Source organism: Struthio camelus, chromosome 1, assembly GCF_040807025.1.
Source record: "Struthio camelus isolate bStrCam1 chromosome 1, bStrCam1.hap1, whole genome shotgun sequence".
Lineage (NCBI taxonomy): Eukaryota > Metazoa > Chordata > Aves > Struthioniformes > Struthionidae > Struthio > Struthio camelus.
This window is the reverse complement of record NC_090942.1, coordinates 221686551-221921321: the sequence shown is the minus strand read 5'-3', so window position 1 is coordinate 221921321 and position 234771 is coordinate 221686551. Positions and strand designations below refer to the sequence as shown.

General features: G+C 43.8%; 3 protein-coding genes across 4 annotated transcripts; all 3 read left to right on the top strand.

Annotated features, from left to right (window-relative positions):
- Positions 1-8978: 8978 nt before the first annotated feature.
- Positions 8979-33802, top strand: MOGAT2 (monoacylglycerol O-acyltransferase 2). 2 transcript variants are annotated; one of them, XM_068930741.1, is made up of 7 exons: positions 8979-9308; positions 9526-9657; positions 18112-18290; positions 29538-29742; positions 31244-31418; positions 31511-31710; positions 33032-33802. In XM_068930741.1, exons 2-7 carry the CDS (start codon positions 9564-9566, stop codon positions 33184-33186), a joined length of 1008 nt encoding a protein of 335 aa, XP_068786842.1. In that variant the 5' UTR covers positions 8979-9308; positions 9526-9563; the 3' UTR covers positions 33187-33802. The 2 variants fall into 2 exon arrangements, with proteins under 2 accessions (XP_068786842.1, XP_068786841.1); XM_068930740.1 differs by lacking the exon at positions 8979-9308 and having other exon boundaries at positions 9406-9657.
- Positions 33803-52065: 18263 nt separating this feature from the next.
- Positions 52066-74356, top strand: DGAT2 (diacylglycerol O-acyltransferase 2). Its single transcript, XM_068930739.1, has 8 exons — positions 52066-52213; positions 60173-60292; positions 61326-61433; positions 62045-62115; positions 67962-68166; positions 71456-71630; positions 72228-72430; positions 72912-74356. The coding sequence occupies exons 1-8, from the start codon at positions 52174-52176 to the stop codon at positions 73064-73066; spliced, it is 1077 nt and encodes a 358-aa protein (XP_068786840.1). The 5' UTR covers positions 52066-52173; the 3' UTR covers positions 73067-74356.
- An 11562-nt stretch (positions 74357-85918) lies between these two features.
- UVRAG (UV radiation resistance associated) lies at positions 85919-183797 on the top strand. Its single transcript, XM_068930738.1, has 15 exons — positions 85919-86159; positions 104896-105013; positions 106418-106452; positions 108821-108982; positions 110256-110330; positions 115252-115337; positions 128533-128638; positions 130963-131089; positions 132081-132165; positions 132648-132735; positions 133329-133389; positions 135039-135204; positions 153300-153378; positions 170100-170191; positions 181608-183797. The coding sequence occupies exons 1-15, from the start codon at positions 86079-86081 to the stop codon at positions 182308-182310; spliced, it is 2064 nt and encodes a 687-aa protein (XP_068786839.1). The 5' UTR covers positions 85919-86078; the 3' UTR covers positions 182311-183797.
- The last annotated feature ends 50974 nt before the right edge of the window (positions 183798-234771 follow it).

Below are 234771 nucleotides of genomic sequence, written 5' to 3'. Positions count from 1 at the left end.
TCACTCATGCACACAAACATGCACACAAATGTAAACATAAATGCAGACACCTATGCAGAAATATGCATATGTGCACGTGAAAACATGTGTGCACACACATGCATTCACATTCACACACACATGCACACTCACATGCATACAGATGTGCACACATGTTCACATGCATGCACACACATTCAGCCACACCCATGCACACACCCATGCACTCATACACACACAGACATACATGTGTACATTCCTGCACAAACGTGCGCACACACATATACACACGTGCACTCACATGCACACACATGCAGACACTTGTACACATGCATACACAAATGTACACACACACACACATTTGTGCACACATGCATATTCACAAGCACGCACAGATGAGCACACAAGCACACGCTTGCGCACTCGAATGCACATGTGCACACAAATGCACACACAGATGGATTCTCGCATGCAAATGCACAGTGCCAGACATGCATACACACATATCTGTGCACACATACACACCCATGTACACACATATGTGTGCACAAGCATGCGATTATATATACTCACATAGGTATGTGCGTACATGCACACACTTGCACATATGCACACACGCACCTGCGCACATGGATGCACCCACAAACACAGGTGCACACACAAATGTACACAGATCTCTACACACAGGCACACAAATGCACATATTTGCAGGCACATACATGCACGCAGGCATCCTAGATGCAAGCACACATGCATATATACTTCCACATGCATTCACAGAAATACATGCACATGTATGCTGGCACACACACACACATGCACAAACATCTATACACCTCTGCACAGACACTCGCACACACTTGCATGCATATTTATGCACACAGGCGCTCTCACATGCATAAACACACCTGCACACACATTCATTCACACAGGCACACATATGGGCACCCACATGCACACACAATTGCCTGCACTATATGCGCACACACATTGGCACACACACATAAATATATGCACACACACTTTCACGTCCGTACATGCACACATGCACACAAATGGACACATGTGCACATGCATGTATACACACACGCATGCCCATGTGTGCACCCCTACACTTTCACACACGTGCACACATGTATGTGCACAACTACACACATGCACATACACGCTTGCATGCATATATACGCACACATACATGCATGAATGTACACACATTGGCACACATGCACAAATGTGGGTACGGGCATGCATGCACCTATGTGCAGAATCTCAGATACACACCCACACCCCCAATGCACACATTTTATTTATTTTTTTATTTTTATTATTTTATTTATTTTGGTTTTATTTTGGCAGATTGGGAGGTTTTTTTTCGTGTTTTGTTGCAGGAGTCTCAACTCCCCACCCCCCCAAACAAAACCCGCCAAAACCATGTTTGCAGCAAGGCTGGCTGACTCCTAGCTCTTATCCTGGAAGTGGGTTCACAAAATCTTAACAAAATCTTCTCTCCGGATGCTGGCTTTGTACTGCTGAACTCAATAATGTTCGTTTTCAGCCTCATTGCATCCACGTTCTGCTCTAAGCACAGTAATAACCCCACAAACATTTAAGTGAGCAAGACTGTAATAGCAGCCCTGTACTGCAAGCGTTTCCACTGGGAAAATAACCCCCATAAAAACACGGTGAAGCAGGTTGACTGGGTATTCTTGCCATCAAATAGCGACTTATGACGAGAAAAAAAGATTTGCTGCCAGAAAGTCAGGGACTGAGATTGCTGTGGGTGCGGAGAAAAGCGGGATTACTTGTGATGGGGCTGTTGCATCCTCCTCCGGGGACCCTGCACCTTCTTGCAACCTGCTTGGGGACAGGAGAGGTTGGCAACAGCGCTTGCAAGAAGATTCAAGCTGCAGATTTCAAACCTCTCTTTCCACTGCCCTCGGCCGTGCATGCGGCTGGCGCAGGTCCCCCGTGCTGAGCCTGGGCTCTTCTCGCTCGGAGCGCTAAAGTGCTCCGTCATACACCACCCAGCTTTCTTTTACAAGATGACACATGGGCAAAACTGCGAAACTGCACTGTGAGTTTTTGCAGCATCGGGAGAGCGTCCGTTCGCTGCTCTGCAGGTGCCAGGCAGCCCTGGATGAAGTTCTAAGCTGCATGATGGAAAAATTGCTTAATGTCTCCTGCAGTGAAATATATATATATATATATATGTATATTTCTCTTGGAACATGGCTGCCCATTCACTTTCAGGAATCAACTATGGAAATAATTTCATTGCTTATGTCAAGCAAAGTCCATTAGCCCCAATCAGCTGAATTGATTTGCTGGCTGCAAGCCTCTCTCAGAGAGGACAGGAGCTTAAATAAATAAAAATGCCTCAATGTTTAAATTATAGCCGCCGTGGCAGAAAGCAGGAATAGCTTTCCGCTCCTCCAGCCTGTTATGGGAAAAGGCCGTCGCAGAGCGCGGTGCCGCATGGGACAGAAGGTGAAACGGTGACCTTGGGGACATCCGAGGGCTCAGGGTTTCACTCTGCATTTAACCAGGTTTTGGGCCAGCTTGGGGCTCAAAGTTCGTCATGATGCTGGGAGTACCGCAGGGGGATGCAAAACAAAGAGACCAATATTTTGGGAAAAAGGTGAAGTTGGACCCACCTCTCCAGTGATTTAGATCGATTTAATTAAGGAGAACCAGGAGTTAATCATGGAGTTCAGCCAAAGCGGCTGCATTTTTTTCAAGCCTGACAGAATATTGGGTGGGGAAGAGGAAAGCCGAAAGCGATGGAGATGGGTCGAGAGCTGGAGGAGACACCTCCCACTGAGGGACCTGAAGAGCTCAGTCTGTGCAACTTAATCAAAAAGAAGATCAGGAGATTATTTAATTATGGTACATAAATCCCTTCACAGGAAGAAAATGACAGCTACTGGAGGGCTCCTAAATCTGGAAGAAGAAAGGATAACAACAACCAGTAGCTTAAAAGTTCAGCTGTGTGAGTTCAAATGAGAAGAAAAGGACACACGTCCTTTCCCTCCCTCCCTTTTTTTTTAATTTGGTTGACAATGATGGTAACGGGTATTTTTTGGCTGATTACTAGCGGAACCAGTAAATGTTCCTGCCGGCGTCAAAGAAGAAGTCAGCATGGTCAGCACTTCACAGGCAAGTGCAGGGTCCTGCACCCATGAATGAATAACCTCATGCACCAGTGCAGGCTGGGGGTTGACATGCTGGAAAGTAGCTCTGCAGAGGACCTAGAAGACCTGGTGGACAACAAGTTGAGCATGAGGCAGCAATGTGCCCTTGGGGCCAAGAAGGCCAATGGGATCCTGGGGTGCATTAGGCAGAGTGTTGGCAGCAGGTTGAGGGAGGTGATCCTGCCCCTCTCCTCAGCCCTGGGGAGGCCTCACCTGGAGTACTGTGTCCAATTCTGGGCTCCCCACTACAAGAGAGACATGGAGCTCCTGGAGAGAGTCCAGTGGAGGGCTACACAGATGGTGAGGGCACTGGAGCACCTCTCCTATGAGGAAAGGCTGAGGGAGCTGGGCCTGTTTAGCCTGGAGAAGAGAAGACTGAAAGGCGATCTCATCAATGTGTGCAAGTATCTGAAGTGGAGGGTGTCAAGAGGATGGGGCCAGACTCTTCTCCGTGGTGCCCAGCGACACAGGACAAGAGGCAATGGGTACAAACTGAAACTCAGGTAGGTCCCTCTGAATATGAGGAGAAACTTTCCTGTGAGGGTGACAGAGCACTGGCACAGGTTGCCCAGAGAGGTAGTGGAGTCTCCTTCCCTGGAGATATTCAAAACCCGCCTGGACACGATCCTGGACAATGTGCTCTAGAGGTCCCTGCTGGAGCAGGGAGGTTGGACTAGATGATCTCCAGAGGTCCCTTCCAACCTTGACCATTCTATGATTCTGTGATTCTGTGATGGTGACTTCAAGGCCCTTTCCTGCTTTAAAATCTAGGAATATAACCTTAAAACCATCAGCAGCTTTGCCACTGCCCTCATGTCAGAGAATGCTTCCCCTTAGGGAGCGCAAAATCATTATTGCCATAAATATCCCAAGCTCCTGGAAGCCCACAATTATACTATATCAAGTTTTTGGGGTGCTGATTTTAAGATGTATCCTTCTACATGAGACCGAGCCAGGAAATATAGGGTAGGGCAGATATATTCTGAGTCCTTGGATGGTTTTACACCAATTGTCAGATAGATCCTGTTGTAAATCCCATTGCTGGAAGGTTCTGCAACTGTTGTGCTTACTCCAGCAAAGCTTCTGTTGAATCAAGAGCTGCTACCCCAGCAGAAGGCTGTGGCCAAAGCAGAACAGCTAGCCCTTGTTCTGGGTACCCCTGCATGCTCCCGCATTGCCCCTTGCACACATCCCTTCAAGCCCTCAGCATTGGGCTTTCTCAGCTGTGACGCTGGAGTGTAACCAGGTCTCCATGCACAACCTGCTCAGGTCTGAGTGTGAGGTCTCCTGGGAAGGCTTGGCGGCACTGGCAAAGCCCACAGCTCGGTGACTCAGTGCTTTATGGATTCCTCCTCATATTCAGAGATGAACATTGATCAACTGGGTCGCAAGGGCTGCTGATAAAAGGATTAGAGAGGACGACCTATTGAGGGATTAAAGGAACCTAATGTTTCCAGACTAAAAACAAGCCATTGGAGATTGGATAAATGACTATAAATACCTGAGAAGGCCAAGGAGAAATAAGTGGAGGCAAATCAAGGAGCACATGTGTGTGAGTGCCTGAGTATGTTAGGAAACAGGGAAAAATAGTAAGAAACTTACCAAAATGGAGAAAACTGAGGTTAAATGCTGTGGTGGTGAGAATTAAGACAATAAGGATAAACTAAACCGCACCAGAATTTCCCAAGAGGCGCTACTCTGGGGTTTGTAGGGCTTATGAGTGAAGAGTTCTGGGTGATCCCAGAGGTCCGTGCCAAGGTTGCAATTGTAATTCAGTGCTGATCTTCCTCTGATGCTCCCCAAAAGAGCTCTCATCCCAGCCTTCCAGCAGCCAAAACCCAAGTCAGCAAAGAGACCGAGAGGAAAAGGAAGATGTAAAAGGAACCAGAGCAACGTGTGGCAGCAGGATTGTACCTATTGATAAAGCACACTCCTTTTTAGGAGAAGGGCACTGCAAAGCGTGATGGTCCCCCACAACCCCAGTAGAATGAGCCTTCACTTCTCCGTTCCAGCCCAGACCTGGGCGAAGTCACTTTAAAGCAAAAGGCTTGCTTACTATTTTGACCTGGTGGGTTTTATATCAGCCCAGCTCCACTACAAGATTGGTTTTGGGTTATATTTTTTAATTTCTTTCCAGTCCATCGAAGGTAACGTCATGGTTATTAGGAACTGCGACAGGTGCTCCAACGGTAGCAAAAACACCCTTTAGTGAGGATGGAGATGGCTAACCTGGGACCTATCCGCCAAGCAGTGCCAGAGATGAAGGAAAGGTTCTGTTTGGCTGGGGTCACGAGAGATAAACGCTGATTTTGCTGCTGACATTTTTCTTCCAAATATTTTCAGCTCCTCATACAGAGCAAGGTCCCAGAGCTCAAGCCTGCCCCTGGAGAGCACATCCATAATTCATGACTTCCGAGGCGTTGATGTCAGTATTTATTCCTTGCTTAATAACCTGAGCTCACCCTGAGGCACAGCAAGGACTCAAGGCACCATGCGCGTTACAGCCCTAGGTAAGATGCCTGGGCCATGCCATGATAGTGCAGACATTGACAGCCTCAGCAGATTCTCTATCAAGCTCACCAACCGCCAAATTACTGTTTCTCAGTACCACCGCGCTCCAGGAGCATCCTGCAGGCGTTGAGTGCAGCAGGTTATACGATGCCTTGGGATGTGCTTCAGCATGGCAGAGGCTTTTTGGGAGGCTGGCAGAGGGGTCTGGCTGCTCTGCGGCCTTTGTCACAAGCCTGATGGGTCCTCGCAGCCAGTGAGATCGTCCTTTTCTAGGGTCTTGGGTCTTGCAGATGACTAGACACAGTCCCATTGCAATATTTATCGCCTTTCTGCTCACCGTGCAAATCATTTTGTCTTCTAGGTTTTATGCTGGACAACCCCAGAGAATGTGGCTTAGCGTTAGCTCTGATGCTGGGGTGTGGGAATGGAGCTGGTTGTTTTCTTACTCGTTTCCGAGGTATCAGAGGAGGCAGATAGGAATAGGGGTCCCCGAATGCTTCCCAGGTCTGGAGGAAGTAGGGGGTGGCTGGAAGGGGCCTGTGGAGTCTGAACGGCTTCAGGAGGTCTGCCAGCACTCAGTGTTACTTCTTGCTTTTCCACCATGCCTTGGTAACCAGGACCTGTTATGTGCCTAAGGCTGGCCAGGGTCTCAGGACACGGGTTGTGGAGACCAGGCTTCAGTGCCTGGGCAAGTCATTTACTGCTCCGGATGGTGCAGCCCATAGAAAAGGCGTTTGCCCTGGGGTGCTCCCCAAAAGTAAACAGATCCTGGGTGCACCATGGCTGGCACCATCACACTGTGGGGCTGCTGTAGCCCGGGGGGGCGCACCCTGTAACGACCCCATGATTGACAAGTCCAAACAAAGGAGAAGTGACACCACAGACCCACACCATAAACATCTCCCTGCTGTGGAGCCATTCCCTGCAGAATGACCTGTTAATGGGCATATTGTTACCAACCCAGCAGGGTGGCGGGCTGAGCGCTGGGTCATCTGTAGATATGCACACTGCCCTTGCCTAGGACCATACCGCTTTTGTATAACTGTGCTCTGGCATTGTTTATCTGGGTATAAAAGCCATATATGTTTGTTGTGGGCTTGGACCCACCACCCAGCGTCAGCTGGCCTGCAGACCCGAGGATCCACCCATCAGTGGGGATAACCCCTGATCGTGAGGAGAATCTGGGGAAAACTGTACCTGAGGGATGGCCCATAAAGGGCGAGAGCAGTGGTTGTACCGTGCATCCATGGTGTAACTGTAGAGCTCTGACATGTACGTATATATTTTCAGTTCTATTACTGTACTTTTAGCTTTGTTATAATCTCTTATCTCTAATAAATTCTCATACTTGACAAATGACGATCTCTCAAGTCCAGTGCAACTAATACCAAAATCAGAAAGCATCCTGTATGACCCTTTGTTGGCATGTCACAAACACGGATTTTTCTTTTTATCCAGCAACGTTGGGAGCTGGACTAGACCATCTTCTGAAAGCCTCTTGCAAAAGCATCACTCTGCTTCTCTCCTCTTCCCTCACAAAAACTAACAAAATTACTGCTTGTTCAAACATTTGATTTTATTTTCTATTCAAACCTTAAATGGGCCTTATTGTTTTTCTCACAGTTCAGAGGTACCACCTGTACCCTCTCTTCATTAGTCCAGAGGAGTTCAAAGCCCTTCATAATCAGGTACTTTTCTCTCCTGATTTAAGGAAATAGAGACACAAAAAGCAAATGGCATATCCAGAGGAGGACATCAATACCTATTACTTGGCGCTCAGCCGTAGCTGAACCTTGGTTCTCTCTTTGGTCAGCTCTTCCAAAGAGCCACCTCATACCTCAATACCTCCACAGCATAGGTCATTCCTTTCCACAAAGAGAGCCACAAGCGAAGAGCTGCTCAAAGAGCCAGCAACACGGCTCAGTGTGAAACGACTGCTGCAGGGTTTAGCCTGAAATTTATGGGAGTGGGACACTTCTCCTGTGTGCTGGAGTTTCCCCAAGGCTCAGGTGTGACACTGGCACAAAGCTGACAGAGCTCTCCAGCATGGCCAGGTGAGGACTATCCTCCAGTGAGGACACATCTGCACAATGGAGCCACCTCCTCCAACCACCATTTCTGAATCAGAGACGCCCCTGCAAGGTTTTCCCTCTCCTCGGTCCCACCGTGTGCCTCCCTGGCCGTGCCAGGGCTTGCACAGCCCAGGAAGACCCAGGAGCCCAGGAGCTGCAATCTGTGCACTGCATTTCGGGAATCGCTAGCGGCTCGTCACCAGGAAACCGGACGAACGACGTGTCTCCAGGCAACAGAGCTGAAACAGTTAAGAGCTTTCTTTGCTTGCAGGGAGCTCAACATTTGAGGCAAAACACAAAGGGTGGCGATGGGGAGAGATGTAGCGAGGATCTAAGCCAGTTTTAGTCCAATTAAAGCAACTTCAGGAAACAAACCTTTGGGGTTTCACCGCAGCTGGCTTGTTTTTGGTAACTTGGGAGAAGGGAGTATAACCAGTGTAAATTAATATAGTCTGGTGTGTTCCTAGAGCCTTACAAAGAGGAGGGATTATTTTTTGACTGGCGCCTCCGATCTGTTTTTGCCAAGGATTGTCTTCAGTGTTGTTCTGCGATTCTTGGCCAGGGTGAGCCGGGGGATTTGAAATGCCCCTCAGAGAAGCAAGCAATGCCTTTGTATGCATGCTGGCGCTTTCGTACCAGATCCACTTATTGTTTAATTCAGCTTGTCGTGCTATTATTCTGTAGCCTGGTTACAAGCAGACACTTGCTTTCCTTAGGCTTCTCACGAGACAATTTCTTTGTTCACCTGAGTGCCTTGCCATTTCCCTGAGGATTTTTTCCCCAAATTCCTGACTTTTTTCCAACCAGCAAACTGCAGCCTCTTGAATGTGCCTGGGCAGAGCTGCAGCCATGCATCTGCTTGGAGGTGAGGTCCAAATGAAAAAAGGAGGTGGTACTTTCTGATGCACCCCGAGCTACACTGATAAGCGTGTGCAAGGATGCACGTATGTCGTCTGTCCCCTCCATCCATCCCCGGCCGAGGTGTGAGGTGCTTTATGCACCCCTGGCTTCAGCCCTGCAACACCCCTGTGTTGTTCAGGCAGCTCCTCAGCTCAGGCTGAACTCCTGTGGTAGCTTTGCAAACGCAGCAGGCCCAACCTTGAGCCTTATCTACACACTGCACATTTTGAATAACAAAGCCGCTCTCAGCAAAGCCTTTTTCTTCCCTCCCCTGCGGGCATTGTTCCCAAAAACTCCTTCCTTGCCTTGCTGCACTGCTCTCTCCCCGTGGTTGCTTTAACACAAGGGTCTGTTGGGTTTTCCTCTTCCTAAGCTGCAACGCTGGAGGAGACTTTCACGGGGACTTTTAGCTCTATATGGTCTTCATATACAAGTGACCTGCTCGTGCTTGTCCTTTTTCTGCTGAGCAGAGAGGGGTTTTTCAGGGAGGAGGAAATATAAATCACCTGTGGTCATGCCTGGCTCACACGTAGGAATGCCAAAGAGCCCCCATCCTCTCTAGGAGGGTCCAAGTGCTGAAAAATTTGAAGAGAGAAACGCCAATGGTAAAGGCAAATTGGGGTCCTAAAAGGAGCTTTCTTTCGAGATACGGGAGGTAAATGCATGAAACCCTCACCATCAAACCACGCTGTGAGAGTCACATTTGCATAAAATCACCGACACTTCTTCCTAGCAGTGTCTCTTTCCTCCCCAGGCGGGAAGTTCGCTGCGTGCAGTCACCACTGCCACTGTATGTTGCACAACCCCCTGTACTGTAACACTGGGTAAATATTGACGGATGACTTTGTACTTTGTATTTGCCACTTGTGCAGCTACCTTCTCCTTGCAAGACGTGCACGCCGAGCCCAAGATGAAGATCGAGTTCGCTCCGCTTTCTCTGCCACTGCAAAGGAGACTTCAGACCGCATCAGTGGTTCAGTGGGTCTTCAGCTTCCTAGGTCTAGGTGAGAGACTTCTTCATTTGCCTTTTTTTTTTTTTTTTTACTATTTATAGAAATATTTTCCCCCTTGAAGGCAAGGTACCACATATTAGTGTCACAAAAGCCAAAAGAGCTTGGACTGAGGAGGGAAACTGAGTCTCGGGGCGAGCAGTCCCTGATACCCTGGAGAAGGTTAGTGCAATGCAAGGCTGGGATCAGCACCAGCCCAGAGCGTTGCTGGAGGCCCCGGGGAGAAATCAGAGCAGCTTTTCCCCTCCAACCTCCTCTTCCCCAACCCTAAGCCAGGACTGAAGGAAAATGGCATTAAAAGCATCGTCTGGGATGCTGCAGTGAATCCCAGGCCACTTTAGGACAAGCAATTAGCATCAGCCATGCAGATCAGAGTTGTACTCACGTGTCTCTGCTCATCTCACTGTACGATAGTGCCTTTTTTAGGAAGAGCAGTGTGGGTGGCTCTGTCTCACTAAAGCAGCTCCTTCTGGTGCGGTGGGAAGACCATGGGAGACTCCGTTCTGCACAACTGGGAGCAGACACCCCTCCCTTTACACAGATCCCTGCGCCCCACCCGAAAAGGGTAGTTTTCTAGGAAAACCCAAGCAGGTCATGAAAGGAACACGTTAGCAAACTGGGACCCTCATAAACTTGCTCCTGCGTGGAGGGCATTGGGTGCCGGTGGAAGTGAGAGACAAGCAGTTTTGGATAGGAGGCACTAGGCAATTAGAAGATGGGAAACCTGGGGACAGGTTATCAGAGGGTGCAAATTGTCCTGGGTGATTTACAGCCAAGCTGGAAGGTGACGTCCTCAATGTTTCCGTTGTCCCTCCAGTTATGCCAGTTGGCTTCTTAATACGAGAGCACTTGATCTTTGGCGTCCATGGAAAGTTCTCATCTTACTGTGGTGGGACAGTTGTTAACTAGTGCTGGACACATCGAGGCAGCAGTTCTTTGGGCATGTTCAAATCCTAGCATACAAGCATCCCCAAAACAAAGTCTGCAGAAAAGCATAGGCTGTGCTTTCGAAGCCTCATTAAGTCTCTGAGAAGGCTCTTTGTGAACCCTGCTGCAGATCCAGGGCCAAATGGCTCCCTCTGCACTGGTGTCTGGTGGGCTGGAGTGCTGGGCCATACTGGTCCAGATGGTGTGGCTGTTTGCATGCTTCCTGGCACAGGTTTGGCTCATGCTGAGTAACCCTCTGCCAAAATGTTCCTGGGCACAGGCCAGGGACCATTGCTAATAGTGAGGATGGGTGAAGCTGCTCTTTACTGGCAGAGAAGAGAATTAGCAAAATGGACATGAGCTGAGCAATGTCATTAGCCCGCAGGGTCAGCACATGGGTTGTGCCCGGATGCTTTGGAGACATATAACCAGTGTGGCCCCTTTCGGTTGCTCTAGGACCACCTGGAAGTCTTTCCTCTGCCGGTGGAGGGGGATATCTCAGTGTGACAGTGGCAGCATGGCTGGTTGAGCTGGCACAAAGCATGATCAAGGCATAGCAGAGTGGGGGCACCTGGTGGACTAACGTTGACCTGGACACAACCTGGACTCATGTTGTCAGCCCTGAGGCTCTTCTAACTCAGAAGAGATCCAAGCTGTGATGGATTAAGTACCCCCACGCACAGAGACTGCCTTGCAAGAGGAGCCATGGGTGTTGTTAGCAGCAGGGGGGAGGGGAGCTCTGGAAGAAGCCATGCAGCCTTGGATCCAGCCGTGCAGCCCTGGATCCAACCTGCCAGACCAGGGACACTCTGGGTGCCCTGTGGCTCTCTCCCAGCCCTGACGCCTGGGCTTCCCTCAGGAGTGCCTGGGAGCGATGAGGTATAGTTGAGATGTGGTCATGATGTCAACCAGGCCATCAGCAGCATGTTCCCAGTGTGGACGCAGCCTGGATTTAAGGAGTTTTAATGGCATTTTTCAGCAAAACAACTTCCGCTTGAGGTAGCAACCTCCATTTGAGGCAGGCACAGGTTCGTCCTTTCTTGGTGCCGGGTCAAGTTGGTGCTTGACTTTTCAGTGACCAAAATGAGGAGCAACTGTTGGAGTTGGCTGAAAGGTAGAAAATGAGCAGGAGAGAGGAATCGTCCAGAGTTACTTCGCGGTCACACTGTAATGTGGAGGTGCTCGAAACTTGGGTTCTGCCTCCTGCCCAGAGCTCTCATAGGGAAATGCAGCTTGCTCCAAGCAAGGATGAACCCCCAAGCTGAGCCTCCCTGGGCAACTGGGCTCACAGAGGTTGCTGTCTTCCTCTGGGACATTTTTACTTTGATTTTGGCTTCTGTAACACATTTTGAAAGCAAAAGCAGTTAAAAAAATACCATAGGAAAGGCACGAGCAAGGCCATAACTAAATGTTGTGGAATCTTTTTATAAAGATTCTTTAAGCCTGGAGCTTTCCACCAGAAAGCTCTCAGTCTTAACAACTAAAAAAGCTCAGTGCTAAGGGATGCCCTCAATTTTATCCTATGAGCTGCTGGGGAGCTACCCTGTGCTGCAGCTGGTTATAACCCTCAGTCTCAAAAATCAGACCCTCCGTGAACGGAGTTTGCTCACTGGCTGCTCGTCTCTTTCTGAGAAAGACTCATATTTCTGCTGCCAGATAAGGGCTCCCGAAAACACACAGTCAATCAGCGCCAGACATTTGCAGGGCCCTTTGGCTGAAGAGCCCAACGGCAGCCGTTCGGCACTGCTGTTTCAGGCAGCTGTTGCTATGGTTGTGCAAATGCATCCCCGCAAGAGGAGAAAGGGGCAGCTGGGGCGCGCAGAGCGAGAGGCTCATTCATTCTCCGCGGGGCGCTGGATGAATGTGGCAGCTCGACCTTGCCTGTCTCTCTCAACGAACAGACGTTATCCATGCTGCCGGTTTTCTCGGGAATGCCCCTGGCAAAGGCACTGGTGAAAAGGGCTGAAACAAAAGGTGTTATTTGCTTCAGATGCTGACAACGAGCCCACAGCGCAAGGATGAGCATGCAGGCAGTGGGACAGCAAACCTATCACCTTCCCCACCTGCTGTGGGATCCCAGTAGGGACCAGTGCCCCCTCCTAATGCAATGGGGCTGGGCTGCTGCAGGCAGCAAAATCAGCCTGCTGGTGACTGTGCTTGGTCCACCAGTTCCCCAACCTCTCTCACCCCCTGGCTCCATGGGCTGGGGCACAGGGATGGATCTGGATGCATCAGGGCAGAGCCCATGCTAACAAGCCCATAGGAGGAGCAGGAGACACGCATGCTGTCTTTGAAGACCCAGCTTATCCAGTGCATGAAATACCCACCCTTTGAACCCTTCCGATCGACAGGGCTGGCTCAAAGGGCACGTGTGCCAACATGAATCAGCCCCACCTTGGCAGTGGACCGTAGTCCACAGCCTGTAGCAGCCTGGCCTTGCTGCTGGACTTGGCTATGCTGAATTGTACAGGACCTGTGATGGCTCTCACTGTCCCCAGACTATAGGCTGGCATGGGCAACCTCAGCAATGTGCATCTTGCAAACCCTCCTGACAACTGCAACGTGAGTCCACTTTACTCTGGGGCTGCTGCAAAGGTAAAAACCTCTTTTCAAAGGTTATTTTCCCTTCTTCAGGTTGAATGAGCAAATTAACAGCAATGTTGGAGCCCAGCACCTCTTTGATGGGACATGTTCCCTGTTTTGGCTTGGCAGGAGGACTCTTCCATGTGCTTGCAGCTCACGGATCTCTTGGGGTTCGTGGCACAAGTAGTATATGAAATACCAGTGGTATTGGTGCAGCAGGCTTAACCTTTCTGCAAAAAAAGGCACCAGTGGTTGCCCAGATGAGGGGTCTCCTCCATCTGTGCAGTTCTTCCTCTGCCTGGTTCATGCATCCCAAAGCTGCTGTGCCTATCCACTAGACATCCTGCAGAGCATCCACCATGGCGTGGATTGTTTTCATTCAGGGAGGAAAATGCAGCCTGCAGAGAAACTACTCAGTGGAGGAACCTCCCATAAGAAGCTTCACCTTTTGCTCCCAGCTTCTTTGAGGGAGCCCAGCCCAGGAAATCACCTGGCCTGTGAGGGAATCCGAGAAAGCCATTGCATCCACATAGATGTGTCTTCTCTTTGCTGATTCCCATACAGCCATTGAGATGCGAGATGCCAGGTCCTGAAGACCAATGAGATGCTTCAGGACCACCCCTGGCTGATAGGCTGATTGGTCTCATAGACAACACTTGGATGTGGACCTCAGTGGCCCCCACAATCCAGGAACATCCTACATCTGCTTCATCCACAGTCACATTAGTCCTTACCTCAGAGAAAGCTCTGGGCATCTGGCCTGAATGGAAGGTGTAAGATTCAGGGTCTGTATAGAGCTTTCCTTCTTGTTAAGAGCCATTTCGTCTTACTTTTGATAGGGTCTCTTTCCACTTCGCACAGCAGTGTGGGTATTGCACCAGATAATCCCAGCCCAACCTAGGACTATCTGGCCATTTTCAGCTAACTGAACTGATGTGATTGCAAAGGCATGCCTGATGCCCTCTGACTCTCCCTTATGGCCCATAGCAATGCCCTCTGCCTTGAAAGGGCTCAGTGTAAGGCTTAAGCTTCTTCCATACCCAGTCAGTTCTGGGCTTCCCTGGGACATGGACAGAGATGATGTCCTGACACTAAATCATCTGGCTGAGCACTGGGTAATATTTGCATAGACTACTGATTTTAAGACAATTCAGCATGCATGGCTGGGCTCCCCCACAGGAGTCTGGACCTCCTCGGGGAGAACACGAGGATTGCATCTGTTTGCTCCAGCTGCACTGCCTGCCCCTGCACCCACAACGTTGTCCCTCCCTAGTATGCAACTTTGCTCTGCAAGATTTCAGCCTGGAACTGGAAACAAGGGGTTATAGGGACATAAAGGTGGAAGGCAGATGAGGTAGTGATGCTACCCCTGAATACTGAAGAACTTCTCCCCATCGGATCCCTTAAAGAGCAATGGAAAGGCAGCAAGACAAAGTCGTATTCTAACCACACTTCACTGCCATTTGTGCATCTGATGTGCAGTCCCCATCTATGCCATAGAACCTGTCAGGTCATAATTCAGCTGTTCTCACATTTCCTGGCACTGCAGAAACCCGGCAGCTGATTGGGTTCAAAGACCGATTTCTAATGAACCATGGACTTGGCAAATTTCTCCCTTTCATGGCTCAGACTGTCCTCTATTTCAGCAGCATTTGCAAGACCCGATAACCCTTCGTGAATTGCTCTACGGGCACAGTGGCTGTACATAGCCTGCAGTTTGTCTCCAGAAGGGAGAGGTCTGCTGAGCTTCCCCAGCCAGGGGCCTAATGCCATGTTCGTTGTGTCCTTTAAAGTGCTTGCTTAGCAGGCAGCCCAGAAAATGACAGTTGTTTGTAGGAAAGAAGATGCTGAGGGAAATGTAGCTCTCCTCTGTGCAGCTCTGAAGTGCTCCCTATTCCAAAGAGGGGCAGAAAAGAAACTCTCATCTTTCCTCATTGAGCTTACCCCACTGCCAAGCATGGGGCTAGATTCTGGTACCACCATGCTGCTGTATCACCACTAGCTTTGCGAGCAGCTTGCCTTGATTTCAGCAGATGCCTTGGCAGAAGGTGACATGCTCTAGCCTCTAGGAGAAGGCTGCTTCATCCAAAGCAGTCCCGTCTTCCTGTTTGCTCTTCACCCTTTCTCCTCTGCAGCTTACAGGAGGAAGAGCCCAAACCACCTTCATCTTGGTCACTACTTCCATACTTCCTAGTCCTCTCTGAGTCTTCATGACACCTAGACGTGGCAGTTTCTTCTACTGACACTCCAGAAGCACCCTTCCAAGCATGCCTACACTTTTGCTCTTTGAGGTCCCATCATTCTCCCACTTCAGACTCTAGGACTTAAGAAGTCATCTGTGCAGCCTAAAAGAGGCCAAGGTGGCACCGGTGAAGGGAATCCTTCAGTTAGCAGGAGGAAGTTTCAGGTAGCAGGACGGATGCTGGAGCTCAGCATGAGGACCTGACTTAGCTCCTTGGAAGCAGCAATATAGCCCTGTGACAAACGTGCTCGGTGGTCTGGAAAGTCTCAGTATCTAATCTGTGGTATCACGCTGCCTTTGTTATGCTTTCATCTAAGAGCTTGAGGACAAGACTCATAGAGTTCTGCAGGGAATCTGGCACTGGGACTGGCTTGAATGCAGATAGTAGGATTTAATTGTATGTTTTCTGAAACTCTCCCGTCTATTTGATCCAATCCACAGTGCCTTTCAGACTTAGGATCTGTCCTGTGACAGGAAAGGACTCCTGTCCCACAGCAGCCAGGGCACCATATGATTTTGAAAGCACAATGTTAAGATTGAGTTAAGGTCATCATGTGAAAGTTCTGCCCCGCATAAAGCTGAATTACAAATCAGTCGAAAGAAAAAATTAATAATTATATAATTGCAAGATAAAGCCTCACTTGGAGGATGAGTGCATGGATTTGGATCAGAACAACTCCTTCTTGCAGAGTGTACTTTGGGCTTTGCATGGTGTGATAAAAAAAGTACTAGATATTGCACAGTTTTGCAGCAGACTTGATGACCTGGCTCACAGGTGCAGTAAAAGTCCAACCTCCTTAGAGCTCCTGAAGCAGCATTTATTTGTTGTCTGGCCCCTGGAGGCTTTTTTAACACTGGATGCTATTTTCCTCGAGAGTTGCAAAGACTGTGTCTGTGGCACATCAGCGGGGCGGGGCCAGGTTGGACACAGTGGTTCGTTCTGACCTGGAGGCTTGCAGAGGACAGTGTTGGCAGGTTGGACCTGTTGCTATGCAGGGAGCTGCAGTGATTTTCGATGTGCTGTATCAGTGCTGCCTTGCCTTTCTGTTCAAATACTGCTTGCCCTAGCATATTTATCTGCACGAGGACATGAGATCCTATTTCAGCTTTAAGGAGGCTTAAGATCCTGCTAGATTATTGCTTTTTCCGTAGGAGTTCCTAGTGCCATCATACCAATGTTTTAAAAAGGGAGAAGGGATTTGTTTTCGTACAGAAAGCTCTGGGGTCACGGTGACCTAGCACAAACGGGCATGTCTAGCACACAGAAAAGACTCCGGACCATGCAATGCTTTCTTGTTAGATAAAAGCAAATAGGAGGTATAAGGAAGTCTCAGATGAGAGTACTATGTGCCTCTTCTCTAATGGGCCTTAGCTGAGATAAACGGGAGATGGCAGGTGCCAGGTGATGCTCACAAAGATGAAAAGCCAGGTCTCAGATAACAGTGTTGATGTGTCTATCTCACAACTGGAGCCGAGTCTGAACAAAAGCATCTCCACCCCCATGTCCCTGAGCCCTTGGTCCTGGATCTGTGATGAGGACCCTGAGAAGAGCAAAATACAGAGCCTGCCACACACGATATAACCACGAGCTGGGGAAGGCAAAGGGCGTGGATGAATATGTTTTTAGGTCAGTCTCACCTTTCCCGGACAACATCCTGATGACTAGAGTCAGCCATGGCTCCCAGAGGGACAGATGGATAGGGCACAGCTCTGACTGCTATTTCCAAGTTGTTTTTTAAGGGTCTGTTTTGCCATGTGCCAACTTGCTGGTCATCAGCGCTGCCCAGTTTCTGTGCAGACGGACGATGCTGGGCTTAGGTGGGATTCGATGTGCCAAATGGCCTGTGTTTTCATGCAGATTTTTCTTTTCTCCTCTTGTTCCTCCCGTCAAAGCACGGTGCATGAGGGAGAGGGGAGGGAGAGGACAAAGCTGAGCCTTGACTGGAAGCAACTCAGGAAAGTCTTTAACAACTTGGGAAAGTCCCAAGTCATTAATGACTTAGGGAATGAATAGAGCATGCTTATAAAATCTATGATGACACCAAGTTGAAAGATTGAAAATCCTCTAGAGGCCAGGACTACAGTTTAGAGTGAACCCAAGAAATGAAGGAAATGGTCCAAAATCGATAAGACAAAACTCAATAAAGAGTAAAAACTTATACATGGGAGGAGAAAAAATTAAAAATCAAAGGCACTAATTCAAAACCAGTGGTGGGCAGCTAGGGATAAAGTGATCAGGAGGCTCTGCAGATGGAGCACAGTTTACTGCTGCTGCAAAACGGCAGGTATCATTAAGGGGCATTAACAGGAGTATCGGGGTAAAACATGCACATAACCATTGCAGAGGTCAGAGCGACTCCAGAGAAAAACAAGACAAGAAAAGGCATGGACATCTGATCCATAAGGAATCTCCAGAGGCAGCAAGGTCCATTGGTCTTGAGGGAAGAGAGGGTTGCAGCAGGCTTGGGGAAAGTAGATGGTTGCTACAAGGAGGAAGGTGCTCAACTGCGCTCCAGGTTCCTGGGGCAGATAGGAAAGAAACCACCTCTTTGAAGCAAGGTGCCTTCACATTGGTCATACAATTAAGCAGTGAGCTCTGTGAAGGCTTGGGCTCCATCCAAGGGCAAAAAAGATCTTTCCTCTCCCAAAGCCTGTCTAATCCAGGCTGCCAACTGACTGACTCATTTTTCTCTCAGCACAGTGCTGCGTCGCTCTCTTCATCTGCCTCCTCTTCACGCGTTTTTGGCTGGTCAGTGCCCTCTACGCAGCATGGTGGCTGATAGACAGGGAAACACCCCACAAAGGTGGGAGGCGGAGTCACATCGTCCGGAACAGCGTCGTCTGGAGATACATGAGGGACTATTTCCCCATCACGGTAAGTGTCACCGATCCCTCTTGTGGGCCTCCAGGGACCCATTTTGCCCTTAGTGTTTTGGAAGCGGGTCTGGTACTATCATGGGGAGGAGGCCTGGACCTCTGAACAGAAAGCAGGAGGTAGGATTGTCCGCCCAGCTCTCTACATTACCGCACGACCCAGCAAAAACGTAGTTCGGCACTTTCACAACCACATCCTTTAATCGTCTGCCTTTTATGCCCTCATTTAACCTCATCACATTCCAGGAATTAGGGAAGTCTCCCCTTGCCCATTTCCCATGCATATGTTGCAACGTGCCTGTTCTTCACATTGCCTGGCGTTTACCCAGCAGATACAGGGCTGAGCTTTGACCAAAATCTAAGCGTTCCTGGCTCCCTGCAAGGTCAGCATCTTCTTCTGTTGGGGAAGAGGCTGGATGGGTAAAGTTGACGGTGCACTGGGCAGTCTCATAGAGATGCTTGTCCCCGGTAAGGGTCCTGTGACATCGCCTGGAGTACTTTAATGTATGTGGCTGGCCTTTGCCATTATTCTGTTGGCATGGCATTAGTGCATGGGCCGGTATGAATTTCTGCCTCAGAGGAGTCACAAGTCAATACAAATCTGAGCAATATAGCAAAACCTAATGTTTCAGGCAAAATGGGGACTTTTGCCTGAACCATGCCACAACCATGTTACACAGGCAGCATGCCCCAGCAGGTGTTACTCCTTTCCATCGGAGTGGGAATGTCACCTGTTACCATGGCAAACTGTGTCAGTCCAGAAGAGCAACACCATGGATGTATTTAAATCTGCATGGAAAGGCACCACCTCCAAGATCCCCCAAAAGCAGCTGTTGCTCCAAGACTATTAGAGCTTTCCATGGGGAGAACTGGTTTTCCCTCCCCTCGTTTTAATTTTCATCTTGTCCTGAAACTCCTCTCTGGCTTGGCTATGGACCAGCCCATCCAGGGCTTGTTTAGCAAGGTTAAAAATGGTCCCAAACCAGCTGCAGTGTGACCAGTGCAGAGACTGGGACACACACAGTACTGCAGAGCCCTGGATGAGGATGGCCGACCGTGTCCTGTTGGTGGCATTGTACAAACAGGAATTGACTCTCAGCAGACCTGGGTGCAACTGGTAGAGAAGATAGATGTGCTCTGCTGGATCAAATTAGACCATTGCCTTACCTTTCCACTGCTGGAGATGATTCAAGTAAATCTATTTAATTTTGTGCTGGCAAATGCTCTCACAGCTTCCCACGTCTCAGCTGGGTGAACAACATCTCCCTCAGCCTGTACAAGGTCATCTTCCGAGCAAGACTGCCTGTACCCTGTGTGCTCTACCGCCCAATTGTGTTTCTTTGGCAGTAGAGGCAGGCTGAGGTCCTGCAGTGAATTATTTCATGGCTTATCTCATAGCTGGAGCCCTAATTCAGAGTTTTCACAGTGATTTAAAGGGCTTCTGGCTGAGCTCCCAAAAAGTATATCATGGTCTTCTGGAGAGGAATGGGAATCCATCTCAGCAAAGTTAATGGTGAGTTTTACCATAAGGGACAGGTACAATTTTGTGAAGTTTAATAAGAAACACCAAGTGAGTTCCCAAGAAAATATTCTCCAGTCTCAAGGTTGCCATAGAAAAAGCTAGCCTTGCAATGAGCTGTTTATATGCTCTATCTGTTTATATCTACAAATTATCAGTGGCCGTAAGTCTCGGCTTGGGCAGTGTTGGACCAATCTCTTTGCTAAGACACAACTACCACCCAAGCCGAGTGACACCTCTTTGCCTATCCCATTATAGGACCATGACCCCTCTCCTTGCTCCTCCTAAATGCCACAGTGGTATCTGGACGAGGTTAGGAGCAGGTTTTGGCAGCCCTGGCCACACTGGTTTGTCCATCTGTCCTTCTCTTGCAGGGTGCCGCTGCTGGGTAGGGATGCAAGGGATCAGTAAGACCAGTAGAGGGAGCATTGCTACTGGTTTTGGCTGCAGCTCACCGGTACTGGGGGACAGGGAGGGTTTGGAGGAGCCTTTCTCACCGCTGGTCTGAGAGAAGTCAAATGGGACTCCACAAAAGGACTGTGGAGAGCAAAATAATAAAAAGGGTATAAGAAACATGTAGGATAAAAATTCTGAGCCAGAATGGGTGTCTTAGGATTTAACAGCCCATGACCAATGTATCTGCTACGCTTTATCATCACATGAGCCCAGGCAAAGTTTTAGCATCCACAGCCTCCTGCAGCAAGGAGTCCCTCAGATGAGTTACACCCTGCACGGAGAGCTCCCCTGCCTTGATTTAACCTACTACCTGCTAATTTAACTGAAACCTCCCTAGGCAGCCCAGCTAAATCCTGTCCCTCTTATCTGTGCCCTTCACAATTTGGTACCCTGCTATGTCCCCTATCAGTTATCTTTTTTTTTTTTCCCCCTCAAGTGGAAAATGCAGTTTTACTTGGTTCCTTGGGTGGAAGGCATTTCCTATTGTACTTTGGGGCACCAGCCGACTTGTTTCTAGCAGCTAGGAAGCTGAAATTTGTAAATGCTACTTTTGCCACGCTGTACGCTGCCCTCATCAGGAGCTGAGCTGGGTTTTTGTCTGACCACGTGGGGACTTGTCCAAAGCCCCAGCTAGAAAAGGGTTTTACTAAAAAAATAAATCTATTAGGAGGCATAAGTCTGGCAACGGAAGAAGCCAGTGGATGTTAACGGCAGTCCAGAAGCGTGGTAAGACCCAGCCAGGGCATCTCCCCGTTGTGCCGGGTGCTGTCCTGCTGCCCAGTGGAAGCAGCCTCTGCCCCAGGCGTTACCAAAAGGAGCTGGGACGAGCCTGCAGGGCTGGGACCGGGGGACGCAGGGGTGGGAAAACCGGCATGGCAGCTGCTGTGGGTACCCTCAGCTGCATTTGTACGCTCGTTAAGTTCATTTAGCCTGGGAGGATTAGTCATTCTGGGAAGATTAAATGTGGCTCCTAATCCTCCCGGATCTCTGCGGCAAACTTAGCGTGGTCAAACGCCAGTGCTTGGAGGTGAGGAGGCAGAAAGAGCTGCCTGCTCCACTCTGCACTCTGTTACTTTAGGAATTGGTTTTAAATGCTGCCTTTAAGGGCTCCCTGGACATGTTTGGTGCTGCGGAAGCAGCGAGAGGGTGGGATGAGCATCTGCTTTCCGGGGATCTGGGCAGGGTGAATTCACTGTGGGCCGTTTGCCGCAGCAAACGTCTGTCATGTGGGAGTGCACAGCCTCCGAGCATTGCCTTCACAGTGCGTGCAAGCAGCACCCTCTGCTGATACCACCCTTGCACAGTTACCATTTCATCACTTGGGTTTTTTTTTCCCCCCGCCTTGAACTTAAGCCTATTTTAATTAGGAATTCGGGTCAGATAGGTCCTGGGAATGTTGGGATGAGTCCAGGTGGCTTTAAAAGGGATAGAAGAAAGCAGAGAGAATTCAAGGGGATTCCATCAGGTTGCCCAGGAAAGATATTTTTTCTTCATAACGCTGTATTTTAATCTTACTCAAGTGTTATTTCTTTTGCACACCCTCCTGATAGGCCTGCAATATATGGGTGAGCTCAGCTAGGTATTAGAAGTGGGGAAAATATCCCAAAAGGTGCAGAATGAATTTGTTTGGGGCAGACCATTGCTGAACAGATATTCAGTGATGCCGGCTATGGGTGAATGGTGCCTCCAGAGAGATATTTGGATACTTTGGACTGCTCTCCTTATGCTGTGTTCGAAAAGCAGTTATCTGCCACTGCCAGGTCTCTGCTAAAACCCTTATCTTCATTCACACTGCTCCTTCCCCTCTGGAAGGAGTATCACTTATCATCATGGTATGTGAAACAATACACCCCACAACACTGTAAGAGACTTTTTCCAACTGTGAATTCATCCATGACATGGCCAAGCGGTTACACATCTTCACAGCTTCTTATCCCCCATCCCTATCTCCTCTTGTCAGCTTAAGGCTGCTGTCACCGACCTTTGTCATACAACCCAGGTGCTTTAGGGACCTCAGCTGAGAAGCACCATACAAATGCAGAAGGTGAGGCCTGAGGTGAAACGGGGAAGTTATGTATTTGACAAGAGCCATCTCTACTTTTGCCCCAAATAGAAGTTAATGTCTCTCTCACTGACTACCGAGGGAGGCTGGATGCTTGGTTTAGACTAGACATCTCACCTTCAGATCCCTCAGCCTCGGTTACATCTTAAATCCAGCAGTGGGAAGCTAAAATTGAGGTCCTCCCAGGAGAAATCTTGTCTTTAGGGGCTGTGATCATCCAGAATAACCTCCAAAAGCTACAGCAGGCACGGTCTTACCAGTTTCATTAATGGCAACCCGAAAAGTGCCTGCTGTGTTGAAAAGGTCCCTGTGGTCTTCACTGCACTGTTTTCCCCTTGTGAAGAGCCACAGAACATTTCTCACCTTTCTTGTGGTTATCTAGGTGCTAGCTGGACCTTATTATCTACAGCAACTTGCAGAGTCCCAGTCTCTGTCATTATGCTTAGGGACGTGCAGGATTTTTTTTTGTTAGCGTAAATAAAATGTGTCATTGGAGAATTAGTTGAACCCTAGAAGTTCTGGTTGCGGATGGCTCAATCCTATATCTCATTCATTCTCAAAATTGCATAAACTGTGACTGGGGTATCTGAGTGGGTTGCGGTTCTGGGATGTTGTACAGCTGGGATGATTCAAGTGCACGTGAAGCAAGTTCTGCCAGGAGTATTTTGTTCGTTTTCATATACAAGTTGTGTTATTTGTAAATGGGGACTTTGTGCCATGGCCCATGATGTTAAATATGATTTTTGATTTCCAATAGTCTTGTCTATTCACTCTGCTCTTTTATTGGCTGGAGGAGAGAAGAGGGATTGTTAGGGCAACAGCAGCACATAGCCAAATGGCGCAAAGCCACCTCTCTCCCCCTCTCCGAGGAGTTTCTCTGTCCCATGACCTTACTTCTCTGCCCTTGAGTAACTTTACCACCTGCTTTGAGTAACAGGTAGACCATAGCTGAGGGCAGATCCACCAGAGGTCTGAGGAGCTGTGTCCCACCATCAGGGCTGCCAAGCAGCAGGCTAAGCCCCTGAATGAGGGAGAGCCTTCCAGACCCCAAAAGCAGCATTACACGAGGACTGGGGAGGACTCGGGTGGTTTGGGGCTGCCATGCTTCCCCTGCTTGGGGAGTGAAGGGGATGAAGTGCCATCCTGTCCCAATTTAACCCCACCTGCCTGGTCAGGCTCCCCTATAACTGCTGCAAGTACAGCCCTAACCTAGCATTTTGGCACCTGGAGAAGTGCCCAGAGCTCTCTTTTTCTCTGATTGTCCTTCTCAGAGTCTCTCTGCTGTGGTGATCTGCAATCTATTTCCTTGGGCAGTTGCTGGCAGTGCTCAGATATTTGCCCTTCCTTTGGTGCCCTACCTAGTAGTCCCTTGGGTGGGTTGTCTGCTTTCCTTTTCCTTGGTACAGACCTATGCTCCAAGAGCCAATTTCTCCTTCCTTGAACCAGGCTCATCTGGTGAGCTCTCCCATGGAGAAACTGGCTAGGTGTTTCATCCTGCATGAGATGCTTTTTGGAGATGCCTATGTGAATGAAAAACGATCTGAGTGATTTGCTTAGGACACAAATGAAAGGAGATCGACCCTATCTTTGGCAAGCGGTGCAACCTGATGCTCAAGCCATCACTTAAGAATGGTTTAAGGAACATAACATCGTTGGAAAAGGAGATTGGGGCCAGAAGGGGGGAGAAATGCAATAACAATTCAGTTTGGGAAACTTTAAATGAAGAAGCCACAAGCCCACTGACCAGGTGTCCTGACCATATCTTCCTCTGCTTGGCAAATGACTGCTGGGGTAGCTCCATGCAACCCCTGTCTCCTATCACAATATGGTCTTTCATCCCACAGAAGCAATGCCATGGTACATCAATGTCCTTGCTGACTGTGGGTCACTCTGGTACTCCGGCACTGTGAGATGCTCCTATCATCTCAACCTGCTGCTCTAGTTCCTCGCTTAGCCACTTTTAAAACTCTCTAGCCCTACAGACACGACTACTTGGGGCTTGGCCATTGCTTTAACTCCTGGACATGCTAGTGTAGAGTGCCGAGCCCTCCAGCCCTGCAGACTCAGGGAGAATTTAACTTTTCTCAAGTGTTTGTGCACAAGCCTTGCATAGGGAATGACCCTTCCTCCTTTCCCCCATGCTTTGGGGCAGGATAGACCAGTGCACAGGGGCAATCAGGAAATCTCAACCATCTCAAGGGGTGAATTAAAGCAGCCTCGTTAAATCAGTGTTGAACTCCTGTGCCGATATATTCACCCAGAACTGACAAATCCCTAATTCCAATTAGCTTAATTCCACTCCAAAATGAATTAAAAAACAAAACAAATACCAAACACAGGCCAGTTTAATTCCAGCTAAGAGCATCTACTTGGGATGTTAATGCGGTTTAACTAATCCAGTTTAAAATGAATTTGGATTAATTTGCTTGAGAACCTCACCAGTACATGGGCTCTTATCACAGCTCCTGAAAGCAAGCATGTGCATTTCGCTAACACGGCTGATGAGCACATGGAGCAGGCCTCACCCACGTCTCTAAGAGAGGGAGCCAGGGAAAATGGGCAGAGTGTCACCATGTCTTGAACCTACACTTTGAGCAGACATAGCAAAAGCGGGTTTCAGCTACCAGGAAGTTACTGGGAGTGCTATACAACTGCAAATATGAAACCAACTCTCCATGAAGGACCAGCTTCCTATACCTACATTTGAACATCTAACAAAGGCACTCAAGGCTGGAGTGTGTCCCTTTTTCTGGCCTGTTTCTGCTGGTGTCCCAAGCAGTGGCTTCCTTCTTGTCCTCTTCAGAGTGCGTGTTGCTTTTTTTTGTATGCATCAGGGAAAAGGCTTTCATCCGGGTTTCCTCCACACCACAGCTGCACTTAGCCCTGAGAGTATCCCAGTCCCTCCCGACTTGCAGCAGTGGACAGCCCTTTGGTGTCCAGAGAGACCTTTATGCCACCTAGCCTTTACCTCTGCAGGGCAAACAGCAGCATTCAAGTTAGTCACCCTCTGCTCCCTCTGTCATCTGTGGAGACATATCAAGACCTTCAGGACAGGATTTCTCCGTCCTGTTACAGACGCCCTTCGTAAATCCTGAGTTATACTTTAAATTGTGCATTGAGGTCCAAGCAAAAAGTAGACTCTGTCCTTTAAAACACAAGGTTAAGTTTATTTGTTAGGAGGGCCAAGATCACCCATCTGGAAGGCTTTGCACCCTGCAGCCAGGCCTCACAACACCATTGATGAGGGGCTACTACTGCTGTCAGCAGGCATTTCATCCTCTCTCCATCTCTGAACTGAACTGCTCCCCACAAACAGAAAAGGGCACAGAAAGCAAAAGATCCCAGGATCTCCATGACTCACATCGTTCCCTCTGCCCTCCAGTGCCCTCCACTACTGCTCTTGATTCAATGTGAATTGAGAGCTGCCAGGTGCCTCCAGGACACAGACCAGCATCCAAGGGAAATCTCGGGGAAGCCAGTAAACCCATGGCTCAGCTTGGAAAGCACAGCTCTCCCCCAAGCAGACAAAAGCTCTTTGCCGTCAGGCCACAGGTCATTCATGTTAATTTGGCATCCCTCAGACCCTTCTGAGATGGGAGGCTGGTCTTACTTTACCAAGAAAACTTTAGGTCAATAACTTGTCCTGCTTAGATGTTTACACACAGATTTGCTTGGCTGGACCCCTAAGTCCTTTGGCAATTATTAAAAGTTCAACTCACCCAGAAAGAATAGAGAAACAACTGCCATCCCACGGATGAGGAAGTGACAACCTAGCCAACCCAGGAGGGAGGAGAGTCCCTCCCCACTGTACCTCAACCCCAGCCCTGCAGCCTTCGGAGCAGCCAAGTTACGTAGTTCAGGGCTGGATTGTATAAAACCTGGGCTATGCAGTGTCGGGTATTAACTTTCCTCATGGTTTGGGAACGCTGCACTCACAGCCCTTCATAGACTGGTTGACCTCTGACAAGAGGAGGGGAAAAGAATGAATAAACAGCGTGAACAATCTAGATCGGAGGATCAAGTTACTGTGTTAAATAGTTTCCAGAAGAAGGGTAGTTTAGTGACCAGGGGCCTGACCCAAAGTTTAAGGGATTTTGTTGAAGTCTGTTCTCTGCTACAGATTTCCCTCCTGGTTTTGTTCAAGTTCCTTGATTTCTCTGCGTGTTGGTCTCATGGCCTGCCACATGGGGATAACACCACTGCCTTATCTCCTTGGGTCATTGTGACAGCAAACCTGCGAAGGACTCTCAGCCTTTGATCCCATGATACTGGAGGCGTTTCAGAGAGATGAACGTGCAAGCCAAACAGGGAGCTCTGTGCATGCTGCAAGCTCTGCCCACAGCTGAAGCTAGCTGGAAAAATGTGCTGAGGTGGCTCCAACCTTAACTTCTCAGAAAAATCCTCACCCAGACCAAATCGTCCAAACATGAACACATACTATGGCAAAGATGTGGACCTTCCCTTCTCTCTTTTGCTTATGCCCTGGATTAGAGCAGGGAGATGGGTTCACAGATCGCCATTAAGCTCCAAAATGCATTTGCGAGTCTGATTCAAAAGATCCAACCCAGGACCAACTGAGGTTGGTAGGAATCTAGACTTTAGTGGCATATAGGCCACTAGAGATACAGGGGAACATTTATCAGAAAGAGATGTGCCATCTGGGGGCATCATAAAACACCCAGGGATGCATTTAGCTTTGTGGCCAGCATCAGCCTGGGAGAAAAAAATAAATACACACAAAAACAAGTCCAGCAAATAATATGGTAATGCAGTGCAAGATGAAAAATGCAGTAGCTGGAAAGAGGTGTGCACTGCAACAAACAAAATATATCACAGGGTTATCTCAATAGAAAGTATCAAGAGAAAATGATAAGCAACCAGAAATAGAGTTGGAAAGGAATTGCTTGGTTATATGTAGCCCAGGCAAGGGCTGCTCATTTCTCCTGTAAGTGCCTCAAGAAGCTCATTTGAAAAATGATTTAAAAAGCTGGTTTGTTGCTGCCAGCATAAATCAGAGCACGGCTACAAAGCAATCAGTTTGATAGCAGCATAAAGAAAGGAGTGCAAGAAGACAGGAACCCTTAACGTCAATTGATGGAGGAGATTTCTGGTCCATGGATGCCCAACCCTTTCTAAGGGAAAAAAAACCTCCGTCTCCTCTTCTCGCAGTTCTGCATTCTTTCCTCTCCTGTCCTCCCTCTCCTTTCACCGAGGTGAGCACCAAGCCAGCAACTCTCGTGGCTGTGATCTGCCAGAGGAAGGTGGGAATGGCCACATAAGGTTTTGTGTTATTTTTCACCCAGAATTGTGACCAATGGTAGAATTAACCAGCATAGAATGTTTTTTTCAGGACTTTCTCTCGCCATTCAGCTCAATCGTCATCCCCACAGCTTTTCCTAATATACGTCCCAGCCATGTTTTCCTTCCCCTTCCAATTTGCCTCGAGTCAGCACGCTCATAACGGTTAAAATGCAAATATAGAAACAGTATGATGTCCACGTTCACCCAGCATAACCCATGGCCCATTCTCAGTCCTGCACCGAGAGTCCACCTAAGCTCTGAGACTTAGTGACGTCCGACACCTCTGATCATCTCGCCTGCCTGGCTATAAATCACACAGAGATGAAAGGCTTCTTGGAAGCAGAAGATGAATGCACGAAACATTGATGCCAGCAGAGATTGTTGCAGAATGAGCAAATTGTGGCAGGGGCCCTGGATACTTCATAATTCAGCCATCTGCCCCTCTTTCTAGCCATGCACCTAGGCACCCCAGTCGGGCCTTTCTGTTTGTCTGTTCTCCTCATTAGGAGCAGGTGCTTGAATGGGCACATACGTAGAGTCAACAGTGCCTTAGGACAGATGGGAGATTAGTCCCGATGTTAGAAAGTAAAATACACCCTCGTGATTAACGTGCTGCGCCGGCAGCTTCTAGAAAAGTACACGCACCATTAGTCGCTCTCTGAATACGGCAGGGATCAGTGGAAGGGGAGACTCGTTAGGCTCAAGGCCTCACTTCGTCTCGTGCACAAGGTTGCCCAGAGAGGTTGTGGAGTCTCCATCCTTGGAGATACTCAAAAGACGTCTGGACAGGGTCCTTGAGCAGAGGGGTTGGACTAGATGACCTCTAGAGGTCTCCTCAAACCTCAACCGTTCTGTTATTCTCTGAAGTCCCCTTTGAGCTATTTGGCTCCATCACAGCTAGTCTTGGAGAAATCCCGACACCCCCCAGTGCTGTGAGTGCCTGCGACACCCCCAGGAGGTGTGTAAAGGCTTCTGCACAGGCTCAGGTTCAACTTTTGACTGCTTCTGCTAGGGTCACATGCTTGCTGGCCACTATTTGCATGCTGGGGTCTACTCTGCGGTGCAGGTCAAGGCTGGATTTGTCACACCAGCCGCTCTGAGGATTGTCAGACTGGCTCTGCGCTGTCTCTTCCAATAGATGATCTCAGGGGGATCACAGCATCTCTCATACAGGGGGCAGGTCTAAAAGGACTGGGGAGGCAACTTTTCATACAACAGGCAGCGATCTGTGGGACTCCCTGCCAAAGGATGCAGTTAAAAATTTACAGGGGGTCTGGAGGAGACTGGCTGAACGCTTGAATGATAGAGCTGCTCAGGGCTGTTAAACTGGCAGAAGCTACATCTGGCTCAGCAAATCTGCAGAGCTGGAAACACACGGAGCCTTGAGACAGTCATAGGAGAAATCTCATTTTTTAAAAAATTTTTGTATTGCTTTTCCCTGGGTCCATTCATGGCTACTAGGAGAGGCAGGTGCCGGGCTAGGTGTTCCCTTGGGCTGATTCAGCATTGTACAAATGCAAGCTTTTGGCAGAAGGGGTCACGTCCAAAGAGCGTCCCTCTTTCCCTTCCCTGTATCCTCCCCAAAAGCCATTCCTGCTGGTGGGAACTGAATGGCTGACAAGTGTGATTTTCTTACTAGAAAATGTACTGGATGAGGGTTTCTTAGGTTCCCAACAGCATCTAGGCCAGCTCAAAACAACATGAAGAACTGTGCCATTGGAAATGACATTTTGGGCCATCTTGGGGAAGGGGGGGAATGAGGAAAGAAATGTATTTCAGTAAAAAATGCTTGATTCGGTCCAGTCCTCCCTTTGAGGGAGCCGGGGCTCCCCTAGGGAAACCCTCCACAGCCAACACTCCGGTGCCGGCACTAACCTGCTGCATCCTCTCGGCCCCATCTGCATCGCCAGCTGGTGAAGACAGCGGAGCTGGACCCCCGGAAGAACTACCTGCTGGGCTTTCACCCCCACGGCGTCCTGGCGGTGGGAGCCTTCCTCAATTTCTGCACGGAGGCATCGGGGTTCTCCACGCTCTTCCCGGGAGTCACCCCCCACCTGATGATGCTCTGCCTGTGGTTTCGCTTCCCCTTCTTCAGGGATTACTTGATGAGCGGAGGTAAGCGGGGTGGCTGTGCGGGGGGACGTCTCCGGCGAGCCATGGGAAGGGCAGGCGAGCGGGATGCCTTTTGGGGTTTTCAGCCCCAGAGGGGGCTTGGTAAGAGGAGCTGAGGGTCCAGTCGCCTCCGTTTGCAGCTGATCCGATCCAGCGTATAGGTGGTAGCAGAGGCTGAACACACTCAGTTGTGTTAAAAACTGCCCTCCCAGCTTTTATCTCTGCCGTTTGACATATCAGACCCTGTGGAGCTGAGGGCAGCACTGCGCAAACACCATATAACGGCATCGCCTGTATAGCCTACCGTTACCCCCTCTATTTATTTCTTTTCCACCCAAATAACATTAGGGTTAGAGCGTGGTTTCATGCTTAAGGACAAAACTGCAGCTTTCCAAAGGAAATAGCAGAAAAAGAAGAAGAAATGCAAATGAGTAGGCAAAAATTAAGCAGAGAGAGAAGGGAAAGAGACGCCAGAGAGATCACAGGTGCCTTCCTCCCACCGTCGATCATGTCTCCTTTGGAAACGCTGCTCCTTTATTCATTCATGACCAGCAAGGGAAATCTGCAGACCTGGAGCAGCCAAGCCTGCACCTAACTCTACACTGTGGGGCTATTCATATGTTAAAGATAAACCCTGGTAAGCTCTGTGTTAGCTTAAAATGAACAGAGATCTTGTTACGTTGCATGGTAGAGACGGAGGCATGATTCAAGAGACTAAACATCGGCATCGAGCTCCATCGGATATACCCCTGGGTATTTGTCACACGGCTTTCCACCTAAACCCTGGCTCCTGCTACTGCAAAAATATTTACATGGATAGCGCAGAATCAAAACAGTGAGATATGAGACAGTTACTGCAGTTGCTACAGTTACTGACCCAGGTTTAATCCCTAACGCGAGAGCAGGGTGCAGAGCTCATTCGCAGGTCGACTGGATCCATTTGGCACAGAGGTGTTTGTTACTTATAAAATTATTTGAGCTCCTCTAAATAGGGATTTTTTTTTTTTTTTAATCCAAACCACTTTGCTTCGCCTTTTCTGAATTAAAGTTTTCAAATCTTTTTGAGTAAATAACATCAAGGGGCCAAATCTACATTAAGTTTCACTTTAAAATAGTAACATCCCCTGAAATACCTGTGTGTTTTGATCTAATGGAACGTTTCGCTCTGAACTGATTCAAGGTTGGACATGACTTCGTTTGACAACAAACAGAAACAAATTTCCCCCGGGGCTTGACTGCCGCTAGTTTTCAGTTTACTTCTTTTTCCTGTATTTTTCCCATTTCTTGCTTCTGGGCCGGACAGCTAAAGGGAAACGGGATATTCTGCGTGGTGAACGCAGAACCTCTCGGAAGAGCCGGGCTGAGATTCCCAGAGCATAGGAAAACCAGGAAAACGAGGCATCAAGCACCTCTGGAGCTGGAGAAACAGGGAAAAAGCTACTGAGTGGAACGCCGTCCTGCAGGTTTTACAGATCTTCATTTTTTCTTCCTCTCTGCCGCCCAGGCCTGGTGTCCTCTGACAAGGAGAGCGCGTCCCACGTGCTGCGGCGGCCCGAGGGGGGCAACGCGCTGGCCATCATCGTCGGCGGGGCGCAGGAGGCGCTGGACGCCCGGCCGGGATCCTGCACCTTGCTGCTGAGGAATAGGAAGGGCTTCGTCCGCCTGGCCATCGAGCACGGGTGACGCAGGGCAGGGCGCCCGGGGAGGGATGCTCCGGCGCGAGGCTGGCTCGGAGGGGTCACCGTGCTGATTTGGGCCCCTGTCCCCGCAGCACCCCGCTGGTCCCCATCTTCTCTTTCGGCGAGAACGAGCTCTTTGACCAGGTCAGCAATCCCAAGGGCTCCTGGCTGCGGTGGCTCCAGCACCGGCTCCAGCAGGTCATGGGCATCGCCCTTCCCCTCTTCCACGCGCGAGGCATCTTCCAGTACAGCTTCGGGCTCATCCCCTACCGCCGGCCCATCTACACCGTGGGTAAGTTCCTCCTCGGCCCGCCAGCACGATGCCACCCACCCCAACCCCTGAGGGGCTGCTTGAGCGGCCCAATGGAAAAGCAGAGCTTTTGCATGCTGGAGGGACGTGGTTTGGGTCGCTTTCCCTCCTGGCTAAATTGCTGCCGCAGCTACGGTCGTATCAGCTATTTAAAGAAATTGCTCTTGGGGGTCCGAGGGCAAGCGGCACAACATGGCTTGCATCCGTACTCTCCCTCCCTGCCAAACACCCGTGTCACTGCTGTGGCCCTTTTTTGCTCACCAGCCTGGACATAGCCTCTGTTTAAAGGCTCCCGGAGCAAGGTCTTGGCTTTTGTTAAGAAAGCAAAATTTTCTGGCAGCAGATGCAAATAAAAACTTCAAAATATGACTGGAAATGACTTCCTGAGTGCAGGCAGCTTGAAATCATAGCTGTCTGTGTGGTGATTACACAAGCTCGGCTTGAAATGGGACCTGGACATCAGCTGAATAGGAGCAGGTTTGAAGCAGAAGGGATAACACGGAGGGTGAAAAACGCGTGGGCCCCTGCATGCCCCAGGCTGTGACACCAGCTTGGTCTGTACGGCTCAGAAAGTCCAAGGTAGAGGCAGCTGCCCTGCCACCTCTGGGTATAAAACCCATCTCCCTACAGCAGAGCCGCAGCCTTATTTCTGTGCTCTTCCATGCCTGGGGGACACCAAATTTCATGAAACTCTGTGGTTTTGAGGAAGTTTCACTTGGCTTCAACACTGCTCGGCTCGGCCCACAGCATGGCCAAAGCTCGGAAGGAGGCTAACTAAAGAGGCCAGCTGGAAGGTCAACGCTCACCCCTGTTGATTAGGTTTGACAGCCAGCAATTGCTTCTAATTGTTTTACAACCTGTTTGTCTTGTCTCGATGGTTTTACAAGCCACATGGTGTCACAAGGGCTCTTCCTTAGTTTGACAAAGAGCAGACTTAGGCAGCGATGTCTCATCGCCGCTTGACAAACACGATTAAAGTGAGATCCAGAGCAAGAGAAGTAACTCAGGGCCCGGTGCCTCACATTCCCCCGTCTGCAATGAAGATTCCCAGGGCAATGTGGGAACGGCTTGGAAAACCAAGCCCAGATGTTAGGATGATGTTGAAAGGTCACCAACAGCAGAGCCAGGATCTGAGCCTCCACCTCCCTATCGGTTGCCTTACAACCTCCTAAACAGATATGACTGGTCATATGAATCCATTCATGGAAAGATGGGCCCAACCCTGTAGTAAGTTGTGCAAAGCACCCAGATGTGCCTAACGCTAAGGCTGTGGCTCCTCCTAACGTCTGTGCTTGTTTTCCAGTTGGGAAGCCGATTCCCGTGCAGAAGAAGCACAACCCCTCTGAGGAAGACGTTGATCAGGTGCACCAGAAATACTTAGGTGAATTGTCCAAGCTCTTCGAGGAGCATAAAGCAAAATACAACGTCCCTGAAGACAGACACCTCGAATTTATTTAGAGCTCCTCACGGGAGGTTAAGCCACGGGGTTCGAGTTTTCTCTCTATATATGGGACTAATTCACAACTTCGCCTTAGTGGCAGCCAACATATGGTGGATGAAGTGCAGTGCAGGGAGCAGGACTTGATTTTCCCAGCATTTGAATGGGTTTAGAGCCAGTTTTCATTTTCTCCCTGTAGGACCCACACACAAAAAAAGAAAAGAACAAGCAAAAAAATCCCATCTCACCAACCTAACACTATTAAAACTCCCCTATAGGAAACTCACAATTCCAGTCTGGCTTAAAGGCCAGGTTTTGAAGCTATTTCCAGAAAGAAATGAATTATGAAAACTTTCCTTTACATTTAATTTGAGCGTCATTTTCTCAGGCTAGCTAAGGAAACACTCACGCTGGGGAAAAGTCCTCAAAGATATCTGGCAGGATACAGGCCTTTACTACCCAGTCTGTTCTTTGACTTCAAAGAAAATTCACAGCTTTTTTTCCACATAATGGATGGGAATATCTGCCCAGCTCAGGCTAGTCGATGGAAATGGGATGATAAGCCATAATTCTGCTGAATGTTTATATATATTTTTAATGTCATTTGTCTAGATTAAATGTTCACTATTCTCTCTGCTTGCTGCTCTTCATATCTTTAATTGAATTGGGCTTTTTTCCCCCTACAAGCACACATTTTTTTAGAAAGCTCCTATTTCCCACACCCTCTGCAGCCAAATGAAGGGCTCTCAGCTGATGATGAACCCCACCAAAATTAAAAAGAAAAAAACCTTTATCATAGGCAAGGGCTATTGCAGAGAGTTCACTGAGCCGATGGAGGCAGTCCCTGTGTTAGCAGCACTCCCAGACTTGCACGTTACCCTCATTTCATCACATCATGTTACAGCTCTGACCAGACTCAAGCTTTACCAACCTTCATTTTTTCAGTCCTGGTGAAATACCGAGGATTACAGAAAGTACTGGGTCAACAGAGGCAATGAGGGCTTGATAGTTTAATATATGCGTGCACTAGGCACCCCTCAACATATTGACGCTTTTACCAAGAAATAAATAATTCCAAGCTTTGTGGCAAAGCATGGCTGGAACCCAGGAGTCCTAATTTTGTTAATTTGACCCCAGATAGTCTCCGTGGGAATGCCTTGGACCAGCTACTGCCACACTGTCACTGGTGCTTCATGAAAATATACTTTCCTAAAGAAAAAGGGAAGCCCACTTTCCCATGTAGCTCTAGAAGGAATCCTAGGAGACCACATTTGCACTTCTGCTTTCCCTCCCCACTGTCCTGCCCCAGTTTTGGCACAGCTGGGCTGGTGTAGCAGGCTGTAGAAGCTGCATCATTTTAAAAACTGGGCCATTTCTTAAGTAGATAACACGGCCAGAAGATGGTAGATGGAAGAAGTGATTTGGGACAGGAAATATGGCTCATAAAGCCCCATTTGGCAGGTGATCAAGGCTTTAAATAGCTGCTTCTTGATATCCAGAACTTTAATAAACTCTGCACTTAATGGGATTTAGCAGCGTGGAAGTTTTAGGTGGTTGGGAGCCATCTGCTCAGAATGGCTTTGCCTTGTCCCTATGGACTTCTCACACCATATCTCTTGCACCCAGGATTTTTATTACTGCAGTGAGGGAAAACATAGATTTGCTTCTAAACTGGCAGCCCCATTATTGGGCTTTATTTTCTTTTCCTTTTCCTCCCCGTTCAGCCCTGATCAAATTACTCCACAGGCTTTTTAATCTGGATGACCTGCTGCAAATCCCTCCCATTCCCAGACAGCAAGCAACAAGGGGGAAGAAATGGATGGAGCCCTTCTTGACATTTCTAAGCACCCCTCCTATAATCCCATGCTTAACCTAGCCCAATAACACAGGTCGCCTGCCATCTCTCCTTGCTTCCTCTCTATTAATAGATTTTTTTGCTTTGGCCTTAATTAAGGGCAGAGGTATCTAAGCGGGAGGGAGATTTATGGGTCAGAAAAACAGAAACAGTTCTCTCCCAGCCTCCCGCAGTAGGAAGAGTAGTGGGGTGCTACTGTTGGAGCAGGAATCAGCAGTGCAAGAGGGAGAAGATTTGAGGAGACAAGCCATCTGCTGCATGGTAGGGATGTAGGAAGGGGAAGGAGCAAGACTTAAGGTCCTCTCCAGGTCATGGACAAAGATCACAGGCCCTGGGACAGACAAGAGGAGTGTGATCAAATTTGTAGGAGGGACATGACCCGACCACAGCTTGGTGGAGTAGTCCCAGAAGAAGATGGGCTCCATAATTGTCCATGGAGGTCTTGGTCTTCCCCTTTGGGGACCTGAGTGGAGTTGTCTCAGGTGCTGGAGAAGGAGCTACGTGGGAGGTGGGATGGCATCTCCTGATGGGCGATTCCAGGCTGGGAGGGAGAGACAGCCAAAAGCAGGAGCCAGGAGGAGCGTGAGACCCCAAGGCAGAGGAAGACCCTGATGTTAGCACAGTCCCCAGCACTGACCTGGGCTTCCCAGACCAGGCCAGGCCCTGCTCGGAGGTGACCCTGCCTGCCAAGATTCATGCCACTGGGCACTTCCAGCTGCTGGAGCCTGAACTGAGCATGGGTGATTTTCCTGGCTTGGTGCAAATCTTCCCGTCCGCATTGCCCCATCGCAAAAGCCAGTGTGACCATCAAAGTCTACGATGCAAAAACCAAGAGCCGTGCAGACAGGCTTTGCCCCGTGCTCCTGAACACTGATGCCAGCCAATAAACCAGAAGCAGGTGCAGACCCCTCCAGGGCCCCAAAACCAAAGCAGAGCCACTTCCCCTTCGATAAAGCCCTTCTCCTGGGGAAAAGCCACCTCTCCATTGGGTAAACCCCATTTTGGTGTGAGAGCATTACATAGGCCTATTGCATTGCACTAGACAGAGTGAGCGCAGCTTGCAGCTGGAAGCAAGGGATCAGAGGACGCTGTTGGTTATCTATAATTAGCTTCACTAGAGGTTAGTTTTTATCTCAAAGACCAGAACGTGCCCTTGATTCCACAGGGACCTATAAAAGCTGGGAGAGATCAGCCCTTGGGCTTGTGTTAACTATGATATTAATAATAATAATTCGTAGGTGCCCTTGCAGCTGGGTGCTATCCGAGGGGCTCAGAGCAGTGCAAGGTCTCATCTCCTCGAGAGGCTGGGGCTGCCTCCAAATCAAACGCGATAGGAAGAGCAGCTTTTGTGCTATTTTGGCCTCATGTAGAGCTTTTTGGAGAGTTGAAACTCCTCTAATACAACACAAGAGAAAACAAACACTGAAAAAAAAACATGCGGAGGAAGGCTTGAATCAGGCAGTCCCCTCCCTAATTGCAGCTATGTTTGGATTTGAACTTGGCAGCTCAGGACTGGCTCGATTCAAAGCACAAATATTACAATTTGGGGGCACCACTTAACACTGGAATGACAGAGCATGTTTCTTCCAATGTTTCCACTTGCTATTTCAGCTGCTAGCTTTGATTTGAGAAACAGCCCTGATGAGAACAGATGGATTCGATGTCTCTCTTCCAGAACAGGGGAGATTGGATGAACTTATTTAAGCCTTTTTGATACTTCTGGAAATTCCAAACAGGAAAATACTTCAAGAAATATAAGTGGTATGCTTCAGCATTCACTATCTGCTTGTCTGCTCCTTCATCCACCTCCCTCATCATGTCTCCAGTAGTTCTGTTATGAGAGGCTCTAATCTGGATTTGCTGTACTTAGCGGGTTCGGATCATGAGGCTCAGAAGAAAACCTCTGACAACTGATGAATACAAAATACCGACTAATTCCCTGGGAGAAGGAAAGCTGAACAAAATGCTTTTTTTTTTGCCCTTCTGTAGTTCTCCTACGCAAGGACTGCAAAATGTTTTACTGCCTTGGGAACAGGGTTGAAAGGTGCTTGGCATTGCGGCAAACAACTAGAAAATTTGTGGTTTGGGGCTTACTGAAAGACTTAATTCAATATAGTACCAAAATGTGGTGCGTTAAACATCCCTTTGTCAGGCAACTGAGCTTCTGGAGGAACCATCTGATGCAGGATTTCAGCAGACCATGTTATAAAAAGCCACCAGCAGAGACGTAACCTGTGGTTACCAATACACAGCACGAGGCAGTGGGGTATATGTTGGGTTTAAAGAAATACTGGGTATGTCCAACTCACTTTTCACAACTGACATGTAGGGGTACGCTGCATTTTTACGTCTACCCATGTCCCGTCCCCAGACCATGGCCAGCTGGCACGGGATTGCTCGGTGGCAGCTAAGCCATTTAATTCTGCTAAACCACTGCACCTCCTTGGGTGCGAGGGCGTCTCCTGTGCTTCAGACAGCAGCCTCCTTATCTTTCAATAAGCACCTCGAGAGCAAGCCACACGCTGAGAATTACGCACAGAAAGCATTACAGAAATGATTTGAAGTCACTTACATGTGTGAGAAATGCTCGTGGAAGATGCACGCACAGAAAAAACATGCATGGACAGAAAAAAATGCACGCCTGGGTCGTGGGGAAGACTGGGGGTCGTGCGTTACTATCCTGTAAATTCACTTAAAATTCAAGGGATGCATATGCAAGCAAGTAGTGCTTTTATCTCCACCACCGTCAGGGAATCAGCAAGAGCAGAACTCAGTTGCTTCTTGCAAACAAATGAGTCACGGCCAAGGGTGCGTGTGCACCCTGGAGGCATTCAACTCCACATCACGGAGTACTTTGAACTCAAAGAACAACCCTGCTTTGCCAAGAGAAGATAAACAAAGCTATAGGGTTCTTCCACTGAGGAGATACCGTAAGGTCAGGATTTTGAAAACTGTTTACAAAGTGCTTAGCTTGTACCAGCTAAAAAGGGGATCCTTTAAGCCGCCTCGTGGCAGGATCTCTCAGTAAGATTAGATACCTCATTTTATCCATTAGTAACTCAAAATCCTGACTCTAGAGACTTGGTATCATCTTGTCATCACTCGCCAGGAGTCACTGTTTGTCCCCCAGATGGAGGAGTGAGTGGGGTTACAGTTTTTCCATGTTGCATTTTATATCAGGCCCGTGGCAATACCTACAAATCCCACGGTGCATCTTGCTTCCAAGAACTGCCAAGCACTTTACAAGTAAATACGATCCGTAATCCCTGGAGCCAGGGAGCAGGAGCTCCTTTAACGCCTCTGCTGACACTGGGCTGCTGTGAACCTGGGCCTGGCAGCATCTCAGGGCCAGAGAGCAAGAATAAGCATGACCCCGTGCCTACACCGCCTCGAATCTCATCCTCACTGATCTGCTCTGGGTTGCAGGAAGCCTGCAGCAAGGCTGAGAACTGAATCCTGCATCCTGTCTCCCCAAGTCTTAATGCCAGCACTGACCTCCCTCTTACAGCTAAGCCCCAAAGCTAAGGTTGGGGGCAGGAATCTGGCCCATTTCTGCTACCAAATACATCTCTTTAGATGTCCTCCACTCTGAGCTGCTCCAGCAGGAGACACCCCCGAGCCCCGAACATGATTTTATGGTCTCATCCTGACGGCGGCTGACCAGCCTAGCTCCGTCCACTGCCAAAGAGTGCACCGCAGTTCGCATGATTCAGGGTACCCAAATTGCAAAGATCTGGCAAAAAAATGAGATGGGTAGGATAAGCACTTTTCTGCGTCCTCTGTGGCTCGGGATCCTACCCCCTCACAGGATGGAGCCCTAAGAGGGAGACAGAGAAGTTTTCTTGGCGAGAAAGTGACTCCAAGGCAGCCAGGACAGAGGTTAATTTATGCTAATAAATTAGTTTATACAATTTCCTGTGTAATAAGGCTCTGCTACTTGTATTAGGCTGTCTCCTGAGAAGGAAAAGACACACAGCTGCAGCATGCTGTTCTTCAGCTATTCTTCACTTCTCTAGGCCAAGAGGAGAGCAAGGGAGAGTGGGATGGAAATTATAGCAACCCCAAGGCTGCTCTAAGTGAGGACAGGGACCGATTTGGCTCACAAACACATGCAAAGAAAGAAAGCAGAAAAATGCCCTGTGTGCCCTGCTCGATCCTTCCCTAGTCATTTTCTGAAACCGTTATCTGCATTTCAGCGATCCACCATACAGGAAATTTCTTGGTTACCAACGGACTAGTGTTTTTGGGATGCTCAAGAAGAGACCAATAGCTTAGGTATAAGCATAGATAAGTATAAATAGAAAGAGGTACACACTCCTCTCATGGGCCAATTTCCAACAGTTCTTCTTCATTGTAAGTACTTTCTGACTCAGGGCGGCCTTGATAACCCCATATTCCTCAACTCCAGAAGTTGAAATGATTATCAATATATGGATACATATATAGATATAAATATATATACATATACACACATGCACAGATATATATATATATATATATATATATATATGCACACACAAACACCTATGCTAGCACAGCTGATTGTGGAGGTTATGCTGGATCCATCTTAACCAATTGACATGGTATAGTCTACAAAAGTGTGGATGGAGAAGAGGCATGAAAATAGAAGACAGCTGCAGAGAAGGGAATGTCTGTGGTGGATGGGACAAAAAGTCATGGGCCTAATTATATCGAGGAAGATTTGGATTAGGAATATATTGGCTAGAAAGGTTGTGATATCTCCATCGCTGACGGTCTTTAAAAGTATATTAACATCGTGTCTGTCACCATGAAACCAGATGGACTTGATCCTCTTGAGATCTGTGATAAAGGGCATGGCCCAACTGACTTCTTAATATCCTTTTCCAGCTCTATTTTTCTATGACTGCAGTATTAGGAACAGTAACATCATTTGCATTCTCACCTCCATTGCCCTAAGAGGATTTCCCCCAGGATGTGCCTTAGCTAATATGCTTCAGTAGGTCTTTGGAGGCTGGATTTAGCCTGACCTGCTAGAGGTTCAATACCTCTTCCTTCCTACTGACACCAATGTCCAATGTTTTTACTTTGTAACTGGGTTTTGCATGCCTCTACTGCTCTGGGCTGGTGAATACGAAAGAAGGTGAGGTGGCAGAAAGCCTCCTCACCAAAATAAGGCTTTCAATGAAACTTAAGAGTTCACTCATAGTGTGAAGGCCAGAATCCAGGCATCCCCAGTGTGGGAGATGAAGGCAGCTGGCTTTGAGGACTTAGTGCTCCCTTCAGTTCTCTAGCTCTTGCCCTAAGATTTGGCTGATATATACTGTTTGAGGTCTTTCAAAGTTATGCCCCAGGTCCGAGCTCTCTGAAGACTAGATAGAAGGGGTCTGGAGTCCAGGTCTCTTTTCTCCTCCCACTGATGAGCTGTGAGTAGGCCACATTGACTCAAAAGCTGTTTTTCCAGCACATGCAGGGCATTTCGAACTTCAGCTCTCTCGTCCCAAATCCCCTCCCATCCATAGGTTAGGATCATAGTCCAGTTTTATTGGTTGAGAGCAGAAGTCCATCTACATCAGCATCTTTTCTCTGTTGATGACCAACAGTGTGTGTCTGGGAAGAACAGGACAGGCACAGCATAGTGCTCTTCCAGGACACTTTCCTAGCATTTTGCAGTCTGCATCTTCCTGACCAGGTGATATCTTTGTATGTAACAGTAAATCCCATGAATACTTTTCTCCAATTTTCTTGGAAAACATCTTTTACAAAATCTTTCACATTGACAGCTGGTATTATTTCCACAGTTAGAAACTTTCACACATCTAGACTTCAAATTTGTTACAAGATCTCTTTGGGAAAGAGATGTTGGGGTCCTTGTGGATCGTTCTCTGAGAATGTCAGCTCTCTGCCTAGCGCTGGTTAAAAAAGCAAATAGGATAATATGGATTATTAGGAATGGAATAAAGAATGAAAGAGAAAAAACATCTCTGTGCTCCTGAATAAACTCATGCTTGCTTGCTTGCAAGTCTGCTTGCTTACTTCTAATATTGAATGAAGTTCTGGTCTGAGGAAGACAACAAGGATAATCAGAGATATGAACGGCTGCCATACAAGGAAGGCAACTGTAGGACTTCTCACCTGGGAAAAGATGATGGAGGGGATGACAGCATCCAGGCTTTTCTTCTGTTTCTAAGTACTACTACTGACTATCAGTGGAGCTAGTACATGGGCTGATGCACCATCAGCCTGACCCAATGCATACACAAGCTCCCGTGCCCTCAGAAACACCCAAGCACACATACCAGCTCCTTCCTCAGATCCCATCCCCACTTGGCTGGTGGGGCTGTACAGGAATACGTTTGTGCTGTTACACAAGTGACATACAGGAGAATATCCTTGCTTATGTCGGCTTTATAAAATGTGGCTTAAAACCCTTCCCAAGAACAGTAAACTAAATCAACCAGAGATGATCTGTCATCAGAACAATCCTTTAGAATGGGGTACAGGATGTACAATTCCAGCACAACTGCATCAGTTTAAATTTGCAGTCTTCTATCCCGTCTCGCCAAGCAAGAGCAAATCACCTCGTGATATATACATGACCTCAGATGGTTAGCCTGAAATCCTACCCCGATATTGAGGTGTGGAAGAGGAGTAGCTTACTCAAATTTTAAATTACAGAGCAAAGGAGAAAGAAGATATCTGGGAAACAGCAGGAAATCCATAGGCTTTATGATATTTCATATCTCACAAGCCTTCACATTTCACTCAGTTGTTCCTGTATTTAAACCTATAACGTGTATTTGTCTCCCCAGACCTTCCTCAAAGGCTTGGGAAGCCCAAGACAGAGCCCAAGGGAGAGATCCTGTGCATACTGGTCCAAGTGGTTCACCCTACACCCCGGATACTGGTCTAGCAGTCTGCAGGGATCCCCTGCAGCAGTGGAAAGCCCTGGGTTGGCCTGGGGAAGGTGGCCTTATGGGGGCTACCACCAAGGAGAGCATTTTCTGAATTTGAGGGAAGAGACCAGAGTGGAGAGGGAAGGGTGCGATGGAGAGGAAGGAGCCATGTCTGGCAGAAGCGTCCTTTCTGCAGACCCCAGTGTGTCAGGGCTGGATGGCCAGCAGAGCCAAGCTGCGCGCACAGACCACCCTGAGGGCCTGACTCCTGCAGATCCTGCATTCACTTGCTAGTTATCTGGTCTCCATTACCTCTTCTCTTTACACCCCTTCCCACTGCCAGTTTCACATTGCAGGAGCTTCCAGCTTTCACCGCTCTGGGCAGGGCACGGTCAGAGGCCCACACGCAGGGTCCAGGCTGAGATATAGAGGTGGCCACACTCCTCCTTGTCTCAGTGCTGCTATGTCAGCCTTGCCCAGCCCTAAAGGGACAAAGGGACAAAGAGGAGCAAGTCCTGACACCACCCACTCAACAGGCCAGGGCAGCACTGACCTTTGCCTGCACAGATACTCTGAGCTAGATGTGGAATCCATCCCATCTCTGTCCTCAGCCGAAGGGCATGGACAGCCCTGACACAAGGGGCTCTGATACAACAGGATTGCGAGCGCCTCTGCAAGAAGAGCTGATGCCAACTAGACTGGCAGATTGAGAAGGAGGGGGAGGGGAAATAAAGGCTAAGAGAGACACCTATCCAAACAAGAGATGAGGCTGCAGAAGCTACTGAGCCATGAGGCTAACATGAAAAGCACTCTTCTTTCATCTGCGTTACTTGCACCTTTCAAGGAAAGGAGCAAGTTTTACACTAAATACCTGTCAAATCTGGTCATCACCCCTTTATTTCTCATTTTTAAATAAGAAGTCAGCAATTCTACTTGCTTTCAAAAAAATAGTCATTTCAACTTTTGTGGACTGTTTCTTTCTAGACTGATATTTCTCCTTCTCTCTCTCTCTGCATATATGTATCTATACCTAGATCTAAATCTACGTCTATATGGGTTGTTTTTTCTGTGGATACAACAGTGTCATAGGATGAGATGAAGAGCTATGTGGACGCTCCATAAAGAGAATCTAAGATGAGGGGTTAAGATTTAGTCCTCCAGCTTCTAGATCCCGATGTTGAGACTGGTGAGTACTCTTACACCCCATTTACTGGCCTGATGCTGCAACCACAGGGTGCAGAGAGAGCACTTGTAGGAACAGTCTTGCTGAAGTCAGCGGGACTGTGTGGTGAGGAAAGGGTTGCAGAACAGGGTCTGTCTGGTGCCTACTGGCCACATGCATCTGTGGAATGGCTCTTCTGGGACCCAAAGGAGTTATGAAATAAGGCGGGTACCTTTTCCCTGCAGACTTTGTTAATTCTGAGTTGTTTTATATTTGGCTGTGACACAACCCCCTAAACTTACTGCAATGGGGGACTGAGGCACCTCTGGTGAGACGTCAACACTCCAGGTCATTGATCTGTCACTTGGGAGCTCTACAGAAAGCCCAGAGCATACCTGGAACTGTAGGACTGCCAGGAGTGTTTTAGAAATTGTGTAGTGTTCATTAGCACATAAATTGCAAGCTACTATAATACCATGGAAAGGTTCAGGTTATTTTTCAGATTGGCTCTGCCAGGAGCAATCAAAAGATAGACTCCGGCATGATGTTCCCAAATCCCTTCTGCCCTGCATCTCACTGCAGAGATAGTTCATCCATGCAGTTCAACTGGCTTCCTGGGGGAAGGAGATGAATTTCTATTCCAAGATCTTCTTCCGTTCATCAGAGGGAGGCATTTTTACCTGGGCATTAATAGCAAAGGGATTCTGGAGATGTGCTTGGAAATTCAGCAGTGAATAGAAAGTACTCTTGCATGCATGGGAGTAAAAGTTCTAGAGAGAAATATGGTTTAGTGGCCTAGTGCTAAGCAGGGTCCTTTGCTGTCTTAGCTAACAAGTGCCTAAGGAGAAATCCAAGTAGTGTGAAGAGCAAGAGGGGAAATGTCAGGTAGCTCCTGGGTCTTTGCTCTAGTGGTTTCATCCTTTCTTTGCAGCTGCATTTCCAATTTTGTAATTGAGAACACGATTCTTTTCTTTGTGAAAGCAACCCTAATTTTACCCCATGCTTATTGTTCATTCATGTAAATTCAGCAGCTAGTGAGCACACGTGTTCTGAAATAGCAAACTGAAACATTGCAAGCAACCCCCAAAACATTGCAAACAATCCCTAAAACCTTCCTTGAGGTGTTTCAGTTGTGTAGAGAAGCAAAAATTTCAGCTTTGGACACACAGAGGCACTTAGAGCAAGAGCATTCATGCCTTCTGCTGCACTTCCAACATTTGATGCTCTCCCTGCATTTCACCAGGGAAAAACTCTGGCACAGGAGTGAAAGGAGTCAAAACTACACTCGCAAGATATTATTAGTGCACACAAGTCTGATTGCAGCTTTCCTCAAAGGTGAGTGCTCCTAAATGAGTCTTTGCAGCAGATATGGCCTCTTTTGGAAGTCCTGGTAAGTTTAACATCTGTCTTGTGCAAGATCATTTTTACTGATTTATGTGGCAGTAGCTACACACCAGTAGTTTTAGGACTACCGCAGTCAGTTGGGGATTTTTTGGGGAAAAAAATAGACTGATTCTGCCTTGAAGCCAATAAAAGAAGTTGCAGCCAGTTTTAGCCAAGTGGGAAAACTTCTAAAAATACTGAGAAAAGAATAGATCTCTGGTAGAAATGATGAAATTTGCTGTAGAAAAGGAGGCCAAAGCCCTTTGCTGAGTGTTTGGGAGACCTGCCAGCACTGAAGAGCAGGTTTAGCAGCCATGCAGGCTTCCTGCAAGGACTCACGTCAGCCACATGCACGCAGGGTCACCCGCTGCCCACCCTGTGCCGCAATGAACGGAGGTGCTGAGCTCTGAGGGTCTGCAAGATCTTCTTACTGATGTTTCCTCATGCAGGTGATGCTCCTGGTCTGAGCCCAAATCTCCAATATGTTTAGTGCTGTGAGCGTGGGATGTCCTTAGAAAGAAGATTCACCCGGTCTGACTTCCACGTGGTTGGCTCCCAGCCCCTTGTCAGCAGAAACCATTTGGTTCGGTCTCAGATGAGTTTGGGCAGACCAACATGGACCTCTGGGACAAGTCCAGGGTACAGGTAGGTGGACAGCAGAGCATCCCGAAGCCTGCGGGTTCAGCCATATAGTGGGGAAAATCATTCGGTGGATACCATGCAGTTCTCCTTGGTTGCTTTGCCCCCTTGCAAAGCAGCTCACACAAGCTCCCTCCTCTCTTCCCGCAGACTGAGGATGGGCTGAGCTGGCTTGCACCTTTCCCAGCCAGAGGAAATTCCAGCTGTGACATGTCTGGACTGGGATCCTTGAGCTCTCAAGAGCGCTGAGCATCCTCTTGCATTAAGCATCGAGCATCTTCTTTCTAACTCTAAAAAATGTCTGGGATGTTACAAAGATTAGAAGCAGCCTCCTAATTTCTAAGGAACATCAGCTCTTCTCCAGGCAGAAGGGAGGACCTGCAATAGATCACACGACCCGTCGGCTTGCAGGAGCCTATCTCGAAGGATAAAGCCTGAAACCTCTTCCCATAAAGTCGAGGTTGCCTGTGTGAAAGGGAGTAACTTAATTTCCCAGGTGCTGAGCTCCACCAGGGCAGCTGAATCTGGTCACTGCTTTCCTCTAGGCTCAGCCAAGTCCAGGAGACACGGCCAGGGTCCTCTTTGCCTTTTTAGCCTCACTTCTCTGTTTTCTGACACCACTAGAAAAATACAGCCTTAGTTACTGGGAAGGGCTAAAAAGGCTCCATTTTTTTTGGAGAAATGGAAAATGAGACTAATGAGATGCTGCCTGAAAGAATGTGCAGGTTTCCCACCTTTCAGCATGGTGAAATTTCATTTTTTCCCCTTTATACTTAACCATTTTCCCATGCCTCTTTTTCCCACACCCTGCTTAGAAAAGGAAGCAATCATAATTGAGAAAAACACTAAAATCATCTTTTCCTTTTTTTTTCACCAAGTTTTGCTCTGAAAAAATTAGATTAAAAATGGGGCTGGTTAAGTGTCTCTTACCAATTCTTCAGCCATTGCTCAGCACAGGGACCAAAGTTCGTTAGCTGCACAGTTAATTTTTAGGTGCTCTAATTTTAGACTGTAACTAGGCAGCTAGACCCAGACTAGCTGCCAACAGCCAAAATTTGGCTTTGCTCAGGGACTTGCATAAATCTTGCTATCTGTCTTGGTGGGGGGGGGAAGGGTGGGTGGGGTTTTTTTTTGATTTTTTTTAACACCCTCCAACAAAACGTTTACTGTAAAGCACCTGCTGCAGTTTTGGCCTGAACTTTGCTTCCACTTGTGAAAAAAGAGGTACAAGTGCAGTTCAAAAGGAGAAGAGGCTCCATCTCAAAACTGCTGTCAAGTTAAATAACTTGTAGCTCTGCGAACACAAAAAACCCCGTGCAATGAGAAGAGCTGATTCCTGCCTTGGGCTCAAGTTGTACCATTAACCAGCAAGTCGTGCAGGACACACTTTTTGCCGTAATAGTAGCAAAATAAGCGGCGGTGTCTATACTGAAAACGGGATGGGGGACCGCGGCGTTCATACAGCAGTCAGAAAGGACCAGGAAAAACCTGGGGGATGCCCATAGGGGAAAGGCAAAACCCTGGGAACGCGGCTCAGATTGAAACGTGGGGGTTTCCAGGTTTGTCCCAGGTGCATTGCCACGAGGGAGACCAGGCTGAATGAATGCTGTCTGTTTGTTGAATATGTGTTGTGTCTGGGCTTCTTTCTTGGGGGGCGGCTAAATAAAAAAGTCCCAGGGATGCAATGACATGCACCTGCGGTACCGACACCGTCTGCAGAAAAGGCTTTCCAAAACTCTGTCGTATCCAAGCAAACAACCCTTTTCTGAGTTAATTTTCTGAAGGAAAAACATAGTAGATACCTTGGGGCTTGGGAACATGTCTTTCGACATATACTCTCTGCAGTTGTAGCCTGTGCAACGAGTGATGATGGGCTGTGAAGTTTGCTGATAGGTTCAAAGATACCCTGGTCCTTGCTTATTCTGCATGTCTGAACCGTGGCCAGTTTCAGCCCATATGAAAAAGAGTCCTCTGAGGATGGCGCATTGGAAAGGACCGGACAAATCTCCTAAAATTAAAATGCCTAGCTCGAAAGCATGCACAGAACATCTAATCCAGGCACTAAACATTTCCTCATGTGCATTATAAACAGGATCTGTATGATCACACCAAAAGCCGCAGACACCAAGCAGGAGTGACCAAGGGGATCTTTGAAGATGATGAGCACAAGGGAAAATAGTGAAGGACGAGTGTGACGTTCCAGTATCCCCCTAAATTCAGTGCAATTTTTTTCCAAAGGAATAAGAAGGGGATGGCTGGGTGCCATAGCAAGCACCTGCCCTTGTGCCTCAGTTTCCCTCTCCATACCCAGGGCTTACGCAGCTCTCGGTTTGATTTGGAGCCCTGCAGAAAAGCAGGCGATAACGTGCAGGTGTGAAAATGCACCCTTTCTCCCCAATCCGGGTGATTTTTTTGGCTCAAAGTCCCGGTCGGTCAGTCGGGCAACGCATGAGCCAGTGACACTGCTTCCAGAGGCATTATGTGGACGGTGAACTTTCACCAACGAGCCAGGAAAAAGCACCAAAGTGAAGAAAGGGCTGAAAGGCAGATGAATCCTCTTGCACCTTTGCACCTTTCTGCTACCTCTGCCCAAAATGCTAAAAATACATTTGGGTCTGTGATGGGTAGACCTTCGTCAGGGAACGTGCAGAAGACCTATGAGAGGAACACGAGGGAAAACTTTTTTCCTGTGAGGGTGACTGAGCACGGGAACAGGTTGCCCAGAGAGGTTGTGGAGTCTCCTTCGCTGGAGATATTCAAAACCCGCCTGGACACGATCCTGGGCAATGTGCTTTAGATGACCCTGCTTGAGCAGGGGGGTTGGACTAGATGATCTCCAGAGGTCCCTTCCAACCCTGGCCATTCTGTGACGCTGAGAGAGCCTCGCCAGTGCCACGGCTTACGAGCCAGGATTGGAAAGTGCCTCCCAAGGGGCAGCTGGTGGCTCCTGTTACATCCATGCTCATGTGAGTGGCTCCTGCACTCTCAGGGCTAAATTTGGTTGTGAAGGGTGAGGACACAAGGCCCTAGAGAGGACAGAGAGCCCCGCTGTGGGCGCCATGGGCAGAGGGTGACACGTTGTGCAAAGCACAAGTCCCATGCACAGCACATAGAAAATCAGCGCTTCCCCCACCCCCCAGTTTGACTGAGTATTTTCCCTGTTTCATCTGCTTGGTGATTTGACAAAGCAAATCTTGCAGGCTGGTCGACTCAGGTCCAAACTCCTCATTAAATCCCCGCTCTTATCGTCTAGTTTGCCTCTTGCATCACTGGTGATAAGGCTTGTGGTATTCCAGGTATGGGGATGGTTACAGCTCAGTAAAAGATGCAGGGAGGAAAGCAGCAGTGATGTGGAGGTCCCTGTGGGCTGGTGGGAGCTCGTCGGTGATTTGGCAGCGTGAGCTTGGCCAAGGCCTCTTGCCGAGTCTTCCCGTTGGGTGTGAGGCTTTGCTTTTCCACCAGGATGCTCCTCACTCCCCTTGCATGCTCTTCTGCAATAGCACCAGGTGAAGCCTTTTATTTCCAACCTGAATTCACTGCACCGTAGGCATCAGAATAAAAACATGCTGAACTGGACCTGGATGTGGTGCCTGGCCAGCTCGAAGAGAGACAAACTAAGCTATGGTCTCATAGCCACCATAAAGGGGGTTCCAGCGTATTCTTGGTAGTGGAGCCAGAAGAAGGAATTGGGGGAAAAAGGCCCTTTTCAAGTACTGTGGTTGTAATCTGGGCAGAGTGAGATGGCCTGGATTAAGGTGAACAGCCCTGGCCGCCGTAAACCCTGTGTCTTTAAGGTTTGCGACTGTCCTGGAAACAATAATCTATTAAAAACAATACCATCTGGAAACAGAAAACTTAAAAATCCATAAACAGGAGGGTAACCACAGGCAGGGAAACAACTCTATATTTTAAAGCCGGAGAAGAATTATAAAAACAAATAGGCTCAACTTGAGCGCATGCGTCTCAATATATGAAATACTGGCAATTTCATATACATGTCCAGACACCTCGTCCCTGGGTGAAGGTGCTGAACGCTGACGCTTGCCAGGCTTTGCAAATACGGCATTTTCCGCTGCTGAATAACACAGTATGGAAACAAATAGCAAGAGCCGTACACTTTGCTGACTCAAAGCCCCGCATACCAGCCCCATGCCTTCCAAATACTTCTGAAGTCACTGAATGGAACCGGGACCAGGAGAAAAACCAGCGTCCTCCAAAGCTTTAGATGTTTAACGTTCACTAGGCATCGTCCCAAAAACTCGGCACGCGCACAAGAAATGTGGCGGCCTCGGAGGGCGTTGTTGCTTCCTGGGGCGGCGGCAGCGAAGTTAAGGAAAAAACAGAAACAAAGGAGCCCAAGCTATCGCGAATCGTTGTTGGGTGCATAGATCTGGACGGCTGCCGCCCGCCCGCGTTATTCTGTACACAACCCGTGTTTTCCAGGCTCAGGTGAAGTAACAGTAGGTTATTCGAAAGGATGTTATTGTTCAAGGATAGTCATGCCAGACCTGCGGGTTAATAATAGGTAGGGCCGTATTTCTCCCACGCCAAGGGAAGCGCGTAACCACCGAGCAAAACAAACCGCGGCAATTTGGAGAAAGGTTTATCGAAGCAGCACTGCGGCGAATGTCTCATTGGAGGGGAAAATATCCCGCGGGGGCGGGAGGGAGCAGAGCCACGTTATCTCCCGTCCATTGTCCACTTCTGCCTTCTGACTTTTGCTGAGCTGAAGGGGAGAGGACAAAGTTGCAGGACAAGTCCTGGTAAAGTGAGCGGGACAAGCTCAGGCTTGCAGCCAGCTCCCTGCCAGCGCTCAGGCTGCGCAAACGCAGACGCTGTCCCGGGGCTCGAGCACGGCTGGGGCTGGGTTTTTCCTTCCTCCCCAGGAACGCGGCATCACCGTTTGCCCCTGTAAATCACACATTCAAGCCACTGCCCAACCTGGGGCTACGGCGATAGTGTTTCTGGTTCCTACAAGTTGTGATCCTCCATTAAACGCCAAGGTTTTGACTACTATTCTTTTATTAATGCTTACCACGGCACTTGTAAGGCTTCTTCCCAGTTTGGGACCCTACCGTGGCAGGCATCGTATGCACGCAGAGCAAGAAGACTATCAGGATCCGAAAAAACTGCACCCAAAGTGTACGGCGAGGTGTAACAGATGGGAATAGCTCGGGAGAAGGACGACGGAGTTGCACCTGTAGGTGTAAATCGCTTGACTCCATCACAGCACCTCATTGTCCTTCCAGGACCACAGATCTCCTGTAAGCTCCCTCCACTAGCTCAACTCTCTAGTATTTACCTGTCTTTGGCTGTCACAAAGACCTGGCAATATAATTTTGCACGTTATTATTCCAGTGACTATAAGAAAAGCTGCCACAGTCCTTATTTCCTCCCAGGGTAACCCATTTTAAGCCAACAGGGGACACAGACGTTCAGGAGACCATTCCCTTTCACTCACTAGTATTTTAGTGGTGATTTATTTCCATCTCGAGCTCCCCTTTGGAGCGAATATCCAAGAGCTGTTGGGCAAGACACATTCTTCAGACAGACTCTTGCAATTTTCCATCTTTATACGTATTTCGACAGGCCACTACAACTGTTGGCAGTCAGCCCTTTGGCCAAAGGTGGAGTGAACAAGTCCTGATGCCAGCATGACTCCGAAAGACTGGTACAATAATGCCACAGGGAATTGAGGAAAAAAAAAAATCCCTACTCTCGTGTCTCTGGATCACCAATTTAAGCTCCGCACAGCTGATAGTAAGCTGAAAATAGGACCTTTTGCGAAACACGCTGTGGGCTGAGCCTGGTAGACATGTCTCTCGGGCCAAAAAACGGATGTTGCAGTGGCATCCCCAGGAGCAACAGGACAAAATGCTGCCTCAGCAAGGCCTGGACCCGCTCTCACCCAGAAAGGCACTGAAGCATTTTTGAGGGAGCTTAGGTGGTGATTGCTACCTGTCCCCCACACATGAGGAGTCCCCAAATGCTCATTGCTCTCAAAGGGCTTTTCCTTGCTGGATCTCAAAGTGTTCTTCAAAGGCACGTCCTTTGTATTTTTTCCAAATTACAGAAGATGAAATTGGGATTGGAAAGGTTTAAAGGCCTGACCCTTTGCCCAGCGGTGTGGCCAAATCTCCCCTCTAACCACAGGGCCGGGCAAACCCTGATGCAAAGAATCTGGTTTACTTTCATGGGAGCTCGGACAAACACATCTGGCTTATCTATAAAAAAAAAAAAAAAACAGAGAAATCTTTTGGTAAGTGTAGCTGCCTTAATGCCTTGATGCGTAAGCAGCAAACCTCATGACACCTGGTTTGTTATGGATTTCTCTCTCTTGAGCTTGACTGTCCAAGTCAGGAGAACGAAATTAAGCTTTGTTGGTGGTTTGGACATACCTGCTGGCTACCTGCTACCTAACGGCTCTATTAGGCTTTCTGATCACAAAGTCCCCTAGGATTTTCCCTTTTCTACGTTCTGTCTTAATTTTGTGATGCTTCCAGGAACGTGACCGCTTCAGGACCACTGTTTTGCTGTCAAGCTGGGATAAAGCGAGCCAGCAGGTTAAACGTTACTGGATGGGCAGGCTGACACAAGCACCGTGATTAACCGGAACTTGGCTGCTGCTTTTGTGTCGGAAGTGCAGCTAAAATTTGCTCGGGGAGCTTAGTTGGCCCCCAAAGTCCTTTCCAGGCTGTGGGATGCTGGAAGATCGCGTTGGGGGAAAGAACTAGATCTTAAACACAGCCTCAAATCCGCGCCGCATTAGCAGCGAGCGGTGAAGACCCCCTGAGCAAGAACAAGGGTGAAAACGTTTTCTGCCATGCCAAAAATACCCGGGGGGTCGGGGAGGGGGATTTTCGCTGCCAGCCGCATCCAAGGGGGCGGACCTGCCAAGGTCCGCCGAGGGAGGCAGGGCGGCGGGACCCAGGCGTCCTGCCCACCCTCCTCTTCCTCCTCCTCCCCCTCCTCCTCCCCCTCCTCCCGGCGTTATATAGGGCTGCGCGGCCGGTGCCTGCCCCAGTCGCCGGAGCGGGGCTGCGGAGCCGGCTCTGCCCCATGGCCCGGCCCGGGCGCTAGGTGCCCCACCGCGATGAAGACCATCATCGCTGCCTACTCGGGGGTCCTGCGAGGTACTTGGCGGGGGGGAGTAGGGATGCAAGGTGACAGCTTCAATATCCGCTTTGCAAGGTGGAGGAGGGTGGAAAGAGCTCCTCCCCCCCCCCCCTTAAAAAGCTCTGCTTGATTTATTGTTTTTATTATTTTTTATTTGCTTTCCCCACCCTTTGTGCACGGGCAGGATCGCGATGTGGCGGGCAGGTTTTGCTGTGCAGCCGGCTTCGGGCTGGTTTGCTGCAGCTGGGGCTGTTTGGGTGTAAGGGTGGGTGCACGCTGGTGTATGGTGTCCTTCGCGGTGGTGGGATGGAAAGGGTGAAGTTTTATCGGTGCTACGTGCCCCTTTTGCAGCGGGGAATTCAGCCCGCTGTTGCAATGCTGAATTCCCTTACGCTGACGTCCAAAGGGGCCAGGAAAAAACGAAAGAGTATTGCTCTTCCCTTTATAAGGGGAATTTGAAGGTGTTTTGTGCTGGGAAGCACAGCTGAGGCTCTGCTTTTTAGACCGTCTGCCCTGGTGGGGCACTTCCTTGGTGAGAGGAGCAGGTTGGTTTTTTAGCTGCTGACACCCTGTTATGGGCAGCGCTATTGCAGCTTATTGAGTACTTCCTCCTGCAGGCTGAAACGTGCAGGTTAGGGCTGCAGTCACTGGAGAGGTGGTATGGGAAATCCCGAGCTGCAACTGCCTTGCACGTTTGCAAAAGCAGCTCCGGAGATCTAGCAGAAATAAATGCAACAAGTGTAAATATTTGCTTGCTAGAGCCTTGCATCCCTCCTGCAAGGATGCTTGTCTAGAGAAGTGTCAGGAGGACTTGGCAAACAGCGGAGGCTTTGCATGAAAACGCACTTGGATAACAATTTACCCTGTGCCTCAAAGAGATCCTTGAGTGACTGCTATGCCTGTGCTGCCAGAGACTGTGCCCCAAAAGAGCAAACTGATAGTTCCTTGTCAGGTGACAAGGTGAAACGTGAAATGATTTGTTAATAAGCAAATCATTACCACATCTAAAAGGACCTGAACATGGTTAATGTATCCCCTGAACTTCTCCTTTTCCACTGTCCTACCCAGTCCTGCATGTAGAGCTGCTGGTGGGTATCTCTGTCGGAAAGAGGTGGCAATTGCCAGTACTAGAGACTTGTGCCAGCCAGCCTGATCGTAGGATCAGTCATGAACTGATTGGGAAAGGTCCACATGTTTCCTATACTGAGCTCCGGCCCTTAGAGCAATTTAGCTTGTTTATACAACTAGCAAAAGCCAGGAGCTTTCCAAGCAATGCCTTGAGATGAAAGTATTTGAATTAACAGTGTGCAAACTGCTCAATTGAGAGTGAACTACAATCCAAGTATGGAGAATAAATCATTCATGGGACCTATAAAATATGTAGGGCTGACCCGAGACCGCAGTGGCCACCCAGTCTGAGCTAGCATGTTAATGATGGATCTAGGACACGTGCATAATTCAAAATGGAGTGTGGTTTAGGGACAGTGATTGGCCTCATCTCTAGCTAATCCCGCTTAGCGATAGAAAGCTGTCTTAATTCTCTTCAGGTCAGTTTTCCTTTGAGGCACCTCGCAGGGGTCCGCCACTGATATTTGTTTCCTTACTCATTTCCGTGTGTGCTGTCTGCCTGGAGAGCCGTCCTGGAGAGATGGGAGGCATTGCCTTGGTAACTGCAGCACCTACCAACAGCACAGCTGAGCAGCGTGACCCCTCTCGAGACTGGCAAACTGCTCGCAGCTCTGCAACCTCTCGTAGGCAACAAAACGCAGGGCCACCTTCAAAGCCTGTCAAAAGTCAGGTGCCAGGCAGAGGAGCTTTGATTCGGCCTGGCCTTTGGGGATGGCTAAGTGGGACTTGCAGCTCAAAGGAAGACAGATGATATGGTGCAGTGGTTAGTGCATGGGACCTCAGGTTCTGCTTGGTTGCATCCCAGCTGGGTTGCTGGTCTGATGCAGCAGAGCCAAACAGCTCTTCCTCACCTCTGAGTCTCCTGTTCTGCTGCTGTAGCTTTTGAGGGTGTGATCGCCAGATTCCTGAAATGCCTTAAAGTACTGTGGTTGTAGTGAGAGGAACAGGACTACAAGGTGGACCTCTGTATAGATAACTTCCATCAGTATCCAGGGTTAGAATGAAGTCTAGTGTTTTTGTTCTGCCTTCATTACAGTCTCTTCCATGCATGTTGCCTATGCAAAGGCCTGCCCTTTGAGGGAGACTCTTAATAGTCCATACTGTCCTTCAGCCTCCAGTTTCCTTGCTTGCCTGCCATGTGGCTTTGTCCTGGTGTTTGTGCACAGGACAGTGTCTCCACCCTGTTGGATGTGGCAGAGTGCAAAAGTGAGATGATACTTCCAAAAAGCTGGGCTCTGGTGTCTGCTTCTCCACCCGTCCCTGTGCACATGCTGAGGAATTCTTTACCTCCTTGCTATGGCTAGACTATGTCTACAAGCTCTAGAGCAATACTGAATGCCAACAATATGGAACAAAACTGTAGAGTAGTTTAGGGTGAGGAAGGAAGTAGAGGAGCAAACTAGACAACTTCATTCAGCTTCACCTTGGAGTTGGTCTTACATGTTGCACCCGGGATTCAGCCTTCTGCCTTGGGAGGGGGGACCTGACATGTTGCTCTCTTGGGAGTATGGCATCACTGCTATCCATGGTGCAGGGTCCTCTCTTGACAAAATTGCCTAGGCTATAAGAGATGAGGACTTCCTAGTGACTGAGCCCTTCTGGAGCTCCTCCACTTCTTCCCCCAGGCATAAGTGTAGTAGGATGGTTCCCTTTCTACACTGGCACTCTGCACCACTACAAGACCTTCTTCCCATTGTGTTTAGGAACTCCAGAAGCAGCTGGAACTGGTCTCCAAGCTCAGACCTGGCTGAGGCACAGTGAAAATCATGAATCTGAAATGGCTGGCTGGGTGGGTGAGTTAAGGCTCAAGGGTTATCTAAGTACCCTGCAGGCAGCTGTGACTGTAAAGACTGAAAGCTGAGTTCAGTGCTGCTAGTAGATGCTGACCCACTGTGGGATAAACATCGTAGAACACTTGTTGTGCAAAATCCCACTTCTCCAGTGGAATTTTTTTTTCCCTGCTAACTATGCAGCTGACCTCCAGTCAGAAGCATTCTTTACTGCAGATAATACAGGATTTTTATTCTGCAGAATGCTATACTGCTGTATACAGGTTGGTGTAACTATACCCCCCATTGCTAATTTGCTCTTCTGTAGCTAATGATTCACTATCTAATACCCCAAACAAAGCTGGAAGTAGAGTGAGCTTGTGTACTGGAGTTGGGGCATCTTGGTAAGCCTGGACATGTCACATGTTTAATATAGTAGCTTGTTCTGCAGACACTTGCTCTTGAAGGGGAAGCTCAGTCTTCCCAAGTATCCTAGTATTGCTCTGTTTATTTAATATAGCTTTGCTGTCACGCCTCCAAAGTCAGCTTCACTTCCAAAGGCATGGCTTGGCACTTCCATTTGCACTTTGTACTCTGGAGGGGCTCAGCTGTATTAAAGAATTAGATTTGTTTTTCATCTAAATAAGCTTTGTGATGCAATATAACTCGTGGCCAAGAGTTAATGTGCTAATTGCCTTGGAAAGGTAGCAGATGAAATTTGGCTCTAACAAGCTTTTAGAGGTAATTAAAATACACTGGCACTTGCACTTCCTCACAGCAAACTTCTGGCTGCTGTGAACTGGGCCTTCTGTTGCCTAAGTCTGAAGTCCTGTTTATTTCTTCTCCTAGGACCTTTGGGTCTGCCTCCCTGCCTCGATAAGTCATGGTGTCTGATCACTTCATCTGAAATAAATTGTGCTGGAAGTGCCCCAAATGCTATCCCTACTTGAGTCTATATTGCATGCATGAGTTGGATAACTTGAACAAATCTTCCATCGATTTCCTTAGCTACCTAGGTAGCTTCCTGGCTACGTAGTTTTGTTTCCTGGACCTGAATCTCATGGGTGCTGGAGTTAAATGTCAAAAGTGTACTAAGCCCATCACCAGTTGGGAGATAGCTGGCTAACATCACTGAGCTGCCTCAGAAGGCTGAGTGGCTGCTATACCTGGGCAGCAGTGAGGTCTCCTCTGGTGAAGTTACTTTTTGGCCATCTTGCCAAGTAACATCATTGGAGCTGTACTGCAGGGAGCATCCTACCTGTTGTGTTTAGACTTGCAGCAGAGCCTGCTGTTTCATAGCTGGTCTGAAGAAGCCTTAGGCAGCATCTGGTCCTACAACTGCTATTTTTTTTTACCCTTGGCAATATCAGCAGCTCTGCTGGCTGCAGGTTAGATACTTTAGTTCAAGTTAAGGAGAAGGGAGTATTAGTGTGAAATTAGCCTCTCCACAGTGCATTTGAGTGAGTAAATAATTGTTCTCCCAGTCTGACCAGCTCTAAGTCCAGCACTCAAGGGCATAAGTGGTGATGTGAGTTGGGGGGTACAGTATCTCCTTTTAGGCTAGGAAAGCTGTTGCTAGGATCTCCACTGCATATATATGCTGCCAAGAATGTGACCGCAGATGGCTAGGTTGTCCCATTCTAGAATAGGTGACCATAACAGCAACTGCCAAACACTCGAGGGCTTGGGCAGCGTGGCCAAGACACAAGCAGCTGTCCTCATCAGTAGAAGATGGGTGACTGTGTTTTTCCAGGATTAAACATCAGCCCTTGGGAAGAGACTGAAAAATGGACACCAAAGGCCTGGGTAGTCAGTGTCCTTCTGCCTTGACACGTTAATCATGGGTATGTCTAACAAGACTTATTTAAACTTGGTTATTAGGCTAACGGCTTTTCCCCCAGAACTAGATATTGACTCTCCTACGCTTAACTCCCTGGGTTTTTAATATGTGAACAATGTTTGGTGTAGACCAAAAGCTGAACTCTGAAAAGGAAGGGGTTTCTTTAGTAACATGAACCCAAATGCTAGTGTTCGATCATTCTACTGTGGCTGAGAGGCCTAAAAACACACTCCTGCTAACCCTGAAGCTCTTCTGCTTCATGTCACCAGTAACAAGCCTGGCTCTCCACAGCATAGTGTCTTCTCAAAGACGCATCCTGGCTACCAGAGCTGAAGGACAAAGATGGCAAGGAGGGTTGAATACACAGAGTATTAATAGTCTGACATAGTGAAAAGCAAGCTCAGGACAGGCTGGGAGCCTCTTATGTCTTAACTAGGAGTTAAATGTTAATGTAACTCAGCCCATGGTACCTACCTACTGGCTTTTCTGGTATTGGCACTACTTTTCTAAGGCCAGATGCCCAGCAGCCTGTCCAAGTTGCCACTTCAAACTATGGATTAGAGCTGTAGATTTCAGTTTGCCAGTTAAGATTGATTGCTGTCATGAAATGTTAAATCCTTCACTAAAACCTGGGCTGTGTGGGGTAGTTTATGAACTCCTGCCTACCCAGCTCCTTGCTGGAAGTTTTCACTTTGCCATCTTGGAAACTGGCTGGCCAAACCTCATCAGACTTGTAGGCGTTCCTTTAAGCTATGAAACTACTTTAATGAGAAAAGTGTTGGTGGCAGTGTCTTATTTCCCACCCTCCCCACCCCACCTTGGGAGGAAAACAGCTTTATCACTCCCTGAGATGGGAATCTCTAACTCTGCAGAGAGGCAGCAGTGAAGCTTGCTGGATGCTGAGGTCAGTGGAAGCTTAAGTTAACATAGGCCAAGGACCTGAGCTGCGTGGGTTGGCTCTAAAATTGGGCTGAAGCTTGCTGTGTAGCTTGCTGTTGATTCCCTTCACTAGCAGAAGCGGTCAGGAAGGATGTACTTGCCAATCCTAGCTCGAAACCATGTAACTAGTAGTCCTCAAAAGGCACTGTACTTCCACCTGACTTTCCAGCTGTTACTTTAGCTGGCACTACTAGAGGAAATTCCTCATTTTGCTAGCGATCTGGACTAACTGAGGGATCTTTATGCACGGTGACAAAGAAGGGGCTGGCTAGGCTGTCAGCACTTCTCTGGCTGAACATCACCCAAGCAAGACAGAAAAGTCCTTCCAGGAGAAAGTTAGCAACTTCACAATTGAAGTGGCCATATTGGTTATGAGGCTTTCAGGGCTGCTTTCTTGCAGGCTTGATGCTCCAAAGTGCTTCATCAAGATGCATAAAGGAAGCCTTCAGAGTAGGAAGTGCAGCTTCAAGCCTATCAGTGACAGGGCTGCATGACTGGATCCAGAAAAAAATTGTCCTGTGCTAATGCAGTTGTCCTAATTGTACACATGATGCTTTGGGAGGAAGCAAGATGAATTTCTTGCCGTTTTGTTTCGAGCAGGGGTGTGCATTACTGCTGCAGGGACTGAGGATTAGCAGGAACTTTGACCTGGAGAGAGCAGGGTAGCTTTGTGGACCACCATGAAGTGGGACCTGGGCCTGGCCAGTGCAGCTCTGCTGCATGATCTTGGCTGGTGCTGCTGCCTGCACTGCCCTATTTAATCTAACCGTCCCCCTCAAAATCTACCTGGCAAAAATCAGCCCTGACCTCAACTCTGTTCCGTTTAACCTAAGGAGGTGCTGCAGCTCCCTAGTTCCTGGAGGGACTATTTGTAGGCTTAAATATACTGGATGGCATTTAGGAGGAAGCAGCAAAGAAGCTGCAAAACTGGTAAAGCAGTTCTGGAGGCTCTACCCTGCAGTGCAGCTACAGTGCGTGAATCCTATTGCCTTCCTCATCAGCAAGGGGAAGTTAGCAAAGACTGGCAAGATGTTTAATGCATCTAAAGGATGTATTAGTGAAACTATCTTTGTAGAAGCTACCGAAAGTCTAGTACTGGGCTATATTTGGAGATGGAAGGGGCTCTTCTGTCAGACTTCTGTAATGTTTCCCATCAATTTACTAAGTGTGAGCTAACCTGATCTGCATTTACTATGCACTTACTACTATTCACCATTAGTAATGGCATGTCTTGTTAGCACTAGCATGGACTAAACTCATTCATCAAAATAGCTCCATAGCAAGATCACATCCCTTCTAATGACAGGTTAACCCTTAAACAGAAAGGGAAATATGTAGGTATACCTCCTGACTTTTCATTGCAAATCAAGCTGCTGGCCTATTTAGCCAGAAATTATAGTACTCATGAAATAAAGTAATGAAGTGAAATAAAACCCACTTGCAAGTGCTTCTTCTGGTAGGTTGTCTAGCATATCAGCAAATGGTACAGTGGGTGGTTACTCATATAGAAATCTAGTCTTTCAGGTCAGTTTGTTACTCAGGGTTTTTCCCCACTTGAGTAGCTTTAGCTTCTAAAATAGTGACTTTCAGCTGCTTCCACCCTACGTACTGCTTTAGAAATACTGTGCTTTCCTTACCCTTTGAGCTGTGGATCCCAGGGGTCTTAGCGACATTACTCAATCCATCCTTGAGCAGTTCTGTGCAAGTCAGGAGTACAACACTTTCCTTGAACGCATATATAGGAGTTGTGCAACAGGCTTGGGGAAAGGCAGATGAGTAATAGTTTAGACCACAGCCTTGTGCATGCTTGCTAGTGGTTTGGGACAGTTGATGTTGTTTATTCATCGTGAACCCACGGGTTTCCCTCCTATCAAAGACTACTTCCAGGAAGTGGCAGTTTCAAACAGGGGCGTATGTTAGGACCTGCTCTACTGTGCAAGAGTCACTGGCTTGTACTGGAGCTACAGGATGTCCTCAGCACTGAATTAGAAGCCTTAGCTGTGACCTGAATGATGTTACCTGTACTTCTGTGGTCAAGTATGTAACAGGTGTGCTCAGGTGCTAACTAACATTACCCTTCCAGCACCCTTACAGAGTTGGATGTTTGCAGACTGGAGTGCTTCTGTTTCTGGGATACTTAAACTCCCTAGCTAGCTTTGGCTGACTCTTTCTCTAAGAGCAAGCTGCATGCACAGTGATTCAAAAATCCTGTTTGAAAGTCTATTATGTAAGCTTAACTGTCTTTTAAAGACAGCATCTGCGTTCAGCACACAAACGTAATTTGACTATTTTGTCCTTAGGTACGGGTTCGAGCATTCTTTCTGCTCTGCAGGATTTGTTCTGGTTATCAAAATCCAAAGTAGAGAAACAACTCCAGATCATCTCTGTGCTGCAATGGGTTCTCACTTTCCTCATCATGGGTAAGCAAAACCTTTTGGCTTGAAAAAAGCTTTCCTGGCTTAATTCTAGAATTTTAATGAAAAAGTTAACTCTGGAGAACAGCACCTAGGTAAGATTTAATTATTTTCTATGAACAGCAACAGGGCACCTCCTAAAAGTGCAGGTATTGTAGAGAACGCTTGCGTGGTTTGGCACCTCAGCAAGAAATTATTTTGTCTAGATCTAGACCATCATAGAAGTTATAGGGACAGCAGTAGGTCTCCCCATCACATCTGTGTTGTGTTCTACCACACTGTCAAGTTAGACTGAAGCAATGGAAAATCTCTAACCTGACTCATTCATATGAATGTCCACAGAGAAGAAATTTCTTGGAAGCAATAGTAACTGATGCAACTTACCTCATCAGTAGGGCCTTTCTCTTGGCTTAGTGTCCCCCCAAGAGGCACCGGAGATGGGCATGAAGTGTTTTGGTGTTAGCCTAGTAAAACAGCAAAGAACTTTAGTCTCTGGGCACTGCTTTCATATGAAGCTTCAGGCTGTTCTGCTCAGTGGTATGCTGAATCATAATTAAACAGGAGAAGCATGGTGACTGCTGTCAGTCAAGCAAGTCTCTTTCTTCCCAATTTAGTTTGTGCTAAGATAGATCCCACCCACAAGTAACATTTCTCTGGCAACATGGTAGGACTGCTGGCACAGAGCTGCTGTAATGTGAGATGCATGTTGTTGAGGAGGAAACCCCCATGGTGCTGGTCACAGCAAATCCTGGTGCTGGTGAAGTGTCACTTGCCTGGAGAGACAGCTCTCCTATCTGCAGAAAGCATAGAAAGGGGGTGCAGGTACTAGGAAGGAGGTAGCTTTGGAGGAAGCTGTCTCAGTCCTACATAAGGACTCTTAGCTAAATCCAATTTAATTGAGGATTAATGGCATCACACTGAGATGACTTAAGTATGGAAGGGTCAAAAGGCAAGGGGCTCTTAATGCCGGTGTAAATGTCCTCTGCAGACCAAAAATCTAATACTATTGTGTTTTCTTTTCTTCCTTGGACTTATCCAGGTGTTGCTTGCACTTTAATCCTCATGTACATACTGTGCACCGACTGCTGGGCAATTGCTGCTCTATATTTAGCCTGGCTGGTATTTGACTGGAACACACCAAAAAAAGGTAAATATTCCAGACCACATCACTGCTGTTTAAGCGTCCCTACGTTTGGATAAAGAGGCATATACTTGTAATGGGAAACTTCCTTTCTCAGTGGGACTTCTTGGCTGAATCAGAGACCATTATTCAGTGAATCATACAAATGTCAGCCCTAGGCACAAGGAGTACCTGCTGATTTTTATTAATACTGTGGGTAAGGCAAGATAACATTCATTAATATCTTGCTGTTGCTGGTTTGTAGCAATGGCTTTGTACAGCCTGAGGTCTTTCTGTAGGTCTTGGCCTTCCTTCCCCTAAGGACAAATGGAGTGGTAATGTTGAGCTGTTGCTAGCTTGACTTGTCCAGTGCCCTACCACAACAGGACACCAAGCCTGATCCCAGCCTGAACTTGTGTTCAACCCCTGTATATTTTGTCTAAGTACTTTGAAGTGCTGAGCACTGATAGTTTAACCTAATCTCAGCAAAAGATGTAGGTGCCCTGTTGCCTTGGAGTGAAACTGTTGATTTCTCTCTAGTAGTAAGATGGCAGCCTATCTGATCTGAAGTCCCCTAGGCTTCTTGGTGGGTACCCATATGGAAATAGCTTTTAAAATGTGATTTATTTTTTCCTCAGGGGGAAGAAGATCCCAATGGGTCAGAAACTGGGCTATATGGAGATACTTCAGAGACTATTTTCCAATACGGGTAAGTAACAGTTTATGCAATAGGATTTCCTGCTTTAGAAACTGATCTGTAATAACCCCTGTGGACATGATTCTGGACAGGCACTGTTCTGCCCACAGTACTGAACTGTAAGTAGGACATGGTTTACTTAGCACTGCCGTACCGCTGTTTGGAGTTGTTGTGGTTGTGAAATCTGAAATGCATCATTAGTGATGGTAGTATTGTGATTTTTCAGGAAACGCTGCTTTTGAGGGTTGTTGCCTCAGGAAGTCTGGTGAAATCTGCCCTGTAGCAGTAAGGCCCTTCTGTTGGCATCTCCAGCTAGAACATTCTGAAGCAGTCTTGCCCTGCCTCTCTTCCCCTCTTGTAAACGTAGCTCAGCTTTTGGTGTGTTTTCCAGTTATCCCCACAGGACAGTAAGGTAATGTGTAAAAGTAGCTGGGAACACAGTGCACTGAAAGCCCCACTTCCTAGGGAGTGGTGAAATTACTATGAAGCCTAGCTACTTGAGGGGCTTTCCAGTGCTGGCGATAGGACTGGTTTTAATTATTTAGCTTGTGCTGAATAAGCCTACGTGTACTTAACATTTTCCCCCATTAGTTCTAATGTGTTGAGGACAGGACTTGGGGCACGTGGCTACCAGGCTGCGCTGGGGAATGCAGAACTAGCTGAAGGACTTGGAAGGGAGCAGAGGGCAAATTCAGCTGGGAGGGAGCTCAGATCCTCTTTGGAAGGACACACAGGTGAAGGGACCGTTATATAAGACGAGGGCTGGTAGCAGTTCTTTTGCCTCAGCAAGGGGAGGGTGGGACCTTGGAATGGCTTTTAATAAACCAGCTTGCCCTAAGGTGGCCAAGCTTCAGCAGGAAGATGAGAATCCAATTTCAGCAGGAAGCCCATGTCCAGTGGATGGGAAGCCTCAGCACCAAAAGCTGAATTTGGAGGGGAGGCTTCTTGGTACATTCCTCAATGGCTGCAGATTTTAAGGTCAAGGCTTACGCACAGCAATCTGGTGAGCTCAGAACTTGGACACAGGCAGGGTCCAGTAAGACTGAAACATCACCAGCGTCTAATAAAGCTCTGTTAAGCCTTTTAGCTAGCATTGCTGCATCACCCTACAGCTGTACCTGCTGGCATCCAGCTTGCTTTGACAGTATTCTTAAATGAGAAGCAGGCCCTACTCTCTTTTCTGATTAGGCTTTGCTCCCACCTGAGGGAGCAGTCTCCCATCCTGATTCACCGGTAGAATGCATACCTGTAACTATCTGGAAATAGCCAGACCTGCATTAGGCAGGGAATCAGCCTGAATCTGTCTCAGTTTCCACTCAGAACAACAGTAGCCCATATTCATTGGAGCTTCATGCAAATGCTCTAGCAGTACTAAGCTCCATTAGGGTGTTAGAAGCTTAAGTTTGCCTGCTCCTTAGTGGCTGGCCTTGCAAATAGTGTTTTATAGCTAAGCAGTGCACAAAGGCACGGAGGAAGCTTTCAGTGAGCTGAATCCTAGTGCCTAACTGCCAGGTAAGATCTAACCTCTCACTGGTGTGAGCGCAATGCTGTGTATTGACTAGACTCAACCCCACTGCCATGGAGGCAGGCCAGGTCTCAGCCGGCTTCCTAGGCATAGCCTCCTAATCTGAGGATGTAACGTGGGAAGTGCCACGATCTAAAGGTCTTCAGGCAAACAAGCCAGCACTTGAGCACGTGAACGCTGCTTCTGCTTATCTCCAGCAGGCAACAGCAGTTTAGATGGCAATGACTACAGACCTTTGGCTAACTGGTGATGTAAAGCAGTGAGCACGTGTCAGACGTGTGCAGCGAGTTTTTGTCTCCTGTTGAGGATGAGTCTGCAGCCAGAATAGGGACTATTGCAAGACAGTGACCTTGTTGCAGTAATTCTCTTGTACTCTGGCTTGGCTGATTTCCTGGAAAAGCCTTTCTTTAAGCTATCATTAGCAATGACTTACAGAATAGAAACAAAGGCTTCTGCTTCCAATATGTAATATAGTGGACTGGTGATATAGAGAGCCTGAAGGAGTTCCCAGCAGGGCCTACCAGCACCTGGAAAGGTGAGAGTAGCTTTTTACGTAGTGCAGCTGGGTGTGATGCAGCTGGCAGTACTTGTTCAGTTGTTCTGCAAGCTTGTATGCAAGCTACTAGTGCTTCAATCCTGCATGCTTCTGCAGTCACTGGTTTGCTCAGCTCTTATGTAGGCTGAAAAGATGAACACCTACCTAGACCCCTTATCTTGACCCTATTCTTTGCTAGCTCCTGGTGCTGAGCATCAGTCTCTCTGCAGTCCCCTTTCTCCATGCTTGAATGTGCTGCTTACTCATTCAGTGGCTACAAATAAAGCTGGCAGTTGTGTTCCCTGGGCATACTTGGCACCCATATTAACTCTAGCTTTTTTTACAGTAATTGAACTGCTTTATTGCTTCTGTAGCCAGTTTGCATCTGTTTAAAGAAATGTGCCTGTTTTATAACATGGATGGACCTTTGCTCCCACTACTGAAATGAGGTCAGTTGCAGACAGGAGTTCATAGCAGCTGGGAAAATGTATGTCAGTGCAGTGGGGTCCAGCTTCAGTCTAAGCACTGTAATTATCTGGCTGGTGTGCAGCAAGGACTTGTTGCTGCTATAGCTCTTAATGGGAGCATCAAGGTTTCAGAGAACTGAGGCCTGCGTGGAACTGGAAAAACTTTGAAGGCAGAAGGAAAAACCTGTTGAAGGTTCAGAATAGTCGGTCATCAAATGATGGTTACAGCAACTCCTTAGGCCAACCCAATAAGGTAGCCTCTTCTGATCTTAGATGCAGCAGCTCAATATTTGTTTGCCAAGAGGCAACTTTTATCTACCTGAAAGAAAGGTGCAAGAAAACTGGTAATGGGTGATCGGCCTCCTTAGGAAAGCTTCAGTCTTGCTTGTGTGTTGGGCTTGAGCCTAGGAGTAGGTACTTAAAGCCCTTAATTCCTAGCTCCTCTAGAATAAACTTGAGGAACTGTTAAGGCAGTCTCTACCTGCAGTGGTGGCAGGTCGGACCCTGGCCTGAGTTCATACATTAGTGGACCTGGGCATCACTTGCAGGTACTGCACAGCAAGCTTATCTGGTGCCTGGCAGTCCTTGGTTGCCCTGGCTTGAGCTGGTTGGAGGAAGACTTGTTCTCCAGAACGTGGGTTGTCCATGGTACACCTTCTGAGAACCTATCACCTGTCATGGCATAATCTCCCCCCAGCAGTTTGTCCCATGACAATGCTCTCAGTAGAAGACACCTGTCTGAATGCTAAACTGACCCTCAGGCCTATGACTACCCCTTGTGAGCTATGGTGCTTGGGAAAGGCTTTCAAGGAGTCGCACTTTCTTGAAGCTGCTTTCCCCTCTCTGGGAGGGGTGGGGGAGAAACAGGCATGGCCTTGTTTGCGTTGGCTGAGCCTCACTGAGTATCTGGTGCTTGCTAATGCTGTTCTGACAGTCTCCTTCAGAGGTAGTCCTGTTTGTGATGTTCTGGGTGGGCTGTGTGGGTGCTGGCTCCCTGCACACCCCTTGCACTGATTGGGCAGCTGGGATGGCTATCAGCATGTAGGGGAAGTGTAACTCTACACCTCTGCTGTAAGAGGTCTTGGAAGGTGACTATGGAAAATAAGGCTGTAGCTTGGCCTGGGTTTGCAGAAGGTATGCAAGCAATGGATCCCACATGGGAAGTGGGTGACCTAGCACATGGTCAAGGGGCCAGAGCTGGGTGCTCTCCATGGCTGGCAGCAGGAGAACAGCATATCTTCTGTGCAACTGCCCTCAGAGCAGAGGTGCATGGCTTTGAGCTCAGCTCACAAGTATCTGGTGCTTCAGAGCAGCAAGGACAAATACCTTATCTCAGCCAGCTTCTTTTTAAAGCAACTGAGCTTGGCGTAGGTGAAGGATCAGGCTCAAAGTCTAAGCCTCCACCCTGCTTCAAGAACTGCTCTAAAAATCTCTGCCAGGTGCAACACTGATCTAACTGAGCCACATGGCTGTAGCCACTGGGGCTTGAGTTTCTCCTACCACTGAGCAAGAGCTGACAAACTGAGGGAACGATTGCCTATTGTAGCATTACTTTCTTTCCACTTGGTCTTTCCTGAAGAGTGGTTTCCTGACCTCATCTGGGAGCTCTGTTCATCCTAGCTGGTCAAAGCAGAGTCAGAGCCTTTCCACCTTGGGGTGGGAAGGGAAAGTCATCTGCTGTTTGGGCAAAAAAGAAAGGATGACTCAGTGCTGTGATACAGGCAGAGAATTGCTGCTGCAGCAGCTGCAATCACAAGCATCTTCACATACTTCCTGGAACCCCATGTGACTCCAAGGCTGGAGGAAAATACAGAGGAAGAGTAAGCTTGTTTAATGTGCTGCTGTGTCACGCCTGTACCGCAGCTGGTCTCTGAAATAAATACTACTGCTGCAGTCTGGCCTATGGGCAGTGGTAGGAGCACGGGGAGGGGAGGAGAGAAGCAAATTCCCAGGCACTCTGCTTCAGTGTGTTGCAACTGGTTTTGTTGAATCATTTTATGTGTAGCTGAAATCCAAATGGCTTGCTACTGCCACTGTCCTTGGCCAAGACAGCAGGGTATGTAATGCTGATGTGATGTCTTAGAAAGTTGCACTTTCCTACATGAGGTGACACAGATCATAACCTCTTCAATTTTGGGGGCTGGGGTACAGTTATTTTGCATCTAATGATGAAGGTGCAGCTGTTGATCTGATAGCTGCTGGGGTGTTGCATCTGTTGGCAAGAATTGGCATCAAGGCCACGTTGAAGAAAAATCAGATCTGATCCCTGCTCCTATACTGACTGAGGAAATGCTGCTGTGAGGCTAGTAGGTCGTTTGTGTCTCTGTTGGGCTTTAAAGTGCAGGATGATGCAGCAGTCCTGTTATATGCTTACTAGGAGACCCAACTTACCTGCTGCCTGGGAGAGATGCTGTAATGCATGGGATACTACTGTTACAGTGTTATTTAAAATAAAATAAAAAACATTGCCCTGGTGGAAGGAGGGCATGGGTTGTGCTGCGCATGGCTGAAAAAACTTCAGAGTGTCTGTGCTGTGGAAATAGATGAGCAAAAGGGCTAGGAGAATTGCACAACCTCCCATCAGTATGGTCACCGCTCCTGGAGCGTGCCCTATGGAAATCCAAGCACTGCTATGGATGGCTTGAGGCGTTTTGTTGGCCCATTGAGAGGGGCCAGGCAGAGCGAAATCTCTTGGAAGAAGGGCTAGTTTCCAGTGGTAAGAACTGTATCTGGCAGTTTTGTCACCAAGGCCACCCCCTCAACACACCTTCCCTGTTGGAAGGTGGCTAGCAGGTAGCCAATGAGCTATTGGGTCTGTCTTCAAGTACTAAGCAAACTTGATTCTGCTATGGGACACTGAATTCCTCTCCCACTAGAATATGAGCAACTAATGTACTGAGGCAGGGTCTGGAAGGAAGCATCACTGTGGTTATAGGACCATGAAGAACCTGGTGGTTTTTGGCACGAGGTTTGCAAGAATACCTTTGGGAGCAGAATGGGAAAACAAAGGACAGGCTGCTGAAACCCAAACCCTGTTCCTGTTTGGCTGTCAATCATCTTGACATCTAAGAGCAGTCTATATTTTGTTCCCTTCATTTTTAGGAGCTAAAATCTAAGTGGTAGCTCTTACCTCAGCTTCTGAAATCCAAGGTAGCCCATACCCTTAGCCCTCCTTTCTTTTTTTTAATTTTACTTTTTTCCCCCTGGTGAGAAGGGAGACAAAAGCAGTGGAGTTGTCTTGGGGACTTCAGAATTTGTTCTTTCTTCTGTTTCTAGTCATTACCTGAAAATGTCTGCCTGCATGTCAGCTCACTCCATCTTTTCTTCCTAGCTGGTTAAAACCCACAACCTGCTGACCACCAGGAACTATATTTTTGGGTACCATCCCCATGGAATCATGGGCTTGGGTGCCTTTTGCAACTTTAGCACAGAGGCCACAGGAGTCGGCCAGAAATTCCCTGGGATCCGACCATACCTTGCTACGCTGGCTGGGAACTTCAGGATGCCCATTCTGAGGGACTATTTAATGTCTGGCGGTGAGTGCAAAGGCTTCTCTTTGCTTCTCTTCTCCATACCCTTGCTTTTCAGCTGTCTCCCCTCTTTGAAGTCAAAAGCTGTAACGGAAGCCCTCAAAACCACTACTCCCTCATAGCATCCTGCAAATATCACTCTCTTCCAGTTGTCAGAGGAAGTGAATAAATGTTGACTGACTTGAGCTGCAGAAACTCCTGTTCCTCTGCGTTCATCTGCTACTCAAGGATGCTCTTGTCCAAAGAGATACTGAGGATATCTGGTATCTGTAGTAGTGGGTGGTAGAAGATGTAGATGCGAGTCCTAATTCACATCTGGAAGAGCTGGTAGGCAAAAGTCACTCTAGCTGAAAAAGGGTAAGGTGTTCTTTAGTCTCGGAAACTTTAATAGCATGGCCAGTTCTGCTCTTGGGTCTTGTTACTGTGTGAATTGCCATACAGTTAGGCTTTATCCTAGTGACAGGAGATAGCCTCTGCATGGGAGAGAAGGGACAGACTGACTGTCCTCCCTCATCTGACAACTGAGGAATTTTTCCTCTCTGGGATGATCTGGACAGCTGCAGCCTTGCAGCAATGATGTTGGCTTTGGTTTGGCTCCTGGCTGTGCCAGCGCATCTGCAGCCTCCCTGGCTGCAGTTAGCTGCCTGCCCTGAGAAAAGAGCAGGGAGTATTGCAGTGTTTCAGCTGTGACCATGAACTGAACAACCCAGTACTGCATTTGCTGCTTCCAGAGCAGGCTCACCACCAAATGACTTAAAGATAGGTATTTTAATACAGCCTTTTGCCCAAATATTTATTAATTCGTGTTTGGGGAAAGGATAGGAGTAGCTGTACTTGCCTCCGACTTATCTGGGAAACTGAAATCCAGACTACTGCTGAAATGTAAGAGAGAAGGAAGACTACCTAGGTTGATGCAGAAAAGGACTTTCCTGCCCAGGAACTCAGACACAAGCCCTGCTCTTGTGGAAGCCAGCTGATATGGTTATTTTCCTGCATCAGATAGAAATTGCTGTTTAAAGCCTTAAAGTGCTTTCCTGCTGTTTTGAGAATCCTGCAGGACAGCAGTGCACAAGAAGCTGGGGTCTGCTGTCCAGACTATTGTATCCTTGTCAACTTAGTTCGTGTGTTGCTGAAAGCACTGCACAGCATCAGCTTTTCTGTGTTTTATTTTAAAAGGGGTGGGGGAAGAACCGTGTTTAACCTGTACAAAACCACTGGTAGAAAAATCATGATGTCAGCTAGAACCAGTTCTCTCCTTTTTCCCTTTTGGAAGAAAGGTGGGAATAGACATTAGCAGCATCACTGACAGGCCAAGCTTGGTTATCCCAGATAAGTACAGTTAAATCAGTGGGAAATTCTGCTTCCTTTGTATTTGTAAGATACAAGCAAGATGGGGTGTGATCTCTTGGGCAAAGTTAACTTTATGAAAGGAGTATTCCTCTTCATTATACCTGAACCTGAAGGTGCCACTGCAATGGTTTTAACATTGCTTTGGAAGTGCTAATAGTTCCCTGAATCCTTGAGACATGTGGATGAACCAATTCAAGTGAAATACTGGTAAATACTACTACATCTGATACAGGTACTAAGTCTGTCTGTAAGATATGTGATAGACTTGTCTGTAACATCTTGCAGCCTACTAGAGATTTAAGCTACAGCCCAGATCCTCTGAAGCTCAGGGAGATGACCAGAAAATCCCATATACTGTGCAAATGTGCTCAAGAGCCCCAATAGCCACTTATCTGCTTGCCTTGTTGCATTTCCTGGAGGAAGGATTTTGATGCTCAGTACTGTGAGCAGCAGTAATCTCATCCAGCTAACAAGTGTGAAATGGCTGGGAACAAATCTGTGGGTCTATTTGCAAGGGCTGTATAGTCAGAATGAGCCTTGGTGGGGAGAACATGAGAGAAGCACTACTGAGCAGCAAGCTTAGCTTGTGAGCCTTTCAAAGGAAATGTGGTCAGGGAGAACTGTAGCTGTACTCAGAAATGTGCTTTTTAGATTTTCCCCCCCCCTCTTAAATCTATCTAGAATTAAAGTTGCTCCCTTGCAGCTTGGAGCTGGGACTAGGTGATACTTAAATGCCCAGTGTTTCAAGGTATGCATGAAGGGCTTGCAGACTCGTACCATGTAATTCCATGGTGCCCATTCATCATTCAGTTCTTGGTTCAAGTGATGACTACCTGCAGAATCAGCTTCTAAAATTAAATTGGCTAGTGTTGCCCCCCCTGGTGCTCTGGCCTCAAGTATCCAACACAGCTCAGACATGTCATGTGGATAGGAATGTAAATGGTGGCATTTTATCTTCTCCCTGGCTTATCCTGGCCAAAAATTGTGGACGTGCACAAGCTCTGACAATAACTGTAGGATAAAACAATGAGTTTCAGAAGTAGAGAATCACTTGTTTGTCTCTTTAGAGCAACAGAGCTGAAATTAAGGGGTCTCCTTCACCTGGCTTCATGCCCCTTCCCGGGGATCTCATTATGCTTCAGTTTTGCAAAGCACTGCCTGCCCTGACATGTTGTGACTGGTAGTACAGCTCCCTGCCAGTATGGGATAGATTGCAAGAGACCTTCCCAGGCACTCATCCCAGGGTAGAGACTTAGCAGGGCACCCTGTCCCACGCATCTCTCCTTTTCTTGAGAGCAAAGCAGATGGTCATGCTCTCAAGCTCTTGCATGGTAAGAAGTTATTGCAGAAGAATGAATTGTTTTTGAAGCTGACCATAATAGATCTATCAGGAGGGCTTGTCCGCTTATTCTTCTTGCATCACTACAGCGTTCTCCTGAGAAGAGAATACCTATTCCACCACATGGTTTTCCTGAGGAGCTGTTCAGTCTGGCTTTCATATCTGTCAAAATGTGTACTGTGCTTCCACCCTAAGGCTAAACTAGCACCTACTGCAAAGTTTATTTTGAGGGAGGATCTCTCTTAAACAATTGCCTTTGGCATTACTAGATGTGGAAAAAAATTTTGCTTGAAATCTAATTACTTTGTCAGTGCTAGGTTACCAGCTTGAGAAGGGAGAGTTCAATTCTCATGTATTAAGAAAATTGTTTAAGAGCTGGTGGAGTTCATGGCTCTCTAGTGCTGTCCGGCTGTAAGTGCCTACTTAGAAGAACAGATTACCTGACGATATTTTTCCCCCATCCTCCACAATCACAAGGTGTCTTGGCAGCTCTACTCAATCAAGGCACGAACTTCCTGCTCCAAGGGTGGCTGATGTCTTCAGGATTATGTGGGCCACTCTAAATCTTGTAGCTTGACCCTTCTATCTCTTTCCTAAAATACACAGGTATATGTCCTGTGAACCGCGACAGCATAGACTACATCTTGTCCAAGAACGGCAGTGGCAATGCCATCATCATTGTGGTGGGAGGGGCAGCGGAGTCCCTGAACTGCACCCCGGGGAAGAACTCTGTGACACTGAAAAACCGGAAAGGATTTGTGAAACTGGCTCTACAGCATGGGTAAGAGGCAATCTCTAAGCTAGAGCAGCACTTTTAGCGTATGAAAGGTGCTCTTGTTTCTGAAGCACCTAACTGCTTGGCTGGATTCTCCTCTCTGCACTCTTGCTGTACGTATGGGTTTGTGCCCAAAGCCCTGGGCACAGGAGCCTGTTTTTTCTCTTGCTCCTGGACAGTAGACAGTGTTAGGAAGCTGCCTAAGACAGCAGGAATCTTCTAGACCGAAGTGGAAGTCAGATGTGACTAATCACTTCAGGGATATCGCCTATGTAGCCTCTCTGACCCTGAAGAAATGCATGTGCTTGAAACTGGACCTCCTTCAAATGATCAGATGTGGAAATATATGGAAGGCATGTTCAGTTCCTAAATAGTTTCATGTGTTTACCGTCAGTGCAATTCTTGTGTATGTCTTAAAAGTGCATCTACTGTGTCATGCCAAGTCTGGTTGATTTGCTGTCAGTGCCTTGTGCCGCAAACAAAGCGCTAGATAATAAAGTCTGCAAATGTGCAACCTGAAAGAGTACACATCAGTGAGTTTGGCACTGCAGTATTGACTGCAGCCCAACAGCCTGGGGTCCTAATACCTTCCCATCTTTCTAGTGCGGATTTGGTTCCTGTCTACTCATTTGGGGAGAACGAAGTGTACAAGCAGGTGATCTTTGAGGAAGGCTCCTGGGGAAGATGGGTTCAGAAGAAGTTTCAGAAACACATTGGTTTTGCTCCATGCATCTTTCATGGCCGTGGCCTCTTCTCCTCCAACACCTGGGGATTGTTACCTTACTCCAAGCCCATCACCACTGTTGGTAAGTTATTGTAATAAGCATATGTACTTTGTGCTTCTCCAGGCTTTTCCAGCTAATAGCATACCTGAGTCTCGGCCATAACTACACTCTAGCTTGTCTTGGACTCTTGACTAGAACTTAGTTTTTTTCCCTTCTATATAAAACCTCCAAGCACAGCTGAGAGTAAGCTAGAATAGGCTGCAAGCCTCCAATCTTACTCCGCAGAATGCAGCAAGACACTCATATGAGCTCTTCTGGGACAAAATGCTGTGGCTGCTGCCTGGGAATCACTGTTGCTGGTGGGACAATTGTGGTTCAGGCCTGATCAGAGCCTAGCAAAACTGGGGGGGGGGGGTGGTTTATCAGACAAACCTCTGCTATAACTGCAAGCTATCCTGTGCTGGGGTAGATGTGCTAAACTAGCATAGCCATGGCTCTAGAGGACAGATCTCAAAGATCCACGTTAGGTTGATTGTTCCTGTGCATCTTTCCCTTTTATCAGTTGGAGAGCCCATCACCATCCCAAAGATTGATAATCCATCCCAGAGGGAAGTAGACTTCTATCACAGCATGTATGTGAACTCCTTGATCAAACTCTTTGACAAGTACAAGAGCAAGTTTGGCCTGCCAGAGACTGAGATCTTGGAAGTGAATTGAAGGGACTAGCTCAGCAGCATCTCCTTCTCAAAATCAACACCTCTTCTCCAGGAGTCTAAGCTGTCATCATATATTGGAAAGCGTGTGTGGGTGTATGCGTCTTTCAAAGGAAGTGTTTAAAGCATTGGTAGATCATTTGTAAAAATAAAAATGGCTTTGCTTTGGATAAATCCCATTACAAACTTCTTTCTATCCAAGAAAGTACAACTCTATTGCTGTGAGGATTTGGATGGGGGAAACGATTGCCTTTAATCTGCTATATAATGCTGTTGGATTGCCAGCAATGGATTAGAAGCATTCCTATGGTTACAATATCATACCCATTAGCCCAGGCTATTCTGGGAAAGTGGGGTTCATTTGTGTTTTAATCAAAAAACAGCTGGCTGATTTGACCAGAACAGCAGTATTACAGGCATGTTGCACAAGAGCCATGTTGATAAATGCTTAGACAGCATAAGGGCATTTCTGGTTTGGAAAAGCCCCTTCTGAAAGCACAAGCAATGCAAGCAGGTTGCCGAGCCCCCAGGTGTGGCACCGACTGTGGCCGGTGCAGAAAACCGAGGACATGTGAGTCCAATGGACCTTGCTCCATACAGTGTGTTGGATAACTTGGTGGCTGTAACTCCACTTTTGTTTTTAATGTTGTTTTATAAGCAGGTCTGTCCCTAGATGCTGCTTGCACAGGGACATGTAGCAGGAGGTATTGGACTTATTCATAGCCACAATACTCCAAAGATAAGCTCTAGGAGTACTGGGATGTGCGATCAGGTAGCCCCAGTGTTGCAGACCCTTAGGCTAGCCTGTAGGGGTAATGCAGTGGGACTGTTCATGTAAAAATTTGCTGGATCCCAAAAGCATTTGAGGAAAGCTGGGAGTGACTCCTGCCTGAAGATGGCTTTTAAATATTCCATCCAGTGAATGTAAAGGAGTAGCCTTTCTATGCATAGGCTCTAAAGTGAGTGACTCTTTAAAGTGTTTGTAAAACGTTTACGTGGCTGTGAACACTGCTCATAGTGAGATTTCTTCAGAGTACAATGTGTTTATGCATAAACCTGAAACATTGCACTACTTGCATGTCTGACCTGCCTTTTCAACAGTTCAGTTGAGTGTGTTTCAAGCTCTAAAATGTGCCTTTGTTCCATGCAAGAGGATGGTACTTCACATTCCTGGAATCCTGCCTCTAATGACAAATGTTCATCTGTCATATTTGATAGAATATTGTATTACAGATTACTGATTTTTTTTGTACAAATTTCTAGAAATAAACTTGAGCGAAAGTTAACGGGCTGCCTTGGTCTCTTCTGTGTCCTAGTGGTATGTAGCTGGGGTCATGTTATAGTTGTTTGTGTTATAGCAGCTGTGCCCTGGCTTTTAAGGGGAGGAAACTGCTCTGCAGTTCCCCTACGTGGGACAGCCAGCGTGGGTTAAGTAAATCTATGTGGTTTAAGGGGCTGCTTTGCCTGTGAGCTTGTGAGGAGCTAAGGAAGCCTAAGAAAGGGCCTCCTTTCTTGAGCCAATACCAAGAATTCATACCCTATTGCTCCTTTCAGAAGATAACTTTATTTTCCTCACTGCCTTGCAGATGAGGAGCTGGGATTGCATCCCTGGCTCCTCAGCTGAGGAAATAGTCTAGCTCCTGTGCGAGGCCCCCAGCCTCCTTCTTGCTGCAGGTGCAAAGCACTCCAGAAATAGCACATGCTGCCCTAAAGTTCACGCAGGCTCTTAGTAACAAGTGAGCATTTAACCTGTCATCCGCAGGGCTGGAGGCAGGGAGCCTATACGTTACATAAGCAATCCAGCGATGTTGGCTGACTTTCACGGGCTTAGACTTGCTAGGCTGACATGTCCATTTTTCAAGGTGAAAGGCAAACTTGCTCATAAGCCTTTTCAGCCTTGGCAAAGGGCGTTTAAGTACCTCCTGCTCTAACCTGATGTGTTGCTCTTCTCCCTTCCTTTCATCCCACAAAAGGGGAAAAAGGAAAATTTGATTTAGTCCTGTCTTCTGCTAGCAAATATCAAGTTTCTAGTGACTTGGCTGGAAGCACGCAGCAAGGAAAGCTGTGGCGCTGGGAGCGGAGCCCTCGAGTGCTCTGCTCTCAGCCCTCTGCACAAAGCTTCAGGAGGTCAGCCCCAGCAGAGCTTTCTCCAAGCGGCGTGTTCATTTATCAGACCAAATCTGCCTAAGAAGGAGGGGGGGGGATAGGGAGCTCCTCTAAATAAGGAGCCATTCCTCCAGAGGGCTGTGCTAAAGAAAGTCCTGTAATCGTCCCTGCTGTGAGATGGGGTCAGCTCTGCCCAAATCTCTCGGCTGTGCTGGAACGGGCGACCTCAGCCTCATCAGCTAAGGTCTAACATGAGGTTAGGACTGAACCTTTTTTCTCTCCTTCTGACTTACTGCCAGCTCACAAAGAGCTCTTTTTCTTTGATCTGATCTTGTGCCCAAGATACCAATCCAGGACATACTAGTTTCAAAAGCAAACATCCCTCTGAGCTGATCTCGTGAGATAAAGGGCTCCCTCCAAGCTGTTTTTCCAGCAATGACTTTCCCTTCTCTTGCCAGTCTCAGGAGCATAGGGATAACAGACTTATTTTAAATTATTTTTTGACTTGTGGTATGTTTCATTACATATTGAATCCATTATTGCTGCTCTTGTCACAAAGCCAGAAATACCTGTGCAGTAGACATGGTTCCTGCTATAAAGAAGTAAGTAGCCCCTAGGGCGGATACACAGAAACCAGCTTCTCCGCTCCACAGAGCCCCTGGACCTACGTTTCCTGCTCACCCTTCTGCCTGTGTAATATATAGACTTCTTGGGGAGGGGACTTCCGTGGATGTACCCAGCATCCAGGATAAAAGAAGGTGAGAGACATAAATAAGCTAAATGTTAACAGAAGTTAAAGTTGCTGCCTCTGACTCGGAAGGTGACTTAGCCACAGGTTGCTGGGGATATGGAGACTGTGTCGGGATGGCATCAACATGCTCTCGCCGCCTTCTTGTTGTCCAGGCATCTTCCTTGGCCCGTAACTAAAGGTGAGCTCCTAACCAGAGTAGACCAGCCCTCATAAAGCTGCTCTGACAGTCGTTTTATCAAGAAATGGGCACCTTTGCTTTCTCATGCACCTTTGGCTGAGCAACATTCTCTTCCTCTGCCTTTGGATCGAGGAGTAGCAAGTAATTTGATACTGAAGTGCCTTGGCACTTCTCCAGTTCTCTAAGACCTCCCCTGCCTCAGTGTCACCCCTTCTTCATCATACATATACACAGTTTCTGTCCTACTTTGTCCACTTTGCCTCAAATTAGAGCTCTTTCTCTCTGGTGAATAGAAATGGAGCAACAAATGATAGAGGGGAAGAAAGCATGGCAATAGGATGCAGGCCACCTGCATTGATTCGTGCCTGGACTGTGTCCTGAGGGTGTTACTTGGGCTTGCTGAGCCACAGTTTCCCTATCTCCAAAGCAAGGTGACAGTATTTTCTAGGGCACTAGTATGTCATGAGGCTAAACGCTGAGATGCCACCAGCTTCCTTTAAGACCCACATCAATTCAAACAGTAAAAGTGGAAGAGTGTTATCTGCAGTGCTTAGTAATTTGGGTTTAAATAGCCTTTTTGTTTCAGTCTGGAAGCAGAACAGTGTCTAATGAAATAGGTGAGGGAGAAAAAAAAAAAGAGAGGACATGCTGCCCTCAAGAGGTGTCTGTCTGTAACTCCATGATAAAAAAACATTTTGGGGAAATGCCAGGTAGCAATGCTGAGAAACCACCCAGCAAGCCTGGAATGCCCTTGCCCTAGGAGGGGACACAGAACAGAAATGGATGCATTACTCTCTGAATAAATATTTTGTCGATTTAGTACAAGGAGCAGTACCACATGGAATAACAAATGAATTTCTACAGTACAAAGCCTTCTAAGCTTCATGCTGTAAAATGATCCTCAGGAAAATCGTGCTGGTTGGGAACAGCTCAGCTAAATGAGGATTTTTTTCCCTCTGAGGGAAAATCCTGATCATCACAAGAATGGGCAATTTCCTGCCTACTTCTGCCAGGGGTTCTGATGCAGAGTTTGCGCTGCTCGCCTTCATGGTTATTTTTCCTTCTTCTGGGCTGGGGGATTTTGTGCTATAAAAGAAGTATGGCAGATATCTGCACTCCATCCATGGCCTGATCACTGACCGGTCCCCCATTTTCTCGCAGATCTGATCCACTCTTGCTAGCTGATCACATATAGGGAGTTTTTCCTGAAATAGTTCCTCGAGTTGCTCCCTGATTTCTGTTTTAGTTTGATCCAGTTTGCACAGTGCAGGATAGTCCTCACATCATCTTTGACCCAGCCAAATATTAGCCTCCTGTGCCGTAATCTCATTCCTGTTGTGTGGCATCCCCCCAAAACCACTCTAATTGGAGGTTCCTTAATACAAACACAGTTGTCTCATAAACTTCTCCAAGTCAGCCATCAGAAAGAACTACATTGACATCTATTTCTGTCCTCCCCTCCCAAGAGCATGAGTTTTTGGAAAACTAGCTCAGTTTTCCAAGACATTAAGTTCTCCGACCAGGTTTTGCCATACTCCCCAATAGGTGCCATCAGCTGTTGTCCATTTTCGCTATTACCTGATGAGCTCTTTCTGTTTCCGGCCCATAAAGCTGACAAAGCATGAAGAGCAATCAGCTTGCATCCTGACCACAGGTATATCCCTGATCTAGTACCCTCTCAAATCTTAAGTGACTGGGCTACTGAATGTATTGAGATAGGTCTTGTTCAATGCGCTAAATAGGAGGGATAAGGAAGTATGCATGGAAATGACTGGTGGGAAGTAGTGGTCAGCAGATATCTTATCCAAATTGGCTATGCAGAAGCAGCAACAACCCTACCCATCCATTCTCTAGCCTAGTTATGCAAGATGCACTGTGGATATGCCTTCTAGTTAATTATTCCTAAATGGATAAACAGCTTTGCTTTGGTGAAGTGCCAGTCAGGATGTTATGATCTAAGAACAATACCTAATAAATCAAAGATCAAGGAAGTCTTGTTGGTTTGGCATGGTTGGATGAAAGTGTCCTGGAGGATCTTACAGCTGATAGGAACGCAAGGTTTCGGTACCAAGGCTGATTTGTGGAGGTCTTCTCAGCCAGCGGGCTCCCAGGCAATGAGAATATTGATTTTTGTCTCCCTATGTTTGCTTAGCTTTCATACTCGTTTATTGATTATCCTGCAGGACCTTTCCACTTAAAGGGTCTCAAAGAGCTCTAGACATGTTCTACAGAAGGATTTGCTTTGCCCCTTGGTGAAATGCAACCACTTCTGGGGTGGCAAGCACCATTACACGATAGGTTAATTCAGGAGACCGAAATGATGATGCAAGATGAAAACGCAGGTGCAGCGAAGAGAAGGGGGCTTTAATTCGAGCAAAATTCGGAGAAAAATTTCCTTCATGGACTCTTGTGAATGCATCCGGGGCTGTTTAGTGACCATATTTAGGCAGAAGATTAGGTTTTTTTTACCTTTCACTTGGAGGACAGTCTTTACAGCAACTCAGAGAGCCAGTACACATTCAGGGGTAAAGCATTAGACTTCGTTCTGATATAAGGTCCACTGAAATCAACAGCAGGCAAAATATGGAAATAAGCTGTTTAAGTGTACGGACTTGCAGAGAAGGTGGCCCACTTTCATCAGCACAACACTAGGACAGTCCCCAGGAAGACCAACACTGTAGTATGTAAGGTAAAACCTGTAACACCTCTATCTGATATAACCCCAGCACACAGTTTAGTGAGTATTGACATAGCCTTCTCATATAACCCTCTTTAAAAAGCTGAAAAAAATATCTGGGAAAATACTTCTCCTTATCCCAGGCTGATTATTTCTCCTCCTTTTTTTTTTTTTTCTGGTCTACCTTTTCGTTCATAATTTGTCTGTTTTTCTGGTTAAATATATCTGCTTAGCTGTCTCTGTTTACTTAAGCGCATTCAATAATAATGCATATTGCACAATGTATAACGCAATATATATGATGTGAAAAAATAAACCTAAAATAATAAAATGGAATGATAAAATAAGTATAAAATAGAATGTAATAAGAATATAGAGTGTACTTAGCATCTTTCATTCCCTGGGTAAAGCACACTCAGGGGTCACAACCTTAGTCCCAAATGCCATTTCCAGCAGGTCTTTTGAAATAGCCTCATCGCAAAATGTCTTGGCCGGGTTCTGGCTCGCTTGTGAAACCTGGTAACATCACGGCGTGACTTCATGTGACAGCAATTCTTTTACCCCATGAAAATACATAACACATCGAGAAGTGGCTTTTGTTCTTTCCCAGCTGAGCGCATTTTGTGAGGTTCTTTCAACGTTTATTGAACTTGTTAAACTTTTCCTGGTTAAGTTCTTTCTTTTATGGCAGCAGCGAGGAGGTAGTATGTCCTTCGGAGGGCAGGTTTTATAACCCCCTGCCACTTGACCCCTCCAGCGCTTTTACACAATAAGCTTTTGTTTGGATTCTTCAACAAGCTAATTCAAACAAATTCGAAACTAACTGGCAACTCTCTCACAAGAATAAACATGATGAAATACCTTTTCCAGAGGGGAAAAAACCCTCAGGTTTACATGCTCAGATTACACTAACATGTGGGTGATTCCCTGAAGCAAACCTGAGTGCTATATCCCTAAGGTTTGCCAATCTGAGACCCACAGATCTGGGATTCTCTGAAAATCAGGTGAAAAGTAACAGATTTGAGGTGCAGCGCACACACACACACACAAAATCAGATTTGCTATTAAAGAAGAGCTTTCTAGCAGCGAGAATAGTTAAGAGCGTTGGTACAGATTATTGCAGGTTTGTAAGAAACGGCTGCTCACACTCATACCAGGAATCACTGTCATGTTTGGGCAAGGGGATGCGGCGACCCAGCTTTTTGGCATTTTGGTGTTCGTGGTGCAGAATATTCTGGCTGATGAACTGAATTGCACTGCACCCACGCTGCAGCAGCCTTTCGGTAAACCTCATCCCCAGCCTGCATGACTTGATGAGTTTTTTTTTTTTTTTTCCTGCAAACCCACCACTCAACATAATCTTGATCAAAAAACCATTGAAAATGCTCAAAGCTTTTCTGTTGACTTCAATAGATTTGGGATCAGCCCGTCTTCAGGAGATTATGAACATTTTTCTCAAGCTACCCAGAAAAACCAACAAAACAAACAACACCCTTTCCCCTAAGCCACAGTGTTTTAGTACGTTCCAGGCTTCAAAGACATAATACACATATGGTTTTACAGCAACATGGTTTAAAGCAATAAGTGTTTTCCCAGAAATGAGGTTTGTTTTACGGGCTGTTACTCCATATTTTGCAATTGTGCTGTGAAAACTCAGGCGGGAGGAGAGCCTAGGTGCCAAACACTGAAATGCACCTAATGAAAAGATACTCACTGCCTAAAGGAAATACAGAGAAATTCTTCTTGAACAACTCAGTATGGGAATAAGACCAGTTTGTAGAGGCTGATGCAGGATCATCTTTCTCTGAGATCGTGCTGCTGTTCTCGTTCATGCGCCCACTTCATTTAAAAACATACTTGCTCTGTGAGCCTGAGAGGGAAGTTTTTCCATGAAAATAATAGATGCTGTCCACTCTCAGGCACCAACAATCCTGTTTCACGTGCTCCATGGAAAGGGTCTGACAGTTGTGAGCTGATGAGACTTTTTTTTTACTGAAAGACGATGTGGTCTGGGCAAATAATGTGACCGGAATAGCTTGGCTACACATCAAAGATATAATGAAGTCTGACTAAATGACATGCGGTTTTCCTATATTGGGACACTCAGGAAAATTATCAGAAGTTAATGAAATCAATTAACAAAACCATTTCTGTAGCTGCCAGTGATTCGGAAGTGCAAAATGATGGCCAATTAATAAACTCGCAAATTAATAAACTCCCCTTGGAGTTGAATGTGGTTTAAGGTGGTTTATACACCTTCACACATTTCCATCATTTTTCTGAACATCTCCATGTAGACCTCTACTTTGCTAGTACTGTTTCTTTTCCTAATGGCTCTTCAGCCGATGTTCACGGACACACATTGTTGTTAACTCAAAAGTAAGGCTGTCAGAGCCAAACGACCTGGTCTTTCCTTTGTCTCTCACTGTGAGCACTTGTGATATGCATGGGGAAGATCAGGAGGTCTTAGGTAGCTGCAAGGGTCCTATAGCAGTTTAAAACAATCGCTGGAGAGCGTGCAAAAGTCTTTCCTTCCTTGAAATGAGAGGAGATGCTGGAAAGCAGCAGCTTGTCGCCTTCCAGGGGAGCAGAACGCCTGCTTGCAGGCTCATGGCTTTATACCATGCTCCTGTCATCTCGCCAGTAGATCTGGCTTCGGCTCCTCACACCACTGAGCTGTAGCAACGAGTCTAAGCACCAGCCTGATGTCTTGCTGGATGTTTCTGAAGCAGGTCACTGCTCCTGAAAAGTCAGAGAGAACAATTAGAAACTCTCCAGACACTCTCCCTCTGGCCTCCTCTTTGCATAACCATATATCCTCCTTCAGCTAGAAATACAAACTTTCATAAATACTTTGGCTGCAAGATGCGGCATGGCTGCAGCTCCCTTAAGACCCTGGTATATTCTCACTCTCTGCAGCATTCATCTTTTCTTCCTCCTGCAAATGCCCCTTGCCTCTTCCAAAGAGGGCCACACTTTAACTAACACGAGGTTACGTTTCTGTCAGTAATTATTTTTCCCTGACTGTTGCACTAGCGAGGCCAGGATCTGAACAGGAGAACATTGGCATTAGCAACAATCAGAGCTTGATAGAAATTGCAAATATATTGCCTTAGGCTCCTGCAAGTAACAGCTGTGAAAAGGAGCTGGTAAATATCTCAATACAAGTTCTGGGCATTACCATGCAGAACTTGTTTTTTTTTTTCACACTTACAACCAAATAGGGGCTGACAAGGCTGCACAGGATCAGATTTTCATGTATTTTCCACGGGCACACATTTATGTGTTTGTTTCCTTTGCTTAGGTGGACAAGCAGCTGCAGGAACAAAACAATTCTTTGAGAGAATATAACGTACAAAGGGCTAATGAAGTATTTAGCTTCGGCATATGGAAACATTTCATTCATCAGTGAAGCGTGTTTGCTCGATTGAGGGATGTTGCAATGATCTAATGACTCACACCGGTGGCAGAAGCATATCTGACACAGTCTATGGCAGAAGGAGGAATTACAGTTAGTCACAAGGTCATTCCCTCCTTTACTATTTCTCAAAACTTCCAGCATTCTAACACTTGCAAAAAGTCTATAAAAATCTTAATAATTCCCTGCTGTATCTCTCCTCCACAGTAAATTTGAAAAGACACTATTCCTTGTGTCTCACATTCAGTGCCACCAAGCAAAAAAGAGCTTTGATATACTAGTGCTTCACGAAATAACACATACTAAGTTCTAAACAGCATTTCTAACAATGTTCCTGGGTGGCGCTTCATCTAGATTTCTTCAGAAGTTTTTTGAGATGTGAAACATGCTTTGTTCTGCAAGATGATTCACCTCATTTTGTAAAAATTGCTTCTAAAAATTCTAAAAATTAATAATATTTTCTAAAAATTCTAAAAATTAATAATAATTTTAATTCTTTGCTGGCCTTGCTTTCCAAAAAATGGCAGGAAGAAATTGTTTCTGACTACCCATAAGATCAAAGTGAGTAGCTGATTGTGTGAGTTTGCCTCTTATGTGACCACAAAAACATGCATGCTCAGCAGGCATTTATTTACATTTCTTTCTCCAGAAATCAGATGACAGTTATGAAAAGTCTTTCTTTTCCTGGTAGCCTGCTGGATTCACTTGAGCAGAACTGAAGATGGGCAGGTAACGGACCTGGGAGTGCTGCATGTATCTGTGCACTTGCCGCAGATGCAGGAACTTCACCTTTTATGGTAGAAACGGACCGAGGAACAACTACCTGAATGTAATAAAGGTGATCCTGGGATCTTCAAAACTATGCAGATAGATAACACTGGCCTTTTCATTTGGTTGAAATTTCAAATGGCAACTGCCTAGAGCACCAGTGAAGTACGTAGGCTCTACTAATGCCAAGTATACAGCTGAGATTTACAGTACTGCGCCAGCATTACTACTCCTGAGTAACTGTTAATATGTGAAGCATAAAAGAAGCCACTGTACTCTCCAGGTGTCATTTACAAACACTCTGGTTAAAATAATCCACGAATCCTTATTAATTAACAAAGCAATAATTTTAAGCCCAAAAGGGAAGATAATTTTGTTTGAACTCACGCATATTATCGATTATTAAACTTCCTTGTATCTTTTTCATGTCGAACGGTCTCGTAAACTACTCAAGGGTCAGATTTGTCAAAACTGATGAAAATCAAATGTAAAACTGAAACCTTCTCCTTGATCTACTCTAGCGATGACTCAGTACTACCATGCACGGGGCATTACGTGAACAGAGCATTTTGCAACGCCCTTACGCCTTTCCCTTACAGGAAATTCCCTGCCACACTGAAAGACAAAGGAGAAAGTTAAGTGTGAAATTAGGAATACAAGGCCAAAACCTAGCCTAGCATGAGCTGGAAAACCGCATAGACTTCTTTGGAGTTATATCAGTTCCACTACTTTAAAACAATTAATAAATTAACATTAAATTAAGTTAATAAATTAACATGGGATTTGCTGATTTTGGGTCATATCTGAGTTTTCCTCTGGGGAAAATTTTTCTCTTTATTACCTGAATTACGGATTAGATGGTTATGTTAGGCAGCGAATCAACTTCGGTCTCTATATACAGCTCACGCTAGCTGCTACACTCAAACAACCTCATAATTCTACTTTTCAAAAAAACAGCAGTGCTTCAAGAAAGTTTTGAGTCATCTACCACTGTGTGACTGAAGAAAAATGGGAGAGCCCTGCTGTTGCTCCACAGCCCTACAGTCTTTCTAAAGTGCTTACTGCAGTATAGTATGAACTTTGAATTCACAAAATCGGCACAAGTTGGTCACGGAAGAGTCGCATATTCGTTTACAGAGTAGAGAAAGCACTTAAGTGACTACCGTCATAGCAAATGATTAATTTTCTTCGTGCAACGTTGATCCTGGTTTCACTGTCTGTGCAGTGTTTCCCCGTAACCCGTTACAGTGCCGTAGCGTCTATGCTGACACGGAGAGGCATTAACTTTCTGTTGTGAATGCAATTTTCCGTTCACTTCTGTATTAATCAAACCCCAACCGACAATGATATATGACAGTTCAGCCCAGGATGGATTTTTTTTTTTTTTTAAATTTTATTCTTCAAAGTTTTGGGCAACCAAGCAGTGTTATAGTCACACTGTTTCCCTAAATTGTTTTTAGTGATTTATCTCAGAAATAATTGCCCCCTTAGTACCGTAACGCTGCCAAAGGTTAAATATCATTTTAAGCTATAATTAGTATGGCTCACTGGAGGAAGCATATCTAAACGGCTTCAAAGCCATAAAGCTTTACCAAATCTCTTGATTTTACGACCATTTTGGGGATTCCAAGTGCATTTTTAACACTCCAAGTGCATTTTTAACACATCAATTTCTGGAATAAAGATTGGGCGAAGAATCCCAGATTTCCCTCTAGAAAGTAAGTTTCAAGCCTCCAGCATGAAGGTAGAAAGTTCAAAATACAGAAGCACGTGCGTTCGAACGAACCAGAAACCAGGAGGTGAATAAAACGGATACCACAGATGCAAAATAATTATTTTTAAGCCTCCTATTGTAGATAACATGGCTGAGGAGCGTGACTGCTTGGTAGCAGCGTGCCCTTTCCTATGGAAAATATTGATATAGCATGAATCATTTTTCTACGAAAGTAAAAAAATAAAGCTGCACCAGTTCCTAGGGGAAAAAAAAAAAAAAGGAGGGGCAAAAAAAGGCCACTAATTTGAAACTAATTGGAAATTTGAATTTCCAGTAACTTTATGTTCCCAGTTTGAGACAGGTCCCAATCATTGAATTGAGGCGGAGAATCACTCAGCTCCATGAAATAGGGATTTGCCACCCGTTAATCAAGGAAAAAAATGAGTTTGGCAGCTCTGTTTCTCACACCTAGAGAGCGCCTTGGGGAAGGGGAGGCGATGGCGAGCGCCTGCGAGAGGCAGGAGGAAGACGGCGGACGGAGGGGGGCGACTTTTGGAAGGGTGGCAGCCGAACTGCCGAAAAGCCGCCTTTTCACTCGAGTTTTTTCATCAGGCTTCTGCTTTTTCTCAGTTGTGTCCGCCACGGCAAGTCTGAGAGGCGGATAAAACCGAGGGCCTGGGTACGCGGCCACGCGTGAGCCCGCGTGGGGTGAACGGAGGGACCGTGCCCTGCCCGGGGGGACACCGCTGCCCGCCACCAAGGCGCTGCCGGACCCCCGAGAGGCCGGTTGCCGCCATAAGGCCGAGGTTTGCGGCCTGGCCCCATAGGCCGCGCCAGGCCGCTGCGCGGTTGCCATGGCGACAGCGCTACACTCTCCCCCCCCCGCACCCGCCCAGCAAAATATTTTCATCCCACCACGTGATAATAACAGCTTTTCCCCCCCCCCCACCTCCCAGCACGTGACGGGAGGATAAGCCGCGTCAATCACGGCCGCCGCCACCCAATCACCAGCCGCTCCTTCGGGCGCCGTCCCGCCTTCCGGAAGTCGGCGCACCAATCCGCGCCAGGCCCGGTGCCAACGGTTTGACAGAGGCGGCGGAGAGGAAAAACGATTGGCGTCTCTTCCTACCAATAGCGCCTCAGAGGCACCGCCCGCAGTCCCGCCTGGATGGAGAGCGGGCCAATGAGCGGGCGGGCAGCTCCTCCCCCCCCCCGCCCGTCCGCGCTCCCTCCCCCCCACCCCCGCCCCCCCAGCACTGCGGTAATATGGCTCCGTAGCGAGCGGCTCCGGGTCGGTGCTGCTGCCGCCATTAACCCCTGGGTGCCCGGCGGCGGCGGGTCGGGGGCAGGGGCGCTGATGCGCAGCGCCTGCAGCCGCTGCCCGGCCGGTGACCTGCCGTGAGGATGAGCTCGGCCGCCGGCCCCGCCGCCTTGCCTGCGGGCTCCGCCACCCGGGCCTTGCATGTGGAGCTGCCCTCGCAGCAGGTACGGCCGGGGCCGGGCGGCCCTGAGGCGGCAGCCGGCGGCTCCCTGGGCGGGGGGGAGTTGTCGGTGTGAGGGGCCGGGAGCGGGGCCTCGCTGAAGGGGGCGGAGGGGGCACGGCTGAGGTGAAGGAAGGGTCCTTGAGGCCATGCAGGGAAGGCTCCTGGTGGAGTGGGGGGTTGAGCACCTTTTTTTTTCGGGTGGTGGAGAAGAGGGGAGGGTGAGGCCCCCTTTGCCTGGGGGGCGGTGGGCTCTGTCCCCTTTCCCCGAGGGTGACTTTCCCTTTCCCAGAGCAGCTCTTGCCATACCCGTAGAGTTACTGTGTGTAAATGGAATTTGGGGAGTTGTGGCGTCTTTTCCTCCTGTGGATAAGCTGGCTTTAAGCTTGGGTAACTCTGAGGGGGCTGGAGCAGCTGAGGAGCCCACTCCTCCTCTTTTTGTCTGTTATTGGGGTTTGGGGATGAGCATGGATAAAACGTGCAGTGCTTTCTGAAAGGTGGAGAAACGTTCCCTCTCCATCACATCCTTCCTTTGGATAACTCTGTTTTTCCTGTTTGCTGATATTTGGCTTCTGATTTACTGGGCAGCTGTCCTGCTTACATGAGTGTTTTGATTTTTGGAGAGCGTTATGAACAAGGTTAAGTGAGGTAGTGTAGGCTCTGTGTGAAAAAGTTTAGCAATCTGTATCGAACTTAAGTCTATGCCCTTTCTCCTCTTGAATGCAGTGCCTTTTATTGTACAGTTCTAGTCGACTTAAAAAAGCAAACAGTGATGATGGGGAATAATTACTTAGGAAACGTATGCTTTTCTTCTGGTATACCGTAAGATATGAGTCTGCACTTGAAATTTGGGTTCAGTGCCTCGGTGCAATTGATGTTGTTATGAAGTAGACAAGTGTTTTGAGTTGCTTTGCTACTTGCTTCCAGGTTTGAAACTGAAGAGCTGTCACAGAAAATCAATGGATGTCCACTTGGAGTGAAGAGATAACTGGTCCTGGGATAAGCTAGTCTTACCAGCCTGTCACTTAGGGAAAAAGCGGGGAATGGAGATGGCCGCTGGCCTTGAACAGTGGAAGTATTGTCCCTAATTTCAGAGCAAGTGCTCGTTCTAAAACGTGAACCAGTTCTGTGTAAATGAATATAAACCTAAGTACCGCATCAGATGAACTTTATAAGGAGGTGTGGACTGTTCAGGAGTATGGCCTTCTCTGTGCTGAGCTTTTTCGTTTCAGTCTGTCCCAAGCTTGTGCAAGAACCAAGTAAATTCTGCAAATAAAAGTTTTTGTTATTAGTCATTGTATTTAATTTGTGAAAGGAAACCAGAACAGAACCTTTTTTTTTTTTTTTTTGCAGGAACAGAAACTTTTGTGGGAGTTTGTAGGAGCAGAAACTGAATCATCAGTTAACAGGATATTCTAGACAAGTAAATATTTAGGGTTATGTAGGACACTTGCATGGTTGCGGCAGAAATGTTAATTGTAGCAAGTGTAAGCTCGTAACAGTCTGGAGTATTGTTCTGCTGTGTGCTCCGCAAGTGTAAGGACCATGCGCTGAAGTGTCTGTATGCTATTGTCAGTGTCTGCAGTTAAATCAAGAAGCTCTGAAACTACAGTCTGATGTGTTAATAACAAATCATCGTATTTTGCTGTATTACCCAAGCTTCAAGTCTTTAAGAATTGCAAAACATCTCACCTTCAAGGGGCTGTCACCCTGCAGATGTTTTACTTTCCTCAAAAGCTGCAGAGAGTATCAATGAAAGCATTGGAGTTTGAGCTTCCTGGCACATTCACTTTTATTTTAATGTAGGAGTGTAATCTTGACTCTAGTCCTAGATCATATCTTGCTCAGCTTTTCATATTCTTTCTTATGGAAACAAGAAATAAAATGGAAAAGTCATTCTGGTGTATGTGCCACTTGCATAATGCAAAAATCTGGTTGATCTGAGCATGGTGCTACATCATGCAAGGTAATTGTTTTCTACCTGCTAGCACAGAACCCAGCTCAATGATTTGTTTTAGCAGGCAGTTTCCTTTAGAACACCCAGTGCTGCAGTTTTTTCTGGATAAAGATGAGTGTAATGATGGTCTTGAGTCATGGTTATAAATCCCTCAAAAGAACAGATTCTCAAATGTGAATTTAAGGTGAGTGCTTTTAATAACTGAAGTCCTGAAGCTGTAACTTGGGCTTAGTCTAAATTTAATTGTGCCAGTGTAATTCAATGAGTAGAAAACAAAGCACCTCTTAGTGACATAGTTCCAAGAGTGAAAAGCCATGTCGGAATCATAAAATAGGGGTTAAGAGACCTCTGGAGATCATCTGGTCCCTGCTCGAGCAGGGTCAGCTACTCCAGATTGCCTGGGACAGTGTCCAGTCAGGTTTTGAGCATCTCCAAGGATGGAGACTCCAAGCCTCTTTGAGCAACCTGTTCCAGTTCTACTGTTAACCCCCTCCACAGTCAAAGTTGTTTTATTTTGCTCAAGTAGAATTTCCCGTGTTTTGGTTTGTCCCCGTTGCCTCTCTTCCTAAATGTTTCGCAAGTGTGACCACACTTGCGTTAGTCTTCATGACTAACCTATTCCTTAACTTGTTCGTTGATGGCAGGACGACGGGGCTTAAGAATGTCTTTTGTGGATGCATCCTATGCTTTAAGTGGATGAATTGAGGAAATATTTATAAAGAAATGCATCTGGTTAATCCTGATTTATATCCCTAAGTAATTGTGGCAAAATGTCATTTTCTCTTGCTGGAAGAATGGGTCTAACAGAACTGAAAATGGCTCCTGAAACAGCTGCATTTTAAAAGCAGAGATTCTTTAGCATTATCGCTTGTTAGTTGCTGTAGGCAATGAAAGCCAAGAGTGTCATGATAACTTATCTTATTGATATATAAAAGCTCAAAACAAGCTTTTCAGTCCTGTCATTGTAAGCAGCTGAAATGAAGGGTGGTAGTGGGGAATCTTTCAGGCTCTTACTGTCCATCTGGAAAGGTTTGAACAAAAAAATGCATTGAGAGCCAGTCACACTGCAGTCAAATGATCTGTTGAATGTTACCGTGCTAATTATTGATCAAAATAGATGTTTCATACATCTATTAATCTAGAGTTAAAAAAGCCCCTCTTTATAAATTCCAGCACCAGTGCTTCCAGCACTTAAAACTTATTTTTCCTCATGGTGAAATTGAGAAGCTTTTACTATCAGTTTCAGCATTAGAGAGAATGAAGCTTTTAATGAACTGTGAGGTAGTATTTGAAGACCTGCAAGCTTGGACTTGAACTGGGTGTGCTATTGTGTATGAACAGCTGTGCTGAAGTGCAGTTTGTAGTGAGCGATTAGGGAGTTATTTTAAAAAGTATATTTTTTTCCTCCTTACAACTTCCAATAAAGGACAGTTTGGATCAGCGTGGATTGACAGTTGGCTGGTGGGCAGGATCTGGCATGTGGGATGCTTTTGTCTGGTTAACTCTTCTATTGCAAGAGAGAAGGGAGGCAAGTTGTTTACATAGCAAATGTGGGAACTTGCTATTCAGGCTACTTCTTGTCCATCTTGACAGACTGGTGACCAGTGATGGTGGTGGCAGCAGCTACCACTGCTAGATGATGTGGTATATACTGAGAGGAAGGGAAAGAACAGCTGTTTGCATTTGTGCATTGGACTGTTGATTTGGGGCATCCACTCAGGTACATGCCCAGAGTCTGAAGCATACAGCATACCTCTTGTCTAGGTTGTTTACTAGGACATGAATAAGCTATAGATATAGTTGGGGCTTTTTTAGGGTGCATTGGGAAATATTAGTCAGAAGTAGGGGACTAGAACTAGTCTAGAAAATGACAAGACATATCCCCTGCTACTGTATTGTCGTAGATTACAGAAGAAAAGCAAACAGACCCCAATGTAAACTCTGGTATGGTAAGCAAATGCTGTCATATATGTAACAGCTTAGCACTTCTGAGACTTAGTTGGGTGGTTGTAAAGTGATATTTCAATAGCTCGTTCCCAAGGGATTTAACTGTGCACCAACAGCAGGAGGAAAGCTCATCAGCTATTTGAATTTGCCATCTGTATTTGCTAGTTAAGCTAAAAAGTTAGGACTGCTCGTGTTCCTATGTTCCACTGGCCTGACTGATGATCAGCAGCAAGGAGCTTTTGAAATTTATCTATGACTGTTGCTCCCAAATTATAGGGGAAAGGCAATAAGTGATGTGCGTAAGGCATTATCCTAAAATGGGGCTACAGAAGGTTTCCATCCCTAAGAATACTTGCTTTTCCCACAGGAAACTTTGGCCTCTGGAGTTATATTGTTGATACTCTGGTATAAGAAACTTTCTGCTCTCTGGAGATAGCCTGGGTAATGGGGAAAAAAACTAAGTATTTTAGATACTAGGGGATACGTTTGGAGCTGTGTGCAGAGCTAGCTCTTTTCCATTAGAGGTTTTAATTTCAACTCAATGCCAATCAATCAAATGTCAGTATGTCCTGTGTAGTGATATGGTGGGTGGGTGTGCGAGATGACTTAGCCAAACACTTTGTATATATTGCACTTTGTATATTTTGAGGGTTACGATGGGGGAGATAGGAGAGAAGCTCTGGCGCATTGGACTCCCTGCCAAGAAGGGGAGATGTGCAGTGTGTGTCGTTATGCACGGCTGTGAATAGTGTTAGTCCCAAGCCTGTGTAACTAATATCTTTTAGCTCATACAAGCCTTCTGTCAGTTAGTAAAAGTCTCTGCAGCGAGGAGTAGTGATGAGTTTTCAGCCACAAAGGTCAGAAGCAGGTGTTTTAAGGCAGAGCATAAGAACAGAGCAAACATTTTCCCATGAATATTCTCTAGTCTCCATTTGCTTTCAGAATGGGTTTCGTAAGGGGCTAGTGTGCAGAACCAGGTGGTGGTTGGTGGGATTCACTAGCCCAAAAGCAATGCTTTGCAAATGTGGCTCCCGTGGCTTCTGCACTAGCTTAACTCTGGAAGTAGTTTAGCCCCAATAGCATGGGAGGGAGCCTTGTGATAAGCGCAAGAGGCTTAAACGTGTTCTGTGATGAGCCATGTGAGGCTTCCTTGCGCTCTGAAGTGCCGCAAAGTGCAGAGCATCAGATTTGTTTGTACTCGCTACTGATGCAGACTTGTCAGACCAGATACAGGTTTAGTTTCATAAAATGCATGTGAGCGTTTCTAGTAGCCAGGTAAAACTAGCATATGTCCAGCATATGTTTGCTCCGTTTCCACCACCACTTGAAAGCAATTGGTTATCCCTGTCTTAAACCTGTTTGGCAGAGTAGGGACCTTGATTTTGAATACTGAAGATGAAAATATTATTTAGGAATTGAAAAATTTCTCTCAGCCAAAGAAAGATCTGGAGCAGACCCCAGAGTAGTGGAAAGAAAGTCCCCACAAATCTGCTTTCAATATGAGACCACATTGTCATATTTACCTGCCTCAAACTTTGCTGGTCTATAGTAGAAAGATATTGAATTCGAAGACTGCAAAGGTCCCTCCTGGTCCTATAATCTTATCCTGTGGTCCTTCCTTTAAAGAAGTTGAAAGACGATGATTAAGATCTGAATGTCTTATCAGTGACTATGGTATTAAAGATTGTGCTGTAAAATTTCCTATATGAGAAGTCTCTCTGCTGAGCTACGTTAAAAGCCTATGTACACGAAGATTTTAAGAGTCTTTGAGCTTTTGAGATATTAGTAATTGTACAGGTATAATATACACACCTCAAATTTACTGTTTGAACACAGGATGCCAAAGAATGGAAGTCATGGCTGAAGTGCACTTTAAAGAAAAAGAGGCTTTTCTTTTGCCTTCAACAAATAAAAGTACTTCTAGATTCCCATACTAAATCTAGCCATATATTGATTTGTTACTTTCAACTGCTGAAAATAATCAAATACCAAATAGGTATATATTTTAATGCTTGACATAGCAGAAGTGACCAAAGTAGAATAATGTGAAAACAGACTGACTCTTAAATTTTACTTCCTCTTTCCTACTAAATATGTTAGGGGAAATCTGAATAGCAGAAAGTGTCATATTTGAATAATGCTTTCACTTCTCTTTGACATACATAGTACTTAGCTGGGAGGGAAATACTGCTTAGGTAAAACAGCAAGAAAGAAAATTCATTGTCAATATAGTGATCATATAACAACAGTTTCTCCAGCTATATCAGTATCTAGCATTTGATATAGATAAATGCCAGTTAGGAGGAGATACAGTTGTTGAAGGTACTGTAAAACTAATTGTAGCCCAGAATGTTTGCTCTTAATCTGGGGCTCGATTTTTTCCTCTCTACAGTGCACTTTCCTTTCTATCTAAGGAGCGCAAGTGTGTTTTGCAAACTGAATGATCTGTAGAGGTATTGTATCGTGACTGTTTTGTCAGAAAACTGTAGCAATGGATTTTTTTGATGCTTTTGTCAAGGGATATGTGGGGGTTCAGAAAATATTCTTGGTTAGGTGGTGGTAATGTCCTGATACTTGGTAGCTAAAGACTCATGCTGTCTGTGAAGACAGGCTTACTAGTCTGCCCTTGGTTTGTTATCCAGTAAAATGGTTAACCTTCATATGCTTCAGGATATTAGCATATGTTTTCTGTTTCTGTGACACAGAGTATATTTCAAATCAAGTGATTTTTTTTTTTAAAGTCAAAGGTGTTTTTGCTTTGGTTTTGTTGATGCTTGATTCCATAAGGCTCTGTTTACTTTTTGGGTCTTCCTTCTGTGCACCTTCTTGTTTTCTGTTCCTAAATTGTTGTGCTCAGGTGATTTTTACTGCTAATATAGACTAATGTTCTGTTGCCCAAGGTGGTCTTAAGAGGCTTAAGGGAATTCTGTATTGTTAATGAGGTGGGACTTGCACCCATGTTCTCTCTCTTTTAACCCATGGTATAATTCCCCTGTTGCATCAGAGAAACGGTTATGCTTTAGTTTGTTCATTTGCAGGGGAGTGAATCTTTATTTAGACAAACTAAGAGGAAAATATCCTTCACTAGGGAAAGACAGTATTTCTGGCTTCTTAAAGGTCTCTTAAAGGTAGAAATACTGTATAACTAGTTCCTTATTATTTATACCTCAACTACCTTGCAAGATGGGCTTTATCTGGCTAATGGTGAATGTTTGTAGGTTTTCCTTAACCTTCTTAGAGCAATTTTATAGGGTGTGCTGACAGGTTTTATTCTTCAGAATTCTGTTGTATTTGCTCGCTTGCTCGGTCTGTCACTCTTGAGTGTTACAGTGACCATAACTAAACACAGCTGTTGATAGAATAGGCAGAAAGAAGATTGGCCTGACTCTACATAGTCTTGCATTTTTGCTTTCGAGTCCTTCCTAGTCATATTACATTTAAGTGAATCATATGCTTTGAGGCTTGTTTTGTCATACCTTACCAGCTTTCTTGTGTTTGTATCCTAAGATTGAATGGCCACGTCTTCTGTACCTGTCCCTACCTCATTTTTGTTGTTACGGGTTCTTTTAGTCTTTCTGCAGTGACAGGCACAAATCAAGTTTGGAAGGAAGGATTAGGATGCAGGTTACAGTAGCGAAAATAAAAATGTAAATGCTGGGGGCTTACACTGAATATCAGTTTTGGTCTTGGTTGTCTTGTTGATTTTGAACTGTGAAGAAGTGTTCTAGTTTTGCTACTTGTGATTATGATTTATTAAGAAAGGATTTCTTGCTCCTCGTGAACAGTTCCTAGCTATTTGGATCCTTGCTCTGAGGTAGAACTTGGATTCTGAGTTGCTCTGCAGTATAAATTATCTACTTAGTGAGGAAAGGTCTTGGTGGATTAGCTAGTAAGAGAAGGTGCAAGGCAGGACAGACCACGCTACCTTTTAAGAGTAATGTGTAGCCATTACATACCCAGCTCTTTTATTTGTTTTGATACTGGTGTTGCTATTTTCATTAGCATTAGGGGAGCGTGTTGTGCCATTGACTTGTTTGGTAGACAAAACATAGCACTGACTTCATACACTGTGTTTCTTCAACTCCAGTTTGAACTAATAAAGGGCTCTTTCACATTCCAAGTATAAATATTCTCTAGCTACTTTTAAATGGGCCATGTCAAATACAGAGATGTTCCTTATTCTTCCTCTTTTGTTTTCGCGCTGTATGAGTTATGAAAGACTTTATCTTTTGGACAACTTCTTTGGTATGCTAACTGTCCTTTCCTCGTTGAAACTCTCACTGCAGTACAGCAATGGAGGAAATGTGTCAGAATATGAATGGATTGGAAACCATTATCTTGTCTTAGCCATAAAGCTTTCACCTGAACATGTTAAGGGGAGTTCTGTCAAACTTCCAAAAGCCTTTCAGGTGCTCGTAAGTGTTAAGGAAAGGAAGCAGCTTGATTTAGGAAATGGATCATATTTCTAATCAGTGTTGTAACTGAAATGTAGTTGTAAACAAACATTGACAATTAGGCATTCATGAAAAATCTCAACAAGTTGGCCCACGTTGATGAAAGTAGTTAGATTTTTCTTATGGTCAGTTAGTCTGGGTTAAATCACACTGCACAGATTCAGTATGTCTCATTCCTTACATCAGGTCTTCAGGAATGTAGGATAAGTGTTATATGTTTGTGCGTGTTACATTTTTACGAAAAAAATGCTGTAAAATTCCTAAAGTAAATCTCTGTAGCTGTTTTTGGCCTCAAATATGATTCATTGCTGGCATCACTCCTTAAAAATGGTTGCCAAAAAGTAGCTAAATGTTGATTTAGCTAATATAAGTTACTGAACTGCTCTTGAATCCCATTCCCTGATGTGAGGGAGTCTGGATACGAAAGGAGTGCAATCTACGAAGAGATGCGTAAGCTGCTTGTTGATCTAATGATGGTTCTGTAGCTTTGAGGGCCTTGCTGTCTTCAGGTGCATGGTGAAAGGATGTTAGAATAGAATCCCAAAAGTCCTTTATGGTGTATCCTATGAAACTGCATATCAAGTGCTTTTGCTTTACTTCTGAAGTAGATCTGAGATCATTTCAATGTGCGATTCTCTTGACTCTGAGATATACCGAAAGCTGAACGGTGGAAAACGGATGTTTCATTGCAAAACGTCTAAATAAATCTTCCTAGCAAGTATGTAAATCGGTGTATGAGTACTTTCTTACCTTTTCGAAAGGACTGTAAACAGTGGTTTCAAGTAACAATGCATCTGCTTAGTAGCTAAATTCCCCCCTGTATGTTCCTTTGCTATGAAAGGCCTTGTGTACTGCAGCAAACTAGACCCAGACCTTCTGTGAAGTTCCCTTTTTGACACTAAGAGTATCCACCTGAAAACTAAGGCAGTTGAAAGTTTATCTGAGATTGCATTAAATTTGATTTAACACTTGACTTTCAGGAACTCGGGTCACATGCTTGCTACTCAATACTCAGAGTGGTACAGGTATGTGAAAGCAGGTAGTATAGTGAAAATTTGAGGAAGTAGGAATTTTTGATATTGAGGGATAGAACCATACTATGATAATTTATTATGCTCGTTTTGTCTAAATACTGTTGATATTTTGATGGACTTTCTTAAAAATCGTAAATGCTATAGTTCATAATCGTTATGGATTTTTTTATTATTAAACTACAAGGTACACAGAGCCCTGTGTTTTCAGTGACTTAATTATGGCTAGTATTCAGAGAACCAAATAGCTGACCTTCTTGCAAGCTTAGTTCAGGGAAGTTTGAAACAGCCACAGGTGCTGTAATAACATATTTGTGTTGCTAACTAATCTTTGCACCCTGCTTTAGTGCTAAAATAGCTGAAAGGATTTTGCACAAATTCTTCCGGAGCCACCATGGGTCATAAAGCAAGCAAGGAAGCTTTCAGTCCAAGATGTGAAAGCTATGTAAAATCAGAATATGTACCAGCTTGCATAAAGGTCAGAGTTGATCTTAACTGTAAAAGGATTTATGGAATATTGAAAACAACCAGGAGGGCAGAGACAGTCTGAGATGGCAGCTAAAGAACACCACTGGTGCTTATGTTAAAAACTCTGTCCTGGTAGGTAGCACACTAAACTATAATAATAGTTAAGTAAGGAGAATTGATACTGGAGCTGTAGACAGTGTAGATAGTGTTGAAAGTCTAGTACAGTATGTCTGGAGGAAAACTGATTATTCTTCTGGTGATCAGGCTACTGTGAGAACCCTAAGTGGTGAGCTGCTTTTGGCAAATCAGGGCTTTTCAAGTCACTTTTGCAAATTTATACTTTGCTTGTATAAGAAGGCTTCCCAGCCTTGTTGCACTGGTCATTTACATAGTACGAGTATGAAGAGTAAATGAAAAGTATAGGTTGTGTACCCCCCACCCTCCTACACACTGGTCCTTTGAATTGGAAAGGCTCTCTTGAACTCTTATGGTGTCTTGCATTTTATATGGGTTATATTGGATGTTACCAGGAATAATTTGATAGCAACACCAAGCACTGGGAGGAGAAAATTTTTTTCCAATCTGACCACTGGTTTTATCAAAGTAAAACTTATTCCCTGCCAATTACAGTGAAACTTCCTATTGGAAGATGAATTCAACCTCATTAACTTGTATAAAAATTAGGAGACTATTCCAACAGAAGAACATTCTTTGAAGGAGGGGGCTATACGATAGCTAGCATCTTGAATGGCATTTGCTGGAAGGAACTAAGTAGTGGTATTTGAGGGGTACACAGGCTTAACTGAGGTGGCTAGTAGTACATGCAACCTGCGAGTCTTCTATCATAACACTTTTGTAGCTTTACCTTTAACCTTTAGAGTGTGTGTTTGTTGTTTGTAATTTTTTTAATAAAATGGAGCTTCAGTCCTAACTGAGGTGTTGATTTAAATATTATGAATATTTAGCAGGCTTTCAGAACTTGAACCAGGGATTCCAGTGGTCAAACACTGCAAGAAAACTGCTGCAAGTTCTGACAAGATGAAGCATTACTGACCTTAACCTAAAACTTACGTAGAGAGAAGAATAGTGAAGACTTGCTCAACTGAACTGCAACCTGAAAGTAGCTCAAGACAGTGTAATGGTTCTCTGCTGCCAAAACGAGAGGCTGCTTCTCCTGCGCCTGGCAGTGTGGTCTCACTGCTTGCCTTGCTTGAGCTGAGAGATGCTCCTGGGATACCTTTGCAAATTGATTTAACATGTCAAAGTGCCAGTGTTGAATAGTCTTGCTGAAAGAGCTGGTGCTAGAGAGTGCAAACCATGCAACTGCGGGAGAGGGTGTAGGAGGGAAAAGTGGGGCAAAAAGAGAAGCAAGACCTCCCTCTCTTCCCAGAAGACAGCCGGTAGATCAACTCAGATGTTAATAAAATGGCAACCTCCATGTTGCTTAGCCGTTACCTTTATTAATGGCCTGAGCTTCCTAATTCATGGAGCCTGAGCTAGTGGTGTGGTAGATCAGTAATACAGATAGAAAAATGACGTTTAATGACCTTTAACTGTGTGTGTGTGTGTGTGTGTATATATATATATATATATATTTATATATTTCCCCCTAGGTCATCAGATTATTAGAGAATAACAAAGTGGTTAAGATGAAACAGGAGTCAACTTTCCATTCTTGGTTTTGGTACACATTGTGACCTTGAACAAATTATGAAATTCCATGAATTTTTTTAGGTGGTTATAGGTAGTTATTCTTGTCTTTGTGGTACCATGAGACCAATCCAGAGCTTATGCTACAACAGGACCCTCCTTTACTTCCTCACCTCCTTCCATCTTCTGATAAATTATTCTTTACCCCCACCCTTCAATCCTCACGGTGATTTCATTCAGGGTACTAGGTTGCTACAATTAACACAGCAAAACAAAGTGAGTAGCTTGGTCATTTTAGTTTCCCAGATCCGCTTCCCCAGAGGGAAACAGAGTAGTGTCTGATCAGTTTAAGCTGTCATGGAGCTGCAGTGTTAAAAGCCAGTCTTTGTTCCTCCATGCTTCTGCCCACCCTTCCCTGCTTCTGTGGTGGGCAGAAGTGTTTGTGCAGCCTTGTGATGAGCTAGCTGAACTGGAGAAACTGAAGCTGATTTAAAACTAACTTTCATTTTCCCCATTTTAACTTGGGTAAATTCTGACCCTTGGCATGAGACTGCACAAATGCCTATGATGATGCAAGAAAAAGTTGCCCAGAGGTCGGAACAAGTGACTAAATGCATAAAGTGATATTTTAGGCAGAGATGCTGAAAGCTTGTGGTATGAGGAAAGCTTACGGTGTTTGAGGAGCTGAAATGTGAAGGGACTGGACAGTTTGTCCTCTGTACCTCAGAACGCTTGGTAGACTCTGAAGATTTGTGGGATCATCTAATAAAAACGCAAAGTATTAACAAGAATCTGATCAAAATACTTTCTTCTGTAGCAGCCTGACTTGTTTATGGCCTGTGGTAAATCTGGAAAGATTCCCAGAAAGTCATTGAATGGGAACACTAGATACATTAAACAACTGATAATAGTTCTTCAGAATGAGGAAAACTGAGTGCTTTTTTACATAAAAAGACCCCTGACTTTTGAGAGAATCTGATCATTACTGTGCATAGAAAGTTGTAGCAGTTATGTCTAGACACAGCTTTTTTGAATCCCAGGAAGCCGGTTCTGTGGCTGTAGAAGTAAGTGGTGAAGTCTAATGGTAGGCTCTCCTCTTCTGATATAACCTACAGCTTTCGTGGTCAGCCTCTGTATATATCTTTGTAACAGAGGCATGTTTATAATCTATGATATCTTTACCTCTGTAACAAACTGTAAATGCAAGCTACAGCTCAAGATTCCTTTTAGGAAAAGAATGACCTCCCCCCCCAGCGTGCGGTCACTTTAAAGGTAGGAGGAAACACTAATTTCCTTCACGTAGGCTAATGTGGAGTTCTATGAAGTAGTTACTTATTCTCAGCTACCACTTAGACTGGTAGTTAAATCAAACGATAACAAGGTCTACCTTGTAATTTCACTGCCCAGTTGGCTTTCTTGGGAAGTGCAGTGGACTAGGACGGTTGTGGTAATCAAAATAACTTGTGTTACACAGCCCTTAGAATTAGCTGTTCAACTTGCTCTGCTGCTGAGCAGTGGTCCCAATGCACCATCGTTCAGGCAGCGTGTACTATGTTCAGAGCTCTTGGCAAAGCTATCATTTTTGCGTATCAGAGTTCACCTAAATCAATGCTCTGCTGAAATGCAACTTTTGCAATAAGCCATCTTATTAAGATGTCTAATATAGCGTCTGAGATCTTCAGTACTGTGCTGCTGATAAACTACCAACTGTCAGAGGAGATAAGTGAGTGAGGATTATCTGTACTCATCTGCATATTTTGCTTATCTTCTTAAGAATGTGAATCCTAAACTATCAGCTTGTGGATGTAGCTGGCCTGTTCTAAATCATGTGACTGATGAGGCTGCCAAAACTTTTATCACTTTTTTTAAGCACTCATTGTATTTTGATTTTTTTTAAACCAGGCTTTTTCAAACAGCTGTTCTTGTTGTAGAACACCTCATCCGTAAGAGATCATTCCTTGTGATGGACCTTTTTTGATGTTGTAATATAAAGAGAAAAGAGAGCACAGATGCTGAAACTTGTATCTAACTAAAGGAACTACTTTTTCCCACTTCACCTGGATGAAAGATAAAATGGAAGAGCTCAGGATTGTTTGCAGCTATTACTGAGTTTTCATTTTATTCAATGTCGGATGCAATAGGTGACTTTTAGATGAAGGATTGCTTTTGAGATTTGAGATGTACTAATTCCTCATTGTGAACTGTTTTTCACTGTGCCTGTAGAAGTGCAATGCTGTAGCTCAACACATATTTTAATATGACAATTTCATTGAGGCAGTCTTGGCTATTTCTGGCTGCTTGTTGCTGGGCTGTTGCCTCTCTTTCATTAGCACAGCTGTTCATATAGCCATGAACTGTATTGAGGAAGTGATCTGGGAAAACTAACCAGCCAAAAAAAAAAAGAGGTGGCTAGTTTTCATCCAGATCAGTTCCCTACTGTGGTTCACTGAGCAGCTGCACAGAATGCTCGTGGTGGCCCAAATGGGGTGGGCAATGCAGCAGCGTGGATAGGCAGTGAGAGTTGGCAGGAGGGTGAGGTTCGGCTGTGCCGGTGATGATTGAACTACAACACGGTGTTTTGACTTTTCAGTGTATTACTTATTCTAACCTGATAAGTGAAAAAGATACAAAGTATATAGGAGGTGACACTTAACAAGAGGTTTGAAAATTCCTTTGAAATATTGCTTATTCTTTGTCCTAGAACAGCCTCAAGCCCTCAGTGAAGAATTTGAGCCTTTGAATTGTCTTTTGAATTTGCCTTCAGAGCTCATGGTCTCCTGGCTAAAGCTAATTATCTTTGGTCAGGAGAGGTTAATTAGCTCTGAATGCTGCCTCGGTAGATCTACGCTCTGAAAGAATTTGAATTATGATGTCAAGGACAATGTAGTAGGCAAAGTTTCTTTTCAGGATCCAAGCTCCTCCCTCCTCATGACTTCATACTAAGGAACATGGACAATAAATTTGTCTGTGTAATTGGAACTTTTTTCCCTGCCCATCAGCTTGGCTAAAAGGACAAGCAATGGGACAGAAGAAGGGAGGAGAATAATGAAGGCTAAGTTGGAGATTTAAGTGTACATTCATTACATGCTGCATGTCAAGATTTGAAGAGTGTTATGATCTTGCAACCCTAAATTTAACATTAGTCTTCCAACTGGATTGTAAGGAGTGAGACTTTAGACTTCAGGAAAAAAAATCAAGACTTTGAAGGGTGCAAAGAAGTTACAAACCATGGAGACGAGGACTCAGCTCTGGTCTCCAGTACGTGGGCATAGGTTATGACGGTCTAGAGTTTTTTGGTTTTTTTTTTTTTCCCCAAACCTCATTCAGTATGGTAAAAGAGGAGAAACTTGTTTGACGCTGCTTGAGGATTACTTCGTTGTAATGGACTACTTAAACCAGTCACACAATTAGTTTGCAATCCTAATAGCATCTGGAGAAAATTGACCCTCTTTGTTACATTCTGTGGGCTATTCTTCTTAGCTTATAATTTAAAAAGAAAAAAAATAGCAGAGGACTGAGGATGATAGATGTTTGACTTGCATGAATGCTACTAAAGTTAATTAAATAAGAGATTGCATAAAACCAGTGAACCACTTTGTTAGGCAGTCCAATGTATGTTCAAAACAATTTCTTAAGGTTTATTCTGGTCAAGAAGTTGCTCTTAAAGGCTAGCAAGAGCACATAGCTTTAAGATTAGACTTGAAATAACGTATAAGGTGTATGCCTTTTTTAACTGAAGCTTAATCTTTTTGTTGACATTCTTAATATGCGTTTCTGACCAAATTAAGACCATGTAGTGCTGCAATTAAGCCTTTTTAGAAAATTTTATCTTGCGTATATGTACTAGTATGTCGGTTTCCTGTGATGTATCTGAGCATCCCGTCTCAAGCTCTGTTGTCATAGCCTAGTTTAAAAATAGACTTTGCAGGAGTGAGTTTGAAGCTTATACTCAAGTGGAGATTGAAGCTTATACCCAAGTGGTTATAGGAGTGTGTCACATCAATAGGAATTTAATATCCCTCTTACATGAGTGTTCCTTTTTGTGAAGATGGGCCAAACTAGGATTTTATGACAGTTTCAAAGTGTCATGTTATGCTTCTGAACCAGATGAGGGCCTTTCAGCTCTCCTTGAAAATATTTTTGGACAAACTGCAAGCAGGTGAGTTGTCTTTTGGTTTTGAAAGCATTTAAAATTGTCTTTTTGTCAATGAGAAAGAGTTTCTTCTGAAGTGGATCCAGACGTACGAGTTAACAAGGTTTTGGGGAAAATATGCCTTAAAGTATTATAGAAGGATATGTTAAACCAGTTTTGAGGAATATAAGTGGTTTGTGGTGATCCTAAAAAGCATAGGGAGCCATTTGTCAACATCCCTATGTTAGATGGGAGAAATGCTTGTAGGCTGAGGGATTAATTGGGATAATGGACTTTGTAGTATAATACTGAAGGATTTGGTGAAAATTGTATGTATGTGAAGTGGCAGCTTGCCAGATGCTTAGTTCACTATAGTCTGTTTTTAAACCTGTGTACTCTTAAAATAAGAACCAAAGCTAAGCAGTATTTTAAGAGTGACAGGGCAGACCAACAAGATTTTGTTAACTGTCTTGTTAAAGAGTTAAATTTAACAATAAGTTAGTATGGATCAGTATTTGCTCGAGGTAAAGGGACTCTTGTGCTGTGAAACTAAGGATTTTCACAGAATCACAGAATGGCCAAGGTTGGAAGGGACCTCTGGAGCTGAAGCAGGGTCCTCTAGAGCACGTTGACCAGGATCGTGTCCAGGCAGGTTTTGAATATCTCCAGGGAAGGAGACTCCACTACCTCTCTGGGCAACCTGTGCCAGTGCTCTGTCACCCCCTCAGGAAAGTTTCTGCTCATATTCAGACAGACCTGCCTGAGTTTCAGTTTGTACCCATTGCCTCTTGTCCTGTCGCTGGGCACCACGGAAAAGAGTCTGGCCCCATCTTCTTGACACCCTCCCTTTAGATACTTGCACACATTGATGAGATCGCCTTTCAGTCTTCTCTTCCTCCAGGCTAAACAGGCCTGTCTCTCTCAGCCTTTCCTCACAGGAGAGATGCTCCAATCCCCTCATTGTCTTTGTAGCCCTTTGTTGGACTCCCTCCAGTAGTGCCATGGCTCTCTTGGACTGGGGAGCCCAGGACACTACTCCAGGTGAGGCCTCCCCAGGGCTGAGGAGAGGGGCAGGATCACCTCCCTCGACCTGCTGGCAACACTCTGCCTAATGCAGCCCAGGATCCCCTTGGCCGCCTTGGCCCCAAGGGCACACTGCTGGCTCATGCTCAACTTGTTGTCCACCAGGACTCCCAGGTCCTTCTCTGCAGAGCTGCTTCCCAGCAGGTCAACGCCCAGCCTGTCCTGGTGCCCGGGGATATTCCTGCCCAGGTGCAGGACCTTGCCCTTGCCTTTGTTGAACTTCCTGAGGTTCCTCTCTGCCCAGCTCTCCAGCCCGTCCAGGTTCCTCTGAATGGCAGCACAGCCCTCTGGTGTGTCAGCCACTCCTTCCAGTTTAGTATCATCAGCAAACTTGCTGAGGGTGCACTCTGTGCCTTCCTCCAGGTCATGGATGAATACATTGATGAATACAAGACTGGACCCAGTACTGCCCCCTGGGGGACACTGCTAGCTACAGGCCTCCCACTAGACTTTCTGCCACTGACCACAACCCTCTGAGCTCTGCCATGCAGCTAGTTCTCAATCCGCCTCACTGTCCACTCATCCAGCCCGCGCTTCCTGAGCTTACCTATGAGGATGTGATGGGAGAGAGTGTCCAAAGCCTTGCTGAAGTCCAGGTAGACAGCATGTGTTCCTCTGCTCTCATCTACCCAGCCAGTCATTCCATCAGAGAAGGCTATCATGTTGGGTAAGCATGATTTTGCCCTTTGGTGAATCCATGCTGACTCCTCCTGATCACCTTCTTGTCCTCCATGTGCTTAGTGAGGACCTCCAGGAGGAGCTGTTCCATCACCTTTGCAGGGGTGGAGGTGAGGCTGACAGGCCTGTAGTTTCCTGGCTCCTCCTCCTTGCCCTTTCGGAAGACTGGGGTGACATTGGCTTTCTTCCAGTCCTCCGGCACCTCTCCTGATCTCCAGGACCTTTCCAAGATGATGGAGAGTGGCCTAGCGATAACATCCGCCAGCTCCCTCAGCACTCGTGGGTGCATCCCATCGGGGCCCATGGATTTGTGGATGTCAGGTTTGCCCAAACAATCTCTAACTCGGTCCTCCTCGAGCAAGGGAGAGTCTTCCTTTCTCCAAACTTTCTCTCTTGTCTCCAGGGTCTGGGATTTTAGTCACAGTTATGTAAGTTTTTTTGGAAATGGAGAGAGAGGCAAGAAAATCTGACAACTTCTGTTCAAGATACAGGTATTGTAGCAGTCTAACGTAGAATTGGAGTTGAATGAAGTCACTTGAAGAAATAATTTTAACAACATATTCTAATATACTCAAATAACAGAGCACTTTAAGGCCAGAATTTTAAAAATGAAGTACCATTTCACTGTATTGAATCTGAAAGGAAAAGGTTCAGTTATCCAAACTGAAGACAGCTGACAGACTAAGAGAAACTTCCTACTATTTTGCGGGGAGAGGAGCTTCAGCAGAAATCTCAGTTTCACTATACTATTATTTTTCTCTGTACCTCTGGATATATCTTGTGTGCACATGCACATTTATTTAAGGATATAGCAGCAGTGGGAAACTTGGCTTAGTCAGTTACATATAGGTCTAGATTAGATGATGATTTATTCTGAAATTTTTGTCCAGTAATGTTCATTAAAAATATTTTAAGTTTCATAATCTTTCAGATAGGCTACTGCTGCATACCTGGGTGTTCTTGTTGTGGCTGGATGCTAAAAGCATCATTTCATTACTGGAAACTGCCTGAGCAGAGGGATGGTTTAGACATATGTATGGAATAAAAATTATGTGCAGCAAATTAATAAAAATAACTTCTCTTGTATCAGTGTTGCCTAACCTGAATTTATAGGTGCTAGTTGCTGCTTGTCCAGTCAGTTTATTCTGACTTTGAATGCTTATTTTTCACACTAGCTTTCTGCCAAAAAAGGATGTATGTGGTGATGTAATTTTTTTTTTTTTTAAGATACTGATGCTTTGGAAACTGTTAAAATGCTTTAATATAAAAAAAACAAACTGAAAAGGGTCAATTTTGGTCTAAAAGTTCTTTAAACTATGCAGGTTTTTTCTTATTTCTAGCGTCGACTTCGTCATCTGCGGAATATTGCTGCACGTAATATCATCAATAAGAATGGTTATCGCCTTTTGGATACTTACTTCACTCTTCACTTGTGTGATAACGCCAAAATATACAAAGGTAAAATAGGCTTGCTATCAACTTTTTCCCCAGTTGCATCATAATAATTCAAAAACCTAATTGTCTGTCCTTCACTGCCCTACTATTCTGCTGCCACTATTTGCATAAGCTATTCTAACAGCGGAAAGGAGCTCTTCAGTTTCCTGAAGCTTCTGAAGTCCTTCAGTAGTAGGAGACATTGTATTTGGTTGTTATATCTCACTTCTCTCTTCTGCCTTGCTTTCTACTGCAATCTATACTTTATTGTGGAGAGACGTTATTTAAAATAAGTTTTTATGCTCTTTTTAAGATTACTACCTGTTACAGCTTTGTGAATGAATTTTGTTGCTTCTAAATTTTATTTTCGGCTAGCGTAATTGAAACTTGCTTGTTTAAGGTCATTATTTTCAAAGGGTAAGAATATATAACTTGAGCTCACTACCTGCACTTTCCTGTGGGGGTTGGTTGAGCCTGGAATTTACTACCTCTGCAGTGTTTGGTGCAAGGGGATCTTCTGTGTTCTGGAAAAATTGGTCTCTCTTCAAACAAATCCTGCTTGTGTGTTGTCCCATGGTAAACAGACCTACCCAGGTAGGTGTGTTAAATACCTCCCCAAGTGGTGGGAGTAAACTAAGGCTCCTATGCCTGTTGAGTTAGATGAAGCTGAGCTGCGTTACAGAGGTCATCGTACCGTATCAATATCATATGTGCTCTGCCAGAATGTAGTGCACTTCCTCATTATCTTTACCTTGCATTCTTATTCTGTTTTTCTGAATGCATTTAAAGCTCTGTCAAAGCTTTTCCCCTGGTATTTGGCACTTAACACAGATTTTGGAGAAAACGTGTGTTCCAGGCTCTAATACTGCCTACCTAAAGACTTCAAAATCTTATTTTGGCTGGAAAAGCTAAGGTCCGCGTGTCAGTTGTTACTTATTTCCATTTAAATACAGGCTTCTTGGTAACTCTGAGGTCATTCAGTTGTTCGCTTTCTAAGCCTCTGAAACAGGTTACCCTTGCTCTTCAGGAAAGTAGTGCAATTAGTCTGTCCATCATGCCGTACTTTTCCAGGAAGCTGTCGTGGGACAAACTAGTCACTTTGCAAATGTCAGTCAAATATTGTAAAGTAATGAGACACATTCTTTTTCTCAGCAATCAAACTCTCAGTAATTCATGAGGACAGTGTTGGGTGTAAAAATGAAATGCTCAATTTAAGTAATGACTTCTAATAATTAAATATCAATGAGTATTTCTGGTCAAAAAGATAACAGCATTTTCAAGTCTTTTTTGAATTTAGTTCCTGACAGAATAGTTCCACTGCCTTTCATCTTTCGTGAATGTTATTATTTTAGCTTTCTGTATTTCTAATGTTAAGATTAGTGTCAGTGTTCATGCTAATCTAAAGGTTTTGTACTCATTTTTCTTTAGAATTTTATAAGAGTGAAGTGATCAAGAATTCTCTGGTAAGTTATTTGAATACACACTTTTAAAAAACAGTATTTCCAATTTGTTTCAATATGTTGATTTCGCAGTTGAATGCTATATCTATTACATGTGTATTTCCACTCTTCAGTTTTTGTTAGGAAAATGAGCATCGTGCTCCCTTCCTTTTGAGGGCCCTTTCGTGAGGGTTGAAATAACTGTTTGAATTACTGAATAGCAGAAATGCATGTTTGTTTTGATTGCTGTGGAGCAATGGTCCGTTGGTACCACTGCTGATGGGACTCAACACTCCAAGGGCATGGCATTTTCCTGTGTGGAAAACCATTCAGCGCTCAGGTTAAGCTTTACGATATGTATCCCTTTTAAGCACTGAGAACAGTAAATTGGCAACGTAACTTTAGCAGGATTTTTTTACTAGTCTCATTTAAAACTTTTAGTATCAGAATTATATGCATCATAACTAAGGATTATTTACAGGTTCACCTTTTTTGCTCGTGTTGGCAAGAGAGGCAGCAGCTTTTTAAAGCGTGTACTTTTTAAAGTTGTTTCTTCAAGGAGCACTTGCATGTCATTTTGCTGGGAGTACAGATTCATTAGAAATGTGCGCAGAGCAGTTTTGCAACCTTGGTGTAGAAGCAGAGGCACCAGGTGCAACGCCCCAAAGAAAGGGAGAGCTGAACAGTGTTGCAGTATTCTTTGAACATCATCTTTTGTAGGTGAATGCTAAGGAATATTTACCCACGTATGCAAACATGCATGTTCTTTGAGGACATAATAGTTTTAAGAAGTTTCAATGACTAGAGTTTCTTGAAGTTTCTAAACTGTCCAGTTCAGATCGGTGAAAGGACCAGACCAGAAAAAATGGTTTATTACAACTGAGAAGGGGTAGGTTCTTTTGTTGTGGTAGTAGGATGTTGTAGGTGTTGGGCAAGGGAGTCTGAAAACCTGCTAAACAGACTTTTTAGTCAGATGTCAGCGAAACAGAACTGCACCATTTATAGTATGTGTTTTTGGGGGGGTACCAGCAGGTTTTGAAAACTTCCTGAATGGAGGAAAACACTCTACATCTGCGAGGCTGTTAACTTGTGCAAACTTACATTGCTTGAGACTTCAGGATTTTGAGTTCTGTTTACTGTCAAGCAGAAAAATTATTAACAGAGAGGATATCCAACCAAAGGAGATGTGAGATGGAATGACAAAATCTGTATTTAAAAATGTTGCAGTCTTGTACAAATTCCGTTTTAATGTCCTGGTATTCTTGTGTCTAAGTAGCTACCAAGTATCTTTTCTCCTTATGAAAATTTAAGTGCCTGGCGAGCAATTCCTTTTGTAATACTTAATGGATAACTTTCCCCTCTCCCTTCTTTTTAGAGGCATATTATTCTGACTTACCTAATACCTTAAAATTGCCTAATACTTACCTAATACCAGTGCAGAGGTGCTTGGCCTGTTCCAAGCTGCTTAAGCAATAGAATGAAAGGCTTATTCTTTCATGGTGGTCCGACTGTGGAATTGTGTGTTCCTACAGTTCCCTTTCATTTTGGAGGAGTTACTGTTTCTATGCCCGTATAGAGAAAGGGAGGGTGGGATGGATTAGTGTTTTTCCATTATCTGCATGTGGATACCCTGTGGTTTACGACCTGTGGAAATCCAGAAATTAGTGTCAGGCTCTTGCCGCTGGTAAAGTCAATTCAAATTGACTTGGTTGGTTTGCAGCTTGGGCCACTTGCTGCAGTTTCCTTCAAGTCTTGGTTGTAATATGTTATCAGAGGTAAGTCAAAGTTCTTGGAATGTTTGGTGCATTGCAAATCTGAGTTCTGCTAGAATACAATTTTCATAGTTTAACTTAATATATGCTGCTGCTATAAAGCTGAGATAAGTCTGATTTCTTACACTGAAGAGGAGATTTTAGGAACAGCATTTGAGGATTGTCATCAGCATCAGTAAAGGAAGAGAAGAGTGTGAACTTAGTATTAGGGAGCAGATCTGAGTTTCTAAATTAACTTTTATTATGTAAACTATACATCAAAGTATAATGTGAAAGGAAATGTTGCTTCCAGTGTCTTAATTTAAAACTTCCTGGTTTGGCTAAACTCACTTAGTGAAGTAATTCTTGTAATGGAAGGAAGCAGAACTCTCTCTGAGTTTCAGAAGTACTTTACAGCATGTAATGTGCAACCCAGGAGTTGTCCTTAGAAAAGAGAATAGTGAAGTCACAGAGCTTGTTGGCTTCAACTCTGTGTAAACCCTGACAAGGCTCATGTTCATCATGCTTAAATTTTTTGATCTTTGTTTGATGCAAGCCTTCCTACTTTCTGTAACCTACTACATATTAAGACTCCTTTCAGCTTGTTTGAGTTGTCTTTATCCCTCTTTGAATACCAACAGAATCCGACATGGAGGAGCTTGGACTTCGGAATAATGCCTGATCGTCTTGATACGTCTGTCTCGTGTTTTGTTGTGAGGATCTGGGGAGGCAAGAAGGAGCACTATCAGCTTTTGATAGAATGGAAAGTTAATCTAGATGGATTAAAATACTTGGGCCAGCAGGTAATGTGCAAACAGACTTTCTCAGCTTTTGGACTGAGGAAACTAGAAATATGACTGAACAGAAATATGGGATGCTAAGAGAGGAAATGAGCACATCTCAAGTCAGTATTTTAACATTTGCAGAGATTCATGCACAGAGCTTTAAATCTTGACTATCTGGATTTTTGAAGTGGGCATTATTGACTAAGCCTCTCAAATAGTAGTTATCACTCAGTGCTTTAAATTGCAGTGCCTTGATTTAAGGAAATAGTAGTATGATTGTGACTATAGGTGGATGAATTAAATCATAATGTTCATGTATAATATAGTTCTAATTACTTCTCATAGTAATGACTCCCCATCAAAAATCTTCAGTCTAAGAAGTTTGCTGTGCAAGATCCAGAAGTTTGTTTTAATTCTGTTTTTACGTCTTACTAGTAGCTTTGAAATAAGTGACAAGTGAAGTTTGCTGTATTGTGGAGCTTATAGTAAAAGTTGATGCAGAAGAAGCCTGTATCACAAATACTAAAAATGCCAAAAAGTACTGTACCTTTTGAATTAACAGGCTGCTATAGTTCCGGTGGGCAGTCTTGGATTGCTGAATTGATACAATCTGTTTAGATTAGACCACATTCTGTTTCTTATTTTAAAATAAATTTAGTGGTTTTAAATTGGGATATCCCAAAAAAAAGTTGGAAAAGAATAAAAGCTCTATAAGGCATGACTGCTGTAGCTTCACAAAATGTAGCGTTTTAATATTCTGTTTGTTTTTATGGAATGGAAGAAGTGATTTTCTTTTAAAAAAAATCTCTGCAGCAAACTTAGTTGAAATAATTTTTTTTTTTTACTTTAATAACAGTATATTAGCTGTAATACTAAAAACTAGTTTTGTTATAACCACAAAAGCCTGCAGTTGAGCATCATTTTAGGGAAGGTCTTGTAAAAACTAATTTCTCAGAGGCTGATCTCTGATTAGTTTCCTGCTCTCTTAGTTGTGTTTGACAGCTAGAAATAAAACAATAGGAAAGGTGGTCTGGCCAGTATATTGTTTTTCATTTGATATTTGTTTTTTTCAAAGTAAAATGGCTGAGCATATTCAGTAACTGTTTTTAAAGCTGTGAAGCAAATGCATTTTCTATGTTTAAATTCAGTTTTCTCAAGTTTCATGTACTTTAGAATTATAGAAACTGAAGAGCTGCATTTGACTATCCAATAGAGCAACTTATGCTTAAATGCAGTGTACAGTCGTCATAAAGTGGCCTGAAAAATGGTTTATTTTCTGCTCTTCTTGCAGATACATGCAAGAAACCCAAATGAGATTATTTTTGGTCTCAATGATGGCTATTACGGAGCTTCATTTGAACAGAAGGTAAGGATATTTCATATTTGTCCTAGCTTGTTAGTACTGACAAGCTGAAATTCAACTTCTGAATACAAATTTTCACACTTGGGTGCTTAGAACATGTAAATGCTTAATTTTGAGAAGTAGTATTATCTATCGTGTCAAAAAAGTATTCATCCCATCCCTGCTGGATGGACATCTGAGCTATTCATGGAGGATTTAAAGTACAATGTTTTAAAGCCAAAAAGAATCGGATTACGGAAAATAATCCTTACATGATTGTTCTCTGAGGCAGGCCCTTCATTCAAACTTAAAACATCTTGAAAATTATGTGGCTATTGATATTCACTTTCATGGCAAATATAAAAGCATGTTAAGTGGTGGTTATCAATCTTAAAACAGAATGTATGGTTTCTAAGTGATAAGTCATTTACTTGCTCTGTGTTTTAACTGTTTCACCCCATGTATTTTCTAAGGGCTCCACTGTAACGTTTGTTTATCTAATCAGTACTGTGACTGCAACTAAATTAACTATATAGCAATGCTCATTACTACATAGATGTTAAAAAAGTTTAAACTTATTAACAGTAAATGGCACAGCTGACAATCTTTGTCCCAAATTGCTGTAGGTACTACAGTGCTATAGACAGGTTGTGTAAGGAGCACCTGGAGCTGGCTGGAGAGAAAATGACCCCTGACAACTAGCTACTTCCTGTTCAGTAGCCCCAGCCAGCACAAGTCCAGTCTCACAGGGATTTGAATTGAGGCAGTGACTTTATAATCTACAGTGTGGGTAACTATATGTATATGGGAAGCAGCCCAGCAAGTGACAAGGTGACAGTGTATGTAAAGCTGGTGTGTATACAGTCTCATAGAACAGCAAGTTAATATATGAACATAGCTCCACACATGACAGCGGAAACATATCTCCTGGGTTCTTTAGTGGCTTTAAGAGCTACATCTCCTTGCCAGACTCTTCTGGCTACATGTAGACCTCCAAACTGTGTTCAATATTTAGGTGGTTATACTCCCAGTTCTAAGGGGTTTGGTACACAACACACTCTACTTCCTGGTGCTGTTAATTCAGTTCTGCTGAAGGAGGATACTGTTCCAGGTTTTCACGATTTCAGAAGAAATAGTTTGGGCCAGAATTCAAAGATGGTAATGCTATTCCTTTTCCTGATCCTTTGTATTGTCAGGAATTGCTCTCTAACTGTCGTGGTTTAAAAGTACATCTTGGTTTTGATTGTTATATATGCTCTGTAGAAAAGTTGCAAATACAGTCCCAGCCTATGCAGAGCGCAAATCTCCTTTACCCTTCCCTATAACTTCTGCATTTTATTAGTGGGGAAACTAAAGGTTTATGGCTCTAAAATGTCTCTGTCATTAACCAAGATCACTCACAAGCTAAAATAAGAGAATTATTGAAAACTGAGTAAAGTGTTCTGGAGACATTTCATGGACTCAGAGTATCAAAACACTGTCCAGATATACCTCTGACCATTACTTGATCCATCTGGAATTAAATGCATGTTGCCCATTTTCTATCCTGTGGGCTTATATTGAGAGAGGTGGAAGTCTGAAAGCAATTGTAGCAGAATAAACTGAAATAGAACAGGGGCATTAAGCACTGTCACAAGCTTTTTGTGATTAAAACTGTAGATTTAGTAGTTAAATGGATGTATTCCTGATTGTCAAACAGCAAGAGCAACATACTCATATATGGACATTGTAATTGCTAAAACTGTTTATTTCAAAATTTATACAACTAGAAATGTGCAGGTGCACTGTGTGATGTACTGGATTTGCGCTTTTAGAATCTTAAGGGCTGTTTTCATTTAAGGAAACCTCCAGAATACATGTTTGTGCTTTTTTTAAAAAAACAAAAAAAAACAAAAAACAAACTTGCTTTCTAGCAGGCTTCTGTCCTATAAAGGAGCAATGTGAAAAAATTCTAGCACCAATACTGATGGAGAAATTATAGGTAGGCCAGTCAATTTTATTATAACAGCCTTCACAAAATACGAATTGTATCCAGACCCTCTTTGTTGTTTTTAATGTCATCAACTGACTTTTATGTCACTGACTTTATATAAGACTTTTTCTTTTCCCACTAGATGTGGGAATACCCCACATTCTATGTCCTTGGAGATATATAGATATTTTGCCTTGTTCTTCCATCTCTTCTGTCCAGCTGCAGTTTAGCTGTTCACAGAATCACAGGATGATTGAAGTTGGAGGAGACCTCTGGAGATCATCTACTCCACGTCCTCTGCTCACACAGGGTCACCTAGAGGATGTTGTCCAGGATTGTGTCTAGATGAGTTGTGAATATCTCCAAGGAAGGAGACTCCACAGCTTCTTTGGGCAACCTGCTCCAGTGCTCAGTCACCCTCACAGTGTGAAGGAAAAAACAACTAAACAAAAATAAACATTTTTTTTTTTCAGAGGGAATTTCCTATATTTCAGTTTGCCTATTAACTCTTGTCCTGTCACTGGGCACCACGGAGAAAGGTCTAGGAGTGTGGCTTTGTCTTTCCCCCTCCCTTCAGATGTTTATACACGTTAGTAAGATCCCCCTGAGCCTTTTCTTCCCTAGGCAAAACAATCCCGACTTCCTCGTATGAGAGATGCTTCAGTTCCTTAATAATCTTAGTGCCCCTTCACTGGATTCCCTCCAGTAGGTCCATGTCTCTCTTGTACTGTGGAGCCCAGCCCTGGACCTAGCACTCCAGATGTGGCCTCACCAGGGCTGAGTAGAGGGGAAGGATCACCTCCTTCTACCTGCTGGTGATACTGGTTATCCAAGGAGTAAATGAGCATTTTCCTTGGATAATGTTCTTAGTCAAGTTGATGTTTCCTTGAAGCAATGGATAGTTAGTTGATTGTGAGGAGAAAAAGGTTGGGAAAGAAGATTTCAAAAGCCCTTGCGTGTGTGTTCTGTCCCCTGAAGGGTATTACTGCTTTACTTATAGGTATCTGACAGTGTTCATGTAACTGCTAGAGTTAACAGCTATTTCTTCTGTGAGTGTCCTTGACCGCGTGCAACTTTCACATGTTTGTACCTCCAACTTCTGACCTTGTTCAAGAATTATTTTTGTAAAAAAAAAAAAAAAAAAAAAACTATGCAGCTATTTTGCCAGAAGAACTCAGCAGGATTCTGTTCCCATTATCACAGCCATATCCTCCCTACAGCATGTGACCTCCATCAATGTAGGTGGATTCTTTCCCCACATGCTTGCAGCTAGATCCTGACCGCTTTGCAAAAGCCTCAGTTTATTCCCAACTGCTTTCAAGAAAGACCTTTTTGTGTGCATTCACAAATACATGTGCCCGTGTCTAGTATCTGTAATAAATACTGTGGCAGAGAAGTAGATAGGCCCCTCTTTCAAAGGGCAAACTGTTCTCCAATAAATAAGGTTGGAGCGCTTTCTTTTTGTGTTCTGGCTGTTTTCTCACTGATGGAATAGTTTATATAGACAGTTTGGTGTCTGTCTCTTTGTGCGTTTCCTTTCAACACTAGCATTGCTGGAGAGAGCCTTCTGGTATAATCTGTAGGGAGCCTTGTAGTGCAGTGGGAAAATAAAAGGCTAAAAAATGATACTGCTGTGTGCTTTTTCCCTTTCTGAAACTAGTTATTCTAGGTCACTCCTTTTTCCTCTGAAAAATTAATTTTCTATCCTTCACTTTCTACAGTAAGTTTGTCAAAACAAGACCCTCCTCGTGGTTTACACAGTGATAATGATGGTTGTGCGGTGTCAGTTTTCCACCTTCTTAGTTCATTCATTAGGATTAAGATGTCTGTCTGTGTGGTAGTTTTTTCAAGGGAGGTATGTGTGGATTTCATCATGTAGAATCGGACATCCTGAGAATGACAGTGAGATGCTGAGACACCTGCTGATATCCTCTATTGCAATATGCTGCCTAATGTAGTGTGTAGATCTGATAATTTAGATGGAATCTTATTGTTGCTGGAAAGGAATATTTACTGCATGGCCTGTGACTCATGCAGTTTTGTCACTAAGGGATGTTGAAATGTAACGGTCCATTTCAACATCTATATGGAAACAGCTTGATGAGGCAGGCAAAGGGATTGTTGCACTAATGCCAGAGTAAATCTATATTGCTGCTAGAAGACTGTCTGATCATGTCTACTGTCTGGGGCAAGTTCTTACACCAAAGTAAATGGCTTTTTTCCTGTGATCCATAAAGTTTCTGATAGTACTGCTGAGTCATTTGGCCTACTTAAGATTTGCTTTTTGTCCTGTGAAGCCATGGTTCTGAGAGTTTGTGGCATTTCTAGGAATTTGTGTAACTGTGTCTGATATGGAAAAGTTTGGTATCTGACATTTGCAGCAAAAAAATTGCCGTTGGCCTGTTTTGATGCTTTTTGTGCAGAATGTACACTTGGGTCTCTTAATGCTGCAGGGTTTTGTATAACTTCCTAAAACTTGTTCACATCATTCAAAGCTACAAGATCATTCAAAACACGATTCAAAATTTAGATGCCTGTTAAATGTGTTAAAGCATGGATAAATAATTGAGTTTTATCTGTCTTGTACATCTTGTACGTCTGTGGTCACATTACTGAATGTGAAGTAGATCTGAAGTTGAAGAAAGTCAATACTGCAATTGCATCCTTCGATATTTCTGTGCATAAAATTACTTGCGCAGTAGTGGGTATTACAGTTCAAGAAAACACATGCCAGGTCTTGAACACAGCTAAATATGTTAATGCCACAACATTTTATTGGTCAGCGCTATTGTAGGCCTGACTTGGGCTGCTGCTATTGCCTCTTCTTAAAAACTGTCTCTTCTGCTTACAGCCCATGAACTTGTATCAAGACAGAGTTAAAATGCATTCAATACAAGATCAGAAAGTACATGCTTTTAGTCAAGATGGAAAAATGTGTTGTTTCTTTAGTTAATGTTCTTTCTTTGCCTTTAGGATCACTCGGGTACCTTGAAGAGTAGTCTTCTCCAGGTGGATCAGAACTGTGTTCGTAACTCTTACGATGTCTTCTCTTTGCTTAGGTAAGGTTTTTGAGAATATTCTATGTAGCTATTTTAACTACTTCTGTGTATGCGGAGGTAGCTTTTCCAAATACAAAATATTTCTAGACTGGGATTTGCAAGGAAGACGTTTAAGTAACGTCGATCTACTCCTGGTAGCAAGGAGATGGGACTTGGCCTCTCTTCCTTGATATGCTCTGGACTTCTGCCTCATGGATGCTTGAGCCACTCTAATGTAGAGCTGATTGTGGAGCTTACCCCATGGTTTAACTTGTGAGTGTTGAAACCGTGAAGCTTCGTTATTGGGGAAATTCTGTGGAAAGCCCCTACTCCATTCTCCTCAGCAGAATGAAAACTGGTTTAAATGCATGAGAACAGCAGCTGAAAAACGTTCCCCTGTCAAAACCTAACCTCCCTGAAAGTGATATTCTTACAGTGTCCGAGACTTTTTCATCTAAGACTTTTGTTGAACCGTTGAATTGAACTTAACCTTTTACGTAATCCTTCTTTGGAATCCAGAAAAGTCACCTTGCTTAGTCAGGACCCAGTTACTCCAGTGCCTCTGTGGTGTAAGAAAAACATTGCAATTGCACTTTTGGGAGGTTACTTAGCTCTCTGCCTGTTGGTTATGAAAAACATGAAATGCTAGTAATAAGGGAAGCAAGAAGACCTTTTCTAGAGCTTCTTTAGTTGTGATAGTTTGAGAATGTTAGCTGTGGGAAGTACCATGGAGGTTTTAAACACTGTCAGTGGGTTGGGTTTGAGGAATTTGTGTTAAATGCATTTTACAAGATGTCTTTAAGTTGCTAACTTCAGCTATGTAGTAATAACAGTAGACATGCTACAAAGAAAACTGTTGAAGGAAATGTTTAATATGCTTTCAAAAGTCATTGGAAGAACATGTTTATCAGTTGTTTAAAAAAGAAATGTAATCTAATTCATTTAGTAATCTTGACAGTAGGTGTCACTGTTGCCTGTACGAAGGCTTAGCCCTATGTTTTCTATGCTGAAGAAAGCAGAAAAGTTAACTCTAGGTCACTTATTCAGAAGCCATTATTTTATAAGCTCTCTTAAAGTTTAAATGCATTACTTCTTGATTCTGTGAAACATATTTAGAAGGCAGTCCTTACTTGAAATGTCTGTCGTCTTGCCTCTGGTGGAAAACAACCAGGAGGCATAATACGTGGCTCTGGCTACTTTCAGACACAGTCCGTTAGAAATTAACTTTTATACTACCTAAAACTTTTGCTTGGTACCATTTAACAAAGATTTTGTTTACCAGTCATCCTGATTGCTTTGTTCATGCATCTTGTTTTTTTTTTTTTAATTTTTCAATTTCCTTTGCACTTCTTTGTAGCGTGACGTACATTCCAGAAAAATACTCACTGTTATACCAGCCGGTCATGAACTTGACCGACTGGAGCCCTGTGTAACCCTTTCTAATCTAAGCTGTGGCCCTTCTGAAAGTGTCTGACTGCCTATCATAAAGCTGACAAGAAATGAAGATGTCAGCTTTGATGAAGCTCCTCTTGCTGGATGCTCACCACTGCTGTTTTGAAATCTGATTACTGAAGCCATGCACTTTGCTCAGGCTTGGGAAGGTGAGAGTCCAGGCACCATCTCTTACAGTTTCTAGGTATGCTGTTGGACGGAGATCCTGTTTGGCACTGCCTCTGAGCTGAAACTTGCTGCTTTCTTTTGCTTTGTCCCAGAAGGGGTGAGTTTTTTCCAGTCTTCGGCACCAAGCCTGCTGCTGACTGTATTTGAGTTGACTTTACATGCTCTATCAAGGAATATATACTGCATTGTCTGGTTCCCACAAAAGCTATAAGTTAGAGTTTCTGGCTACACCTATGTGTTTTTTCTTTGTTACCTGTTGCCATCCTAGCTGGAGGTGTTCTTTGGGAACTGAGGCAAGGTCCTCTATGTAGTCCTTTCTCTTCCCTTTTACGTCAACTCAACTTTGGACAGATAAACTTTCACTACCACTGCTTACTCTTGGTTTCTAGCTCAAAAGACTGATGGTAGCTTTTATTTCTTTCTAATAATTCCTGATCTGTTTCTGGCAGGAGCTTTTTTTTCTTGTAACGAGCAGTCTGTGGGTTTGTCACCTCCTCCCGGAGTCCAGAATTGAGTAGCCTGTGGAATCTTCCCAGAGATATTTTTTGTGAGAAAGTTTGACTTATAACCAAAAGAGGGGCATAATTTGAGTTGTAATTCATTTGATAGGGCACTTAGACTGGGAGGAAATGAATTGCTGTCTGCCTGCTTCTGTCCATTGGCTATAAAGAGAATAGGGAAGTGTCTACACTGTAAAAGTTTGCATCTGGTCACATAAATCCCACATTTTGAGGACCCTTTCAGGATATGGTGTTTGTGTTTGCAGTAAAAATTCACAAGCTGCACATGTGGTTTCCTAATGTTATCACAGGAGATTATGAATATGAGGAACAGCTTGTACTGGTTTGATTTTAAATTTCTTGAAGGAAGCAAGTCTTGGTGATGGTGATATCGGCCTGAGTTACACTGGTGGTGCCATGCTGTGTAGCTACTGTGATTTGACTGTACAGCACAAGGATTTAGAGAGCAGGTTCTGTTTTAACTTTCACCTCCTGAAGCTGCAAAATGAGAATTTCTGTGATTGGCTTCAGTCAGCTGCCGAAACTGCTTTTTGGGGAAGGAAAATTATTCTTCCCTCTCCTTCTCCCCCTTCTCCCCCCCCCCCCCCCCCCCCCATGAAGTGAATAGCTAAAACTTGAAGCTTATGAAGAGGCCTTAATGAAAACCATGTGCTTGGCGGCATTTATGTTTATGAAAAAAATCAATTAGGAATGCTAGAGGGTGTGAACAGTAGAAAATTTTTTTTCAGGTGTTAGATTAAAATGGTGCATATGTGCTCAGATGCTTAATCACATGGTTTTACAAGTTAATTAAGTAAGAGGAAAAGTTTCAAGTACCCAGACAGCTTAGTTTTTCATAAAGAAGTTCTCAGCACCTTAACTTGTGAACCTTCTTGTTCTGGGGCAGAGGCAACATCCTCAGGCAAATATTGCACTGCTAATAAGTTGTTCATGCCATATGGAAATGACGAATGTTCTTACAGCCGTTTGTTTTAAAAAGGCTAGCTGACAAAAATTAACCAGCCCAACTGGAAAGCTAAATTTTTGAGGTTTTTCCCTCCCCTTGGCCATATGGTTATATTTCCTGAGAAGAGGTCACTTCAAGGCTTTCTATATATTATGTAGCTGGTAGTAATAGGTTGTACAGTAAAACATTTCACCTTTCACATAGCACACAGGATGGGCCAAATACATCTGAGGTCATGTTCTGGACATGTCTCCGTAATCAGGCTCTCAGCACGTTTGCAGCACTGATGGGAATAGGTTTATATTTAGTATTCTGTTAGTTTCCTATCCTTTCTTTTCTACAAAATTTGAAAAATAGACCTTTCAGTATTGAGTGATATTGTGAAGATGAGATATGCTGGCAATAAAGCCCATTATGTTAAAATTTTATATTTTTGTATTTAGGAACTGAAACAATATGCCTTGTATTGTACAATTGTTTTCTCATAATATTATAACACTTAAACCAATTGGGCCTCTGATATAGCATTTTCACCTCTAAATACATGAGTGCAGGAAGTCCTGCTAAAGTCTGCCTTGGAGACGAGCAGTATATAAGAGCTAATGAAACCTGGCTCTTTGCAGTTTTGCTTCCTACATTCTTCATCTCTCCAGTCACAATCTCTTTCTTTATGATTTAACCATTGCTTTAGCAGCTGTCATGGCATGTTTGTGCTATTTGATTAGCCAACATAAACTGATAATGTTTTGGTTGTATTTTTGCTTAGATTTAAAAAAAAACAAACTGATATTGATACAATTTCAGTACTGGAGATGCTAGTAAGAGAGTAACACCAAGAAGTTATCATAACGTTACTAGTCCTACCTATCCTAGGTAAAGTTGATTTTTTTAAAATAATACGGCTAGGTATTAAAGTGCTTCCACTGCTGCTACCACATGTGAATCTGATCCAGTAGTATAGTCTTGAAAACTAGAGCAGCTCCAGAGAACACACAGGGCATGCTTTTATTGAAGAAAACCAGTCCTTACAGTTCTAATGACAAGCAAATAAATATGATTTTAGTGTCCTGAACAGGTAAACGTGACTTTTGTAACCAGATGATGAAATTAAGCGACCAATTGTCCTTATATTTCACTTCATAGCAATGATGGCCCAGGTTGCGTTTTTGTGACTTTAAATGGCCTAAAATGGGCAAGAACAAGACACTGCTGTGAAGAGGACCAGGGCTGAATTTCTGAACTAGTGACTAATTATTGCATTTTAGGTTAAGGGCTCAGAAAAACTTGTATGAGCCATGTTTTTCTTGAAATGAATCAATTGCGCCTTTAACAATATTACAGAATCACGGGATAGCTGAGGTTGAAAAGGGCACCATATAAAATCACTGCTTTATTTAACTTTACTTATGCCAGGAAAGAACTTTGTAACGACTGTTTCCTGTACATTCAAATGCTTCCATCTTTAGGAGCAGTTTTAATTAACAAGTAGCAGCTTTATGTAAGTTAATCTCGGAAACTAATAATGAAGAGGAAAAACTAAGTGGTCAGTATAAGCATTCCCTCCCCCCCCCCCCCCCCCAATTATTTATTGAAGTTGGTAGCTGTATTTCAGTCCTCAGCTAAAAAATGTCCTCTAGATGGAGAATAGAAGTGATAGATGTCAGTGATATGGAGAACAGAAAAGAGTGAGATGAGTGGTATGAGTGAGATGTCCAAATGGTCCTGTTACAGCTGAGGTTGTACTGATGCAATTTAACATAGCAATGCAAATAATGCAGTATGTCCTGCCTCTTGTTAAGGGAAATGAGATATTTTAAAATATGTGCTAACAGCTTTGGTTTCTAGCTTTTTCCTTTGCTGTCTGTTCCTCAGAGAAGGATCCCAAGTCACGTACCTGACCAAGACCTCGTTCAATGTTGTATTATGGATATTTATGTAGCCCTGTTCCTGCTGCAGCTTGAGATGGTGGCATATGCATGGCAGGAAGAGGCTGTCCTTCAACTAGCCTAATACTCTTCCTGTGTCTTGTCCTAGCTTTTCTTGTGACTATCTATCTTAATGACCAAACTGTTAGCTCATATTGCAGACTTGCAGATCTTAGTGTTGTTATTGCTGCTGCCATCACTCTCTCCCAGCAGATGTGGGAATATAATATGCCAAGTGTGGAATGCATAGGGTTCCTCTTAGCCTGACCTGTGTTCCCAAATCCGTAAATTCTTCAGTTAAAACTTCCCTTTGCTCACGATAAGTGTGGCTCTTTTTCTGTGATGACCAGATTTGCTGTTTCTAACTAGGAAAGACTTTCACCTGGAAGACTTTCCTTGCTGCCCTGGCAGCCAAGACAAGACAAGTATCTCCTTGGCTTTGGATGTGAAAACCCAGGGGGCCTAAGGCCAGTATAAATAAATATGAACTGTAATCTGACCTCATGAGTGCTCTTGTGTACTTCAATAAGCAGTACTAAAATGACTGAACAGTATACAAAGCGTGATCTGTCTTGGCCTAAAGTCACGGGGCTTGGAATTTTGGGGTAGTGTATTCCTGGGAAGTAGCGAATGCAGATGGAAACTGGGATTTGAATTTTTCACGAGGCTCCTTGGGAGTTTTGAGCTGTAGGATCAGACTTTTGGACAAATTTATTCCCAGGCATTTTAATCTTATGATGGAAGATCATAAAGCAATCTTATGATGGCTTTATGGAAACTGAGGCAAATCAGTCATCAGAAGAGTCAATTTCCAAGCATCACTTTGGCCATAGTTGGTAGAAGAGAGCACAGGTCATAGTAAGTTGACACAGTCCATGAAGCATAAGAGGTCTTCTGTATACTGAAGTGCAAGGTTGGTAGTCTTCCTCTCTTGCTGGTCTTATCTTCAGCTTTCCCAATATCCACCGTGTGGAACGAAGCAGCTGTGTAGTAGCAGATTTTTAGTGTGAGTGCAGCAGGGAGGTTGCTAACTTTTGATCAGTTTCAAAACGCTGTTTGGGAGAGACACTTACACAGAGCTGGGCAGCACTTTAAAAGTAGCTTTATTCTGTTGCTTTATTTGTGACAGCAATCAAAAGACTGTATCAATGAAGTGATGTTCTGTTTTGGATTGCATTAGAAATCATAACTCGATCCTCATCCTTGCTGTAACCTGATTACAGTAGATGAAAAACAGCATGTCACTTGCCTAAAACCAATTTCTAACAGATACCTGGAAGTGTTTAAAAAGCAGGATTTTGAGAGGAATTACACTGGGACACTTTTCACTGTCTTTGATTTTTGTCCTGGGTATGATCATAGTAATTCTAGAACAGTGCTACTAGTTGCTATATCTTTTGGCCTGGGCAAAAATTTCAGTCATGTCTCAAAAATATCTAAGAGCATCAGAGAAAGTCAGTGTTGCATTTGGACTGAGAAGGAATAGAGTGGATTAAAGATTTCTCATCAGGAGAATGGTGTGGGGGGGTGTTTTTTTGTTTGGTTGTCTCTCTTTTTTATTAAAGAGCGGGTGTATGTGGGAAGTGATCTCTCTGTATGCACCTATGATTGAGGAGCTGCAGGATACTCACACAAAGTTAGGACTGCCTCCTTTGCCTTTTGCTTGTCTGGTGCTAGGTCTCTGTTCTCCCATTCTACAACTGTGAATTACAACTAGTCCTCTTGGAAGGACGTTTTGATTTGGGTTCGGAGTTGGGCTCCAGGAAAAAGTGCAGCTGCAGTTTGAAAAAATGAGTTACCCAAATAGATGAGTGTTTTCCCCCCCTTCTTCCTCTAGTGGGTAAGACCTGTACTCAGGTGTCGCAAACAGCTTATCAGTCATGTGGACTGCAAATAGAAGAACACGATTAACTTGACAGCAGCTGTTTCCCTTTTTGGGTGGAGCCTGAAATCCTATCAGCTTGAATTTGTGCATTTCTTTTCAGTTATGCAGTGAACTGCATCCTTAGCTTCACTCACTGCTTCAGGACAAGAATTAAAACATATATTAAGATTTGTTGGTAGGCTGCTTGGCAGCAAAAGGCCATCAGAATCTACCAGCGTCCCTGTTCTGCTTCTGGTAGAAGTTGTCTTTATGTATTTATGCCCACAGGAAATTTTATTTTTATATGTAATTTGCCTTCCTGCTATACAAAACATCTCAGATGTGATCCTGTTTGTTTGCACTGGCAAGGGTTTCTGTAACAGCAAATCTATGAACACTAGTGTAAAGAACAAAAATAAACATAATTCATATTTGCAGTAAATATTTGTTCTTTGAATAAAAGTCAAGCTGTAAGTCTATCCAGCCCTGGGGGCAAATCTGTTTTGTGGTTTTTTCTTTTTGGTTTTAAGAAGAAGACGCATCAGGATTTGTGATCCCATTTCTGTAGGGGAGGAAGGAAAAAAAAAAAACTCTTCATGCTTCATTTTAAGACTTTCTGCTCTTCTCGCCATGCCCCATGCGTTTCTGAGGTGATCTGTATACTAGCTAACTCCTTTAAATGATCCTCTGAGTTGAGGCCAGGACATCCCCTGCTGCTAGTCTGATAGACATATTTTTCCTTTTTTCCACAGGGTGCAAATAGCTCGAAGCATCCACTCTTGCAGTGTCCACATGGATTTGATTATTCAGAAACTTGTTCATTCAAGTCTTGCACACTGATCACAATTTAAAACTGTTTGAAAAGAGGAGAGAAGGTATCCATGCCTCAACAGCATTGTCTTGTGCGACTTCCCTAAGTTTCCACAAGAGTCAGTGCTGTAATACCACAAGTGAGCAAGTCAGGAGACTTGTATTTTATTCTGCGCTCACTCCCTAGTGTCTTTTCTTGCTCTCCATCTGCTTTGACAAATTGTAGGAATAAGTTTCTGAAGAAATGGAAGAAGGGAGTATATGATCATAAATCAGAAATAATCTTTCTTGTGGGAAAGTGGATGTAGCAGGTGATGGTTAAAGGGGCTATGTAAAATACATGCGTCTTAAAACTGGCTGGCACTTTCCATCTACTCTCTGGGCTGAAATAAAGTGTGCATTGAGTTTTCTGTATTTAATAGGAAAGTCTTGGATTTTTTTTAATAATAGGATTGGGTATTGTACTTTCAGGAGCCTACATCTCTTTTACTGCCAGAAAAGGTCTGTTCTATTTTCTAAATCCCTGGTAGTAATCCTCAGTTTAAATTTAGGCTCGCTAATATTGTTCTGGCGAATATGACCATAGGCACTTATTTTTCTTGTGGGAAGTAGCTGTAGCATGTTACTGCTGTAATTAATTGATGTATTTACGGCTTAAAGTTTTGTTCATGAAAAATCCAGATGTGTCTATTAGAAACAAATAGATATTTGGAATACATGATAGAACTACATAGTTGTTTGTCAAATGTCTAATAAAGTTGAGATTTTATCATTAATATAAATGTAAGCATATGTTAGCTTAATAGGCACAACTGTGACTACACTCCAGCTTTCAGTTGCTTTACTACATGAAGTATTTAGCATAATCTGTCGCAGATGGCGCCTATTATTATTAGTTTTAAAGATGGCAGCCTGGAAAGTACTTACTGAATAAAGTAGATCACTGGGATAATTCATGATCAAGAGAGGACATCTTTGTTTCAGGATACTGTAGTGCCTCTTAAAGGAAGGCAGGTTAATTGAACCTTCATATGTTAATTGCAAGCTGAAAGAGAGCAAATGTGTTGTTACAGCCGGTTCCTGAGTTGTAAAGCCAAGATATTTCAGACTATTGCACTCCACAGCCTTTGAGAAGTTTGAAAGAACGCTTGATCTTGCAAACCAGATGAGGAGGTTATTGTTAAGAAGTCGTGTAATGATGAAGTCCGAAACTTGGCACCTCTTTTTTCAAATCCGTACCTGTGTGTGTTTGATAACAAAAACAAGTCCAATTGTAAAGATGCATGAAGGTACAAAATTACTCAACTTTTTCTTGGCCAAAAAGTTTTTTTTCTTGTGTGCTAGAATTGTGTCAAATCTTAACAGCCAAGGTAGAAAGTCATTGCGGGGGGGGGGATTTCAGTTCAGACTTAGTCCTTCCTACTGGTTAGAAGGAAATTCCCAAATAGTTCCTGAGTTGCTGAGATGTGGGCTAGCAAGTGAAGAGGAGAGGGATGCTGAATTTCTGCCTGCAGGTTCTTGATAGATCATTGGGATGAAGCTTTTTTGGTCCTGGATTACAGTGTTTGGCTAAAGTTTTTGTATATATCCCATTGCCTTTCAAACTTCCTTTGGAAGGGAGGGTGTTTTGTTACCTCTTAGTCTCCCTCATCTCCAAAAGCAAGTGATCTGAGGATGGAGGTGGGACAATAGCTTCACAGAGCTGCACCTCCAAAGTATTATAAGAGGCCGCCTTCTGTAAAGAGTTTGAATCTCTGCTTTGGTTTTTCAGTGCTTTCCCAGGCAGCAGTGTAGAACTCACCTGATCTTGGACAATTGCACAGCAGCTCTTTGGGGGCTCAAGCAACAGCAGTAAATCTTGCCACAGTTATGTTCATTTTACACTAATGCTGGCTGACAATGGCTATTAGCTGCTGCAGCGACGCTAGAACGGCCTGCAGACGCTGCATGACGACACTATTGGCTCAGCTGTCTCTTTAAAAAGTCTTAAGTTTCTGCTGTAATTGTCTTGGCTTTCCTTACTGCTGAAGGAAATTTGGTAGCAGGCCAATGGCCTCTTGAAGCTGTGAATTAGCTGTAAAAGTGCTCTGTAAGTGCTAATTTTAATTATTTAAAAAAAAAAAAACTTGAACGGTGTAAGAAGAATCCTGTGTTGGCTGATAGCATGTAGATTATGCCATCGGTTGACTCATAATTGTCAATTACTAAACTGAGGCGGATTGTACTGAAAGCACAAATTGTGCTAACTTTAGGCTGTAGCTTTGGACTTGCGTTCAGACTAGCAATGGAAACGGTATGCAGTCAATTAGCATTGAAACTTGTATCCGTTAATTGTATCCAAACTTTAATCCAAGTTTGCAGCCTAAATTTGCTGATCTCCATTCATTGGTGTAATCATAATGGATTCCACTGAAGTCTGTCTTGTGCAAGCAGAAGTGATGCACAGAATTTCCACACGGATGTTCTTGGGGTTTAGTTTGTTTCCTTTGGATGTCCAAAGGCTGCCAGGAGGGTACAGTGGGGGCTCTTAGCGTAGGGGAGGGAAATTTTTGTTGACAGTTGCTACTTTTGTGACAGGATGTCCCGAAATTTTTAACTTTGGAAAGCTTAACTTCAGGTGTGACATGACCTTACTCTTACCGTTTTAAAGTTCTCGGGACAACAGTTAACCTACTGGGGTTACAAGAATGAAGACTTGTTGATACTGGGTGACTCGATGTAAATGGCACTACCGTTTGGCATGACAAGAGCCTTGTTTAACTGTAGCCTTTTTCTACACTGCAGGGAATGACTGGATGATATTTCTTAACGAAAACATTCTTGATTATTGCATTATACTATGTAACAGTGTCTAGGAATATACCTTTAGAGAGCTATATTCATCACATTGAAGAAATATCTTCAGGCATGTCCTAATTTAAGAAGAACTTCTCAATAGATGTCTGTACCTTATGCTAGGGCATGGGTAGAAGTACTTGAACTTGTTATAACGTTTGTTGTAGGTTGTTAGCTGAGTATTGATCAAATCACTGTGAGGAACTTGCCTAACAACCCTGTAATGATTATATCAATTATGTAAATACTCTTTCACTGGGAAAACACTTTTGACCATTTTTTTCACTTTTTTTTTTTTTTTTGCTACTGCAGTGGCATGTCTCGAAGACTTTACCGAGCCTCTTCCTTAATCACTTAAAAGGCTAAATAAAGAATACTCTTCCAGTACAAAATTAGATGAAGGGGAAAGAAAGAATTTCACTGTTATTAGTCTTTCCCTGTAAGTCTTAGCTATTTGAGCTTTGAGTTAGACTTTGTCTGGAAAAAAAAATGTTCCAGACCTTCGGGAAAGAGCAAGCTGGAAACTACTGAAACTTAAGAGCCTGCTCTATGATGTGACAGCAGAGCTTTCAGTGATGTTCAGGAAGGTGGTAAACCTTGACTCTGACCTTTGTACTGTAGGTTACATTACTGAAAACCTTGAGAGGCGTTCCTGAGGGTGGGAGGTGTTAGATGTAGTTCTCAGTCGGACATCAGCATTTTCGTGAGGTCTTGCTGCTCCAGAGGGGATGTGAGATCGAGCCCTTGGGTAACTCAGTAGTGTTGGCCTCAGCAGTCCTTTTTTGCTGTAACAGCCAGCAGAGCCATGCTGCTTGATTTAGATGGTTGTGGTTTTTTTCTCTTCATTTTTTTTAAAGCTATTTCTGGATGTACTTTAGTGTGCTAAGCTGCAGAAAGTTTCGGAAACCTCTTACAAGTAATAAGAATTTTGGACCGGTTCAAGGAAAGACGTGGAAAGAAATTTTGAAGGCCTCAAATGACTTGAAATGGTGGAGTGACAAGTCTGCATTGCTATGAGCAGTCTGAGGACCTGTAAAGAAACTGAAGGAACCATTTGGTATAATTTGAAACAAGAACTTATTACAGAGAATGGGAAGTAAAAGGAGTACAGGAGAAGCAATAGTGCCAAGGAGCTAAAGGGTATCTGTTCTAAGTTATAAACTCAAGGTGAATGCATTTAGAAAAGTCCTAAATGATAATGATCTTGCTTAATATTCCTAGTATTAGTTTTTCTCTATCCATATACTAGCTCGTCTTGCTTTATTGGCTTGATGGGCTGGATGGTTTAAGTACTCGTCTCATGCTGGTTGCAGTGTGAGACTAATAGGTAATATGCGTGCCATTGGGCAGAGATGGGATGCTGAAAGGGGATAATATGAGAAGGAATAAAGCTTTGTTGCTACTCGTACATGAAGCATGATGCCTGGTTATCTTCTAGCTGCATGCAGAACACTTAAAATTTTAAATAGCAGTACTTCCATTACTTGGATAAAGCTGGAAGAGACTAGGCAGTGTGAAAGGAAGGAGCTGAGCAACCTCTTCTGTATGCTGTAATGCTTTGGTCCTTGGTTCTTAGCAAATTCTTAGCCTTGCTTTTAGTAACCGTTTCTATGCAGCGACAGAGATGGGAGATTTTAATTTTGGCTGACAGAAATAGTCATTGAAATGTACTCAGAGGCTTGGTCTGCTACGTAGATGTTTGCCCAGCAAAACACACTTTTCATGCAATAGGTTATCCGCTGACCCCTTCTTGCTGTTCTGACTAGACCTTCAGTTGAGTTAAATACTTACTCTAGTAGCAAAGCTGCCTGAAGAATGTTCTTATGAAAGGAGAAGCCATTAACAATTAAGAAACTGTGAATGGAAAAGTACACCTGTGTTTGCATGCCTTGAAAGCCATATTCTACATCTTCGGATCGCTTCCTTTTCCTGCAAATGATACATTAAGTTCTAGGTTCCACTGCAGTACTCATTAGTCCTAAGATATACATTAATGCTTTTCCAGAGGTGCATTGCCATTGTTGTCCTCTGGGTATCTTTTTTTCTGATAAATATAGTGACTACTCAGTTCGTTCTTCACCCTAAAGTCAAACTAGGTGCTCATAAATGCATAATCATTTTCTTTTCCCTACTCAAAACCTGATTTAATTAAGTAGTTTATCATTTCATTTCGGAGGGGACCATAGCATATTTGGAAATACTAAAGGTGGTTCATGCTCTTGGCGAGAATGGCTGTTATGTTATGTTATCTAAAAGATTCCTGCTTTTTAGTTTATTTTTATTTATTTTATTTTATTTTTGATTGTCTATTTTTTTTTGTTAGTAGTGCTCACTGTAACTGCCGTGTATTTATCCTTATGTCTTGATGTTATCAACCCTGCTGCAACTTACTAGGTATTACGTGGGAACCCTATAATTACCCACAATCTCACCTGCAGCTCTGCATCTTTGGCCTCTAATGAATTTAGTGGATGAAAAGGACATCTGGTACTTGACAAAATTTAGACTTCCTGCTTCACTTTGGATCCTTATTTATGAGCTGTGCAATTGATGATTCCACTTTGTTTCATTTCAAAGAAGATGCTGATAAGCTGAATTCATGCTACCTCTGCTGTTTTTGAGGAAACTGGCACGTTCGTGATTAGGATGCAAGTGGGGAATCTTAGTACAGTTATAATCTGTCTTCTCCTTGCAGGCTTCACAGAGCCCAGTGTGCAATTAAACAGACTCAGGTAACTGTTCAGAAAATAGGAAGGGAGATTGAAGAAAAGCTGAGATGTACATCTACAAGCAACGAACTGGTAGGTTTGTTATGTAAAACTTTATTCTACAGGCTTTCTGAAGTGTATAGTTGGTATGTCTTGGCCAAAAGCTTGCCTTTTTTTAAAACTTTGATTTAACCCTACCATTTTGAGTGGGAACTTACCTGAGAAGTGCAACATAATGGATTTTAGATTTATGTATATTCCTGAGAAAAATTAATCAATTGCTTATCCTATTTTAGCATTATTTTGTAAATTGCTTTTATGCTATAAAAGCATAGGCATTGCATAATGAATGAAAGATTTTATTGGGAAAGACCAACTTTTAATGATTTGGATTAATCCAAAAGAGAACCTATGATGGATTTTATGGGGAGTGTCTACTAGCTGTATCTTCTTGTATCCTACTCCTCTTGGGAGAGTGGGATTCATGTAAAAGCTTTCACTGAAGTGACACATTCATTTTAAATATTATGTTAGATCTTGCAATGGCTTTTTACGTTTAGTGTTCTACCTGTCTTGCTCCTCCTCTCCTGCCCTCCCCATCCCCAAAAGAACACAAACACAAAAAATACAGTGGCAGTAGTCTCCTCACAGAAGAGCTGAGCTTAATTCAAAGCAATGAGTTGACAGGGCTGAACTGCTCGTGTGACTTCGTATAGAAGCTTATATTGGCACCCACTGGCATGCATCTGGTGCCTTGCTTAGTAAACGGCAAGCTGCTTGTTGATGTGGACGTATCTTACTACTATAAGGTGGATTCTGGGTTGAGAGTACTTGTCTGATTCCCTGAAGTTTCGAACAGAGTTAAGGGATTGACAAAATCGGAAAAATTAGAGTTCGCTTACCAACACCAGTCACAAGGTTGTCTTGTAGACGAAGTCAGCTCCCTTAAGGGGCAGTTTAAGATCTCATTTGAGTGATTCCAGCCTGGAGTTTATTTGACCTTTGCTGATTTCGTTGTTGTCAAAAGGTATTTAACTGTCTCTTCTCACAATTATAATTTTCCTTCTCCCTCCAAGTGAAGGGTTTCCTTTATGAATATGCATAGGCAAAACTATATGAAGAATCCAAAGTGACAGATCACACCTGTGATGCAACTTCTTGATAAAATCCTCTGTGGTATAAAGAAATGCTCACCTACTTTTCTGTTCCTTTCTTTAGTAGTGGAAACTCTTGTTGGGCTACCATGCCTCTTCATAAGTGTGTGAACTGTAGTTTCATGCCCTAATACTGAGTCATGTTTCCTGCTGTAATCTCGAACCAGAATGCTGAACGTACATGTATAATCGAAGCAAATATGAAGTGGAGGGAAAAGTTCAGCAAAAGCTGACTTTTCTTCACGCACCTAGTGTTGAAGTAAAATTATCTCTGTTAGCTGCTTGAAAAAGTGAAAGCTTAACAGAGTTACACGAAGAGACAATGTCTGGTAGTACTTGCACCAGGCTTGCTTGCAAGTATATCTGATTGATGCCCCTTCAGGTTTTGAATTATCAGAGGCATGACTGGACTGAATGGATGTAATTTCTTATCCATTTTGAATTTATATTCAGTTACTCTCAATAAATATCTGGAAAACGAGGTATGTGTTCCTTCCTTTAAAAAAAAAAAAAAAGAAAAGAAAAAACCCTATAATTGAAGAAAATTCTACTGCATTACACATGTGGCAGCACAATTTCTTAATGAAGAAAATGCATCAGAGAACAAAGCTGCTACTTTTTAAATATGCAGGAATAAATTTAGAGTAGATATGGGAGATATTCTAAACTTTTAAAGGAAGGTTCCTTCAAATGTAATTACGTGTAATGACGTAATCTATTTCCTGCTCTATGTGCTCTTTCCTTCTGTAGCCTTTCCTCATCACCCTGAAATTGGGAAATGAATATAGTAGCATAGCTCAGATATGCCTTTTTCAGCTCCCTGCTTCAATTCAGTATAGACTCTTCATTGCTCATCTCCCCGCTTGCTACCAAACCCTTTGCCAAGGAATGCTTGCTGTGCTGTTAGCTCTCTGCTATTAGTCTTTTTTTTATCCTTGTCTTGCAAAAGCTTGCTCCCACCTCTCCTCCTGATTTCTGCCTTGGGCCAGGTTGCCTCAGTGAACACAGGAGAGGAGATGCACCCCGTTGAAGGAACAAGTGCTGCAGGACAGAGCTGAATTTCTCTTCTTCCAGAGCAGTAAACTGAGAAGGGTCCTTGGTAATTGATTGCCTGTGGTAATCTATTCAGCTCAGCTTTGATCTTGCAGATGCTATTCTTGTCCTATTTTTCCCCTTCCATTTTATCACCCTTCTTATAGAAAAGATGGAATGTAGAAAAGCTTTTAAAAATTAATTTTCTGTTTTTTTGTCTTTTCCTGATAGAAAAAGGAGAGTGAATGTTTACAGTTGAAGATCCTGGTGCTACGTAATGAGTTGGAGAGGCAGAAGAAGGCCCTGGGTCAAGAAGTAGCCTTATTGCATAAGAAACAAAATAATTTGCATGAAAGAGGTGGGTGTAGAAATATTAATGCTTCTTCTGTTGATATTCATAATCCACTCGTCAGAAGAGTTATAGCCTGCCTTACGGAAGTCGTGATTAAAACAAAGTTGGCGTTTCATTATTTTGATCTCTCTAGTGTGCCTGTGTCTTCCTTTATCTGAAGCTTTCAGCCAGATATAATCTCTTCACCATCTGTGTCATACTGAATTCTTGACAACAATTTCTGGTATCATGTCTCTAGATTATCTTCTTAATATGATACCTGTATAAAGCAATTTTAAATCTGTGCTTGATGAAAATTGTATGAGAGACTCAGAAAAGCCGCAGTGTAATGCAGCGAATGGTGGCGTGATGCAGGCACGTTTTAATGTCATGAGGAATGTTATTGTACCTCTGCTGTTGGTTAGGCTCCCATTTTAAGTTCTAGATAACAACTGTCCTTCTAAATGGCTTAGTATAGAAGTGAAAGTGAGATGCTCAGTTTCCTTCATGTTTTGTTTCACTGGGGAATTGTCCTATGGTAAAATGCTGTGCTTTGTACTACATTGTCCCATTAGAGCTCATGAGCAGCAGAGCTGTGCAGGTGTTTGATCTTGTTGCAGGATGTTTTTGAATATCCCAGCTGAATCCAAAATACATAATTGTTACTAAAGATGAAGTGTTTGCCATTTATTTGATTCTAGCTGTGCAGGTATTTGAGTTACCTTAACTTGAGTTACTTAATTACTCTACTACTAGACACATGAGGGGCGCAAGTGTTAAAGGAGAATGAGGTTTTGTTGGTTGCATTTGGCTGGTGAACGGTGTATAGCGCACGAGGATGGATGTTTCTTCTGCGCTGTTATTTCTCAGTTTGGCAGCATAGCATGGAAAAGGGGCATCTAAGAGTAGTTGGAGGATTAGTGCGAAAATGTATGTCAGTATTTGCTTTTGGAATGTCAGATAATTAAGAAAATACTTGATATTGCCTTTTTTTGGTCTGACTCCTTATATTGTATAGAAAATGCATTTGAGACGGAATACCAGAAGCTTCAAGAGCATAATGAATCCCTGCATGAATTAAAAAAGGAATGCACTGCTAAGAGGTAAAAGGATCCATGATTTTTCCACTTGTCTGTGACTGGGAAGGAAATATAGCCTTATAAATAAGGCATTTGGATGGGACTTGTGTTGCACCAAGTTCTCCATATTGTCACCCTAAAACTACTGTTAAGAAATCTCTCCTATAATTTATTGATGTCTAAAGTGGGAATTAACGATGGTAAGGCTGGAAGAGAAGAAAACAGATGCTCTGTTGCACCTGTAGACTGTGACAGGACTTCTGTTTTGTGGATCACTGCTTTGCGATACTTAATTGTTTTAGTCAAAATATGCCTATAGTATGAGATGCAACCAACCAAAAATGAAAAAATAGCTGTGTCTTCTGTAATTATCCTTGTGAAATTACCTAACTGTCTTAAGGGAGGGTAAATGATATTTGGAAAGATGCGGAAGGATTGCAAGGGTTTGATACGTTTACTTGAAGCTTTGAAGAAACTAATGTTTTTGGGTTCTCTTTTCCCTGAAGAGAACTGTTTTTGAAGACGAATGCCCAGCTGACTATTCGATGCAAGCAATTACTGTCGGAGCTATCCTATATCTACCCTATTGATTTGGTATGTTTCAGATTTTCCAAACAGCCTCAAGAAAGGAATTTTCTGTTTCTTACACTTACAGCAAATGTCTGTTCTCTTCCTGATGAAACATGTTCTCTACTCATGCCGTTTTTCCATCTTTCTTGGATGTGGTACTTGGTTCGCACCTTATGAGGTTTATACTAGTACCTCTCAGTCTCCGTTATAAGCATAGAATGTGTGTGTATATAGCTACAACTTGACGGATGCTTGGTATTTCATATGTAATTATTTAAAGTAAAGCTGACAGTCCATTAGCTAAACTTCAGAAGATTACACAGAAACATTTGTCAAAAGATGGAGCTCCTAAACCCTTTGTATAAGGAGCTGATTAAAATGAAGCTCTTCCTTTTTAAAAAAAATTATATATTTCTATATTATTACTATTTCAGAATTTATTTCTGAATTAAATGTAGAATAAAACACAATCTCAATGTCACTCTGGATTTCATTGAATATTTAGTCCTGCTTAACAAAAATGCTTGCTTTGTTGTCATAGGGTTTTGTGCAAGTTTCTGTTGTCTGGAAATTGTTGTCCCAGTCTCATTTTCTGCTGTTGATTTTTAAATTTACAGAATGATCAAAAGGATTACTTTGTTTGTGGAGTAAAGCTTCCCAATTCTGAAGACTTTCAAGGTATCTGGATATTCTTAATCTAATGCTTACAGTTGACACTGATGTAAACTTGTTTAAGTAAACGGGGCAATAGCTTAGGATGCAAATTTATGATTGGAAAAGATTTAGACTGGAAGATAACTTTGACATTATTTATTCTTAGTTACTAGGTAGCACAAAGGAACTCCCTGTTGATTTTTACAGAAGTACCTCTGTATTTTGAGATTATATAGTAAAAAAGGTTGCCTAGATCTTGATCAGGTGACGTGCAAGGATTGCCATGTAGTTTGCTGTAGTTGCTTGTAAACTTACCAAATAAGTAGCTTGCATAAATATGACTTTAAAGCTACCTCACAGTAATTCCTACCTTGATATGGCAATATTTCACAAGTCAGCTTCTACTGTAACTGTCTACATCATCCTGTTGCAGAAGCACATACGTATGCATGCCTGTGTAACAGTTGTACAGGTAACTGCACGCATGCGTTTATCTACAAATGTTTTTACATGAATTGGAAACTCATTAAAATCCGCTTGTGAATGTCTTGCTCTCAGTAGTTGTTCCGTCTGCCAGGCATGTGGTTTCTCAAGCAAAAACCCATAGTGAAATATCCAACTCGTGTGTATGTGTGTTTTTTTAAAAAAAAAAAAAAAAAAAAAAACCAAATCCTCATGTTGTTAGCATAAGCTAATTATGTATATTGAATGCTGGAATAATGAACGCATGCACTTTAACATGAATTAATTTGACAGTATGACAAAGGTCAGTTTATTGCATTGTTTTACTGATTGTAGTAAGTCTGACAACTCAATTTTGTAGTTCTTGAACGTGCATATTTTGCTGCAGTGGCAGTTTACTGCTGTTAAGTGATTTTAAAAGAATTATTAATTCTTTAGAGTCTTTAGAAATACAGGAAGGAAAGACTTAGCATTCAATTCAGTGAAATATGGAGTGAAACTTGAACAGCAGTTATCTGACTTCAGACTGTTAGAGAACGATACTAAAAAAATCAAGCATCTGCAGTATCAAATACTGTTCTTTGAAGAACAAGTTTGTGGTGCAGATGTGAAACATCTTTTACTGGAACAGCCTTTTAGATGGGTAGAAAAGAAAAGGGTGCCATTTTCAAATCCATATACCATATCTTGTTCTAGAGCTTGCTATGGTTTCATAGATGTTAAAGCGTCATTAAATGCTTCCTGAAAGAGGACCTCAGTTTAGTTGGTTGTCCCCTGACTCTCCCTAATATATAAAGTTATGAAGGAATGCAGCTTTTCTGACTTCAGCAATTTGTCAGCTACATCTAGAGAAATGCAGAAAGCTTAAGACTTGAATTTTGGCTTAGAAATGTTCTTTCACTTCTCCCCTCTCTTCTTCCCCTTTCCTGCCCACCAAACTTTGAGAAGAGTAACTTCTAACTTTGGAAGTGTAAAACTGGAAGAAGGACTTGGCCATCACCTGTTTTGTGTTGCCTTTTAACGTAAGATGGAAATGGTGGTTAGCAAACAATCGTAAAGCAATTTAAATTGTTTCAGATTTAAGTCTGTTAGGCTATAAGCTGTGATAGCTTCATTAGCTTTGTCATGTTTTCATTGTGCAATAAGCATGAACTTTTGAGTTTTCATTGAGATTCAGTTGGTTACATAATGGATTTTTTTATTATTGACAGCAAAAGATGACGGAAGCATTGCTGTTGCCCTGGGCTACACCGCTCATTTGGTTTCAATGATATCGTACTTCTTACAAGTGCCACTCAGGTATCCCATAATTCACAAGGGCTCCAGGTCTACAATCAAAGATAATATCAATGACAAACTGACAGAGAAGGAGCGAGAGTAAGTATGCTATAGAGGTGCTTAGGCACTTTCTTTTAAAAACAAACAAAAAAAGAAACCCACGCAAACAATCTCTCCCTTCTCCCAGACTACTAGTTTTGGGTAGTCTTAAGTGATACGGATTTTGAAGTTAAGTGTTACTGTCTTTAGTAGTTGTAGGATGGCAGTTTCTGGTCTAATTTTAGGTCTGTTTGCAGACATACGCTATTGAGTAGACTTGTAATAATGATATAAAAATGTAAACAGTGTGTTGTAAAGGTAAGTTATGGCTGCCGCTTGGAAAACTTGCCTTTTATGTGTAGCTACTTGTGGGAATAAACTGCAGAAACGAGAAACCAATGTAGCCTTCACTGAGGAGTTACCGCCAGTGCGGCCGCAGTGGTTGATAAACATGACAAAATAAATAGCTTTCTTAGTGTAGGGGATTTTAACCAATTAAACAAGAGTAATGTAAATCAGCTACTAGGACAAGAGGCAAAAACTCTTCATTGAATGTTAAATTGATGTATAAGACCATTTTGTCCTTTAACATGTAGCTAGGCTATTGTGCTACTAGGAAACTATCTTCTTGTCCTTAAATCCACTCTCTGAATGCCTTCCCCAGCCTTTTGGCCCTTTGCCAATTTTCCCACTGTCATTGCACCTGCATGCTCTAATGTGAAAATAATGGCAATTATTGGTTAAGCTTCACTTTGCAGTCTGCAACCACAGAACTCAGAGGAATGCAACACTGACCAGCTGTGGGAAGACAGCTGTTCCACTCTCATTCTGCGTGTGTACTGTGGGCTGAAAAGTCAGGCTTGTGGCACCAGTTGTTATTATTATTATTATTTTTTTAAAGTTCACAGGCAAGACTTGAGAAAGGAGCAAGGGAAATGCTCTTTGTGGCTGAGGGGAATGAATTTGTGGAAAATAGCTATCTATTGTCACGAAGACTGTAACTTTTTGCTGTGCAGGTATATAGTGAAAGCATTTAACGGTATTTCCTAATAGTCCCGGTCCAGATGAAAGGGTCTTTTCATGCTGTGCCTAGTTGAGAGAATTTGGGTCTTTAGAAGTGCCTGTTTGAAGTTCAGTGACTTTGAGCAGGACTGGACAGGGAATTTCCCCTCAGAGTTAAAACTATCACTGCGATCTTGCTGTTTAGACATGATGAAATATGGACTACAATCGCTGTCTTGCAAATGAGTTTTGATACCACTTTAATAACTTGTCCAAACACTCCCTGAGTAATTTAATAGAATATCAGTCTGTTTTGCTTCACTTCAGAGCTCTAAGCATGTGATCATCCTCCTTCCTGTGCATGACTTTCAGGAGGGTAGCAAACTAGAACATTTATATCTGGAAAAGAAATTTCTGAGGAATAGAACTGCCTGTGTGTGGGTGTATAAAGATTAAACCAATTTCCTGTTGTCTGAGACAGATTGGAAGGTCTAGTCCTACAGACTGTAGCTTTCCAAGCCCTCATGACTTAATACTTTATTTCGCAATACATTTCTGAAAAAGGGAGAGTTTAGCTAAGTATATTAGTCCCTATTGGGCCGTTTACCTGTGTTCTGCAAGATTTTCTTCAGGATTAGCTCCTGCCTGAGATATTCTCTTCCCAGGTACTGGAGAGTCAGTCCTACAAACTCCCAAAGGACTTCAGTTGCTATAGAAAAGCTCAAATGTCTTTACTAGTAGTTTTCTTTCTAAACTAATAGCTCATGTTACTTGTCTGCTCCTAACTGAATTGAACAATTAATATGTATTATTAAAATTCTTTATTTCAGTAACTTGTTCTTAAACAGCTTTTCTAACTCCAATGTGAACTATTGAATAATTACAGTGAGGCTTTCGCCATATTCAGTCTTTATTATAATACATGGCATTGTGGTTATTAAGTTAAACATTTTTCTTGGCTTCATACTTTTTTCTGGACTACAAGTTTACTTCTCTGACATCCATGTTAAGAGCTTCTAAAAATTGTGCATCGGAGGATTAGCTGATGTTTTTCACTCAAATAGTTTAAGTATATGTTTGATTTGAATGTTCTGCTACATAGAAATATTACTTAATCATCATTCACGTTGCTGTGCTGTATTTTTTTAAAGCCCTTATTATAAGCCGCTTTATTTTCAGAGCTTTTTTCTGCATGAATAATACGAACACCTTTCAAGTTCTGTTTGGAAATACTTTGTGCACTTCAGATTTGTTTACTTGGCTGATCTGGGCCACTAAGTCTCAAAGTTTTAGTCGAAGTATTCCATTCTGTGTGCTGTTATTACTATTCTATTGCAATTAGAGTCTATAAAAGAAGTAGGAGGCTCTGGTGAGAACTTATCGCTAGTGTCTGGCTCCAAAACTAAAAAAGAATGAGATAGAAAATATCTGACAGTAACATACAACATACAGCGAGCAGGAACCTTAGTGTTTGTAGTCTGTTCAATAACTGTTCCCGTCTTATTTCATAAAAACTTTTTGGCACTATTAAAAGGCTGTAAGTATTCTCCCATAAATCTGCTTTTATGACTTTCTGAACTACCAAGGTAAGGCAAGAGTATCATTTTCATAAGAATCTCATTAATGTGTTTCTCCAGTGCTGCCTTTCAGCATTTCCAGGGTGCATCATGTCTTTAAGAGGAAAGAGTACCATTCTACTAGAAGTTTGAGTCTGAAAGAATCTGATGCAAATGATGGATGTATAACTCCAGAACTTATGTTGCTTGGCAAAGTAGCATATGCTTTTTGCTCCAGTGTCAAACAAACATGCTTGCTGAATAAACCACCTAAATTCCTTGGCACTGTTCTTGAGAAACAGAAGCATAGTGCTTTATTCCGTTCTTGTAAACAAAGCAAGCAATTAAAAACCATATATGATATGTTCCTGGCATTCTTTCATGCCTTGCATTGAATTCTTGTATTAGTTTGTTTCCAGGTTGTTAAAGAGGACAGCTTCCAGTTCACAGCAAAATAAGGAATATTAAGTCTGTAACTAGTTGTGTAATTAATCACTTGTGTTAGCATTGCCATTGTAATATTTGTAGGTAGTCTTTACATGAGGTCTTTTATTTAAATGCTGATATAAGCTGCAGGTTGTGCCAAGTAAAAGCCCACTTTTTGCGAGGTGGAAGCTACTGAATCTTTTGGAATAGTATCAGTCTCCCTGTGCATTTTAATGTGTTGACTCAAAGCTATGCTCAGTTGCAATGTTTAGAATTGAAGTTTCACATAACACTTCTGCAACCTGCCAGGTGAATCTTTTAAGAATAGAATAGTAGTTTCGTCAAACTGCATTAGACAGCTTGCAACTATGTATACTTTCCTAAGAAAATGTTCTTCAGAGGGTTTAATCACCTTTTTAGTACTTATTTATATCTAGACAAGTAAAATGCATGTTTAGAGCAATTGCTTCTGTTGAATTTTTGCATGCTATTTCATACTGTATCTTAAAAAAAAAAAAAAAAAAAAAGTAAGTATCAAGGAACTTCCCTCCTGCTATAGATCTGGGTAATAAGTAATTTGGAAGGGAGAATGGCCTCAAGAAATAATTTCACTAACGTTGTTTCTTTGTAGTGGTAGTAAGTAGATATTGAGTACTGCGTGAAGTCTGGCCTGACCCATGCTTGTGTCCACTTCCTACCAAAACATGTTAAGGGAGGATTAGAAAAGTAACAGTAGTGAAAAGGAATGGTCAATATGAAGTCAATACTTCAGGTTGGGAAAAAATAAAGGGGTAGAGTACATGTTTAATAGGGGTTTTGCATTAAAAAGACAGAAGGAAAACATTCTGGTTTTCTCAAGCACAGATGCTCATATGTGCTCCAGTAACTTGGAATCATCTAATTTCAAAAAGAGGTGCTATTTTTTTATGCACGATATGTTCAGATGTTGAACTTGTTGCCACCTAGTGTTGCAAAAGTCAAATATGTATAAGCTTTAAAAAAACAAAACAAAACCCAAGGAAAACCCAAACCTTAGACAGTAATGGGAGAAAAAACTCTCAAAAGTTGTATCCATGTATACGTGTAACCTAAGAAAGCCCCAAAGCCTCATGTTGATGCCGGGAGCTGGAGGAGGTGTACTTGGGGAAGGGCTGATTGAGCCTTGCTATGTTGTGTGTTGTTGCCTGTACCTTCTCCGATAATTGTGGTTAGAGACATGTTTCTAGGTGGAAAGATCACTTGGAACGAGCTAGTCTTACGGTCTTATGGGTCAGTAATTTCTCCAGTTTGTCTTTCTCCTGTTTTTGGCATTAGCTGACCTAAGATAATAGTAACCTACTCTAAGGATTTCTTGGACTTCTTGTGGTTTTAGAAGTTTTAAGGTCTTTTCTTCCACTCTGCTTGGCCTATACAGCCACCATCAGGCTTAGGGATTCACAAACAGCTGTGATGGCATTGGAGACAACTGTATTCGAAGGCATTCTAACCTTTTTGCAGTTATATTCTGTGGTTTATATAACTTAGGAACCAACCAGGAGACATGAAGTTAAGCATGCTGTCATTTGCATCTTGCCCGAAGGACTTGGCTTTGTCATCGGGCACTGAGAAATCACTGTCATTGTCAGACCTCTTGTCTCGTAACTGAAATTGAACTTCAGAAAAATAAAATGTTAAGGACAGTTAATGATTTTTTTTTTTCCTGGATGAATAGCTGTAAGAGCTTGAATTACAATATAAAGTAACACTGAGCAACAGCTGAAGTGCTTGATAATTTCAAAAAAAAATCTGTGCAAGCTACTTATGTTTTTGATAAAATCACTCTAAGAGCAGGAATATCATAGCTGGAAATAGTAAGTAGTTTCATGATTAGTTTACTTGCCTAGTTGGAATTACTTCTGTTCCAAGTGGTTTCGTAAATTATGCTAATACTTGTCCTGCCTGAACACCTTTTGTTGCCATTAAATATGGGAAACATCTGTTGCGTTCACTAATAGCTGTCTGGTCCACTGTTCCCATAGAAAGCAGGATCAAAATTATATGCTGTGTTTGCAGTCAAAGGCGGTAAGTCTGATCTAGAAGTAATTCTCCAGAAATGATGTCTGTGATGAATTGTACCTCAAGCTGCCTTCTTCTGACGCTCAGCTTTACCATTACTGTAAACTTAAATTGTGCCAGAGGATTTTAATTCAGTCAGTTTTCATATTGATGTTTAGATAGGTGTTCCAAAGTTAGCTATTACGAGCCATGATCACGGAGAGCTGCTGGGGTAGGACTTGCACTCAGACCCTGATTCCAGATCAGGTCCAACCTCTCATCTCACAGAGGCACTGCAGCACTCTGAACGAGCAGTAATTCTCTCCATGCCAAAAGCTGGGGTAAGTGGGAAGTGACAAAGGTATGAATAATAAAAATCGAGTCATCTTTCACTGGATGAGGCAGTCTCCTGCAACTGAAGAGTGCATCAAATGTGAAACACAGATGCTCTTGTCGGATTTTCAGAGTACTCTTGGCTTCCTCAGTGATGTTAAATTATGAATGGATTTGTCTTATGACAACTTCTGTTCAGCTAAATCCAACATGCAAGTGCTGGGCCAAAGAGCTGCAGCACTGTGAGATATGTGGTAAACGTTAAACATATTTACATTGCTTGTTGATTGACCCTTGAATTCAAACCAGCAGAGATAGGTTTACCCTAGTTTGGGATGTTTTTAATTAGTTTAAGGGGCCAAATTTCAGAGGAGATGGAAAAGTTGAGAGTAGGTCAGGACAGGTGTACTTCTAATCTGCACATGTTTAAGCAGCACATTAAATATGCTGGTGTTGCATTCGGGATGCTCATTTGCACTGAAAAGGCACGTTTCAATTGTACAGTGCATATATTTCACAAAGTGCATAAAAACTGGCATATTCATAGCATGATTAAAATAAAGCTTGTATCAAAACCGGTTCTTTTCTTCCATTTCTTCTAAGTGTGAAAAACTGGATTTGCAAATGAAGGGAGCTAAGTGTTGCTGAGCAGGCATATGGGTTACTTTGGAGTGTTTAGAAACTACTTAGTGAATGAGCTTAATCGAAAAGTTGTCCTCTCTGTGTTCCAGCTCCTGTTTCAAGGAACATGCAATCTGAATATCAGAGCTGTAGTAGACCTGTCACAACTGGAGATGGGGACTGCTTTGCGTCTGCTTTGTTGCAAATGACTTATCTGCTCCCACTCTGAAAAATCATGGCGCTAAGCAAGTGAAGAGTAACTTTGCACTGACATACTAACATCTCTCAACCAGAGAGAGAAATCTTTAATCATGTTTGGTACTCTGTCTGAGATGATAAAATGGCAGCTTTGGGAAGAAATTTTGGCAAACTTAAATCAGATGGAGGGAGATGCTTTGTTGAGGAACCTAATAGCTGTCAAAGCAAAGCTGATTCTTTGTGGTAGATTGAGTGCGTGCTCAGTGTCCAACTATATTGCTTAAAGAATGCTTTTTGCCGTGAACTTATCTTGAACTATGTTTTTATGTTCCGCATTCTTGAGGATATTTATCTAGAAAGCAGGCTTATTTTGTTTTTGATCACAGAAATCATCAATGCTTTTTACCTTCATTGGGTTGGCAAATATTACTGTGCATGGATTAAAAACTAAAATGTCCTTTAATAAATTTAGTTACTACTCCCAGAACCACAGGTCTGTAAGCCAGCAGTTTTTGCATGCTCCTGGCCAATCTGAGAAAAGCTGAGCTTGTTTATTGCAGTAGAAGAGGCCACTGATCCCGGACATTTACAGCTGAGAAATGTTTCTGTGAAGAAATGCTAGCCTGCCTTACTCCCATTGGAACACTATACTCCTGATGAGATTATTTTTCAAAACATTACTTCATTTTTCAGTAAGGGGGGACTTGACCTGTATAAAGCGTCTTCTAGTTAAAAATGATCCTTCAATGGCAGGAAGATTTAAAGTTCTGATAGCAAAGTTGTCTGCTTTGTCCTTACAGATAGTACTTGCATTGTGATATCCATCACAGCATGTATGTAGCAAGCCTCAAATTCAAGCTTGAATTCGTGGATATGCACAATCTGCAGAAAACCATCAATATCACTTGTTCCAGAGTTTGCTAACTGTGCTTTTTTAAGTGTCCGAAAGTGTTATTTGCTGAACTAGTAGAATGTTCTTTTTCAAATAAATTAGTGACTGTCTTATTGAGAACTATCTGACTTTCATAGTCTGGGTCTTTGAATGGTTTCTTTTTCTGTATGCAGCCTATACATATTGAAGCTATTGTACATTCTCCGAGAGCAAGGTTGCAACAGTTACACTGAGTAGAAAGATGGCAGTACCTCTGCTTTTGATTATCTTATTGTTGAGCTATTCAGATAGGCATTTTGGAAATATGCTTCATAAAGTTAAACTGCCATTGTGTTTTAGTTTTCCAGTAAACTAATTATCTTTATATTATATAAAGTTTGCATGAAGATATGTTTTTTTTTTTTTCCCTTGGCAGTTTGTATTTTTGTCACCACGTTTGTTTTAAGAGTTTAGCTTTTTTCTCAAGCAGAAACTGAAACCATATAGAAATCAAAACTGAAGTCACTGATTTGTGATTCATATCCATGTTTTAATTTCATATCTAGCAAAGCAAACTGTACACGTCTCAAACTTTCTTCCCCCTACCCCCTGCAATTTTGTTTGATTTCAGCTTTGCATGCCGGATGGGGATCTTATGTTTTTGTTCAACGCTTCTTAAATCTTGATCATTTGTAGACTAGCTAACTGTTCCTTGTAGGCTAGTAGTACTGTAAGGTCAGTTTTGTGGCCTCCACCATCAACTGGTCGCCTGGTATAAAAAGGATCTGCAGTGCTCTGTGTTGCATCTCTGTAATTAAGAAATCTGATGTTGAAGGCAGTTTCTTACTGCTGAGTTTGAGGTGTGCTCCTTCCAACAAAGACTCAGCTGCTTGGGTATGTTACTTAAGACCTGTGCCGGTCTCTGCTCTGAAGCCGCTACAACCTCAGCGCAGCTTATCTGGGAAGGAAATAGGTTTTGAAACTGTCATCTGGTCAGTTTTGGCGCTTTATCTTGCCACGGGAGCACTGCAAATGCTTCAGCTGTGCAGCCAAGGCTTCTTGCACCATGGCCTTCTGGTTGACTGACAGGAGGCTGAAGCACTGGCTACTGTGGTGTCTGGGGCTCTTGAGCAGCCTATTTTTCCTAATATTTGCGTCAGGAAGTGTTCTGGGGAATACGGATCTCCAGTGAGCTTACTGGAGAACGGTAGCCCTTCTCACTTTAGGCTTTCAAGGCTCAGTTTCTGAGCCCTGAGAAAAGTCCTAGCACTGAAATAATGCAAGCTTTTGCCTCTTTATACAACATTCCTTTACAGTGAGCAAACAGGATGTGGTTGGGTTGAAGGGAAAACACTAGCTCCTTCCTCTCTGTCCACCCCAAAAGGGGTGAGGTTGAAATAGCTTCAGCAAACACTTAAACCTAGTTCTTATACAGTCCTCATACTTCAGAGTCATATCAAGCAAGAACTTGTGATTTTTTTCAGGGCATTATCTTATCTAGTTTGGGCTATTTAGTTCTGTCCCCATACAGGGTGTCCTATCAATGGGTTTAAGCCTGAAATTCTTCATTTCCGAAACTGTCCAATTTTTTGGTACTGTTGTGTGAGACAGTGGTTCCCTAGATGTGATGGATGATTCTCTACTATCATACCAGCGACTGTTATAGTTACAGAAATTACATCAGTTCTTTATCTATATAATAGTGAATAATTGGGTTTCAGCTGTGTTCTGCCAAATCTGCCGTACACTCATCTCACTGCAGCCATTCTGCTTACTGTCTATGAAAATAAGAAGTGAAGGAAAAAAGGCATGTCAAGCTTATGTTTGGTGACAAATTCAGTAGATACATTCAGACAGGAAGTAGTTAAAGGTGCAGTACATATGATGTGAAAAGTCAAGTGGTATTGGCATCATATGCTTGATAAACTGCCTTTCTGATGTTTGGTTAACGTATGGGTAAATAAATGTTATCAATGACATGCATTCAGCATCTTTCTAGTTAATTGGACACAGGCTTTTCATTGTGTTCCAAAAGCTTATCCTCAGGGTATGTTCAGGTTTGTCTCATGTGGATTAGCTGAAGTTGCTGTTGGAGAAGATAAAAAGACCAGTAAGTCTGCTCATTCTGCCACCAGAACTACAACTTCAAAAACATTCATAATACTTACGAAAGTGAAGGTTCAATAGTTATTCAATGCTAAGAAACATCCAGTAACAATCTTTAAAGACAAAAATTGTTCATCTTAAACTGATAAATACCTTGCTTTTGTCAAGCTTATGTCTCTGATCACAGAATCACAGAATGGCCAAGGTTGGAAGCAGGGTCCTCTAGAGCATATTTCTCAGGATCATGTCCAGACGGGTTTTGAATATCTCCAGGGAAGGAGACTCCACTACCTCTCTGGGCAACCTGTTCCCGTGCTCTGTCACCCCCTCAGGAAAGTTTCTGCTCATATTCAGACAGACCTGCCTGAGTTTCAGTTTGTACCCATTGCCTCTTGTCCTGTCGCTGGGCACCACGGAGAAGAGTCTGGCCCCATCCTCTTGACACCCTCCACTTCAGATACTTGTACACATTGATGATTCCCCCCCCCCCCCTTAGTCTTCTCTTCCTCCAGGCTAAACAGGCCCAGCTCCCTCAGCCTTTCCTCATAGGAAAGGTGCTCCAGTGCCCTCATCATCTGTGTAGCCCTCCACTGGACTCTCTCCAGTAGCGCCATGTCTCTCTTGTAGTGGGGAGCCCAGAATTGGACACAGTACTCCAGGTGAGGCCTCCCCAGGGCTGAGGAGAGGGGCAGGATCACCTCCCTTGACCTGCTGGCAACACTCTGCCTAATGCAGCCCAGGATCCCCTTGGCCTTCTTGGCCCCAAGGGCACATTGCTGGCTCATGCTCAACTTGTTGTCCACCAGGACTCCCAGGTCCTTCTCTGCAGAGCTGCTTCCCAGCAGGTCAATGCCCAGCCTGTCCTGGTGCCCGGGGTTATTCCTGCCCAGGTGCAGGACCTTGCCCTTGCCTTTGTTGAACTTCCTGAGGTTCCTCTCTGCCCAGCTCTCCAGCCCGTCCAGGTCCCTCGGAATGGCAGCACAGCCCTCTGGTGTGTCAGCCACTCCTTCCAGTTTAGTATCATCAGCAAACTTGCTGAGGGTGCACTCTGTGCCTTCCTCCAGGTCATGGATGAATACGTTGAACAAGACGAGCCAGTACTGCCCCCTGGGGGGGACACTGCTAGCTACAGGCCTCCCACTAGACTTTCCGCCACTGACCACAACCCTCTGAGCTCTGCCATGCAGCTAGTTCTCAATCTGCCTCACTGTCCACTCATCCAGCCCGCGCTTCCTGAGCTTACCTATGAGGATGTGATGGGAGAGAGTGTCCAAAGCCTTGCTGAAGTCCAGGTAGACAGCATCTGTTCCTCTGCTCTCATCTACCCAGCCAGTCATTCCATCAGAGAAGGCTATCATGTTGGGTAAGCATGATTTTGCCCTTTGGTGAATCCATGCTGATGACTACTGATCAGGATAGGCTCTACTCTGTTCACTGAAGTAGATAAAAGCTCTAAAACATATGATGTAATGCTAAAGTAGAGGCAGGTGAAAGCAGTTAGAAGAAACAATTTCTTAAATGTTTGAAATAGTTTGTATTAAAGACAGGTGGTGACAGACAATAAAAATCAGCCACTAATATATTGGTACCTATGTGATTTTTCTGGATACAGACAGAGGAGTTCATAAATCACAAAACTCAATTGTAAAGATATTTGGACTTGAATTCAGAAGAGATACTTGTGGTCTGAAATAAAGGCATGGGATAGGAATCCTATCAGCTTTTCTTAACATTTAACATCTGACTGAACTGAGAGTTCTGTGGTGATGTACAAGTTCATTAAACATTTAAGTTACTGTGAGAACAGCATATTCATACAGGACGATATAAAATTGAGATCTTAATGGCTGGTAAGTACTTATCTAAGGTCAGCTCAAAAAGGTAGGTGAGTGAAGAGAAATTCTTAGTGGTTAGGGTAGAATGATTGACGGTTTCATTATTTGAGTTGTAAGAATGGTGTTCCTAATGCTTAAAGCATAAATTAGACTGATCAGTTTTAGCTATTTTTTCCAAGATTGAATTCTTGTGAAGATTGAATGCTTATGAAGCTGAACAGACCTCTAGTCTGGTCCAGAATCAATAGCTGTGGGAGACATAAGCAAGCCTTAAAAGACCTTTTCTTGTAGTCTGTGTTTTGTTGTTGTTTTCTGGACTTTTTAAATACATCACTGTTACTACAGTGTCTCCAGAACTGCTTAATAACAAACTTTCTGACTGTGCTGTTTTAACAAAACCCCTTGGTTTAGTCCATATGTTCAGAGTTCAGTAAGAGGATGGGAGGGGGGAGAAACAAAGACTTCTCCACAGGGCAAGATAATTCCCCTTCCACCAAAAGTAACCATTACTACTTTAAAAGAAACCAAAAACTGGTTTATCCAACTGTAGGACTCTCACCATGAACTGCAATTATGGAAAAGAAAAATGCTTGCAATTTTTTTCTCTTTACCGTCTACCCCTGGAATTTCTCAAACTTGCTTTCAACAGCACAAATGCAGAGTCGTCTCCATCATGCCTTGAATCATAGAAAATAAAGCTGAAATGAACTTTGCAAAGCAGTTTAGACGTTCTTCTTACCCCCAGGAGAGGGATGAAGTTTAGAGGGAAGTATTGCACGACCCTGTAACTGAGCTGTAGTTATACTGCATGGTCTCAAAGGTAAGTTTAGGTTTCATTGTGCCTGTAGCTTTATGAGTATAAGAAGATCTGCTTGTGTCTGTGAATAAACAGGTAGTTACAGCAACATGGAGCAACAACTGGAGGTCTAATAGGGTACTCTGCACCTTTGAGATGAGGTTACTGCAGAGGCCTGCCTTAGAACCATAGAATTTACTTCCAGAATAAATGGCTTCAATTCCCTGGACAGATGCAGCTGGTAAAAATGCGTATTGACACTCCTATCTGCAGATCCTGTACTGCCCCTAGAGCACAAAAGTTTTCAGATGTGAGCAAGAATACATCTTGAACTGAAAATGGAAATGTGCCTTGGTTTAGCTTAGCTGCAGTGAAAGTAGTGGTAATCGGCATCAATTAGTTGTCTACGTTGACTGGAAATAAATGCATTTTTGGTTTTTTCTTTTTTTTTTTTAAAAGACTTTTAAACCTGAGGTGACCCTTGTCCTGTGTTCTTTGTACCCTTAATGTGATCTACTGTAGTAAGATTATACTTTCACTTTTTAAGTTTCTTAGGCATATAGCTGCATGTTTCTTATGTCTAAGATGTATGCTGCTTGACTGAATGCCATGTTGGAAAAAAATTGTATTAAAGCTGCTTAAGAGTTCTGTTGATGGTGTATGTGGGTACCTGTAAATCTAATATGTTTCAGAATGGTATTTCTTTGTGCAAATATTCAAACTGATGACTTATTTTAAAACTTGTGAAGTGTTGCAAGATCCTCAAAGAATTCAAAATGTAAGTGCGTCTTGATGGCAGGGTGCTGGTTCTGTGTTTTTAACTTGGCCAGAGAGTCTGCCCTGCTTTTTATTTAAAAGGCTGCCTTGGGATTAGTTTCCATCTCAGAGTTACTGTGAACAAAGTATTGTAAGCTTGGTCTTGCCTTTTCCTTTTCATGGGTCTTTTGGGAGGCTTTAATGAGACTTAGGACTCTAGAAACTTTCACATCAGTGTTCGTTTACACTGTAGACCTGATGTTGACGCTCCTCTTAACCACTCCTCTTTTAGGCAAGGCTCTTACCTTTTTCTACTCCCTTTCTCGTGGGCATTTTACAAGGAAATTAGTCTTCCTCTTACTCTGATGCTTGAGTGTAAGTTTTGATTTGGTGTCTCTCTCCCACCTGAGTTTCTTGGGAGCCAATACGTTTGGTCATGTAGATGAGCAAAACTTTAAGCCTTGCCGTACTAACATGTGTTTGCTTACTTACTGCCCTAACGTACTAACATGTGTTTGCTTACTCACTGCCCTAACGTGTTTGCTTACTTATTGCCCATCAGCAAAACCTCCTTGTGTGTAAAACTGAAACTAAGCTTAGCTAGTATACTTCAACAGCCAACGGTTCTTTGTTTTTAAAAGTGCTTAGTGTTTAGTGGCATCCTGTGTTACACACAGGATTTCATGTGAAGAAATAGCCGTTAACTGTTGGGTGCCTCAGTAGAAAAAGGGACTTTCTTGAGTAGTTGTTAATATGCATTGCCTTCTGATTTCCGTGCTGGTCTCCTAGAGTTTAAGCAGGATTGTTCTTCATCCAGCACTTGACCTGTGCTTAGGAAGTGTGGCAGTAATCAGGGGATAGGGTGAAATAAAGCAGCTGATGCTGCTTGTTGGGGTTCAGATTCCAGGTAGAGAGAAGATACCTGTTCTTAGGAACCCCACAAGCAGGGGAGATGGGAAGGGGTAAGGTGGAGGCAGATTAGTTGCCATTTTTATTCCAAGCTCTACTGAAATGAAATTACTTGGAGCTGACTATAAGTGCCTTGTAACCACCTCCATGAATGTTTTTACTGGCTCCCAGGAGAAACAGAAATGAAAAACTCTCTGGGACTGGACAGCTTGGGTCTTAGGGGTATTAGTGTGAACATAAGCCTCGAGTGTGCTTTGTTGCCTATAAGTATGATCTTGTAGTAGCTCACTGTGGAAGAAATTGTTCTGTCATTGTAGTATCACAAGGAGAAGAATAATACTTTTGTCCAAAGCAACATGCCATGAAATAGGAGGTGAGGGGGAGATAAGCTAAGTGTCTGAAAATGTAATGCATGTGTATGTTTTGGAACTTGCTACAGGATTGCCTCTGTTCTTGCTGCTGGGTAACACTTGTCAGCTGATTTGCATCTCAGTGTTTTCCTATGAGGGGGAACACAGATGACTTAAGGGAATCAAAAACAAACAGAAAACCTTTGCATTTGTCACTGTGCTTTGAGATTAAATGGAAAAGCATTAAAGTTGCAAAAGACACGTAAGCTTTTAAGACTTGAGAATCTTCTTTGTTACTTTAGATCTTAAATGCATATATTGAACATCTTGTTAAAATCAGTCCCATGTGCTGTTTGGATCATTCCTATGTAGCGCTCTCCACCTTCTGAATTTGGAGTGAGACGCTTTTAATTTAGCATCTTTGGTATAATTGTGATAGGTCCCAAAGTTGCCTTTCCATATGCCTGTCAGTTTATTCGCTTTATCACTGCTAGTTTGTGCTTTTTCCTCAGTACAGGCTCTTACCATTGCTAACATATATGAGATACCTTGGGTGGAGCAAGAGCAGCACTGATTCTAGAAATGAATGCAGTGGAAACACCTGAGGTGCAGAAAGAACTCCCACTTGTGCTAACTTGTTACAAGTTGTTGAATGTGCTTTTTTTCTCTATCTAAAGTTAATGTTCTCTGAACTAAAATCATACTTTGAACTGCAAGGACATACTTTGAACTGCACAGCGTGGAAGCTGTTTTCCTAATTACTGCATGCTGCTACGGTAGCTTTGCCAGGACAGTATCACAGGGACCACAGAATAGTTGAGGCTGGAAAGGACATCTAGAGATCATCTAGTCCAGCCCTCTTGCTCAGAGCAGGGTCAACTACAGCAGATTGCTCAGGACAGTGTCCAGTCAGGGTTTGAATATGCCAAGGATGGAGACATGGTAACCTTTCTGGGCAACCTGCTCCAGTGTTTGACCACCCAGTAAGAGGTAAAAAGTAAGAGGTTTTTTCTTATGTTAAGCAGAATTTCCTATATTTCAGTTTGTGCCCATTGCCTCTTGTCTTTTCACTGAGTACCACTGAGAAGAGTGTGGCTTCATCTTCTCTAATCCCATCTGTCAAGTGTATATATACATTCAGGTTCCCCTGAGTCTTCTCTTCTCCAGGCTAAACAATCCCAGAATAGGGAGAAATGCTCCAGTCCCCTCATCGTCTTTGTAGCCCTTTGCTGGACTCCCTCCAGTAGTGCCATGGCTCTCTTGGACTGGGGAGCCCAGGACACTACTCCAGGTGAGGCCTCCCCAGGGCTGAGGAGAGGGGCAGGATCACCTCCCTCGACCTGCTGGCAACACTCTGCCTAATGCAGCCCAGGATCCCATTGGCCGCCTTGGCCCCAAGGGCACACTGCTGGCTCATGCTCAACTTGTTGTCCACCAGGACTCCCAGGTCCTTCTCTGCAGAGCTGCTTCCCAGCAGGTCAACGCCCAGCCTGTCCTGGTGCCCGGGGTTATTCCTGCCCAGGTGCAGGATCCTGCCCTTGCCTTTGTTGAACTTCCTGAGGTTCCTCTCTGCCCAGCTCTCCAGCCCGTCCAGGTCCCACACAGCCTTCTGGCTAGTGTGTTTTCCCTCCCTCACTCCCTCCCAAATATCAGTTTTGTTCTTTTTGATTAATCTTAGAGCAAGGGTCAATGTTTCATGCTTTAAAGGAGCTTAAGGAGGTTTTGGGGCAGGGGGGAAGTGTTAGGGTTTTTCAAACAAATCGGCAAGAACGGATGTGAGGAAGGTAGATGTTGGAGTAGAATGGGCAGGCAGGTGCTTTTTTGCATTTTGAGTTTGTTTTGTGATTATCAGATATTAAAATAGTTTCTGAATGTAATTTTTAAGCAAATGTAACTTAAAATTTTTTAAGCAAATGGATGTAACCTTACACTGCAAACTTTGTGCAGTATGCCAAAGTGAGAATTAGCTTGTAGTCGTGCTTTTCTAAGAAGCATGCAAGAAGAAGAATTTCCCATAGCCAATAGTTGCATAGTTACATTCAATTATACTCAATGAAGCACAATATAAAACGTCATGGTTTCCATCTCTTAAGTTTATTGCTTATGACCAGGTCTAACAGGCAAGCAAGATAACACACAGAAAGGAACATCAAAGTTAGTAATATTTTTCCGTATGTCATAAATGTACATATACAGACATCCACTGATATTTTTCAGGACTTTCACGTAACTTACTGTGTTATAAAAGCTGACATGAGGATGTATATAGTTTAAATTCTTTCAAGATTAATTAGTGGAAGTTGGAGAATTGTGAATGTTAGCCAGAAAGTGGGACAAACCTGATGAACAGAAAAGCTTAATCTTTACCACTTACAAGAAACTGTGTGTGGGAGATGGTAGCAAGCACTGTAAAACAGTTTTTATCCTTTATTCTAAACTGCACATATTGAAGAGCTCTGTGTTCAATAACAGAGAATACATGGTTCCCATTACTAGTGCCTAATGAAATACTATCTTATAGTAAAACATGGTTTTTGTTTCTAATGGTGCTTTTATTGTCAAGCCTGAGTGAGCTTTATACTGTTAATTGTAAAGGTACCCTTTAAATCTAAATCCTGCTCCATTTAGGGAGTGTAATTGTAGATATTGAAATGAATTCCTTTTGCTTTATATTTTACGCTTAAGATAGTGTGTGGTGGAATTCTTGTGGGATGTGTTCATTTTGAAAGGTTTCTTTTCTTACGTGGGAATGAGTGGGATTTATAGATCTCTTAAGCAAGGTGAGCTAGATATATATTACTCACAGTAATTTTTATATTCCTCAACTTGAAGTGACCTAGTGAGTCTGAAAGTAGCATAAAACTTGGAGTTGACGTCTTAATATTTGATCTGCTGTGATGATGACCTGTTAACCTTTAGCTCTAATGGCTCTATCGAGTTATCCTTAAACGTTGCAAATGTTCTCTGCAGTGGGGCTGCAGTAAAGGTTTTCTATCTAATGCTAAAATACACTTTGTATAATCACGTCTCCAGAATGTGTGTTGTTTCTGATAGATATTGATCTCCTGTATTGTTATCTTGATTTTGAGATAGGTTTTGGGTTCTGATGTAATGTAGGTTTTGTGCAGATAATACCCTCAGCATCTTAATTAGGAACTATAAAACATACAGTTCTTTAGAGATACAAAAGCTTATTTCATGGTGTAGTTGCCATAAGCATGAGTTTTGGATTGTTCTGAAGTTACTTTATTAACCCTTATGACCTCATAACATTAGAGGTAGAGAAGAGTTGAAAGCTGAACCTAAGAAATGTGACTTAAAAATATTAAGACTGTTCATGGTAACTACTTCACTCAAGAGGCAAAGATTCCTAGAACAGATTAATAAAATTATTTATTGTAATCAGATTGCTAAGCAACCGTGGTACTTCAGGGGCTAAAGTGATGGTTCTGTCATCTCCAGCAGCCCTTGAGAAAGAAATAAGCTGTGCCACTTGCCTATGAACAACGAAGTAGATCTATATTTAGAATTCTGAAAAATGTTTTACATGTTAACAGAAATCAACTTTAGAAATATAAAATTGTTGAGGGTTCTAGTGAGCTAGGATGCAATAGTTGATTTGAGCCTTTGGTGCATATTTGAAGCTTGTTGAAAGGAGAGGCTTTCAGAAGAGGATAGTAATATAACAGCAGGAGAAGTGGAGAAGGTGCCAGGGATAGATTAGATGTCTGAGAGGTTTGGAGGGCTTAAATGGGATGGGGATCACACAAAGATGAGGAATTACCTGTGGCCTCTAAGTGTTGTTTTTCTGGTTGTGTTGGTATATGGGCCTGCAAATATGTCCTGCCTGGGAAGGGATCTGTACTCCTTTTCAATCTCAAAATAATAGTTTAGTGAAAAAAGGACACCTTTCTCTTTCATATAAAATTATTTCTCTTTGGAAACAAGCTAACCAAATGAAAGCGGCCGAATACAGAGAGATATGGTGGGGTGTCTGATGTTCTTTCACGCTTCTTAAAACATGCTTTATTCAGTGAGAAATGATGATGCAGCATTAGCAGAGTCATAAAGCATCTTCTAAAAACCTGAAATAATACTTCAAAAAACATAATTCATTGGCTGAAGTTTACTGTCAGGTTTTTAAGGGGCTGATTTACTGGAGCAGCAGAGGGTTCCCAAGGACATCCTGCTGAGGGGGTTACTGGGAAAAGTCAGCAAGGGAGGCCGGTGTTTTGAGTGGATCCATTTTTCTAAGAGCTCTTTAAAGCTTTACCTTTTCAGAAGGGGAGTCTGTCTTTTTAAATTTTACTTATGCGTTTGAATAACTTCACCTTTAAATACTTTTTTTTCCTTTCTCATCAGATTTCCTTTATATCCAAAAGGAGGAGAGAAGCTTCAGTTTGAATACGGAGTATATCTTCTCAACAAGAATATAGCACAGGTTGGTACATTTTGAGTGTGTGTGTGTTGTGGTGTATGTATTTTTTTTTTTTATTTTATGGTTTTTTTTGTATAGCAGTATCTACCATCTGCTTCATGTCAGTGTGGCATGAGCATGCACATCTTTGGATATTCTGTTTGAGCTACAGTCTTGTGATGCTGTTCTCTGTGGAGAACATCTGTGAACTCTTGGAGGTATTCTTCAGATCACTGGCTTCACTTACCTTATGGCTTTGCACTTGAGGTTATCTCCTGTGGTGCTTAGAGAAGGGCTTGCCAGTTGACAGTGGATCTTTTCCTTTTCCCGTTGTAAATGCTATGAGTGTATGTTGCACTGTTTTGAAAATTGTAAATGTTTTCTGATATTTTTGTTGTTCTGTTGTACTCACAGATCCATTCATGTCATTCTCCTTGCTCTGTCTTTAATTTTGCTATATTACTATTCTGACTAGCTTTCTGTTCCCGTACTTAAATTATAAGATTTTCTAGCTTGTTCCGTTTTCTTAGGTCTTGCAGGTGTGTGACTTGGGGGGGAATAAAAAAATCTTCTAATCATCCTGACTTCCTTGCTCTGATGTGTTTTTTAAAACATCCTTTACTCTGGCAATTACATGAGGAATCTTTTTTTTTTTTTTAGCTTTTACTAGGTAAAGCTTTTACTTGAGATAGTACTTTTATGCACTGAAAGATATCTCTCTTTTTAAATGTTATCTCATGGGCCATGTTTCTTAATTTCTGAGCGTTCTTGTTGCTTGCCTGTTCTCAATCTGGTGCACATCTTTCTTGAAGTGCAGTGCTCAAAACTGGAGACAGTGTTCATCTGGGTTACCTTCAAGGTGGTGAGTGAGATGAGAGGAGTGCTTCACAGGTCCTGCCACTCTTCCTCAGCTCATATGTCCCAGTAGGTTTGTACAGCCTTACACTGCTAATTTCATGTGATTCACTGCACCTTGCAGTCCCCAAGGCTCCTCTGTGCAGCAACAAAATAGCCCATTCTGTATTCGTGCACTCCTTTGAAGGTACAGCATGTAAAACATGAATTAAAGTATAGTAAAAGTTGTACTCTTTATGTTTTTAATCATGTCTCTGATTTTGTGAAATGATTTCAGACTCCTGGGGAAGGTAGGGTGAGAACTCAGCCTCAGCTTCATACTGTCTGTGTGTAAGCCGCTTTGCTGTTAATCCAGATCATCTGAAGAAAATGCTGGATACTTGGATAAATCATAGACCCAGGTGGAGCCCCACTTAATCAACACTTCTGTTTTGGCAGTGGACCATTGATTAAAACACCTAGAGAGTACTTGGGAGCTTTGCACTCGTTCTGTGGAATACTTCATCAAGGTCCCATTTCCCCAGCCTGCTTGTGAGCATTTCATGCCATAACGTGTCAAAAAGTTTCTTTGAATTCATCTCAGTTTCTAACCTGTTTGTGAGGCTTGGAATTAGATTGATTTGACAGTTTTATTTTTGACCTGTGTTTGGGATGTGTGTAGTTGGTTTGTGGTGGTGGTGTTTTTCTTCAGTATGCTTAATTTCTAGTTTTTCAGTTTGATCCTTTTTTCCTAGTTCTCTCTTCCTGCACTCTGTCCCTCTGCCCCTCACTCCTATCTCCTATGCCACAACTGAAGTAAAGCTTCTGGATCTTTTCATTTTGTATCTATTTATTTATTTATATTAAGATTGGATTGCATTTACCTTTTCCCAGACTGCTGGTATCTTGCCTGTGCTCAGTGTGTTTTGGAAGATAACCTCTAATGGTTCTGAAATTATTTAAAGGCTGAAGTATCATAGGATTAAGTTAATCAAGTCCTGCCAGTCTTCAAAATTCACTTCACTAAGCTGTTAATATAACCTAGACTGTGACTCTTTGTTGCTGGTATTGATAATGGTAGCCAGCTGTTCACACTTTCTTAGGGAAGACTTGTGCAAAAAAGGGATTAAACACTTTCCTTCAAATGATTTGATAGCTTTCTCTCTCTAACATCAAATGAATGCTTTCCTTAATCTCTACGTCTGTAAACGTATTAGTCTGTTCTATAACTTGCTCGTCATGATGCTGCTTGCTTTGCTTTTCAGCCTTTCATATTTTTGTTCCTATGTAATTCTGCGGTTCGTCCTTCAGTAATACGATGCAAGTGTTCCGTGCTTCTTTCTTGATCGAAATTACTAACTCTTCATTGAGCCCAGGTTGGCTGGGCTTTTCTGTTTCTTGTAGTCTGGGTTAGTTGGCACTTGTACCTGTGTGGTATCTCTTTTATAGGAGCTATCACTTGTTTCTTTTTTTTTTCTTTGACTTGTCTAAGATGTTACTGCAGTTAGATCTACTGAAGACTGCTGTTCTGATTTTTTTTTTTTTTTTTTTATTCTTGTCCTGTTTCCAAAACACTATGAACTGTTCAAGTAATGGTTATTCACCCATGTTCCCTTCCAAGTCCTTGCAGTTGGTTCCTGAAATCACTGGCATATGCTTAAACTCGCAAAAGTAAACGAAGACTTAATTTAACTATGTATTTGTATAAAAAAGGGTTTCCAAATTTACATGGGGTCACTGGTGCTAGCTAGAGTAATCAGCGGCCAAACTTTGTTTGAAGTGGTTTGTACAACACCAGTGGTTCATGTGTTACTGCTTGAGAATGTATGCCATTGAATATAAAAACATAATAAAAGTAAGTCAGAATTTTGTGGGCCTCTACTACTTAATCAGGGAAGTGTTAGTGAAGTCCATATAAATTGTTGTAGTCACCTTTACGTTGATGTTCTTGGTTGAACAGCGTTTTTATAGGTCTGCCATGAGGAAATTCCACTGTGAAAGCATTGCGAAAAATCTAGCAGAGTAGGTAGATAACATGCAGAAGTATGTAGCAATGCTAGCAGTTCTGTATCCAGGGGCTGACCAGATACAAACCTGAGACTGTTTCAATCCTTTACGTATTCCTTTGGAGGCTGGAGTCCGGAACTGTTGAATTTAAGTAGCTTTTAGCAGGTCTTAAGGCTGCTCTGAGGAAAAACTTCCAGGTATGCTTAGTTCATGTGGGTGCAGAAAAACGTGCAAAAACAACGTGTAATCAAAAAGATTAAGTTTGAATGGAGAGTGAGCAGCTGTTGCCTCCTTGTCTGTAGAACCTCACAACCTCTGAGGCAATCCTTTTCAGGCCCCAAGGTGTTGGCCTTGCTTCATGCAACCAGTCCTGCAAACTAAGTGGTTATTCGGTCAGGAGTTAGTGCGGATCGGTTGCTTAATTTGCTCTGGCTGTGGTGTGAAGATTGGAGAGTATCTAGAAGGAAGCCTATGATGAGGAGGACACTACATCTACTAAAGTCGTAGAGGAGGGATTCAAGTCTCTGTTGCCTTACTTGAATCATTTTTCTCCATTTCCCCTCACCCCCTCCGCTCCCATTAGCCTCCTGGACTTTTGGGAGCAAGGAGAGAAGCATGAGAGTGTGAGTGGGGAAGAAATGAGACCAGGCTGATATTAAGTAAAATTACTGAAATCAAAACTCTTGTAGAGATAAAGTGGTATTTTTTGGTAAAACAGCAGGACAAAAACAATGAAAACCACATCTTACACTCAGGAGAATTCAGCTGGAATTAGAAGCAGTTCAGTGCTAGCTCGGTAGAGCATTTATTTGGAGAAACTTGCTTTGCTGTTACATTCCAAAGTCAAAACAATGTGTGTTAATTCTGAGAGTTCGTAATAGCTTCCATCTGTTTGTGAGCACAAATTGTTTCAGGCCCCATATTTTCTATTTGTAAAATCAAAGTCTTTACTAAGTTCAGAGTAGCTTTCTGATAGATAATATTAGGTTTGACCATAAACTTCCAGTTGAAGTTTTAACTCTTTGGTTGTAATGAACACACGAGTGCGATATTTTTAAAGGGAAATTAATTACTATTGTTATTATTAGACATAAGTAACAACAACAAAATCACTGTCATTCCAGAGCATTATAAATGATGAAGTAGAATACAATTGCTAAAAGTGGAAGTTAAGTGGCTCAGTTCTCCTAAATATCAGGTGTTGGAAGATCATTCAGCAGGCAGCTGACCCCGCAGGCTCTCTAGCTGCTAAGTTATTGCTGCGTGCAGAGTATCTGAGGAAGCTGAGGCTTTAGCACAGAATGATATGAACTCTTACATTGGTGCTCATAGTAGAGGAGTTTAGATTCCCTGTGAAAATCTCCCTTTATAGCAGAGAGATTTGAGGAACCCACTGAATTGTCACGGGGTTTTTCTCTGGGTCATAGGCAAATGTATTTGCAGCATGTAGGAGAATTTTGTAGCATTTGTAGGAGAATGTTCCTGCCTCTCTGAATGTAATGTATGCAATGCACAGCTCAAATGAACCATGGATGTGGACTTGATAAGTGTTTGTTTTTTTTTGTGATTATCTTGTCTGTCTTGCAGGTGATTTATTCTCTCAGTTGTTGGTTATGCAGGATGTCTGTGCTGCCTTGGAGAGGAACATATCCAAGGAAAGCGCAGTGTCTTTGAGTTTCAAATCCCAGGCCTTTAAAAAGAAAGGAGAAGCTCTATTAGTGTTTATCGGCAACTTTGATATCTCTTTTTCTTGGATTCTTAGAGCCTTGATTGCTTGGCCCTGACTTCAGTGTAGATCCATCATTAGGTATGAAGAGATGGTTTTAACTATGATTTTACTGGCTGCTCCTCCCAAGACAAATCCTTAATGAGCAATATGTATAACCATTGAAGAGCACCTGAGTCTACCATCTAGTTCATGAAACTACAACTTCCTTTAGATGTTCAAGAGGACTTTTCTTGCACTACACATACGAGTCACTCTATCCCCATTCCAGTTACAAGATTGCTTGGAGAGGAAATAATTGCCTCATAGCTGTAGAGCTAGTTTCTTGTAGTCCCATTCAGAAGGGAATTTACTTACGTTGTGTGGGGTTTGTTGCTTTGTTCCTTTCCTCCAAAGGACAGTCGTCTTACTTGCAACTCTGATCACTGAATGATGGTTCAGTGTTTTCATTAGCCGTTAAAGGGGGTGGAAGTTGATTTGTGTCTTAATCTTCTGTATTTCTTATTCTGTATCGCAGCTAAGCTTTCCTACAGAGCTATAGGCCAGACCTGTAATCTGTACAAAGCCCCTGTGTTAGGTTTTGCTGCTGCTGAGACTTTGGTCACTACCTCCATCCAGCTTTAGTGGATATGGCCTCAGAAATAGTGGCTTCCTATCGTTGCTTCAGCTACTGCTTGTTGAAAAGAGAGGTGTGAAACTGGGTAGCAAGTGAATTTGGTCTGTTCTGCAACTCTTTCACTCTTTAGTTAACTTCCTTAGGGAGTCAGTGTGGGTAGTCTTACCCCAGTTAACTGCTGGTGTTTGTCAGTGAGACTCTGCAGTCCATGACAGTCAGAGTGTACCCTCCCAGACATCACTTCCATGTTTTGTGAAATCTCTTTGACTTGTGCCACTGCATCAGTTAAGGCTTTTCTGATCGTGTTGAACGCGTGGTCGCGTTCACTTGCAATGCAAGACTTCCTTCTGATCCAGTTTCGTCTGACAGCTATTGAGTGATGTTAGTTTGATACTCCTGCTCATACTGGCATGATTTGCTCAGCTGTGGCCAAAGAATTGTTCTGCCTTCAGCTGTCAGTCATTAGTAACAGATGAACCTTGACTGTTTGACTGGAAGTCACTTGAACAATCTTCTGTTAGTTCTCCAAAGGCTATTTATTTTCACATCAGTGCATTAGAGATGCAAGAGAAGATGTCCAGTGATCTTGTCGTGTGTCTGGAGTCATTGTGTCCACGTGGTGGCAGACAACATTTACATGCTTTATATAAACTGGTAGAGATGTTGGATCAGTCTTTCTTTGTCAGAGCACTGCTGTCCTCGGAATGGTGTTCTCTGTTTCAGTTTCTGATGTACGAGGCAAATAACACTTACAGAAATATGGAAGAAAAGCAGAATACTTCTTAATGTTAGCTGCAGTCAAACTGGTGTCTTTCTAATTGCTGCATGAAATAGAAGTGTAATGCTTACAGTATGTACTAGTGCCGTGTGTAAGAAACCACGCTGACACTCTGCTCTTAAGCATGAAATGGGGCAAGATGTCCAGTTTCTGGCTCTATTAGGCTATCTGACACGTGAGAAAATCAGCTTTATGTCTTAAGCTATGAAACTTTTCCATGGGAAACGGCAGAAGTGTTCTGAGTAGAAATTTGTTTTGGCAATAAACACTACTGAGTAGAAGCATCTTTAAGAGTTCTGTGGGTATCAGTGTAGCTGCAGTGGTTATGACCCTTTGAGCGCAGGATACTGTGACTTGCACACTACATCTTTTACGAGGCCCCTAAACTAAGTTCATAAAACGTACAGTTCAGAAAGAATGCACTGTCTGAATTTGTGGCCAATTTAACTGTATAGGGAAAAGTGCTCTTGAAAGAGCACAGGTTGAAGCCAGAGCTGAGTCCTCATCTTGCAAAGTGCCAAGCATTCATTTCAACGTTGAGAGGAAGGGGCTGCACCTGAAAAACCACAAAGTACCTTCTCCAGCTGCATGGAGCCAAAGCCTTTTAGGAGAAATTTCATTCCTGAAAGTCTCCTAGGGTAGCAATGGGCTGATACCTAGCCAGATCACTTCGAATTGGGGAATTTACATATGTTTTTTGCAAACTTGTTGGAAGGCTTTCTTTTTTCCTTTCCTATCAGCCATGCCAAGATAAAATAGGTTGAAATGAGACTGGATTAGTTGCAACTGCAGTCATGCTTTTTTTTTTTTTTTTTTTTTCCTCCAGATGAAAGCCTGCATATCCTTGCCCATAGGCAATTTGTACTGATCAGTGAGGGTTACCTGCTTTGCGGATGATCAGATCTGGGCACCCTGGGCTGTAGTGATCACAGCATCTGCAGCACAAGCCCAGACAGTGCTGCAAGCCATGCTTGTTGCTCAGGTCACAAAGGAATATAGAGCTGGTGAGATGAGGTGAACAACATGGGTGGAATAGGAAATAAAATTTGAGGTAGGAGTCACAGGTGGGGGAATGGATTTCTGCCAGGATGATAGACATTTCTTCTTCCTCTAGCGTCTGTGTCTCTGCAAGTGACTGATCCTCAAGAGAGTTGGCAGTGCTTGGAGCTATTTCCCCAAATTAATTTTGGGAGCCTCCTAGCATGCTCTGTAGTTTAGGTCACTTATGTATATTATGTAGTTGTCATTGTCTCTGCGCATTAACTCTTCAACCTGTTCCATTAGATTTTTAAGTAGTAGTATGTGTTTAAAATAGAACCAAGATTTAGTAATCAAAGGGAAAACGAATTCCTGATATAGTTAAGCTGACATACCCACTTATTGTTTGCCAACTTAAACTGCTTTGTAGTTCATATAAACACTGCTTTTTTGAAATTGAAAGAGATAGGAAAGCGAGAAGTCTGTTATCAAACTGTGGCATGTTGTATCAATCTGGGAAAAAGTATTCAGTGTATAATTTTTTCTAACTAGTGGTGTGTGCCCTGGAGACAAAGCTTGACTTTTGGGTATCATAATTCATTAGCATCTGCGGAATAATGGACCTCATTTGTGTGCTTGTCTTTTCCTTCAGGAACCTTCTCATTTTGTACTATGTTGCTATCTCTTCATGGAAAAAATCCATGTTAAAACACACAAAACCACTAGTTTATCACGTTCTGAAACTTTTTTCCACTAAGCTTCTGTTGTCATTGTTCACTTCTCTATCCCGCTACATGCTTTGTTTTTCTGTTGTATAGTTTAATATGCATGCAGTGGGGCAGGCTGTGTCTGTTATTTCTCTGCGTAGAATTTGGCACACCAGGGCCCAAACCTTCTTTTGGGTATGACAGCCACTTAATCATCCATAAATATCCTTCAGGCTTATTTTATACTGTGGATGAAGTTTAAAGCAAGCTGTTTTCCAACAGAAGGAATACAAGTGTCTGATACATGTCGGCTGATTTACTTTGTTCAGTCCAGAGTGCTTGGAATCCCAAAGCTTGAAAGCATTTTATTTTTCAAGAGATTGAAAATACTTAGGGAGTATAGCATCTTTCTTTGCTGGCCTGGTGCGTAATTCAGATGAGTATTTCTGAAGCTGATATTGTGCAAATAAGAAAAAAAAAAAAGCTCCATTTCAGTTTACTAAACATAGCTGCCAATTGCCTTCAGGAAGGTCATTGCTTAATAGATTTTTGTTTAAAGCTCTACTTTGCCAATTTTGCCAAAACTATATAATTCTTTGAGATGAGGGTTTTCTCCAACACAGCATAAAAGAACAAGTAGCTAAAGAGTAGCCCTTTTAGCTGGAGCTCTAGTCCTTTGCCGTTGTCCATTCGCTACTGAAAGGAGCACCTTGTTGTGTTGCATTGAAATAATTTTGCGAAGTCCTTTCCTGCAAGCTGTTGGGGTAAAGCTAGACTGATACCGAGTGGGGGAGTTGCCTGTTAGTTATGGTGTGTTTTTTTTTTTGGAATGAATTTGTCAAAATATAGACTTCCCTGGTAATAAGTGTAGGAGGAGTCAGTGTGACCATATGCAAATTTCCAAAACCTTACTGGGAAATTTTACTATATGGCTCTGAGCTTTCATTGAGCAATGAAACCTCATCGCTAGCAGAGAGGAGCTAACGTGTCCATGCGGGTGTGGATGCTCAGCTATCCCTGAGCTGGTGGGATAGTCCAGGTGTGATCATGCTGCCTTTCAACCTGGCTAGATCTGGCGAGTTGGCTGTGCCCAACGCTGTACTCTTGAGGCTCCTGTCCTTTTGCTGTTACGATGTCTGTAGGTTAACAAGCAACTCCAAATGTGCTTATATAGTGCAAAATTGTAGTGCTAAACACAAAATCCCCTTCTTTTATTTAAGACTTAAGTACGAAATGCTACTTGTCTTTCTCCTCTTGGCTTCTGCATGTCTGACCTTTTGTTCTATGCCTGATGTAATGACTTTTAATACAAATGTTCAGGATGAATGAGGTCATCGGAAATGAGTGTGCCCGTGTCTCATAATCCAATAAACATTACTTTGTGATGCTGAGGAGTTTTAAGGAGTTCTGACCTGAACCTGGAAAGGTTATACTGTATAGCTCATCAAGCTATAATGTAGCGAGACTATAGCCTAACAGTAAACATGGTTTCAGTTATTTGAGTGCTTTGCAGGGCTGGGGGAAGGAGGAGGAAAGCTTTTTTGAAGCCAGTAACTGCTTTATCTTCAAAATTACTTTTTTTTAAATATATTTTATATAAAATAGTCATGGTATACGAGAGGCGTTTTTATGGACAAATGGACCCATATATTTTTATAATGGGTCCACTAACCACCAGTTTTTACAGGAACAGTTTACTTAAGTGGCTGTTTCCCTCAGTCTGTCTTTCACAATGGTTTCCCATATCCTTCCTGGGAGACCAGCCTGGGACCATGAAGGTTAATGTTTGCAACCTCTCCGGAGGGGTACTGTGTTTATTGTCAGAAGGGCTTCACTAATATGGGTGAGAGTCCTGGAGGAAACGCATCTTTTGGCTCATCAAGATGTTTAGTCCTACAGTGTGTCTTGCATGTAGTCAAACATGTAGTCATGCATGTAGTCAAACACTATTTCCTATTTCCTGTAACCTTATTTTCTTGTGGTTTATCTGCAGTAAATGCTATTACTGTAAAACTAAAATACGTCATTAAGTATTGCCTATTACAATTTTTAAAATTACGGGAAACGATTTCAAAAATACTTGACAGAATATTACAGGCTGCTGAGCATTAGTGTCCAGATTGCTGCTGTATTTGAATGATGGACTTTGTATTTTTGTATATGTGAGGCCAAGATGCAGCTTAATATGATTCTAAAGCAGATAAGAGAAGGTAGAAGAGAATTAGATCTGCTGTCAGTAGAGAATGTACTTTCCCTCCTCACTGCTGAATCACTTCTGTACTCTAAATTCCACACTTAAATCCTGCAGGGTGAGAGAAAATTCTAATTCATCTCCATCTGAAAGGCAGGGGAAAGGTAAGGAGACAAGTTGTCCATGGGATAGCAAGAATCAGTGGTGATAAGTTATCCTACGAGTTCGATACAATTTGAGAACTGGCTTGGTTAGAGCTCCATGCTAACCTAACGTGTGCAGGCCCTTAGCTGTAACACAGAGATCAACATTTACCTACTATAGCATTAAGTGTCTTGGACCAGTGACTTTGCACCATCTTGGCCATTAGGTAATCCCTGTTGCAGGTCAAAGTGAGAGAAGAAGAGAATATTTTACTGATAGCAGCTCGTACCTCATAAACGTGTGTGTATGGGGGGGCAGAATCGGCCAGTGAAAGTTTTAGACTAAGCATGTTTCAAAAACAAAAGTTGAGTGTAAGCGGTCTTGAAGGGACAATGTAAAATGCAGTAATTACCTCCCACTATTACTTTGATTTGTTTGTATGCCTTATTTGTTATTGCTAAATCAAAACTGTGGTGAGAGTCCTCTTTAAGATGGTTTTACTGAAAGGCTTTTTCTTTGTTGTTTATGCACACTGGGTCAGCTTGAAGAACTTTAACACTTGTACTCTATGGATTAATGAAGGACATGGGTCTTCAAGGTTGTTTACATATCTCGTTTTTCATGTTAATTTAGTACTCTTAAAAGAATTGCCAAGTAAACATCTGTTTTTCAGGGTGGACCTCTGAACAGCATTGAGATCCTCTTGGGAGAGGGAGGCAGCCCTTGGCATATCAAGATACAAGCTGATGTTTCCGTAAAAATAGCTTTGTGTTTGAATGCTTCCTCTTACTTGAATGAGCTCTGTTGCTACTGTTGCAGTCCAGTTTTTTCCTTCTGAAAACAAGGTTGAATGTTGCTTGAAGACTTATAATAAGCTTCCTGTTTTCCGATATACTTCCTATATTGCTTTATTTCCTCTACCACTTCCCAAGAAGCCTCAAAAAACAAAACAAAAAAACAATTCTTGGCTATATTTGCTTCCAAACTGTGATAGGTTGTAATATAGTAAGTCTTTTAAATATGAAAAAAATGAAAGTGAATGTGAATTTTAAATGCTTAGTTCCAATATGCACTGCCTGAAGCGCTAGTTGATAGCAAGATGTGTTTCACTGATGTTAGAGCATGAGGGTTTTTCAGCAAACCCGCGTAGTTGTTCAGAGCTAGAACAGACTTAACGTAAGCGAGCAACATGTTAGAGTACAAATAACCTCAATTTTATAATTTTCCCCAAAAGGTATAAACACACACAACTGTTTATATAGCAGCAGGCATTATTTCAGTGATCCCCCAAGGTTGTTTGTATAGCAACAGGCATTATAACAACACTTTGTTTTTATTATTGCGGTGCTTAGTCATCTGAATCCCAGCCAGTACTCCTTCATGCTATGAAAAATCATCCAGGATCTTGTAAAGCAATTAACTATGTCATTTCATTAAAACTTGCCTTTTATATTTGAGTCCCAGAGTTTGACATCCTCTGAAAACCTTCTGTAAATGCTTGGCTTCTAGCCAATATTGTGAACTTGACTAAGAACACTTTTGCTTCTATTTTTGTTTATGTTTTCACATTTGTGGAACAGATGTGCTCTGAAGTTATTGATGCTATCGAGGAAAAAACCCTAATTCAACCGAAAATAATTCGAAATTGCTCTTGACTGCCCTCACAGTACATGGACGTGCATGGTGTACACCGCTTGAACTGATACAAATGCTGGTAGAATAGGATGCTACGCTGAGTAGTTGTTGTCTGAAGTGTCTTAGTCTGAGACTAAGTGAAACAAAAAATGCTGTAAGCCTCAGTGTGAATTCTAGTATTATGCACAATAAGTATTGAAATGATTGATATTATATGCTTTGTTAACGTAGTCTGAGCTGTAAGTCAGCTCCTGTGCATCTTTGAACAAGATGAATGTAGCCAGGGAAACAAAATATGGTAAATAATGAACAGACGATCTCAAAATTGGAGTCCTCGTGAGCTCCCAGTAAAGGATATAGTAATCCAGGTACTCTGTGGTTTCTGGTTTGAAGTAAATATTTATGCTCATATACCCTTAATCCTTTAATGCTGTTAAAGGAATTAGCAGGGATAGGAAGAAGCTATTTTTCTTTATGCTGAAATTCAGAGTAGTATTCTTCTCAAGAGAATTCATTAGTGACATAACCCTGAATTTTGATCTCAGATACAATCTGCTATTACCCGGAAATAAGATAGCAAAAAAAGTTTTTTGTATTTTTGCTTTTTAAGCCAACTTAATTGAATAACTTTAATTCTAGTACTTGTATCTCATGGGCTTAAGAGTAACCAGCCCCATGCAAGCTTGTATTTTTAATTTGTTAATCAACGAGGTAGCTGCACTCCTCATAATCTGACTGAATGTGTCATCTTCCAAGTGTTGTTGTTAAAAGGATGATAAACTTTTGTGCCGTCTGACATGACTTTAATTACACTGATTAAGTACATCTTTCTAATTGACAAAATAAATTACTTCTAAAATGCTTGCACACCAGTAACAGTTTGGAGATGCTCAAGGTAGATCTGCATGGAGCCCTTCACTCTTGAGGGGCTGATAACTTTTGTTCCAGTAGAAGCTGAAGCTGCACAGAAGGAACTTCAGATAGAAGCTGGAACAAATAAGCAGTTTTCCTGAAGAGTTAAGTTTAAACTAATTATGGCCTTGTTGGTTACAGTTAACTTGTTTGTCATGCCTCACCTACTGCTAATGCTGCTGTTGTGTTAGCTGGAACAATTTTCTTAGCCTTCAAGTGAAATTAAAAGAATAAACCTTTATGTTAGAAAGTTAATGCAAGTTTTAAGAGTAGAGCTACCTTTTGACTCTGAGACTCATGCTTTAAATGCAGCTCATTTCAACGTTTATAATTATCTATCGTGTCGGAATAAATAGCAAGCATAATATAAAACACTTACCAGCATGATAGGCTGGTCTTCAGTAAAGTCAGGGTTGGCCTGGATATATAATTCAATCTGCTATGTCTTCAAATTTGTCTGCATAGTCCCTTCCTGAAATTGTCTTAGGGCAGATCAAAATTCGTGTTTTACAAAAGCAGTCTCTCTAGACGGTTACTTACTGACAGCTGCAAATATAGTCAGTCTACCTTGCACAGACTTTTCAGCGTTGAAATCCTCAGTGTTATCACACTGAGTTTAGTGTCAGAAGCCTGGGATAAAAGTTTTCTGAAAAAGGGATCAAACTGGGTGAATCTAGATTTGTTTTCTAAAAATTTTCAGAAGAATGAACATCAGATTTTTTTTTCCACCCCCGAAGTTGCATTTTATTAACTTATATGCATCTCTAAATAACTTGGAATAATGTCAGTTAACATGGAAGCAAAAGTAGCCAAGCCTAGTAGAGCGTTGAAGCTTTCCCCATTTTTGAGATGAGTAAAAAGAATTAATCTATATCTTTGTGTAATTGAAAACAATTGTAAGGTGAGGTTTGTTTTGTTATTTTTAGTATCGGTACCCTTAAGTTCTTGTATTTTGAAGTGTTTGTAAATTAAGATGCACCTTGTTTGCTACATCCTGCTTCTGTGGAGTAAGAATGTTTCTAGTAACTGGTACGAGAGCAGACTTAAACGCCTGTCAAAAGTGTTTGGTGTCTTTGTCTTATTTTTTCCAGTTAATTTACTAAATGTTTTTGTTTGATCAGGCAATGTTTTGTACAGTGCTTGGGAAAACAAAGCTCTATATAGTTGCTAAATATTGGTAAGGAAAAGGCAACTAATATCTTATAACTGGAGCATCATCAGTGACTTGCAGTCCTCACAGCTCCGGTCTATTGAGAATGCATAATAAAAGTGTGAACACAAATCCTGGGCGCTTGTTCACCAGAATTAAAACAGGCGTGTTTTCTTCAGGTAGCCAGGATGGCCCAGGTCCCTAATACCCTGAAGGAACGATCTAATCTAGTCTTGAAGCGCTGCTTTTGCAAACGTAGTTGGTACCTTTGGAAACTCAGTGTGAGGCAAGTGGAGATCCACGATACTGAAGAGCAACAACTGAAATTGGAACTTGATTTTTTAGGAGAATCAGGACAGCACACAATCCCCTCTTTCTGCTTTTGCTTTCCTACTCAAGACTGGACGTTTCATTGCTCTCCTCCTTGCCTTTTTCCTTTTTACATCTTTCATAATGCTAATCTGTATCTTTGAGTTCCTTTTAATTCTCGAGGGCAAAGCTGGTCTCTCGCTACTTTCCTCTTTTTAAATTTATGATTTCTCTGTTAAATGGTGCTTTTATGTATCCTACTATAAGGACCTATAGGTCACAGGTGATGGTTATTGAGGTCCGGTGGTTACTGTTTCTTTGTGCAGAGTAGCTATCCCTGTATGCCTGTATGTGTGGTGTTGGCTATTGAAAAGATTAAGCTTAAGGCAAGGTGGATGGGAAATGCGTAGGGTTTGGAAAGTAGGGAGAAAAAGCAGTCATTGCTGATGATGCACCATTGGCAGAGGGTAAGAGCAGGAGGAAGAGGAGTTCTGCTCTTAAGCAACAGAAAGCTTGGGGTTTCTCCTTCCACAGTCGCGTAGTGGGTTCTCTCATGCAATAGGGGTAGATTTCTCTTTTTTTTTTTTTTTTTTTGGATAATTATGTGAGACTGGGTTGCAAACCGCTGCAAAGTCAGAATTAACCGTGTTGTGTTAACAGAAGAGGTGGTTTTGGAAGCAGACTAAAACCTTAGTGAAGTGGCTGATGGCTCTGATCTTCAACTGATTTTTCTGTCACTAGAAGGCAAACAATTTTTTCTACAGCTTCTGAGACTAATTGCCTGTAGGCTCATTTTGTAAATACGTTAACCTCGGCTTGTATTAGTGCAAGCACTTAAGGCAATATTTTTTTCGTTTTTAAGCAATTACAAAGCAGAAATAAAATGCAATTTAAGAATGTGATGGATTTAACTTTACAGAAGTTTCACAAAACTTGCATCCTTACTTTTCTTACCATGTGTCTCTACTATTTGCAATGTGACCTTTTTTTAGCAGAAACGATGTGTTTTGTTCATGTTTGATACAAGCGTCTCATATTCTTCTGATCTTGGCTGTTTGAAACAGAGATCCCTTAATCCAGTTCTTTTTATGCTATGAAACCTTAGAGTATAAGGATGGCTATTAAAGGGTGTTCTATAAACATTTGATTGTAGTAGAAGAAACAAACGTAATGTCTTTTAGTTTTTATTTTTTTTATTTTTCTTTTGCCCCAGGCCAGCTTTTTGGTTAACCAAATCCACTGTAATCTCATCAGGAGAATGTGGTGATCGTTTACTAATTTATATTGTGTGGTTATCTTAATACAGGTTCTGTCATTGTAGCAGAAAATATGAATCCAAGCCCACCAAATGATTTGGCCATGTCCATATGGAAATAATAAACTATGTAATAAATAGCCTCCTGTTGTACAATGCAGTAGTGAGGATGATTTTCTTCCAAAGCAATTTTTCTTTCTAAAACTGAGACAAGCATAGAAATAGTTCCTGATTTCAAGATTATTTTTTTTTGTGGAAAAACTGATTGGCTCATTGTTTAAGAGAAGTCAGGAGAGCTCTTGGTTTAAGTCAGAAATCTTTCTTTCTTACACCCTACTTCTGTAAATTACCAAAACAGGTGTGCAGCTCTAAAAAAACAAAAAAACACACACTTAACTTTAAATGGGACTGTTTCATATGTTTCAGCACCTAGCTTTTTCAGCATCAAATTTGTGTAGTCACTGTAAATGTATATCTTGGGCCAACTGTGACTTCAAGGACTTTAACATAACATCTGTTGACAACTGTGTATCAATTTGGCACTGCTTCATTCCAGTAGCATCCCTTAAAAATACTGGAATTTAGGAATACTTTCCATTTTTTTTTAACCACACGAGTGATATATTTCACTGCTAAATTTCCTTGACGTTTTCAGCTCTAAACAAAGCAAAAAACAGATATATTTTTTTCCTTCCATGTTCCCTTTTCTTAAGAGGTGTTTTTAATTTGGGGACCTTGCAAATGAGTAGGTTTTAATCACGAGCAGTGACACTGACCACTGTCATGTGTACTTCATTTGATAATCTGAGGGTAAAAGTGTGTTGCGTTCTCATGGAGTCAGTGTACTGAACCTTTTAATTTCTGTTCAAAGCCACGTTGGAATTAATATTTGTGTTAAAGTAAGTCAATGTTGAAAGCCTTTTTGTTTTAGCTACGCTGCCTTGTGTTTGAGTGCTGGGTTTAATTATGGGAAGAACATCCATTGCCTTAAATGTCAATATAAATTGTTATGAGAACACAGATTTAGTTCGGTTGTGTGATGGTGTGTGGTTCTGCTAGTTGATGTTACTGTGATAATTCCACTGCTGCATTGATACATTCAGCATGACGGATGACACTTGCTCACGGATTTTTAGAATCGGTGAATGTAGGGCATTGAGATTTGGTCTATTCACTTAATAGCTACCTTTTTTTATTAAGCTGTGAGGCTACTCTCCTGTTACAAATAGGAAATGGGCAAAAAGTGTTACGAGGTTTAACAGTTGGTTTGACTGATTTAAAAAAAAAAAAAAAAATCCACCCTGTTCTTGGGTGGATTTTGCCAATATGAGATTATGTGAGCGTTAAATGAAACCTTTCCTTTAAGGTAATAGATCTGTTGTAATTGTTTGATTTTCTTGGACTGTCACTGAAAAGCTAGTAAATTAAATGAGCATAATATTATATCCATTGGAATCTGGGACTTGGAAAGCCATGCTAATTTAAACTTTTCTGTCCTTGTAGCTTAGATATCAACATGGGCTGAGTACTCCAGATCTAAGGCAAACTCTTCCTAACCTGAAAAACTTCATGGAGCTCGGGCTAATGGTTAGATGGTAAGTATCTTCTATAGCTTCTCACTGGTATTAGTTAAAGAGTGAGGGTAAAAGGAGGTAGATGCTTAAAAACAAAACAACTAAACTTTAGAGTGTAGTTCAAAAAAAAAAAAAAGCTTGGTGAAGATTGCTACTTTCTTAAAAGGCAGGCCACTTAAGATGTCCACAAATTTCTACTGTTCACTGTTCTTGTAATCTCATCTTCCATGTAATAGGCCCACAACACTTCTGGGAGAAGTGTGGGAGGTAAAGACTAATTTTAAACTCGGAGGTGAAATAATCATTCTCTTAAGGTTGTATCCCAGGGCTTCTAGCAGATGCACCTTCTGTGGTGTTATAGCCTGGGAAGGACAGGAGGGTAGAAAGGTATCAAGCCCTTTGTAGAACAGCTCTTAGGAGGCCAGATACTGGCCAGGTTATTGCTTTATAGTATAATTCAAGTGAGCTGCATAGGAATCTGTGAATTATACTCAACGCAATTCATACAGAGTACCTTTGCTGCTAGTGAATATAGTTTTTGCAGGTTGAGTGTAGTTGCTAAATGGAAAGCTATGTTAACTCACAACTGAAGGTCGTAGTAGCCTTCTAGGGGAATTTTTTTTTCTGCTCTGATTCAGTCTGGAGGATGCAGAATCCCTCTCCACTATCTGCAGAAAACCAAAGTAGACTGGTTTCTGAGTAACAAGACTGAACTTAGTCTAAGCTTCTTTTGCAGGAGCTGTTTGAGCATGATGCTTGAGCAATTTTCCTTAAACCCACTGAAATTGAGGCTATTCATTAACAATTGTATTTCTACGTGTGTTAGAAGCTTCATATATTTTTAAAGTATGGTCTTATGAGTTATGCACACTCACGCAGCCTCTTACATTAAACAATTATTTTGCCCTGCGTTCTCATCTTCATTTCTGGGGCACCTGAACTCACCCAGACGTGTGCCCTGCGCTATTTTTAGGAACCCTAGGTTAATTATTTGCTGCCCAAAATTTACACCAGATTTGTGTGGTCCCTGTGTAATATGGAGCCCTGTGAGGGTTCCCTGAGTACTCCGGGGTGTTTAAAATATTGTCCAGGTGGCAAGGTAACCTTGGTCGTGCTCTGTTGATGGACATGGACTCCCTCAGTGCTCCAGCTGATCGGAAAAATCATTTCTCTTTTGGTACAGATTATGCTAAGTAGGCAAGACTTGCTAGAGGGAAGCTCCAGTCCTTCTAAAGGAAACCAGTTGTTCTCCACAGGATTGCAAAGTACTAAGCGCCAATAGCCAAGCCTCAGTGTTTTGGGACTGGTATATGGCATTTAACAGACTCAGAACTGATTGAAACTTGTTTTTAAATCTGATGTGAAATGACACTAAATGCTATAGCACCGGCTGCTCTTTTTAGCAGTCTGGTTATTAGCTTTTGAGGGCTATTCATATAATATCTGAATTCCTTCCATGTTAAGCTAACAGAAGTAGCAAAGCCTCTATTACAAGCGTAACGCAAACTATTCTCTTGTCATGCTCTACGTGACAAGAATAGAGAGACAGTATATCATGAGGTAGATTTTGGTGATGGGAATACTTGTCTTAAATTCATGCAGAAAGTTATACTGCTTTAAGTGTTATGTGATAAACAGTTTTAGGTTGAGAAACAGTGTCCAAGCTCTGCTGATATACAGCCTTCTGCAACTTTAAAGGAGCTTACTTTTCCAGAAAGGTCGTTATTACTATATTGTTTAATAGGCTCCTAAAATGTTGCTAAGCTCTAAAGACATGTCTTGTTTTTCTGTTTTTTTTTTTAATTTTTTTTTTCCTGCAATATACAGATTGTGGGAAGGGGAACGGTTCTGAAATAATGTGTGATCACATATGCTTTTATGCACAAAAAGAGCATTTTACTGCTGCTCCAGTTAAATTATAAGAGCAGGCTTCAAACATGGTTAGTGCCTCAGAGTAGCACAGTTCAATATATTGGAACTTCAGGCCAAATATTCTGCTGCAATGGGTAACAGTAACTAAAATCCCATGGGACTTCATTGTGACATACCTTTTTCCAGCTTTTCTTTCTATGTGAAAGGACGTCACTCTTTGCCTTTGTATTATCCTTCATTCCTGGCATTGAAATAGTGATCCAAGGGACTTAAGTTAGTTTCCAAAGTACTTGATATGATTTGGAAGAGTTTTGACAAAGGAAAACAAATACAGGAACAGGGGGGGGAAAAAAAACCTCTGAGTAACACTGTGAAAAGTGTTGCCCGATGGAAATTCAACTAAACCAACAAAACCCTGGGAGTAAATAGTCCCTGAGCAAAGAAAGCTCAGTCGCTTGTGCAGTGTTATACTGCGAATAACTTTAACCAAAAAGATTCTCCCTCCCTTTCTTCTTCTACTAGCACTGGGTAAGCGATTCCTAAAATGATGTGCAGTCCCATAAGCAAATCTGAAAATGGCCTATCTGTGCCTTGGGAGAGGCCAAAACACTTAAACTGTAGTGGGAATTCATCATGGCTTCTGTAACGCTTGTATGTACTGATCAGTAGAGTGGGAAGGGGTGCAGGTGGTGGGTATCTCTTTCAGTCTTGAGTAAGATTGGATGCAGAGATGGGTGAAGACGTGTTAAATGGGAACCAATTCCAAAGTGTAGGTGTCTCTTCTCCCTTCTAGCGCACGCTAGCACTGAAGCTTCCATTGATAATGGAAGTTTTAGCTATGCCTTAGAGATTTTTGGTTTCATATAGCTTCCCCCTCCCTCCCATAGATAATATACACTCATTAGCGAGACAAAACACATTTTTGGCTGGGCAATAGTTCAGAACATGTACGAATACTAGGCCTGGTTCTCTGGGAGTATCTCATTTCCCATCCCTGCCCTACCCAAATATCTGCACCTCATTGCTTTCTCACCTCCAAGACTTGCATGCGTACTTGTTCATTTTTAACTTTTTTAAAAAGCTAATGGTTCTAAACAATGCTTCTTAGTACTTCCTAATAATGTAAATGGAAATGAGCCTTTACGGGGAGTCTAGCTCAAGGGGAAGATCGACTAGACTTTCATAATGGGGCATTGCAGTTGGGCGCAGACATAGCGGAGTACAGATGCCCCCTGTCTGGCGGATAGTATCAGATTACATATATTTAAGTAAGCATAAAAGCCACCAGCTGTTAAAATGAAGAATTGAAGGAATTTTGCCTTTTTCAGGATATAGTAGGTGAGTAATCTGATACCCTCTGCTACACACTGTAGGCAGCAAAGTATTTCCAGGATATCCTTTGTTTGCAGGATGAGAGCAAGAGCGTTTGAGGTAACGATGGGTTATTCTTACTTACAAATTCACTTGTACTACCTTGTTTGTGTTTTGTTGTTCAGTTGCTGTTCTTCAGCTTCCTTTATCAGCGCTCTAGATGAGTCTTGCTGAAATTAAGTTCTCTCAAATCAGAATTACACTGATAAACATCAATGTTTATGCTGCCCTTAGTTTCTCTTTGAACAGGATTGTTTTGCAGGGACGTATCTGTTCCTGTAAATAAAGGAAAACTGCTTTAGACTTGTGGAGCCGTCATCTCTGTGCACGGCAATGTTGTTATTTGAAAACATGGCCTTTTGTCCTTGCAAGGTGTTGCTTATGGACTTGAGAGAGTGCAAAATTATTTCCTCAAACGAAAAGTTTGTTTATTCTTCTTGAAAGTCAAGTTCATGCCTAAATACCTATTTTAAAACAATGTCTTATTAAATCACCAGGTACAAGTTGAATTTATCCGAAAGCTTCAATGCACAACTGACTCTGTTGCTTGCAGAAACACTATGCTGAGACTTAATGCACGTGTTGCGTTCCCTTGTATCTATAATCCATTTGCACATGTATGTGTACATAAATAGCTATAAATAGCGATGTTAGTTCCCCATATATTGGTGAACTCCGGTTGTGCTAAAAGGGCTTATGTTGATTTCTGCTTTAATTACTGAGTTGTGCTGATCGGCAGCAAATGATGTGAGACCTCCTGACCAGAGATTCTTTTGTCCCTTTCACAAATAAAAATTAGAGCCTTGATTTAATAGGTCAAATCTGTGCCCATTTTTGACCAAACAATTTGCCAGTTACCAGCTGCTCTATGTATGTTGTAAACACTGGATGTGGTGTTTAAAACCTTTTTTCTGTGGTTTCCTTAGGCCAGAGAAGCTCCTGTGTTTTTTTTTTTATGGGACTGTTGTTGGGCAAGCTGTCCTTGTTTTTATGTGGGTCTGCTTGAGGAAGAACCTGAGGGAAAGAGGGAAACCTTCAGAAATGACACTGACTCGCTGTCTTTATCACCTGAACTCCTGGCCCACGCGTACTCCTCATTTGTTGCTTTTGTCAAGTGGCATCTGCATTTCTCTGCAGTCCAGAGCTGAATCGAATGCCCTAGGTATTCAGGGTAATTTAAATCCCTGTTTATTTCAATGTTAATCTTTTTATCTCTGGTAAGCATCAGCTTCGATTCAAAACAAAATAATTTCTTTATCTTAAGGGGTAAAGTCTCGCTTCTGTAGAAGAGCCCACCTTTTTCACATTTCTGTTGGAGTGGATTTGGCGGCTGTCCTTAAAGTATCTACTAAGACTTAAGGCTTTCATGAATTCTGTTGTTCTGCCTGTAGCTCTGAGGCAACCCTTGGCCCTGTTGTAGGTTTGCAGAGTTCAGTGCCTTTGCATCAAGGCTTAATTACATTGCTGCTGGATCCCTTTGCCTGGTGAGATTTGTGTTGTTTTGGTTTCTCGGGCATGACACTTAAATGATTAATACATGTTTTCACATTGCAACATGTATGATTTATTGCATCAAGTTCTACTTGATGCAAGGTCTACAAGCTCTACTTCCCTCTTCATAGCTCTCCTGGCAGCTATGTTCTGCTGAATTTTTCTTCTTCCTTCCCCCTACTGCAAAATATTGTTTATACTGTACACAGACAAAAAAATCAAGGTAGCTCTGTTGGTTCCTGCAGACACTGTTATGGAAGCTACAGAACTGCCAAAACTTATCTGTTCTGTTATCAGGTCGGGATGTTGACTGACTTTCTAAAGGTGAAAGATGATGAGCCAAAGTTGTTTTTGATTAGACTATCCTAGTTGTGGTCCCCCGAATCTTTTCTGTTTCCTTTTGAGAATAGTTCTCTTTCCAATTTTTTTAGTCTTGGTGGCTCACTGGCTTCCAGAAAAGCAGCTCATTTTTAAGATTAGCTTTTGTTCATGCAGAAAGCCCTGAACAGCTCTTCTCTTAAATTCTTTCTCTTGGGTGTGCAGTTTGTTCCAGCTTGTAAGAGAGACCTGAACTTTGCTTAGATTTAGATTGTACATTTTGTACTTGAACACTTGTTTTATATTCTTTTGCATACTCAGATTTTTCTTTTATGAATTAGGCTCTCTAGGTCATGCTTAACATGACATCAAATGATAAGGTTGTTTCAGAACTCTCTCCTGTTCTTCGGTTTAATTTTGTTTACTCTAACTTCTGAGGGATAGTATTTGTGATTACTAATAGTAGGTACAGAGCACAGTGCAAACTTGAACAGTCCAATAAGAAGGAGTTTTTTGTGAGTGACTAGATTAGGTAGTAGGTTTATCTAATGCTGACAAATGAGAGATACTCCTTCAGAAGTTCTTGTCCGTAGTCAGAGGTCTCCTTTTGGGCTCTTATTTAAAAGCTCTACCCCAAAATACTTGCATGCCCAGTTTAATCATTAAATTTGTTTCTAACTTCTTGCTTCATATACTTAATGTTTGAGTTAAACTTTGGTAGCATAATTTATGAAGTTTTTTTTTAAGTGTACGTCAGAATTTTTAGCTGCCAGAAGACGCGATTTCACCTTAATTTCGTACTGGCAGCCTCTTTTGCAGCCCTGTCACTATTGTGTGTTATTTAACCAGTAATCTCTAAGAAGGTGAGAAACTATTATTACTTTTTAGCACAGTTGACATGATATTGGCTCAGAGCTGTGCTTGAAGCTTCAAACATTTCAGATGGCTATAAACCAACTTAAACACCTTCATTTAGCGTTCTTACTGCCATGAGGTCATAGTTTGCAACAAAAAAGATCAAATGGTGTTTAAGTTATTTTTTAAAGTATTCTCATACCAAAGAGCTGTAGCTGTGGATTTTGGCTTTTGGCCAGACAATCAAGATTTAGTATTTTGACCAGCTGTGATCCAGTAATGTTCCTCAGAGGAAACATTTTGTGGGGAGGAAAAGATACATATTTGAGCCTGTGAATTGTATTCTGTCTTTCGTACTGCTTTGCAGTTTCTGTGAGCCCCTTGCAGACAGATTAAATAATCGCAAGTGAATCCGACTGAAGAAACTTTCTTTTTATTAAAACTGCAAACAAATTGCAACTGGAATCTCTTCACTAAGACAATAGTTTTAGAAATATTTATGCATCATATTTCAATCACTTTCAACTCTACACAGTAAATATGAGAGTTTAGATGTCCTGCGCCTTAGGTGGTTAAGACTACCCAAATGGACTAATTGTCGACTAGTGAGCAATTAATAATTTTAGGAGAAAATGGCCAAAGTGCCATAGGTAGTTGCATTGCAGTTGTGCTGCCAGTAAAACTTAGAACCGAAGTTGGGCTATTTATGAATTGGCTTTTGAGATTTGGATGCAACTGAAATGATGAGATTGATGTAATTCTCTTATCTGTAATATCCAGTAAATCTGAGTTTCTCTTCCATTTTTTTTCTTTTAATTTGGAAAACCTGCTTCCTAATCGCAGTTCGGCTTACTCCTTTACGTAACTAGTTCTAGTCTGATCCAACTTGATGACTAAAAGCCTTTATGGCTTGATGACATTTCATCAAGTCATTTTTTTAGACTTGTCACAGGCTATTCTTTTTGGACAGGTGTTTGCATCTGTTTGCTGTCTCAGAAGATTGACCAAGTAATTGTGGCTAGAAGCTGAATCAGCTCACCCTTGGTAATTCAGGTCAAGGTTGTACCTTAGAGTGGAGCAAGCCAAACTTTTTTCACTAGTGAGGCTATTTCGCGGTCTCTAAAGCTTCCAGGCAGTTGGATGTTAGTTTTCTAGTGTGACGTGCTTTTTTGATAATTCCACGAACTATGATGCTAACAATAAAGCATATCTTTCTCTAGACTTTGCCTTGATGCAGTGCTATGAATTCTGGTAACAATATAGCCTTTTCCTGGAAAATGCTAATAGAACAGAGACCCTCTGTCAATTGTTTGTTTTCGTGGAAAACTGATAGCAACCTAGTGTTTTTGAACTCTGTATTTCTCTGTAAATGCTACTACTTAACCAAAAACTTGTTTTTTATTTCTCATTGACACCTCTAGGGAGGTGAGGGAACAGGAAAAGAGCCCTTGGCTTAACTGCCTAATCCATTGTAGCTAGACATATTCTGTGTTTGTTTTACTTGCCTGCAATAGTGATCAGTGTCCTGCTTAGAAAGTGCCGAGAGTACTTTTCATCTTATATCATGTTGCCTTCTGAACATTTGTCATCCAGCCTGAACTAGTTGCCTTAGGTTGCCCTTGTGGTCAAGAGGAGACTTCTTGAGAGTGTTACTGTCCTGCTGACCATAAACAGCTGTCAGTATGGTATTACCCCCCCCCCCCCCCCCCCCTTTCTGGAGGCACTGTCACTCCCCGATGACTGTAGGAGGAGTCTAGGCAATGACTTCTTAGATGGCTGATGTCCAGTGTCCTTGATGGATATCTGTTTGCATCTAAGTGCCTTAGCAAATATTTGATAAGTGGTCAAGCCATTCTGTTAACTTCATTGCTGACTTCTCAGCTTTGGGTTGTTATCCCTGTATTTATTCCTGATTGAAACTAAACCCAATCCTATTCATATTTATTGGCAGCAATAGATGGTTTCAGAAATCTGCCTACATATGTCTCCTATAGCTTGAAGCCGGGTCTTGCCATCTTAGGTAAGGTCCATTTAATTATATGAAGCGTCAGGAGCGTGGCTGCAAGTGTTTTTTGCTTAAATTCATTAGTTTGCATGCTTGTATGATAAATGAAGATGATTCTCCCTATACTGCCCTTTGGGGCAGCCCTTATACTCTGTTTTAAAGAACTAAGAAGTTATGTTGTAGATGGGGGAGATTAGCTTTGCGTTGCTGCTATGTTTAGGCTGTTAGATCACTTAGCGTAGATCATTCTGCCAATTCAACTTACTAAGGGAAGGTTTTTTTTTTTTTTTTTTTTGGCTGCTTGACTGAAGAGGTATTGTTCAGGCATATATAACGTGTTAGCTTGAGTAACCTTGTCATAACAAGCTTTTTAAAACACTCCTGGTTCTGCAAACTAATTAATTTCTCACCCGTTAGCTCGAAAGGCAAAGACTTGCAAAGGAATTTAGGCATGTATGTTTCCCTTTAGGAGAAACTTAAATTTACATGCTCACCGGAACAATTTGTAAGGCTACTTCTCTTGAAAAGGATGGTGTCTAAGTAGCTCATGTTGGCTTACCCAGGCGCTTAAATTGTGGCTTCATCTCCATACAAAAGTTGCCATTGTGTCTAAATTGGCCTGATTGCTGATTAGGCGATCTGGTGCTGTCCTTATATCTTAACTTTCCAGAGAGTCGAGTCTAAGAGATTTGAATTTGAGCATATCAAAAGAACAGTCTAGTTCTACAAATAGAAGCGGCAGGTAATACCATTCAGATGAAGAGTTTTGCCTGGGTTTTGATCTTTCCAAAGATGACTTATATTTTGCATGTTAGCGTGCCTTTGAAGCTTCAGGAGCTAGGATCAAATCTAGGATCGCTTCCTGCTCTCCTTTTCTTAAGTGTCCTCATCTGAGATAGCTCTTACTCTTCTGAAATCTTGTATTTTGTCCTGTGAGTTGACTTAGTCAACAGGAGGACTCATTCCAAACAGGTCTATAGGCTGATGTTTTGGCCACTCTAGGTTGTGTGACTTGTCTGGACCCTTTTTTGACTGCTTACAATCCAGGCAAGAGCTGTTATCATTGAAATATTTTTTCAAAGATTAGATATCCCTGTGACTGTTGTGAAGACTACTCATCTTTACCTCAGTCCACATTTTACAACCTGAAGTTCTTCCTGGATTACATATTAATCTCTTAAACGCGCCCCTCAGGTCTCTGGATGGCCGATTAAAATCCAGAGGAAAAATCAGAATTTCCCCCAAACCCTTCTTGTCATTGTTTCTAGATCAGGTATTAGGAAACCCTTATTAGTACACTGGCTGTTGTGGATCTGTTTTTTAGGTATCAAACTTTGCTTTCACTCTGCAAAGAACGTCTCTTGTACCATAATTTCTGCACCTAGCTTTTAGAATCTTCTGACCGGCGCTACTGAGGTGCCCTGGTGAATCCGGATATGAATTGTCTACAGAACAATCAACATTATGCATAGATGCATCTGTCACCTGTCGTATAGTTAAAATAAAACAAACAAGAAAATACAGCATGTTTATCTTTTCTTAAATGTGCAGCTTGTATTATTCTATCTGTGCTAGTCTTGCTTTTCTTATTTTAGATGGGGGAGTTTGCAGTCCTCCTGGGTTCTAGTTCAGCAGGAATAAAGCCACATTTGACTCATCTCTGACGTCTTGATAGAAACCAAGAAGAATGATTTCATCTTTGTTTTTGCAGGGGATATTAATATCGGAATCAGTTTTGGGAATTGGAGAGGGATGACAATAAATGACTTGAGTTTGAAAAGGAGTCTGTAAGAGCATGGCTGAAGTAAGGCTGAAAGACCTAAGCCAGGGAGAAGGGAAGGGCAAAACAGACCGTCCCCAGTATGTGTGTCTGCTGTGCATATTGCCTGATTAAAGTTTGCAAGTGTCCTGGCTCAGGTTCTTCTGTTAATCATATTAGGTAATTTTAAAAAGTAATTTAATTATGTAGAAGTTGTTTAAAATATTCACAAGTCATGTGTAAAAGTCTCTTCTTGGTAAGCTACTGAGGGCTAATCTTCAAAACCACATCTACAACACTTAAAAGCATCTGTGGCCCATACTACTTTGTCTTGTCACTTCTATTAAGAGTGCTCCAAGCCTTTGCAAATAGAGCTATGAAATTTTATGTAGGCAAAGGTTGCATTAAAAAGGTCTGAAACTGCCTTTGAAATCTAAGAAAAAGGTGGTGATGTTTTTGCTGCCAGCTCTGTGTATGGTGCACATATCTCTACCTCACTGTCCTCAACTTCCCTTAAGGTAGTTTGAAGTTGTTACAGAAGAGAAGAAAGCCCTATGCGTATATTAAGGGACAGTCTGGGAGGAAGTAATATGGGAGAGAAAATTAAAGCTCAGTACTCCAGACTGCCCTCCCACGGGGATGCTTATTTTGCAGTATAACTTACCCTATTTACAAAGGGGAGCAAAAACATCAAACAAAGAAGAAAACAATTAAGGTGAAAAAGGACCCACACTAGGGGCTACTTAGAATTGGTATGCAAAGATTTTTCCATGCAAGACAGATCCTAAAATGTATCAGGCCTTGAGTAGAAGGGGAGTGTTCTTTCAAATGAAGTTAGTGAAGGAGACTCATACTGACAGCAATTCAATCTTGGAGTGATGTATTCAGGAGATTGGTAATAGTTGTGTGTGGTTTTTTGGTTTTTTTTTATATTTTTATTTTTTAATTTAAAGGTGGACTGGTTACCCCAGTTAATGTGCAACGTACTATTTGCGTATAGTATGGGGATTATATTTGGGTAAGGATTAAGCCTATGAGGGAAAATTCAGCTAACACAGCCCAGATGATGTAAAGTGGATGTTCCAAATTATAGACTCTGAGACAGTGTAAGTGGTCTGTGGAACTATATTAAGTACTAAAATTGAACTTGTAAATTAAGCTTGATTAGTTCATGTTCCACAAGAAACTGGGGTTGACATTTGTCCAAAAAGTTTTGGAGCCATTGGCTTGGAAAAGCAAAAGATTTGGCAAAAATAATCCTCTACAAATAGCAGAATTAATGGGGCTTTTCTCCTTTGTGCAGCTGTCAGGGAAAGTCCGCTGCTGGAAGAACTCGCTCTTGGAGGATTCAGCCATTTTAACTCACTATTTGAAGAGTTTATGATGGCCCAGTACAGGCCATAAATACATAAATATATGGTCAACAGTAATAATTCATAAAGTACAGCTTAGTCCTATAAAACAGTGCTAACAGTATGAATTAACATAATGCAGTGGTTTCTTGACTGACTGACTCTTCAAACCATGGAGTTTTCTACATGCCCCCTACATGATCTTGCAGCTTTTCAGTAAAGTTGTCCTCTGGGGTGTCTTCTGTAGTTCATATGGCATTAAACACATTTGAGGTTTTAGCACTTTAGGATACAAGTGACCGGCCAAACAGAGCTCAGAGTTGTGATAAAATAGTTGCTTCAGTGTTGGGTTGAACATCTGTATTGCTTGTGAGCATACTCGACAACTGTGATTTATTCTTTTCTTTTTTATAGTGATCGACACCATATATCCAGTGCAATTCCAGTTCCAAAGAGGCAGAGCTCTAGCTTCGGCAGATTGGATATTGGCTTTTCCAGTGGGCTTCCTTCTCCAGATAAAGGACTCCGAAAACGAGCCAGCACAGGGAATGAAAGACTACAGTACAAAACTCCTCCTCCTAGCTACAACTCCGCTTTAACACAGCCTGTTGCCATTGCAGCCCATGTAGGAGAGTTAGATAAAAAACCTGGATCAATATCTTCTTCCTTAGATACCTCTATGGACTCCTCAAAAGAAAATAACAAGAAAGGAGGGGATTTATGCAGCAGTTTAAACGGAGAAAACGGGAGTCTAAACGATACCCAAGACCGTCAGGAGTCTTTTCTGGGACATACTAGTGCAATAAATGGGGCATTTCTGCCTGGCGAGTGTTCTGGCACGGCAAGCAATGAGCAGCCCTGCGAGTACCGGCCCTCGCTTGGCCCTGTTCTTTGCTGCACTGTGGAGCAAGCCGAGGAAATAATTGGGATGGAAGCCACAGGATTCAGCATGGGAGAGCAGCTCGAAGACTTTAACTCAATCCCGGTGGAGCACGCCGTGGCAGTAGAATGTGATGAACAAGTCCTAGGGGAGTTTGAGGAGTTCTCTCGAAGGATCTATGCACTGAATGAAAACATGTCCAGTTTCCGCAGACCGCGAAAAAGTTCGGACAAATGAGCTTGGACAGGGATTTTGGTAGTAGACATTGAGGTGAAAGCAATGATCTGGAATAGAAATAAAATTGCACTTATTCTTTATATTAATTATGGAGAGGAAAAAAAAAAAAAGCTAAAGCTATTCCTATGGTGTTAAACAAATGGACTTGTAACTGAGTGCGATAACACAGGATCATGGTCTATTCACAGCCCAGGTAAATTCTGATTCTGTTTCCAGTCCTCTTATGTCTGGTATTTATGATCTGTTGGGTTTTCTTTTTGGTATTAGAATCCATTGTTAAATGCTTTCCTGGAAAAAACTTCTAGTGCTGATCAGGCCCTTCTATGAATATTTGTTTTCTTAATTAATATTTAGGGTTAAAGTTTATTTTGATCTTTTCAGAAGAAAAAAAAGTTAATTTAAAAATACATTTATGATAGGACCAGCAGACACCTCTTTACTTTCTCCCATGTAGTCCTGTGTGTGTTTGAGCAATGTAGTCAGCGTTACGGAAATACCATGGATTTGCTGTACTTGCGCAGCTTTCTCTTAGCTGTGCTCCGCAGTCTTTGAAGTTCTAGTTTGCACTGATGGGTCTTCAGTTGGTGGTGTAAACTTGCCAGAGAACGAGCACCTGTGATATCTGCAGTTCCCTTGCACCTGATTAATTAGACAGTTTCCTTTTTCCTCCTTTCCTCTGTACTCACAGTTCCTACCAGTGGACGCTTTTCAAGTAGAGGCCTTGAGGATTAAATCATCTCTAGTGTTTCGTTTTTTTTTTTTATATATATATATATATAAAAGAAAGAGAAAAAAAATCTCAGCTTGACCATTCCACAGTTAGGTACAGTACTTCAAACCTAATCTGCGGAGGCCTAACAGATGCACTGCGTACGTGGGGTTCACCCGTCACGTTCCGAGGTGTCTTAGGCAATGTGCTGCGAGGCACTTCAGCCACGTTCGTAAAAATCCAGACTTAAAATGCAGTTGGCGTTTTGGAATTAGGTGAACTTGTGGAATCACTCCATCCTCTGTAGAAAGGAGGCACTTAGTATAATTCATCTAAATTAATATTCTTTTAATGGTACCATCTGTACTTTAAAGGAAGAAACTTTCAGCAGTTTGCTAGAGATGCAGTTTGGTTTTTAGGTAGGTTACTGCTGGCACATGTGTTCAGCTGCACTAATGGGAAAGCAATTTGCAGCCTGCTTTGCGATTCCTGGTATTTGTTTGAGTTTGGATTTCATTGCTCTTGCTTTCTATATTGTATACCCAAGAATTTGGGCTCAGTTGTGAGCTCTCAAACATAAAAATATATAGCAGAATAAAAAACACTTCATCATGCCTGACTTCCCCCCTACCCCCCTTCCCCCCCAAGTCTATGCTTTTTCTTGAACCAGTGACCTAGTCTGTTTCCTAGCTTCACCATAAGGCTTAGCCTAAATTAACTTGTTAAAATGTGGATATGTATAATCTCAACTATCCGTTGTCAAAACAAGACGTGTGTGAAAACAAATATACATAATAGCACTGTTTTAGAATATGCGTTTTCCAGGTAACACCTTAATGATTGTACTGAAGTTATATTCACGTTTCTTCTCTTAGCTTTTAACGGTTGTGTCTACAATTGAGTTATTGGATTGAGCCTTTCTGCAGTGATTCCTTTTTTTGGTCTGTCATGATAAGATGTGCGAGACAGAAGCAGTCAGAAATAGAGCCTCCAGCTCTATAAGACACTGAACATGCTTCCAGTTCCAAACTTGGATGTGAAGTTGGACACGTTCTTGAGTAGCTTACGGAATTGAAATCTCTTCTTCCCCAGAATAAACTTTTCTGTTCCCACCTCAATAAAAACTTCCCTAAAGAGGATGATGCAGCAGCTCAAAGCGCTGCCGCCGTTCTTGAGAAAAGATAGGTGGGAAATTTTCGCCAATTCTCTCACTGGCATGTTGAGAGCCGAAAACAAATACCTGAAGCGAGCACAGCACTTACTGATGAAACGGGCATGGAGAGAAGATACTCTGTCCTGTGACTCTTCTGATAGTGGAGCATAATGAGGATTCAGTATAATTCCAGACACGGTCCAATAACATTGAGTCAGTTGTGCACATTGAAGGGTGAAATCTGGCACACTCAAAACATCACAGAACTTCTGTTTTCAGGCATACGAATTGTCCTTTATAGAGGAAAGGCATTAGCTTGTGCGTGGTGGTGACTTTTCAAACCAACCCAAAGAGTAGCTGTGGAGTTGCGATGTTCCTTAGGCAAACACAGAGCATCTCAGTGCAATTAAGCAACCCATGAGATTAGGTTCACGGAACATCAGCAGGACTTAAAAATGTTTTCATTAGTTGCACATTTTCTCAGGTTGCACACAACCAAATGAAGTCTAGTTTTCTTCCCTAATGCTGTGTTGCTATTATCTTTTGAGCCCTGTAATAGTGTCAAACACAACTGTTGATTTCTGCATTTGTCTCACAAAGCTTCCTTGATGGGCTTTCCACAGATGTATCTTTAGTAGGCCTTAAAATGTCCCCAGGTTTCTTTTCTGTTCTTTAAACTTTCTGTATAGAAGAAAGTATGAAGGGGGACAGTGTAGTAGGGCTAAGTAAAACATTGGCAAACTGATTTTTCCTGTGAAAGGTGGGGGGAATTGTACAGATTGCAGCCATCTCTCGTGGCTTTTTTGTGATTCCCCCCCCCCCCCCGCCCCCCACCTTGAAAATTACTTTGAAAATAGCTTAGTGGGAGGGAAACAAATAGTAAGTTTTTCGGTGAGGTGATATATCACAGTATGCTTTAAACTGTCAGGAGCCTTTTGGTTCCTGCACAGCTGTGACACTGTTAAATGTCTGCAAATGTCTTCAAGTGGAGAAAACATTTCATTGCAATCTTTTCCCGTCACTAGGAATTCCTAAAATTTTTGAGAATATTAGTTTTGGAAGATCACATCCCATTATATTTTTATAGCAAGCACAACAGCATTGGCTTATTCTTGCTTGACCAGATATTTAAAATAGACCAAAAAAAAAAACCCCATAGTAAATGACACATTAAAGTTACATTGGTAATTGTGGGAAAGCTCATCTGTATTTATAAAATAAAATTGTTAAGTATCTCTCAGAAATTGTGTGTCTTCTGTTAATGGTTCCATTTGTGTTGCTTTGCTTGCAAGCCTGATTTGGACTGCACTGTCCTCCCCGACCCCCCAAACTCTTTGGCTTAAAACTCATCAAGCCTGAAGTGATCCAAACGTGGTGAATGTTCCGACGAGTGGGTTTACTCAAAGACCGCCTTCGTGGCTCCAATTTCCATTTCACGCAAGATGGCACTGCAATTGCTTTTCATTCTCCTTCCCAAAAGATGGTACGCAGCTGCAAAAACAGCTCCCGTGCGTTCAGTGGCTGGGAGGCAGCTGCCTTTGCAAAACTTCATGGACAGTGGGAATGCCATGTCCCCTCGTCAGGCAGACGTTGCTACTCATCCAGCACCTTATGTGATCCGAGCTAATAAGCAACATATGTCTGCCTAGAAACCTTACGTTCCTGTTGAAAAGGAGACCTGCTGCTCAAGTCTTAGGAGGAGACTGTGCACAACGCAGGGTGAGTTGCTGGTGGGAAGCGGCGTAACGTGAAGAGCTGAAGGGCCTCTCTAGGCTTCATCAGTGAAATAGGATTTTTTTGTTTTTCTTCTCTCCCACCCAATCTGTCTGTCATCAGAGAGTAAAATGCCAAGACGCCAACCGTACTGCTCTGAAGCTGAAGTGGGAAGATACAGGAGAGAAATTTTACTTTAAGCTGCTTTGCAACATTGAACAGCTTTAATTCAACTGCGTTTCAGTAAAGTGAATGATAAGCTATGAATAGAAAAGGTTTTGTATTGAAATGTAGCTAGAGGTGCCGCTCAGAAGACTTGACTGGCCCTAGATTGACTCTGGATGTTTTCTGTAGCTCAGTTCATCACCTTGACTTATGTGTTTTTGACCTTTTTCAGAAGGGGAAGTGTTTGTATGCGCTGTGCTCGTGTCTGGTTTAGTTGGTATCTCTGGGCAAGAGTGAGCACCTCCTATTTGCATGCAAGTTCCCATCCTGGGCCCTAGATGCTTTCTCATGCCTTTGCATGGAAAACTCATATCCCGACTTGATTTTAACCTGGATTTTGATCTGTGAATTTCCCTGAAGCAGCGTTATGCTTTTGGGCAAAGAGATCAAGCACAGAGCATTTTGGAAAGAGAAGAAGCACATCTAAACTGCCCACAGCTTTGGGAATATTGCCCCAGTATCCACCTGATCATCACAGTGGGAAAACTGCAGAGGCTTTTTCTTTATAATGTTTCGAGTAAGGGTGAAGAGATGCCTGCATTAAAGCTGAAAGCCATGAAGAAAATAGCTAAGGCAGTTCTTTCCTTAGTGAGTGTAACGAGTGACTTCTTTCAATCCCAGTTGAAAACAATTCTATAATTTACCAAAAACCCAAACTTCTAATTACATAAGCTACTACACATAATTGTAAGAGTTTTCTTTTAATTGCTGGTTATTTGGTATCAGCTTATTTGGTGTATAGCAAAGAATGCAGCATTACTTTACAATTTTTTTGTGAAATAGTATGAAAACCTTTTTTCAGCTGAGTAATTGGTTGTCAGATGTCGCCTCTGCTACAGATGAAATTTATCCTTTATGTATTGCGTTGACTAGCTTGAAATTTAATCTCTTGGACTCTTTTCCATCTAACATCGTTAGGCTGGGTTTAATGATTTTGTTTTGATAAAACCAGATTTGAATTTCTGAATTGGGTGTCTTTCCTTGACGGACTTCTAAAGCAGCAGCATGCATTCTCGTTGGGATTGTCTGGGTTTTAACAGGAAGAAAATCTTCCTATTCCACTTTGTTAAACAAAAGCAAACTGCTGCCCACCAAAAAATCCAAAACAAACAAAAAAATGAAAAAGAAAAAACCCCGAAATGAACAAATTACCTTTTAATCGTCAGGTTTTACTGATAGAGAGCCATGAAACCTTGAACGGGCTTGAGTAGCCCACATGAAATGGCACCGCTTCACCAGGCTGCAGCAAGCAGACACTTTCTGCTCTTGCACAGAGGAAATATTTTCCTAAGATGATTAGTGGAGGGAGAAGGTAACTTGGTTGGTGCTCTGCCTTGAAGCCTGGGCAGCTAGTCTGCTTCTGGGGGAAGACGAGGTATTTTGGAGCAGGAGTCCTCAGCCTGACGCGAAAGCGCACATTGATTATCAACTCTAACTGAAACACGTTCAGACTGTTGCTTTAGGCAAAACTAAACGTAGTTTCCTTGGCTGGGGAAAGGCGAAGCAGGGAATAAATCTAACACTTGCTCTAATTATTGATTTTTGGCCCCTTGGCAGTAGCGCTCTGGCTTTCCGTCACGTGTCCGCTTGCCAGCGGTGGCACGCGTGCTGCCTGCGGATGCCAAAGGAATCGTGTGACTGCAGTGACTGGCCACCAGCTCCTGCAAGGTACCTGTCACAAGGGGTCTATGCTGCTCCCCAGTGAGCAGGCAGAGCCAGTAAGACCTTCAGCTCAGTTCTGGGAGAGGGATAATAACGCCAGCAAACGTCACTGAAATCAGCTAGTGCCTTTCAGCAGCGTCTCTTGAAAGGCAAGCTAAATGGTAACTGCTCAAGTCAATCCTCTCAGTGTGTTTTTTTTTTTTTTTTATGGTGTCCTTTTCATGCTGCTATTAAAAGTGATTGCAGATCGGGTTGCGTGGTCATATCTCAAATGTTAAAGTGAAATCGTGGATGACTCCTCATGGACAACTCCTTTGGAAGTGCTGCAGCAGGCGAATATGGGTACTAGCAGCCATCTGCAAATCTAGAACACTTCTAGCTGCCTAAAAAATTCACAAAAATTGCCTATATCTTTAAATTAATAATCATAAAGTCAGTTGACTAACTTGCACATGCATGAGAAGCTTTTCACCTTGGACATGCAATTGATACCTATGGAAAACCTGTCAGTCGGCCAGCTGTGTTTTTGCCCAGAGTACTTGGCTGTGGCATGGAAAGGGAGCTCTGCTGATAACATGAGGTGGGATGGTGGAGAGGAAACAGCAGCTGTTGAGAAGACATTTTTCTCTTAATCTTCCTCTGTTATTGTTATGAGTGATGGATTGAGGGGGTGCAGTGCAATGGTTAGGTTACCTGTGTGTACCTGGGTTCTGCTCTTAGCTCTGCCCCTTGGTGAGTGAGGGGCCTCAAGCAAACTGTTGTGCTCACTGGTCTCCTCTGGCTCCTCTGGGAAGGCAAGATCCCTCCAGCTGGCTAGTGTGTTACAGTGAATGTTGCCAGCACTGAAGACTTTTGTTTCCTGTTGAGACTCACATGTGCTACATGCAAAGTACATGCAAGTACATGCAAACTGAGAAGTCGGGCATTTCTTGGAAGGAAATCCCCTTTTTGTTGCAGGATATTTCCCGGCATTGCAGGATGCACGCGCACCCCTCGGTGAAGCTCTAAAGAAGCTGTCTGTCTTCCTTTCTTTTTTTCAGCTAGTGCTCTTCTGGTCTTATTTTCAAGAGACTGATTTCAGTCGTTGATGTGAAGCTGGAGTAAGAGTCTGGGCAGAGTCTGAGGTTGTCCTTTGCAGTTTTGTCTGACCTTGCTATCACTAAGAACATGGCTGCTTGGTTTGGAAATTTGGTTTTCTCATATTAATCTTTTTCTCCCTGCAAACATGCAGTGATGGTGAAATTTCACTGCAACCTGATACATCCTTGATGGCTTAATTGGATACATTAGTGCAGTGGCAGCAACGCCTTATATGTATGTGTTTTCTACGGTTTGCTTTGTATGTGCCCTATGTGGGAGCAGGTGGGACTGATTCCTTGAGGGGAGATGGAGTATCTGACAGACATAGCGCAGATGTTCAGATAATATCTTAGCTTCGTGGTAATCTCACAGAGTTCTTCCTTTCTTTCATAGATGTTCAAACCAATGCTAGAAGCAGTGGCAGTAAACCAAGTTCACCTCTGTCTAATTGGGTTACTATGCAGTTCTTCAATGTCTTGATGCCTGGTCTGAAAGACAGTGAGGGTTTCTAGCTTTTATTGACCACTATGGTCCTGGCTACGACTTGATACTTATTCCTTATAAAATTGAAATCAAATATGCTTGAAATGGTTTTAAGAGAGGTCTTGACAGCTACAGTTCTGGTTCTGTATGAGCCTGAGCTTGTATCACTGCAATTGCTAGTTGACCGCCTAGCTCCTTTTGCTCTGCTCCAAAAGTGTCATTGAGGTTCCTCCAAAACGCTGAGTTCAAATCCTTTCCAGATGGAAAAGATGCTTTGTGCTGTATTGCACCAGCTACAGTGCGCTCTTTCTTCACCTCAAAAATCAAGTAGTGGTTACAACTCGTATGTATATATTGCATGCTGACTACGTATAACGTAGTGGTGAAAGCAGAGCTGAATGGCTACTAAGGAGCTACAAGTCTCTCCTCATGATGTGACTGCAATTGTCTTGGGTTCGCATTGCATGGCACAAGAGTATGTGGTTAGATGGGTAAAGTAATGAGAAGGAATTTCGGCTGCTGTGCTGGAATTAAAAGACTCTTTCTGGAAGCAAAGTAATGTTAACATCAGGCTAACAGTAAGAGGAGCAGCTGGGGCAATGCAGAAGCACAGTAGCTGTCTTGCATACTTGCATATGATGCATGGTTTCCCAAGACTGTGATCACTTTTCTTGGTATTCAGGCTTGCAAGCAGCTGAAGGGCTTTTTACTTTATTGGCTTCTGGTTTTGTGTCCCCATGGAAGAAATCATCAGGGAATCATTCCCTTTGAGGACCAGAAAGGGAAAGACTTCTCATTTCTTCTGCTGTCAGCTAAGCTTCTTCTGGTGCAGGTCCCACCAGGTTTCTGTGCAGCATATGCCTTCCCTTTTCCCCCTCTCTGAAGCTATCCATGCTTTACCCAAAGATAAGATTCTCCTATGCGAACTGTTGGCAGTGATCAGAAATGCAGAGCTATGATGCTGGCCCAAAACTTTGGTCTGAAGAGCAGAAAAGTGGCTTCATTGGTAACTGGCTGCTCCCCCTCCGTTACAAGTTGGGTCGCGTGTTCAGAGTAGAAAACTTCAGTTCCCTTTGAGAGAGAGACAAAAGCAGCAGGATAGTGGAAGGTGTGGACCAGGCAACCCTTTGTTTAAAATAGTATTGTCAGGTTGAAGGATAGGTGGAGATATCCTTTTGTGTAAAGGTAACAATCAATATGCATTGCCAAAATTTCCTCTGCGATCTTTTTTCGGTGATGTTTGCTGCAAAACAACAACAAAGGGACGCATTTGTTTTATTTCTAGAAGAGGTTAATTACATGTGAATATTTTCAGATCATTTTCAAAGGATAGAGTGGTCCTCTGGATACTCTAGGTCTTCTCCATCCTGTGTCTGTCATCACTCCCTTTTTTCTCTGATTATTACTGTTGTTCTAGAATAGGTATTCACTGTGTATTTCCAAACCAATTGTAATTTCTGTAGTTGCTGGCTTCTACACAGCAACCGTGAGTAACAGATTTATGGGGCTGCTTCTCTCCTCAGACTTTTGCAAAGCCACAAGCCACCAGCAAGGTTTGAGCTTATTCCCTTCAGCTGTAACCACAGGCTAGGTGCTTAAATGAAAAAGGAATGTCGCGATTGTGAAGACCTGTTAATATGCATGTTGGGCAACCACGAAAAGAGGCACGACCCATACTTGCTGGGCACGCATGAGAATCAGCTACAAGTGGAGAAAGGGCAGGAGGCACTGAAATGTTGTAGATCTTGTGTAAAAGGGGTGCCTAAGGCCTAAAAACACTTTACACACATTTCCACTTTTCCTCTGCGTTTGCTGGAAGAGTGTATGCTGCTGGGTTGGGTTGTTCAATTTATCTTGCCCAACCAGTTGGGCCAAAACTTTACCTATGTTGTTCAGCATATTATTTGCAATTGAAACCACGGTATTTCAGAAACGTATGGAAACCCTAGGATAGTGCTGTAGATGGCAAAGAGGAGGCAAGGATTTTTCTGAGCATTAACTTAAACAGCTAAAAGGTCTTCTTTATTTTAGTTTTAACATCTAGCTTCGGATTTCTTGCTCTTAATTTACCAGTTGGAGCCCTCCTTTTACAGATCATCCTTCCAACACACTGAACGTTGATATGTAGCAAGTGCAGCTCCACAACCTGTAGCAGCAACTGCCTTTATGTGTATCTTTAATAACCTTTTTTCCTGTACTAGCAAAAAATGCTCTCATGCTGGAGTAGGCGGAGGGCCCCATTTGGCTTGGCTCTGAGTTGTTTTTAAAAAGATAACTTTGTCACGCTGTGCACTGTTGACAATGTGAAGCAGTTGTTTGGCTGCCTCTTAGTCCATGGAGGAGACTGGCTAAATTGGGATAGGATTTCTCCTGGGTGAGAAGTCCAAGAGGCTGTCAGCTTTGCTGGGAACCGTAGATGGCCGAAGAGGGAAACTTTAATCCTTGCTGCCCTGACGTTATCCAGGTATCAGGTGAAGAAGTACGCCAACCCATGTTTATTAGCATGGGCTGGCTGTGTGCAGCAGAACTTCCAGCTTTTCTGAGAGGTTTGAAAGACGTTGCTGCCTTGCACTAGCGTTTGTCAAGTTGCGGGCAAGCGGAGCAGACCAGCCTTTTTCTTGCTCTTTAGTGGCTTCAGAGATGCTCAGCCAATCTCAGCCTCCTCTGTGATTCTCAGCATGAAGAAAACGAGTAAAATAGATTCCGCTCCTCAAGTGGTCAAGCCATCCCTACCTGCTAAAGCAGAGGAGACCCAAGGCTTTTAATTCGTCTCCATCCCAGAGGAAACCAGTATAAACAGGTGGTATTTTTAGTCTGCCCTGCCTTTCCTGTTGGTGCTGGTGCAGTTTGTGAGAATTTGTGAGTGAATTAGAGACTCTGTAGGCAAGCCGTATATGCAATTATTGAAATGGGAGAGGTAATCACCCGTTTCACCTGAGGGGAAGGAGAACAGTGAACAGTCTCCAAAGCTGGTTACCAGTTATTTGGCTGTGGCCAAAGCCTCCACTCTGGATTATTCTCAGTGACTGCAGGCCAAAGAGATCAAGGGGGCAAGCTTATAATATAGCTGAGCATTTTCTGCGAGGAGAAGATATTGCAAGTGCCTTGCAAACCTAGGCCCAAGTGGAAGTCCCTGTTCTCTTCGGTTCCTGCGTCAAGGCTCATGGCTCTGGTCTTGCAGCTATGTGTGTGTGTGTGTGCGCACATGCAAGGAGAAGAAAACTCATTCCACAAGCTGCCTGCTTTCTCCAAGGAAATCAAGGTCAAGACTCAGTGCCAGCATCACCAAAAAAAAAAAAAAAAAAAAGGTTGGAGAGTTACAGGACAAAGAAGGAAGATCTGGGCTTGTGAATGAAGTCCTCTTGAAGACTTCATCCTAATGACCTTTGATTGGAGGAACCAAATTTGACTTTCCTTTTCTCCAAGTTGCATCTCCATCCAGCTAACCATAATTGACTGTAGAGTCTCTATGGGTAGGATTTAGGAGGAAATCTCGGGGAAGGTGGTGTTAACTGGAGAGAATACTATCTAAGAAAGCTGTGGAAGGCAACACTTGCCACTGTTTAATGGAGACTTAGCAAAACATTTATTTAGAGAGGATGGTCGCGTTCTGATTTGGTATGATTCTGATTATCGAGTTCTGTTTTTGAATGACTTTAAAATCCAGACCATTGACTGTACCTGATATTTAAACTTTCTGATCTGCCTTCCATCAACCATCCCATGGTATGGTACCTACTGGCATCTCTGCAGGATGGTATTACCTAATTCTGCGGAGACAAGCCTGTGCTGACCCTTCTGCACACCCCATGAGCGTTGCTCGGTCCTTGCGGTGAACAAAAGAAAACAATTAACCCGGGTTCTCCTCATTGCAGAGTGCCTGGGATGGAGCTTGGGAAATGAACAGAGGTTCCCAGTGTCCTGTGCTCTCTGTGGATTCCCATGAGTCTCCAGCCCAAGGCTGGGTCGCAAGAACTTTCTTCACATATATGTTAAGTCTCCAGAAAGATGGGAATCCTTGTTTTGCCTGGGACTTTGGGGTCCCAGAATGACACAAGCAGCAGTGATTTAGATGTGCGCTAATGGAGGGTTTAACCTCCTAATGCATCTGACTAGTCCTGAGCTGTTTGGACAGTTTCTAAAGAAGCATCTCCAGCCAAGGAAACCCTGCACAAAGCAGAGGAAAAGCACAAAGGAGAGGAAGAGGGGTCTCATCTCCAGGATGCAGTAGGCTCCTTTAGTTCCTAGCTGTTGTATTTGCACATGGACAAAATAAATCAAGGCTGTGCTGGTCTATATCTGGCCAATTTCAGTCTGGAGTTCCTGACAGGTGACCCCAGGGTACGGTTGCATGCTCTCAGTGCTTATTTTTGACATCGTAATCCAAATTGACATTCGGGGCTTGAATATACAATAAGTTCATTACAGCTAAACCCTCCGGCTCAGGGATTTCCTGTTGGTAAGTCTTGGAAAATCAGGATCCCCAGTGGTATCAGGCTGAAAACGTTTGCAGATAAAATTCAAGTTAACAAGTTATGCCAAAATGTTTTCGGAGCCTAAGTGGAGCTGTATTTTCTGTCGAGTGCAGCAATGCCTTATCCTTCATTGCTGTTTAGGATTGGAGGCTGAGGCCCCTAGTCCGCATAGCTCCCAAACAGGGTCTCAGGGCAGCTCTCAAGAGAAGTTCATTAAAAACAGTGGAAGAATACGCAGTCTCATGGCTGAGCACGTCTGAGTGCGTGTGTGTGTGTATATATGTGTATAAATAAATATATATATATAGAACCTTAACTATTGCCTCCCATCCCACTTTCCGAAGAGCAAGAGAAAAAAATTTGCAGGGCGTATTGCTAAAACAGCCTGTGACCAGTTAGGATAAGCTTAAACGGATAAGACTTTAGATATCCTCATTACCTCCATACGTGGGACACATCTCCCAGACTTCCCACGGCTTCATGAGGGTGTTGTAGCACAGCTGGGCTGCTGCACTAGCCCTTGACCTGCAGATTAATAAGCTGCTATGATGAGCTGTGAACTTGGCCTGGGAACTGTCTGTGCCCTTCTGGTGTGTGGACAGCACCTCTGCTGCTTCTGCCATACAATATAAAAATAATATGGGAAAAAGTTTATATGAATATTAATAAAATTTTTATATCGTCTCTAACTGATCTCTTCTGAAGCCTTTGCGTCAGAGTATGCAATATGGTTTGGGTTTGACCTTCCTTCAGTTGCATGAGGACAGAGCGATCAAGGGAAAGCAGATGCCCTGGTACCGCGCTAGTTATTTTCAGGCTCCTGGCCTTGTTTTCTGGGAAGGAATGTGACAGAAATGGCCTGGAGGAAAGTGGTGTGCGGTGGGTGCGTGACTCGGGAAAGGCAGCTATTTGCTTTTCACTGTCAAACCGCCAGCTTGTCTTGAGGAAAGCCCATGGGGCAGCTTGATACTTGAGGGAACTTGGAACAGGGAGAACCAGCGGAATTTGAAGGTTTTCCAAAGAGACAAGTGGAAAACTCGAGTGTGTCCAAGAAGGGGAAATGTGAAACAGCTCCAAGCAGGCACTGACCACCTGGAAAGCAGCGTGGCAGGAAAGGACCTGGGAGGTTACCGAACACAAATGGAGCAAGACTCAGAAGTGAGGCTGTCACAAAAGACACATCTGCTGCAAAGCATTAACCAGATGGGATGTGTAAGAAATAGGAATAGTTCTTCTTTTCCACCTGGCTTTGACGAAGCTTTAGCTGCCAGTAGTGCCTGGTTTCAGGCACCAAGGGCTCAGAAAGCTGTAGCTGTACCGGAGCGCCCTGTGAAGAGGGAGGAAAACGTGGCAAGAGGTTTGGAAACCATGAGCTCCAACAAGGGGTAGGAAGGCTTAGCTTAGAGAAGAGACAAGGCAGGGAGGACATGGTACGGCTTGGCAGCCCGCAAAAGTTTTCCAAAGAAGAACAAGAAAAGTCTTATTTTGCAATATCCACTGCTGTGTGGCAAGAAGAAATGGGCACATTCACAGCAAATACTCCTTTGGGTATATTTTAGGAAAATCTTCAGAACCGTAGAATTAGAAAATGTTATTGATTCAGGGATACTGTAAGTCCTGCGACTGGAGGGTTTGAGGACAGGCAAATTCATACAGAGTAACTGAAGTTGGAAGGACCAGCTTTGAGGCTGACTGACTAGATCTGAGGTTGGTCAGAGTTTTGTGATGAGTTTTAAATATCTTCGAGGGGAAAGATCCCGCAGCCTGGACCCCTGCTCCAGTGTACGACCACCATTACAAGGAAAAAAATTTCCTAATACCTAAAGGGGATTTCTCATGTTCTAACTTGTACTTCTGCCTCTTTTCCTGTCATTTTGCTCCTCTAAGGAGAGCCCAGCTCTGGCTCCTATGCACTATCCCAGCATGGAGTTGCAGATGGCACTGAGATCTCCGTTGGTCTTCTCCTCTTCTGCTGCACAACGCCAGCTCTCAGCCTGTCTCATACATCCCATGCTCCAGCCCTGAGCAAGATGGGGCTGCCCTGGGCTCACTCCAGTCTGGTACTGGGGAGTCCCAACTGGACCTAGTGCCCTGATGTGGCCTCACCAGTGCCAAACAAAGGGATGGAATCAAGCCCTGGCCTGCTGGCTGCAATCCTGCTAACACCACCTAGGATGTGGCTGACCTTCATTGTCATGAGGGCTCTGAGACCCCAGGTCCTTTCCACCACAGCTGTTTTCTAGCTAGTGAGGCCCCAGCCTGTGCTTTCCATCCCTGAGGGATGTCCCATGCAGCTGTGGTCCTGTCTCAGCAGCAGGGGCTGGTCTACGTGGTCTCCTGAAGTGTTTTCCAACTCAGTGTTTTTGTTCATTCAAACTATACGTATCAGTAACTTCCTTAGAATTCAATAAAAATATTGGGAAAATGTTGCTATTCTTTCCTCCCCTGGTAGTTTTTAAATTTTACACATCTTAAACACAATTCATTCGCTAGTCACTGGGAGTGTAGCATCCTATATGACTCTTGTGAGAAGAACACATGATAAAAGTGGGATTATCACGTGTAAGAGCAGTGCAATGGCAAAAGAACAGATATGGTAATTTTTGCCTTCTGAAGCATGGGGCCTTCTGTAAAGGTTCAGCCTTGAACTCTGAAAAGAAAGCTATTCAGTGCTGGACTTGGAAACAGTTCCTTGCTTTTGCCTGTTTCTCTTGATAGCTATTTTACTATGACAAATGACAAACAGTTGTTTTTCCTATAGGCTTTTATTTATGTTGCAGAAGTGCCTGAGATAGAGAGCCTTGTTTCTTCGGGACACTGCTCAGTCCCCTAGAAGTCGATGAGCCTCTTCCTGGTGGCCACATCTAGCCTGCCTAGAGGTTATGGTATGAGGTTTGGCAGTAAATCCACAGGGAAGAGAGTCCTACAATGTGTAATCTTTGCAAATGCCCCAATGGAGGGGTCACTTGCTGCCTGAGAAGCTGCTCTCCATCTCTGAGGGGGATGGGGGACCTCAAATGGGGCCATGCCATGACCAGTGGGATTTCTGGTGTGCCAGAGGATGGTGACGGTCGGTGTCGGCTCCCTCCCTGCCTTGTACCTCTCAGCCCAGGTGGGAAGAAAGACCCGTAGGTTGGTTGTAGAGTTGCAGAGTTTTCCATCCTGGGCACATAGATCCTCCCTCCCACATAACCAGCACGTCCCTCTCTGTAGGGATGGAAAACTAAGGCTAAACATCCTCCCTGTTGTGTTCCTCAGCAAAAGGCTTGGAGTCCTTTGGAGGGCAGAGCTGTTCTCTATCAGGCTTAGCCATGCTTCCTCCTTGTGTGGGCTATATACTAACATCCTCGCCTTGCTGAAGACCACCATCCATATATCTTGGGGAATCTCAGTCCTACTTTTCCTCCGAAGGGTGTGTTTGTGCACTCAGCTATATTTTAAACCAGAACGCTCAGGAGGTGGGAGCCAAGGGCGCTGACTGCTGCCACATTGCTCAGGTGACAGGCTGTGGGGAGAGAGATGGGTTAGAAATAGGAACTTGGTTCAGCTCCTTCGTGTTTCCATTGGGTCTCAGTTTATAAATAGCTCAGGTCATCCACGCACCTCTTAGTTTGACATTTCTGTAAGGCTGAAGACACTTTGGATTTTATACTTAGAAACTTTCCTTTTCTGGCTTCTCTCATCTCCCTGCCTGCCAGGAAATTCCAGCAAGAGAGTCAAAAAGTTGCCTGTCTGGATTAACCAGGAGCCTGCTGCTGCCAGCTCTGAGCTTTCTCCAGGCATGGCCTGGAAGATACTGAGATGTTGGTAACCTGGTTTGAGTGCTGGGTGCTGAGCAGCTCTGAGGGTTGGTCCGCAAATGACAGGCAGGATGGGAATGGACTGCCCTGGCTGGTCCAGCCTCCCCTAGCAAAAGGGGAAGCAAGCTGGGAACTCAGGCAGGGGCGATGCTTGCAAAGGGCAGTTAAACGCATGGAAAAGATTCCCTACAAAGCCACCAAAGCAGTTAAATGACCCATGAGGCCTTTTCCCTCCTATCAGGAGGGGAAGGATTGAGGATTGTGGTGCCAGAGCAGGAAGATGAGATGAGACCCCACAAAGGGAGAGCATGTTGGCTTGCAGAGCCATCTTCCTGTGCTGAAAACAATTTTTTTTTTTTTTTGCATGCTGTTTCTCTGCTGAACCGATGGGCACGCAGTGCCTCTCTGGCAGAATGGCGGACGCTTGGCCAGACTCCCTTTGCCCAGGGTTGGAAGACGCCATTTGCTCCATGAGCTCTCCTGTGGCAGAAGAATGCAGGATGCTGAGGAGCCAACTCACATTTTGCTATTGCCTGGATGAAACAAGCATTACACAGGCCATCTCCTGAGGACGGATGAGGACGCTAACGCTAGCATAGACTCACTTAGAGAAGTCTGCAATGCAGACTCCTAAAGTTTACCTAGTCATCCTAGACACCATTTAGAACCAATGGAGAAAAGTGGGCACTGGGTTGTGCTCTTGGGGTGGCTGCTTTAGGATGAAGTAAGTTTTGCTGTGAAAGGTAAATTTTTTTTCCCTACCAGCCATAGAAGGAACTTGGGAGGAGCAGCATATATGAAGCAGATCCTGTAGATCTGTGTCCCTAGCCCGGCCTTTGGGCTGCGCTTTACCTAGCGGACTCTTTTTGCTTGTTTCTCCAGCGTTATACTGAGACCTCACATGTCAGATAGCTCCCCTAAACCAGCCTCTACATCCTTATGCAGGCAATGCACGCGCAGACCTGGAAAGGCATAATTTGATAGCTGAGGAGCAAAGCTGCATAAATAACTCTCCCTTTCTCCTGTGCCTGAGCTGATGAGCGTTGCATCAAATGAGGTGGGCCTCCACTTGGATTGGCGCTACCTCAGGGACCACCACTGCTCCATAATGCTCGATAGACTTGCCCACTGTAAGTGCCCGGACTTGCCCTGTCTTTTGGTAGTGTTTATCAAGATCACCTCCTTATATTCCAGGAGGGTCCGAAGATCTGGGCACTAAAGCTAGTTTTGGCACTTGCTGAGATTTTGGGCCAATTCCCTCCCTTCTGCACATCCCCATTCCTCCTCTCGTCCTGGTCTATTCAGACTGTGGATTCTCCAGGGCAGGAAGTCATTCTTCACTAGGTTGTGCTACCGTTACCTAGAGCAGTGCTGACAGACTTAAGCTGTTGGCTTTTTCCAGGCTAATCCTGCATTGACTATTTCAAGGTAGAGTGTGAGCATCTCTGCTCAGCACAATGTTGCATGATTAGGTGTTTCATGCTTGCTAATCGGCTGCATCTCTAAAATCTGTGCAACTCATTCTGTCGGCTGCCCTTCAGTGAAAACAAGGCCTTCCCTCTGGATGGTGAGAAGCTCTAGGACAGTGAGATCCAGTCCCTTTCTTCTGGCAGTTATGTAGGCAGAGTCCTATCTTTGAGGTTATTGCATGGATATCATTGGTGGTCTAGCTCATCGACTCTCAGCAGTACTCAGCTGGGAGTCCTAAAGCAGAGATGGCTTTACTAAAACCAAAAATCCATGCCTAACTTCTCAACAAAGTGGTATGTTGATCAGAAAACATCTACATGACAGTTTAATAGAACTGATAGACAGAGTTTTACCCAGGTCAGTTGTGGCATTTTTCGGGTAGCCAGTGAGCGCGCGTGGCAAGGCTGTATCCAGTTTTGTTTCAGCAGCTCGCCTGAAACAGTTTCAGCCTTCGGGTTAGGTAAGCAGCGTAAAAGCAACTTGTACCTTGAAGAAGAGCTTACACTCTAAATGTGAAAAAAAGAAACAGAAAAAGGATGTAGATGGCTGAGGAAATGATGAGACTGTTCATTAGCAAGGAGGAATGTGATCCCAGTATTCAGCTGCTTTATCAAATTCTTTGCAAGTATCATGATGACTGGGAGTTCTGTAGCTCTGGATCTGCATTTCGGAGTTACTCTCCAATGTAAGCACTTAGAATAGCCCTGGGATTGTTTTCTTCATTTCTAGGTTTAAAACTTTCCTTCACTGGAGGAAAAGTCTTTCTCCAGTGAACGTTCATGTAGTAGTTTTCAATCATCTGCCTTATGATAACAAGACAAAGTATCACCAATGAATACATTTTCCCTATTTTCAGAATGGCCCTCCTCTCCCATTACTTGCTTGGGTTAAGTCAGCAGATTGTCTGCCATCTCTTATTACATCCTCAACCCACATGGAAGTGGGTCCTGTCCTCACCAGAAAGCTTTCTCTCTCCACACCTTGCACAGAATTTGAGACCAACTGCCTGCAGGCTGCTGCTCACAGACTAGGTGTATTGAGACAAAACTGGGAGACTCCATACCTAGTTAGGCAGGATGCATCACAAGGAAGAGCCAGGGTGAAGGAATGGTGGGATAGTGGCATTCACCTGTCATGGGAACAGCTAGGGAACTTTTCCCTATGTACCTGAAGCTAGAGTTTGACGTTATAAGCCTCTGGTATTTGGGGCAGTTCTGTACCCAGGCAAATTTCCTCTCCAGCCCAGCAAGATTAGCTCTCTGGCACTTCCATACAAACCTATGTTCCTCAGAAAGCCCTGTACCTCCTGGGATATCAATCTGCCAGGCTGTAGAGATTATTACGACATTAAAATCATGCAGTGGAAAGCCTGTAACCTTGGCCTGTTATTATTACAGGTGTGCATCTGCATGTGGAAAGCATTTAGGAATTAAAGAGGGTAACGTTACTGAACAACTTGGAAATTGTTGCAGCTACCATGTGGAACAAGTAGATTAAACAGTAGATTTAACCACAGGGTATAGGATAAACTGTCTTTCCCTACCTTCACAGCTCGGGGCTAGGCGGTGTGGGCTGATCTTCCATTTTTTGGTGCACTTTGCTGTGGAGGGCACAGATTGTTCTCTCCAAATGAAAACAGGGAGAAGAGCAGCATTTTCTGGTAGAGCAAGACTGAGCTGGAGTGGCAGAATAAAGGCAAGGTTGAGCAAACTGGTCTGTCAACGGAGCTGACCCTGCTTTGAGCAGAGGTTGGACTAATAACTTGCAGAGGTTCTTCCCAACATCAATTATTTTATGATTTGTTTCTCACTGTGGCAGTAAAGGGATCCATGGGTGACTACTGCTAACACAAACATCTCAGAGCGCTGACATCAGTGGTGCAGAGTCCTGCTGGTGGCCAATAACTAGTGTCATCCCTCAGGAAGCGATACTGGGATCAATCAACTGTTGGACATGTTCATTAACGACTTGGTACACTCTCAGCAAGTTTGTCCATGACATCAGTTTAGCTGGGGGGGGGGAGGGGCTGGGGAGCAGTCAATATGCTGGAGGACATGGCTGCTATTCAGAATGTCCTGAACAGACTGGAGAAATGGACTGGCAGGAACCTCTTGAAGTTCAAAAAGGGCAGGTGCAAGATCTTATGTTTGGGATGGCATAACCCCATGCAACAGTATAGGCTGGTGGCTGACTGTCTGGGAAGCAGTTCTGCAGAAAAGGATTTAGGGGTCCTGGTGGACAACAATTGGACATCAGTCATCAGCTGAGAAGGCCAACTGCATCCATGGCTATCTTAGAAGGAGTGTAACCAGAAGGTCCAGGGAAGCGATCCTTCCCCTCTATTTGGCCTTTTTAAGACTGTATCTGGAGTGCTGTGTCCAGTTTGGGGCTCCGCTGTACAAGAAAGATACTGGCTACCGGATTGAATCCAGAAGAGGCCACCAAGATGATCAGAGGGCTGGAGCACATGGTATATGAGAAAGGCTGGGGGAACTTGGCCTGTTCAGCTTGAAGAAGAGATTGGAAGCCATTATTGCTCCCCTTTGCTCCGAACTACCTGATTAGAGGCTGCAGAGAAGATGGAGCTAGACTCTTCTCAGAGGTGCATACCTATAGGGTGAGAGGCAGCAGACACAAGCTGGAACCTGGGAAATGCTGACTAGACATTAGGAAACAAGCTTTTGCCATGAGGGTGGTTAAATGCTGGAAAGAGTTGCCTACAAAGGTTGAGGGATCTCCATTCTTGGAGGTGGTCAAGACTCACCTGGACATGGCCCAGAGCAACCTGATCTCTTTACACCTGTTTTGAGCTGAGGATTGGGCTATATGACCTCTGGAGGTCTCTTCCAACCTAAATTGTTATTCTGTAATTTCTGTCTTGACTAATGTCAGATAGATCTCCCTGCAGTGGATAATCCTCTCTGTTTGGTTACTGTGCTCCATCCTCGGAAATAGGTGCTGTTTTTTTGCCCCTAGGCCCTTTTGGAAGCCAAAAAGGGCTTACTTAGAGGTCTTCTCATTTTCACCTCAATTGTAATGGGATGAAATGGTGCAAACATATAGAGTTGAATGCAGGAAGGACAAGGCTCTCTCCTTGTGATCACATTGCTGTGGATGTCTGAGCATCACAGACTCTTCTTGCCACAAAGAAGTGGTGTAGTTCTCTTGAGGTAGAAATTTTAAGACTGACTTGGACAAAATGCCAAGAAACGTGTCATGGGGAGCTACTGGAGAGGCTGGACTGCAAAGGAGAGAAGAACTTTTCCCATCTCTTCTATGTGTTTGAATCCTGGAGCATTCTCTAAGAATTGCATCTTTCCTCCCTCCAAAATAACAGAATAAATAAGACACTTGTGAAGGAGAAGAAGCTCTCCACTTAACATGTTTGTCTTTGCCTGTGATTATTCTTCTTATCCACTGAAAGAAGACTAAGCTTGCTAGTCAGTTGCAAGTCCTGGGTTCGAATCATTGTTTTGCCACAAAATTGTTCTCTATTAAAAGTCCCCGTATTCCAGGGATGTGGGTACTTACATTCAATCAATAGCAGTGGGACAGGGTGTTTTATGTCTAAAACTGGGATAAACACACATATCTGGGTTGCTGCTAACCTTCAGAGCAGGCCGAGGTGTTTGCCAGCTTTCACTGTGCTGCGGAGATGCTGAGCTGTTTGGAGAGAGGCCGGCTGGAGTGGTCGTGTCACTGAAATGCATGAGTTGCTTTCTTGGTGCCAGCCAAAATAACGTCCTTGGCTTCTTTTTTGTGGCAGCTGCTGGCTCTAAGACTCCTCTGGGAACAGTGCTGCAAGAGCTGGCTTGTGCTGCCCACCAATGACGGCCTGGTGAACACCTCCTTGGGTTGAAGAAGTGAAAAGTGACAGTAATTTCCTGCTCTTGCCAAATAAACAGAAATGTTGTCCCATGAAGTTTTATGAGGTTGCAGGCCCTGGAAATGTATGAAAGGCAGAAAGAACTGATCATCGGAGAGGGAAAAACTGATTGAAAGGAAATTAACGTTGCTGAAACTTTATGGAAAAGTCAGAACCTCTTCTGAAGACCTGGGCCTGATTCTGACCTGACCCGGTGAGGAGGCAAAACCTCACTGAAGCCAATGGGTTTGTAGAGCCTTTCACAGGGACCCCATGTGGTAAAACTGTGCAGGAGCTGTTACGAGGCACGGACACAAAGTGCAAGGAGCACCTGGAAGTTGGTGTTTCCATGCCCTTTACCTAGAAGGGTCTGTTTGGTAGGGTTTCATGGTATCTTCAGGAACATCCCAGTCACCTTGGCACGTTACAATCTGCCCTTCAGTAAGCGTTGGAGGGGACAGAACAGGGAGGGACAGCTCACCAAGCCTGAGTGTATGCCTAAGCACCTAATTTCAGGTGTCCTGGCTCCAACCCAGAGGCTGAGCAGCGTGCAGGGACACCACAGAGTGCTGGCTCCTACTTGCAGCTTCCATCCTCAGCAGCCAAAAGCCGATGGCTTTCCAGGGGCTGAGTCTTTTTCCGGCTGAGCGAGGAGTTAGCACCCAGCTTTTCCAGCCCCGGCTCCCGTTCCAGAGCTCTGTTCCTGTGCCGTAGACCCAAAAGCAGTAGATGAGAGCTCAGTGCGACCTCAAGGCACCAGCTGCTTCCCATTGACTGAACAGAATGAGCAGAGGCAGCATCCTCAGACCCTGCATGGTGGCACAAGAGCCACCTGAGCAATACCTGCTCTGGTGATACTGCTGCTTTGTTTTGCACTTGTGCCATGCAAGGCGCAAGGGCTTGCATTGCTGCTGGGGAGTCCTAGGCAGAAGGGCAAGTAAGAATGCAAACATGAAAGAGAATGCAGAATGAAAACAAAAACCATTCATTTTGTATGTGGTTGTTGGTATTTGTTGCATCCAATTTACCAAAATGCTCAAAAATATGATAACCTTACTGACCACATCCAGGCAATTTTTGAGAATCATCAAGAGTGACTTGAGCACTGCCTACAGAGGCTGTGGAATCTCCATCCTTGCAGATGTTCAAAAGCTATCTGGACAGGGTCCTGGGAAACATGCTGTAGGTGATGCTGCTAGAGAAGGGGGGGTTGGACTAGATGATCTCCAGAGGTCCCTTCCAACCTCAGCCATTCTGTGATTCTCTGACTTTTAGAAATAACCACCTTTTTTCTTTAATAATGTTTCATTTGAAAATTACTGAGTTCTAATAGAAACATAATATTTTTGGAAGGATCCAGTTTGAGCTACTGGGAGAATACGGGCATGATTTTCCAAATGGATGGCAGCCTGGGCTTTTTGCAGTCCTACAGCAAGTTTTACATCTGAATCAAAACGCATTCCTGCATGGTGGTGAAGTCCATGGACAAATCTCTGCCACAAATCAATCTCTCTTCATTTTTTACCCTGTTATTAATGTTAATGTTACTGTTTCTTGGATTGCATATCTCTGTCTTGAATGCCTTTCCCCTTAGGATCTCTGAGTACTTGTGAGGGAAAGGCAGGTTTATTCTCTCTGCTTCAGAGATGGGAAAAACGAGACATATAGATGGGATTGGTTTGGCTTAGCAGAGATGCTAACATCTGTGCTAATTGCTTGAAACTCTCTTTATCGTCATTGAAGACAAGCAGACACTTACTCGTTTCATCCTAATACAGATGCTTAAAATAGGTACGATGACCAACTTCAATGTATTTATGCCGTGTTTGTGGCAGACACCTAAAGGGAGAGAGAAGGTGCAAACATAGCTGTGCGTCTATGCAAATGTTTTTTCTCTCTTTAACTACACATGCAAGATATAAATGTCTAAATACTCACAGGCTTTTTCCTGTACTAGTATGTGGTGATGGATGGATAGATAACCTTTTTCCATAAAAATATACACAGTTAAGGGTAAATTTTTCATTGTCATCTCTAGCTTTTGTTTAACAATTTCTTTTCCTCTTTTTTTTTTTTGGGGGGGGGAGGGGAGATTACTGTGGGTGGAGAGAGCTGACCTGTGTCTAGCATAATATTCTTGGATGGGTTTTCTGAGTAATGGCACTGTTATTGTACAACCTCCAGCAAGAACAATTTGCAAAGTGTTGCAAACTTTTCAAAATGACCTGACAACAGCTCTCCAGCCAAAGTGGTTTTGCAGGGATCTGTTCCAGCGTTACAGGACTTGGAACAAGGAAGGCGAAAAGGCATCGGAGACTTGCACAAGTTTCCCTAAGCTTCAGGTTTTTAACATTGGTAAAAGGGGCTTGAGGTCTGATCCTGCAACCCCTCGCATAGAAGCAAGGGGCTTGCTTTGTGGCAAGAGAAGTTAAATGTTCTCAGTGCTCCTGCAAGTGCCTAAGCCCAGAGTTACAGGCTCACCTTTACGATTAGCTCTGAGAGCTTCTATTTATCCACAACCACCTACTACATGAGTACAGAGCAGGGATGTGAAATTGGAGCAGGCAGACGTGTGCTCAGACCCTGGAAGGACCTTACAGGTCAGAAGATGGTCACACAAAAGTATATGTTGATGCCTGCTTAGTTCGCACGGTGATCCCCCAGGCTACCGTCGAGCCCTGCCTCGAGGCCTTCACCCCAGCTTGTTTTCCTCAAGGCTGCTCATGGCAAAACACAACTCGGAAGGAGGCTAAGCCTAGACACTGCTCTGTCAGAGCAATGCCTACAAGGGTGCAAAGAGAGCTCCAAGTTTCAGTGTCCAGGGAGAATCAGCAGCCTGAAGCTGCCTTCGATGACTCTGCAATGCCTTGATGTTGAGTGTTATTTAATCTTAGGAGCAATAACGTAGCTCCATTTTCACCATCAGAGAAAGCGTGTCAGAGAGGCAGGCTTGGATCCCCAATGCGCCTGCCTCACACGACCCTCTAGCAGAGGTGCCTCTAGTACAGGACACACTCTTGGAGGACCTTCTGCTCAGCAAAAGGTGTTATTCACACCTTTTCTCCTTCTTCTTCAGCACTTTCATGTATCTAAGAGGATCTCAATCCAAGTTGCTGCTGTGGGAACCAAGGTCTTAAGGATGTTGCATGGGCTGATCTAAGACACCAAGAAGCTACTGTGTTATCTCTGCTATCTGAGGTCTTCATAAATTCATTTCTTCCTCCTTTGGAGTCCTCCTAGGACTCTGTGGGATTCAAATCCCCTGAGGAATTGAACAGAGAAGGGGGTGGGTGAATGTTCCCCTGAGGAAGCTGAATGTCCTGAGTGCAGAGCTGCAGTTCACGACCAAGCTTTAAATCTGTTGAAAGCTAATTGTGAAGATTTATTGCAAAAGCTTCTAGCAGACAGACAGGTCTAATGTGCAAGTCCCGTGCCGTCACGCCAATACTGACAGCGACGAGAGAAATTGGATATGCCATTTCAGCGAGCCAGAGTGGAAGCCTAATGTTATATTAACGTACTTTGATGGTTATCAAAGGATTTAAGAGAAGTTTTGCCGTGTGGGTGGGAAGAGGAGACTGTAGGGGAGACGAAGAACAGGCTTTTGCTGAGCCGGCGTGGAGAGCACTGGCACTGGTACCACAGGAGTACTGGTGGGCTGATGACTGACATGTGTTTCTCATCTATAATGAGGTAGTGATTAAAAGCATCAGCCAGGGACCCATGCCTGCATGTGCTGGGTGCTGTACAAATGCACTCTGGTGTCCACCACAAGCTGTCTCGGACCCCGAGAGAGGTCTGGATCTCTCCCTAGATGACTATGGCATGTTGTGGGTCCCTCTCTGTACTGGTTAGCAGGAACTGACCTCCTCTCCACCCTCAACCCTGTCCAGTGTCAAGCGTTTCTCTTCGGTGTGGTGACTCTATGGGGCCTCAGAGAGGCTCCGGGACCGTAGTGCCAGGTGCTGCACAAACACACAGTGAGACACAGGCTTGGCCTCTTCCATCAGCAAAGCCAAGACAACCATAACAAGCGAAAAAGGCTGACATATTATTTGCAGCTGGGGAACCAAAACAGAGATGAAGCAAACAGCCTGGCCGAGAGGAGACTGGATGCTTGTAAGAAAGCCAGACGATCTACCCAGATCACCTGAAACCTCATTGCTGTCTTACCCACGAGCCCCCTGCCCCGAGGTCCCACTCACAGCAACCTCTGCTGTGCCGTTGCTCCATGCAGTGAGACTGAGAACCCCCTGAGAGATCAAATTTACCTGGACCCGTGAGTTTGTTTAAGTTTGCTCTCCACAAAGCCACACTGAAGACAGCCAGATCTTCTGCCAGGTTCCCTTGTGATGAGCCCTTCCTCCTTTTTTGCTAGCGGGCTCCTCTCATTGTTTTTTTTCCCTCTGGAAGCAGTAAAGCTGGCTTCAACCATTATTAAAATAATAGGGACACCCAAGAGGATCTTTAACCAGGAGATCTTTAATAACTACTACCTCCAGCACTCTTGCTACTCCACTTGAACCAGGGTTTCTCATGCTATCTGAGTGCTAGAGCAGAGCTCAAGTATGTTCCCACAAGGCTAGAAGTGCCATGTGACTTAATTGTCCTTGATATTTTTCTAGTCACGTCAAGGGCTTCCTTGGAAATGTTATATAGCTGAGAAAGAGTTTATTATTTGCTGTCAGGGGGCAAATAACACCAGGGCATCTCTGAAGACGTCTATAACGTATCTGCGTAATGTGAAGGTTAAAATAAATCAGTAAAAGAGTTACTCTCCTGAGGGCAATATACTGTAAAATATTTCATCAGAAGGCCTGGATATTATTGTGCTTGTAATTAATCTTCCTGATAATAGCTTGGCTTGTTTTTTCCTGTCGTGCTGTCTGGCTTAGTGTCTACACTGGCCACTAGATGTCGGGGGAAACCCTCTCCGGCATCGGTGTTGCCAACAGGAAGTTTTTCTCAAAGTTGGAGGTTGCTGAATTTTCTCATTCATTTGAGGTCCAAGGGAATGCCCGGCGCATTTGGGAACCAGAGGTCCCTCGACCGCTTCTTTCAGCTGTTGGCATTCAAGCTGTAAAGCTGACCTGTTTTCCCACTTCTGCCCTCAACATGCAGCCCTAGATAACTTTGTACAGCCGAAGCGCTGACAAAATTATACTTGCAGCACTGATTGTTTTTCGCCTGCCACATGCAAATCATCTTTATCTCTACCCCTCCTGAATTTTACCTGGCTTTTAAAACTAGGTTTTCCTGAGCATTTGCAACCCTTCTGTTCTCAGATCATCATATCGCGAGCATGCTGAGACTGATGGCCAAAGGGAGCAGTTTGTGTCTGTAAAATGAGTGATAGGGACAAATCTTGTGCAACAAATATAAGCCCTCAAGAGCCAGGGCTCAAAATGGATTTTGGGAGTCTGCGGTCAGGCAAAGGTGATGGGAGAAGACACTTGGCGAGTGTTTCCTACATGCAAGGAGGCAGTCTTCATGCAGATGTTCCCTTCCTATCACCCACACGCACACCCAGCGCAGGCATGAACCCCCTCCTTGGGAAGGGTCAGATTCCTTCATTAAAAGAATTCGTCAGGAAGGTGCTAGAGATCCAAATGTCACTCTGGGTCTGTGAGAGTCATTGCAACACATTTTCTTCACGCAGGGGAAGGGGTAACAAATTCAAAACGTGAGTCCCATGAAACGGAAATGCTATTGAAATGTTTTCTTCTTAATTAGCCTCTTCAGCAATGAGTTTCCTGACTCTTGAGCAAGAGCTGATTGCTACAAATAGCACTGCCACTCAAAGCAATGACCTGCTGGAGAGTACTAGCGCTCTTGTGAAGGGCTGTGTTTGGAAAGAGGATGCTTGAAGGTAAAAGGTTAATGCAGGAGGACAGAGAGGGGCTCTCTGACATTTGGAGCTGATGTAAGTACTCTGCCTGCAGCGTCTCCTGGGAATCCTCCCTGCCCTTGGTCTGCCTTTTCCTTTTAGCCCAGCCTGCTGCAACCTGAAAGTGGGCTTTGTTCCCTGCACTAACAGCAGGTTAGAGAAATCTTCTCCTGAGGTCACAACGCATCTGGATTCCTAAGTTTCCTCCTAATGTGCAGAGTCTTTCCAGGGGATGCTGAGAATATGTGGCTGGGTGTCCTTTCGTCTGAACTAATGTAGAGCATGCAAGTGTTGCTGCAACCAAGAGAGGCTGCAGCGATGGACATCATTGTGCTGGGTGCTAGAGACGCTTTTCATAAACGTGACTTGCAACTGCGACCCGTGTTTCTTTCTTGCCAGGGTGTGTGCTGCAGCTTGGGACCGTGATTCATCCTACGCTACCTGAGGCAATGCTTCTCAGTCTCCTCCATTCAGCTGGGAGAGCTTTAGTGTATTTCAACACTGTGAAATGCTGAACAGTTATCACAAGAAAAAAAACCATTCTTTGCTCTTTTCCGTCTTCTTTTTCTGCTGGTCTTGCTGGCATTCCCTCAACAAGGACAAAGTTTCACGTAAGCCCGTCACAGAAAGGCTTTATACTTAAGTAACTAAAAATAGGGTTTGATTCACCACCTCCACACTCAGTCGTACCTGTTGTCCTGAAGTCGTACCAGTTGCCCAGCTTTTCCCCTTTTAACCATAGACAGTCCTTGCAAAATAGCAGTGCCAAGAGCTAGGGCTGCGTGGCTGAATGGGTGTCGCTGGCTACTCATACCTGCTTTGCAGACAAGATAGATGTTTCCCTGCTACTCCACTTTCCCTTGTGGTGTAAGACTCGCTGTTGGAGCTGTAGTGCTCCTTTTTCGGGACTTATATAGCAAGGCCTAGGAATGTCATGATCTTGGGCATGGAGGAAGCGTCAGGCTAGAAGAAAGTTCAAGAGACCACCAAGTCCGACCCTCTACAGAAAGGCATAACCAGGTATTTAAGGACCGTGCTGCCAATTTATCAAACCCCACAGCAAAATGAGTCCAGGCTTTCTCAGTGCTCCTCTCCCAACAAGTTAGTAAGTCTTCCTTGGAGCCAACCTAAATTTGCTTTGCTGCAAATTATGCAAAGACAGTTATTATGTTCCTTCCATGTCTTCTTTTCTTTAGGCAGAGCAGTCACCTCTCCACCATTCTTCCCGCATAAGTCATGTTTCATCAGTCTTTTAGCATTCTTGTTCTTCTGTGAGATTTTTCTCTGTTTGCTCACCATTTTTACTCTCCCTTTTCACGGTGTTCATGGTGTTTAAAAGCGTTACATCTCAAATGTATGACTGGATCATTAAGATAAAGCTAAGATGAAATGAGAGAGGCTAACGATGACTGAAGAAAGACCCTCTCTTTCCCAAGGCTAAAATAATCCAGGTCTGCCATTCCGTTCCTTTCTTTCACCTGATAGATATGGACTAAAGTCACTTTAGTTAAAAAGATGCTTAGCTTTTCTTTTTTTTTTTTCTCTCTTTTTTTAACCTGAAACACAGGCTAGTCATTGTATCTGTTAACTGGCTTACAAGGCACAGCTGATTTCTTGCCCAAGCATGAGATGCCTTCCCCAGGGAAGCAATGACGTGTCTCATTGCTTGCATCTTCTATGCTTTTCCTTAAAACAAAATGAAAATCACAGTCCAGCAGAGGCTGGGAGGCTGTTGTGACAAAACGAATTGGAGCAAAAGATAATCACCCATTGTTATACTGCAAAACTCCTTGACCAGTTGGGATTTCTGCAAGAGCCAATTGGACTTGATGAATAGCGGTAATTTCAGAGCCATGCATAGTCTTAAGATTTACAGTTTTCCACATCTTCCGCATGAAGGAGAGGGAAAAAAAGAGGGTTCTAATCAGCTCCAAGTCAGCAGCCTGGACTATCTCCTGCAGCTTCCAGCTGGTGAGGTGTTTGCAAAGGAACAACTCGTGTCTGCAACAAATATAAACCACTTTCCAGTTTCCAGAACGCTCATTCATTTGACTGTGCAGAATAGCGATTTATACAGTCTCTGCTAGAGATGTTGGAAAGCAGGTGTCTCTTTTAGCCGGATTGAAAGAAATTCTGTTTTTGCATGATCTTCGCTACAGAACTATTTCCTTTAAAGAAACTGTCTCTGCATGTGGCATCGTTACCATGGGGAGTTTCTTTTGCTATCATTTCTCCTGTTATAGAACTAATATACAAAGACAGCCAGTTGCACCCATATCCCATATTGCAGTTTCCCCTGTAACATAGTGATTAATGTCCTCAAAGACAGTGTAATTCCTTGTCCTCATAGAAGAAATGCCTTGGTCGTTGGATCACACGCTGACCAAATCCTATTCAGGCAGACCCCGTGGTAGGGTCAGGCACGTGAGAATTAATGTAAAAGTGCCCTCTCGTGGCGGATAGAGCAGAAATAATTAATCATCATTTTGGGGCAATTAATAATATCACCGGGGTTGTGATTTGTCTATGGTTTCTGGTCTCGATACACCTTAATGAGAGGGACAGTATCACTGGGAGGTCTTTGCGCTCTCCTAATAGTCAGTTTACTACCTCTCTTTCAATGGCTCTCATTGTATCTCTGTTGCTGCTTGGAGCCCTGATCACCAATTGGGATCCCGTTGAAGTCTGGCCCAAAGGTAGTCCTTCAACACCAGGAATTATTTCTCCCGCATGTGCCGTAGGGAATGTCCTATGAAAGCCGGAGCTTGGGGCCAGTCCCACTTCTCCCATACTCAAAGAACCCCCCTTGAAACCCAGGCTCATGTCTGTGAGTGGAGAAGAAAGGGAACAGCTCTGGTTGCCACAGACCTCTCATTCAGGAGGAAGTGGTGCTTCTAAGCAACGCACCCTCTGGAGCCTGCAAGGAGGGCAAGCTGATTTTCTGTTCACTGCTGTTTCTAGTTACTTTGTCTGTAGTGGGATCTTGCAACGATTTCCTTTGTTTAATATCACCTTCACCTGGTGTGCGTTAGTGGCAATTTCAGAGTAACCTGCAAACACTATGGTGTTCTGTTCCTTCAGGAGATGTCCTTAAAACTAATGCCCTAGGACAGACCTGCTCTGCGCAGCTCTCCAGATTTCTCCTCAGGGCACCCAGAGGATTTCAGTGCCAGCTTCCCTCAGCCACACGCAGCTGGGAGTTGGCAATAGAGGGCTCACAAACATCTTCCGGGGTCTAGCGTTAACCAGGAAAGGTTCTGGGTTTGTGGCAGTGTGATGTGGAGTGTGCCTGGCTCTCGGCCGTCCCAGGGAGCGTGCAGCCAGCAACAGGCTGTCACAGTTTGGAGTTTCCTTTGCTTCGGGTAGATCTGCTGGGAATGAAGTGTTTGCAGCTGCAGAGCAGAAACCAGAGTGGGGCAACCCTTGTGCCTGAAACCACGAGCCTGCTAAAAACAACACCCTCTCCAGAAGAGATGATTTAATAACAATAACGTAATGAAGCAATCTGGGGGTCTTGTTCTGCCTGTTCTCAGGGCTGTGATTCAGTGCTGCTTGCTGTATTAGCCGTTCCTGCACATTATCTGAAGCAGTCACCCATTAAGTACCTAATTAATCAGAAGCCTGGGTGGACCTGTGTCTCTACTACGAGGCGAGCTGTAAAAGGGGAGTTTTATGGACCCTTTTCTTTTGTTCCTTTTTATTTTGAAAGGGACTTGGGGTTTTCTTTGAACTAATGATCGTATGAGAGCACCCACAACATGTTCCCTCCTCCAGCCTTCTCTGTCACTTCCCTTGCTCCAAAGAAGACAGATTTATGACTGGACTAGATGATCCTGCTTCTAAGGAATTCAGAGAAGAGAAGACAAAAAGCAGAACAGGAATGGGATTCAGGTTTCCCAGTCCAGCTCAGCCATATAAGTTAGGCAGGTAGATGAATGCTGCAAGCATCTTGGGATACCTGTCGCTCTTCAGTCAAGAGGAGGTCAACGTGTCCCAGGTGGCAGAGTTACTACAAGCTAGCTCGATTACCCGGTGTTACCATGCAGTATCATGTTCTTCATGCCTTATCTTCACTTTCATGCCATGCTGGTGGGTACTGCCAGGATCTCAGCTTCTTTTGTGCTCCAGTAGCTAAAAATCTTAAATCAAAATATGACCAAAGGTAACTAAAAGTTCCCGCCTGAAGATACTTCTGTGATCAGAGAGGATGGATGAGATGGGGGTCAAACGAAGGTACTGCCGGGGGGTTACAGATCAGAGGCACTGTGGAGGCATGTGGCACATCTGACGTTAGTGCTTCAGTACAGGAATGAGGTCCTGGCCTCCTCTAGGTGCCATATAGTGCCTGTTTCAGGAAGGACTGTCTTTTTTTAGTACATGGCTATAGAGCACCTAGCACAAGGCACACTTGACCTAGCTCTGGGCTCTTAAATACTTCTGAAATACAAATGACAGCAATGCTAATAATGGCAGTAGGCATGCATTTTGCTGACTGATGAGAAGCAGCAACGTAAATGCCTGTCAGGTCTATAGAAGTAAAAAAAAAAAGAAAAAAAATCCTGAGCATTGTGATTGCTTCCACGTGCTAGTGGTAAAAGAGAGGAACCAAAAATGACACAAAATACCCAGGCCAGGAAGCACAGCAGGAAAAGCCAGTACAGCAGAGGCTGGATCAGTCAAAATCATGAGTCAGCTCCTGTCCTAGTTCTTGGCTTGACATTTGTGAGATTATAGAAACAGCGTACAGCAGTGATGGTCCCATTTTCAGAGCCTCACTTTCAATTTGTTGCTGTTACGACCATGCAAACTAGTGACTTGCTCTTTTTGGGTGGAAGCTTGTGGTGGTCCAGCACTGAGTAGGAGGTTGGGCTGGAGACCTCTAGAGGTCCCTACCAGCAGGCACTGCTATGATAGTAGGATGTTCACATAACCCCACAACTCAAACAACGGGTGGCTTTGGCCCTGCTCCCTGATGGGAGGGCTTGAACAATTCATTTCACTTCTATGGACCTCTCCCTCCCACAAGGGTCCCGTGAGTCCTTCAGGACAGCAAATGCTTCTCCCTGTGCAATGAGCCCCTGCCTTTCCCTCTGAGGGTCCTGATCTCCATGGGAGCCAAGGTGCTACGGAAGTATTTGTGATTGATAATAATGCTCTGTTGGGGGGCCAGTTTATCAGGAAACATCATGATGGGAATTATAATCACCATTTAAAGGCATTTTTCCCCTACCTCTGTTGGGTGATCAGATTACAGGAAATGAGAGCAGTTTTGCTGCCTTGTTATGAGAGATGGATGCTACTGTTTGGAGCATTTGCCCATCAATCTGTTTCCCCGTCACCCTCTATCATTGGGGGATGCACTGCTCAGTGTGTGGAAAAGCCTCCCAAAGCGTTCTAATTTGCTTTGTTTCCTTCATGGTGGTGGATTTATCTCTGCTTTGCAAAGTACCAATATTTATTCCACTGCTTCCCTGAGCTTTCCCCTCCCAGTGGCAGGCCCTCTTGCATGGAAAGATGGATCTCTATTTTCTTAAATGCTCAGGCAATTATGTTCATTCTGCAAGTGATCCCAGAGGGGAGCTTTCTAGTCAGCCCTGCCTTTGGCTGCAAATCCTTTTTCAATATGGCAAGCGCCTGTAGCTGACCCCTCCTCAACCCGATCTGTATGGTTAACGCTCCCTGACCCCCTGATGGCCACACGTCAGCAGTTCAGCATCTCTGCAGGCCTCCAAATGGATCTCTGCAGGGTTTCCAGCCCTCTCCCTCTGCCTTCTCTGTCCCTCCATTGGGTGAGATGCATCCCACTATGGCCCCGGGTCGACACAACCGCTAAGCATACTTCACTATGCTAAGCATGTGAAGTAGAGTGCAAAGATGACCTCAGAGGAGACCCATTAAGGCAATTGTTTGGTTTCTCCTTCTCTTTATAGTCACGTTCCTCTTCCCTGGTCTATTGTCAGCGCAGCTCGGTTGCGATTTTGGGGGTCTCTTTCCTGCAGAACAGATGTACCCAGGTTGATCTACACTGAACTACCACTACTAATTTTATTCCTGTAAAGTCACATTCTGTCCTCACTGTGCAAATGCTTTGGCACAGGGACTTTGCAATCCTCATGGTTAATATCAGCTAGATTTACATCTCTATTTATTTTAATTTACCCAAGAGTTACAACTATCCTCACAGCCTATGTTTCATTGCACCCCCTTAATCCTCATCACTGTGGTCATCTTCACAAGGGTTTCTTTCCTGAGTGCATTTTGAGTTTAAGTCAGTCATCTGGCTTGCTTTTTACTTGGCTCTCTTCAGCAACCTTTAGGCCTGTTGGCCATTTTCAGCCAGTGAGAGGGAACTGCTTATATGTTTAGTGAACACAAGCAAGTGAGTAAGAGAAATCCTAGTGCTCTACAGAAGGAAGGGCTGAGGGAGGAGCAGCGTTAGACTATGTGACACCACGCTCATCCGCACACATAAAAAGGAGCACCGAGGAACAAGGGCAGGTGAGGGAACCCAAATTACCTGCTCAGAGGAGCAGACACCCTCTCTGGGCTCCTCCAGGGCTGTCTCAGGAGACCATTAGCCACATGTTCGGGTGTGAAACCCAGCTTTCTGGAGCACCTTTTGGACTATCTGTCCGTGTTGACCTGTGTGGGCAGCCGGGTATATGGGTATAGGATATGTGACTTTGTGTGGGTGCCTACTGGGAGTGCACGCTCAGCCTTGCTGCTGGTTGGACCTGAGGGCATGGAGCTGCAATAGCTTCCCCTCTGTCGAGCTACTGAGTTCAGCCCCTACTAAGAAGCACAACCCTTGTTAGACATCAGAAAATCTAAGCATAGTTGTGGGGGACCAGAACCCTTCAGGCCCACTGCTCATGGAAACAATTTGTGGCATTTATAAGATTTGCTATTCAAACATTACAACATCCAGAGATGCGACCAATTAACCTTAAAGTAAACTGAGGCAGGATATGGGTGTTTCAAGGGTAAATAACACAACGGTCTCGTAGTGTTTCCCGTCTATGTTTTATATCTGGGAAGACTGGCGTGAAGTCACCAGGCAGGTTTTTTAAATTATTATTATTATTAAAAGGCCGACTGCCATGGTAGACATAAAAGAGATATCATGTTCATTGCTCATTCCTTGGACTGCGACGCACATGTTCCAGAGCGAACAGATCCCACCGCAAAGGAATTTCCAGTCTAGTTAGATTGATAAATTGGCGCTTCCCCACAGAGACTCCTGTTACACGTTTCGGCTTAGTGACAGCCTGGTATCGTTACGAGGGATGCTTTCCATAGCCGACACGAGGCACAGAGCCGGCCGATCTCGGGAGGGAGGTTAGTTTGGGTGTCTTGGCCGTATGCCGGGGGGGGCCGCATAGTTTCATGCTAAAATACACGCTTCTTCCCCTGCTGGGTGAGGGTGTGGGAAGGCACGGCCGAGGGCGCTCAGCTGTCACAGCTTGCGCCTGGCTGCACAACCCCGTGCTCTAAGGGAAGGACGTGCTCCTCTCGCTTGCCCTTGTGAGGAGCATCCCATGTGTTTTCCTCCTGTGTCCCTGCGCTATCCCAGCTGCTTTGGCCTGAGGTGAATTAATTGGGTATTGCAGTGACGGGGACAGAAACTGCTCCTGCTGGCGTTGTGTTTTGCATCCGACGGAGTCTGAAAAAAGGTTTCTGGCCCTCACTGCCTTGCTGAAGCCGTGCATGGTGTCACCGCAACATCAGAGAGCTGCTGCCTTCCTCTCCCAGTAGTGGGGGCTTTTCTGTGCAATCCAAGTTTGAGGCGGAATATGGCCTCCACAGTGCGGTTCTCGTTTGTGCAATGGCATGCACTGATTAGAGTGCATTGAACAGGACTGGGTTTCATGCTGAGCTTTTGCAAAAGAAGAAAGGAAAATATGCCTTTCTTGGAAGGATGGAGATTCATGGTCTGTAGTTAGTTAAAAAGCATTAGCTTAAGAGCACTGACAGCAGCTTTAAGGCAATGGCAGATGTAGGTAAAGGTTTTGGTTGCACAGGCACCCATTTTTCAGCTCAATGGAAGGAGTAATTAGCATCTCTCATGTCCTAGGGACAGTGAGGCACAGCATGGTCACCTGAACAAAACACACCTAGCAAGTGAACAAAGTTTTGCTTTTTTTTTTTTTCCCCCCAGTGGAGGCATAATGGGAAACGAGCTATACTGGTAAAATTCTCTTCATATGGCTATCAGAAGTCCTGTGACTTTTACCAGATGGTATTATCCCTTTCCACAAACAAAAATGTACCACCGTGATAATTCAATTTTGTCTATATGTTTTTGTTTCAGGATTTCTGCTTGTTTTTTTCCTATCGTCAGTCCTATTTCATCTCCTCCCTCGTTTTCCCCAGCTGATGGAGATGTGTTGGGAATGCAGACTAAAAGAAGGCTGAGAAACAGGACGTTTTGGGCACAAAACACAAAAGAATGACGCAATTGTTGCTTGTCTTTGATTGTTCACACCATCCTGGGAAGCAGGATTTTTGTGAAAGTTTGCTACAAAGAGACATTCTACCAAAAGGACAAAAATTTATTTGTTTCTTCTGTTTCTCCATCTAGTTGACACGATCCTTTGGTGTCCCAGACACTAGCAGCCTCTCAAAGGCATGGTATGGGGATGTTTTTTTCTGATGGAGCAGTGGTTAGTGTATTTGCAGAGCAGAGGAAAGAGTTAAAATATTGAAAACTGGGAGAGAAGAAGCCAAAAAACCTTGGGGTAAAGATATGTGGAAACCAGGGGGGGTTTGAGAATTTGACCTTATAGACACACATGACACAAATCTTTCCTGTCCCTCCATGAGGCAAGCATGACTTGGACTCTATGCCTGAGATGGGACCAGAAAAGCTTAGAGCACTCCAAGGGGGAAAAAAGAGCAGGACACATGGATTCTCTCAGCTACAAAGGCTTGGCTGGAAATGTAAGAATTTAAACGAACTCTCCAGCAGGCGAAATACGCCAGGCCATCATAACAAACAGCAGGAGATACAAGTGCAAATTCACTCTGGCATTGTCCTGCCAGACTCCAGCAATAAAGTCGAGATCAGCACAAGGATGGTGGATAACGGAGGAGGCAGAGCAGTCCTGGGGAGGGAAGCGCAGACAAGGTGAGGTCAATATGTCTGCGACATGTAAACGGGAAGCAGAAGAGTGAAAGAAGATACGAGAAATGATGATAAAGATACGATAAATGCCATTCCCCTGTTGTGAAGGCTAGGGGACACTGAGGACTCATCTAAATCCTTTGCAGCTAGCACTGGGGACTCCTGCACTCTGTGAGGACTGCTGTGACGTGAGCAAAGGTAGCAGTGCACCCTAATATCAAAGGATTTGTGTTTCCTATTTGGACTACCTGGTGTCTACTAACCATGAACCTTACTGAACCTTTTCCAGTGGTCAAGACGTTCACAGCTGTCTCCCATGTGGATCTTCTGTCTAATAAGGAGAGAAAAACCATTCTACCTGCTTTTCCTCAGTAGGGACATTTATATTGTCTCTCTCTTTCCTTTCCTACCGTCTTTTCACAAAACATATTGGAACTTAAGTACTTCAGAGACTGCTGATTTTCTGTCAAATTAACTGGAAATTGGTGAAGTGGCTCAAAAATTGCTAGAGGAAAAGCAGACAGTCAGTCAGACAAATACACACTTCCTCCCACACGCTCAGAGAGCGATTATACAAATCTCGTCTTCCTAGGACGTAGCAATTCACTCCCTCTTCCATCAAACCCTGGCAGCAGAGAGAAATTGCAGCCCTCAGACCTGTAGCGTATTTCTCAGCAGTGGAGTTGCTATACTTTTATTTTCCTCTCTAATATTCTTTTTCTGCTGAAGAAACACTTTGAGGCCATGAAACTATTTATTACTTGTAATTCCCTTTCTGTTTGCTTCAGGGTGGTGGTGGGGAATTGTGTGAGAAGTGTAGATCTGAAAGACTCCACATTGTGAAGGCTTTAGGTAGGAGATGCTGTGGATGCCTGTAATCTCTGGTGTGAGACTGCTAGGGCAAAACAGAGAGCCTCACAAGAGGGTTCGCTAACTTTACAGGAGATGCTCAGGTACAGTTAGCTATATGAGGATGGAGAGATGTGTTTATGCACTTCCAAAGGCCTTGGACCAGCTTAGATACTTGGGAAGGTCAGGGCGCTTGGCCTGTGGTCTGTCCCACAGACGGAAGAAGTCACAGAGATCTGCTCTGCCAACAAGCTCAGTAGGTACCTATCAATGCCAACAGGCTCCTGAGGGTAAAAAAAAGAAAACCCTATGGGCTCTAGCTGCTGTCCCTGCAGTTCTCCCGTCATCTTCCTGCAGTGCCAGAGCTCTCCTCTACCTGTCCCCATAGCCCTCTCCTTCTCAGGCTCGGAGCAACCTTGTCCCCTTATCCACAGGGCATCCAAACTCAGCATTGCCTGAACTGCTGGGGAGCTCTGATCCAGCTGTGTCTATGCATCAGGAACAAAGGACCCACGGTCCTGCGATGTAAGATGATGCTCTGGCAAGTTGCGAAACGGCAGAATAAACCCAGAGTTTCGATGAGGAAGAGGTGGGGGCGTACAGAGATTGATATGGCTGGGCTTCTCCGCTCCAGTCTGGGCATAGATCAAGCTGCAGGACTAGCAGAGTGGGAACTGTCTGTGATTTCCTATTCCATATGTTTTCTGCTATGCAAATTAAACATGACATTGTTAATATTTCCCCCACACTCTCTGGACTTCAAAAAGACGTGAACTGCCATGACCCACCCTTTGGTGCCTGCCTTATTGTGCCTTTTCCCACCATTCAGAGTGGGAAAATCCTACCACTGGATTTAAGCAGTAGCCTGGGGGAATAGGAGGAAGCAGCTGAGTATGAGTGAGTCCCTTTACACCCTCAGTGACCTTAGCCTGAAGAAATGGTTCTTGTTTACCCCAGTTTGCACCCTCTTTGAGTAGAAATGGATCCAGCTGCCCTACACTGGGAACAGCCCCGTCATCAGGATTTCAGCTAAAACGTAGCTGTTTCTCAATTGTGCCACGCTTAAATGTGAAAGCTATGATATTGTTTTCCATGATAGTCTTAATTCACATTCCTTCATTCATTGTTTCTAGTTGATAATGCACTTGATGGTTTCTGCTGGTACATCAGACCTAGGGAGCTGGTAGGGACGTGGCCAGGTGACGCATGTTCTTAAGGTGGCCAAGCAGTGTCACTACGAGCTCTTCCTCCCCCATGGCTTCCTCTAAGCTTGTCCATGGATTAGATTTGAAGCATCCTTACTGTCACTGAAGAAGAGACAACTTTGGGATGCCTTTTGGGGCACAGGGTTATGGAGTGCTCAGTGCTGCTCAGGCTCTCTTTGTTCAGACCACATGAGAAGGTGCGCAAACCATGACCTCTCTCCTCCTGGAGCTCCTGAGTCCAACCTGAGACTTCACCTGCATGTGTGCAGATGAGCGTGACTGTGAGAGCAGGGTTTGCCTTACTCCTGGCTGGCTGGGTAGACAGACTTTTGGCCTCTAGTTTCAGCAGGCACTGGGTCAGGTGATGGAGGTGGAGTGAGTAGATAAATGAGGCAAGACTGTGAAATGGAGACCGAATTCAGTGTGAATGAGGAAGCCATGTCCTGCTGTCCATGCACTGTGTTCTCTTGTCCTTTGCCTGTGACATATATTTAAATTACAAACCTTTCAGCACAGCAACCGCATCTTACTGTGTGTCCACATATTGCTTAGAAGCTGGGAGCCTTAATTTCATCTGTGGCTTCTACGCTCTACCAGAGTAAAGCAATAAATAGCACACACATCAAAGGAACATTTGGGTGCTGTGTCATGGCATAGCACTGTAGGCTTCTTATTATGGCCTAAGAGAGCATTGCAAAATGGGATCTCTTTTCAGGTGGGGAACAGGCCCAGTCGCCCCTTCACATCTAGAGAGTGTGCATGCAGACTTTATCCACGAAGAATATGTGTGCTCTGCACAGGGCTGCCTTCATGTCAGTGCATAATTACTTTCTCGGCAGACACCTTGTCCATAAGGTGCATAAAATATCAATTGCAAGGGAAGTCATGGAGCCTTCCATGTGCTAGAAGGGGCTGGAGAACCAGATTATTAGCAAGTCTTATCATGGGCCAGTCTTAGTCTTTTCTTCCTGGCCAGGCGCATCAGGCTTACGCGGGGGAAGTTCCCCATGAAGGCCTGTCCATGACAGTGGGTACTCTGGGAGGAGATGTGCAGTAAATATGTCCCTCACACTGGTAAAAGAGGCCAGGGAAACTTGGGACTAGAGCATGAAACTTGGAACGGAGCATCACTGAATTCAGTCCCGTGCATTCATAGGCAGCTTTAACAGCTTTCCAGAGAGGCTGTAGAGTCTCCATCCTTGGAGATATTTAAAAGTCATCTGGACACGGTCCTGGGCAACCTGTTGTAGGTGACCCTGCGTGAGCAGGGGGATTGGACTAGATGATCTCCAGAGGTTCCTGCAACCTCAACTGTTCTGTAAATCTGTGATTCAGTGATTCTGTGAACTTTATAATGGAGCCAAGGACGCAGAACACCTACTCCTTTCCCTCCCCAACAACACACTACATGTGCCTTATCACCTTGCAGCATGTGTCAGTACCAACATGCTAACTGTAATGTGCCACAGGAAAAAGAGTGAGAGAGACCATTTGCTAGTTTCCGAGGGTCCCACAGCGGGAAAGAGAGTCCTTAGGCATGTGTGCCTGATGCCTCTGGCGAAAACGTGCTCTCAGACAAGCCTGCTGCACAAACGCTCTGGTTTTGCAGCACTCCCAAGGGAGAGAATTTTACAGCTCAAAGGCACCAGCAGCCATAGGAACGCTTGATCCACGGGGAGGAGGACCACAGCTTTTTATGGGCTTATGCAGCACTAGCGGCCGAATCCTGCTTGGCGTAGCTTGGTTGTAATGCAATCATGGTGGTCCTGGGGTCTAGGAAAGGGGTTTGGCGGCTCATTCCAGCTGGGAATGGGAAGATCCTCTGTAATGGCTTGGCTCTCCCAGGCAGGCTTGGCACGCTACCCAGGGATGATTTTCCACTCTGGGGTGGGAGAGGAGGGTTCCTCTCTGCATGGGCCAAGCAGAGGCAGTGCTGGAGCTGCCCTGTCCCACTGCATCCTGGGGCTGGGGGTCTGTCCCTGACCCTATGCTGCAGCCTGGGAGACAGGAGGTCTGACTGGACTGGATTCACTGGCAGCTTTATGGGACCTTCGTGATAGCTCCCCAGCCTCTGTGCTTCAGCACTGTATGGAGGAGTCCTCTGTGGTGTCTGGAAGGCTGGACATGATCTGCGTGCTGCCAAATCAAAAACCCAGTCCCAAAGAACAGAAGTGAACTGGGAATTATCCAGAAGAGGACTGAAAGGACCAGATGATCTCTTGGAGTTTTCTTACTTCCTTAATTTCTACAAACATAAAAAAAAGTTGGACAAGCCTAGTCTTGGAAGGTTGATATCCCTTGTTTGGTTTTTTTTTTTTTTTTTGTTATTACAATCATTTCTCGGTGGGAGACATTCCCATAAAGCTCCCACAGACTTGGACATGGATATTACTAAAGCAGGTGTCTCTGTTTTTAAGAGATGTCCAAGCTCTGTTGTTTCTTTTGTGTCTGAACTGAGAGTAAAATTGTCAGTAGGGCTCCTCTGGGCTGTTTGACTCCTCTCGATACAGACAGGCCCACCTCCACCAGGCAGTGCCTCCTTGGGGGTGTGAGTGTAGAGGGAGCTGAACAGTCACTGAAGACCCAATCCATACTATTCATTAGTAAAGGGACTGGGGTGGGGGGGAAGCCCTCTTTGATTCCCAAGTAAATCTGCGTCTGTACGCACGCAGACACACATATCTCTCCTCTTTTCTCCCCGAAGAAACCCCTATCAACTGTCTTTTACTGCTTGATTTAGAGCGCACAGCAATGGGTCATTGCATCCCAGGGAGAGGACCGTCTGTTCCTCTTGCACCTCGGTCCCTCCTCCCTCGCGGCCCCTGAAGGAGCCGCTTTGAAGAAACACCCCCTGGCATGTGCAGTGTAGACCGGCTCCAAGCACGCAGAGAGAGGCAGACTCGTCTTTCGGGGCTGGGGCCCTGCAGGGCAGTTTGTTGTTCCGTCAGTATATCACTCCACATGGACCGCAACATGACAACCCCATCATAATATTTGTGAGGAATCGCTTCCTCAGCATCTTATATTACACTAACATCAACGCTTTAGAGTTGCAAAGGGAGACCGAGGGTTACGTGTTGCTAGCTATAGGTCAGAACACATAACAATCTGAATTCCTCTTTTTTTCATTAAAAAAATAACAACTTACGTTTAACAGACTGTTTCATTACAGTGGGGGCTTGGGAGGGGAGGGCTGTCTTTGCTTTGAAACAGATGGACTGGTATTCATATGTCTTCACTCACTGCAGGCCTGGCATCGCTTTTAGATGATGGCAAGGGTTGTCTCTCGTGGATAGGCTTTATCCCAGGAGCTGGAAGGAGTCTTACTTGATTCCTGATGATCTCTGTGGAAGCAAAGGATGCTGCACAGTTCACAGAGAGGGATATCAGCTGTTTACTACAGGTCTTGTCATTAGCACAAACTGGTGCCATCCTACTACTCTGTCCTACAGTGTCCAAGCTGTGGACACTTGGCCATAGGTTTGAGGAGTTCAGGCACCCACTGCCCTTGGAGACACCCTTATGAAGGCATCACAGTTACATCATTGAATCCAGGAATAAGTCTTGGTTTCTTTAATATAGGTGTCTAGAGTCAGCTTATATATTACAGAACATCCCAAACAGCCTCCAGGTCTCTCGGAAGGTTTCAGCGCTCTCCATGTCCTGTATCATGGTTGCCAGCCACACATCCTATGGGATCTCACCAAGTGCCTGAATTCAGGCACGTGGATCCACTCAGGTAGATTGACACTTTTGAGCATTTAGACATGCAGCCCCAGTATCAAGAGAAAGACAACATCCTTAGAAGGTAGAGGACTATCTCCCTATCACAAGTGAGAGGCTAATCACAGAATAAATCAAGTGACTTGCCCAAGAAAAACAAGATGCCTGTAGTAAAGCTAGGAATTTAATCCAGGTTTGCTGCACCTTTCTTTGATCTTCTTGCCTTTGGCCATCCTTCTTTCCTGCTATACTTGGGATGTAACAAAGTGCACAAAAGCATAGATCAGCAAAGGTGCACAAGTGCTTCCCTTCCAAGACTTAGGTCCTTCAGTATGTTGGAGAGTATGATCCTAAATAACTGATTGACTTTCCGTATTATCTCCTGTTTTTTTAAACGATAGTTCCTAAATCATCAGGTAGTTCACATAGGTGATAGCTGATGGAGAATTAAGATTTCACCTTGTACTCTCTCTCTCTTTGCTTCTAGCTGTGAAGTCTCATTTTAAGACAACAATAAATACTACTGTAAACTTTTCTAGAATTGCATCTCCCAAGAGGTGACTGCTATTGTTTTCTTTGGGATGCTTCCCATGCAATGGTGAAGAACGGAGGGGAAGACCCAGGGAACAAACTCACTGTTTAGCTGTGCTCTGCTATCTGAAAATGTGAAAAAGACTGCTTTTCTAGAGGCCTGATGCAGAATACTCAGTCTTTAACTATGTCTAGCTGTTGCATGTGGAAGCGTGCTCTGGTTAAAGAGCACCTGTAGTTCTGGGCGCTAGACTCTTTTGTCACGCACATCTTGTCCAAAAGACTTAAGTATATCTGATTTTCAGATGCAGTCTGAGCCTATATTTTTTTCTATGTGTAGGCACTTAATCAGGATCCAGCAGTAAATCACTCACGGTGTACTTCACAAGTGCAAGACTTCAGTACACTCAGGAGCCAACAGTGGCATGTTGTAACGTGTCATGTGTGCAATAACACTAGCTAGAGATGTTAACCCCTTCATTGCACACCCAGCCGGAGACCACTCCACAGAAATTAATACTAACTCTTCCCCATGGTTGCCTCTGCCTCTGATGATATTTTTGTTCCTTGTCCCAACCTGCGGGGTACGGACAGATCTAAAGCATATGCACTGCCTAATTGCAGTCCTATCTCTGCTGTGAAAGGTGATAGTCATCTGTCCAAATTTAGATGTCTTCGGTGCAGCTGTTGACATTTGAGTTCATCGTCTAGACGCCTCTTACGGTCAGTGGAAAGGATTAGTCTCACCCTGGTGTTATTCATCTGATCCCAGGGCAGACAGCTAACCTAGGTCAGATGACCCACGCTCTCCAACTGCCTCTTCTTTCCTCGCATATAGCAGAGCCCAGACCTGAAGGGCCTATTCAGACTATTTTAGACTCAAACATCTCAGATTGGTTTCCTGCACGTAGGCTTCAAGTGCAAGCTCATGCCCTAGGGGTTCCCCCACTGTCTCCAGCTTCTGACATAGGAGGACGCTTGTGTCCTGTAGGTCTGAGATCATATTCACCAGCCCCATGGGAATGTCTCAGATGCCTTCCAACATCCAAGGGCATTTTTTTAAGAGACTGAAGTGAGACCGGAAGGTGAGATGAAAGAAATGCCCCCCCAGTTGCCAAGTGGATATAACTACCCCTTCTATAAAATGAAGAGCTTGATGCTTCCGTAGGCATAAGACAGTCTGAGACATGAGAAGGTGATGGAGCCAAAGGCCTTTGGACAGCCTTCAGGATTTCAGCTATCCCAGTATTTATAAATGTATCTTGCATTGAGCAGGCCATGCTTCCTCTTTACAATTTCTTCACTTTGTCTCCTAACATCTTCCATTTTTCCCTGTGCTTTAGTTTGACCTAGCCCTACTGGAGGAATAGAGCAAGCTTCTGCAAGGGGGTCCCTTTGCCTGAGAAAGGGCTTACTGCAGATTCAGATCTCCATTTCTTTTTTTTTTTTTTTTTTTTTGTCGTTCTCATGGGGTGAAGGGGAATGGGTGGCAGGACTCTTGGCTTTTGCTCTGGCCCCTGTCACAAGCTCCTGGAAATAATGTAACCTCAATTTCCTTATCTGTCACACAGCAAAGATACCGCCACTTTGCCTGAGGTTAGCGGCAGTTCTAACAGATGTTTGTGCAGTGTTTGGAGATATTTGGATGAAAGGCACTACAGAGCTATTAAGTAGTTGTGTTATTTATTGTACCTTCCAAGTGGGTCTCCTTAGCAATGTAGTGTGTAAGTAGTAGTATTTTAGTCCTCCACCCCCCCCGCCCCAACATGCAACCTACTGCACTCCCTGTGTCCCCCTGGACAGGGGAGGGGACCACTCTGCCCCTGTTATGCAGAGTTATCCTGTGCATAACTTCAAGGCACCGCAGGTACAGCACTCAGGCTCCTCTTGTTTTATGAAATATATTGGGCTTGCTTTTCCACTCTCCTAGGCTGTTTTTGCCCCAGTAAATCCTTTTGCTTCAGTGCAATTTGACCAGGATGATACTATAATGAAGTCCTGTTGAGTTGCGCTTTAAGAATTAGTTACTGAGTCCCTTCTAACCTTGTGTTGCATCTTCTCAAGGGCAGAAGGGAATAAAGTGAGAAGATTTGTTTTTTTACTGTTTTGTAAAACTAATTTTTGTAAATAATTTTTTTTAGTCTCATTTACTTTCATTACTTTTTTATTTTGAATAAGGGAGAGAAAGGGGAACTTCAATTCGTTTAACTTGCTAAGGAAATCTAGGCTGAGATGAGTTGTGTCCTAAATATGCTATTGATGATATATCATCAAGCAATTTGAACCTACATTTTTTTGACAGATATCACCATTAGAAGAGGTGGTGGTCTTGAATGCCACCACCAGTTTTAACACAGCTGGCGTTGGTTGCTCTGGCCTCTGTGCTGGGCCAAGTACCATTCTGAAGTGATTTGCCTCCTGATTGTGATACACACTACATCTAGGGGTACAAGTGTGAAAAGCACAACTCAGAAACATGTGCTTTCTGGAAGAATTTCCAATGCTTTCTACTCAGATATTTCTAGACAGCCTAGGAATCCCAAATGGTATCATTTTTCTAGCAGAGTTTCAGCAGATTCAGACAGAAACTAGAACAATAGAGAACGGCAACTAGAATGGGCCGGTCTATACAGATTTATGTATCAAAGTTGATTGTTTTTTAACTGATTTTTAAATATATTCTGTTACCTTCTGTTGCACCTTTAGAATTCATTTATTTTTTTTCCTACAATACTTTTCCTGTGATTGCTATGAAGTACATCTGCCACGTAGAAATCAGAAAATAGGATAAACATTATTAAGAGAAAACTATAACTCTTTAGACCAAAATCCCTCCTTTCCTTGGATCCTTATTTTTACATGAAAGTAGGAACATAATTTCTTTGGAGACCTTCAGCTCCCTATCAAAGCTGGTTGAAAAGTCAACATGTGCAGAAGTCTGTGGAGGACTGATAAATGACAGACAGACTGAATAGTCCCATAAATCTAATGTCCAGAAAAAAAGGCTATACAATGAAAGCTTGCAATGAAATCATGGGTGGCTCTGTCATTGTATTCCCTGTACGGAATGGAGGAAAGCTGAATCATGGAAGACCTTAAACCAGATCTGAATTTTGGGATCTGAGGCTATCTTTAGAATGAAGATAATTTAAAGGGAAGGGAAGGGAAGGGAAGGGAAGGGAAGGGAAGGGAAGGGAAGGGAAGGGAAGGGAAGGGAAGGGAAGGGAAGGGAAGGGAAGGAGAGGAGAGGAGAGGAGAGGAGAGGAGAGGAGAGGAGAGGAGAGGAGAGGAGAGGAGAGGAGAGGAGAGGAGAGGAGAGGAGAGGAGAGGAGAGGAGAGGGGAGGGGAGGGGAGGGGAGGGGAGGGGAGGGGAGAGAAATCTCATTTATACAAACATTTCATAGTTTTCAAAGCAGTTCTGTTAGTGCCATGTTTATCTAATTTGTCCATCATTTGCTCATCGCTGGAAGAAATTTGAGTGAGTTGTCCAAGTGGTGAGAGAAGGGAGGATATTACAAATCCTAATCACCAAGTCTTTAGTGGATAATGCAAAGGAATTAAAGCAAAGGAATAATGACTCCAGTGCAGAGCAGGAGTTATTCTGGCAGCAGATATTGACAGATTTTAACTTACACAGCAGGATTTTATCAAGGAATAATATCTTCTTCTTGGAAGAGTGGGGCTGGGGAATGAGATTGACTGCAGAAACTGTCAGTCCAGACATTTTAGTGGTGTGTCCTGGTGCCTGGCAAAATGGGAAAAGGCCCAATTTGGGGTATATAATCTGGCCAGTCGGACCAGTGCGTGCTACCACAGGTTGTTTCTGTGCAAGGAGGAAGGTATCAAGTTAGGAGGCAACCTGGGGAGATGAGAGAATCAAACAGCATCAGCTCAGATGCATGGCAGTGAAGAGACACCCGAGACCTTTGTGTTTGAGGCGTCCCCTTCAAGAAGACCTTAAAGGAAATGCAGTTTCAGCCCAAGGCTAACCACTGAGATGCATTTCAAATGTTTGGGGCCAGATGTTTTAGATATGGAGGCATGTCCCAGAGTGGTGCCTGTACAGAAGAGGTTCGACCCATCCGCCCATTCTGCTAGGACCAGAGACTTAATCTGCAATGCAATGGAAAGTGTACTGGATATAGAGAGCTTTACACAGGGTTCAGTAAAGCAATGTTTGGACAGATAGGATTACCTTGTTGCTCCTGGTATGCAAAGTTCATACCTTGTGCGGCACATTCATCACCCCCTCTTCCCTCACGGAGGGAGAAGGGAACAGTAGGAGGGAAAAGAAAGTAGAAGGCAGAAGAGGGGGGACCCAGACAAGGGAGAAGTTGTGTGGGGCACATCTTCCCAGCTTGAATGATTAATTTTTCTCTTGGGAAGCATTGAAACTTCCAAGTCAAAATTAATGGGACAAAAACACTTTCCAGGTGCTCAGGAGTGCAAAAATACAATAAATCAAAGTGGTAGTCTACAGGAGGAAGCTTGCAGCCAAAGGAGAGAAAAATAGGCAGGAGAGTAACCTCCTGAAGCAGCGTCTCCTCTGATATGCCAGACTGCAATGTCTCAGGGCAGCTGGGGCAGCCAGTGCCTCTGCTCCTGTGGCTAAGCAAAGATTACTTTTGGGGCTGTGGACCACACGACACGCTTTCTGGGGTGGCTCCTTGGAGGTGGCAGCTAGCATGGTTCTGGTGGACCTGGCCAGCAGATCAAGGGCGGGAGAGAGGGGAAAAAGTTGCACTGGGAGTGCAGGAGATACTGAGCTGATTGATGGTGGAGGAACCTGCTGCTTGCCTGACCATTGCCCGGATCTGAAGGTCAATGTATAAGACATGATGCCTCTAGAGAAGGCCACAAGAATCAATAATGACTGAGAGGAAAAATCAGCCAGGCAGACTGACAGATTCACATGTTCTCTCCCCGTGTTCACCGTAGGACCCCAGAGCTGTAGGCCAGCTCTCCGCTGACATTCTGCTGTCCTCCTAGATTGCATGTATTCGACTTTTCTTGAAAAGGAACAGAGCCAGTTTTAGGGCGAGAAGTCCCAAAGTGAGGTCTGACTCAGACTTTCAAATGGTCATCCTCCCAATGGTGAGGAGGATAAGGAATTGCATAAGGTTTAGGCTTTCTCCTCTTCTGCAGGGAAGCATAGCTCCATCCTCGCTGATGAACCTGTGTCAGGGCTACTACTACTGCTGGCTTTTGCGTAGTGTGGTTAGCCCATTTGCAGTTATCGATCACAAAAGAGACGCCTGGCCCAGGGCAATGTTGGCCTTTTCAATTAGTAGCATTAGTTTCACAAGAATTCTGCAATGCCGATCACCGCAGCAAAGCTGACCTTTTCCTGACGTCTTGATAAATGATTTTTTTTTTTTAACCAGCAAATGTGGTTCTCAAAGACAACTGGAATTTTCATTAGAAGACTTTGCAGTATCATGTGAAAAAGGGTCATCTGAAAACTTGGAAAGTAGAAGCAGCTAGACTGTGCTTTTGCAGAAACTTTTCCTCGTCTTTTTCATATATCTCCACAATTTATTATTATTTGTATTGTGGCAACACCTAGCAACCTTTGGCCTGTACTATGCTAGGTACTGTGCAAACCTATAGAAGAAAACTAGTCTTGACTTCCTTGACTTTCTGTTTCTCAAGCTGTGCTGGGCTTGGCCCCGAGAGTGTATTATCAATTAGTCGACTTGCTGACAGCTGTTGTGCACCATAAGTCAGTTCTCTACTTGAGATGAACCATTGGTCAATTAAACTAATAGTGAAAATCTCTGGGCATAAGAAAGGAAACATTTATGAGCTAATGTTAAGCGCGCAAGGGCTAAGGGAAATAAAGGCCCTCTGCAATTATAACACGGGAAAATGGGAACCTAGGCTCATTAATAAACAAAGAGCAGGATGTAATTAATAATTGCCTCCACAACCACCAGAATATGGAATTCCTTTCCAAATATGTCATTAGCAAGAGAAATAAAGAGAAAAATTAAGCTGATAAGGATGCTCTTGGAGACTTTGAACATATACAAATCACGGGAGCTGGCTGACATTTATCCTGGTTATTAAAGGAATTTAACTAAGGAGTTAAGGATTTACTACGGAGTGTTGGAAATATGGCTACAGGCTGTATAAGCAAATAAGTGGTAGTTTGGTTTTTTATATGGCAGAAGTTATCCCCTACGGTAGTTGCAATATGAACGCAACGTAGGAAGATGGTCCCTGGCCAGAGGGTGACATATTACTGTTTCTGGTCCATGACACGATCCCAAAGTGAAATTTGTAATGTGCAAGGAGAAGGAAGAAAAATTTTTTGATTTTCCAACCTTTGAAAAAAATCTGTTACAAAACAGCTATACTGGTGGGGAATAATGTTACACAGAAAGGAAACATGTTAAGCCTCTTACGGTTTAAAACTGCTTCTAAATATCTGCAGGCCGGTTGCCTTACAAATTTTTTATGTCTTAGGCCTCATGTTCACACTCACTTATGGTGCGCCTCTGCTCCATGAGCCCCAAAAGTTCCAGGTTTTGTCTCCTTGACATTCAACCCACAAGGAGCATACATGGATCCCAACGGCCAGATGTCAAAAGGCTTGCGCATTGCCGTCTCTTGAACTTTATGTGCTCGTGCGCCTTGATGAATCCAGAGAGTGGCCAAAGAGTGTGGAAGCATATGTTTGAGAAACCTGAAATGGGCAGCAGATGTGAAACCTGGCATCGGGGAACACCGGATGTTGATGAAGGCATGATAGGCTTTGAAACAAGAGTGGCGGCTTGTATTGGATGCCATACAGATGAGGGAATCCAAGGAGAGCTGCTCGGGAGGATGAGATGTGATCAAAGCAAGATTTGCTCAGGATGGGTATTAGCAGGACAAGACGGCAGTTGTCAAGATCAGAGAAAAAGCAATTCCCACATCAAGGTTCAGCTGTGCAAACGGATAGGAAAGGGCAGACTGCAGAGACAGTAGGTGTAAGGCAACAAGCTAGATGTGGACATAAATCCAGGGGATGAGCTGACTCTCCACTAGTTAATGCACTTAAACCAGGCAGTTATTTTTTCCTTTAAACGACATGCCCTTCCTTGACCAGGAATTATCAGTCAACAGCTTGGAGGTCTGCAATAAGATTACATGATCCAAAAAGTCCAGGACTTTCAGTCCAGGACTCTGGACTGAAAAATCTATGTGTCTGCTGTAGGTTGATACTCTGCTTTAGTCCTTCCTGTTTTTTCTCATTTTTTCCACTGGGAGCAGAATCAGCCCCACAACTGTCTAGTCCAGCTTTTTCCCAGTACGCAACACAAGTGACAACATTTTGGCAACCTATCTGGGATATTTTTTAGCAGTCTTGTTCTCTTTATTTTCTGGACTGTAATATGTGCCTCAAATCTTCACTGCAAAATGCAAAAAGTAAATAAAGAGACAATTTAGATGGGTAATATACGGACCTAACGGGATGGAGAAGAGAAACAATAACAAATAAACCTAAATAAAGAGTCAAACTCTTAATAAATTACGTCCGACCACCGGACAACTGCAGCAAAGCAGCCAAATTAGCTGCCATACCCTGATGCTAATAGCCTAGATAAAATATGAAAACAAATCCTGACCAAAGAGAGGCTCTCAGCAATGGTACAACAGTTTGCTTTCTAGCTGAGGTAAAAATAACATGTAATCATTTAATACAATTTCTTCAAATAAACTTCATTTTGAGATAATGACTTCCAGATGGATGAATGTTTATAAACATCTCTGCCACATGATATGTTCCCACTGGGTAATGAAGGGAGCAAGAGAGCAATCCAGTCACTAGGACTACACTAGTAAATTAAACATGCCCGGTGCTGATCTTCGGCTCTGAAGCCAAATGGCAAGGAACGGCTTGTATCCGTGCTGTCGTTCTCTCTTGCCGTCCAAAACCAGGTGGTTGCACCTAGACTACCTGCTCGGAATAGTCCTGGCTTGTGGAGTCTCCTGAGCTGTACCTGGCACTTGTCCATGCAGTGATCCAGTGGTCCAGGCCCAAGCGGTACCAAGAGCATCCTAAAAAGCACTGTGGAGCACGGAGCTCCTGCGAACACTCCCAGATGCTGTTTGATTTATCAGTGTAGACCAAGCCTAAGGATAACGTTTCAGAGTACGACACAACCCTTTCTGTACCAAGCGATACCCTCCTTGAAACTATTCTGGAAGCTCGTCAAAGGCATCAGGGCTAGATTGTTATAGCCTGCTTCAAAATTATGGAAGCAGCAAAATTGTGGAGCTGCAAGTCACAAATGGTCATATCCAGGGTTGATTTTATGCCTGAATGGCCCAGCGTGGTAAGCAGGAACCTATTCAAGATGTCCATACAGTTCCTCAGCTAATAGCCCAGCACCTTTTTGGATGAAATATTAGCCTTGCGCTCATTGGAGCCAAAGTTGCTAGTCAGGCTGTCAGTGTTACACATGTATTTGATTGCTTTGCTGGATTGGGGCCCTGAAGAATCAGCACTAGGAATGTGAAAGGAACAATGGCACTTTGCATTTAGTGTGGAGAATTTTGAATGTTATTAATTATTTTTCGTTTTGCTGGTTAGCATTAAGAGACAGAGGGCTGAAACAAATCCAGGCAGAAATCAGCCACAGTTATTAGTGTCTCAAATCTTTATCTTGTAGGCTTCAATCTGGTAAAAAAAACCAAAAGGAGAAGGAAAAAGAGCTAGACGTGTTTCACATGAGGTCCCCCAAGGTACGTGGGATTTTAGATAAATGACCTGGGTTGGGTCCAGCATTATTTATTTTTATTTAAATATTCATTTTTTTCCTGTTTACGAGGGATTTTTTGTTTGCTGTTTCTTTTTGCCTCAGTTTTATCCACACCTCCCGCTATGACAGTCTCTCCATAGATGTAGGTGGAATGTAAAATATCCATAGCTAAAATCTAAATGATCCATAGGGGCAGTTGGATTTCATGGAGTATCTGAAGGAAATCTGGCATGTTTCTAGCTCATCCTGCTTGATTTTTCTCCTGCCAGATTGTGTGGGTAGTCCTCACCTCCCAGGATCCCACATCTAGGGCAAACTGACTGCTGTGGAACTGAGACCAGAGGAGCCCTGGTTTCCAGACTCCTCCCCAGAAGTTCCTGCAGTCTGCGGGTGTCCATTAGGACCCCCAAGTTGCTGGATGCTCTGCAGCTCAATGAGAAGGCTGCTCTTGGCCTTTTGAGCCGGGAGATGTGGGAGAGCTGGAGTAATGACACAAGTGAGTTTCCAGGTTTCCCGGGGTTGCACATTTCTGTAGCACAGGGGCAGCCCCTCGGTGGGGTGGAGGGCCCAGAGGATCCTTTGCTCCACATCAAAGCAAGAAAACAAGCATATTTCAAGGTGCTCAGGTAACCACAGGAAGAGGATATAGGCCTTGGGATGATATTTTTGACTTTTTAACTTTGCAATAAATGGAAGGTCTTGATGATGAAGGGCATTGTGGTTTGAAAACAGCCTTGTCCAGGTGCAAAGAGTTGGTGATACCCAGTCTGACCCCTCTTGCCATGATTCTGGGCAACAGATGCAGACAGAAGACGGGGTCAGTGCTGACCCCATCTGAGAGATGGGGTCATCTTTGCTGAGAGAAGATTAGAAACTTACTTTAATATCTTCAATGTAAGTGGAAAACAAGGTGAAGGACAGGAAAGGATAAAGAAGGCCCTGCACAGTCTGAAAGGCTGTGGAATAAAACAGTCTTTGGATAGGGCTGAAGGTCTGACCTCATACCCGTTGAAATTGAGCTAGACCTGAAGTTACACTATCTCCTTGAGCAGAATTATGAATACCGTGGGCTTCATAGGAACTTGATGTAAAATGTACAAGTACCATAGTGGGTGCCATATTTCTAATTTAGCTATCTCACCTCCAAACCTGATGTTAGGTGGGCCTGACAGCAGAGGAAAGGTAGATAACGTTGGTTAGAGTCAGCAATGTTTCCCTATTCCACTGCCACAAGGAGTCAGCCCAAAGCCAGATGGAGGCTTTTGTGTGTCTGACGTGGGACTCTGACAAAGCTTTTCAAGGGTCGAATCCCCTCTCTCCCCCATTTCAGGAGCAGTTCCACAGGCTGCAGCGCTGGAGCACCTAGCAAATATCTGCTGTTGTCTCCTCCTTCTCAAATGAAGAGAGAACAGAGGTTAGGCCAGCTTACCCGGGACAAGGTGGCAGCCCCATTCCCAGTCTAGACAACAGAACGTCACTTATATCCTGTCCGACTCCATGCTGAAATTCAGGACCATGCACAGATTGTTTCTCAAAACTTCCTTCTTGAATTTAAGCACAGCCGTGGATGAGTCTCTGTGGCTGGTTAGACATCAATATGTTTCTCATCAGTTTGTATTCCAGTAACATTTAACAACCATCTCATTAAATGTTAAACCCTGTGTGTTTTGGTCTCAAATCCTTGGTGAGAATAGCAGCTCCACTGCTGCCAAGCTGAATGCCAGGTCTTAGCCAGGTGGGAGAAGCCACAAGCATAT

Coding starts and splice junctions, on each gene's coding strand:
- MOGAT2 (XM_068930740.1), top strand. CDS start 9,492: ATGACTTTGTACTTTGTATTTGCCACTTGTGCAGCTACCTTCTCCTTG. Junction 9,658..18,111: donor CTTCAGCTTCCTAGGTCTAG/GTGAGAGACTTC, acceptor TTTTTCTCTCAG/CACAGTGCTGCGTCGCTCTC. Junction 29,743..31,243: donor GGATTACTTGATGAGCGGAG/GTAAGCGGGGTG, acceptor TCTGCCGCCCAG/GCCTGGTGTCCTCTGACAAG.
- UVRAG (XM_068930738.1), top strand. CDS start 86,079: ATGAGCTCGGCCGCCGGCCCCGCCGCCTTGCCTGCGGGCTCCGCCACC. Junction 105,014..106,417: donor TAACGCCAAAATATACAAAG/GTAAAATAGGCT, acceptor ATTTTTCTTTAG/AATTTTATAAGAGTGAAGTG. Junction 133,390..135,038: donor CAATTCTGAAGACTTTCAAG/GTATCTGGATAT, acceptor TATTATTGACAG/CAAAAGATGACGGAAGCATT.
- DGAT2 (XM_068930739.1), top strand. CDS start 52,174: ATGAAGACCATCATCGCTGCCTACTCGGGGGTCCTGCGAG. Junction 60,293..61,325: donor TCTCACTTTCCTCATCATGG/GTAAGCAAAACC, acceptor GGACTTATCCAG/GTGTTGCTTGCACTTTAATC. Junction 61,434..62,044: donor CTGGAACACACCAAAAAAAG/GTAAATATTCCA, acceptor TTTTTTCCTCAG/GGGGAAGAAGATCCCAATGG.